We start from the raw sequence: 272,862 nt of genomic DNA, 5'->3' as shown, positions 1-272,862 counted from the left end.
GTCTAGCTGAATCTGAAAGATGTTCCATGTTGGGGAATCCACACTTCCCTGGGGAGATTATTCCAGTGGCTCACTGTTCTCATTGTGAAAAATTTTCTGCTTTGGTCCAATTGGAATCTCCCCAGGAGTAACCTGTACCCATTACCCCTGATCTTTTCCATGTGACTCCTTGTAAAAAGGGAGCCTCCATCTTCTTTGTATCCACCCTTCAAATCCTGGACCATGGTGGTAAGGTCTCCCCTAAGCCTTCTCTTCTTAAGGCGGAGCAAACCCAGAAGGCAGGCTTCCCAGTCCTTTGGTCATCTTTGTGGCCCTTCTCTGGACCCTCTCCAGCCTGTCCACAGCTTTTTTGTATAGTGGGGACCAAATCTGAACACAGTATTCCAGGTGCAGCCTGGCAGCACTGAGTAGAGTGGAAACTCAGAGTATAGATCTCCATAACTTACCATCAAAATAAAAAAATCTATGCAAGTTAACGGTAGCACTCACCTGCAAACCCAGTCTCACAAGATATCACCTGTCCGAACATCAGCTGTAACCCCTAGACCCCTTGTAGTAAAGAAACATGACAAAAGCTAATCCAAAGCCAGCGATAAGACTGAAGTCCACTGCAGCCCTACCATTACACTGGGGACCACTGTACACATCCTTGCGGTCACAAATCAAGGCATATACAGCAATCAGAGAATACCTATCCAGGTGTGGAGAGATCTATACTTAACAGGAACACTTAACCTAAGCTAATAACAGGGAAATGCATGCCTGACAGGAAGATCTCCAGTGGCAAGGCATGAAATCCATTTGATGCAAATGTAAGCCCCTATTAAGAAATACAAACCAGATGTTGCATCTGCATATCCAAACCAGCATAGATATTTTTACTTTCATTCTGCATATATCCCCACAAATTATCAGAAGTCGATTTGCTGCTGCCTGGATTTTAGTAGTCAAGACATCCTTGGCATCTTGGTTTTTTACGCACAGAGCATCTTGGTCTCATAAGCAGCAGTATGTGCACTCTGCCTCTTCAAGTATCCAACATTTCTATTTTCCATAAGGAATAAGTCATTTTTTAGTCAGTTCAAGCAAATTATCAAGGGAGACGGATGACCTTCATGTGTTCCCAATGCTTTGTGTACTTACTCTGCTTGCTCTAAGCCTGAAGCTAAGGTCATTCTGGGCATATATTTTTCCATCTGGGAAACTTTTTTTTCCATTTCAGGGTTATAAGCCATTAGCAAACCATGTCTTAGTTGGGAATTAAGCCCTTCCAGAAATGAAGAAGTGTGTGAAATGATGGGAAAAAGAAGTCTGTAATCACAAGAAAATCTCAAAATGAAAAAAAAATAAAGGGAGGGAAATGTAGAGCAGCTGGGGAATGTAGAGTACCAGCGAGCATTTGGTGCTTCCTCTTCTGCTAGATAAGGTTGCCTACTGACACTAGAGAAATAGCCCATTAAAAATTACTTCTCATCAATTTCATTTTCATAACTTCTGGCCTCGAGGAGGCAGTGGGAGTGAAAAAGGGTGGCAGGGTTTTAGACATATCCTCAATCCATCATTTCTCATTTCAGTTTCCCACGTTGGTGTGGGGAGAGGCAGGTGGAGGCCTCTGGAGGCCCGCACCACCCGCACCCGACCTCCCCTTGCCAGGTAGCGAGTGCCTCGGGGCTCCCCCAGCAAGAAATGGGGAGCAGCGCAATGCCCAGGAGCGGGAATGGGAGCCCACCCAGAGCTCCTTCAGCACGACATGAAACGCATCACTGCCGTCCAAACCCTCCTTGCATGTGGTCACGGGCCCCAGGCTGAGCTCTGCCGAAAGGTGGGCTCCCCATGGCCAGGCTGCACGTTGGTGCCTGGCAGAAGCTGTGCTCTGCCTCCCCGAGCAGCACCAACCATCACCTTTTCTCTACCAGCATCAATTGACATGTTGGTGGAGTTGAAGTTGTGTATTTTCAAGCACTCCTTATTTCCCAGGAAAACCAGAAGCACAACTATGCCAGAAGTTTATGTGCTGGTATGGAAAAAAAGACGTCAATACAAAAAATAAACAAACAAAAAAAAGATGTCAATAAATAAAAATAACCAAAAATAGCATACTGTGTCTTCAGGGAAACAAATGCAAAGTGCTAAGTTTAAATCATTACATTTTTATTCTGCTAATAAAAGAGCAGTTTCTTCCACTTCAGTCAAAAAAGTTTATCAAGCAACGTCGCACACAGTAGCAGCAGCTCTACCTCAAGAGTTAACTATATAGATATACAGATATGTGTGTGTAACTGTATAAAAACACTCACATTGCCCAAGATACGGGTGTAGTTTGGATTTATATATTGTATAATAACGTTACCTGCACTTGGTTTCTTTGTCATTCCAGCTGTTATGCAGAATCCAAATATTTAAGTGATTGCATATTACTTCAGCTAAAGAGCTGATAGAAGCATCCACCACAGAGCACAGACAGGGTTTATTCCTACTTCATATGAGCTTTTTTTACCCCTGGCCAGATCCCACATGCTTTCTAGCTGCAAATGTAGACACTGGATATCAGTTTTGTAAATGAGTGTGCAGCAAGTTAATAGTACATAAACTCCTAAGGCCACTAAGAATTTATTCTGAATGGGAAGAAGTGAGCTAGACTTACACCAGGGTGAGAATTCATAAAAGGCACTTATTTGTTTTAAAACAGGAGAATAAGGTCAAACCATCTACTCTCTGATACCTGCATGATCATCCAGTAGCACTGATTTTGACAGCACGGAAAGAACCTGGGACAAGATAACATCTGAGTTGCTCAAAACACAAGCTCTCCCTGCAAGACACAGCTGGAGCTCACACAGCTCCTGAAGCCTGTAATTCACCCCAGCTACACAGAAATTTGTCTTACAGAATCACAGAATCATCTAGGTTGGAAAGGACCCTGAAGATCATCCAGTCCGACCATTAACCTAACATTGACAGTTCCCAACTACACCATAACCCTCAGTGCTATGTCGACCCTACTCTTAAACACCTCCAGGGATGGGGACTCCACCACCTCCCTGGGCAGCCCATTCCAACGCCTAACAACCCGTTGTGTAAAGAAATGCTTCCTAATATCTAGTCTAAGGACTAGTCTCCATCCAAATTATCCCAGCACACCAAACACATGATGGGAAGCCAGTGGCAGAGCCAACATTGTGGCATGACAAAATGGCCTGCCATTGCACTGGTCAGCCAGCTATGATTTCTGACACATCTTTCTGGAGCCACTAGCTGTCCTGTATGTGGCAGCTTTGCTGAGTTTTTCCTGAAAAAGCAGGGAAGAGGAAGGCATGCTGACCAAGCAGGAGTCCTGCACGTGGGGTCTGTGCAGGAGATCCCTGAACCTTTAGGAAGCCGAATCAGATAGTACGCACAGCACACTGCCTCGCTGCTCCCCGTCATCCTCCCCGGCCCACGGTGATGTAGCTGGAGACAGCGAAACTCTCAGCCTGCACATGCCAGGAGCTGGCAGAAAGAGCAGCCCTAAGAAAGACATGTTTCGCGCAGCGTCAGTACTGAAGGCAGGGGAATACCTGGTCTAGCAACAGGAACATCACCCACCTACCAAGAGAGGATGAATCACCTAGTAGTAGTTCACAGACTCCGTGAAACATTGATTTATTGGTAAATTGCGACGAGCAGGCTGGGCTGTTTGTCTCCTAATGAGCTCTGCCTTTCAGGCAAATACCCCTGACATCATTTGCAACATGAAGAAGTGCTGGCACAGAGCTCCTGAGCTCATTGGTGGGAAGGGCCCGGTTTCTTCAAGTACAGTTTTACTCTGAAGAGCGACTGCCTCGAAAAGTTACCTTCCCTCCGCAGGCTGTGTCTCTGTTGGGTGAGTCAGAGTGTAACAGATGCCTTTGGTGACCAAGATAAGTTTGCATGGCCAGACGCAAGTAACATGCTGGGTGCACTCCGCCCACTCAGAGCCCAGCCACAGCTGGGGGGCAAGACCACCCACCCCCAGCATGGGCTCACACCTGGTGATCCGGGTGGCACAGCAAAAGCTATGCCTCATGTAAGGAGCCTTTCATTGTCAACTACTTTGTATTTAAAGCACCTCCTTCCATTGCCTCCAGATGATTTTTACCTTGCAATATTAAAGACAAAAGCAGTCACTAAAAACACACCATTAAAATGCAGGAGACCCAATTTCTGCTTTGCACAACACTAGGAAATTATAATAATATGTCACCATGATTTCTTAATAAACTGGATGCTCAGTCCTCAAATGAGATGTGACAGATGTGGAAACAAGTTGTCCCATTTTCTTCACCCTGTGTGTGCCACATCACATAACTGGGTTACTGTGGACTACAAAATTTCCTCTGAAGCATCAGGTTTTGGTCCCCTCTGGACCCACATACATGGGCAGTGGCCTGAAACAACAGATTACTATCACAAAAATGTGTCGTGTTAAAAGTCACCTGGAAGAGGAGAGAAAATGCAAGTTCTCTAATTTGCTTCTTTTTTGACTTGGATGTCCTTCTCGCTCTTCCCCAGAAGAGGAGGTGGTGGGATTCCCCAGATGGCTTTTGCTGTTAAGCACCAGTGTTTTCTGACATGCTTTTCCATGAAGGCAGCAGAGCTAACACAGAGAAAAATCCCTGCAAAACATAAGAAAATGCTTGTTGGAGACCTTGTTTTACCACATAGCTCAAATACCTGAAAATACTTAGGAAAAAAAAGGTATTCTTGCTTTAAAAGAAAAACCTGCAGATTATCCATCAAGGCCCAAGGAAAACTAGTCAATGTGCTTAATTTTTCATTATGTCCCTGAGCATTTTCCAAGGAAATCTATGGACACATGCTGTGGTTTTAATGTAGCCAAGTTATGAAAATGGGGAACACTTCAGGTTTCAAGTCAGTAATCTCTTTCTTAAGACAGAATCAGGCTGCAGCTTGCGAATGTCCTCTTTCATCTTTAATTTTAAAATCCTAATTAAAGTTTCTTCCCTTTAGAGTTTCTGAAAAGGAAAAAAAGCGCTTGAAAGTGGAACATAGGGATACCCTAAAAACAGAGGAAAAAGAGCACCACTCCAAATTGCCTTCAGATCAAGTCATTCTCCTAAACCCAGGTTCAGGCTAATCCTGGGTTAATACTGGGTTGGCAAGATCATCAGTCTCTGAAACCAGTCAGTCTCCACTTATATATCAGGGTGAGGAAAAAGGAATGGGAAAAAGCATGAGCCTATGTATGAGGTCAGATCTACCTTAAGAAACGAAGAAACCTGATTTTTTTTCATCTTCCACCCTGCCTTTCTTTTCTTGGGTGCTGCTTTGGAGGACACATACACGTTTACATTATCAATGCTTATGGTTCGCACTGGGGGCTCACAAAAATGAATGTTAGCTTTAGTCAATTCACAGAAGCAGAGGAAAGATGAAGCTCACTCGTGGGGGCTTTGATATGATGAGATTCGACAGCAGGGTCCATGGCAGAGCTAGACACAGCTGCTGAACACACAGATTTCAGCGCTCAAGAAACATCCTTGCCAGAGGGGCAACAAGGGCATCGGTTGGGGTTTGCACACAGTGTGGTACAGTCAGGGGGAAGCCCTGTGAATCACAGTAGGCGCTTTCCCAAGGGCTTCTCAGGATATTTACAAGTCTAATCCTAATCGTAGTTTACTCAATCATGGCCGTTAGCAGAGCTGCAGGCACTGCCACCCCCTCCTGCTCCACCCTGGCATCCCCCAGGCGATCGTCCCGACTCCCGGCCATCTCTTGTCCCAGTACACCCGCGTCCCCATGCTCCAACCCAGTGCTTGTATCTGCTCCCACTGCCTGGGACCTGGCCCCATCCCTCACCTTTGGGAGCCAGGAGCTGTCCACACATCCACTTCACCAACAGCCATGACCCATCTCCGCGCTCTGTGAGGAGAGCTTTTATTAGAAAGGCAAAATAAAATTTACCCTCATTTTGCACATGGTGGAAGTCTCATTGTTGGATCCACCAGTTAGCACACTCTGAGGCACCCACAATACTTCAACAGGACTCACCCTTGCTACTGCCGTCTCCTCAGCAGGCCAGCTTGCACAGAGCTGCTTAACTCTTGGGACATAATTCAATGCTGTGCAAAACTGGGGCCAGAGAAAAATATGAGCTCAGACCCACTGGTTTATGTGAAGAAAGGCTGATGACAGCAGGGTGGCCTGCACAAGGGTCCCAGCCTGGGCTGTGGGAGGCAAGAGGAGGAGGAGAAGCCCAAACCAGCCCCAGCACATCTACAGTGGAGGGAGGGATGGTACTGGGACCAAATGTCTACAGCTTCAGCCACAAACTGATCTCTATCAGCAGATTTCTGGGTGGGCAGAAAATATTGGCACAAAACACGCTGACCAGAAAAAAGTCACCCTGAGAATTTGGGCAGACTAGGCAGAGTATACGAATCTTTTTCTCTGAAAACCCCATCGATGTCATTGATAGAATAAATTGCCGTCATTTAACAGTTTGCTCTGCCCTTCAGATTGTCACTGACAGTTTCAGATTTTTCAGCAGAATTAGTCATGCTGTAAATTGTTACACTTGAAATGAGAACCACAATCACCAGATTATCATCCATCTAATTAAAACAAACCTAAGTATTTCGCACTATATATATGGTATGGTGTTCATGGGCCAAACATCAAGATACAGAGTGCTTTGGAGTTTATATTGACGTCAGTTTTTTGCTTCAATCAACATTTACCTTTTAGGACAATACATTTTTATGTTTGGCATAACAGAAGCTAGAATCAACATGCTTAGGCCTGCAATTATTTCATTTAACTCTTTCAGTGTTTGAAATAATGTTTGCAAGGAAAAGGTAAAGCTAAATACAAGCATGCAGTGGCTTTGCCTGGCCTTTCTCTCAGTTAAATCCAAAAAAATGTTATTGTAGGGCTGTTATCTGGCAGAATCGCCTTGCTCTTTGCCAGCGCTGGCACAGAATATATAACAATGTTGCCAGTAATATTAAATATCAGTAATAGCCCACCTGAATAGCCGGCAGACAAACATTCAGTTATTAAAAGTGATGGTACAGAATTGCCTCATTAAGCCTGGTAGCTTGCTGTTTACAATGGGCTAGTGCCAAAAGAAAAAAACAGTTTTACAGCTTTTATTGCTATTGTCTCAGTGCATGAAAAAGTAGTCTGTTTTCAGATAACCTACAAAAAAACCCCAATTTTAATCAACATGAGGTATTTGAACTCTGCAGCCATCATTTGATTCAGCCCTGCCGAGATAAGCAGGAGAACGAGTGTTCATCTGTTTGGTTTATACAAGAAGTAAGTAAACTGTTTGCTTTTGTTTACCACGCTCCACTTGCCAGCGTTACCCATGCCGGCTCAAGCACTGGCAGAGAAAACAACATCTGTCCAGGGATGGATGAACCATGCCACATGTGCCGCAAAGGCCGATCACAAGTAAACCACGACCATGGGTACCGACGGCTTCCTTGGCACTGCCATCCCAGGGAAGGATTTTGTGTCCCCAGCCATTCAAGCTTAAAACAGGCTCAGGATGAGAAGAGCACGTAGAAATGGTATAAAATGTTCAGGCGCAAAGTCACATGTGGTCTGCCAAAAAAATACGTACAAGCACTCATATGGCAGGATTGTTGGCAGACTCTCTCCCTTGCTTTTTCTCATATGTATATGTATATATGCATATATATGTGCATGTATATATATCTCTTTTCTTTTTTTCTGGCCACAAGTCTTCCCTGCAAGCCTTGAATTGCCAAAAACCCTTTTCACTGGCCTTGCTCCAAACTGTTGACAAGACCAACAGCTGTTCTGCTCCAGCAATAACAGAGAAGTGAGGAAGAGGCATGCTGTACATACAGGGAGGAAGGAGAGATGTTAGTGGAGAGAAGGGGAAAAGCATGGAGGAGGTTCCACCCTTCATAGGTAAAGCACACTGTCATGGAGGTGCAGTACCCTCTAAAGGGTGTAACCAGGAGTTTCTAGACATCTCCCTAACACAGCCTGTCTCCATTCCTGGGGTGGGATCACTAACCCCAGTTTCTCTCCAGGATGTGGGCATGGAACATTTTGGTGGCTGTCCATGTCTAGCCCTGACACCAATAGTGGGGCTTCTCTCATGCAGCACCAGTTCTGCACCTCCCTTCACTCATCCCCATCCCAATTACAGCTCCTCAAAGCTGAAGGGACGAGGAATGTCAGTGTGCTCCGTTGCAGCCTGAAAATAAAGATTAAAAAACATGGAAAATTGGCTATTAACACATGAAAGACAAACAGTTTCCCTCACTTTGCAGTAACTCACTACCCTAATGGTAGAAGATAGACAATTAATAGCGTGGCTTCCCTGTTAAATCACATTGGGGGCTATGGCTTAAACCCACTTTAAAGAAACTAGGCCAATCATTTTATGAGGCGTGGGAATTGTTAAATTGGGCTAGCCCTTCTGCTTCATACAATTGCATGAAGACTGATATTGTGGAGAGGTTTTTAATGAAGGCCTTATACAGCTCTAGGTCAGGACATTTGCATTTGTGAAGATTACATTGAAAGCACAAGAAGCGAATCAGCATGAACAGACAGCAGTGTTTTCATCTTTAAAAAAAAAAGAAAAACACATTCTGTCCGTGGGAATATGGTACAAGGGACCGGGAAACAATGGTTTCTATTTCCAGCTCTGCTGTCAACTTACAGGAGTCTGACCTTAAGCAAATCATTTTACTCTGGAACCTCATTTATCTGCCTCGGGTGTGTAGAGCCTCATTAGTACCTTTACTAATGAGCTTCATATAATCATATGCAAAGCACAGCATTTTAGTAGATTTTGGAAGACTAAGATTTGTAAAGCCCTTTGAAATTCAAGATGATGTAGATATGTAAAGATCTCCCTCTTGCGCGCTCTCTCTCTCACACACACACACACACTCTCTCCAGGTGATAAAGACAAATTCAATTTTAAAAATTTCAATTCCCAAGCACAAACAGTGTAAACTCAAAGTCCAGTTTTTGAAGTTTTATTACTTCTTTGAAACAACAGTGCTAACACGCACACTCAAAAGAAACCCAAACGGCAGCAAGTTACTGGAACAGTTGGTCTTGAGCAAGCAATAAAAGCCTAAACAAAGTTGAACTTTGGATTACATGCCATGTTGAGTTATTGAATTTGACAGGTTAATTTGTTCATTTCTTTGACCTGATTTATACACTCACTGCATACTTGCAGAACTCCTGTTCAAGCGCTACTTTTATACTTGCTCTGTTGTAGCCTCAATAGTACAGAGGCAGCCACCTGCTATGAGTGCACAATTGCAAGCCTGTGTCTTTTATTAAACTAATTGGTACAGGTGGAAAAATAGTTTTCATGCCTACAGCCCCAAAGCAAAGCATGACTCTGTTCCCAAGAGACCGTCTTAATTTTTTGCAGTTTTAACAGTTGGTCTAATAAAATATTTTAGTTTTACCTACAAATCTTGTCCACCCAGTGTCCTTTGAACAAGGCACTTGTGACAAAATATCAGGATAAAAGCTCTGGCTTATTACTCATCTTTACTGGAAATAACAGGTGCAGAGGTTATGGCTGGGACAGAGTTAATTTTCTTCATAGCAGCTCATATAGTGCTGGGTTTTGGATTAGTGACCAAAACAGTGTTGATAACACACTAATGTTTTAGTTACTGCTGAGCAGTGCTTACACAGCATCAAGGGCTTTTCTGCTTCTCAGGCTACCCTGCCCATGAGTAGGCTGGGGGTGCACCAGAAGTTGAGAGGGGACACAGCTGGGACAGCTGACCCCAATTCACCAAAGGGATATCCCACACAGTGTGATGTTGTGCTCAGCAATAAAAGCCGAGGAACAAGGAGGAAGGGTGGGACGTTTGGAGTTACAGTGTTTGTCTTCCCAAGTCACCATTACACGTGATGGAGCCCTGCTTTCCTGGAGATGGCTGAACACCTGCCTGCCAATGAGAAGTGGTGAATGAATTCCTTGTTTTGCTTTGTGTGCCCACCTTTTGCTTTACCTATTAAACTGTCTTCACCTCAACCCACAGGTTTTCACACTTTTACCCTTCTGATTCTCTCCACCATCCTGCTGGGGGGAGTGAGTGAGTGGCAGGGGGTGGGGGGCTGAGCTGGGCTAACCTACAGTAACAGGTTATTTCTAGCAACCTGTGTACATCCACAAAAGGCTGGAGTCCAGCAGTGCTGCTTTATACCAGAGCAAACTGTAGTTACTTACCCTACTTTAAAAAGATTGAAGTGACAGGTCGAACATTTTCCAAAATTGAAAGCAGTGTCTTATTTGCCCTTCCAAGTGCAGGGGGAAAAAGGCATACCCCATTGATTTTTATTACCCTTGAGTCTAAACCAAGGATACATCTCCCTATGAATGCCTCCAGTAGAGCATGCTGTTAAGTCTCCTCTGCACAACCAGATGCATGAAATCAGGGAATAAAATAACTCTTATCTGCCCGTGGAAAGCTAATTTGGAGACTGGGCACTGAGGCAGGACTCAAGAGATCTGTCTGCTGTGCTCACACAGCCTCTTCCCTCTCCATCCCAGAGCTCCCAGGGAAGGACCACAGCCATTTCACAGACATGAAACTGGGGTCCCAGTGCCATGTTTTTTTGGGATATGCAGATACGCTGTGGAGACTCCCCAATCTCTGTCAGGTGCCTAATCCTCATAGGCAGCAATTGCTTTTGGAGGTACAGCCCGGACAGACTTTGGGCAAGCTTCCACACATGGGCACAGAGGAGAGCCATGTTCTGGTTTCACCTCCACTCTCCACCAGCACAGGCGAGACCTCGCTGCTCAGGGAGACATGTGCCTACATTAAAACTGGAGCATTTTCCTGAGGGAGAAAGGAAGGATTTTCTGCGGGAAAAGTGGCCAGAGCAGCCCTGCATGACGCCTCAGGGCTCCAGTGAGCCGCAGCCTCCCTGCAAGGGTATCCTGGCTATCTGAGAGCAAGGAATTGTGTTGGAGGATAATTACAGTGGTGGGGAATTTGTCCTGGTTTGTTTGGTGCAAGCTTTGCGCATGCTAAGTATTTGCTTGACTGGAGGTTTGGGGCATTAAAATTAAAGAGAAACAATATTTTTGAATGATAGATGAGGCAAATGTCCCCTTGGCAATTGAGGTTTTGCCAGGCTGAGGAAGTAGCAGAAAGACCACCGTTTTACAGGAGATGAAATCAGATTCTTATCTCTGATTGGTTTTCTACCATTTGTTTTTTCATTGAACCTAATTGCATTACTTTGCATTTATCCTTGGGTAAGGAAAAGGAAAACAGATTTAAAGTTCGATTTAAGAGAAATTAGGTAAGGCAAGGAGGTCAGAAGGCTTTAATTATAGCCTTGTCTCACCAACTGACTAGCTTAACTCACCCTTTGCACTTGCCGTAACCCCTCAGAAACACGAGGACATCCCTCTGCACCTTTCTACAGCCAGTCCAAAACCTCACCTCTCTTCACATGCCAGAGGAGCCACAAGGCTCTCTCAGGATTTCACCACATCAGGAGCAGATCTCAGACCATCCCCGGATCCAGCGGGCTGCAGGGCTCCTCGAACCAACACCGCTTTGCCTCAACAGGCTGAGCGATCTCCAGAACAACTCCCTTGTCATGCAATTTGGGAAGAAGGTGACCACTGCACAGTAGCTGGCTTTCTCCTCCAGTCACCTTCCTCCCTGCGCTGCCACTCATCCATTCCTATGCTGCAGGGCTTGTCATCCTTAATGACAGGAGCTGCCCATGAGACCAAACCTATGAACAGACAATGAAGGGGTCCAGGTTAAAAATAACCCCTTAAAAAAAAATAAACGTATGTGGGAAGAGTTGCTGAGACCATGCAACACCTGACAGAGCTGATGAGATGGCAATCAGTGGGACCAGGCATGAGGAAGAATGGGGCAAAACCCAGCATCTCAACCCATATCCCCGAAGGAGTCACGACTGGGGTCCATTCCCACCATTTTCTGATGTTCCCCATTCTGCAAAAGCAGGCACTGGTGCTTGAAACCCTGTCAGGGTTGGTGCCAAGCCCTCCTTGGTGGAGACAGGGCTTTCCCTAAGGGCAGGGTGCTCTGTTCAGAGAAGCAGCCTTCAGGGAAATAAGACTTTTTCCCAATCAGGTGCTGGCAGCTTGCCACAGTGTCCCTCCCCAAAACAACCCCATTTAACATTATTGACCCCCACACCAGCACCCACAAGAAGCTGTGTGTGACTGACATGAGGACAGCGCTGGAGGAGTTACTTGGACTGGTTCCAAGGGAAGTAGACAAGCCTGAGGGCCCGGTGCCTGAGGGAGAGGGTGCTGCTGGCACCCAGCACCTCGGCAGCCTTTCCCACGGGAGGGAGAGGGGAGCTGGCAGAGCCCCAGCGCCCCCCGCTCTGCCCAGTACTGAGCTACCCCTGCTATGTGTGATTTCTCCTGGGAGAGGACTCCCTTACTATGTTCATGCCACGAAGACAAGTGTTGATGTATTAAGAAATGTCAAGAATGGGTTTAAGGCATCTCACCCCCCCAGCCAGCTGTGCCAGCGCCACTCCTCACACTGTAAACTGGATGCGGACCAAAATGGAAAGGAGATCACAGTTCCCCTTCCTCTGCTGCAGAAAAACACCCTTTTCCTTCCAGACAGAGATTAACCAGTGTGGGGTAGGGCTGTCAGAAGTCCCTGCACAGCTTGCAATTACCAACACAGTTGTATTGCCTACTTCTGGAGCCAGGACTGACGCTAGGGTGTTTCCTACCTCTCAGGCCCAGACAACTAGCAGGCCCACCCACTCCTACCTCAAGGGAAGGCTTGTTCCCTGCTGGGTGCATGAGTTGGCTCTGCATGCATTTGCATGTCTTCTGATAGCGCCCCGAGAGTCGCTCTTCCAAAATCCTTGCACTAGAGACACTGGAAGTCTAATGTGATGTCACGATGATTAACACCAAACTCGGTCCCCATCATGCAGACCTTTATCCCCATGCACGCTTCATGAGCTTGCATGCAGCTCCAGGAGGGGCTGTGTGTGACAATACTCTTTCCCTCGCAGGACAAACACCACAGATTTACCCTTTGGCCCCAGTCCTCCCCATGCACTCACACACATGTTTGCACAGACAGCTTTGGGAGTGGGGTCACCAGAGAGCATCCTGGGGTCTGAGAGCATCCTCCTGGTGCCAGCATCCGAGGCAAGCTTCTGCATGGCCCTGGAACATGGGAGGTGCTTTGCTGCTCCTCTGAGAGCAGGAAAGAGAGAGGTAAGAGGAGGTTTTAAGAGCAATCCTCTGCTCTTCCCACTGCTGAGGAGTTTTTCACTAGCACTAGCGACCTTCCCTCTCCAAAACAAGGTTTAGCTCATCAAGAAGAGAAGAAAAGCAACAGGGAGACTGGGAAATGGGAGCAGAGCAGCAGGGAGAGGCAGGGCCATGGCCGGGCAAGGCAGGAGAGAGCAAGCTGAGCCATGCCACCGAGAGCTCCCAGCCTCACATCACCTCCCACCCGCTTCCACCGGCACAGGCAGGGGCCACACTGCTCATGCTGCCACAGTGCCAAGGCATATCCCCCCACGCGTGCCCCTCCTGCTCCTCGCCCATCCCGGCGCAGAGCATGCCAAGGCAGACAGGCACTGGGCTGCAGCCAAGCGCCAATTTTTTTTAACTTAATTCATCCATCTTCTGCTCAGCAGCCCCGTCTCCACATTTGCAGCTTAATCATCAGACTCAGCATCTCAGCCTGTCCTCACCCCAACCAGCCATAGGGCACAAGGCATCTGCAGAAAAGGGCACCCTACACTGAGGCTCCAAGGTTTTCTTCAAGAGCACCGTGTATCATATAATCAAAATGACCAGGTATTTCCAAAACTGTTTCATGAGGCCTTTTAGCATATTCTTGTGGAAAAAATACAAAAGGCGGTCTTTAACACCACTGGGGAACAGAGCGCTGCAGTTGCGACCTCTGCAAGAGCAGAGAGGGAATTCCTCCCCCACCACCATGGGTACCGCCAAGGTGTTATCAAGTTATACACTAAAAGAGGCTGGTGGAATTAGAAACTGGATATGAGGATGGCTACAAGAGCTGCAGTGGTTTTCTACATTGCCTTCCCTGCAAGGCACCTCCACTTGGAAAGAAGTTTCCAGCAGGTCTGACAGATTTGGAAGCTGAACTTCTATTTAGCAAGAGAATAGGCCTAACACAGATTTCCTCACGGCTTTGTGATAAGGACAAGACAGTCAAGAACCACACGTAGGGAGGCTCTTTCTGAGCTTGTTGCAGTCTGCGAGGTCTCTGCCAGCCCTGGCCAAGGATGGTGCCTGTTGGGCAGAGGGGGGCTGTGCCATCTCCTCCGCAGCAGCCCACCAGGACACTCCCAGGCAGCAGCAGCCTCCCATCTCCTGGGGTACGGCCAGGCAGCACAGGTGGCATGCTCACTCTTGGGCACATTCCTTCACAAAGGAAGCAACTTCCACACAGGCATTTTGAGAGTTTTCTAAGATTTATCGTTAAGTCAGCAAGTTGTTGTGCAAGAGGCCCTGTGAGATGTAACAGGAGCTGGTAGCTGCCATGGCACTACAAAAGGACAGTCAGAAAGCTGTGTCCCCCACTCCGAGATACCATAGCATTTTTATAACTTATGTCATGCACCTGATGTGTTTTGAAGAAACAAGCCACCAGGCTACATCCTGGTGACCCAAGATGTTAGCACTTTATTAAGAGGGAGACCGAAGACAGGTAGATAAGGACATGCAGGTAATATGTTGGGTTTTTTTTTTAAAAAAAAAAAAGAAGAAAATATAACTTTCTGTGGGAGACATAGTCTCCCCACAGGAAGAAGTAGAGGTTTGTTTTAAGTGGGCTTATTTTTTTTTAACATTACAAGTATTTTGTTTTAAAGGAATGGTGTTTCACCTGCAAAACCAGAGTTCATTTTATCTCCACCCACTCCTCATTAATCAACCTCAAAGAGCATTTTTACAATAAAGAGATACAATATTAGTTAAACTAATGACTTACATAAGCAGAATCATTCCCGCAATCTCACTGAACGCTTGGAGCAAGCAAACAGATCCTGAGAACTGACAGTGCTGGCCAGGGGGAATGAGATTCTTTAACAAGAGCTGCACCACAGAGAACTCTCCAGTCTCAGGAAAAGCCCCCGGCCTCACCAGCCTCCATCAACAGCATCGATGAGGCACATGACCTAGGCCACGAAGATGTGGCATAGCAAAGAAAACACTTCTGGGTGCACATAGACAGCAGCTGAAAATTTTCATGGCTGAGTTTTGGGAAAGAAATGGCAATGCCAAGGCAATTGCTGGCCCCCGTGTTGAGAGACAGGATGGAAAGCAAGTCAGAGTGGCTACTCTAGATAAAGTCCCACATGGAGGGAGGGCAGGAGGGTGAGCTGCAGGCTGTGGTCAGCCTACAGCATGGGTGAGTGAAAAGGCACAAGGGCTGTGGGACTGCATGAGCTCTGGGACCTGCACATGGGGGAGAGAAGCAGGCAACTGACATTTCAGCAGTGGGTTATGACCAGAGGAATTTGAAGAGACTAAGATGGTAGAATAGGTTAATTCTAGGCACATCAGCAAGGTTTGGTTGTTTCTAGCTTTGACCATTTTTCCTTCCTCTTCTAGTCTCCCCAACTTTCAATTTGCCTTCTCCACAGCCAACATTTCAGTAGTAGCAAACACAAAAGGAAACACGTTGGTGGTGATAGAAAGGAAAGCTGGTAGGATTTGAACAAGTGGGAAAATGGGCAGGGGAGAAAATGGCTGCAATGGCAAGGCTGGGAACCGATGAGACTCTGGGAACAGCAACACAGAGCACAACAGAGAGGGTGGTGATGGAAACTGAATGCTGTAACAACAGAGGAAGCCTGAGCTCCACAGAGGTGGAGCACTCAAAGGCACCAGAAGAGGCAGGATCTGACTGCTTGAGCACAGGCACAGTGCTCCGAGGAGGAGACTGAGCTGGAGACAGGGAAAAGCAAGTACGAGAGCTAGACGTGTTGGTCTAAATACAGCAGGATAGAGGTTCTCAGGAGCTGCTCAAGAAAAGAGGCACCAAAGAGCCATCAGCACCAGTCTTCAGCAGAAAATCAGGTCTCAGAATGAAGTTTGGCAGCAAAAGGGAGGAGAAAGTTGAAATGTGTATCCCACCAAAGCAATAAGGACACCAGCAAAAAAACCCCAAACCACTAGCAAAGCAACAAATAAAAGAGATGGAGTAAATTGGACAGGCAGAGGACATCAGAGCATGCATAAAAGCAGAAAAAGAGAAGACAGAGCAAAAGAAATCCACCAACACCCTCCAGCCTCGAAAAGGCAAGATGCAGGCTGTGGAGGAATGAGGCAGCAGGAAGCTGGTGGCACAGCATGAGCCAAGAGAGTTGCAGTAAGACCATAAAGGATTACAGGAAAGGATGGAGATTATGCTCCATAGTACCAATGCAAGACACAAGAAGATGGGGAAGGAGGGGCAGGAAGAGATGAGGGAATGGCTGAAGCAAGCCAAAAGAAAAGCTAATGGATTTAACAAAGGCACAGAGGAGTCTCCACCAGTATGGCAACACTAATTAAGAGGATGTGACACCAAGATATGATGGCAGCAAATAATTAAAGCTTGGTAAAAGGCAGTAATTTAAGGCTAATAAGAAGCAGTGATTTATCAGGAGCCAACAAGAGTAGAGTCCAGGAGCAATAAATTCAACAATGGAGTAAAAATAAACAAGGAGAGCAAGAACCAGAGCCACCAGCATGATAACAAGGACAACACTGCATATAAACTCTGTACACAAATGAAGAGCAGCTGATGGAGGCCCAGATGGAGCTGCCAGGCCTCCTCCCTCTCCTTATTCAAATCTTCCCTAGATACCCATCTGCACCAGGAGGCCTTTGGGAAGACAACAAGCCAGTGACCAGGGAAGACACATCCTTTTGAAGCAGGGCCCCTGTTGCACTTGTCCCTGCACCTAGACCAAGAGCTCTTTGGGGCAGAGGCCATCATGAGATTCCCCACTGCACATGGGGTGGACAGGATGGGGACCAGTGCAAGGTTGGATCATAGGGGTGCATTTCCAGGGGATGGCAGCCACCAGTAGATCCCTGAAGGACGGTGCCATTGCTGGGCTCGAGGAGCACAGGCAACACAAGGAAGGAGCAAGAGGATTTAGATAGTTGCAGCCCCAGTTAAGGAGCAACAACCAGGCACCTCCCTGTAGACCAAAGGATGATACTTCCCAGGCATCAACTGGGGAGCAGGAGAGCAGGAGGAGCAGGCTGCCTTCCCCACAGCTCTTTCTGCATCTTTCCAGCACTTTCCTAGAAGGCACATAAAGCTTATTAGCCATGCTCTTGCTCTGTCCAGCCCAGATTAACAGGAGACAACTGTCATTGTTCCTGCAGCAAGGATACCTCTCACTCCCTCATGCCCAAGGACCAAGGCCAGGCAGCCAGAGGTACGTACCCACCCCATTCCTCTTCATGTCCAAGCTTGAAAGTCCCAATCCTGAGCTTGGCCCTCTCCCAAGGGGGTCAATGCCTAGCGACCACATGCCAGCAAACAGGTTTGCTCCCATTGGCTGTCCCCAGGCTCAGCTGCAGCCACCGCAGCCCAGCCTGTGTTTACGGCTGGGGACGCGGGGTGTGGAAAGAAAGAGCTGCCATGAAATCAAGAGAAGCACCTTGAGACACCGATGCAGAGAGCGTGGGAAAGAAGCTAACGACATTCATGTTCATCAGGAGACAGATAAAACCACTACAATAATAAAATTTCATTATGACAGCTAAGGAAGAAGAAACAAAAAATCTTTGTTTACTGTGTCTATAAGTACAAAGGTATCTTCCTTTGCACTACGGGTTGCACAGGCAGGTTTCAGCCCCGGGTGAGGGCTAGAAGTTGCTTACACACTGTATGTCATTTTCCAGATGGCAGATCAGCCCTTTGCAGCATTAACTCAGCCATCCATGCCACAAGGTTCACATAAAACACCTTTCCTGATGTCCTCCTTATGGGAACAGAGAGAGGAGACTGCAAGATTTACTAGTTCACAGGGACTTACAGATTTATGAATTTATCAAGAGAGAAACGGGGAGGACATTAAGGTCCTCGCCAACAGCGAAGGACTCTGCTTCATCCTTACTAGGCATGAGAGAGTCTACATTGGCATTCATTCTCAGGACAGAAAACCATTAGAAACCTGATTTTTATTCCCCATAGAACTTTGTCTTTTACTACAGGTTTTCACTAGTGCATTCAATTTGCAAATCCAAGGGAATAGTATGGGAAAAGTTTCTATTTTTAACAAAAGAAAGTAAAAACTTCTGAAGTAATGAACTAGTCCTGGATAAAAAGATTAATCTTCTTGAAAGAGTTTTGCTGCCTTATGTACTCCCACACAATATGTTTTACATACTTACATTTTGCATGCATATATACATACAATTCTCCTACAGAGTACAAAAATAAATTGATCCATATTATAAACTCACTCTACATATGCATGTTTTTTATTCACAGACATGTGTGAGAAAGTTTGAGAAAACGAAAAACCATACCAGCCTGTGACTAGGGGCAGGGACAGAGCTGGATAAAAGCTGTGTATTCTAGGGAGTAAAGCATCCTCTCCTACTTGCTCACTTTTGAAGACACTATTTTCCCCCCTTATTATTTTTAAGAGAAGTCTGTCTGTCCTGAGCACTGCAGCAGCTGACCCAATGGCATAGTTACCTCCTGGTGAGTCATCCATGTCCTGAGTTGAATCTCCCCATCTCAGTAGGAAGACTTATTTTATATAGCTCCATCAGAACATTCATGGTGATGTCTTAAGCACCACTAAAAGCTCATACCAGTAAGACAGATGTTTATTTCACAGTTTGAATAATCTCCCTTCTTTTTTTAAGAAATCCATGAATGACTAAGCATGTTTCAGGATCAGCTTTTTAGAATGTCTTTATATGATTACACCTCACTTAAAAAAAGGCTTTCATAGTTTTACCTCAGATGTTCACAAATGCAATGAGACTAGAGACATGGGTCTAGCTCAGACTTCCCTGCAGTCATAGCATACTCAATTTTCTCTAGTGTATTTTCCCTAGCCTGAGTCTGCTTTTTTTTCTTCCTGTTCCAGCAATCATGGCTTAGAAAGATGAAATTTTTCAGGGAAAATGAGTTTGCAGCTCATTTTTGAGGTTTTGTCCAATGGCTGATCTGAACAGTCTGGCAATCCTAGCAGTAAGCAAAAAGCAGTACCACAGGCAGGGTATATGAAGCAAGCACACAAAAGACATGAACTAAATGTGAATGACCTACAGATCAGTCATTACTCACTACACCATTCAGTTAATTTAGAAAGAGCAGGCAACTAGAAGGATAATTGCAAGCCTGCACTGCCTTTGGATGAAGCTCCTGTGGTTCCTTGAGTATCTTCAGACAAGCTTCTTTCCTTCTGCTTCTGGTTTCTTATCTAGCTGATGGGATTAGTGATTATTACTGGCTTTTGAAGCCACCTGGAAATCTACTGATGAATAATGATAATAGGATGCTACTATTTTAATGGTTTTCCTCAAATCATTCCTAAAACACTTTGCCTCAAAATGTACGTGGGTTGCCACTGGTGACCCAGTTCCTACTCTTACACAGTACACCCAACTGCAGCGCAGTGCAAAGGACAAGGTCATAGGTAGCACCGTAAGCATCTCTCAAGATCCTTTATTGCTGTGACCTCAGATTTCCCGTTCTTCTTACAGAAAACCCACATTTATTGGCATCACTTGCTGGGCTGTTTTTAGTGGGGAGAAAGTCCTTGGGCAAGAACCTGTAGTCTGCCTGAGGGTAATAACAAGATGTACCTGGTCAGCTCCATGGGGTTTATTGGCTAGCCATGAACAGCAGTGTTTTTGTAGTCCCAGTCCTCTTCTATACCAAGCCTGAGTTTGAAGCTTACAGGGCAGCTCTGGGCCTTCCTAGAAAGGCCTTGAGAACCACATGAGCAATGTCTGAAGGCCATCCCAAGGAGCCATGAAATGAGATGATCCAACTTGTACATCTCTCCCAGGTTGAGTCAATGGGAAGAGCTCAGCACGGCTGAAGAAATCTTTTATTTGGGGCCTAAAAACCAGCCACAGGCAGCCAACACAGCATTTGGTACTATGACCTATCACAGGTGACCGAGACCATCTGAACAGAGCTACAAGCTTTCATTAAACGTATGATAAAGCATATCTGCACTGCATCTATGTGAAGACATTTCCCTCAGCCTTTTCACAGTCTGACTTGAAGCCCAGACAAGTTTACAGAAGCAATGGGCAACTTCTTTTGATTGTCTGCTCCCCCTTCAAAATCTAAAGCAACACCTTAGTCATCTTTCCCTCAGGTTCTCTGACTAGCAAAGGGGAAGGAAGAAATTTCAAGACACTAGAAGGAAAACCACGTGTGAAGTTGGTTAGTGCAGCAACCACTTTCTCACATTTTCAGAGCTAAGAGTAAGGTTTACCAGGTAAAACAGAGGCTTAATGAGTCAGCCTCAATCACAAGAGCTGAAAACAAATACACACTAAACCAACACAGCCCAAGATATATTACCTTTCTCCAGAAAGACCAAGATAGGCACCTGAAGTAGAAACCAACTCCCAAATTCAACTATTTGAAAAGAGACAACCTCTGGTGTATCATCTCTGCACTAGTGCGGTTCCCAATTTCATTAGCGCTGCCCTGAGTTTTTTGCTAATGGTGATCGGATATAAAGAAATACTGTAAGATTAGACAATGGGCCATTAGTCAGCAACACTCGGGAAATGTGCAAGGAAACATAGCCGCCCGTATGGGCTTTGTATACAGATGAGCATCCCCAAATAGCAAGGCTACCTGTCAGGAACAGCGTCATTTAGAGGCCAGTTCTGCCTCATTTAGAGGCAGAAATATCCACAGACCATCCCTTGAGCAAATTAAACCTTTCTCTTCTCAAATTAGTATTTAATCTTGTAGAAGAAATTCAAAGATGCTAAGAGAGGCTTCCTCTCAAAATAGTAAAATGCTGCCATGTGAGCCCTCACTGCAGCCCCAGGGGCAGTGGGGAGGGGAGGTGGGATGCTGCTTGAAAGGCGCCCTGATGTCTCAGGGTGCCACTTGCTTTTCTAAACCCAGACACAGGCCAGTATCTGCACCAGCAATACTGGTCCTTGTCCTAGTCATGAAAAGTGAAAGGTAGCACTACTGGAGGCTGCATACTTAACCAACTTGATGAGGAGTCAGCTGTATGACTCTCCCAAGCATCAATATCTCAGGCTAAGACGACCAGCAAACACTCAAGAAAGGTAATAGATAACAATAGAAGAATTTATTTTGAATGCACTGAAAGACAGGTCAATTTTTAGCAGATACTTAATTGTAGGAACTTGTTCTTTATCTTCCCATGTTCACTGCACTTTAATCATCCTCAGCTCTTCCCTTACACAGGAGAACACATATATTTTTAGAAGAAAGACAACCAGATAAGCAAACTGTCAGGCGAGAAGAACAAGCAGTTCATGTCATATCTTTGCAGTCACTTCTACCACACCCAACCTCTCCAAGAATGCACTTCCTGGCTAGGTTTTCATTTTCTGATAAAAATATAAAGTGAGCAATAAATGTGGGAAATATATTTTTTCCATCCCCAGAAGCAGAACACATTTTTTGTAAATTGTGGATTGCCACCTTCTACAACTCCACCCAAATGAGTAGCCCACAAAAATCAAAAAACAGCCCTGTCCTGAGGTTTGGCTTACTTAGACAAACAAATCAGAAAACATCCTGGGAACAAAGCTCCATGTGTCTTAATATCCGTACTCGGACCCAAGCCAGAGTCTCTTCTGCCTCTACTCCAACCAGAGAAATGGATGGTGTGCCTCATCCACATCAATAAAAGCTATTCAGCACTTTCCCAGCACCGTAAGTTTTCAGGTAAACACTACTAGCCTGTTAAACATTTAGTGTCGCTTGCGCTTCAGTAAAAAGTGATTATTCCTAATAACTATATCATGTCAGAAATGTCAGAACTTCCCAATATCATAGGAGAGAAAAATAAGTCAGTTCTACTCAGAGTAGGGATGCTTTCTTGTGAAATTACCTACTGAGCTCTTGAGACAATGAAATTAGGCTCTAGTCAGATTAAAGTAGCTTCAAATACTTCAGTCTCCCCTTAGGAATTTTCTAACTTGGAGTGCCCCTTCCAGAAAGGCACAAGCACCACTGAAAGCACCGCACCACTTGCTAAATGCCTCTCACCAGCAGCACCTACTTCATGCTCAAGCACTGACTGAACACATGCTTATGCTCTGCCACCCTTACGAGCCCAAGGTACTTTATCCCTTTGGGAGATGACTCAGTCAACACCACCCAGAAAGGAGTGCCAGGCAGTCAGATCAGACTTGTCTGAAGGGCCAGAATATATCGTCAGTAATTCTTTTTCCTGTGTAATCACCTCTTATAAAGAAAATGGAAGTTAAGTGGAAACAGTACTATCAGGCTCCTTGTATAAAAAAGAAAAAAAAAAAAGACCTAAGGCAGGGTCACTTGCAGTGAGAGGTGCAGACAACAGCATCTTCAACACAATCTAGACCTGTTCACATAAAGAGGTGCCATTTCATCTTTGCATACCCTAACTAGAAATTAAATTCCATTTCCAGTCGCCATCATGATTTCCCACTCTTACCTGCTAAACAACATACAGCCTCCTCTCTCCATCACCTTACCTCAGCACCAAAAGCCATTTTTGAGACTTCCAGGGATGAGTTTTTGCACAGAGCAGGAGCCATAGCAAAGGATCTACAAGCACTCCCCTGAAGCATTCAACCAGCTGCAAGATGATTTTCCTATGCTTTCTTCTCGTGAAAGGTGCAACCAGTATCAGTGGAGTCAGACTGAACCCATGAACCACAAAAAGCCTAGCCACAATGGTTTGAGTAAAGGGTATAATCTAGTCTACTATCAGGTCTGCAAATGTCCATTAGAAAGTCCCCAGGGAAGAGCTGAGAGCAGGGTAAGCCTGCAGTACATTACTTCACCCTTCAACACTGGAGAGGACTGCCTCACATGGTTAATCTCTTTAATAACTCTCCACAAAAAGGTCCTTCTAAGTATGCACCCTGGCCCTCCCTACATCAACCAATGTCTTGATTCTACCATTCTTCCACTACCTCAAGGAATCGCATCCTGTTGTCTGTTGTGTACTTGGTACCTTCATTAATAGCCTCCAGCTCTCATGCTGGAAGGGATCGTGAGCAGTTCATCCCGATCCAGTTTCTCTGGCCTGACATGACCCTGCAGGCCTGTCATACCTGCTATCAACCATTGCTTTTGCAGCTGAAGAGCCCTAGTTTGCTCTGTTGTTCCCTGCAATGAAGCTTCTCTACACCTCTGGGCCTCTTCCAGTCCTAAAACACTTTCACTTGAGGGGACACCCTAACTACACACAGCAGTAAGGCAGGGGTGGACAACAGGTTTAATACAGTAGCATAGAAACACTCTTGTTTTTCTTCAGTTGCTTGCCTACGGGACCCTAATGCTTCATCCACTTTTCTTGACTGTTGCTATCTCACCAGCTCAGTGCTCAGCAAGGCCAGTTGTGTGACAACAGCTCTTCCTCCTGAAAGGTCATGGCCAGCTCAGAGCCCATCTTTTTATTTGTGAAGCAAGGACAGTCTTTCCCCATGTGGGAAAGATTTGCTCATGCAGACTTCCACCTGTGCTAAGGTGACTGCTTGTACCTGAGCTGTAAGAATTGAGGACCAAGGCAAGGAAGTCATAGGGAAAACACATTTTCAGAACTGCTATCATTCTTTCAAGTATACAGGGACAAGTGTTCAGGTAACCTGCAATTTGGACAACCTGGTGACTATTAACTCTATCTGGGGCACATCTACTAAATACACAGGCAGTACAACTGCATGGTGTGTGATCCAAAACACCCAAACACCAACTTCAAAACCAGCAACAAGAGAAAGCATAAACAACAGGATGGAAAGACTTCATTTCACCTTTAACAAATGGACTTTGACCAGTGTCACAGTATTACCATGCTAAATCAGTTTTATCTCAAGCTTGATTTCATCATCATTATTTGTATCATAGACAGTAACCACCAAAATTTAGTTAGCATGTTTATTCAAACACAAGTTACATGAGACCCTTTCAAGAAATACATCACAAGTAGGCCTCCACATATTAGATTTTTTCCACTTAGCTTGTCTACAAGACATACTTTGTCAAAACAGCACAGTCAGACTAATTAAACAGTTACAGCAGAGAACTGCATGTGATGCAAGAGCGGTTTAAGCAGCAAAGACCATACAGAGAACATACTACTGGATTACAGCCCAGCATGGATCATTCAGAAAGTGACAGGAGAAAGTTCTCTCCAACAGAAGTATACAGCATCATTGGTATACATTTTGCATTAATACCCACAATTATTAAAAAATAGAAAAATGTTAACTTCAAATATTACTTGGCTAGCTACTATACCTATAAGGTAAAACCATAAATGGACTAACTCTGCTTAGGAGGTGAAAAACACTAAGTCTCTAGAATTAACTAGAGCTCAATTCACCAAATTACTTACGCATGTGCTTAAGTCCTACTGACACTAGTGGGGCTTACACATATCGAAGTATTATAATTAACGTGGAGAGATTTCAGCACGCATCAACAGTTAAGTACATGCTAAATACTTTCACTGAATCAGGATCATATTCCTTAAAGTACAACAAAGTTATATACACACAATAAAAGTCATGATCCTTCTTCCCCAATCTATTGTCCCATCAAAAGAAAAACCTCTACCGGGTACAAGAAAAACTGATACAGTCCCCTGAGAAAGCATGGCTTTTCATGTTTTACTAACAACTCCAAGAACATGCACAAATCAGTGCTAGGGACAATCTATCTTAACTGTACTTTCAGTCTTCAGTCTTTCAAAACAACAGAATTCACCCAATTTGCACCAGTACAGTATTACAACTCTATACACAATCTGCAAGTTCAAGATAAAGGAACTTTCTTCTTCAGTTCATTCCCCAAGTGATCAATAGATTCTTAGAACTATACAGTTGTACAATAATGCCAGTGACTATATACAATCCTGCACAAGATACTGGAAGAAAGCTACAAAGTCACATAAATAAACAATCAACTTCAAAAATATTTCTCTTGCACTTAGGTGTTACTGAAAACACAACAAAAAACTCTGCAATGTTGACATATATCAGCCCTCTCTAAATAAAAAGATTTCCTGTAGAATTGTCCTTGTCCAGAAGTTATCTGCATGGTTGTTTAAATAAAAATCGGTCTTGCTGTAGCTATGAAATCCAGGTATCCAGGCAAATGTTCCACATACTCGGGAATTAAACACTCCCGTTTGCTCAGAGGAATTTGATTATTGGGTGGTTTTTGGTTGGGTTTTTTTCCACTCTTATATAACCCACTATATAATAGTGAACAAAATACTTTTGTTTCATAGAAACAACTAACATTTGCCCACACCAGGCAAATGGTCTATTTACAGATACATTAGGACTGCCTGACTGACAGTGAGTGTGAGTTGCTGAACTCCAAGAGACATGGAGCTTAAAATGGCGACACTCTCTGCTGAATCGCCTTCCCTTTTAGGATACGTCTTATCTGGAAAAGAGAAAGAGACAAAAACATTAGTATTCATCATCCTGAAGTGAGTCATAATCCAAATAAAAAACCCTAGACCCAGTTCCACACTCCTCATTTATCTGAGCCTATGTTCCAATTTCAGTTACACCAGAATTGATCCAATTTTCAGTATTTGAACCAACTAAAGGCAACAGAATTACTCAGTTGCTTAAGTTATTACTTTCTTAGGTCAAGAGTCACATTTTTCATCATGTATTTGTACAGCTCCTAGGAAAAAGGGATTTTCATCTGTTATTCAGGTCTAAGAACTACCATTACTAATTATGACAAGACCAACAAAAGTATGATCTCAGGCCATACTGAGATGAACAACAGAAGGGATATTACATCCAGTATGTTGCAAGGTTACAAAGAAAAAACCTATCTTGACAGGAAAAAGCTTCTGAGATAGAAAAAATAAAAGCTGCAAGTGAAACTTGTAATTTCAGGTCTTTCTATACTCTGTCTGATCCTGACATTAAAACCAAAGATCCCAAATAAAATGGCATTTGCTAAATCCTTTCCTTAAAAGCTGCAACTCAAAACCCAAAAGAAACTTCTGGAGAGGAATAAGACTTCTGTGTAGATAGGACAGATGGGAACAGAGCAGAGGGTTGTTTGGTTTTTCACCTGTTCTCCTACAAGGCCATCAGGAACCAGATGAACTGGCTGCTCATTCTCCAAGTTTCTGGCACTTGGATCAGCTCCCTTCCGCATTAGCAGGCGCACAGCATCCAGCTGACTCACCCGATACTGCAGGCTGGCAGCCACGTGGAGTGCTGTGTTGCCGTTGTAAGCCTAGACAAGACAAAGTAACTCCGTGAAGGAAAGGCAGGGCCACGAGTCTCAGGACACTCGCAGTGCCACACACGTTCGCATCCCGGATTATATCTGCATTCCGGAAAAATCACCGTACCTTTGCGTTAACAAAAGAGAGACAGTTGGGCAGCTCCAAGAAGAGACGAATGAGCTCCAGGTTTGCTTCTTCTGCTGCCAAATGTAAAGCTGAACGACCACTTTTGCGATCCTACCAAAAAAGAAACTGTTAGTCTTCCCTGCAGGTGTTTCACCTACCCAGGGTGAACACACACACAAATAAAACAGAACACAGAGTAACTGCAGAGGGTTGAACAAACATATTTGCACTACAATTCACTGACAGTCAATACGAGTATATATTTTAATATGAATAGCTAATGAACAATGGACCAGATCCCATTTGACAATAAGCTGACGTAGCTAAAATATCAAATGTTATATCAAGTAATGGTCTGGCCCAGCACAGACCTAAACTGAAAAGGTAAGCAGTTTTTAAATTAAAAATTGCAGTTCAAGAACAAGGTATCATCAGCACCCTATTACTACAGATACCTCAAGAGTGCTCCAAATATATTCTTACTTTTAAGACACGACCAACTGCAGCCAGCATAGCATCATTCTCAACCCAGAAATTAGTGTCACCTCCCTCTCTCCCCAGGGTTCATTTGCATCGATAATACCTTGCTCTGAATAAATGCAACATTCTTATTCCACTTGGGTAAATTAAGCTGTAGGGAAGCTTTCAAATTAGTCTACTTCCTTTGCAATAAAGCTGAAATGTGATGTGAAAGAAAGGGACATGTTCTGCTTCCACATCCTCTCTGGATCTGGCACAAATGACAAAGCCATTTTACTTACTTTCGCTTCAACAGAGGCTCCCATTTGTATCAGAGTCTTGATGGTTTCTACCAGGCTCTTGTTTCTCAGCAGAAGCTCCTGAACCTCAGGGGAGTGAGGTGGCTGACTGTTTTGCAGTTCATGCAGCACAGCATTATGGGCCAGAACAGCACAGTGCAATGCTGTCAAACCTGAACATTAAAGAAAAAAAATCATTAATGAACAAATGCAATTACAGAAGTACTGACTGGCTGCTTGTTCCAAAGGACAGGTAAAGGAGCTTCTACCCCTGTCAAGTCCAGGGACAGTTCTATATTTGTAAGTGACAGTGACTACTCCTCAGTGGCTTGAATTTGGGTTGTCCATCACCAGAGGAGTTAAGTAGCAACCTACTGTGAGCTCTCAGCCAGCAGATAATGAAAGAATCAATTTCTAATTTCCAAAATGTACATTAGGAAAGAGCTGTTATATAGAAAATAGGTTCAATTAAAACAGCTCTATGGTGCCAGAGATTCTGGCTTCTGTATCCACCGATGTATCACTGGCACTCAAATGTTTTAAACAATAGCCAACTACTAACTACACTCTCCATGCCAAACACAGCAATCGCATGTAAGAGGAAAGAGGTCCAGACAAGCACAGACTAACCACGTTTTTATCTGACAGATATGCCAATTGTAATGTGATTTCAATTGTAACTGTAAATTTCAACCTGGCAAAGATATGCTCCATTTTATTGCTTCTCAACCCAGGATAACATTCACATCAGCAGCTATAAAACATTATAACATCCAGTAACTCTGTAAATTAGAAACTCTTTAACTACTCACCATCATAGTTTGTTGCCTCAAGGTCCACATACTGATTGCTTCCCACGGCTCCCTTTTGGATTGCCTACAAAAATAGGAACAGGTATGCATTTAGGTCTTATCCAAACCACATATTGCTTCCTCAAGCTTGTATACAGTCTTAGTGCAACAAAGTTGCAAAAAATAATGGCATGAAGAAGAGACTTATTGTTTTCATAGACTAGAGGATTCCACCAAATTACTCCAAAACATTGGTGAGAACCTCAATGTGAAATTCAGTCTCGCTTCAAGTCATTACTGTAGAGCCCTGAGACACACAGGGCTACCCAGTGAGAAAGATAAAGGGAGGAGCAGTGTTTTCAGAGTTTCCCAAGACAACTAATACAAAGTGTAAGCATTAATGGCCAGGGCAGAGCTACGCCTGCCTGGTTCTTACCTGAAGGACCTGGGCATGCCCCTTCTCAGCGCAAACATGCAGCGGCGTTCTACCCCAGCAGTCTGTGGTGTTGACTTGAGCCCCCAAGCTAACCAAGTCCTGCACAATGAGATGCTGATTGGCAGCCACAGCAACCTGGAAAGCACTCTGCAAACATCAAGAAAATTTAAACTATTAGTCATCTGATCTCTAATAGGAAAGAGCAACTAAACCAAATAAAAAGTCTATACCTGGTATTATTTAAGCAGCGATTATGAATACCAGGAAGCCAGGACAAATAAAGCAGAGCACAGAGTTTTACCAGCTCAAGGTGATCCCAAGAAGTATTAGTAGCTCAAGGTTAATATTAGTATGCAGGCTAAATCTCAGGGTTAATATTAAATAAGCATTTCACATCTTCCTCAAGGTCCAGACACGCAGAAGCAGTCAGGTGCACAAAGCAGGTGCAGAGATTGTGAGAATCTCACCTGGCCATTGTGCTCTTTAATATCCAGCATGTGCAGGGCAGCCATCTTCCTTGCAAGAACGTAGGAGAGCGCTCGTCGGCCCTGGGCAACAGCAATGTGAAGGAAGCTGCAGGAAAGAGGGGAAACACAGAGTTACACCACCACACAAACTAGGGCTCAAGTCATTACAGAGATCCAGACATCTGGGAGGGGTGTAACGCTGACGGCTTCAGGCCTCCTCTGCATGACTAAGACAGGAACACGGGTACTTTCTTCCTAGGGCAATTTTAAATTCATCTAAATTCAGATCTTTTTCTGCCCATTTACTAGATAAAAGTCTAACGATAAGTACCTGAAATTAGACAATACAAACACCTTATCTACTCAGCGTGCTGCAATTCTGTGCATCACAGCCCACCGGCAAAGCCACACGTTTCACTTCATTAGAGAAACCACCGCACTCATGACACAAACACTGCTAATGAACTGCTTCCATTACAACCCCACGGTCCACCAAAACCCAAACAAACACTCCCCAACCTTCCACATCAGAAACACAGAGGTAAACAGCACTCACGTGTCTCCATCCGAGTCTTTTGCAAGGAACTGGTCTTGAGAGATGTTAGCCAGTTTGTTTTCCTCCTGCTCCACTTGCCATTGAAAAAATGACTTGCCCAGCTGTGACGTGCTTCTGGCAATGTTTTGGTCAGGTAGAGAGACGTTCAAAGTAGCCAAAGAGACACTGCGCTCCAGACTACCACAGATGGTATTGGAAAGCAAGCTGAAGTTTGGAGTGTGGGGGTCAACATCAGCCTGTGGGTGGGCACTGGTCAGCGGCTGGAGGGGAGTAGAGATGCCCTCCGAGCCTTCAGAGTCATTCAAGAGGGAGGAGAAGCTCTGCGACGGGCAATACTGCAGTTCATGGCTCTCAAAGGAATTCTGCTGGTAGCCAGGAGACTGGTCATTGGCAGCAAATGGCCTGTACTCCAGGGAGGCTTCCGAAGGATAGCTCTGTGACAAATCTTGGTTCTGGGATGGAGGGAACTGGTAATGCTGCGGCGGATCAAGCATATGCTGGGAGGTGTGATCTTGGAATGCTTGGTACTTCTGGGACGGGGAGAAAGCCTGTGTTCCCGGGCTGTCCTGGTACTGCTCACCGGGCGAGCTGTGACTGGAGACAGTGTGCAACCAGCTAACCTGCACCGTGTTCAGAGAAATGGGGCTCGACTCGTTCTTGATGTTTATAATGTTCTGAAGCAGGTCAGAATTGCTGTCATGCTTTGGGTCATTTTTATGAGTCTCCTCCATGCTATCCATAGAAGTTGGTGTCTGGGGTGGTGTCTGTTGGGGGGGCGGGGGGGAGAAGAAAACAAGCCCCAGGAAGTTAGAGGTATAGTTGTATCTGGTAGTTTCCAATCACACAAAACAAACTGAAAAACAAAGGCATGGGAAAAATTACTACAAGCTTACCAGGAGGTGTGGGTGAACATTAGCTTGGCGTTTGAAAGAAGGTCCATCAGAAAGGAGCTCAGGAGCCTTTCTTTTGCCACTGTGACCTAGTATGTTCTTCAGCTCTGCTGAAAAGAAAGTAAATTAGTAAATTCAGAATCCATGTGGATGTTACTCTTACAATCAACTTTTAGAATCTTATTGCACGGTATTTAAAAAAAAAGGGTTTTTTTACCTGTGTACTGCTCATAGTTCACCAATCCTCCTTGTACCTTTTGAGAAAAATCCAGATTATTCCATTAGTATATGGTTATTTCAGGAAAAAAACAAAACCACAAAGAAAGCAACAGTGACTTGCTTCCATAAACACAGAATATACCTTAGAATAATTCTAGTACATGATTGTTTAACCCTAATTTAATTGCTTTTAATTAAGGTTAGAAAATGGAAATACTTTTATGGAACTTAAATGAAAACCACCGTTTTTCTTAAGGCTTTTTAAGCTATTTGTTACAATACCACAAAACTCAAAAAAATCTAGAGAAAGACACTGTTCCTTAGTGGGGTCTGAGGGTTTTTTTTTTCCAAAACATAAATAAGCCAGCCAATTTTCTACTTCTTCAATGCCATGAACTTTCCTATGCAAAAATCCTCTTGTGACAACACTTATCCAGGAAGCTTACAAACACATGCTTGGAAAGACCATTCTAAAAACAACCAAAAACCACCTTTAATCTTCCCAGAATTTCCTGTATTTTTTTCTGTTTCTATCTTTCCAGACTGGAGAGGTCTGCCTTTATACTGCGTGCTCTGCACAGAGGAGCACAACAGCATGACAAACGATTCTCTTCTGAGAAGATTCCCCAACTCTTACAATGTATGACCTCATTCAAGTTAACAGGGAGTTTCTGTGGTTTCATAACACAAACGTATCTTCGCCCAAACTCCCTTTAGAAAACAAAGCTCACTAAGAACATTAAGTGCCTCCTCCTCTCGCAGTAAAGCTTCTCACTAATTTCTTCCCAGCTCTGTTCTCCCATTACGTATTGAAAAGGGAAAGCACTGACTCCATCCACATCAGATAAAGCAGCAAGCTCATTTCTAGCATTATCGCATGCTTTTTTTTTGCCAGCTTCAGTAACCCCTAAAAGCAATTATGTCAGTGCTGAAAAATGCAGGTTACCTTGCCTTCCTCCGTGGCGGAGCCCGAGGACATCTGTTTGCTGCTCCTGAAGTGCAGCAGGAGCTCCTTCACCGAGTTCTTCACACGGACCCCCTGGAAAGGTCCTCGGTGCTGCTTTCCCCCCGCCATGTGTTGTTCAACTGTTGAGACATGAAAACAAAACCCGGATTTAAGCCACCGACTCCGTTTCTACTTTTAATAATGAGCAAATAAATCAAAACGAGAACGCTTGGGGAGAACAACCCAAACCCGCGGTTTCGCAGAGAAGAGCCGAGGCGATGCCCCCCACACCCCTCCTCCCGGGACACCCCCACCTCCCCGGCCGCTCCCAGGGCTGGGGTGCCCCGACGCGGAGCTCCCACTTTTCACCGCTTCGGAGGCTTTTCGGCCCAAAAGGGTCCGTGACCGGCTTCACTGCCGGAGGGGACGGAGCGGGAAGGCCGGCGCCGCGCCCCGCTCCCCCCGCCAGCCCGCGCCCCGCCGCCGCCGCTCCCCCGCCCGCAGGGTCCGGGACCGCCGCCGCGCCACGCCGTACCTTGCAGCGCGGGGCGGGCGCCGCCCCGGGGGTCCCTCCGGCCGCCGCCGCGGCTGCTCACCGAGAGGTCCGAGTCGGAGCCCGGCGAGCCCGGGGCGGAGTGCGCCGGCGAGCAGCTGCCCTCGCTGGAGTGGGGCGAGGCCCCGTAGAAGTAGGCGAGGTTGATGGGGCTGCTGAGCGCGCCGCCGTCGCCGCCATCGGGCGCCGCGTCCCGGCTGCTCTCCACGATCATGGCGGTGCCGCGGGGCGGCGGGCGGCGGCGGAGGGCGGCGGAGGGCGGCGGAGCGGGCGCGGGCACGGCCAGGGCGCGGGCACGGCCGGGCTGGGCGGGCGGCGCAGCGGCGAGTGGGGGGCGGCGGCGCTGGCGGCGGCGGTTATAGCGGCTCCGCCCCCCCGCGGGGCCGGGGCGGGGCGGGGCGGGGCGGGGCGGGGCGGGGCCGCGCTTCCCGGCAGGGCGGCGGGAGGGGCCGCGGCGGGGCGGGGCGGGGGCGGGGCGAAGGGGCCCCACCGCCCCCCGGAGCGGGTCTGGGGAAGGGAGGGACCGGCGGCATCGCCCCGCACCCCCGGCCCGGGCACCCGGCCCCGCCGCGGGGGGGACGGTGGGACGGGGGGGGGGGGGGGGAGGTGATGGGGATCTTCGGGATCCTGGGAATCCTGGGGATGGGGATGCTGGGGGTGATGAGGATGATGGGGATGGGGATGCTGGGGATGCTGGGGATCCTGGAGATGGGGATGATGACGATGATGGGGATGAGGTTGGGGATGCTGGGGATGATGGGGATGGGGTTGGGGTGGGGATGATGGGGATGTATGCCACTTCTCACCCTGTCCTCCCTAATTGCCCCTGCAGGCCTCCCACAGCTTTTGCAGCCCCCACTCACGATGCGCGCAACCCCAAATTTCCACCTTCTTGTGCAGCTGCAGAGATGGAAATGACGAGCGTTGCCCTCGGCCTCCCACCGCCATCGATGCAGGCTGGCGTCCCTGCGCGCACACACCCCTCGCCCCAAGTGCAACGGCGCGGGAGCATTCACTCCGCTCCTGCCAGGCCTTGGCTCTGGGGAGTCTGGTTTGGGAGGACGGGGATTTTTTTGGTCATGTGCGTCAAGTGGGCAGCATCCAGAGAGAAGGGGAACGTGAGTGGTTACTCACAACAGAGGTGAGTCATCTCTCTGCCTCTGTTATCAGAGCATGTAGTAGGCAGGGGGCAGACACAGAAGTTATTTTGGTTTTAGGTTGCACCACACTGCGGTGGCAAAGCCTCTCAGTCAAGGCCGGCAGGGAGAAGCTGGTAAGGAATACAATGCTGAAACAAAAAGTAGGCGAAACCACGTGCCTGCCATTACTGTTAACAACACTAGTGAGTTATTACCAATATTCACAGGGGAGACTTCTCGGATTTCTACTTTTCAAACAGCGTGTGCCTGCGACTACTGTTAAAAACACTACTGAAATATTACCAATATTCACAGGGGAGACTTCTCAGATTTCCGCTTTTCAAACAAATATTTCTGCTTTCCTTGTTTCCACTGAGGTCACCATCTTCTAAAGTACGAGCGTGCATTTTTGTCCACAAGGTTGCAATTAGGATGTTTTTAACACCCTGGCTGCCCCAAAAAATAGGTAGTAAAACAGCACGGTATTTCTAAAGTATATTATGCAAATTGCAGGCCTATAATTTAGATTATTATACATGTTTTAATTGTATTAAAAAACATGGGACAGGTGCAATGTAAAATTATATTAATCAGCCCATGAGGAGGCAGGAGGGAATTACTTTATATTATTCAAATATTTCTTCCACTGTCAGGTGAAGGAAGGGTTTCACTGGGAATTAGCTAGGCAGTTTTCTACTCCAAAGACTGTTGTTTTACACCATAAATTGAATTTACGCTGCCACAGTAAAATTTGCAAATGTAACCCATCAAATGAAATCAGATGCCAAGCAGTGCCAGAAATAGCACAGTCTAATAAAGGCAAAAACTCAGTTGCTCCCTAATCAGCAGCTATCTCCCAAGCGCACCTTCTCCCTCATTTAATGAACCTCTTTATGCAAGCGAGGATTTGTGAAATCGGACCATATGTTTTAAACATGCAAGGAGATGGTTCTCTGTTTTTCTTCAAGCCTCAGATCTCAGCTATGGTACCTTTGCCTTAGGTAGACGGTTTTAAGTATTTCCTCGTTGAAAAGTGCTTGCTGCTCAGGGCTCCTTCAGCCCCCCAACACCCTTTGCACGCTCGGTGGCTGATGGGAGGACCCACAACCCAGCTTTCCAAACGCAGATCTGACTGATCAGCCTTTGCATTCTCAGCCCTGCCAGGTGGCCCAGAAAGCCAGTTGTTTTAACCTAGCCAGGAGGGTCTGCAACTACTGCAGCAAATGGATCTTGTCTTTTAACGAGCAAATGGTAATGTGAATCTGAGAAGTCTATAATCCAGAAAATTAGATTTGGCAGCATAGTTGCCTGCAATTCCCTTAAAAATGTCGAGATTAAAAGTGGCTTTCAAACCAAAAGTGGATTTCTCTCATTGTAGTGCTACTGTGTCATGGAAGATCCCTAAACCACATGTAGGCAAGGACAGAGAGCACCTTTATCCTTGCTGTTCAGTAATGATTTTGGAATGGATTTAATGAAGATTAGTCTCTACGTATGAATTAAAACTATTCTATAAAACAATTTAATGAGGCTTTTGTCTTAAAGAGGATGTGGAATTTCTTTTTCTCTTCTATTCCAAAGTTTCTACTCTCCCGAAGGCTGAATTGCTGTCATGCTCTCCTTTTACCAAGCAAAATCCACTTCGGGCAACTCTCTGATACCTCAGCTCATACTTGTTTCATCAGTGACATCTTATTTATCAGGTCTTCTGGCACAAATCTATTCCCAGTCAAAGCAGATTAAGACAAGGCTAATTCCACCAAGCTCTGTAACAAAAGGCTCTTTCAAAAATACACACACCCATCAGTTGCACAAGATGAGCTGAGCTGGCTCCCAGAAGCCTTGTGCTCTCAAAGTGCTTCCATGCAAGTTACTGCTAAATTATTGCTACATCTACAAATTGCAATCATTAATGCTGCAGACCTTGAGCATTTGGTTTTTGGCCTAAACACTACGTCACACGTGTGGTGACCAAAACCCTGTGAGGAGTCTTCAGCCTAAGAAAGTTCCTCCTGGGCAGGGTGGTGACCAAAAGCATTTGTCACCTCTTCTCCCGTACAGACAGCAACTAACTGGGGAAAAGGGGGGTCAGCCGGGAAGGCATGGCAGGGCTGTGATGTCCTGGCGGTTTCCACCTGCTTTGGCCGAGCTGTAATTCAGCACAACCTCCAGAGCTGGGGAAGGCTGAGAGGTGAGCAGGGAGGAGGGTGCCTCAGCTCCCCGAGCGCTGCCCTCCCAGGTTTTTATTCCACCACCTCCCTTTACTGGGATGTATCAATAATGCCAACTAGCGGCCAATATTAGCAACATTTGTCCTGAAACCTCTTACACACCTGCAAATAGTGAGATGTGCTTATCTTGGTATCTCAGACAACTGCAAAAATAAGAAACAAAAAGCATTTGTTTCCCAAAACTCCGCTGCTTCTCTCACTTCAGAGCACAGCCTGGGCAAGAACTGTCGAACTAAAGCTAATCAGTTTCGGTTTAGGTTACACCAGTATACTTGATTACTGAAACAGCTTTTGAGAAAGAGACTTGTGCACGCCTGTGAGCTGTTTTGAGGGGATCTGGAAACTCAGTTAAGAACAAAAAAAATCCTGTTGTCTCAAAGCTTGCGCTCGCTGGGTAGTGGTCTCATCGCAATAGTCAGAGAGGTTGTAAGCCAACACCTTAGATTTTTACCACCAACTAAACATCTAGGCTAATCAAGGTCATTTGACTCCCTTTTGCTATCTGAGCCAGCACAGAGGAAAGATGCACCAGACCTGCTGTGCTGGGCTTCCCTCTGCATTAGATCTCCAGTAACTGTGTCCTTGTTACATGGAAACGGTTGTGCCACTGCACTAAGTCGAAGAAAAATCAAGAAGCCTGCTCAGTGTTTGGGGGTTTCTCTGTTAAAAGAGACTTCCATCTTTTCAACACCATTTTTAATTGTAATGATGAGATTTTGTCTCATACCTGGGCCCTCGTACTGAGAACAGCATTTCAGTAACAATAGCAGAAGTTCAGACTGAGGGAGAAATTTTGCTGCCCAGTTTTCAGCCGTCTCTGTTTTATCCTTTCCGACACAAGCTTTGCAGCCCGAGCTGCGATGCCGTGGGGCAGGGGACTTCTGGGCCGTCCTGCAGAGTGGCAGCCAGGCAACCAAAAGGAAAGCTCCACCCAAATTGCCTGTGAGCCACCCGGCAAAGCCCACAAGCAGCATAACGGAGTGTGGGGGGTACCAGGCAGACAGTTTGAGGACTTGGAAAAACCTGGGCTGCAGAGCTAAGGCAGAGGTTTGTGCCTCCTTGCAAAGACATCCACCCACACCCTATGCCATCCCCTATAGCTTTGCATGTGTGATCACTACCGATCTAATCCCTGATGTAACTAGTCCCTACCTCTATATGGCCAAATTATGTGGCCCCACAGTTTACCCTCAAATCCTGGTCCCAGGATTGGTAACAGTGCTCTTACATGAGCTCAGTTCTGGGATTTCTGGTGAGAGGAACGAGTTCCTCTGGGTGAAGCTGGGGCATGGTTTGGTCCAGGGCCGCTCCCTAGAGACAGCATGAGCAAGACTCTGCCAGTTGTCTCCCTCTGTGTTAGTTTACTCTCCAAAAAGGCATCCTGCCTCCTCTTCCCCCTCAGAAAATCCCCTTGAAGCTGTAGCTCCGAGTCACACGTGCAGCGGTTGAAAAGAATAAAAGCCCAAATGAACAGAGACTGCATCGTGGGGAGGCCACATGGGGCTCAGAAGAGACCAAGGCTGAGAACGGGTTGTTACACTGTAGGGATGTGGCCATTCGGCTGTAAGGAAAGGGCTAGCCTTTACAGCATCAGTGTGCCTGCACTGCTCGGTCCCTGGGGCACGTACCAGGGTGAATGCTATAGGGGGTGTAGGCTCTAAATAAATAAATCCATAAATAAATCAAGCCCTGAAAGTGGAGCTTTACTTTCCCTGTAGAGCAACACGTAGCCACTCTGCCAGGCACGCTGTCGCTCCTAACCGTGAGTGAGGAACATGGCAGCTCTCGGAGCAGCCCGTGGTTCAGCAGGTACAGAAGCAGAATAAACATCTCTCTTCAGTCTGTCTCCTAAGCAGCAGCGCAGGACAAGGGTCAGCCTCTACGTAAAGTGGCAAAGCACAAACTGCTAGTAACAAGGACTTGGTTTTGCAACACGTTTCTGGAGCAGTATAACCTTTGTGGTATTTCTTAAACTGGAAATAAAACCAGTAGTTTACAATCCAGTTGCTTAATGCAAGTGAATATTTGCTGTATGGATGTCAAATGTCCCTTATTCTCCAACGGGTGTAATTAGCCTCCTGCTGCAGACTGGGAGTCAAGGTGTGCAAACACTGCCGCCACACCTCTGTACCCTAACAGCATTTCCACACAGCACGCAAACCCCAAGCTATCCAGCATAACGCTCGGTTTGCTTTTAGAACAGCATCGAGAAAACCAGAAGTAAAAGCTTAGTAACTATTCCACTCCTAGAGACCGCTCAGGATCAATACCTGTGTTTGCTTTGATGGTTTAGGGGAACACACGTCAGCAGGTTGGAAATGGTCCATGACATGATTTTGCTCTAAAAGCTGGTACAAAGGAGTCAGTGTTTCTTCCCTCTTTGCTATACTTGTATTGCTACTTTTCCCTAGACATTGGTCTCCAAGGCTGACATTCTGAGATTAGCCTGAACTTCAAAAGGGGATATGTATAATTCTTCATATTAAAGGAAAACTCAGACTATTTATTTAACATTTGTCTTTTGGGGCTTTCCCCTTTGATCTAAAGAATGCCCTTAATTCTGCTTTTTTCTCCCAGGTTGTTTGATATTTTTAAAAAAGCTGAAAAAACCCAGTGGGTTGCTCTTAAGTAGATCCTTTCACACTGTGTATATAAAAGCTGAAATCAGTGCAGAGGAAAAGAAACCCCAAACCCAGCAAGTGTTACAAAGCTGGATAAGCGGATCTGATTTCTGTACAAGTAAACAGTTTCCCTGTAGGTACACCTTGTGTTTGTGGACATTCCTCTCAAGATACTCACTGCCCTGGTTAGTCATGTTTTCTCATAAACTTACATATCACATTAGTTCATTTGTGCCTTTCAGGAGGAATGCATGGCTAAGAAATATGGGCACCGATGATGTCACAGTGTGTCAACAAGGAGCAGAAGGCCATTTCCCCATAGCAAAGGGCAACATCATATGTCACCTGTAAGGGTACTGTGTGTACATAGATGAGGTAAATAGTGAGCGTTCTTGCTGGTTTAGAAAGGGAGTTAGCACAGTTTCTCATTGCTGTTAGGGAGCCTCAGTGGAGGTCTGAAGGGTTAAGCATCAGGTGTTCCTCATGACTCATGCTGAAGACCTTTTTCCTCCTAACTCAGGTGACCAACCTGGGCCAAAACTTGTCATTCTGAGCCCACATTAATTTTGTTTTCTGTTGTCAGATGCAGGAGCCTGCACAGTAAGCACAGCAGGTGATGTAGGCTCTGGTGGACTTCGATTTCACTTGTCCTACCTTCCACAAACAAGGACCATTTCAACCACCTGTAAAACAAAACCACTTCCTAGCAGGGACCGCAGAGCTACCCCAATGCAGCATCATCACTCAGCTCTTTAGTACAGGAATTGGAGGAAAAACTGCTTTATCTCAGTGAGATTTTAACCCTGAAAAATATGATTATTCAAACTGCAATCTATCCAGGACCCTGCTTTCCTAGTCTCTCAATGTATGTGTAATAATGGGTAACCTATCTAAGGTTAAGGTTGCCATACATCCAGGCTTCCCAAACACGTGTTTTTCCACTCAAAAATGTTTTTCAGGCAGATTTTGAAAATTTACCCACTTCTTGGACACGCCAAACCAGTCACATCTACCAGACAGCAGATCTAACTGGGCTGACCAGTCAAGAAATCCCAAGCACAGTGTCACCACACGTGCAGGTCACCTGTGCATGTGGTTGCATGGCAGGATCAACACCTGCAGGAAGCCTCAGCGCTGATTTGCACAATCCTCCACAGCCTGCGAGCGTACCATCAGCTCAAGGGTGCAGATTGGTGTGCAGGAAAGGCCAGGCAGAAACAAGACAACCACAGTAAGACACTTGTACCATGTTAACGCTGCAAAGACCATTGAAGGGAATGCCCTTGTCTTATGTCTTGATCTTATTTCACTGTGTTCTCCAGTTTATAAAGTTTAAATGCCTTCAGTTCAGACTTCCACTCACTAGAGAAATCCCAGCTTTCAAAACACATGGCTCTCTGACCTTGGGAAAGTCCTGAAACTCAGCTGTAGAGCTGTCCTCCATTAGTCAGACAAAAATTCAATAAACAGGAAATTTTCTCATTTAAAAAAAGCACCTAAACCAAAGCAGTCAAATCAAATTTCATTATGGTAGGAAAAGTGTTAGGTTGCTTTCAAGAAGTGGTACAAAAACTTTCCTGGTGCTTGGAATGAATTGCATGTACTAGGGCAGGTTTATCTTCAGTTAAATATGCACTGGGACAACATCGTTCCATCTTTGGGTCAGAATTTGCTGCCACATAAGTCTCAATCACAGATATCCTATGCCTCCATAAAGGATATTAATACAATGGAAAGGATACTAATACCATGTTCTTTCTTGCTTCTACAGACTTAACAGCCAGTTGCTACACATTTAGAAAGAAATCCATTACAGTAATGACAAATTTACAGTAATATGTAAATCATGCACAAGTTAGCATAAAACATCAAGCAAGTTGGAAATAAACTCTTTGAATCTGGTGGGGCACAGTGCAAAGCTCTGTTCCCAGGCGTTGGCTCCCTCCTCCCATTCTTAGCTGGGAAAAGACACCAACCCAAGCCAGACGCATCCTGTCTGACAGGACGCTGCTCTTCACAGAAGCTAGCCCATGGATGTTTTAAGTTTCCTTTTAATTTCCTGCCAATTTCTTAAGAAGCATGAGTAAAGGCAGCTCGTTTCTACCTTGCCCATTTTGTCTCAGGAGCTTGTGACTGGGAACGTGTAAAGTCACACGGGGGTTTCTCAGCAGCACTGCCAGGGTTGAGTTTTGCTGCCCCTGAAAGCCCAGGGCTAGAAGCAAAGCCAGCTCAGGCCCCCCGGGTTGCAGAAGGAGGCAGAGGCGAAGGGAGGGATGGGGCTGTGCCCAGGGGTGGGAAGAGATGCTTCCCAGCACCCAGGAGAGCTGCTGGAAGCCCATTTCCAGCAGCTGGTTGATGATGATAATGATATTCCAACCACCACCCCTGGGGCTACAGCAGGGCCCTGGTATAGGCAGGGCAGGGTGCAGGACTGAGGTTGCTCAGCTGCCCCAGGCAGTCCAGGCCTTGGGCTCAGCGGTGCCCAGCCCCTGGAGGAAGAGGACATTCCTCCTCACACACCCCCTTCTCCTGTCCACTGCCATTAAACACGACGGGAAACACGTGCTTGTAAAGAAAGTCAATAAAAGGTCTAACTAGCCAAAAAGAAATCACTTGCCGCAGGAACCAAGCCGATACTGGAGTTTTGTTTGAAGCAGAAATATGGACTTCTTCCCAATGTCCCTAGGTGACATTTGCCCCTGACTGCTGGTCACTCGGTCTGGCTGAGGGAGAGCCCAGGGTACCACGCTTTCTCTGCCCCCTGTGTGCCTCCAGGCAAGCCATCATGTCCCAGCTGAAAACACCTGGCTTCCACCTAAAGTACTTGCAAACTACTCATCCCCAGACATATACAAGTCTCTGATGACACCATGGTACAAATATGTCCCCAGATTTCAGGGGTCTAAAATCCAGACTGCGTTTCACCCTCTGCAAGAAGCTTAGTGCTGAGCTGCCTTCCCTGCCTGCCAGATACGGGCACGGGTAATGAACCGGGGTGCTGCATAATTGACCTTATGTGGTAAGCCAGAGAAACCCTCACCAAGTGATGAAAAGAAGTTTATGGTTTGGTTTAATAAACCCCTTAGCACAAATTTTAAAGTGAAGTTTAACTTCATTAGACTTACTACTTTTTGTTTCCACAAATTTTTTGCTAAATTACAGGAAAGTAGTTGTAGATTCCTATTTTTATATATGTTTCCCTGTGTTGTCTCACACTGCACCACGACATTTTACACCTGTCCTGTTGAAGGCTTGTATGCTGATGATGCTCTGCTATTCCAAAATTGCTGATGAGCTGCCAGGAAAGAAACTGTAATCAAGATTACACCTGCTTCCACCCACAATGTTTCTTCCATTCAGTGCTCTCAGAGCTTAGCATCCCATCCATCCATCCATCCATCCTAATTCTGGAAAGCTACTACATCCTCCCCTGAAAAATAAGATTGTTTCAAAGAGAATTGCCCAAAACGGTTAAGATATTTAGGGGTGTATTTTCCCTAGATCCACTGTGGGCTTTCAAAAATCCCACCATTCATTGTGGTTTCTTCACATTTGGTTATTACCCGTTACCTTCCCAAAAGCCAGCCATTCTTCCATTTCCATACCCAACCTCAAAACACACACAGACAATTATAGACAAGCCACTGGTAAAGCTATTATAAGTAAAAAAAAAAAAAAAAAAAAAAAAAAAAAAAGAGACGCTAATATTGTTCTAATCAATTACAGGTTTTAAACAATAAAGCAAATAAAATTATAACAGTGTACCTTCATGTCGGAGGAGTGAAGTTAGAATTAGCTCTATGGAAAACAAGCCAGTTCTTTGCAGCACACTGGTAACTGACTGCTCTTTATGGCAATGTCTGTGTGAATGATTGAAAAGTTCCTCTGAGGTTTAACGGTATGAAACAGAGAAGCAGCAGCAAGGAAAATTTTTTTTCCCCTCCCTCACAAAAGTCCTGCTTACTCTGGCTTTCTGGTCACAGAAAAAAAAAAAAAAAAAAGAAGACGACACCCTAAACAACTCCCCCTCCGGGTTTATTACAGCTCCAGGCTGAGTACCCACGGGGCTCTTTTTATTGCAGTGGATCACACACTGCTTATCTTTCAGCCCTGGTTAACCAGGGGGGGATGTTATGACATGTGAGAGGAAGCAGCAGGGCGGAGGAGGAGGGTGGTGTGAGTGTGGCTCCCTGGACTTTTTCTGCACAGTGGAATTTCCCAGGCAGGGTAAGCCCTGGCAGGGACATTCCCCTGCCAAGGAGGCTGGCAGGAAACCCCAGGCTGGCGTAATGCTGCCAAAAAAGGGTCTAGAAGATGCTGATGTGAGATTCACAGCAAGAACAATGAAAAAGGGCTGTACAACAAAGGGACGAAGAGAAACCTGCGGCATACAACGGGGCAGGGTTTCTTTCCTGACAGGGTCAGGTTCTCCTCCTTGCCCACCTCCTGCCTGCGGTGCTGACTGTATGGCCGCAAGCGTTCAAGCTGTCTCATAGCCCTTTTTTGTCTTGGCACTACAGGGTAACCTGGACAAGTAGGTGCCTGCACAACAGTTTGATAAGAAGCAAGAGAGATGCAGTGTCCCACAGATTAAAAAAACAGTTCCAGCCTTTGGGAGGTGGAGCAGGGCAAACACCTCTCCTTGGCAACTGCCTGGATTTCAGTGGGATTTTGCCCTCAGAAAGGTTGGAATGAGTTTCACAGAGGCTGGTGTCAGTTAGTGTGAAAGCTCCATACAGCCAGAAGCCTGATTAAAAGGAGGGGGGAGCTGTAAAAAAAAAAAAAAAACAAAAGGGGGGCTGGGGTGGGGTGGAAAAAGTACTCCCCTACTCCCCTTTGTCACAGATGTACCAGATGTAAAATAGTCACCTGCTCCAGCAGATACGATAACCTTCAGCATGGAAGAAGTTTCCAGGATTTTCCTAGAAGATGAGCAGATCCATCTGAATCATACTCCCTTTTCTTCTCCTTTCAGCAGTGGCACGGGCCAGGATTGACCATGCTTACCGAACATGGCAAGCAAGGACAGGATAGCCAAATCTTCTCAGAGCAAGCGCCCCCTGGCACCTTTCGTTACCCCTTCCCAAGCACAGTTATCTCATACGGTTCCTGGCAGCTGACACCAACAAGGTAAAAGCACTGAACCACTTATGCCCCTGCCCGTTGGCGTCTCCAGTGCCGCCTGCACTGGAATGTAGATGTTGAAAACAAAGAAAAACCCCTCAGACTTTACCCCCCACCCTCGTCCTGCCTCAGCAAGCTGCAGGAAGGAGGTAGGAGAGAGCATCTCCTTCCCAAAGGTGATCATTTTGAAACCTTCCCCCTGCAGGCAGGAAACGCTGCGTGGGCTCCAGCTTCCTGTTCGCAAATGCATTATATCACTGGAACATGTTCAACTGATAATCTTGATGGGCTCAATACTTTTCTTTGAAATAAGGACGGTTTGTTCCAGCCAGGGCTGGCGTTTGATAGTTTGCTCTCTGAAGGCCTGTGATGCCCTCATCCTTGTCTATCGCATGGCAGGGCAGTGCCTGGCCAGACCCTTGCCCTGCTCTCTCCCGCGACAACTGCGGAGCAAAGTGTGCTGCCGCCGCGGACCTGAGAGGCCTCTGGGTGCCTTCACAAGGTACCAAGATCTCTCTTTGCAAAGAGGGGAGGCTGCAGCCCCAGAGGGACATAGTTCAACGTCACAGGCGGTAGGAGCAGTCCCTGGAGCACCACTCAGCTCATCCAGCTTCTCCACCCCTTTCTTCCCAGGTGTCACTGCCTCTTGAATCAGGGCAGCTCAGGTGCTCAGGCTCCTAAAGCCATGGGGGACACATTACCACCTGTAAATGCATTGGAGGTCAGCGGCACCACTCACCTGTGCAAACAGGCAGTATCCAAATACAACAAGAAACAAACCGAGGCACAGAAGGGCAGAGTAACAATATCACGGTTAAATAACTGATGTATGGCAGGGCAGGACAAAAAGTCACAACTTCAGTCTGAAATCAAAATATCTACTTGTAGCAATAGCTGTTGCACAAAAGAACGGGGACAACAGGACATCAGGAAGAAATTTGTTGGCTTAGAGAACCTATATTTCCAACAGTGGATATGAAATTGTGAGGATTGGAAGATACATATATATTGGACACTTTTTACAACAATATAAAATAATTGTAGTATCTGCTTGTTACTGGAGCTTTTGAATTTTTTTCATTGGATTTTTAAGACAGTATCTTTTTTCTATAAAGTAACATTTTTTTCCTATTTTTACTTACCAAGCAAAGGCAAAAATAAGATGCAGCAGTAAGCAAGTAATAATAATATAAATATACACAGCAAAAATGATAAAGATGGAGCAGAAAGAGAAGAAACCATTATAAGGAAGGAACAGCTAAAGACAGAAATAGCTGCCCTGACAGCAGCAAATGACAATTCCCTGGAAGAAGTTGATTCAGGCAGAGAAAGAGGGCAGGCGGGACTGGAAAGCGTGACTCACCTGGCCCAGGGAAAACCAGCAGGTAGGAAGGAGAGGAAAGAACTGAGTACAGGATGGCAAGGGGGAAAAAAACCGTGAATTTGTGGTTCTTTCACTGCAGGTACTTTTGCCATGCCTGTCACCTGCTGAACACCAACGGGACGTCCCACCTGGAAGCTCTTTTGTGAGATCCTTCAGCACGGGCTGCCATGCCACGGCAGAGCAATAGCACTTGTCGTATAACTAGTCCCAATCATTGCAAACAACCTGCTGCAGAGATTTAGAGTGAAAAGGGAGAGCCCCGTATCAAACCCAACCAAAAAATGACAGGCTCATACAGAGGGCCCAAGCATGAGGGCACTGGGTGGAAAGCACTTGTCTCTTTTCAGAGCTGGCCAGGGAAGGGAGAGAATAACAAGTGAGGGGGCGGCACAAAATGTTTATTGGATGGCTGAAATAGGGAACACCGACTGCCATAGCATAGTCTTGCTGTCAGACCACACAGTCTGCTAAATTTTCTGCATTGCAGGAAGAACTGACTTGGGATGGACTGTTCTATCCCAGTAACGTTTACTCCTCTAGATCCTTTTGTAATTCGGGGGGGGGGGGGGGGGGGGAAGTCAGATCTAAGAGCATATTTATGGCAAAAAAATTGTCCTCTGAAGGACAGTCTTAAGCAATCTAAGAGTTTATCAACATCTATGTCACCAACTGAATTTCACTCTAAAATGAACTCCAAGTAAAAGAGCTTCATCCAGTGGCATTCGTGCCACTTGTTTTCAAAATGCAACTACCCAGGAGTTAGAAAAGAAACCACCACCAAGACTATTACATTGTGGCTTATGTTTTTCATTTGAGAGTCATCCCAAGCTCTTTTTCAGTGCCTCAAAGCCCTCTTCTGGCCACATTCATTAAGGATTCACTAATCTATTAAGCCCACGCCAGCTGACACAGTCAAGATGCGGGGGAGGGCATGTTGTAATTTCACTTGGGTTTAGTGATGTGCTCACTCTGCATCTGGGGCTCGCACAAAATAACTCACATGCTCTTAATTCTCTAGCATCCTCCCACAAAATCTCTCTCCCTTTCCAGGCAGAGAAGCTCCTGTGCAATTCACCACCACAAACTCACAGAGTGGACCAGCTCATTTCACCCTGAAAGGCTATTGAATATGCCCACAAGAGGCTAGTAACACCAACAGTGAAGGAGGACACAGTAATTTGGGCAGAGTTTTAGAAAGTCACTGCCCGGATAGGAGCTAGGTTACCTTACATGAGAGTTCGGATCTGGGTGACAAACACCACAGCGAATTAACATTTCAAGAAAGACTCAAAGATCCAGACTCAGTGAGATAATAAAACATTTCCCTGATTTCAAATACATTGATCTTACATTATAAATAAGACAGCTAATGTTAGAAGTTACATAAAGCCTTGCTAACTAGGGGTGAGGCACTAAACCATGGGATGAACACAAAAAGCCCCATTCCATCTAGATCAGAAACCATGTGGTCTCGGCTTTTTGCCAGCCCAGGTGAGCCTTCTATCCCTTTGTCTGGCAATATCAGGCTCAAGCCCCTTCCCTGCCAAACACCTGTGCCATCTCAGGCCAGTTACAACCCTTCTCTGAGTCACCACAGGCTCTGAAGTGCACATGACAATGACAAAAGCCTGCCTGAGCACTCCTTATTCCGGTTATAAATGTTTTGGTTTTGTTTTAAGAAGTTCCCCACCTATGATATCTGTCATGCCTACAAACATGTGAAAACCCCATATACATGGCTTCAAAGCAACTGTAAGCCGAAAGTTTGGAACAGTACCTAACACATGATTGCTATGACATTGCTGTCCAGAGGGAGTAGAGGAAGAGGTGGGTGAGCAGCCTGGGTGGGAAGAACTGTTCCTTTTTTGACACATTTGGAGAAATGCGTGTATGTGACTATCAATGTGCTTTATCAGAGGAGTGACTCTCTCCCACATAATTGATATTGCCTTTGGAAACCTCCACATGACCACATCAGCAACCTTCTTCCTCTCCTTGGTGTCACAGAGCAAGACCTTTGCACTCTGTCCTTCCTTCGACCCCATCCTACCCATTTTTGCTTCCCCTCTATCTCCTGCCCCTCACTTCCATTTCCCCTCTAAGCAGCTCACTGAAAAGCATCTCACACTTTGCAGCCTTGCTTCTCCATTTTTGGCTAAGTGAAGGCTGACATGGGTGGGAGACAGTTTATTTCAGTTTTCAGAGCAAAACGCTGGGAATAACGTACTTTGCCTTTGCCCTGTTACCTAACAGCTATCAGGTGGCATTGGCAAGAGCAGGCTGGGACATGAACTCAGCTCTTTGTTTTGGAGGAACACAAGAGCAGCACCCTAGACCGCACCACTGGCTGCCACCCCCTACCCCGCCTCCTCCAGCGGACACCACCGAATGAGAGGAGGAACAGGAAAACAAACAGCAATACTGCCTCAGTGTACTCTCTTCTAGTTTCCAGGAATTTGTAGTTCAGGGCTTTTTCCCAGTCAAACAGGCTATTTTTGGCTATATATACAGGAAATCAGCACACAGGGCAACGCACCCTGCCGCCTTCTTTCCCAGCTGTGAATCCTGGCTGCAACCTAAGTCCAAGGTGACTCTGTAGCTGGCCCGCAAGTCCTCCACCCTGGCCCTCCAGCCATCCCAGAGGCTCCCCGGTCTGTGCCATGTAGCCACTTTCTCCCTCTCCCCATGACCTGAAAACACAGCTTTTGGGCTCACGTGGTGGGGGCCACGCAGCCAGGCAGTGTACAATGCCCTACGGCCCTTGAACTCACCGACTGACTTACAGGACAGATCTCTCCTCGATTTTGCTTCCAGTACTTAAAGTAAACACTGTTCATAAGATAGAGAAGCAATGACCACACTGCACCTCTTCTGTTCTTCACGCTGCTTCTTTAAACGAAGTGGCTACGGATTTCCCCTTGGCCGGTTGGGTTGCAAAAGCCCTCAGAGAAGGAAGCCCAGATTATATACAAGATTTTATTATGTTTCAGGCCTGAAACACTGACAACAGGAAACATCAGTGTGCTTCAGCACTAGGCCTCATGTCACGCTTGTGCTGCTTGCACAGACCACTCCCCTTCAAATACACATAATCAGAAAAGAGAATCACTTTTTAAAGGGATTTTAATCTATAAACCATAGTGTGAAAGTTCTACCCAACACACAGCGCAAAAATGTAATAGGTAAAACTAAGGGAACTACTACACAACTATAATAATATAAATTTTGTGGGGTTATGGCAAACAAGATAAACCAAGACTAAATCAGATGAAACAGTTTAAATAAACTTGCCCTCTTTATTAGGAACTTCTTACTCTTTGAGCTTTTTGGCTATTTAAATTGTTTTTCATCAGGAAATAAAAGACATCAGAGCCTTCTTAGTATTGTAAGCATTTCAATAATATACATATAATAGAAAAAACACTTTGAAAACCAGTTTTTTCTCTGACACACAGATATAGAGTCCTTTGCTGCTACCAACAGATAACAAGAGCCTTCCAAACACTCTGAATATACATGAGTAAAAACTAAGCATTAAGTGATCTGGACTTAATGAGTAAATGCTTTATAAATCAATTATGCATTTGCGATTGAACTTTTTTGCTGCTACTTAAACTGCCGTGAGTGAAACAATGTTTTAACCCACACTTCTGCAACAAAAACTCCAATACTCTCACCCTTCCCAGCAGACAACTCTAAATCGTTTTTGTCACATATACATGTCACCTGTAGTAAATAAAAAGTCGTACAGACCCTTGTAGTAAGCAAAGTTCCCATTTTCGAATGCTTACCTCTAACAAGTAAAACAATGAAAAATGGTAATTTGAATCTTGTAAAGCAGAGCTGCAATAGTGCTGCATAGCAGATGAAATTAGAAGCAGCTGAAAACTTGAAAAAAGAGAAACTTCTGCTTTTTATCCTCTCTTTTCATCAACAATTCAACTACCATTTTTACTAACTTTCTAGAATGAAGGAATCAGCCTAACATGATATATATGAGAAACAAGATTCTCAAAATTTTAGGTGCAGAAACTCACTGTGTATCAGTCTAATCTGTAAAATAGAGTTTACCTATTTTATAAATAAATTGCTCTGAAATCTTCTGATAAACACCATAAAAATACAGTCTTTTTCATTGGGATTTGAGTAAACTGGATTTCAAGTAAAAAAATTTAAAAGGGAAAAAAAAAAATCTCTGTTTCGAAAGGTTAGTAATTAAATGCTCAGGACAAGAATGAAAATATGAGAAATAAGACAATTTCTTCCCTTCAAGTGAAGAAAATGGCAATAAAAGGAGGACAGGGCTTTGAAAAGTCTCATTAAATAAATTTTTACAGATGAACAAAGATACTTAACTGACAACTGAGAAATTCCTTTCCAGTCCTGTTTCATATTAAGTAATTTGAAAAATAACCCAGCTCTTAACCTAAGTCCCTGTTGAAACCCATTTAGAAGCTTTAAAGAAACTGATTTAAAAATATTTTATTGCTTCTATGTTTCCATATACAGTACATACACAACTGGTAACAAGACAAGAATAGAAATGAAAAATAATTTATAGCTCAACTGAATTACATATAAAAGCAGAGTGTCCCCAGTCTTCATCTTAAAACATGAATAAATCCTCAGTTTCTCCCTTTCTCCTCCCTGTCTATTCCAGAGCCCAAAGAAATGAAATTTTGGTCCTCATTCCAAATCCACTGACAATTTCCCTCAAGTTCATTACCTAAAAGCTAGTTAATTTGTTATTAAAAAAATCTAATTAATCTAAAAGGGAGAGGTTCTACCAGAAGGTGATTAGAAATCTTTGCTAATAGCAGTCCTGTTCTCTTTCCCTCAACTGTCAAAACATTTAAAAAAATATTTTCTTCTCGATGTGATCTTGGTAGCTAACAGCCATATAACGTTGCTGTTGAAGAGCAGTGGTGGGCACTACAACATTCAGAAAAGAAACATGCTGTCACAACACTTGCACACATGATATGGCTTTATGAGGAAAACCAAATGGTTAGTCCACAAATTAAGTAGTTTCCTTCAAAGAAAAAGTCTGAAGTCTTATTTTTATTAACATTATTTGGATAGATTTGTTATTCAGGATGAAAGCCTTATACTCTACCTATTTTAAAAAACACACCTGGAAAAGATGAAAGGTCATTTTGCATTGTGGTGGTTTACCTTCCCAGACTTGAATTGGTGTGGTCTCTTTTTGGCAGAGGATAAATTGCCATTAACATACTAAAGTAAGAAATAGTTACCTAAAGCAAGAAATAGTTACCTAAAGCTAATGTATGGACAGATACTATGTGAGGCAGTTGTCAGTAGGAACTGGCAAGTTGGACCTCCTTAATTCTGATTTGAAAAGCTAAGAATATATGCTATTTCAGTGTATGCAACTCCTCCAGTCATTTTTTAATATTTTAAAATTGATAAGTTTATAGATGGATGCTACTGACGGCTTTTACATGCTAAAAGCATTTACATTTGTTTATAAGAGTTCTCAGTTGTCCTTTAAAATGAACAAAACAAAAACCAGTTCCTGTAGCTGGTAACATTAGCTCTCTTGGGGCTCCAGCAATAAGAGCACAATCTTCCTAACATAGCAGCAAACATGGCAAAGAGTAAAAATTTCTAATATGAAGACATTTTAATTATTCCAGTCTGTGCAACCTAACAATTTGCTTTATTAATCTTCTTAGTTTGCTCAAAAAGGCTCAACTTTCACATTATCCTTAAGCACGATATGCTGCTTTAGAAGCACTCCACTACTTTTTTGACACATTTCTCAGTAAATCCACTGGTAAAGACTACCTCTGGCCTGAGCGGGACCAGAAATAAGACAACATGGAACACTTCCCTGCTGTTTAATCTGGGAGTTGAATTTAAATCAAAACTTTGTTTTCAAAGCACTACTAGTTAAAACTATAGACAGGCTCAATCAAATTAGCAGCAGTAAACACCAGGCCAAGAGGCCCAGGAGTCACCCACTTTCACACTAGAAAAACCGCAAATATTTACCAAGCATCTGTAGGAAGGGCAACCCTGTGTGCGTTTGGCTTTTGGGTGCAATTTTTCTGTCCTTCTCTACTGGCAGTAGTGAAGCTCATGAATAAACAATAAAACTGCCAGACACAGAAGGGGCATCGTTGCATGGCCTTGACACTAGTGTATGCCAGCTACTGTCACCCGTCGCCAAATATCGTCACGTGTGTTCAGGTCACTCGGCTTCTCCACACAGACACAATGTATGAATGATGTACAATTATCAGAAGGCTCCAGCAAAGCTGGGATAACGGAATAGCTTTACCTTACAGGGAAGGGAAACACTTTCATTAGTAGATGCTTCAAGCTTCAAGTAGGCAAGCCTGCAACTTGAACTTGCAGAAACTGCCTGAGACAGTGTCTTCACTGAGGTCAAAATATACACACTTCTCCATTAGAGATAAACCAAAAGTAAACAGTGTATCAAAACTCAAAAGAGATTCAGTAGTACAGGAAACCAGACTAAAATACTGGCTATTGGCGTTATTTAGCAGCCATCTGTAAACACCAAGAGTGCCTAACTAGTGTGCTCTATTTAACACCAGCAAATTCTTGATGAATTAATGCTATAGATATTTTGATTGTGCTTCCTTGATTGATTTTGGTACACTCCCTTCATATTTCTAATTAGGACTTTGAAACAAGAACAGACACTGTGCTTCTCTGACGTACAACTGGAGGGGATGTCCCTCAAACTCTGGAACGTTGAGAGAAAGACCACTCCCAAAACTCCTCCCACGTTTCATACACAGTTCTGAGCAGCAAGACTCTGGCAACACAATCAGTGTCATATGGATTAAATTCAGCATACAGTGCAGACAACTAGTAAAGCTAATAACCCACATAATTTCTTATTGAATCCTGTCAGTTTAATTTAAGGTGCTCTCTAATCATCTCAGATATGAATGATAAGGTTGAAAGGAATCAACCTTGCAGGAAGATATGGCCTGAACAGTCAACTCCTCTTTACCACCCCTCACAGCTACCCAGAGTTAAGGCCACCCCACTTATACTGCATGCAAGTACAATAAGCAGAGTTCTTCCATGCCATCCAGCATAACTCGAAAGCTCCGACAAAGAGCAGCTTTGTTCGGCTATAGCAAAAGATGACATAGGGATACTCACTTGTGCTAAGTTTGCAGAGGGCACACATAAGATAAAAATGCATCTATTTGATTCTTAACAATGACTTCTTTTGGGTGCAAGTTATGTGGCAAGTAATGAGCCAGAGACATCTCCCAAGCATCCACAAAGTGCACAGCAATTCCTGAGAACATTTTCCTCATGACAGAATCAAGCTGAAAGGAATACCAGTCACTGTTAAAGAGGCTCACTTCTGGCCCAAGCTCCTGAACATTAGCAGTTCTGATGATGATTAGAGTCTTGGGGCTGCGATCCAGCAGTTGAATAACTGATCTCCGAATGTTCCTCAGCCGCCGGATGTACACTTCCACAGGGAAAGTACTGAAGTGGGACCATATAGTTATGGCTATCACCGTGTTTCTCCCACCCACTATGCCATTCAGTTCGTTGGCGATGTAGCGCAGTTCACTGCTAAAGACTGTTGAAAAGCGAATGGGTGGCCCGTGACAGCGGAACTTCAGTAGGATATTGTGCTTCAGGTCCACAGACATGAAAGGGCCCACGTTCTTAGGACTCCCCAGGTTAAATTCCACTAGATCTGAAATCCCAAGAACAAGCATTAGTGAAAGAGGGCATAGGAGATTAAAAGTATCAACAAGGTACTAGGACCACAGGGTAGCAGTAGATAAGGAAACCTGAACATCATTCTAAGAACTCTAAAATGAAACGGAAGGTAAGCATTATATATGTGTTAGCTGCATATTTCAGAGCAGAGTTTGTGGGTGTTGAAATTTGCAAGACAGCACACTTCAACTTCACAAAGCTATCAATGGCTTTTCCAAGTTTCCCGAATTATTTTCTTCTCTCTATCACAAAAAAGAAATTCTCCAAATAGATTGCTTCAGTCATTGTTGCCCTATGAATCCAGTGTTCACGGGAACCCTTCTGGTAATTTTAGGGCTCCATTAAATTTAAAGATGACTTTAACTTATAGGCATTAAGGAGTCTCAAAGTCTGTGTTCCAACACAATTTAACTGCTTTAGGGGTAAGGAAGGAATATCTAATTGGCTACTGAAATTCTGTTATTTAAGTTAAAATAAGGGAAATACAAGAAAGGGGCCAAAACCAATCAACAGTAATGAAAATCACTGGCTACTTCATTCCAGAGTCACTCATATGACTGGGATGCTGCAAGGCCTTATGCAGGCACCCCAAGTGACTTCTGCCATGCCCCCCCCCGGTGGCCACCTGAACTCACAGCCACAGCGGCAGTCTTCAGTGGTGAAAGATTTTACAGGGACAACTTTGCAGATACCTTGTGACCCCATTTCCAAGGCCTACATGTTTCCAGTGTCTGCTCAAACATTTGACCAACTGCCTTTCTGTCAGGACTTCTGATGACATTTTGTCTTTCCTCTTCCTTTGTTTTGTAATTGTCATTCAGTAAGATCAACTCTGTGTCTGAGATGTGAGAAATAAAGCTCTGCAAAGACCTTTAAGGACAACACCAAACTTAAAAAAATAACCTGGAACAAATGCTGTCAGATATTCAAACCACTGCCTTATTGTAGAGTCTCCAAACAAGTGGATTATTTTTCCTTGTAAGCACTTGGTTATATCATCTGACTTGTTAAAATGATGGATCCAGTGTGTTCGGGGCCGCCACTGGTCTTCATAATAATAACCAGAAGGGGAAGCTATGGGATCTTCAGCTCTGTCCATACTACTTGAATCTGGAAGAGAAAAATTCTTTGAAATTAACACACAAACAAAAGCAGGCTCCATAGCCTTCATGGACATACAGCCAGTGAGGTACGAACATCCTCCCTGGTTTAAAGCAAAAGAGTAAGATGTACCACATAGATTGAAAAGCTCGACACATCACACTTCTGTAAACCCGAGTATTTCACCCCCTATCTCTGCAGCAAACCCTGCGACTGCTGACAGAGTTGGTTGAACAATTATAGTTTAATTTAGTTTAAATTAAATGGTATCTCCGATGATGAAGTAAAAAAACCAGTATCTGACATCTTTCACGCTTAGAAGCGCTCAGTCTGAGTGCTGGCAGAAGGCACAGAGGAGCAGGGGCAGAAGGACCACCAGCTCGCCGCCTCCTGCCAGAGGGGCCGGACACCCCAATCACCGCCCCCACCCCCCCCCGCCTTCTCCCGGAGCCCCCGTGACGAAGCGCGCTGCTGCCCCCTGGCGGGTGTGTGAGGGGAGGCCGCGGCCCCGCCACCGGCCCCGAGGGGCACCGGCCCCACAGTGACAACCTGGTGACACTCAAAATAGAAAAAAAAAAAAAAATCCGTCCGTGGAATAACACACACCCCGGCACTCCTGCTCCAACCACACACGCTGGAAGAGTGAAGTATGAATCTTAAGGGCTTCAAAACTAGGAAATGCCATAATTAAAGCTATGACTGAAAATCTTATATGTGCCCTCTGAATGCATGAGTTATGAGAGTCTCTAATTCCATGGATTTCACACTTTCTGCTGCTCTTCCCTTTTTACTGCCTGGGACAGGCAGCCCCTGAGGAGCCCTGAGACTCCCCGGGGAAGCTCTGTTCTGTAGGACGCCTGCTGAACTTGCAGAAGTTGGACGGTGTGTTGCAAGCAAGGGCCAGAGATTACAGGAAGAGAAGCTGCAATCTCATGATTACGTCAGTCACACATTGCCATGTATCCCTTAGCACCAGTGCGATACTAGTACGTCGAACTTCCATGAGGTCGTCACAGGTTCCTCCTTTCCCACGTGTATTCAAATGCTTAAACCGAACAAGCACAGAGCTGTTCCCTGGCACAAACACCAGCCGCATGCAGCAGCCACATCCAGCTGTTTAAACACTGTTACCCACCTTGCCCTGGAGACTACCTCTTAAGAACAGTCCCTGGCCTGTCCTACTTGCAGCTGTTTGGGAAATCACACATTGCCATGGCCAAAATCACGCCAGGGACCATTCTAAGTATGTAAAAGTACAGGCAGTAAAATCCCAGGGCCCAGAAGTGTCCCCTGGTAGATGCTTCATTATAACACACGTGTAGCTCAACTCTCAAAAAAAAATCAGATGATAAGCATCTTTAAACACCCATCCCTAATAGGCATTTTTGGTCTTACTGTTTCTATGCAATATTCTCTGCGCATTGCATCAGTAAATGTTAACTTCCTTAGACCTAACAGGGACACTTACTATTATGTTTGTATAACACAAAGACTATAATCACGAGTTACCACAAAAAAAAAACATTAGAAATTTTTATCTGTGGACGATTCTTTAAATCAGGCAAGAGGAACAATCAAAGAGAAAAAAAACTCAACTTAGTAATGTTGTCTCATCCCATACATATAAAACGGGAATCCTACAAACAAAAGGAAAAATCCCTTCATAAGGTCATGTAATTAAAGACTAATTCATAATGTGCATTCACAACTTCAGTTTGTTTCTTAAGTTTTGATGTAAAAACATTTCAATTTTTTACCTTTTAAATTGATTCTTAGGCTACACATATATATGTATACATACATATATATGGTACTAGAACAACTTCTTGGTGCCTCACACTAAACCTAACACCAACATTTCAAATCTGTGTACAGTATCACACCAGTTTTGCTGCGGAATTCAAAAAGACACCTTTAGGGCCCCCAACATAAGAAGGACATGGACCTGCTCAGGTGTGTCCAGAGGAGGCCACAAAGATGATCGGGGGCTGGAGCACCTCCCCTGTGAGGACAGGCTGAGAGAGTTGGGGTTGTTCAGCCTGGAGAAGAGAAGGCTCCGGGAAGGCCTTATAGTGGCCTTCCAGCACTTAAAGGGGCTACAGGAAAGGTGTGGAGGGACTCTTGATCAGGAGGTGTAGCGATAGGATGAGGGGTAACAGTTTTAAACTGACAGAGGGTAGATTTAGATTAGAGATAAGGAACAAATTTTTCCCTGTGAGGGTGGTGAGACACTGGCACAGGTTGCCCAGAGAAGCTGTGGCTGCCCCCTCCCTGGCAGTGTTCAAGGCCAGGTTGGACGGGGCTTTGAGCAACCTGGTCTAGTGGAAGGTGTCCCTGCCCATGGCAGGGGGGTTGGAAATAGATGATCTGTAAGGTCCCTTCCAACCCAAACCATTCTGTGATTCTAGGACTTTTGGATTTTATAGCAGTGAGTAAAAGCTCCAATCTGAATAGTTACCAATCAATAATAGAAATAAAGTTTTGTGTTTCAGAAAAATAAGTTTTAAAAATATACTTGATCTACATTTACCCCCAAACAGAAAGGTAGGTACAAAACCAAGAGCAGAACAACAAATTCAAGTGTGCCATCAATCCTAACAAATTCATACATCCACAATCATTATACTAATGTATTAAGTTTATTTATTCAGAGACTGTTCTTCTTAGAAGGAATTTCCCTGAGGAATACTCTGCTACTCCTATCAACCCTTTCTAACCCGGCATTAATCCTCAGGAAATGCAGGCAGGCTTTGATCTTCCGTAACTCCTGGAAGAAGAGTGATATAATAAAATTTCAAATTTGCAGCAGTTTCTGCAAGGAAATATATAAGATAACAAAAGCAAATAAAACCCATGTCATCTAAAGGATCTGGAGAACAAAGGGAGAAAGCACTGCTGGCCTAATAGCAGCACTTTATTTTTTTAGTGAACAACAAAAATGAAAGCAAGAAATGCTGTAGGCTGTTTTCTGTCAAGACTTGATTGCTCAGGTCAGGAACTCCACCTTCAAAGTCTCCCACAACCTTATAAAAAAAAAAAATCTGAAGAGCTTTCAATTAAGAATTAATCCTCTGTATATCACATTTTATCCAGGATTTTTAGAGGCATAAAAAGCATGCACATGGGTATGAACGAGCTCTAAGTTTAACTTAGTATGGACTGACTCTTTGTTCTGTTTTCAGTCAGGGTACAATTAGGTTCTGGTCCACAACTGTAGGTTTTGACATCCTCTGGTAACACAAATGACAGCAATACTTAAATGAAAGTTGTCAAAACTTGTTAAACAAAAATCTTAACAAAGGAAGAAATTAAGAAACACCACACAGCTGGTTTTGCTAAGATTAACTTGAGAGTTCGGTGAGCAGTTACTGTAAGATACTTTACATCTCTGAGTAAATGCCAGAAGACAGACACATTTGGCAAGAGAACAAACTTCTTTTTTTTAAATTTTTTTTGCTAAAAATCCCATTTATGTATGTAATTTTAGACAATTTTGTTATTAGTACTGACCTTATATTACACTTAACACCCAAAAGCCTTCATCTTCTCAATAAAAATTTAAAAGTTAATTTCTATTCCATGCTATGAAAACAAACAAATCAATTATTACCTCATGCCTGTTGTTCTTTTTATAAATTTAATTATGAATTACAAACAAGAATCTTTTAAAGTTCACTTTACCTGTAAATGCCTTGGGCTTTACAATCACTGAATCAGGTCCACTGGAGAGTATCGGCCTTTTGATATTCACATCACTTGAACAAAAAATAATAACAATACTATTTGTAAAGTTTACTGTGGAATTTGAAGGTAATATTAATCTCATTTTTTCTTAATCCATTTCAAATAAGTGCATAGGACTCACAGTAATAATTGTTTACTTTAAGTTTACTTCCTGTAGCTGAACTCATTCTGTATTGATTTCCTTGAGACCATCATCGCTATTCTGAATCAGAATTCAAAATTTAATAGCACTAGGACAAAAATCTTGCACACATTTTTACTGGCATAAACCTAGATAAAGCTACCAAGCTATCAGAGGTCTGCAAGAAGCTTTGGGGAATTTAGCACAAAGATGGGAAGTTCCCAGCTAGTGGTACGTGTAGCACTGCCAGGAGACAAACCACTGCAGGGGTATGCTGCAGCCCAGCCCCCAGCTCTGCCAGCTCTCCGTAGGTGCTTACCACAGTAAATACCTGTGTTGAGGCAGATAGCGCTTTCAGCCCCCGTAACCCCTCAGCCTGCTCCGCAGTACCCAGCGGAGCTTGCAGCAGTCCAGCACCAGCACCACCTGCAGTTCCAGCTCTGGACAATGCTAGCGGTGGTGTGTCCTGCCTCTGGGGCAGATGGTAGTACCAGCCAATGTCCAACCAACTTCAGAGATCTCCAGCAATAAGGATTCCAAGCAGGACAGCAATTTGCTGAATACAGAAACAAAGCTCATCCCCCTAAACACCAAGAGACCTCACAAGTACTTGTTTGTGAACATCAGTGAATTCTGATCATTCTGTGTTGGACACATATCACTACTGTCCAGCTGCAACAGCTGCAGAGAATTAATACTAAGCTCTTGTTCTGTCTTTTGTTGCTGTTTTGTAGAGAGTCCCTGTCTAATGTTTTCCTCCATTTAAGAAATAAATTATTTGGAATTTCTATAAGCCGTTTCAGTCAAGGATCTCAGAGCTGAACTAAACAAACAAAAACCAAAACAAGCAAAAAAAAATTCCCACTCCCATTTGGAAACATCACCAATCAATATCAGCCATATTTTACAGGTGAACTGCCTGAGGCACAGAGAGTCAAAAGATCCACTTACAAACTTGTTAAGGAATAGCCAAAAAACAATTCCACTGGTACTTACTTTTGATTTCTGGCCTTCAGTTACAAGCATGCACACACACTTTCCTAATTAAACTACTTGGAGCTGCTGCTCTAAAATATTTCCCAATTTAAGCCTCAAGTGGACATACTGCTGAAACACTTTCCTTCAACACCTGTTTTGGAGAGCAAGGCAGTAGCCTACAACTACAATTCTGACAGTAGCTAACTTTGTCTAATTTCAGCTGAGGGTATATACAGACACACTTCTATCACATCTACCCATGCACTAAGAGATGTATTTTTTTCTAAATGCTGAATGCAGAAGAAAAAGATGACTGTGAAACTAATTTAGTTTGACACTCCACATAACATGCATAGATCATTTCCACTTGCACAGGTATTGCTCAGCAATTTTTTCTACCAGGTGTTTTCTTCATGACTGACTTAAAATTATTCCTTAGATTTGAAAGTCATACTGAGCAACAAGGAACACATTGCATTTCATGTAAGACAACTTTACTGAGGATAAAAGCAATTGGTATTTTGTGTAAAAATAAGCCTAAAACCTGAACCTTTTTTAGGTAGCTCAGACATGTCCAAAAATATCTCTCAAAGCATTGTTACTGGTATTGCAAGCGTTGCTGTGGAAGCAAAAAATAAGGAAACGGTCCCCTAGATCACCACCAGATTTAGACAGCATGCTTTTGGGAAATTCAGCAGGTGCACCACTGTTGCATTCAAAGCACAGAGAGAGAACCACACTCCCAGTCTCTTTAGTTTAAAATTACTATTGTTCTTGCATGGCTGAATAGAGGGGGAGAAAATATTCAACAAATCACATAGAACACCTGATCCTGCAGATGCACACCTCTTCTAAGGCAATCTGTCATATTTCACCAATAACCTAAATTTTGTCTTTTAAAAAAATAAATACTTGACTGAGCATATATAAATTCAACAACATACCTACCTTTGGAAGAAGAGGCTTTCCTCTCGTGTCAGAAGACCTTTTTGATATCCACCTTTGGCATGGCTGATCCGGCTGGCACAGGACAGTTTTCGAGGCTTGTAACAGAACCATGGCTCGCCTGTGTAGAGATCTGTGAAGTTACAGACTGGGAGATCTCCAGGCAAGCAAACATTGCACTCGGTAGTTTCCGAATACCTCCCAGACTTGAATGAGCTTTTGAAATAGACCCTGTCTGGCCTTTCTTCTCGTAAACGCAGGAGGACTTGGATTGCTTCACTCGGATGGACAAGTGACACAGAAACTTTGACCTCTCCTGGCCAAAGCAAGGTAAAGAAGACTTTGTAAAGGCCATTATGGCAATCTACAATCTTTCCTGTTGCTCCAGCTTTCAGCAGAGGAGAGTGAATTCGTGCCTGTAGATAGTCTCCACCATACTGCTTGGGTTTTCCGTGGAAATCCTTCATATGAACAAGTACCTCTAACTGATCACCCACCTTGAAGAACCCACTGGGTTTCACAATCACAAAGTCACTATGTGCAGGATCAGTGCTCTGTACAAAGGCAATTTTGCCATCAGGGGGTTTTGGCCACTGTATTGCAGCAAGCAACGATTCCTGTTCTGCTTGTTCTCTTTTGGACAAAGTCTGCTGCTTATAACCACAGTAAGGCTTCCTGGTAGTTTTGGTTGTCTGGGATAGAGAATGCTGGACATTGTTTTCTGTTATCCAATTTGATCCTGAAACTGTGTCATCATCCAGGTGCTGGGGAGAAAAAAGACTACGTGAAATTGTGCTATTAAATGAAACACAATGAATAACGAATGCTTTGTCAGAAAATGATCCCAAGAACTGGGCTTTGCTTTACAGAGCTTTGAAGCTGACCAAATTAAGCAACTTTACTAGAAGACACAAATCTATTACTTTGACCGTGGGGTTTCTAAAGAAACAGGTGGGCAACCTGTGGTTACCCTGCTCTGCCAAAGAGGCTTTTATATAATCAGGCCAAATATATTCTGTTATTGGCTACGAGCTCATTCTGTAAACATCAGCAATGTGAAAAATAATTACAAAAGGTTGATTGATTAAATAGTAAATTGTAACTCCTGTTTAATTTTCTTACTGTAGTAACATTTTAGTCTTCAAGCACAATGAGGTCTAATAGCTGCCCAATATAATGCAAGGAAATAGGGTTTCTTTGAGACATTACAGTGCAGATGAAGCTGATGGCACCCCCTACACATGCCTTCTAGAGAAGCCTGCTGCTTGTAGCAGCTGCAGCCATTTATCTGGTCACACTCACATTGCTTCTCATCTAGTTATCTGAAATGTGGGTTTCCCTGTAATGCACAGATTAAAAGAAATGGAAGAAAAGAAAGGAATGCTTCAGGGGCAATGAATTCATGAACTGCTGGGCAAGTAAAATAGTCTAGGACAAGCTAGGACTAAACAGGCAAAAAAAATATTATTTTTAAGGTTTTAAAATCTATATACAGCTTCTTCTAGAGCCAAATGAAACACACAAGCAAAGTATCCCCTAATCCGCATAGGAGTTTAAAAATTAGAATAGTTAAATATAACGCTAGACTAAGAGAGGGACCTTTTACTGTGACTTGAGATCAGTGTCCAAAACAGTATTTTTATGCAAATTACTGCAGAGATACCGTCTTCTTCGTGACATCACACAATTGTGCAGGTTTGCATTAGGGTAATTTAAAAAACAGCACAGTCTATGACTCCAGAGCTACCTGTGAGATTTCTAATCAGCAAACTCAAACTTATACCTCAAATATGCACAAAATCAGCAGTTAAGGAGTACTTAATTATCAGGTGTATATAGTAGAAGTTTTCCATATTTGTATTCCATAGAGAAGCAAAATTGTTTTCCAAGCAAAGATTAAAATTATACACTGTACCATTCACATGGCATCAGAGAATATGCTAGTTTAGATTTGAAAGACTGCTAAAAAATTAAAACCATGCAATCTGAAATTCTTTAAAAGATCATTGTACTTATCAATATCCTAGTGTTTTTTGTTTATTTCTGCCAAAATTAACTGCTTATTAATGTACTAAAATTCCCAGCACTTTCATTAAAGCCTTAGTTATTGTTATAAACCTTAGTCCATTGAAATATCACCTAGAGTACATGTGCATACTAAGTAGTTCCCCCTTGTTACATTTTATTTGAATTTGCCAGTATATTTAAAGTCATTTGAAGAACACAGAGATTCAATATACTTTTTTAGAAGAAAGGTAAACCTAACAAGCTATAGAAACACACAGGCTTTTGAAGCTTGTTACATAAGAAGATGGTTTTGATCAGCTTAGGGGGATAATGAGCACACTAGGACGTAGGATGGATACACAGAATCTTCTCTGTTTGATATCCATGTTAACTATAAACCTACAATTGTAAATTGTTACATTTTAACTATAAAATGTAAATTGACAGGTATCCACAGATATACAAAATGTTATTATCACAACAGAAGCTTTTGCTTCTGTTTTACATTTCCACACAGGATTTAATAAATTTTCCCTGCAGGCCATCTGAGGTAATTCATAATGGTTTCTATTTTCCAACACAGCAGACAAAAATGGAAATATATCTTTGCACATTACTTTTATTAATACAGTAAATTTCAGGCAAAGCTGAGAATTAATCTCGGGCACAGTTCTACTTTAAATCTTGCCTACATGCACTCCTGAATTAAGCCAAGTTTCTATTCTTGGATACCTTCAAAACTTTTTCCTTTCACTTTCTCATGCATATACATAAACAAAAAATACTGCATGGAAATATTTTTTAAACATTTTGATACAACCAACAAGGTGGTAACCATGTCTCAGTCAGCAAAAAAATTTAAGCATTTTCCTAAGGAGGAGCGGAGAGGGAGAATGTGTGTTTGGTTAATTCTTGCGTTCAGTGTAAGCTCTCAAGTTTCTGTGTTTCCGTTGGTTCTTCAATGACTGGTACTTCAGGGTGGAGGGGGCATGGAAAAACAAAATCCTTTCAAATGAAGAAGAGAGATGGCTATCTAAGAAGGCCTTAAAACAGACCTATCACTATTTTTAACCTTCTATAAATTCTTCAGGGTTTTTGACCCAGCCCTTCTGCCAGAGATGTAGTAGATGTCATTTATGGCCTAGTTAGCCTTTCTAAAGTCTTTTCAAGGGCATACCTATATCTTCCAGTGGAAAAGGATGCAGAGAACACCAAGCCAAAAAACTATACATTCAGAGAACAGAGCAGAGAATGTAATTTGATGTCTCTAAAGCAGTCCACTTAACGCAGCCTTTTTAGCAAAGCACAAGGCCAAAGCTCTTCGCTTGGATGCATCAGAGGTCCCAGACAAGCACTGTCACTTCAACTCCAGCAACTCTAGGTTATGACCCATTAAGCAGAATAGATCATACCACAAATATTTCCTCGGTCAGTCTTCAAGGGGATGGGGGAATCTCTATGAAGGTAAAACCAGAGCTTCTTCAATATTCTGAAGGACCATTCTTTCTCTAAGATCCTTGTTCATCTTTTCAGCCCTCTTCCAAGCCCAAACAGGACCATGTGTTATTGCAGAATTATAAGCTTATGTGTGAAAGTAAATTACACCATGTATCCTATTCACAGGAGAAAATATTCCAGATTCCCTTTCCCAGTTACAGCAGGGAAAGCTTCAGATTCAATTAATATACCGAAGATGCTGGACTGGAATAGACAAACTTTCCAAATCATCTTCCTTGCTTAAGTGCTTCCCAGGCTCATCTCCAAATAAGTGTTCAAGTTCTCTTACCCCTATGGATTCACAGGGCTTGCCCTAAAGCAGATTAATAGCTTAGTCTGTCCCCACTCCATTTCCTTCCCTCTCTTTCACTGGGACTTCCAAATCTGACTCCTGTGTGTTAAGAAGTCATACTGAGCCCATGCAGAACTGTGGCATCTCTACTCTAGTTAGTAGTCAAAACAAAATAAAATCTCTTTAAGTAGGGCAGATAAAGAGCATTTGTCAAGAGTCCTCTTCCTTTATGACACAGATTCTTTTAGTTTTTAATACAGTCTGCACACTGAATAACACTGGCCCTGCTTTGCTTATTTCCATATATACTGCATTTCAAGGTGTCTTGATTTTGAGTTCAATTCCCAAGGGGTTTTGTCTGTTTGTTTGTTGGGTTTGAGGTTTTTTTGTTTGTTTGTTTGCATGGGGTTTTGTTTGAGTTTTTGTGTTGTTTTTTTTTTTTTTATTTGCTGCATTCTGAAGTTAACAAGAACTTAGATGTGACCACAAAGTAATTTAATGGATGTCTGCCAAGTAACACAGGCAGGACCAAACGGATTACATGTCAATTAAGCACAAACAAATTCTCAAGCTGTTCCTGCTGCATGAAGATGTCATAAAAAGGGAAAAAGGAAGCTGTATTTTCAGGAGAACTAATGAAAGTTTCAGTTCAACTACTCAGCTTTTAGCATTCTCACTGCTAACTAAGCAAAAATAAGATGCAACATATAGCCCCACCCAGGCAATCATGTTCTCAAAGATATTCTAGAAGGGTCACAGGGTACTTGGTTAGACCTCCAATGAACACCTGTCCTCAGTTAAACGCAATAATATTGGTGGCCAATAAAAAATGTTGAGTATTTCAATTGCTGCTGAAATGGTGTAATTCCACCTCAAAGCCCAGTTATCTTCCACCAGCTGTAAGTCTTAGCTTGGCCTAGTACATTCAGAACAATTGTTGTAACCCCGTGTACGCCACTAACGTTAGAGCAGGAAACGTCAAAGGAGACTCCCAGGTGACAGGCATAGTGGGGGGGGAGAAAGTTCCAGTTTGCCCAATAAAGGTCTTAATTTATGCAGCAGACAATATTTGAAACTGAAATTACTGAAAGGTCAGTCATCTTATTTTCAGTAATTTTACACTCCAAGTACTTTATCCCTATTTGTTTTCTAAGACAGGCATGAGATCAGTTCACAGTCTTTACTGTCTCACAGCACTGACTGGGTGAAGTTACTCTAAATGTCAAAGCCAATCCTAAAAAGCCATCACCTGACAGACAAATGTTTCAGCAATAATCCAAAGAAGATGATGCAGTTATCTTTCGTAGGCACCTGCAATTTAGCAGCAAGAATAAAAAACTTTGTTACATAATTCTTTTGTTCGGTTTCAGCTGTTTGATTCCACACACCATTCCTTCATCCTTGCAAGAAACTTCCCCTCTCCTCATGCACTCTTTTTTCTAAGTGCTTTTAAATAAAAGAATGCTCACAACCAATCCTGAAGTGGTTCTGTTGCTCTAAAGGCAATTGGTACAAATATAAAAAATCTCCTTTATCCTAAAGGCGTGATGTTGCTCCTTGGCAACAACCTGATACTTCGCATGGAGGTTTATGCAGGGTTACAGCAATTGTTCTGAATGTGCTAGGCCAAGCTAAGAGTTACAACTGGTGGAAGAGCATTTTATCTGTCTGGCTGTGTTTGAAAAAAAACAAACACAAAAAAACCAAAACCCAAAACCCTTCTGATACTATAATGCACTGGTCAGCTGCGGACCTCAAGGAAGGAGTTACCCCATACGAATTAAACAATAAGTAGGCTATCAGATGTTTTGTGGACAGCTTGATTTTTTTTTTTTTTTTTTTAAACACAAGGTAAGAAAAGTAACGTTCTGACATAGGTAGGACTGTTGAGAGGGTATCATTAGTAGCTTAAGACTTCAAGAGGGAATATTCCAACATGAAAAACTATAAAATCCTAAAGAGAAAAAGCAGGGAGGCTAGCTGTGGGCTAGCTGATAATTGCCTTGGCTCTTTAGCTTTAGCCAGCTAAATTAGATGGTTTGGAGATGAGAAACACGTCTGATGCATCTACAAACACGTTTTCAACAGTAACCAACAATAAGCCCTCCTTCCAGAGCCTGAACGGATTTGGTGACAGATATTCTGTGACAGCTTTCTAAGACTTTTTCTGGCTCTGATCTCTGACTAAAAAGAATCAGCATAGATACCTATACTAGACTGCCTGGAAAGCTATGCCAAAGACAGAGACAAATACCAGAGCAGGTCCATTCAGAAAAGTCAAGACAACAAAGGGGTTAGAGTTGCATGTTACGGCATAAAGGTTTACCAGCAACACAATACATAACCAAGTTTGGAATATCAGATATGTAAAGGTCAACAAAGCCACACAGATACTGATCATGAATAGCGGCAAGAAAAAGCACAAAGTGAACACCCATACTGCATTTTTCATTTCACTCTCAAAGATCTGCCAGAGCCCTTTTCTCTAAAAAATGTAATTTTTAAAAAAGAAAGAAAATAGTCTAAGATTCAAAATATCAAGGGTGTTCTTCATGGAACATCCTAGGCCAAAAAAAAAAAAAAAAAAAAAAAAATCACAGAAAGAGACAAAGAAAAGTTACCTTCTATGTTACACAAAAATGACTACACTAACTCACATCCACAGTCCATCAAACACAGTATTTTGATTTCCAGTAGTTTCCAACAGCAGGTATGTGGGGAAAGAATTACAGGCCAACCATGTTGTGATACTTCCTCCTGAAGGCTTAATCCAGTTGCTAGCACTTCATGGCTGAGAGACTTCTCAAACACTAGGGTTGACATCTTTAAGATTTAGTATCTCCTAATGGATTTTTCTTCTATGAATTGATCCAGACTTTTTGAATATATGCTTTTAGCAGCTACACAGTCTTACTGCAAGGTAAGCTTTGCTGCAATCAGTGAAAAATCACCCTTGCTTCCTTTGAATTCAGCATCTCCAGTTTTTATTTAATGTCTCCACTAGAATTGAAATAGGTAACAAACTCATTCTTCAGCTATTGATCCTGTGTCACTTGTGATTTTAGGCCTCTCGGACATCTTCCTTACCCTTATATGAACCTCTTCCAATTCAAATCTGCCTTTTATGGGGTGAGAGGGGATTTTACAGCCCCTTCTTTGGATCATTTCATTTGGGCATGACTAGCCAGAAGGAAAAAAAGCTCTGCAAGCAGGATACACACAACTTAAAAGCATAAAGCAGTTGAATGGCTAACATGCATAAAAGATAGCTATAACTTAAGGAGGTATTAGGCCAAGCATTATTATGCTCACCCACCAAATGCCGCACTGGGCAGTCTGGCCAGGCAGGCAGGCAGCCAATAAGCAGGATGAGCCTTCAAGGCTCCCTGGAACAGTTCCTCAGTGATTTTATCTGTCTTGACTTTAGTCTGGTGTTACTGACTAATGCACTTAGAAAATATCTCTGCATTAAAGCAGTAAGTAAAATGAATAAATATGCAAGTCAGATATAGCAGAGGGAAATAGGAAAAGGCAAAAAAAAGTTGCATTAGTACAGGCTGAGGATCAACTAGCTAGCTAACAGCTCTGCAGAAAAAGACATAGGGATTCTGGTGGACAGCAAACTGATCACATGTCAACAGCAATTCATTGTGGCAATGAATTAACAAGATCACAACAAAAGCATTGAGCAAAGTGATAATTCCCTTCAACATGACCTTGATGAAGCCACACCTAGAACATTGACTCTGGTACGGGGTGTCCAAAAACCACACACAAACTGAAGAGACCAGCTAAGAACCCCTGAGATTATTAGGGGACTGGAGTACATAACAGAAAGGAGACACTAAGGGAACCACACCTTTTTTCTTTTTTTCTTTTTTCTTTTTTTCTTTTTTTTTTTTTTTTTTTTTTTAAAGTCTATAGAAGACAGAGGAGAGAGAAGGGATGTGCCATCCAGAGGGACCTGGACAGGCCTGAGAGGAGGGCCCATGCAAATCTCATGGAGTTCAACAAGGCCAAATGCAAGGTCCTGCACAGGGGTTGGGGCAATCCCAAGCACAAATACAGGCTGGGCGATGAGTGGATTGAGAGCAGCCCTGAGGAGAAGGATTTGGGGGTATTAGTGAATGGAAAACTGACTACGAGCCAGCAATGTGCGCTCACAGCCCAGAAAGCCAACTGTGTCCTGGGCTGCATCAAGAGAAGTGTGGCCAGCAGGGCGAGGGAGGGGATTCTCCCCCTCTACACTCTGCTCTTGTAAGACCCCACCTGCAGTGCTGGGTCCAGCTCTGGGGACCCCAACATAAGAAGGATGCGGACCTGCTCGGGTGTGTCCAGAGGAGGCCACGAAGATGATCAGGGGGCTGGAGCACCTCCCCTGTGAGGACAGGCTGAGAGAGTTGGGGGTGTTCAGCCTGGAGAAGAGAAGGCTCCAGGGACACCTTAGAGCAGCCTTCCAGTACTTAAAGGGGGCTACAGGAAACGTGGGGAGGGACTCTTGATCAGGGGGTGTCAGGATAGGACAAGGAGTAACAGTTTTAAACTGAAAAAGATTAGAGATAAGGAAAAAATTCTTTCCTGTGAGGGTGGTGAGACACTGGCACAGGTTGCCCAGAGAAGCTGTGGCTGCTCCCTCCCTGGCAGTGTTCAAGGCCAGGTTGGACGGGGCTTTGAGCAACCTGGTCTAGTGGAAAGTGTCCCTGCCCATGGCAGGGGGGTTGGAACTTTAAGGTCCCTTCCAACCCAAACCATTATATGATTTATTCTATGATTCATAACTGCAGTCTTTCACTACCTAAAGGTGAGTTACAGAGGAACTGGAGTCAGAAGCACACAATAAAAGGAGAAGAGGCAACTTCCACCTGCACAGAAGAGAAACATTCTTCCCTATGAGAGGGGTGCAGCACTGCAACAGGCTGCCCGGGCAAGTTGTGAAATCTGATCGTTCTTGAAGACTGTCAAAACTCAACTCAACAATACCCTGTGCAATCCAAGCTGACTTTGAAGTTAGCCCTTTGAAGACAGTGTTGGATTAAAATACCTCCTGACATCCCTTCCACTCTGAATTTTCTGTGATTCCAAGTTGTAGCTAAATTCTCTCAGTCACAATTCTAACCTTACACTCAAAGAGGAATAATGTTGCTCCAGCACTGTTGGAGGAGAAACAGGATCTACTTACCTCTAACTGAAAAAAGTTATGGACGAGCACCACAATAGCCAGTACTGCCATAAGCAGGCAGAAGATCTGCAACCTGAACGAGTCACGCCACATTGTCCATTCATGTCTTTCCCTCCCATGTTAGATGCTGCCATGACTTCCATTCACCACAAACATGAATGTCATCTCGTCTCAGTAGTGCACGAGAGAATTCAGTTGACTTCCACTTCATTCCTGCAAATGCATTTACAAAAAACTATAGTAAGTCCCCAAAATATTATTGCAAGTAAAGTCAAGTTCAACACTGAAAGCATATAAATGGTGGAACTTTGCACAGCAACAACTGGTACAATAGAACTGTTAAGAGATTTTTGTGGCATTAATCTGAACAGTATTATCTATTATGTTACTAAATTCTCTTAGGCATGTCAAGGCAAAAACTTATAAAGCCAGTCTCACCTGTATTTGATACAAAAAAAAAAAAAAAAAAGCAAAAGAAGAGGGCAGGATCTCTTACTGGCGGCTAAAAATCCAAAACAAATGACAACCAGTCTATTTATCTTTTAGGCCACACTATCACCATCCAGCTATCATGAGCCCAAGACTTCCAGCAGAAACTTGTGGTTTTAGACATCTCCCTATTTACCTCATTAGACATTTCAATTATTAATCAATATTAATAATTAAAGACTAAGGTCTGAAGCAAGTCTGGATAAGCAAGGTAAAAGGTACTGTTTCCAGTTTTCTGCTGGGGAGACAGAAAAAAAATAGCTGTAACATCTATTAGTTAAACAGGAGATATCTAACAGAGTTGAAATGCACTAAAATTGAACTTCAGAAATCTTCTATAACATTAGACTACATGCTCCCTGTTGGTTTGTTGTTTTTTTTTTTTAGCATTCCTTTTACATCATGTACTCTTTTGCAGCTCTAATGGTAAAAAAAGTAAACTTCTGGGAAGAATGCAAGGTGTTGGGCTTTGGTTTTGTTGTTTGTGGGTTTTTTAAAATAAAATATAATAATGGTGATGTTTTTTAACTTTAATGAAATATATTGTTTCTTTGAGGTGGCTTGATAGCTGATCCGTTATAAAATCACAGACTTAACAACCATTGATAAACGGTTCTAACACCTTAATGCTTGTTCAGTTTGACTCCCATCTTCCTCCTTTTTAGAGGGACAATTTTGAGGCAGTCATTTTGCAAGCCTTGCAGAAGGAGAAGCTCTAAACTCGGAAAGACAACAGATGGCAAGGAGAGACAGTCAAAAGACACCAGTCTCATCAAACCTAATATTCTCAAAGCAGTGTTATTCATACAACCATCCACCAAGTACAACAACATAATCAAATGATTAGATAAACTCTGTATAACTGAGGAGTTATACTATTTATTAAGACTATATGAAGAATGCTGTGTAAATTGAAATTAAACATAATGATACCTTAAATATCAAATTAACTAATTGAATCATCCATTAAGTAAGCATAGACTAGAAAACTAAAATATATTACTGGTATAACCAAAACAGTCTAAAAATAGACTCACTGCACATGAAATTGCTTTACAAGGATTATAGGGATTATAACTTCAAATGCTTTGGTGAGAATTACAGAGATTGTACTTCTGACTGATGAACAAGCATTGAAAGAACATCCATTCACATAGAAGTATCAAACTGACAAAACACAACAAAAAATGTTGGAACAGTTCTGTGCTAGTATGAAGTGTTACATTTGTATAAAATATCTACTTGTGTTTTAAATGATAACTGATAATGAATATACCTAAATACATTAAAATGCTAATTTAAGACCATATATAAACAAATATACCATATATATACACCAATAAACCATATATATATATATACACAAATACATTAGAGAAAAGGGGAATTTCCAATTTTGTTGCTGAGAATTCTCTTCAAATCACTGAAAAACACGAGACACTGCAAATTAATAGAAAGTAATTTCATACACCTAAAAAGGCCACAGAGGCTACTCCCACATATTTCTGTTCAAAAGTTTTTGTTCAAAATTTTCTGTATTTCTGTAAACATCACATGTTCTAAAACATTCAAATGTATAAGTTTAGAGCTTTCTTTTTACTGAAGGCCTTAACACATTTCCAGCTTTATCATCCCTGAATAATCGACCTGGTTCATTTTCTGTATAATGGAAGCACATAAATACACCAAAAAGCCTTAGATTCTTACCCTATTCTTGGAGCATTCTCTGAAGCCATCCATGCAAAAGGCCAAAAATAACCTTGGAAACAATACAGAGAAAAACACCATGCATATATACACACACAGAGAAATATTTTTTTAATAAAGTCTCATATATTGGTGGTTTGCTTGCAGTGACACAAAACAACATGGCAGTTAAGACTCCTTGCTCATAAAATTAATTTTGTTTCTACAATAATTCAGGGATTTTTTTTTTTAAAAAAAAAAAAGTATTTTAATTTTTTTACATTTCAGTCCTATATCTTTGAACTTTCTGCTATTTATTGTTAAGTAGTACTCCTCTCAGCTTTGTTCCATGTAATTAAACGCCCCATTTTGCCGAAGGCTAAAAGCAAAAAACAGCTCAGTGACATTTTTAAGAACAGCCTTCAAGTTCTGTCATGCTCAATTACAGGATTTTGTTGTTTGTTTGTTTTTTCCAAGTCGTTAAACGCTGCCAGCTCTCTACCCCAACACTTCCCTAAGCCAGTCGCGTTGCAAAAGCCCCTATTAGTGCAACCACCTCGAAGAACTGCCACGCAAACCGCCAAGGCGGGGGAGCCACGAACTCCGGCCATGCCAGAGCCATTTCACCGAGGCACAAGGCTTCTAAGCTAGACGCCCGCCTTGCTGCAGTCACAGAAAATCGGCTTTCCCGCTGTTTTCCCTCATTCAGCCTTGTTCCCCCGAGAGCGGGGCCGCCCGCCCCGTCAGCAGGCGGACATCCAGAGGTCAGCACCGATCCCCTGCCGGAGCTCGGCTTTGCGGCAGCTCCCCGCAGCGGTTCTGGTCCGGTAAAACCCGCCTGCTCCCACCGCGCGGTGTGGGCGCTGCCTGACCCCGCGGCTGAGGACCGGGCACCCACAGGAAGGGACCGGGAGGAAGGCAAGCAGGAAGGGCTGCTGCCGGCACTGTAAACGGTGAAGCTGTATTTTACTGCTTTGAAGGTACTTTTTATGGCGCCCTCCCCATCGGAGCACACCCACGGCGGCCCCACGCAGCAGCCCGGGCACACGCCGCGGGGCCGGCCGGCCCCCGTCTGCCGCGGCGGCTCTCACCCCTCGGGGGAGCGGCGCAAGAGGACGAATTCGGCGGCCCCGGTAGCGGCAGGAAGCACCTTCCGCCGCCGCCGAGCTCAAACCCGAGCGAGGGCGGGCGGGCCCGGCGGCGGGGCGCAGCAGCGAGGGGACGGGGGGATCTAAGCGGGACACCCCCCAGCGCCGGGAGCCCTCCCCTCAGCCGGGCACCGGCACCCGCCCCCGCCGCGGCGCCCCGCGGCCGCCGGGCCTCCTCCCTCCAACGGCCCCGGCCCCGCTGCCGCCCCTCCCCACCGCCGCTCCAGCTTCCCCCGCCGCCTTCCCCCCTCCTCCTCAGACAAGCCCCGCACGCCGCAGGCCTCGCCGGCACCCCACATCCTCTCACCGCGGGCCCGGCCGCTCCCCCGGGCCAGGCGGCGGCCTCGCCCCCGGCCCGGAGGCGGCTCGCCGTATATCTACCGGCCCCGCCGCCCCGCCTTCCTCCCCGCCCCGGCACGGGCGGCAGCTGCTGTCGCACCGCCTCCCGCTCCCGCCCCGCTGACCGTGGCCCCTCGCGGCCGCGGGCCCGGCCTGGGAAGCGAGCGCAGGCCGCTGCTGAAGGACCGGCTCAGCTACACTGAAAATAGTCATCCTGAGGGGAAGGAAAACCGTAAAACCACACGCACTCATCTCTGGGCAGCCTTTTTGCTGTGAAGGGCACCGGGTAATGAGTTTAAAAAAAAAAAAAAAATAGTCACAGTAGGCAAAGCCAAAGAAAAGAGGATGTGGGGAGGCTGGTGCAGAGCCCAGGTTTACAGCCCAGGTGGCATTATGGGGCTCTTGACAGGGGCCCGGCCGGCTGCACCCCCAGTCAAGATATGGGAACCACAGAATCATCTTGGTTGGAAAAGACCATGAAGATCATCCAGCCCAACAATGAACCTCACACTGACCATTCTCAACTCCACCATATCCCTCAGCGCTGGGTCAACCCGACTCTTAAACACCTCCAGGGATGGGGACTCCCCCCCTGCCCTGGGCAGCCCATTCCAACGCCCAACAACCCCTTCTGGAAAGAAATACTTCCTAAGAGCCAGTCTAACCCTACCCTGGCAGATCTTGAGGCCATTCCCTCTTGTCCTGGTGCTTGTTACTTGGTTAAAGAGGCTCATCCCCAGCTCTCTGCACCCTCCTTTCAGGTAGTTGTAGAGGGCAATGAGGTCTCCCCTCAGCCTCCTCTTCTCCAGACTAAACCCCCCCAGTTCCCTCAGCCGCTCCTCGTACGACATGTGCTCCAGACCCTGCACCAGCTTCATTGCCCTTCTCTGGACACACTCGAGTAATTCAATGTCCTTTTTGTAGTGAGGGGCCCAAAACTGAACACAGCCATAGATGTGCGGCCTCACCAGTGCCGAGTACAGGGGTAAGATCACTTCCCTGTCCCTGCTGCAGACTATTTCTGATACAACCATCATAGCTCAGACACTGCTGAGCCTGCCTCTGAAGGTGGATACCTGAAGGAGCTAGAACAGCAGTGTCCTGAAACGTGAGAAGACCATGAAGGGGGGAGAGGTTGGCCCATGGGCCAGCTGCAGGGGCTGAGCTAGGGAGGCAGGTACAGGAGAGCAGAGCTGGGCAAAGCCAGCCATGTTACAGGCTGGACTTCAAAATGCTTGAGGAGATGCACGCAGTCAGTGTTGAGTTTAGCACCCTGCACCAGAGCTGCGTGGCACTTTCCATCCGGTAACAGGATGGCAATTGGATTTGCCAGCACTTGTAAACACTGCATAAGTTTGGGAATGCCTCTTTCAAAAACATTCGCCTGTGAGCAGTTGTTTGCCTGAGTACAGGTTAAAGGCTCAATCTTATTTTTACTGAAGAATACTTGGCTTACTTGAAGCCAGGGACAGAGGCAGAGCAGCTGAAATATTCCTGTGAACATAATATTTAGCCATATTAAATGCCTGTTCTTGTTTCCTGCCCCCACCCCCATCAGCCATAGCCATTTTGAGTTAAGTGATCTCACTTCTACTTTTCTCCTCCTTTCCCCACATTACAATAGTAATTACCCAGGAGAGATGGAAACCAAAAGCCTCAACAGGCACTGGCTTTTGTTAGTTCTACACACTGTTAGTTAAGAATTGAAAGTCTGGCTGTATGAGCAGAACACTAAAAAGTACTTGGTACTGATTTTTTTCCCTTTCAATATAAAAAGTCTATCAATTTTATAGCAGTCCTATTTCTCTTCACCCTTCATGAGCCATGCAGTGCCTCAATTTCTCCTACAGACTCTTCAGTTCAAAGTAAGACCCAACACAAAACTATCTAATTCATGTGCTAAATGCCAGGCATAAGCCCATCTCTGTAATATAACTGGACTGATGCTGTCGCTCACCTTACATCCCTCCTGGTTATCACACCAGAATCACTTGGCAATTATTTGGAGATGAGTACAGAAAGATAGATAATGAAAAAGAATCAATCTTTCCTTATTTCTTTTTCCAGAATGACATGCAGTAAGGTGAAGTTATGCTGGGTCCTTGGCCCCATTGCCCTTCTCTCCCTTAACTGCAAGTAATCCTCAGTAATACACAGTATATTAGATAATGCATCCGGGATTACTGAACTGATTCTTAATTATAGGCAAGTGTTGGGGAATGTTTTCATTTCCCCCTTGAGGCAAACTGACATGCATTTGTGCTCAAGTATGATGAGATTTAACAAACAATGCATCATTGGACAGTCTGCAAAGAGCACAACGCACCCTTTCTACACACATCTTCCATCAGCCCCCTTTTGCCACATTACCCCTGTATCACTCCTCCAACCATTTTTCACTTCCACAACCATCAGGTGTGGTCCCCCCTAAGTTCCTAGAGCAGAGTTTCACTCTGACCTTGCACACAAGTTTAGCATGTCCCCTGGTTTCAGGCATAGCAACAGCTAAGGTATATTTGACTTGGTTGGAAAGTCTTTTGCTGATCTGGTGCTGGACAGACTCTTTTCATATCATCTAACCCTTGTAAAGGGATAGAGCTTTTGCCATAAAAATTCTCTTCCAGCTTCCTCAAGTCCTTTCCCAAAAGGTGACAGAGAACCTACAGGCACCATGCAGCCTTTCCACTTCCCTTCTGCGCCAGCAAATCTGCTGCAGACCCTCCCTCAGGCAGCAGTGCTGACAGGGGGAAGCACAGCTTCCCATCGCCCCCCAGTAGCCCTGTTCCTCTGTGGGACTACCAGAAGCTTTTCCAGGGCTCCCATTCCATTTCTCCACCAGACAACGAGTGTGGCCACAGCCATCCCAGTCAAAGGCTGCCTGGAGCATATCCTGCAAGTTTAACATTGACAGGCTACACCGAAGAAGGGAAAGCATCAGGCAACTAGGAATATGAAAAAGAAGGTGAGAAAGGTGGCTTACCTGTCCTGCTGACAAAAGAATAGCTACTTCATGTGCTTAGGACTCTCAGATTCTGTGAGTAAAGCCAGAGAATCAAAGACCAAAAGGACAGATAATCTGCTGTAGAAAAAGTATTGCAATAGGGAACAAGCCAGCCACAGTGAGGAGACGATAAGTGAATGAACTCCACCCCAGGGAGCTCAGTGATACAAGACAGCTGTGGAGCGGGTCTTGAAAATATGGGCTCCAATAGCACATACATTTGCCTTCAACTTCATCTTGAAGGGGCTGTAGGAGCTAATGATGGAAGGAAGAAGAGAGAGTTCACAGGCTGTAGAGTTTCTCAGTGTCTCATGTACTTTTCCTCAACTCCCCCAGCCTCTACACACCTAAGCACCTTTTCCATGCACTTCCCACACCAGAAAATGTGTGGCACGTTCTCAAAGGACTGGAGAACTTCAGCTGGTGTAACAAAAATGGACAGGAAGAGACATCACAAAGGCTGCTGCCTGAATGCTGCTTAGCACAATACTAACAAAACAGCCCTGGCTGCTAGACTGCTGTTCCTCACAACCCTACATTGTTTGAGAATTGTTCAGGCTTTTGTAATGGTTTATTGCTTTCAGCCCAACACGTGAACAATTTCAACACAATGTGCCACAGATTTTACATTTTCCAGGGTATCCTTCATAATCATGAACTTCCCAGTTTTCACAGACAGATTAAAGTGTCTTGGCAGTCAAAGGCTGTGACTGGTATCATCACTTGGGCATCCTGTACAGAGTTTTCTGCTATTTTTTTCCTTGCTCAATGTTGTCTTGCACATACCAGAAAGAGCAGCTGTGCTGGTTTTGGCTGGGATTGCGTTAATTTTCTTCACAGTAGCTAGTAGGGGGCTATGGTTTGGATTTGTGCTGAAAATGGTGTTGATAATACAAGGATGTTTTAGTTATTGCTGAGCAGGGCTTACACAGGGTCAAGGCCCTTTTCTGCTTCTCACCCCACCCCACCAGCGCGCAGGCTGGGGGTGCACAGGATGTTGGGAGAGGACACCGCCGGGACAGCTGACCCCAACTGCCCCAAGGAATATCCCATACCACATGACATCATGCTCAGCATACAAAGCTGAGGGAAGAAGGAGGAAGCGGGGGGACTTTCAGAGTGATGGTGTTTGTCTTCTCAAGTCACTGTTATGTGTGACAGAGCCCTTCTGTCCTGGAGGTGGCTGGACACCTGCCTGCGGGGGGCAAGTGGTGAATGAATTCCTTGTTTTGCTTTGAGTGTGAGGCTTTTGCTTTACCTATTCAACTCTCTTTATCTCAACCTACAAGTTTTCTCAGATTTACTCTTGCACTTCTCTTCCCCCTCCCACTGGGGAGGAGTGAGCTAGCAGCTGTGTGGTGTCCAGTTGCTGGCTGGGGTTAAACCATGAGCAGCAGACAAACAGGATTTGGCAAGGAAAAAGGGGATAGACTTGAGCAATCCCAAAGCCCTCACATTCACAAATTCTACCAGAAGCTACTTGGGCTGTGCCCAGAAAGGTCCTAGCAGTCCTCAAGGACTCCCCACAGGGAGAACAGATGCCATCTCCCAGAGTGGCATGTTAACTCCATTGGCCCCGATATGCTCCTGGACCAGGGAACATTCTGGATTACTTGCAAGACTTGTTGCAGTCGCATGCACCTTTCCAGACCCACAGGTTATGATGGAGTGTCACAAGGGACATGTCTGAAAATACCCTTATGTATAGGCAAATCCTGTGCCAAGCTATAGACAGAAAATGAGCACGAGCTCCACTGGTCACATGGATGAAGTTGAGGAAGCCAATGTATTAAAGTCTGTCAAGATCTCTGCATGCTGTCCCATGTAGGCCAAAATAATACTTCCTTCTACCTGTACCCCAGACTGACACATTGTACCGTCACATATCCTTCACAAACGCAGCAGTACGGCTTGAAATCAAGGAAGTAGTGGGGCAGGCTATACTGGGACACAGTGGTTTGTGCATTTGCAACTGTATCAACACAGTAGCGACAAATTAGTCCCTATCCAAGTGAAGGGGAAAAATACCTCACCTACTATCTGGACATAATGTTATACAGAATAACAGGAGTTTTTCAAACCACACCATCACACACAAAATAAACTCAGCTCCTAGCTTATGTAAGGATTTCAGTCCATAAAATTAAAACTATTTCTATTTGAACAAAATTGGGTCTATCCACTAGATACATTTCACAGAATCATCTAGGTTGGAAAAGACCTTGAAGATCATCCAACCATTACCCTAACATTGACAGTTCTCAACTACACCATATCCCTCAGCGCTATGGCAACCCGACTCTTGAACACCTCCAGGGATGGGGACTCCACCACCTCCCTGGGCAGCCCATTCCAATGCCCAACAACCCCTTCTGGAAAGAAATGCTTCCTAATATCTAGTCTAAACCTTCCCTGGCACATCTTGAGGCCATTCCCTCTTGTCCTATCACTTACTACTCGATTAAAGAGGCTCATCCCCAGTTCTCTGCAACCTCCTTTCAGGTAGTTATAGAGGGCCATGAGGTCTCCCTTCAGCCTCCTCTTCTCCAGACTAAACGCCCCCAGTTCCCTCAGCTGCTCCTCGTACGACATGTGCTCCAGACCCTGCACCAGCTTCGTTGCCCTTCTCTGGACACGCTCGAGTCATTCAATGTCCTTTTTGTAGTGAGGGGCCCAAAACTGAACACAGTCATCGAGGTGTGGCCTCACCAGTGCCGAGTACAGGGGTAAGATCCCTTCCCTGTCCCTGCTGGCCACACTATTTCTGATACAAGCCAGGATGGCATTGGCCTTCTTGGCCACCTGGGCACACTGCTGGCTCATGTTCAGCCGGCTGTCAATCAACACCCCCAGGTCCCTCTCTGACGGGCAGCTCTCCAGCCACTCCTCCCCAAGCCTGTAGCGCTGCTGGGGGTTGTTGTGGCCCAAGTGCAGCACCCGGCATTTGGCCTTATTGAAACTCCTCCAGTTGGCCTTAGCCCATCGCTCCAGCCTGTCCAGGTCTCTCTGCAGAGCCTCCCTACCCTCGAGCCGATCAACACTCCCACCCAACATGGTGTCGTCTGCAAACTTACTGAGGGTGCACTCGATCCCCTTGTCTAGATCATCAATAAAGATGTTAAACAGGAGTGGCCCCAAAACCGAGCCCTGAGGGACACCACTCGTGACTGGCCGCCAACTGGATTTAACTCCGTTCACCACAACTCTTTGGGCCCGGCCATCCAGTCAGTAATTTATCCCTTTATTTTCCAACTCAAGCCAAAGATTTTAATGTCCAATCTTATTATAAATATGAATCAAAAACAGGGACAAGAGGGACCTTCAAGCTGAGCTCCCAAAGTGTTATGGTTACTATATGGTTATAACACAGAGCATTTAAACTTCACAGTACAGCTTTAAGGTCTTAACTCTACTCCAAGAGAAAACAGCACTGCTATTCTAAGACTTGAAATGAAGTCACTTCAGCTATGCTTATTTCTGTCTTTCAAACATCTTCACAGAAGAGCAAGAAGAGTCTCACTTAAAAACCTCAGCTAATGTCTTCAGTATAATGAAGTGGAAACACTTAGCAAAGCATTAAAAAATGCCCACTAACCTCCATCTGCGAAATGAGAGTTGAGCAAAAACCATTTTTGGTTTTCTGTCTCGTTGTTTGGTTTTTTTTTCTACCTTTGGGATGACTGTCCTGCAGTAAAACATTACTTTCATACATGTCCAAGCTCCTGGACTGTTTGTCTGTCAAAGCCTGCAAGATGTTTAAGTAGTCTTAATCTATTAAAGCACACAGCAAGTATCTGACCAAACCAAAACAGGAGAGGGAACAACATGCTTTGCAATTGTATTTCTCTTGATAAGCCAATAGCCTTAATTCTCGTTCTAGAAAGCTCTGTACAGAACACTGCCATTTAATTTAAACACAGTAGGGAATTAACACCAACAAGAGGCCAACTGATAGAAACAAAGGACTGCAAATCATGAATACCCATTCCTGTGACATTTACTAATCAATTGGCATAAAAATTTCAAGCACCCTACCACACTCTTAGTGCCTTCAACACTAAAATGGTGGGCACTAGATGCCTCAGCTGTACCAAGCCATGAATGCTAATGCTTACCTTGTCACCACTGCTGTGCATTTCTAAACTTTTTGTCTCCAAAAGAGCCCTTTAATCATAGACAATGATGATTAGCCATAAGAGTCAGGATCAAGTACAAATTAACATTTTCAATAAACGTACAAATCATTTATTTAAAATGCAAAACTCAGAGGTACAAACAAAATACTTAAGAAACAATAAATCCAGAAATGTAAACACTTATAGAAAATATACGAACTGTACCAATTTAACCACCCACCATTCTTCACAAAAATAGAGAGAAGTAGAAAGACAAATCAATGCCTAATTGTTCTTTTTTCAGATTCTAGTTTAGAGGTAGAATACTACTGTGAAAGACTCAACAAAATTTAGTTCAGTTGAATTATGCTACAAGTGAATTTGGCCCATATACTTATAAATGTAATGAAGCCAGAAAAGAAGCTTCTTACTGAGAGCTCTTATACAATCAAATTTGGCATGGTACTTTCCAAGAGATAAAACACCTTTCCTGATAAATACTGGTTTATGCTTTTGCAAGTAAAGGATCCTGTGCTTTTTTCATTACTAACATAAAGAAAGCATTTAAAAATACACAGAAAGTCCCAACTTTTTGGCAGGCATATAGTAAGCAAGTGTTTCTCAGTAACTCGTCCTAGAAAGCCAAACTGGGAAAAAAAACCTTGTAACTATGAAAAAAAGACTTTGTGAAAGACTTCATGAATACTTGAATGCTTACTTATTTGGGTGGCACAGTCCTCAAGGGGAAAAAAAAAAAGTTAATACAACAGGAAAAAAAAAGATCTCTTTTCCACTCACTAAAAGCAGGGGAACTGCCCAGTTTTTACATATTTTTGTCATTCCATCAGTCTCCACCAAATGCTACAATTCTATCCTCTCAAGAAAAAGTGTATCTGCGTGAGACACACTGTAACTTCCAGTCCAATAACAAGTACCCAGGTAGTCTCAAAGAAATGTATCTTCCATTTTCGTTCAAACAACCTGCTACAAGTAAAAACTAAGATTGGAGTTCTTAAGACAATATATACAAATCCATAAAAACCAGGAACAATTTGCAAGCTCAATGACATACAAACATTATTCAGAAAAAAATGAAACTTGTTTTTTATATACAGACTGGCTGCGAAGTGCATTATTGAAATTGCTGCATGCAAATAGTATAATCTACAGTTGTTTAAGGAACTTAACTATAAACAAAATGTTAGGCTTCTGCAATTTAGTTTAACAAGGACTTTCTCAAGTATTTGCTGAAAGATGTTTGTGTTTTAGAAGCAACAAATATAATTTGCAGTCTTAATGCCTTCTTGCTTTGTGGTGTAAGAACTCTCTGGGGATGCAAATATGACAAAATCCCAATTCAGACAGCCAGTTCACAAGGACTCAACTTAAGCATGACCCGCTTCTTTTAAGGAAATAAAAGCAAGAGTTAGGCCAATGTTCAGTACCTTTTAAAAATTCCATCCTTGCCACACGTACTTGTTTTACAAAATAGCACCACACAGGAATAGTCACCACAGAAAAAACCCCAAACCATTACAGTTGCTGCATTAATTCAGCAGCTAAATCTCCCACTCACTTAAATTATGGTTTTAGGTACTAAAACCAGAGTTGTGACCATTAAGCTCAGTTCATGGAAGAAGGCAGAAACAGAAATTTACTTTCTGTCATTAATGAGTCATTACCTTGTGTTTCCCTTTTGTATCTAACAGAGTTATCTAACAGAGAAGAATCAATACAATCCAAATACCTTAAAAAAACCTTGAAATATAAAATGTCAACAGGCCTGCAATCATAAAAGAGCTGGTGTTACCGTTACAGACTAAACCTGAAAACATATATAAATGCTATTCCACCTTCCTCCTTCTCCCTACCTTCATAAAAGCAGGCAAAAGAGTAATTTCTGCCACAGACTGGCTGAAAAAGGTTTGCATGTGCCAGCCACCTCATTTGGGGAAAAAACTACTTGTGTGGCACAGTTTAAATCGTTAGTCTGAGCTATACTTAGCCAATTTATCTGAAACAAATCAAAGAAGCGCTTAAACTGTACTCACGGAAGAGCTGACAATGCTGCCTGACAAATAACCGTTAGGAATCTCTTCCATCAATACTGGAGGACCAGCCCAGGACAAAGTACCACAGACAAGCCTTCCTTCTACAAAGCACATTATTCTGTTGAATATGAAGCCTTGCAAAAGGAAAATGCTGTAAGACATACCATATTAATACAGGAAAATTTCAGACATGGATTTTCATATATTAGGCCTTCCGATTCCTTTATGAAATTTCCATCATCTCTAAAGGGAGCTGTGCATCTCTATCCAGGTAAAACAATATTACATACCTAAATTAAGAAAACTTATACAAAGAACAGTAAATGTTAAGCCATATATTAAACTATGACATTTCCATATCATGATTTTTCAAGAGCTCAAAACAGACTGAAAGAAGCCATTTCTAAATATACATCCAGTTTGATTCCTTATTTTTCCACTCTATCTCCCATTATGTCTTTCCCTGTATGTACTTTGTCAGGATGAAATACTGTGTATATACAAACTAATTACATTTAACCCTGTAAAAACTAATCCAAAACTTCACCATTTCTTGTGATTTCTGTATATTCAGGCAGCCCATCTTCTATACACGCAAGATACTTTTCCGAACATCAGAAAAAAAAAAAAAATCTTTCATATTTCACAGCTTCCCCAAAAGAGTAAGATAAAACTGATTATATGTCGGTACACACTTTGCTGTACCTTCATAAAATCACTTTTGGATACACAGGTTACAAGTTAAAAAAAGCCAACAGTTGACCTAGGCATTGGTTAAAATAAGTCGTTTTGTGTTTGTGTTTGCAAGCTCTAATTCCTCTAATTCCTCTGTTACAGAGGAAACGTCAAGAAACATCTAGGGCTTCCATGAAAATTTAAAGATTCACCCAGTTTTTCCCCTTGGACACCTCAAAAATTAAAGTTGTTTCTCCTCTTTCTAATTGAAAATTCTTGAATATGCTAATACAGCACTCTGTCACGAAAGAGAAGTTACTGTTTTATTACACCTAACCACTGTTTTACAGACAGAAACAATTTCTCTCTCAAAACCCAAAGTAAGCCTCTTCAAAGGTTTACATGAGAATTTTTTTTTTTTTTTTTAAATAACAGACTGACAGCCAAAGAGCCAAATCCTATGAACTGCGGAGATGTCCAAGCATGGCAGATTTAAATCCAAGTTGAGAACCTTCAGAGGACAAGGGTATGACTATGTAAGACTACACACTTTAATTAGATGTTGTGATACATTAATGCACCTGTACTACTTTCAATACTCAAGCACATTCCTGCTCTAAGATCTAATTATGAATATGGTTATGCTACAAACGTGCTGTAACTAGACTGAGTTAGAAAGATAGCACATTAAGAATCTACCACCTCAGTTGCTGGCGGGTTTTTTTCAGTGCTCTCATGTATGCAAGGCACAGTCAAATATCAGCTTGATTGCAGTGACAGCTCTTTTGAGAAGTTAGAGCCCTAGAACTTATTTTTTTTGGGGGTGGGAAAAAAGAGATGATGGCTATTCCATACACAGAGGCAAGCTTTATTCTTCCAAGGTGAATTTCGCCACTGGGCAGATGGCTGGTACAAGTCCAATACACCATATATGTTCTAAATAAAGGCTATTTTGAGGCCTCAAGCGGATACTGGCCTCATGCCAAACTCCTGAGTAGTTGTAAATTTCAGCTCAGAACCTAAAGCTGACAAGCAACCAAAGCTTTTACAAAAATTCAACTATTTTACATGGTAACATGGCCATAGGAGTCACTTTAAAACAGCACTACTTGATTTTAACACCACCATAGCACCAGAAGTTAACATGTGGATTCAAAGATTTATAATATACACGTGTCTTTATATCTGAGAAGTTAATATTGGCAAACTACTGAAACATTGGCCTTCCAGTACACACCGCAAAATGCAGTATCAGCAAACTGAACTGACCCCTAGAAGTCACGACGTCAACTTTTATTTTACTAGTGTCCATCACAAATCGCATGGCAAAACAGATTTCCCTTGTCACTTCTGCGGTACACTAACATACCTCATCTTTTTCCATTAAAAAACCAACACAGCAATGGCTAGGCAAGATACAAACCCTACTGCTTCCCCAGTGTTTAAATGGAAAGCATAGCCTACGTATCTTAGCATATTTGCCAACAGGGAAGAAACAGAGCTTTTTATCCACATCTAATAATCAAATACTGGACACAGAGAAAAACAAACAAAAAACCCAAGAGAGATGTCAAGAAATAGTTTTAAGTCATGGCATTTGCTTTTAATATTTCCACCTGTAGATAGAAGTAGCTGTGATCCATCAAAGGCGCCAATGTCTTGAAAGCCACGCAGATCCAGATCCCACAGTGACATTAGCATCCTTCTGGAAGCAAAACATATGTCACCAAGGCTGCTGCTGTAACCCAGCTGTGCAGTCTTGGAAATGATGTTCCCAAATCACACATCCTTTTGAAATTCTTATTTAGCAAAGGCTGCTACTGGTTCCGCTTTGAGTCTTACCTGAGAAAGGAGGGAAATTCAACCCCAGAGCAAAAAAAGGTCAAAGTTTGCTTGAAGCTCCCTAAGGTCTCAGTCCTGTAAGTCCCTGTTTCAGTGCACATGTAAATGATCTAATTCCTAGCCAGCAGCTTCAAGGAAAGGACAAAAAGAAGTCACTGACTTGGACACTAGTTTCACGGAATGCATCTTTGAAACACGGACCAAACTGCTCTTGTTAAAGTCAAAAGAAGTCTGAAAGGCAACTGCTTTCATCTTTCTCACCAGGCTGTATCCATACCCACACTCACTGCCTATATTGACCCCGTTTCTTCCCATATTGTTTCCTTCTCTTTGCAAAGTAAGAACTCAATACCGCTTTTTAGAAAAAAATTCAAAGACTTACTAACACATTCACCGAAGTGAATTTACAGCAAACACCACCACTCCCAACACCCTCAATCTTCAGAATTAATTTAATGGAAGCCAGTTATTAGGATATCAGTTTTATGTTTGAAAATAAAGTGCATAATGACTGTCACTGAGAACTTTGCTGATTTCAGGTTAGCGTAGTTAGTGTCAGTCCTCAGCAACATCAGTAAAATACTAATTAAAACACAAATTGGTAACATGAGTCAAAATCTGAAACAGCACACATGAAAAAAGTTTTACATAAATGGGAAAAACAAAGAGAAAGGAAAGTGAAATGGAATTCCTAGTCCTTTGTGGATCCGAGCCTACTATACAGCTATCCCAACATGCAGCATCTGAAATGAAGAATCGCGGTCTGTTTGCTTCCCTTCTACTATTCCTGAATTCAGTTTGCAGCTTTCTGGTGTCTGACTGATTTCACCTCGGGCAGGGGAAGATGAATCTTGAGGGAGATCTACAGAGACAGTGTCAGATGAAGAATCTCGGCTTTCTGCTGAAAGAGCGAGTTGTGGCCAGCTACCCTCTGTATCATTATGGCAATTTGCCCCTTCATCAGCCTCTTCCAGCTGCTGAACAGATTCCAGATACTGCTGTATTAGTCTGCTGTCCTGCTCATTACCAGAGCTCTCTTTACTTTGCCCACATTCCCCATGGCCATCCTCCACATCTGAGGAATATGCCGAAACAGAATTGCCACATTGTTTGACAGTTTCCACTGAAAGAGAGGTCTCAGTTGCTTCTGTTAAACTCTTTTCAGAGCTACATAAGTCACTGGCATGAGTCTGATCAGCCACAGAGGAGTGAAAACCAGAATCTGGGAACTGCAACAAAGACTTTTCCTGATGAACATCACTAGCTGGAACTAACCAAGAAGAACGAACATCTGGTGGGGTTTCTTGCTCAAGTGTGGATGATCGAATAGATGGTTTGGATGGACAGACAGTACTGGCTGAAGGCATCCCAGGTTGCCAAGCGGCGCCTAAATTTTCTGTCACTGAAAGCTGCCACTGTTGAAGGGATTTAACCTGTTAAAGTATAGAGAGAATTTCATTATGAAATGCAACTAAAAGTACTTTGATTTCTAGAGTATTTCTTGCCATCAGCAACAAAGCTCTAGTATAAAATTTAAGACTGAGGTAAACTAACAAGAGGTTCGTTATACCTTTAGGGAAAACCACTGTTAAATAAGGGCTTTTAAACCTAGATGCCCAACCCTGACAGAGCACACAAGCCGCCCAGTTCAAGTATCTGAAGAAAAAGGAATCTGCTCTTAAAAACAGAAAGGATGGAGACCTTTATGAAATAACCCATTCTTAAGAAAACAGTCAAGTCTTATTTCTGGAAGAATAGCTTATTACTATTAATAACTTCTCTACTTTAGAAATGAGTTGCTGACAAGCAACATAGCTTGACACCATTCCATTTGCCCTGGGCATCTAGCAGTCACATCATTCTTCACACCTGCTATGTTTATTTCACTTCCCTTGCATTTTGTCCTCCTTCTCACACCAGGCTGTAATTTAGCCTTTTGTAACAAAACCAGTGTTCTTGCACTGATACTTCTGAATGTTATTTTCCCTCAGAATACTAATATAGCAAACAACACAGAAATTAGATTCTAATAAGCCACCCAAGTCATCACTGGAAAAAATGAACCATATTGACTATCTCTTCAGGATCTACAGCACGAAATAATGCCTTTCAAATTCATATGCAAGCAGAAAAATAAGAGGACTGAAACTATTTACCTGATCCCAAAGAAACCTGACAGCTTCCTCCTGTACAAGCCTCTGAATTTTATCTTCCTCTCTTTCTTTTCTTAGTCTGCAAGAGCACACATCCAAATTTATGCAGCTTAAATATGCAACATTTGGGCCACAGGATCAACGAGAAAACATAAAAATGCCTACTTATATAACAGCACTCTTGAAAGATACAACAGAGCCTAACATTAAGACATTACCGCAGTCTGGCTTGCTATCAATATCCAGCTGCTGACTTCAAGTTTTTTTTTCAGTCACATTAAGATTCTGCTTCCTTTTGCTGCAGCACATTTATTGACTTGCCAATACTCTAAGTGTCTTTTTGTAAACTGAACCTGAACTCTTCATTTTAAGTAGACATGCTTCTTTTTCCTGCACAAAAACCCCAAACAAAATAGGGTTTCTTCATTTCAAATTATGCTCTCCCAGCTGATATCATTTGGATGTTGGTATGCTGTGTAAGCACTGGGAGTTTCTAGAGGTTCACTGAGGGCTCAACTTGATTTACAGAACTCCTGTCACTTGCGATAGTAAAGGAAAAGAGCCTGTTCGACTGCCAGTTCCCAGGCTGATCCAGAAATATATTAACTAAATCCACAATCTCTATCTTACAAATTGAGGAACTGTGATAATATCTCCTCCAAACATGGATTTATAGGATCAAAAAAACCCAGAACCAAGCACAGAATGACATTTTAAAATTGTATCACGCAAGGCAGAGAGAATTCTTCTTTTCACTGGTAACAGAGGAATGACTCTCAATATGGACACTTCATTTATAGAGTCTGTAATTGCTAGGAGACGAGTAGAAAACAAAAAAAGAAAAAAATCACACTTAGCAATTTCTATTTTGGTTATGCAGTGAAACATGCATGCCATGCTAACAGAGGAATAGAAAAATGTATTCTAACCCAACCCACTCATAGAAGGCACTTAGCGTACGAACGGCTATGTGTGTAACTGTGCTTATCTTACAGGAAGCAATCTTCTACTGTAATCAGTTTTGTATTACCAGTGCTAGGTTCTACTGTGAGTAGTTATATCAAGACCCATTTATACCTGTTCTGAAATATCCTGGAGCAGTAGCTATACTTATTCAGATTTGAAAATACACAGTGCAACCTCAACTTACTTTTCTATTTCATCAGTTAAGCAAATGATGTGCTCCTGCATTCTGTTCAGTCGAATTTCATACCGCACTTCTTTGGCTCGGGGATGGTAGTTCCTCGTGTAAAATCCTCTCCAGCAGGCTTGAAGCTTGGTAGCTGCGTTAGTCATTCTTTGCAGTTGAGCTGCACCTTGATCGACAACAGCTAATGAGTCAGAACTCTCTCCTGTCATCTGGTCAGAACAGAGAGTTGTAACTCCTGATTCGGTACTTATTGAGGTGCTGGGGTGACTATGCAGAGTTTGGTCTTCACAGCATGCTGAACAACTGCCAGTATTAGCAGTCAGGCTAGCTGTTACTGGATCAGAAGGCAACAGCACACTCTCTTTGATACTCTCTTGAGTTTCCAAACTTCCCACTGCTCTGTTCAAGTGCTCTCTTGTAACACATGAAGCTTCTTGCTTGTTAGCTGTTTCTCCACTATTAACATCTCTCACACATTCAATCACTGTACCATCATCATCTTCTAGGCCCAAGTTGATTCCATGTAGTTTCAGGTCTGAAGTAGGAGATACCGGAGACAATCCTGAAGCAACTGGCATGAAAGTAGACTCTGAGGATAAAAGGCTGCTGTTTAGTTTGTCTTCATCTGTCTGTATATCTTCAAGGTACAGCTCCTTGCGAAAACTTCTTTCAAGAAGAAAAGTGTTCTTTACTGCATAGGAATGATCATCATTTGCACTTTGTCCAACCCAGGAATTCTTCTGGATGATAGGTTCTAGACAGGCAGAAAGCCATATTCAAAAGTGTTAAATTATTTCAATAACATAGCTTCATTTAATTCATAGAGATTCACAATTTGGTTTAGATAGTCAGAACCTGAGCGTGTAAGAAAATCTAAAATGCTAGTAATGAGAAGCATTATTTCTGTATAACAATAGGGACAGTAACTACTTATCACAGTAACATCCACAAACTTTGCAAACACTGGGTACAGTTAATTGCACAAACTGCCTCCCCATAGAGAAGTTACACTTTTACCAGATAGAACAAAGTAATAACTCTTTATTTTATGGGATTGTGTTTTTCATCTAACAATCTTACTTGCATTTCAAGACATGAAAAACATGCAATATATATGTTTTTAGAAAAAAAGTATAACTTCAGTTGAAAAATCTACAAAAAAAAAAAAAAAAAATCAGTAGAATACAATAATAACAGGGTCTCGTTCCGAAATTCTCTCCACAAAGTTATCTGTGTTCAGAAAAATGTTTATTTCCACAGGTTAGATCACAGGTGCAGATTAGCTTCTTACCACTTTCAAGAACTATCTGTGGTGACTGGGCTGGACTGCTGTGTTCGTAAGTAACCGGTGGGGTTTTGTTGGGAGTAGATGATGTAGGTGGTCCTTCATTTTGGTTTTGATGCATCAACTGCCGCTGGTGGAGCCTAAGCAGAGTTCCAACAGATTTTGTATTTATTTTATACTTTTTTGGTGCAGAAGACATCTAAAAGAAACTATCAACTACTTTAGAGGAAACTAGTGATCAAACCATTCTAAACAAGAGGCTAGTTATGCAGAGCCCTACACCTACAAGACACTAACAGGACTACTCACAAAGTAGGGGATTGCACAGACTGCTCCTGTTCCCCTTCTTCCTGCCCCTTTTTCTTCATTACAATACGTGTATCAAAAAAAAAAAAGAAAAAAATCCAACATGCAATTCTGACTATAGACTAGAAGCCATGAAGTATTTCTAGACACAAGGAAAGTCTGCAGGTATCCTGTCTACTGCATGACACATTATGCTTGTATGTGTAAAGGAGTCTGAGGAAAGGAGGAAGTGTCTTTTACATTTGAAAATGGCTGAATCAAGGAAAGGGTATCCTTGTTAAAGGGACAAAAGCCTAATACAAATCAAGAAACATTGCCACAAACATAAAATCATCCTTTACAAACTGAGAAAACACACAGGTTTCAGTCCAGCTAAATTCAAAGATCATGAAGTAGAGGTCAGAAAGTCAAACTGCCCTGTAAATCATGTATGTGTGTGCATATATATTTATGGTGGGGACTTTGGGGTGGTGTTCTTCTGGTGAGGTTTTTTGTTCATTTGTTGGGATTTTTTAGTTTTTGAAGAGTTATATTTTACAAGCCAACTTCATGAATTTTCCCCAGTAACACCATGTGAATGTCACAGCATTTAGCTGGAAATTCCATTGTCAATATGCTTTAATTGTACCTTCTCCTCCAAAATGGCCCCAACACTTCTGTAATTTCCTCCTGGAGATCAAGCTACGCTGACAAAGTATACAGTAGCTCCTTCCAGATGCTCCCAAGTTTCCAGCCCTTTTAATGAGATGCCACCCTTCTGCTTACCACAACACTTTTGTTTCCCAACTTTTACCCACACTATGCCACATACATAGCCTGCTCCTTTGAGCTGAGTTTTCTGCTCTGATCTTTCTACAAAAAAGTTTGTCAATGGGTCCTGGGGAATAGGGATACCTGTATTGTTACGTTTTCTGACTTTTAATCTCAATTAGTTCACCCTTTCATGGGAGGAAAGTGCACCACGGTAACTCTCCTCATCTGCTTGCACAGACCTCAGCAAAACAGCTACTGCTGGCAGAGCCAGCAGGCTCTGTAGAGGCCTCTGCTGACAGACCCGAGGTGCCAGATGCAGCGATTGTCAACTGCATCACTGGGAACACTGTCCCTCAACGGACAACCTCAACTTTAAAACCAAGAAAGAATACACTAACAACAAAAAAGTGGCTGATACATCAGTGTACCACAATAGTCTTCATTTACAATTAGAACAAAAGTTAATCTAAGCTCCTTTTTGAGGTTTTCCTCACTTTCTCTGTGGCAAAAAATCTCAGTAGGGACCTTGTTTATTTTAATCACAGTCCTAGATGGCACAGCAAGCAGGAAAACACTCCCATTCCCCTCTGGGACACATCCTGTACCTCCATTACTCTTCCTATCTCCAGCCCTCACCATTGCTTTGAAATACTTAAAAGGAAATCTTATTATATCTAACACATACAATTATGTTCTCAGTTACATTCTCTTAACAACAGAGAAACAAGAAGTTCTGACCTTTGCTTACTCAGTATTTTTTCCAGTTTGGCATCCTCTTCAGTCTGGAGACCGTATGTAGATATAAGAGGACAAACGGTAGCCAAGTACTGGACTAGCTGAACATGCTGCCCAGGTCGATACGATCTTCCTTTACCTTGACTGTAAAGCCATTCTGCTTTCAAACTGTTAGGAAGAGGGAAAACAGTCACCATTAACGCATGGCATAAAACCCCTAACTCTCCTTTAATTACTGTTCTTCTGTTGGGTACCTAAGAGCTAATCTACAAATCTAATCAAAACTTGGAACATGCTCAGTGCCCAGAGGAACTGGGAATTTCATTACCAGAATAATGAACTAAGTATTCCCTCACAAAAGCATCGATGAAACAAAAGAAACCCTCTGACCGAAACTATGCAGTCTCTGCTTTATCTGTGTGTAGTCTTTTGAGCACTGAAAACACATTTGTATCAATAAATTTATCAGCAAAGGTTTCACAGAAATACAAAAGCTCACACAAACATGCAGAATAGGTGTAGAGAGCAGATCTTGCTGAAAGTACTCAACAACTGAAATCTGTTTTTAAAATAAATGCTCCTAACTCTGAGAACATTTACTATAGTATATCTATATATAGTTATACAGTTAATACAGAAAACCCTGTTAGTCATGAAAAAATTTTCTAGAATTCTTACAGGCAACTTTTTCAGAAAGTCATATTATGTTATGATGAAGCAGAAACAGAATTGGTTTACCTATGAACAAAAAGGCAGCTTTTTATTTTAGTAATGGAGGAAAAAAAGACATTAATGTCCCGGAATACATTCAAGTATCAGACTGGAATATGTTTATACTGGATAGTATTTATGCTTGGACTGTTCCAATGTCAAAAACTTTAAGACGACATCTCTACTCTCATACAGATATCATAGTGATATAATGACCACAATCACACAGTAACAAGTCATTTGAGCAAAATAGTATTTCACTAATTGATACAAAAAATGCCAAATCTAGAAATGCACATGCAAATCAGGCCCTTTGTAAAAGGGCACATTTGAGCTTCCCCGAAGCTAACAGCTTTAATATCTGCTGATTGTCCCATTCTGCAAAGTCAAATAGGCTGTAAGCTTGGAAGGGGTAACAGACCATCAATAAATTGCTACCACGGTTTTGCTTTGTGAAAGTGCGACTGCGAGTTGAGTAACAAAAGAAAAGCTTACTTCATGCTTCTACTTAAATAAACTTGTGATCTTACATAATAATTTCAGTGTAATAGATGAAAAATTTAGCAAAAGCAACAAGGTTAATTGGCCCATATCTCATATGGCCATCAGCAAGACAAACAGAATTTCAGATCATTAGCACTTTTCCAATTTTTTATTATATAAAAATGCAATTTCAGCTTAGCCAAACTTAATTTAATAATTTTAGAGATTTAATACTATTATGTCACCTTTCCTTCTGAGAAATCACATATCCATCAAGAACTTTAAGGTTCAGACACCAGCTGACAATATACGGCCTGTAGTCAAAGCCAGGGATAGAAGGTGTGGCCATCACACAAGGATTGTTCATAATTGACAACTGCTCCAATTGATGAAGAGAGGTCAGGAAAGAAACCTAAGAAAACAAAATGTGTTTGTTAACTGAACAGAACCCATTAAATGCTTACAGAATATACCACATTTCTCCTAGTTACAGCTAGACATCTCACACAAAACAACAAAACTATAAATACACTGAAAAATCACATTTGCTTTTTGAACATGAACATCTTCAAAGGACCTTCTATAAACTATTGCCATTTTCCCATTAATTCTCCTGTAAGTACTATAGCCCTTGGAAAGTATTAGCTTCTCTTGAAATCTGGGAATGAGGCTTTAAGTATAGAAAGGTATAGTATTTCTATAATTTCAGTTCACTGAAAATTTGAGATTTTGACAAAAAAAAAGCCAAAAAGCTGTAGAAACACTGTCCTGTTTTGAAGAGAAATGTATTACCAAAATAAGATTTTTCTTCCAACATGGAAGTCCAACTGACAGTTTTGGCTGCTACTTCTATTTAAAAAAACCCAAACAAAACAATAAAGACAAAAATCCCAGGCAGAATGTGTTTCTCTTATATAGTGTTTGAGAAACAGATTAAGACATGGGCCCAAAACTCATCAGTTGCAAAAGCACAATTCAAACCTCTGTTCTAAACACAGCAGCTGCAGAAGCCCTCTGCAGTAGTTAATCAGCTCAGCTTTTAATCTTCAGACAATTATGAAAAGCTCTCTATGAATTTACTCCTTAAAGTATACTTCTGACAACCTTGAATAATATATAGACATAAAATAAAAAAGGCAAAGTTTCTTTCAAGGATAAATTTTAAAAGGTATCACCTAAGCTTGTGCAGCTAATGCAAGTATAGTTGTTATTATATACAAACTATTAAAAATTGCTTCTATCAACATGGGTGGTTTTGAAGAAGAGAGCCCATTTTCACTTACAGCCTCAGAAGAATTATCCAACTATCTGCTTTCAGTCTACCTAAAGACAAGGTGACATATCTTCCATATCTTACCTCATTTAAGTCTCTGATTTCATTTTCTGCCAAAGAAAAAACAGTCAGATTCTGAGGTAGGCAAATGGGGGCAGTGCGAAGTGAAGTTATAATATTTCCATGTAGCAAAAGAGTCTATAAAATAAAAATACAGTGATGAAATATATGTTTCATCAAAACCCCCATATTTCTTGTTCGGGCAATACCTGTACAATACACACAAAAGAACTAGAATTAAGGCTTTTTGGTACCATCAAAATTTTTTATTCCAGTAAGGAATTTTATATATTTTAGATTTGTATGTTTTAGAGCAAATTCTTCTCATTTTAAGATGCAGAACTGAAGTATAGTCAGTTACAAATAATGTATTTGGAAACATTTTTTCTCTACAGCGCTCATGCTGAAAGAGTTAACACTAGGTTTTGTCTTGATTTGTGACATGAGGAGAGAACCAAGAGCTATGAACAAGATCTCACCATGTGATCTTTATCAAAATCATTACAGTCATTACAGAAAAATCACTGCCTCAGTTCCTGCAACTTGAAAACCAGGCAAAGAATTCTTACGTGCTTCCCTCTAGAAATTATAGTGATTAATTAAATTGCTTTAAGAGCTCATGCTTGATTAATGAATGCTTTAAAAAGCAGCAATTTTCAAACCAAATTTCTTTATGCAAAGAATGCAACAGAACCAGAGGTAAAACAGCACCTACCTTCAGCGATGTAAGCTTGGAGAGATCGCCTAATTGAGCTATGTTATTGTCTGACAAATCAAGATGCTGAAGAGACAGACAGGAATTGATTTGTTCAATGGCCTACAAAAATAAAGAAGTCAGTTACTCACAATAACTCTCTTTTAGTCATTAAATAAAACCAGGTATCCTCTATAAATTATTTTGAAAGCTAAAAAACACTGGATAAGTAACCCAAACCAAACCCCATGTTTTTACATAGTTTCATTTTAAAGATGTAATTCTTTTCTTATTTTGGGGACTATTTTCCACTTCCACATTTTGATATCAAACCTTTTATTTTTTCCTAGACAATTCTTGTCCAAAAGTTGACCTCTTCTATTTCATAAACCAGTAGATGCAAATCTTCACCATTTGTTCCAATCAAAACCAGAAATATATTCAAATTTCCCTGTAGCATTTTACAAATTTCTACAACATTAGATTCTGGAAAATGTATAAAGACTAAATACTTTACCTTAAGGTTATTGCCTGACAAGTTCAGCCATTCTAGGTGCACCAAATCCTTCAGCCCTTCCACATACCCAATACTATTATGTGGCAAGTTTAGCACCCGGAGCTTAGTCAGTTTTGCTACACCCATCATTCGCACCAAACGATTGTTGGCTACAGAGAGCTGCAGGTTGACACACAAATAAAAGAAACAGTTCTAACTATTAAACTGCACAGACAGAACAGGCTTTTACTTTTAATGGTTAAAAATCTAATCCAACAGGACCTTCTTCAATCTATGTATTCCATTTTCAAGCAAATAACATAGACACAAAAAACTACAAGAGCCAGGAAGTAAATTACTGATCAAAGTAGCCTTTACAACTCACTTTGCAAACTTGAGAGGAAATCCTCCTAGCAATAGCTAAATAAAGGAAAATGAATGAGGAATCGTGTCATATGAAAATAAGATTTTAAAATCAGAATTGCCAAATCACTGTTGCACTATTCTTCGTGTAAAATCGTACCTACTGTCAATAGAGCAGACAACAAAACGTATTTCACGTGATTCTCAAAAAGGTCCTGTGTGCTAACAGGACTGTAAATCACAAAGTTTTTGAAGGATAAATCCTAATTAGACATACACATTAAAAACATGACCAACAAGCTGGCAGACTGGTGAAGGTTTGTTGTAGCAACAAAACCCACCCCTCCTATCTCAGTTTAACTTGTCTCTAGAAGTTACTAGGTGACATCAGGTCTATCTGGAGGCACATGTCTGGGGGTGACAATTAAGATGGACTTGTACAGCTTTGCCCTGGAGGGATTAACACTCTGATTTTTGCAAGCACTGTGGACAGTCTTAACATTGTTACCACTAATACCTCAATGCACTGCTGCTAGTATTAAAATTAAGGATAAGCACTAGCAACATCAGGGCCTACATGAATTGATATGTTAACGAGACTACACAGATCCCTCCCCCTTCACATTCTTATATTTGCTATTTCTATTTCAAACTAATCCACACAGCTTTTTTTCTTCTTGTAAATTAAGGCTATTAATCCTCTTCCTTTATGAAGAGTTCTGAAACCCAAATGGAGAGGAGAGTCCTGAGAGAGTTGGGGTTGTTCAGCCTGGAGAAGAGAAGGCTCCAGGGAGACCTTATAGCAGCCTTCCAGTACTTAAAGGGGGCTGCAGGAAAGGTGGGGAGGGACTCTTGATCAGGGAGTGTCAGGATAGGACAAGGGGTAATGGCTTTAAACTGACAGGGGGTAGATTTAGATTAGACATAAGGAAGAAATTCTTCCCTGTGAGGGTGGTGAGACACTGGCACAGGTTGCCCAGAGAAGCTGTGGCTGCCCCCTCCCTGGAAGGGTTCAAGGCCAGACTGGACGGGGCTTTGAGCAACCTGGTCTAGTGGAAGGTGTCCCTGCCCATGGCAGGGGGGTTGGAACTTTAAGGTCCCTTCCAACCCAAACCATTCTGTGATTCTATGAAACATGAAAGGTATGTATGTCTCTATGTTTACAATTACACAGAGGAAAGACAAAACAAAGGTTTTTTTAAGGTTACAAAGCTCAAGTATTCAAAAGCTAAGTAGTGTCAAAATCTGGGTTATCAATGACTTTTCTACATGTTCTTATGACACTCCCCATTAGGATTTATTTGGTTCATTTTTAGTTACCTAGGTAACTAGCAAAACAGCCTCCCCCACTATCAACTGTAGAGCTACATTGAAAACAAAGCTTTCTATTTTAGTTAGCCATCATTTATTTTCCTATACACAATATGGCCTTAAAGCAGAAGTATTTTAATTAGCATCACAGTACCATTATTTCATAGCAAATTCAAGTCAAGTATCACTGACCTGCATCAGATTCCTGCATTTCTCCAAGTGTTCCAATTTAATTATCTGGTTTTTGTCCAGAATCAGAGTGTGAGTATCAGCATCACAGGGTAAGGCTGGACCCAGTTTTTGCAATCCTTGACCTGAGCAATTGACTACCAAACCTTAGAAGAAAAAAAAAAAAAAAAGATAAAAAAGCCCCAAAGTCAACACTTTATATCTGAGAACGTGTACTGAAAAAGCAAAGCAAGATAAACAATTTGTTTTATAACGCATGCAGCTTATTTGCAAATAGAAATTCACCTTCTTTCGCAAGCAAATTACTTCAGACCAAACATATTAGAATAACAGATTCAGGTGCTGGAAGCTATGCATTCCAGGTCCCGTCCCAATAAAGAATTCAGGTAGAATTCTGGGAAAGTCAGTAACAGATTCTCCGAAGTGGGAAGCAGAGCAAAATTTCTATAGCTGAATTTAAAGGTGTGATCCTAAAACCCCCAAATTTAAAAAGCCCCTACATTTTAAAATTCTTCAAAGATTTCAAGTTTTGAGCAGCTTGACAACTACCCATCTATGTGTAGGCACCCTATCTAAATTCCTGCTGTCAGCAAACCCAGAACATGCCTAGCACACATCTGTAGGATCACACTCCACAAACAGCAACCATAGGTGTCACTGAAAAAAAAAAAAAATTTTAAAAGAGGAGGAATCTGGAAAAATGGTAAGCAGTATCCATTCTTTCATCAATCAGAATGTGGGAAACCTGATGAGGATGTAAACCTCAAAACCTTACCTTCCTGCAGAATTGCATCAAACACCCTGCTAAAGGTGAAGATTTTGGCACTTAACTCATAAATGTGATTTGAAGATTAGGGCACTTAACTCATAAATGTGAAATACCCATGTGATAGTCTTCAACCAGAGGAAAATAAACAGCCTTATCATGAACAAGTCTTGAAAAAGCTAGACCATTGAATAAAAGCCCACAGCTTTCTCTTTTTCCTTTCCTCCCCTCCCTGTACTTCAAAGGAAAAATATTATTAGCCTACACCTTTTTTTTTTTTAAAGTGCACTCTCAATGCAAACTCAAAGCAGAGGTTTCAACCCGTGAAACCAAAACTGACACCTCTCTGTTGGCAGAAGTTGGATGCTTAAACTTCAGAGGAGAACCAAACTTAATATTCAATCCTCCCTTTAAAGCTTCCTATCAGACATTTTATGACATGCTGCCTTTTAGCAGTCTGGCTGCTACAAAACCTAATCTTAAGTATTTAACTATGTTAACTTATTGGGTAGGGAACGTGTCTAATTCAGACCCAAAGATTCCACTCCAGCACTTCACCAGCTAAATCCTCAAGTGCATCTCGCCTTGGGATTTTGGTGCCTGTGCCCCCAAATTGTATTGATAGGCTAAATGTCCCATATTCCAGCAAAGTACCTAGTGAAATGTCAGAACAAAGAACCCATTCATATAGCCATATCACAGTACTGCTGACATTTGAGCAGGAGCAAATTGTAAGTAGGCTAGCATACCATTTAATTAATGGAACATACAAAACGTTCCATGCAAAAACTGTTACTATATAAAGTTAAAAGGAAAACATTTGCCATCTACAGGGAACTTGAATCACTGGGCATGGTGACACCCGCTAATAATAATTTTCATACATTAAGCTTCTGCTGCCTGTCTTACATACATACACACACCATTCTAGTGCTTGGTCTTCTCTTACTATCTGCTCAGTAAATAAAGCTGCCTTTTTCAGCAGCATGTTACAGAAGAGTGCTCTTACCCTTACGTGTACTATATATTAGTATTCTTACAGTTTGCCAGCTTTTAGGGCTTAGTTATACTAAGGATGGAGAGAAACGCTTTTGACGTAGCATTTTGTCAACTCAAGAACATGCTTTTCTAAGAAGCATCTCTGACGACATTTGTTACATTTCCATTGTGTCTCAAATCCACAGCCACCCAAAGACCTCTGAAGAGCAGCAATGCAGAGCCAGCAGTACAGAACCAGTCACACTCCTGTCTTTGCACATTCAGGGAGAAGGTACTCCATGTTTCTCACTTAAGTTGCCACCTCTACAACCACTTGGACACTTTAACTAAACAGAGAAAGTTTGCATCTGCCCGTTTATCCAGGGGCTTGTTACAAAAATTCACAACTGGCCCATATCAACCAAGGGGAAAGGCTAGGAGCCACAGTATAGAATTACAAGAGTAATCCTTTTAATCATTCACATCAGGTGTCCCATACAAACTGGGGCACCCAGAATGTGGTTTTACACATGGTTCTTACACCTTTCAAGCATTTGGGTACAACATGGTTTGACTAGTTGCTACTTAACACGCACGCTACCATTTGAAAAGAAACTGTATTTCTATGGCATCGTCATCCACCTGCTTCTCTATTGATCTAGATGTCCCTGGAGTCAGTCTTGCTATAGTTACTTATCTATGATTGCCAGACAATGGGAGGGTTTCACAGAGGTGTTAGAGAAGGTAGGATGCTGGTGCTATCTCAGCTGTCTGGGAGTATCCTTTATCCTTTGTGGGTAGCTTTAAGATACAGAGAAGCAAAGGTCCCTATTTCAAGGAGGTCTGTGCTCCTCCTCCTTGCAACAAGCTGGCATCCTTTAGTTTGCTTGCTTAAGCATGACTATTCAGTATACAGTGTGAACTATATATATATGTCTTAAGAAAGTTAATAGGATTTCATACTATAAGGACTCATTGGTATAATACCTCAGGAATGAGATTTTCCTAACAAGCTCTCAGTACCCAGTAAAACATTTCAGAATTGCTTATTATTCGTTTGGCAGTTATGTACATTAACGGACCTCAGAAGTTCACAATTTTTGCTCAGGCCTCTGCTCACTCGCTGAGCCCTTAAGCCTTCAGATTCAGATGCGCATTATTATAAGGCACCGTCCTTTCAGACGGAGGCAGGAAGCAAAAAACTGCACCCTCAGAGGAGGTGCTGCCTGCCAAGACCTCTCTGCCCTCCGCTGCAGGAAAGAGAACCTTATTTCAACTCCTGGCCTATCTGCTACAAGGCTGCGGGCAAATCCCTCCTTAGGGGCGCGGGCCTCAGCAGGACGGACAGCCCCTCTCCGCGCCCCCCGCCCATGCCCAGAGCCAAACCCGCTCCTGGGCGGCGACCCCCGCTCCTCAGGGCGGGCTGCCCGAGCGCGGGAAGCCGCGCCGACGCCGATCTCCTCGCCCCTTGCTGTCCTGGCCGCTTCCAACCCCACTGGGGCACCTCAGGCACCGGCCGTGAGCGGGGAGGAAAGCGGGGAGCCGCCAAGCTGCCCCCTCACCCCCCAAAAGGAGGGGGCGCCCCCCTCGCCCCGCCCCAGCTCCCCCTCAGCCGAGCCCCGCACGCCCCATTACGAGGACCGCGAGGGCTTTCGGGACCTGTAGTCCGAACGCCGCTCCCGCGCCGAGCGCACTACAGCTCCCACCCGGGGACCCAAACCAACTCCCGCCGGCCCCCAGCACCTGCACCCCGGCCGCGCAGCCCCCGGTAGGCTCGCTGCCTCTGGTGCCCCCCCTTACCCCCTCCAGCCGGCGAGACAGTCTCGGTCCTCGCCGCAACCCCCGCCGCCGCCGCCGCCGCCATGCTTCCCGCTTGACAACGCCGCCAGGCAACGGAGCGCCGGGCACCGATTGGCTGCCTTGCTCCGCGACGGGGAAATCGTTTTTCTTCTCGGTACGGCGGAACGTCCCACGTGTGGAGCCACACGGCGGGATTTTAACCGAACAGCGACCAGCCCAGCCGGTGCGAGCGCTGCCGCAGGTCCCCCCCTTCCCGCCCCTCCCCTCTGTCGGTGTCCCCTCTGCCCTCCCGTCAGGCCCTGCGCGGGCGGGGCCCTCCCGGCGTGCTGCGCGCCGCTTCCCGTCAGCCTTCCTCCTGCCCTCCTTCGCTTCCTCTCCTCCTCGGCCGCCGCCGCCATCATGAAGTAAGCGCCTCGGCGGCTCCCCGCCGCCCCATCCGGGCCCATCCGCCGCGGGGAGGCCGCGTCTGCCTCTTCCCCTAACCCGCTCTCCCCCCCCCTTAACCCTTCTCTTCCGCGCAGGGTCGAGCTGTGCAGCTTCAGCGGGTACAAGATCTACCCGGGCCACGGCCGCCGCTACGCCCGCACCGACGGCAAGGTGAGGCTGGGGGCGGGCGGGGAGGCCAGGGCGAGCCCCGTGGGGAGGGGGCAGCCGTGGGGCCGGGCGGCAGGGGCCGGCGGGAGCGGGCCCTGCAGAAGGGGGAGGTCGGAGAGAGGCCGGCACGGCGCCGGGGGAAGCCGAGGCCTCGCCCTGGACGCGCGGTGGGGAGCTCGGTGTTGCCCGGGGTCTCTGGTGGCGGTGCTGTGGCGTCCGCCTGAATCGCGCCTCTTGAGCGGCATGAGAATGAGAAACGGCATCGCTGCGCTCCCGCCGGTGTCCAGATGTCGTGATTACCGTCAGACCTGGTCCGCGGGAGAACTGTGCTGTAACCCGGGGTTCGGAGTCGGGTTTTGAGTTGTGGTTTGGGGTGTCTGAAAGCATCTGGTCAGAAGTGCCAGAGTTCTGTAGAAAATGCTGTTTAGACGTACTGCCTCTATTGCTGAGGTTTGCTGAAGCAAACAACTGGACTTGCAAGTAAGTTGGGTATGGATTACGGGGATAAAATAGGGAGGAGAGCCCTTTCAGGCTCTCATATCTCATACAGATAGCACTGTCTAAACAGAAATACACTGTTTGTATCTACAAAAGGAGCATTTGGTTTTTGGGTATCCCAGTAGTCATCTTGCTGTACAGAAGCTCCTGGGAAATGACAGCCAAATAAATCGACTGCTTGAACCCTCAAGTGCTCTTCTGGGAGTTAGCTTATACTTCAGATTGAATTGTATAGCTGATAACAAATCAGCCTGCTAATTCTGGCTGTTACTCTAGGCAAGAAGGTTAGCGTAACTGCACGAGAAGGAACTGGGCCGAGTATTGTTCTCCTTGTGTTCTTTAGGCCAAGTTTTGACTCGCTTATGCATATAGGAAGCTCACAGTTACTTGAGGAGAGACACTTGAAAACGATAGTGCTGGATGAGGCTATTCCGTGCTGTGCCTAGAATACAGTGCAGCAGTGGATGCAAGCGGTAATTTGAGCTTTCCTCAGAAAAATTAAGCTGCTTCAGAATGCCTTGTAAGAGATCAGTTTGATCAATGGAATAAAATTCCAAACTTCTAAATTTTTAAAATTATCTTCTAAAATTTTTAATTGTCAGAGCTTTGTGAAGAAATACAAAAGCGTCACTGTTGAAGAACACTGAATCAAAGAATTACTTGCTGTGTTAACCTAAACTGTGGTAATGTCTTTCGTAGAAATAAAGCTTATACAAAATACTTTACCAGGTTTTTCAGTTTTTGAATGCAAAATGCGAGTCTGCATTCCTTTCCAAGAGAAACCCCCGTCAAATCAACTGGACTGTTCTGTACAGGCGGAAACACAAGAAAGGACAATCGGTAAGTATATACCAACTAATAGCACTCTCAAATTTTCTACCAAAAGAGGTGGTCACTGGTCTGTTAGAATAGAGGTAACTTGAGCATGCTGGTGTTTAGCAGAAGCATGACCCATATAACCAGCATGAAGACTGGCCAATACTGCTGAAAATGTGCATGAGTTTATATGCTGCTGTATGTTTGAAAGATAACCAGTTCAGCAAAAGCATTGCATTTGAGTTGTGTCACTTCTCTGAGGGACTGCTCAGAATCACAGTAGGTTCAGTAGATTTTAACAATTGTATGAATGGCATATGTTTTAAAAAATTAGTTTTAGAGTAGGTGGGTAATGCTGTTTACTATGCAGGCTTTCTAAAAGTTTGGACTTGTAAACTTCCTGAATGGTGATAGCTTAGAGAGCTGATTTGGATGTTAAAGGGTGGGGGAGCTTTTCGTGTACCCTTCTTGAAAACTTTGGGCTGCAACTTAGTAGGAGGTCTTTCCTATGTAGTCACTATTGCATGAAAAAGATGAAAAGGCGTGTAATGTGTTTTCACTGCTCTTGTTTAAACATGCACAGCAAAAGAGCATTTTGAAAGGCTCACATATGTGTTATAAGTCAATGTTTTTATCAGTTTGTTTGGAGAAGGAAAGCTGATGCTCCATGGCTTACGCTGCTGCCCAGCACCGTGATCCCACTTTAAACAGGTGGGAAGTGTCTTTCTTTCAGAAGATTCCATCAAAGTGGACTTTATCCCCACCCCCCCTTTCTTTTTTTCTTGGGGAGTTACAGAAAACTGAACTTCTGACATCCTTCCAAAGGATTTTTTTTTTTTATACCTTGGAAAGGAGAATACATTGTTCTTTCTTAGCTATTGATCTGCTTTGGTAAATCAAGAAATCCGTTATCTCCAAAGCGAGGAGTAAAATTCTACTTCGGTATAGAGTTTTATAATAGCTTCAATCTTGATAGCAGCTTGTTCCTATAATTGTTTTTAGCCTTTTGTTTAAGATCTTGTGATACTAATTGTCTGTCTTCATCTTCTGCCATTTTAGGAAGAGATACAAAAGAAGCGCACACGTCGTGCTGTTAAGTTTCAGAGAGCTATCACTGGTGCATCTTTAGCTGAGATTATGGCTAAACGAAATCAGAAGCCTGAAGTACGAAAGGCACAGAGGGAACAAGCTATTAGGTGAGAAACCGGAGATAAGTGGAGCTATCCCAGGCTTTTCAAAGATTATTAATGCTTTTCATACAAAAGCTTAAACTCTAGATGAGCTCTGTGTTTTACAAGTCTTTTTATGGTTTGGGTTTTTTTTGTAAAATCAGTATATTTAGAGGTAATACTGAGTAAATCTCAGCAAGAGATAGTAGCAGAGAAGGGTCTCTTCTTCGCCTTTCTCTTTGTGAAAATATAGTCTCCCTAGAGGTACTGAATGCAGAGGATAAACCTGAAATAATGCATTCCTTTCTCGATCTCAGGGAGTTTTTCCAGTGCTGAGACAAAGAAACTGAATGTCAGACATGGATAACTGTTACTTTTTCTGTGAATTAACAGGGCTGCAAAAGAAGCCAAGAAGGCTAAGCAGGCAACCAAGAAAACGGCTGTTTCTGCTGCAAAGGTAAGATGCAATGGGTGGACAGAAATAATGAAATGAAATATACTGTGTTGTAACACAACATTCTGTTGCAGCACTTAATTGGAAATTCCCATTTGTGTTTGGAAGAAGCATTTGCTTATCTTTTTTGATCTGGAAGCACCCTGACCAGACTTGTGTACTAAAGTTAAATATACCCAAACAGCTGAATAGATTGAACCTTTTTTACAGCAGAAATAAACATTACAGTAAAAGAACTTTCCGACCATATATATGTCATAGATTCTTGATGGCTAAAAGCTTGTCTGGATGTGTCTAGTATCTAGGAACTTGGTAACAATATATTGATGAATGCAAGTATATATGTCATTATTATTTATGAATTGATACTGTATGTTGGCATCATACATGTTGTAGGCTTACAGTGATATCTGTGTAACCATCTGTTCATATCATTCTAATCTGATAGATTGTAATTCTAGTCTAATTCTAACCTGATTTGATTTAAGTTGCCTCATTTCTGTCAAGAATCCTAAATACACAGGGACTGCAGATAAATTGCTTCTCTTTGCTCATACTTTATTATTTCTCTGCAGGCTCCTACAAAGGCAGCACCGAAGCAGAAGATTGTGAAGCCAGTCAAGGTTTCTGCTCCCCGTGTTGGTGGAAAGCGCTAACTTGCCAAACTGTTAGTCATCCTGAATAAACATCTGACTAACTTTGATAACTTGTGCCATGTTCTCAACTGTGTGAGATATACTGAGGATCAATCTGTGAAATAACCATGTCTGGTTTTGCAGGCTGAAAAACATCTTGCCATAAAACACTTGGTTTCTTAGACAATCTGCTGTATTAGCACACGTTTCATAAGTCTTTAATGAATGAATCAGGTGGCAGGGAAGATGGAGCTGTTTGAGGAGCTGTTCTTGCCTGAAGGACAAAACAGCACATAAATACAAGTTTGTTCCATATCTATGACAAATGGCATAAAAAGAGGTTTCTAAGCTCAGAGATTAAACTAAAGGGGTTGTAAAGCAGTACAGTCTGTAAGTGATTTAAGAGGTCTAATGCACTTGTGTTGTTGAACACATGTAGTGAGATGTGGAGGATCAAAGGAGAAACAGGCTGAAAAAAGGGAATGGAGGGTTTCGGGGACCACGGGGCTGTTGCGTGCAAAGGTTCAGGTGCAACTCCTGTGTCGGGAAGTAACAGAGTGATGGATTGCTGGAGGCTGTCGTCAGGAAAAGGATGGCTGTGAAGGCTGAATGAGCTTCAAATGCAGCTGATGGTATGCACTTATTTCAAACCCATTTAGGTTTGTATTTAACTTCCAAAATGCAGGTAGGGGTTCCCTTAGTAATTCCCCACCCTCCCGTCTCTAGAGGGAGTGGCCATTTGTTAAATTCTTCATGAAGTATGTATCTGTCTGCTTTAGTAATTACACTGCATAGACAGCGTGCCCAAACTTTGCTGTAGTTTTGATGGCCAGTAATAGCCTTGGCAAAGCCATGTCCTCTGACTTACTGGAAGCACAGGAGAAAATGCACCTTCTCTATTTTCTGCATCAGCTACTTCTCAATTTATTCATGCCACATCTTAATGCCTGTTAGCTTTGAGGGCTTGCTTTGTTACTATACTAGTAGAGAAAGCAGCTGTCTTCTCATAGTTTTGCTTCCTGCATTTCTTTTGGGCTTCAAAAGCAATGGCTGTAATGTGCACTTTGGATTATATTTTGAGTTGTATCATCCTTTGTTTTGGGTTTATTAATGAAATAGATATGGGTCTGAATGAAGGGTGCAACCCATTTAAAAAAATAGGCCTACCTTGATTATGTTAGTGGAATCTGCACCATTCCAAACAATTACGTGTTTTGCAGTAAAAAAAAAAAAAAAAAAAATCACAGGAGCTACTCATATACAGAATTGAAGGCTTTTAAACTGGTTAACACACTTGAAAGTGAAGGAGCCAGAAACTGGAGGGGGAGAGGGGGGAAGGAAGACTGCTTGTTATAGGGAAAGGAATTTTTAATCGTTTAAAACTGGAGGCTGAAACCACCACTGAAAGTCATCTATGCTACTGACAACTGTATGAAATCTGATTATATCAGTGTCTTGTATAAAGCACCTGGTACACTATTCATGCTTGTGAAGGTTTTCAGCTAAAATGCTGAAAGTGAAGATGAGCTTTTACAAACAATCTCCTTGAAATACCATTAATGATATAGAGGAATTGATTGTCAGATATGACAAATTAGTAAGTTAGTATTTGTTAAAGCTTTGAAGTTTGCAGGCTTTGGCTCCCTGGCGTTAGTGCAGAGGTGCACAGAAATGCTTTAGGATTACTTTTTGTTGCTGTTATTAGAGTTCTTACTGATTCAGTGAGACAGAGTAAAGAGTAACAGTCCATCAGGTTACTCCTATCACAAGCTCTGCTTGAAGGGAGTGAGGTAGGCTGTTCAGAGCAGGGTGCACATTATTCAGCTCAAACATAGCTATAATGCAATTAATTAACATGGAAATTAAGTCCTTGTGTTTACCTAATGCAACATAATTGATCCTCTATTAAATAATTATAATGAAAAATTGAACATTTAACTTTTTCATAGACCCACAGAAGAATTTAGGTTGAAAAGGACCTCTAGAGATCACCTAGTCCAACCCCTTCCTCAGAGCATATTCATTTAGTTAGGTTGCTCAGCTGAGTTTTGAACAACTCCAAAGACAGAGGTTCCACCTCTTAGGGCAACCTGATCCAGTATTGGACCACCACCGTGGTTTAAAAAAAAAAAAAAAAAAAATATGAAGAAATCCTTGTATATAACCAGAATTTCCTGTGTTCTAACCTGTGCCTGACAAGAGTTTGCCTCCATCTTCTCTGTATCCTCTGGTGAGGTAGCTGTGGACAGCAGCAAAGTCCTCACAAAGCCTTCCCTTTTTAAGGCTGAAAAAGGCGAGCCTCTGAGCCTTGCCTCATCCTTCATGCTCTGATCCCTGACCACCTTAGCAACCTTCTGCCAGACTCGCTCTGTCCAGTCAGTATCTTTGTATCTGGGGGGATCACAGTACTCCAGATGCCGTCTTGCAAGGACTAAGCACAACGGAAGGGTTGCTGCTGGCTACGCTCCTGCCTGGGGCATGGGTATCCTGCGGCTCCTGCATCTCATGTCTCTGTTAAGGGTGTAAACCAAAATCAGGTCAGAATTCAGACAAGGAAAACCATCAGCTGACGTTTCAAAAAATTTCCTTTCTTTCCTTTTACAAATAAAAAAGAGCCCACTCAACACCCCGAAGCATAGCTGCCATGGCACCCTGCCCGCGCGGGTGCAGCTGTCACCAGTTGTGCTGCTCCTGGTTAGGTATGCTCACACTGCAATGTGAAATCACGCCTCTAATCTTCTCATAGCTCCTACTTCCGAGGCAATTTTGAAGTGGAGGCAGCTCGTTTCGGAGCTCGGGCTATAAAGGTATTTATTTAGTAGCGTCCCCGGCTCAGCGCCACGGCCGTGCTCGCCCTCACAGGCTTTTCCCGGCTCTAAGATGGCTGCCCTCCGCCTTCCGCCCGGCCTCTCCTTTGCCCGGTTCCAAGATGGCAGCTTCGTTCCCCGAGCTGCGACTTCCCCGAGCACACGCCCCTTCCCCGCCCACCTCCCATGCGCGCGGGTTTCTGACCTCACTTCCTCTTGTGCAGCAGCCATTTTGTCTTTCCGTTGCTCCTGCTGCCCGAGCTTCTCCCTCCCACCCGCCGCCGCTGGCTGCGAAACTCCAGTTCCCCCCCCGGGGCTGGCTCCCGCCGGACCCGCCGCCCGCGGGCCGCGTTCTCCGGCCTCCCCGCGCCGGGGCGAGGGGCCGGCGGAGACGCGGGAGGCCCCGATCCTCCTTCCCTCGGCCGCGCACGCTCTCCCCGCTCCGGGAGGCGCCTCCGCAGCCCCACGGACACCCCCTCCCCCCGGGGCACCTCTGCACCGCCGCATGTGACTGGCCCGGGCGGGCCCCGTCCCGCCTGAGGACTCTGTCCCGCAGCAGCCTCCCCGCCGGGGGCGAGAGCCGGACCCTCCGCCCGCCCTCCGGGAGCGGCGTACCATTGCCCGGCGGCCAGCGGGGAAGCCCGGCGCGGGGGAGCGGCGCGGAGGCCGCCCCTTTCCCCCCTTCCCCGGCCCCGCCATGTCCAGCGAGGAGAGCTACCTGGCCATCCTGCGCTACCTGACCAACGAGCGGGAGCCCTACGCGCCGGGGACGGAGGGCAACGCCAAGCGGAAGATCCGCAAAGCGGCCGCCTGCTACGTGGTGCGCGGCGGGACCCTCTACTACCAGCGGCGGCAGCGGGACCAGCAGCGCTTCGCCGAGCTCGAGGTGGTGCTGCAGGCCGAGCGCCGCGCCCGCCTCATCCGCGCCGCCCACCTGGCGCCCGACGGCGCCCACCGCACCCGCCTGCAGACCTGGCAGGGGCTCTCGCAGAAGTACTGGTGGCGAGGTGAGCGGGGGGCGGCGGGGGGGACACCCCGCAGCGGCGGGTCGGGGTGGAGGCGGCTGGCGGAGCTGGGGTTACAGCCCCTGCGGCGCCGGGTCCCCGCTCGGGAAGAGGGCGGCTGTGTCCCCTCCCTGGAGAAGGGCGGAGGGGGCTGTCGCTTCCCTGAGTGACGGGTGCCGTGAAACGCGCCATCTCAAAGCGCCGTGGGCTGCCAGCCGCGACGGCGGGTCACTGCTCGAGGGGCAGGCCTGGCTGTGCGAGTTACAACTGGCTCGGCCACTTGTCCCGCGGCTTCTTAGTCAGTAGCGATATTCGGAATATATGGGAGCGCAGAGCACGGCTGTCCCCATCCAGGTGTTGCATGCGGACCGCTTAAAGTAGCGATTTCTCAGCCTGGACGCTCTGTACAGGGCGTTCATCCATTCTCTGTGACCTAGCTCAGCTTTTCCAGCCAGCATGTGCGTGGTGTTCACGTTTAAATAGCAGAGCGGCCAGCCGTGGCTCCTAGTCCTTGCACTCATTGTTATATTTGTCTCTTTCTTCCCATGAGAAGCCGAAAAGACCAAACTAATCCTCAGCTGAGTCCTGAGTGATGTCACAGCTGTTAGAAATGGTCACGTATGAACAGCAGTAATTCCCAATCAGGGCTGCCTTTTGGCTGAGCCAGTGATTTTGCTATCTGTGTTCCCTTTGGATCTGGCATTCTACTTTTAGTCTTACCTATCCATTGAACAAATATCCCACTTTTCTGTTGCCCAGGGCCCAGTTTCTGTTTGTACTGCTTCTCTTGTTAATGCTTTTTTGGTCCATCAGTCAGCACATCTGTCATTTCAGCTTTAGTTTCACTATCTGGATTTGGAGGCTTTTTGCTCTAGCTGCAGCCCGTCCTTCCAGTCCAGATCTCACTGACTTGAATGAAGATCTTTGATGTGAAAAAGGATTTGGAAGTTGATACATGCATTCTGGAGGATGGTCATCTTGCCTTTATCTGGATTCTCATCGTCTGCCCAATATTGGACTGTTCTGGCATCTGCTGTCATCCTATGCTGGAAACTTCCTTAATGGACATCAGTATATCTTCTGTTTGTCAGAGGAGCACATTCTGTATTCTGCATCTTTTGATCTTATTGGTTATCTTTATTTGTACAACCTATATTCTCTTATTTCTCTTGCACTGAGAATACTAAAATTCACACCCTGCTTTCAGTTCAAGTGTTTTGTTTCTTATCTGTGTCTCCTTGAAAACATTGGTTTCCCCTGCCATTATAATGCTCTTCTGCTGCTAGTGGGCAGCAGCTTTGACCCAGTCATCATCTTCAGATGGGTGCCAGTCTGTTGTGTCTGCTCTGTAACTGGGAAGCAATGGGCTGTAGTGTGGTCCAGTGGCCAGGAAGGGTGTTAGATATGAGATCTGAAGACCAGAAACCTTTTGTCCTGAGAAGTAGACAGATAAAATCAAGGAAACCTAAAAATGCTTGAAATGGGCATGAATGTCTTGAGTTGGAATGTCTTGGGTTGCCTGAAGTCTGTGTTTTCCCTGTCCTTACAGAGATATGTATGTAATGATAGTGCATCTCACACTCTGAGAAGGTGTGAGCGGTGCAAGTCTAACTCTGTCAGCCAGGTTTTTGAGCTGTGCTAGATTTTGAGCTACAGAGACATGGCTGTTGTTATGTATGCTTTTATTTTGTCCTAGTGAAGAAAATGAATTTGGGTTGAAAGCCATACACTGAAAATGCCTTGGTACCTAGAAGAGGACCCTGGGCTTAGGAACTATTGAGTATCTAAAATTATTTAGTTATACCAGTTAAAGTACTGGTGGGAAGTTAATTTCTTTAAATCCCCAAACCATATGCAATATTTAAAATGGTGTTAATAATACATATCAGTGTCATTGCATATAAAACAGTTGGTCCCAATTTTGCAGAAGTCCTTAGGTGAGCTTTCTAATTCTTGTCCCCTTCATTAAGGACAAGCTGGGATGCACTTGTGTGGGCTAAATGCAGGATTAGGTTACAGCTTTCATTGTCTTGGGATTATTAGAATGTATAAATACAAATGTTTTTTCTAGCCTTAAAAATCTTTCTAGGAGGGTTGGCTTGATATAGTGATGTTCTAAGTGTACTATCTCAAGTTAATGACGGATTACAGTAGTGGCGTATCATGCAGTGGTGTGAGAGAAGCAGAACTGGTAAAAAGAAGTCAGAGAAGGAAACTGTAGGTGTCTGACTTCATTTTTCTCGGTAAGTGTGTCATACTGTTTTGCTAGTCACCTACATGTTTAATTATGTGTTTAAGGTAACTTGAACAAAGATTAGAAGCCTAACTAAGCTCCATTTAATTTTTCTTAGGTATTCTTAAGCAGGTTAAAGATTACATTAAAGAATGCAGCAAGTGCCAGGAGAAGCTAGATCGCTCTAGATCTCTGTCGGATCCTTCTGAAATGCTGGAGGAGCTAGGACTGGATGTAAAATCTCATGAAGACAGTAATGAAACAGATGATGAATTGAGTAATACGGCATCAATCCCAGCTGCATCCCTGAAGCCTGTGAAGAAGAAGCCAATAGCAAAGCATGAACTTGTATTTGTGAGTACCATTGTTTACATCTGAATGTATTTAAGATGTTTGTTAATGCGGTCTTAGTCACATACTTATTTTCCATTGCTGTGATAATCTTGTAATAATAAGACAATATAAATTTTGCCAGAGATATTCAATATGTGGAAATGGGTTACTGGTATATACGGCATGAAGTTAATTCTAGTATGTCACCTTTGGAAAATAAAATCACCCTGACTCCTATTTATGCCTGTAGGACCCAAGGGAAAATGAATGTCAAAAGTAGAAGTAGTAAAGCATCACATACAAGATAGTCATGGAATCCTTAATAAATGATGCTATATTTATATATAAAATTCTTGTTGGTAACTGAGGGTTCATATGCATGTAAATAAATGCTTTTGAATCTAGAAACCATTTTGGACTGTAGCATGGAAAAATATGGTCGAAGAACTGCTTGAATATCTGTGTCTTCCCATTTTTCCGGTTGTCTGTTTTAACTGTGTTTGGAGGGAGGGTGAAACTGGACGCGTTTAAAGAAAGAAAACAATGGTAAAGTTAAACTGTATATTATACAGGCTTGAACTGATTGTACAGTTGCAGAAAATAATCCTTTTCTGTATTTCAGTGTGAATGTTTAAAAAGGCACAGTCTAAATGTAATTAAGTTCTCGTAATGTTGTTTATGACAGGTTGACAGTAAGGGCCTTGTGAAGCAGTCATCTTCCAAACATTGTCTGTCAGTCTTAAACCAACTGAATCAGCAGAGGCTTTCCAATCAGTTCTGTGATGTGACTCTGCTGATTGAAGGAGAGGAGTACAAAGCTCACAAATCTGTCTTGGCAGCCAACAGCGAGTACTTCCGAGAGCTCTTCATTGAAAAGGGAGCTGTCTCTAGTCATGAAGCTGTAGTGGATCTGTCAGGTGAATTGTTGTGGGTTTCAAAGCTAGAAATCATAGTATCCTAAGTAAGGTGTACAGTATTTGATTCAGTCTTTTTTGAGTGTTCAAGACAACTAAATATTTCATCTTGCTATTTTTCTTTCTTTTAATCTGAAAGTATTTTGTGTGGATTTTAATGCTAAAGTGATCGCTCTAGTTTTGCATAATCTGATTTTCCATATTGAAAGGACTATGGGGTTTCATCTTAAAATTTCTGAGAAGCTTTGGATTGATTTTTACTTTGATTAGGCGTGTTTTCTCCTTGTATTAGTCACAAACATTAAAAAAGGGAACATAATCAAATGCTTGAATACATCAAGATGTGATGTTGACCAGCTTCTCAGCTGTTTAGCTGAACAAATACTAAATTGTTTGTTATATGTGCGAAACACTATTATACATGTTTCTGCTTATTTCTCAAACCTTCTGGTACCTTAAAGATTGGAGATGATCCTAAAATAAATGTTCTAAAAATAGCTTTGTAGTGATGAAGAATACTGTACAGAACATACACCTACTGCGTTGCTTTCTCATTTGTTTCTTAAATGTGTCTGTGTCTGCATGAACAATAGATTTGTGGTATGATGTTCTGGAAGGTCCCCCAAATTAAATATTTTATTTAGGATTTACAGAACTGTGGAAAATTATACCAAATGCTTATAAATAAGCATTTCTATCTATATATCCGTATCTTTTTTCTTTTTTTCATTAGCCACTTTCTTGTCTTATATTTCTGCCACAGCAGTTGTTACTTAAGTCCTGACTACTTTCTGAATGTAGCAGGTCCAGATTGGGTTAATTGGGTTAAATTAGGGATGATCTGCTTCAAAAATGTTGTGGCTCTCCCAGCATCTTGAAACATTCTTCTAAAGAATTGTATTGTGAAACTACCTCAATTCTACTTACTGGAAAGCTGTCTGAGCTTACTTCCACATAGAAAATACACAAGAAAGACGCTTTTTCATATATGACAATTAATTGAGTCCCAGTGGAGAGGCTTCAGTGTTACTTGCAAGTGCTTTTCACTCTAAATTTCAGACTTAACCATATCAAAGGTGAACTGTTGTATCCATCATGGGATATTTTGGTGTAATTTGGGATCATCAGTGTTTGCTCTAATCTCTTGTTTTATTCCTGGTAGGGTTCTGCAAATCCAGTTTCCTGCCTCTATTGGAATTTGCTTATACTTCAGAATTAACTTTTGACTTCTGTAGTATGGCAGAAGTAGCCATGCTTGCCCGGCATCTCTTCATGTCAGAGGTCATCGAAATCTGTGAAAATGTGCACAAACAGATGGAAGAGAAACAAATTACGGTGTACCAAAAGGGAGATATTCAAACAGTAGAGTCAACTGAAAATTTAGCAGAGCAGACTGAAGTTGAGAGGCAGCCCGTGGATGGTGCTGAGCAACCGGAGCTCGCAGCCAGTGAAGTGCCAGTCGCTGTGAATGGAGCTCCTTCCTCTGCTGGGACAGAGGAGGCTGCAGCACCCCAGCCTGACCTGCTGCCCCCAGAGCCTGCGGAGGCCACTCCAGATGGTCTTCCGAAGCCTGTGGAGCAGTGTGAAACAACCGAAAATTACGTCAAGATGCAGCTGCTGGAGAGTATTTCAGATAGCACCGTGTCTGTCGTAGAGGCTAAGCCGTCAGCTGTAGAAGCCATGGACACACAAAGTCAAACAGCAATTGAGACAGATCAGAACGAAAGTGGTAAAGCAAATGTGGGCAGTGCTTCCGAAGACTCCTCAGAAACACTCAAGCTAAAATGTGACAAGCAAATTGAAGAACAGAGCATTTCAGTTTCACAACTGGAAAGCCTAGCTTCCAGCCAGGACGATACTTACAAAAGCAAGCTGCGCCAGCGTTCCGTTAGTGAAGGGGGATATATCAAATTGCATAAAGGAACTGACAAAAAACTGCAAAATAGAAAGACAAATCCTAAATCTGCAATACAACAGGTATTCTATCTGTCTTTAGGCCTGTTGTCAGTAATCGTCCAGTGTTTCGAGACCAGTCTGAAAAGACTTTCCTGATTCCAAGCACTGTCTGTCAAATGTTTTTCTTTTTTGAGCGATTAACATTACCGCAAACTGAAGTAACTTCTAAGATGTGACAGTTGTGGAAAAAAAAAAAAAAACACCAAAACCAAACAAAAAACCAAACATTGGTGTCAAAATTCCTTCCATATTGAAGATGTTTAGAGTGCTCAGTGACCTTAGCCCAGCTTGAGTATCTTCTCACAGCTTCTTATGGTTGAACAAAAGGTGTATCTTCTCCCTAAAATTATTCATGATCTGGGAATTTTAACTCTTAACTAGCATGTATGTATGTCAGTCATAGACAAATGTATTTTATCTATCAGAGAAGTGAGACCCTACATTTGTTAAGACTTGAAAACAGAGGATTGGGGATGAAAAATCTGACATCCTGTGTAGATCTTGAGACATAGTCATGTCACGATAATGCAGTCCTGCTACCTTCAGGCTGGGGTCAGTTCAAAAAAAAAAAAAGGTTCAGAGAGCACTGGTATTAAAAATCCTAGCACTCACACATATTAAATGTTTAGTAATTGAACTAGTTGTTTCAATTATTATCTTTTTTTAAATGAAACGGTCTTACTCTTTGCCCTTCAGGAGCCTTTTCTCTTTCAGTGCCTATGGATAGCTGACATTCAACCTCACTGAGCATTAATACATTCATTTTTGTGACAGAGCACACTTTGCCTTACTCATTCCACATTGACTGCATTTTAGGAAGAACTGTTCATTTCCAGAGGTGTTCTGTGAGACATTTACCTACTAGAGCCACCAGTCCCACATGCAGGGGGATAATCTGTTACCATTACAGCACCCTTGTAGATAGAAATTTTAGCATTAGTCTCCTTTTACAGATGGACTTAAAGCCCAGATGTGAATACTAGCACAGCCAAAATGATTGAGCAACCTATTTATGATGGTTGGAGAATGACAAGTTTCTGTTCTGCTTTGGGAGGGGGAATATTTAGCTTTGGGAACAGCTCCCGTTAACTTGTTTTGCAGTTTTTAAATCTGGCCCCTTGACAGATGAGGTCTTCAGACAGTGGCCACCTATGGAAAACAGAAACTGGTTTAAATAATTTCTCAGAATTGGATTCAGGAGTAGGTTTCTGCTTTCCTAACTCCTTTCATAGCTTTTACCATTCTTGTCTCATGCATCCCTCAGCTCTGCCCCCACCCCGCCGCCGTGGCACTGGATATGATGTAAGCATTGGGAAGGAGACACTCCTTCCTGAGTTCCCAGTTTTGATGCTGGAAGAATAACAGGAAAGAGAGGTTGCAGGCAAACTGCTCTGACTTCTGAATTACAGTAATTGCAGTTGGCATGGAGATGTTGGGGATGAAGCATGCTGTGTATGAATGGATTATTTTCCAAGCTCTTACTAATCATTTACTGAACAAATTTTTTTTTGTGGCGTCATGATTTAGCCCAGTTTGCATAAATTTTCAGAGCAACAGCAAAATTAAAAAAAAAAATGTCCCTGTGTTGAGTTTCAGTTTGTTTCTGAGACATGTGGAAAGGCTAGCATGTTCTCAAAAACTGTTAGATACCTCACTTGTTGGGAGAACAGGAAGAAGAAATGGGGATGCATTGTGCTTTTTTCCATTGCCTTATTCTCAGAAACCTGAAGGGGAGATACCTGATACAGGAAATTTCAGCCTGCTTACTTACAGTTTGGCTTTTAAAGAATTTGACAGCAAGTTTCTTCAAAGGAAAATGAGATTACCAGCTCCAGGTAGCACTGCCAGTACTGCCTAACAAAAAACACTACTGCCTAACAAAAAGACCACTTCAGTGTAAAAGCTGGAATGCTTTTAACCAGAAAGAACTTTTCTTAAATACTCTAAACTTTTTTACAGGTTATTAATAACTCAGTTTTTGCTGGCTGGTAAAAATTAATCAGGCTGCTTTTTAAAAAATCTAATGACTTTTGTAGTACAGCAAATGTAAATCCTGAAAAGGGAAGTTGGAGATTAGGAAAGAGTTGGAAACATTTGATAGAAATTGTGACTGGCAGTGCTTTGTGGTTCCTCTGTAACTATCCCTTAGCTCTTGCCTAGGCAGTTACTCAGGGCGGAATAGTTTGTTGTCTCTGAACTGGTAAGTCATAGTCTGTCTGTAATTATAATCAGTTTATGGTTTTAAAACAAGACCTGCTATGAGATCTGTAGTTTTGCAGTGAACCCAAAGGGGGTAACTTTCTAGCAGCTAAGTAAACTGAGCAAAATTTGGTGGTATTATAGTAACACACAGAAACATCAGATTGCATAGGAAATATAAAATAGGGTATAGTAAAGTTCATTTGCGGGTTATGTTTCTTCAACTTAGGTTGCCATGAAGCTGGTACAAAGAGGGAAAAAATTGAAACAGCCCAAAAGAGAGACCACGGAAAATAATGAAGTGGAAGCTCAGCACAAATGTACTGAGTGTGGAATGGTGTTCCAGCGGCGCTATGCACTTATAATGCACACACTGAAACATGAAAGGTGTAAAGATTATAAATGCCCAGTAAGTTTTGGTTTGGGGTTTTGTTTGTTTTTCTGCAAACTTCCCTCTTTATGAAAATTCATCCAGTAATGACATTAGTAATTATTTTTCTTGCCTCTTTTTGTACATATATTATTTACCTTATGGATTTCAGAGACAGCGGCAGCCCTGATCTGGGTGGGGTGGGGTGAAATGTGGTGCAGTCACATGGCACCATGTGACATGGGAGCGCACTACCTGCTCAGGACAGTGCTGGAGTGGGCTTTACTTTTAACCTTACCAGTAAATTTGCAACTATGATTAGTTTAGCCTGGTAGTTAGCCTCATTGGGAAGTGATCAGTGGTTCTATCAGCCCTAAAATTCAAAATATACAACTGTCAACCTGAGATAAAATGCCTATTGGAGCCAGGTTATAGACCTAGCTAATAATATTATTAAAACCTTTTATTACCTTTTTTTAAAAATAATTCTGGAATATTAAATGTAAAGTGAAGTTGTAATACTTTCTTCCTCAGTTGTGTAAAAAAGAATTCCAGTATGGTGCGTCCCTGCGAGCCCATCTTGTCCGGCACACTCGGAAGACTGAAGTGAACACAGCAGCTGCTAGTGTAGAAGAGACAAGCGTGTCCTCGGTGAAAGGGAGAACTAAACGGGAATTTATATGTGATATATGTGGGAGAACTCTACCTAAGCTCTATTCTCTCAGAATACATATGCTCAAACATACAGGTGTAAAACCACACGCATGCAAGGTAAAGTCCTTTTACTCTAATCAAATTAGTAACGTTTTCTTGATATTTTAGTATTCGTACTCTGCCCTAACATTTAGATTAATTTAGGTCACTTCTGAATAGGGAAAGCTACTGTAACATTTCTGATGAAAATTCTTATAGTCCAAGACTGAGAAAACTAGAATAAAGTCGAATTATGAAAGTTCATATTCCTGTGTCTAGAAGAATGCCTTCCCTTGAGTAGTCTTTTTTTAACAGACCAGTTCTGCCACTGGTGCGAAATCACAGGCTTGGCCATCCTGGTTCCCAGGAAACACAGGAGGTTTTGTTGTGTTTGAAGTTAAACACCTATTACATAATGAGTTTTATTTGTCCTATTCCACTGGATCTGGATATTATTTTTTTTTTAGGCTTGTGGAAAGACCTTTACGTATAAGCATGGATTAAAAATGCACTTAGCTCTCCATGAAGTACAGAAACAGTTCAAGTGTGACTTGTGTGAAAAGTCATTTGTCACAAAAAGAAGTCTTCAGGAACACATGAGCATTCATACAGGTAAGAGATGAGAAGGAGGATCCTTTTAATTTGGTTGTCTATTGTGTGCTGCTGAACTTTAACATTGTTCTTCAGTGTCAGAGGAACTGTTTAAAAAAATAAAGAGTATTTTCTCCTTTTTCTTCTACTGGTCAGGCAGCTGAGATAGAGGTAAGTAGTCATTTTACATTTACTTTCTGGGCTTGTTTGACCATAGTGTAATGTTATGCACATATTCTACATAAGAACAGAGAATCATGGTTGGTCTGTTCCTATGTTTTTATGCACGTGTTTAATGCCCGTATCATGTCAATTCAACAAAGATAGGCAACAGGCTGGAATGTTCTGGAGCACTTACACTTCTGGCTGGTCCTTGTGGAGGAAAACATGCCATGTTAATTCTCTGAGAATCTCCATATATGTTTTACAAGACTTGCTGTACTAATACTGAAATTTTATAAAACCTGGTATCTTGAAAGATCTTAGCATGTGAAAGATGATAACATAATAATTTAATACAAGCAGTTTTAGAATTGTAACATGTAGAAATTGTCTGTGTTTCTTGTTTCCCAAGTTGGGCAGAATCAAGAGACTGTTTCTGTTAAGACCATTTGTTCCAGAAAGGAAGGAATTTATATTAGTATGCAGCATTCCCTAAATTGATGAATTGGAGTGGAAAACTTTTATTTTAAGGTGGTGTTCCACAAATTCAAGATATAAGTTATCTGTAAGCAATGCTGCGTTGCTGGAGAAGTTTCATATTACATGGGCACAGGCAATTGTTTGGTTTTTTTCACACAAGAGGGCAATTTTTTAGGCTGTTTGCATTTCATGACTAATTAGTAGCTGCAATGTTATACCTGTGTTTAAAAACATGTAATAAAGTAATTTAGAGTTGCTACTTCCCACTGTGTGATATTACATTGGCACATACAAAATACACTTAAAAATTCCATCTGTGTGTAATTAAACCAACTTATATTTGTATCACTGCTCTGATTACTTAAGATAAATTATATAAAAAGAAAAAAAACTCTCACAAAGCACTCCAGAGATGTGGAGGCTTGGCTTTGTAACATGTTTTGTTTTGTTTTTGTCAGGAGAATCCAAGTATCTTTGCTCCATCTGTGGAAAATCTTTCCACAGGGCATCAGGACTCAGTAAACACATAAAGAAACACCAGCCAAAGCCTGAAGTTCGTGCATATCAGTGTACCGAGTAAGTTGGTTGGTGGGCTTTTTTTCTTAACATTAATGATCCTAGTAATTTTAAAGATTAAAAGCAGCTCCTTGTTGTAGTGTAAAACTGTTCAGTGGCCTAGAATAAGACTTTTAAAGCATAAGAGTAAAAACCACACTTTTGTTAATACATGCATTGGAGAGCAAAAGCTTGTTTTTTACTGTTTTTAACTGTTACGTAGCTCTAGTTTCATAGAGTTGTTTTCTAATGAGTGTGTTGGCACTTGTAACTGTACTCAGTAGCTATGTGGTTCTAAAGCTCCCTTGTAGAACAGATAGAAGAGCGGTATGCTTGTCAGAGGTGACGGGCCCTCAGCCTCTTCTTGCCCTCTTCTACTGCAATATTTGATTTCAGTTTAATTTAAAAATTTCCTATACAGTCTATGATGTCGTGTACTTGCATGCACTGCAATAGACCGTGTTTATCAAACAGCTCTACAGGAACATCATAAATTAGGACTCACTGACTATTTCAGTTAATTTGACCATAAAACTTACATGATCACTTAAATATCTTTGCATTATGGACTTCAGTTTAGCAGAAACTGTAACCAGAAAGAGCGTGTCTCCTACTGTGGTAGCAAAACGTGGATGCTTTCTCCATGACCAAGCAGACTATAGGAGAACCCTTTCAAGTGACCTGCAAAAGCACAAATGGTGCTTAATTTCCAAAGTGTCAATTAGGTCTCTGGAAAACTCTCTCAGGTATTAAGAGGAGTTGCACAATTTATATGATTGCCTGTATGCAACTCATGGCTTTAATGAAAGCTATACTCTAAAGTATTATTTAAAGTCTCTCTGGTAGTGCTGCTGCGTGCTAGCAAAAATAATATTTTCTAACTGCTGAAAACTCACTTTAACTCTGTCACCAATGTTTTTATTTAGTGCTTTTTAATGCTTAGAATATCAATCTTAGAAACACAAAGAACAGAGCTAATAGGGTCCACAACAGGGATGGAACTGTTTAATGAAGTGTACTAGGGAAGGCAATTTTGGTTTTGAAGGAGAATTATATTTTAAAAATAAAAATGTTTTACTCAAGGCAGTACAGTCATGGATGAAAAAGATCACCTTGACAGAGAAGATATTTTGATGCCCCAACTCCTTCAAAACAGACATAGTCTTTGTTTCTTCTACAGCAAAGATGTATACTAAGAATATAATTCATGTTGTCACAAATGGTTTCAAGAGCTTCACTAAGCAATAACCAGACTTCAGATTTCTGGTTCAGTGGCTTGGTATGTAAATCTCTCTGTCAGACTTCAAGTCTGGCTCAAATCTCCCAGCCAGTTTGAGCTTCAGGGCCAGTTGAACAAAGCTGAACATGAGTTATTTTCCTGAAATGTTCATGGAAATTTTCCAGTGAAGTAGGTATTTGATTAAGTTGCAGTAGTGCCTGAGAGTGTCAGAGGGTGGTGGTAGTGGTTGAATGAGTTTTTTACTTCTCTATTGGCTTTTACAAATATGCAGGCCTTGAGGGGAGAGTACCAAGTGCCAACCCCATTCAAGACCTTTAGGGGTCTTTGTGGTACTTTTTGATGTGGATCTGCAAACCCGGATCCCTGAGAGCTCCATTTGAACTGGAGCTGTCAGTTTTTCCAGCCTAGGAGGAGGAAGTTGCTCAGATGGATCAGGGACCATCACTGGTTTAATTTTTCTTATTTCCTTTTTTCCTTTTTTTTAATTCTTTTTTTTTCATATTTTTTTTTCCCTGAAAACAAGAGAAGGCTTTTTCCTTCTCCAGAATGCCCATTCTTCAGGAAATGTAAAAGTTTTGTTCCTGTATGGAAACTTTTTTCAGATGCCACTGGAGGTTGGAAATTCTGAGATTCCCTCATTCCAGAGATTGATCAGCTCTAGAAAGTGAACCCTCCACCTTTGCTTGCTGGCATTTTTCTCCCTCTGTCCTTTCTTGAGTCGTACAGGTATATGATGTTACATGAGGAAGAGATGCAGATGATCAGGGAAAGGTGTCTGAAGAGCAGAATTTCTTTCAAAGGGAAAAAGTATGTCTTTGATTAGACTGACCTCTGTAGTTTTCATACGAAGAGGAGCTAGTGATTTGTAATTATATATAGTCACACTATGACAGGGTATACATGAAGGACAACTAGGAATTTGCCTGGGTTTAGATGTATACAAGCAGCAAGCTAAAGTATGAGTATCACTACTTCCAGATGCTTTCTTGTAGGATTCTGAATTTGATTTTTAATTTTGAAAAAACCACATAAGAGCATTACAAACAACAAATCCCAGTTATCTTTGTGTCAATAATTAATCCTCTTTGGTTAAGGGAAGAAACAGCTGTTACTCTCCTCATAAGTTCATATGGTATAATACAGATTTCTGATTTCTTCCAGTTGGTTTGCCTTTGATTATTCCCCATGAAAATAACAGAAAGAATATAGTTACCCATAACAAATAAAAGTGTTGCAGAGCTCCTCAAGTATATTCCAGACTTTCAGATAAGCTGCTTTTTTTTTTTCTTTTAATTTTCCCTAGTTTGGAAAGGGATTGTGCTTTCCATAGATACTGATGATGCAATAGCTGTCATCTTATCAGTCTTCAGTTGCCATTAAAGAAGAGGGTTCCAGTGACTTTGAAATCAGGATCGACAAGATCTTTCTTATGTGGGATGCTAAAACCTTTACTGTTACAGGTGTGAAAAGAGTTTCTATGAAGCACGAGATCTTCGGCAGCATATGAATAAACATTTAGGTGTGAAGCCATTTCAGTGTCAGTTCTGTGGAAAATGTTACAGTTGGAAGAAAGACTGGTATTCTCATGTAAAGTCTCATTCTGTCACAGACCCTTATAGGTAAGAGGAAATTAATTTAACAACTGAAATGTACTAATCAATATGAGGTTATACAGATCCACAGGCAGTTAAGAAGGAACTGCCTAGTCCTTTCTTAAAGTACCAATTTATTGATGTTGACTGGGGTCTTGAGTACTTGAAAATGGATGGGTGGCTTCAGATAGTGTGGTCCATCTGTTAACCTGCTGACACAATCCTGGAACTACTACAGTGAAGTTGTAAGAAGATAATTATAATTGATGACGTTAGATATGCTTTGTATGTGATTTCACTTCTCTAGAATGGTAAGTGGAAGCTTTGTGGCTGTGAATAAGAGAAAATGTAGCTCGGTCCAACAATATTGTTTCTAATTGTGGAATTGCTTGTCTCATGAGACAGTATTCCCATTAAACTTTGCCTACCATAATTGAAGTGCATTTTGGTTTAAAAAGTGTAACATAAGCATAGAACAATGGTTTCAATAGATTTCTCACTTAACACATTTTAGATGTAATATATGTGGTAAAGAATTTTATGAGAAAGCTTTGTACAGAAGACATGTAAAGAAAGCTACACATGGTAAAAAAGGAAGAGCAAAACAAAATCTGGAACGAGTCTGTGAGCATTGCGGAAGAAAATTCACACAACTCCGGGAATATAGGAGACACATGAACAATCATGAAGGTATGTAGAAAACAAGTAGTCATGACATCCCTCAACCCCTAAAAACATTATGGAGGAAAGGGTAATTGTTTCTTTGAGTCTGTGTATGTACTGTGTTGCAAGACGCATAGAAATTCTTACAGATTCTCCAGTTGGTTTTATGCTAGTCCTTGTTTGTTAACTTGCTTCCAGCTATTCCCAGAAGTGGCTGTTGGGATCTTCCTAAAACTGCAGTCACACACAGGGACAGTGACAACTTGTCCTTCTCAGAACTTTAATGGAAGGGGATTTTTTTAGAAGTGATTAAAAGCTGTATATCTGGCAAAGAATTGGATATAGTAAAACATTGTCCAGCTTGAAAGGTGCACACGGTTAACAAATTCTTCAGACATGAGAGTGATTGGCCTGAATTTTAAAAAACGACCACTGTTGGAAATTGGTCAACTTTATTTATAACAAATTTATAACAAGCAGTGAACTATATGATGTTTGGGGGGAAAATATGAAAACATTTTATACTTTAAAAAAAAAAAAGTATGTGCATTTTTACTTTAGGTGTGAAGTATGGTACTGATTTTTGAGCATTTGGACATTCCAGCTCTGTTAGAAGTCTATATGTACTTCTATTTCAGGGCAAAAAACACTTTTTAAAAGGAGACATGCTTCAAAAGAGCTCTTATCAGTAAATCTAATAGCTGTCTAACTTTTGAAATAGAGATTTTGTGTTTGTTTCTAAACAGAGAAAGTGTCCTGTAATAGGTGCTTAGCCTAAATCTACAGTAACTGTTACAGAGGAAAAGCCAGTATTGAAATAGTGTTTGTCAGTACCCACAGGCCCAATTAGATACTACAGACCACAGAACTCAGATGTTATAAGGGAGAATAAGATCATACGAGCATCAGGTGCAGTGTTTGAACATATATGGTGTGGAGGAGGAGGGAAAAAGCTGTAGATGGCATTACCAGCTAACTAGAATAGGTGCTGGTTTGATGAGAAGTATATAAAGGGATTTACAAAAATAAAGCGTGACTAGAAACGTGAATGACAAATTCTGTGAAGTAAAACATGGTTTCAGAAAGGCATCGCTGGCCAAAAATACTGAGAATTTTATTAAGCGGTATGCACTTGAAATAGGGGAGAAACTGCATTAAAAGGAACTTCGAGAAGAAAAGTTTTTTAGAAGTAAAATGTTAGATTGGACAGAGCACTTGTGGAAAATATGACCACTGAATGTATTAGGCTTGCGTTATATTGTAGAGCAGAAAATTGGTAAGCAAGATCTCTTTCTTACGTGGAAAAAGTTACAGTATTTCTTCTGTTATTTTATACTGCTGTTCTCCCTGTCACTTCTCATCATCGCTCATGTATATTTACGAACACTGACGGTCATCTTGTCCTTGTCTTCCCTGTGAGAGCAGGTGTGAAGCCCTTTGAGTGTCTGACTTGCGGCGTGGCCTGGGCTGATGCACGCTCGTTGAAGCGCCACGTGAGGACGCACACCGGAGAGCGGCCGTACGTCTGTCCGGTGTGCAACGAAGCTTACATAGACGCCCGGACGCTGCGGAAACACATGACCAAGTTCCATAGGGACTATGTACCCTGCAAAATTATGCTGGAAAAAGATACTCTTCAGTTTCATAACCAGGGGACACAGGTAGAGCATGCCATCAGCATTTTAGCGGCAGACATGCAGGAACAAGAAACAGAGATTAGCATTGATGATAACGAGATTGAGACCGTTGTAGTGACAGGAGAGACACTTGAAGCCATCGAAGCAGTTGCAACTACTGAAGAATGTACATCAGTCTCTACTCTTTCTGACCAAAGCATCATGCAGGTGGTAAATTATGTATTGGCTCAACAGCAAGGACAGAAAATGGCTGAAGTGACACAGGCCATCGAAACTGTAGAAGTGGAAGTGGCCCATGTTACAAAGACAGACTGAATGCAGTACATGAGAGAGCAAAAAGGGTGAGGTCCTGCGATCTGTGGGAGCGACTGGATGTCTCAGGCTTACAGTGATGCCTGTTTTCAAACAGTTAATCCCCAGTACTGAACATCTTGGTGATGAAATACTGCATCGTGCATTACAGGCAAAAAGTTAATATGCTTCAGTGTGGGCCAAGGCTTTGAAGGCTAAGATTTCTGCACTGGCCATAACTGAAATAAAATTTAAAAAAAAAAAAAGTTGGAATAATAATGTTTTCTGTGTCATGGAGTAAGTATCATGCTGTAACTTTTAAAAAACAAAAAAGGAAAAAAAATAGAAGATGCACTAAATGCACAGCTATCGGTAGCATTTTTTTACTTTTGTTTTTAAGTATATTTCATCAAGTTTGTGAGCAAATTACCTGTATTGGATTCTGTCTGTTTACTCCCCAAGACAAGGGGATGGTACAGTGCTTCATGCAGCATGTGCTTCATGCAACATACAGAAAATCTGAGGCTTTTTTCTTTGGGTAGATACACCAACGGCAGTTAGTGAATCCTGGTTTTGCAGAACTTAAATTCCAGGTTGGTGAGTGGCAGGTCCAAAGTTCAGCAAAAAGCTGTAAAATGTTTTACAGGTAATGGGCAGGGGTCCACTGAAGTCTTGAGGAAGTGTTTCTCTGAGATGGATTGTGAACTTAAGTTGGCCAGAGGATAGCCCGCTGCAGGGAGCCTGCTTAGAGAAGTAAATTGCTTTTTATTTGTAAGCAGGGAGCTTATGCTTCAGCCTCTAGGCACAGCCATGGTTAGTTAACGATGATTGGTTGCGTAAAGGAAGCTATCGTTGTATGTGTCCAAAGCAGGCAGCCTAATGATGGATGTTTCTAATTTTGCATTACATTTGATGTAGAAACTCTCAAATGAAAAAGGTCTAATGGCACACTTCTTCAGAAATACAAATATACTGCAGAAGTCCAACTAGTTACAATCTGATCTCGTCTTGTATCGTGTTGAAAGGAGGAGCCCTGCTAATTCACAAACAGGACACCTAGCAATATCAGGATAGAGAACTATCAAAATCTAAGTATGGGGTAAAAATTAAATGTGTCTTGAAATTACCAGTCTCCAGAAGACCTTATTATGGCTGCTGTAAGAAAATACTTCTAGGGCAAGCTAATTACCCAGTGTTACACCACATGGATGGAAAAATTCTTACTGGGTGTTCCTGCAAGTGGCCCAAGTTTTTAATGTCCCTGATTTAATACCATGAACAGTGCCCATCTTCATCTGTACAAGGTGTGGGTTCTTTCCCTGTTGCTTGTTTAGGTGTTTTTTAAGCAAGAAACATGCCTGTTGAGGTAACTGAATGTGCTACACCCATGAACAATCAGAACTCTATTCTTTAAATTTTTCTCAATCTATAGTATTATCAAATGTTTCCCAACTTTGACAGCAGCAAGATAGCCAAGGAGCCAGAAGCCTGTAATATTTCAGAGTAAACTTCACAGATAAAGTTACATGCATACAACAGTACTACCTGTGAAACAGATCCACTGAACAAAATTTAGGCAAAATCTGTGACAAAGTAACCACCTCATTTGAATTAGTATTTCTACCTTTCATCTTATTTGAGTATCTGTCTACTAAGGTACAGAATGGACTGTTCTTTTTATACTTTGCAAGCATGTAGATAAGCAGTTGTAGAAATTTTTTTAAGCAATATGATGTAGTTTTAGTTCCTGCCTTGGATCTGAGTTAATCTATAGATGACTATTTCAAAGGTTACAGTCTTCCTGCAGAGAAATAATCTAGTTATTTATACATCCTGCAGCCCTTTACAATTGTATTATTTTCTAATTACCAAGTGGAGTAAAACTAAAGTGAATACTTTAAAAAAAAAAAACAAACAAACAAAAAAAAAACAACAACCTGCTAGCTGTAACTCTTGAATTTTTGTATGGTCAAGAATCTGGAGATAGCCATGCTGCTTAAAATTAAAATACTGCCGTTATGATGGAAGAAGATTTAAAAGAGCATTAGGTAAACTTTAAAATGTACTTCAATGTTTGTATCTTACAAAGAATTATGTATTCCTAAAGTGATGAAATGTTCAAGGAAAAATAGCTGTAAATAGTGCTAGAACATTATTTGTATATTTAGTGTGTTACCTTATAAAAAGAATATTACTAGCACCTTAGTTTAATCTTTGGTGCATTTATTTATTTGCCCAACCTATGGAAGAAGTGAATCTGAATTTAGGAGCCTTGTTACCCACTGTAAAAATGCTTTAACGGACGTGATGGCCTGCCATTTAAAAACAAACAAGCAAAAATTCATGAAGAGTTGTTTCCTAAACAAGACTCAGCCAGGAATGCCAAAGCTGGGTGTTGCGGCACCCCTTTCCTAACGCACTGTGCCTTACCCTTTTCAGAAGGGCAGGAGGTGAGTAGGGAGTGTCGCTCTGAGCTTTGCTGTTCCTGTATCTCTGAAGTTGCCTTATGTTTTTCTTTAGACTTCAGCTCTTAATTTAAGATGTTCACTACCCTTATCTATTTGAAGTCAGACTGCAAATATGCAGTTGATACTATTTAATTTGATTTTTTTAAAAAAATAAAGTTCATGAGAAATGTCCATTTTTAAAGTATTCCTAGTGAATTCCTGTACATAATTGATTTGATTTGTACATTCTGCTGTTTTTATTTAGTGTTAGATGTATAAAGTTATGGTCATCTCTGTCAAATAAACTGAGCATTGCCATGAATTACTCTTTCAAGCAACTTTTCTTTTTTCAGGGGGAAAAAAAGTGTTGCTGAATTATTCCTCTTCAGTATGTCACCTTCCATATATAGATAGATGTGTACAGTTCTAGTAACACTTTTTAAGTTTTGCTTAAGGCTCAGAAGGAAAGGAAACCCGCTGCCCTCCTAAATTGTGTCAGAACATGGCTGTACAAGAACACAACGTTAACAAAATACAGTGTATATTTATACTGAAACCACTTTGGTTGCAAGACCTCTTGGTGGATGAGGCACTGCCCCAGCCTCCCAGTACCCAGCTGTAGCCATTTTAGTTTGTTTCAGATGTTACTTCTCTTGATTTGGGTTTCTGTACAACTGCCCCCCCAAAGCAAGCACCACACAGCACTTCTGCCTTGGCCTCTGCTCTGGGACAAGTGTTTGAGCAGGGGTTGTGGCTCGGAAGTTGTGCTCCAGTGTCATCCTCCTGGCTGAAGGATGAGCTGTACAGCTGCCTCCTGGCCTCGGAACGGGTGGCACCCTGTGCCTTTCCCCGGGCTGTTAGAGCAACTTTCAGGCAGCATCAGTGTTGCAGAAAGCCCGATTACCTTTTGTGGTTCATCCTGATTCCTAGAGGAAATGCTGGGAGCTTTTTAGCGTGTTAACTCTTCTATGAGCCCATGTGAGTAACCAAGCAAAGTGGGGAGTATATAATTAAATAAAAACAGGGGTTTCAAAAGGCTGAGTGCTGAAGGGGTAATGTGGCCGACCACTGAACAACTGCTGCTCAACAGGGACACAGCTACAGCTGCGAAAGTGCTGTGTGGGTGATATTTCCTGTGGCTTGTTTCCACTGGAGCTAGAACCACATCGTTCCTGGCTGTTAGAGGAAGAGCTGTGAATTTGTACAGCACTGGCACTGTGTGTGTGTTTAATACAGTAACACTGAGGAGCTAGTCTTACAGCTGCTGCTGCTGCCAATGCAGCAGGAACCCAGCACCTCCCAAGCAATTCTTTACCGTGAGCCATTCTCCTGCAGAGGCGTTCCAGCTAGGCCCCGGGTCCCACCGTTGCCACCCTCAGGCACAGGACCGTTGGGGAATGTGCTTACAAGTCTCGTGAGGCTTTGAACAGACCTTCCAGAAAGTAACAGTCTGTCTTGCACCCCTATGACAAGTTTTGTCCCGAGGGCGGTATTTCTTGGCTCAGGTAAAGTGCCCTGCCTTACAGATGGTAATGTCAGTGTTAACTTACTCAGTGCTTTTAGATGTGTAGCAGCCCAAGCTCTTCTTGCCTGGCCTTAGATTTCACATGTGAACAGGACCATGTTAAACAAGCACCTGAGTAACAAAAATAAAGCACAGCCTAAGATACGCACTAGTTTTTCAATCACTCTACACTACACTGCTCTATTCAGTGCCTGCAATTCTATATAGTGGAGGTTGGTGCATGTATGAATATGAAAGGCTACCACAGCTACACTTCTTTCACAAAAGCAAAGGCAGAATTATGATTTTATAACAAGATACAGAGCATCAGCTTTATATGCAACTACTATGCCTACAAATTATGGAAAGCTGCAGGAGAGGAGAGATAATTATGTTTTTATTATGACTTGCATCACCTTAAATTAATAAGCTTGTACTGCAAGGAAAACATAAACAGAGGCTTACGACATCAGGTTTCAGCAGAGTTCCTGCTACAGAACCACAAACACTTTTATTTGTGCATCTGTCTCATCGGGATATCCAATCCCAAACTTAAGAACTAATCACAAGATTAGCAAAGCTTTCTAAGATCTCACTATATGCCACTGAATGAAAAAGCACACGGTCTGATTGCTCGCTGTGACAGCCCCTGCCACGCTCACCCACTCTGCCTCGCTTAAAGGGTAGCTGCCATAGACATACCTATACCGCAAAGTAGGGTTTACAGGTTTGCTTCAGTAACTAAATCTTGCTTGGACCTTTAAGTGTAATTTCATGAACAGAAATTTAGCACACTCTATACAGCGCTCGAGTGTAACAGTTCATGTTTCATGCTTTTAATTCTATGGGTAACTATGCATCTGCCCTGAGGCAACAGCTCCAGATCATTAACACAAGCAGCTTTCCTAAGTAAGCACTAAACAGTTTTTAAGATGCCAATATATCAAAATCAGAACACAGTAGGAGATCCCTTCATTAATAGAAGAAATAAGGAAGGTGTTAATAGGATAAAGTAAAAAAAACAAATTAATTGTCCGATTTTTACGGTGTTCTTGTGTCTGTTGGCAGAGGAACTAGATAAATTATGGCGATTTTAGAATGTAACCTTCCCTTCTGTAGCTTAAGGGCAGAACTACTCAGCATTCCTCAATTTGTAATTTTATAATGTATTCAAAAAAACTCAACCTCTTTTTGCAGAACACCTTTTAAGGCTACTAACTACACAGATACAAAGTCTTCTTGAAATTTTGTTGCTTCTGCAAGCATTTATCTTCTTATTTTACAGCAGCCTAGAAAGAGTTCCAGTTACACCTGTGATTTCCAGTAGCTTACAACCTCTTCAGGAAGCAGAAGCTGCCATTCTCTCAAAAGCTGCCTTTTCCTCCAAGTCTCCCCACACAGAAATCTTTGGCAAAGCCACCCCAAGCACACAGGACTCGGCCCAGTCGGTGGGTTCTGACAAGGAGGTGCTCCATGGATCAGGCAGATGCAGAGATCAAGCACAACTTGCCTGCCGCCACCGTGGAGACGCTGGGACACAATAGTTACGATTTGTCAGTTGGCTGAATACTCTAACTGGGTTATCCATGACACAGGAGTAAACCCGTGAAATTAAAATAGCATCCATCGGATTACTTTACAGATGGGCTGGTTGCGTACTTCTTTCTGCTGACGAAACACAGGCTGACAACATGGACAGGGCACCTCCTGTGCTTTTAAAGGGATGAAATTCGGTGTGTAAGGGGCTACATCCGGGATTGCCCGAAACACCGTCACTGGTAGCTGACTGCACTGGTTTTTTGCTTCGTTTGTTTTTAAATTATTATTATTTTAACATAGGTAGCATTAGATGAGTTGGATCCATTCACAACCCAGCAGGCTGAAAAGCGGCCTAGCTGAGGGTAGCACAGAGAAGGTTACTGGGTAACTACTTACATCTTCACCTAACGTCTTGAGTGTTTTGCAACCTGCTCAGGTGCTCAGTAAAGCTTTACTGCTAAGCAAGCGTAAGCCTTCTGAGATAAAACTGCTCAAGTTACGCTGACAGACATTTCAACCATGGATAGGTAGGTATACACACCTTGCTACACTAAGCACCTAAAGCTCTCAGCATATCTCCAGGAAACACTTAAGATAGATCAGGTAGTTTACCAGGAGTTTAAGATTCCTGAATATTCCTAGAAAAAGAACAAAAAAAGTATCACACGCAACTACCCCCCCCTCCCCCCAACTATCTTCAGGCGCAGACCATGATTATTGTAACAAAAGCCTAGAATTACAAGTTCTAGCTAACATTTGCCTTGACGATACTCTCCAGGTCAGATCTTTCCTGCAAGCGTCAGACATTAAACACCAGCAGATGACCTTGTAGCTACAAGATCAAGCTTGTCAGGCGCTCAGTCCTGAGTGGATTTAGGCCACCCTGATCGATTTTCTTCCGTGAAACAGTGAGAAGGAGCAGAACTCATACACTGAGGGAGGCAGGATCTCTGTTCACCTTCACCCAAGACCCAGAAGCTGCTGCAGTCTCTCACAAGGTCTAGGATTACATTTATTGACTATGGGAGTATGATAAACGGAACTTTTGCTCTCCCACTTGCATGGAAGGTATTGCCTAGTGTGACTGCTGTTCTGCCTAGTGATTTCCTGAAGGATTTTGAAGTACCAGGAAATTCTGTTGAAATGAAGGTCTACTTCAGCCACAGATGTGGAAGACAGAGGTGGTGACAGCTTAGCAAAAAAAGCATAGGTCTCAAAGTCATCCTCTTATTCAAAGTTCCCATTCACTTTTTTCGTAATACAAGTGACCAAGACAGTATCGAGTAACTACTAAGGAGCAAGATAAAATAGTTATTCACTGTGAATCACCACTATCTTAAAGGGATTTATTTTGACAAACATAACCACGTGTGATAAAAGTAAGTGAAAAGTAAATGCTTCATTTTGCCTTGCCTAGCTCCAGTAATGCCCAAACCAGTTTTGAAAGTCCTGAAAGTCAGTTTTGAAGTGTGTTGTTTTAAATAAACCAAAGAATTCTGCTATGGAAAAAAAATAAGGTATACGTTTTTATGTTATGTTTATAACAAGGCTTTTAAAGAAAATAGTTACAGGTATTCAACTGCATCAGACTTCAAAAGAAGAAAGATTACACATACAATACAAAAATACAAAAAAATATTTTTTAGAACTTACAAACTCAAAAGTCTAAGTGGTCAGAGCTTTCCTAAAATAATAAAAATAAAAATACACGTCAAGATGCACTTTCCTTTCTGCACTTGCAGGTTCAACTTTAACATGAAGAAAGGTTTCAGAAGCAGGATGAAAACAATTAATGTATTGAATTCTATGATCAGTTCCAGGCTGAAATTAATTTAGTGGTCGACACTATCAGGTATTTGAGTTTAAAAAGAGTGGTATGTTTGTTTGGGGAGGGGGGTCAGGGGCGGGGGTGGAGTTGCTGTTGACAACTTTCTGTTTAACCAGTTCTGATAGTAAAAGGTTTTAAAAATAAGCAATCTAAATTAGACTGAAATTTAGACAGTCATTACTAGGTTTGAAATCCTACAGCACTGTTCCGCAGCAAGAAAGCTCGGAAATTAAACTGACCACATAGTTTAATTAGTTCAACAATGACATTGTTGAAAATTACTGCAAAAGGCAGACAGGTAGGAAAAGGTCAAGTTTAATTCTGAACTTGACACTTGTTCAAACCATTAGGACTGCAAATACAGCATTCTTTAACCTGATAGCATCCACTGAGGTCACAGGCATCAAGGCATTTTGTTTTAAATGGCAAGACAGGGAAAGTGCATCTTGGATTTTTCATACTTAAGCAGTGAGTTACTGATTTTTGGTGTGGCTTTTATTCCTTCTAGGCATAGTAAAGAAAAATCTTTCAACCAAATGTGAAGCTTAATGTACATTAGCTTGTCTTCTTGGTGGTGGCTTTTGGGTACTGCAAGGAAATGCTAACAAGCACTACTCAAGGCTAATGATTTAAGAGGAGCACACTGAAAATACTGATTTACCTTTGTAGTGAATATTCTTTACAGACTGTATCTAATATACAGACAAGGCCCATTCCCTTAGGATGAAACAGGCCACAGAAGGTTACACATCCTACATGAAGTTTTGAACAAAATTAGAGCTAAGTTACCAGAGCCACTCAGAGCAACATAATGCCTAGTTTGCAGAGACTTAACAAAAGGAGACTGCAGGGAGAAAAAAAATCCAGATTCTTATTATTTCCTGCATAAGTTGATATTCGAAGTAATAGTCCAGAAACACTTCTAGCACAAGACAATGCTCACTCTCTTTAGCAGTATTCCTAGGAGTCAACTGTTTCTCCTGTTATGAAGAGGGAGCCAGAAGTGAGAATGCGAGAGCATTCAATGTTAACCTCATTAAAGAGACAGTAACCTTTTTCATCCACCTTAATTAACCACTGACCAAAAAAAAAAAAAATCTTAAAAAGGTACCACTCCAATTTCTTTATTATCTGTAACCTTTTGAAACTAATCACATGGAACTACAAAATTAGCAAATGCCTTGAAATCTGTATATAAAACATAAATTACCTCTAATTTCAAACTCAGTTATTAGTGTACCACTCAAAATCTTAAAAAAGTGGCTCCAAAGATAGTCTTATACCATTCTTAAAAAAGGAAACTGTTCCTTTAACGTTACACCCTCCCCTCCCCCCAAACACCCAACTCTCAATCCACATCATTTAGTTATTTTCTTGGTCATGGACATTTCCAAGATGAGATTTTATATTTCGTTCCCATAGCTTCTGGTTGTCAGAAAAACCATGCTTTCCTTTATTGAAGGAATTTGGTCCTGCTGAGGTTGGTGTATCCCTGTGAAAAGTAAAACAAGATCAGTTGAGACAGTCAGCTCAGCTACAGCAGTTTGTGCAAAATGACACTGAAATCACCAATTTCAAGTCCAACCTGCCACCAGAAACTATCACACATTTCTTTCTGTTACATCAGGAGTCCTCACTATTAGCAACTGTAACTTGGCCACAGAACTGATCTCTCAGTAGCATGTCAAGACAGAGCAATGAGATGGGGCAGCAGAGGAGGGGGGAGTGGCAGTCACTGCTGCCAGCTGTCAAGAATTAGTTGCAAGGGCTACAAAACTGAGGATCCAAATTTGCTATTGGAGAAAAAACGCCACTAAACAGTGGTGAGCCTCCAGAGGACTGACTTTAAGAGTGCTTTATCATGATAAACATCTTTAAAATATACATGCTCAAAATTCATCCCTAACTTAAGTGTAGCCTCCTCTGAAAATGTCCCTATCAGCCTTGTGCTGTCTCAAATTTGTGGCAAGCAGAAGAATTATATATGTTTGTTTCAAAAGCAAACAAGTGATTCTTTGACTCTGAAAGAGATGATTCTTATCTTCCCCCTGCATGGGAGTTTAAAAATCTGACATGACTACCCTATTTCAGGGCAACTTATAAAATGGAGATCTAGACAGATACAAAGTTTAGAAGCAAGCAGGAACTCCCACCTATTACCTTTGGAGGAAGAAAACTAGGTTCTATTTAATGTAGAATCAATTTCTTCCTTAGAAAGAATGCAAATAAAATTCAAAGTGCAAATATAAATTTATTACTTTTAACCTACAGCTGAAACATTTGAAAATATCTGTATTAAAATTTTCATGTTTCTGGAGAAAAACTTCCTGAACATATTCTATCTTCCTATATTTCTAAACCACCTGCAAGACGTGACCTGTGCTGGAGGAGGTATTCTCACACACTCACCCTTCTCCAAACCACAGTTAAGAGCTGACCTACCTTCCAATGTTCTTCATGCGCATCTTGGCTTCTGGAGGCATTTCTTCTGGTTCACTCTACAGAGAGAAAGGAGGTTAGAGTGTGGCCGGGTACCACCTTTTGAACATTTCAAATGCCTGACAAGATAAAGTACAGACTACAGCCCTACAGGAAAGCAAAGTGACTTAGGACAAAACAGAGGTTCTACAAGGTTACTGAAAGAAATATGAAGCCCTTTGTTCACCTCTGTCTAAGAAGGAGCATGACAATAAAATATTTATCAAACCAGAGAAAGCCCAACTTTTCTTCGTCTCCCCTTTATCAAGCTCAGAGAAAGCAACCATTAGTTCAAATTACGTTGTGCATCTCATTTTCAGGGAAAAGTTATCAACGCTTTCATGATTTCTTGAACCAACACCGAGCTAAAGTTATACATTCTAAAACAAACACAAGGGATGTTGCTAGGTTGAAAATCCCCGACATTTATTTGAAGAACCTTAAATGACCCACTCCCTCTGCCTAACTCTAACCCACACCAACGGTATTTTAACTTGTGTTGATTACTGGCTTATTACTCACATCTTCATCTTCATTGAAAGCTGCTGCTACGGAAAGGGTTTTTGGAGCAAGGGTTGGAACAGGCTCTTTAGGCTTCTGAAAAAGACCAAAAGCACAAGTAAAGTAAGTCCACCAACTCAAAAAACCTACCCTTGGAATTTTAAATATTTTGGTAAAATGAAGTCAAACATCTTCACTGAAATGGGCAATGAGGGGAGAAAAGTGGTTTTGTTTGAATCAAGGAGATGAAGGTTTCTCTCTAATGAAAAAGGAAAATGGCTGCTCATTTGTGTGAGATACACTCTAAAAGGCAAGCCAAGCCCTCTCATATTACAATTCCCCACAAGCAGCTCTTAACTTTCTAGCACACTGCAGGGGTACGCAGCCACTGATGCATGACATGAACAATTAAATCAGAACCTGAATAAATTGTGATATTCAAAATTTTACTATGCCACCCTTTCCATTATTCTTTTGAAGTATTCTTATCCATCAATGCCAGGAAGATAAATATGTTTACTTTCTTGTCTTTTAAAAACTTAACATCCTTCTGGCTTAAAAAAATTACATACTTTTAAACTAGCATCAGTGTGCATCACACAGCCTGATTAATACAGGGCTCTTTTAAAAAGTGTTATTTTCATTTCCAGTAAATACCTTCCTGTATTTAAAATGTTAAGAAGCTATCAAACTCACAACTGTTACATGTCATACAACAGAGACACAGAAACTAACTTTGAGACCACTAAGAAAGCACTGAGTCATCAGTAACAGTTTGCTGTGACAGTATTACCAATTACCTAAATCATATATGGTGCTTCCTCCATTTTGATTTTATGGGTGATTATTTCATATACACTCATAGTTTTGAAGCTGATACTGCAACAGAGTCCTTATGCAACTGTCTACAGCTATTCCTCACCAATAGCGTGTAATGTATAAATACTGTGACATTTTTTAAAGCATCAGCTCCACAGGAACAGGTAACATACTAAGGGAGTAAAACTGACTAAAAAGAAACAGGATTAAGTTTCAGCACTGTCCAATGTGGTACACTGCCAGTCACCCACTAAATTCAGTGAGCCAGAAATCTTGAGCCAAATTTAGTGCCACTGTATGTATCTTTCTGCATGAGAAATCAGAACTTGCTAGTGGCTCAGAGAAGGCAGCTTTTTCCAAAGTCTGAGCTGACCTGATGGCTTTATACCCTAGAACGCTGTCAGCCCACATCTCCCTCCCATCTCAAAATAACAGAGCCCCCTCTTCATCTTTTGCAGGATCCATAAAATGCTGGCATTGCAGGTGCAAGCCTTTCATGCTTACAGTTTGAATTTAATTCAGACAAGGACTTATAATGTATCCATCACAGTGGTACGGGGGAAGTGTAAATGAACCGTATTAACCAGAGAGGCAGCATCTGGCTTGTCCTTGCCCAAGCTACTAGAGGATTAGTTCGTTAGTAAGGAGAGGCGTCAGACTCACATCTGAACGAGCACAAGGATACCTTGTACTGGACGATAAGGGGATCAGAATTCTTAGAAACCTATGGAACGAAGCCTCCCCTCTTGCATACAGTATAAATGAATCATACTGACCTTGCAAAGAACAGGCAAAGTCATGGAAAATAAACTATACTTCCTCATGCTAAAATAAGATCTTTGGAGTGGAAGACGACCTATTAAGCCACCTAGGAGAGCTCTTGCTTTCTTGTAGCTTTAAGCGTTCCATGCAATGAAGCTCCCAGCACTCATTTCAAAGTAACCCGAACAGTTTAACAAGTCTGCTCATTTCCCCCAGGAAATTATTCCAGACTTATCAAATCTCACTACAAAATTATTCTGTATGTTCAAAGATCTACAGTTCATTTCAATCAAGTCTTATGTTTCCTGGGACAACCGACCCGATGATTAATCACCTTGAAGTACTTACACATGCACGACTAGCTGGCCCTGCAATGCTTTCTTAAACTTTATTCGAGTTACCCTCATGTAATTCAAGGCTTTCCTTCTGCAAGGAAGCCTCCCCAAAATACTTCCCCCTTTGCCTCACTTTCCCTAAAATTAAAAGCCCTCAGACAACTTACATTTGCTCCTAGTTTGATGGATATTGCAGATGCCTTCTTTGCTGTCTGACTGCCTATGGAAAATCCAAACTTGGACATTTTGGCAGGAGCAGGCTTTGCGGTGAAGTCTTCAGCTTCTTCATTAGCTGCTCGTTTCTCTGCGCTGCGACTCGAACTTTCTCCTCCATTACTGGAAGAAACAGTCTTAGTTTTCACAGGTTTTTCTGCCTCTTCTTCAGGTCCTGGTGAAGTCGAAACAACTTACCAAGATGAGCTATTTTTACTGAGCAGATTGATGGGAGCAGCAACCTCAAAAAGCATTATACTTTGGGTGCAATAGGTAAGGTGTTTTTAGTGACAGCAGTTTCCACCAACGTACATTTAGTGGACAGCAAAACACAAGAGGAGAAGAAACTGCAAGCACTCCACTACTTGTAAAGAACTTCTTGTATACGAGCCAGGAAAACAATCTTGAAGCACCATCTCTTTATTTAGTATGGAAGTCAAAGTTCATGTAGTAAATTAAATGTAGATGACTAAATCTTTTTAGGGTTTAAGTTGCCATAGATAAGCTTTCATAACTGGAATCCCAATTCCAAATCTAGAGTAGATAACCTAAGTCCGCATCTCATCTGTAATAAATCTGCCAAGCTCTGCTTGAGGAAGGAATCAGCACTAGAAAAACATATATATAGATTTCACCTTTTCTGGTTTTGTATAAAGTCATGGAAAACATAGCAGCTGAACAATGATCCACAGAGAAAAAAAACACTCAAAATCACATTTTCATTCCTACAGACTCGGCTTCTTCAGCTACACCAAGAGACAAAACTGTCCTTGGAAAACTCATACTGAACATAGTAAATGCTTCAGCAAAAATACATTTCTCTGCTGCTGCAATAAGATAATCACTGCAGTAGCAGAAGGAAAAAAAAAAAAAAAATGCATTGGTGAATGGACAGGGAAGTACTCATACTATCAGTCTAAGAAAAACTGGAGCTAGCACCAGTTCCTCATTATATCGAGTGGAGAAAAGGCCCCTCCATGCACAGCATATTCAGACCATCAGGGAAGAAAGCTCTTCGCACTGCTCTCCAACAGCAAAAAGCTATTAAGTAAGATAGAGCAATGGGAGAGAAGCCAGTCTGGACAGGGGGTCAACAAGACTGTAGCTCTGAGAAAGAGGAAGCAAACAACATCAGGAAAAAGAAAAACTAGGGACACTGTCTATATATTTTTTTCTGCTATTTCCCAAATGTTAAGCAGCAGAATATACCCTTTCTACCTCACTCTTCTAGCTATCAAGGTGATAAGTAATTGGAACAAAAATGGATTATTCACCTTTGGAAACATGGCAGATCACCAAAAAAAAAAAAAGCAGTAACTGTAATCAATTTCACTCTATTAAAAAATGCTACTAATCTGTACCACAAGAAATTTGATGCAGAAAGTATAGATATAAAAGTGAAAAACAAAGGAGGAAAGAGAAACAAGCAAAATTTACACAAGTGACCTTGGGCACTGGCTGTTGTCTTAGCACAGTTTCCCAGACAGCAGTCTTCAAGGCTACGAGAAACTCTTTACAGCTAGTCCATGAAATCACATTAAACAGAATATTCAATTACAAGTCCAGTCTAGGTACACTAGAGACTGTAAGGTGATTCAAGGGTAGGTAGAAGATTCATTAGCCTTAAAAGTACTGGAACCATGGGCCTAAAAGTCTTCTTTTTCTTAAGACACAAAATCCACAGCAGCCCAAATCTCAGCGCACATCGGAGCAGTCCAGGTTCCTAAGCTAATGCTAGCTTGAAGCTAATTACACTACAGCTTACTTCTTTGACTGCGAATTCTAGAATATTGCTAAGCACAAGATAAAGCCTAACAAAGTTTAACCACATCTCTTTTCTCACCAAAATATTAAATAGCTTCTCTCTCAAAATTAGCTCCTATCACCACTGTATTCTGAATGTTACTTCTGCTAGGCTCCACTTAGGATGAACTATAGACTGCTGAAAGAAATGCTCTTACTTGCTGAAGGAGCAATAAAGGGCATAGGACGATTAGGGTAGGTGGGGAGGGAACCATTGTGCTGTTCTGTTTCTGCAGGAAACAGAAATGCAGACATATATTATCCATTAGACAGGTCTTTCCCATCTCCCATGCATATATATTTTTCAAGACATTAAGGCTTCTTTATTACTTCCTAGAGGTGTCGAGGAGGTCACACTTCACCTACAGAAAGCATCAGTACTATTTCAAAAACGAGTCTGACCAGTGCTCTTTTCATGGATCACAGTAACAACAAGCTGTCCTACCTCACAGTTGAGTTTTCCTTATGAGTCTCAACAGCTGTGTAAGTGGACAACTTCCACTACCTAGGTGGTTTAAGTGACAAGACTAACAGTGCTAGTTGCGCAGCATTTCAGGATCTCCTGCCCCTGGAAGCATGACCATTGGTGGTGGTGGGAACAAACCAGTCACAGCTAAGTTAACTTTAAGGTACATCCCACTGATCTTGGCAAAAGCTAAAGACTCTAAAGTGCTTTTAAAAATCATCAGGGAGTGACTATCCTTCCTTAGGGCCAGTGTACCATAATCCATTAAAATCATGTTCCAGTGCACCAAAGAGTACACAAGACAGCATGGATAACGGACATACTGATGCTGTCCAGTTACTGTGTTACTAATACAAAAAAAAAAACCAAAACAAAACAACCAAACCTAAAAACCACACAAACCAGAGAAACGAGAGTCAAAGAACTACCTAAAATCAAGTATTACTGTTCATATTTTAGTGATTATCAGAAATAACAATCACTACTATAATTGGTTTACAAGCTTAATTTAATTTTTCAATAGATCAGAGAAATGCCTTCTTCCTATAGACATACTTAAACAAAAAAAAAAAAAGCAGGAAAGAAAAGCTTTATCCTTGCAAAAACTGTCTTCTGAATTTTAAGTCAGGGGAAGAAAGCAGGAAAGAAACACATGACAAAAAATTTTTGAAGAACTGATAGTAAGTAGTACAGAAGTGACAGGAATGTCCAGTATTAATATAAATACTATAAAACCAAACAAAAAACTTGCAGATTGCTACCAAGCAAAAAAAACAGGATGCTTAAAACGGCAGATAAAGGATATTCACAGTACCCATTTTTAAAAGGTACCACAGCTGTTAAAAGCTAATCTTTAAGGAGTTGTCTTCATCCTTGCCAGCAGCAATGGTCAAATTTCTCTCTGTACACGGCAGAAGCACTCCATGTATTTTTTACAAAGAGAGAAATAACGCAGTTACACGGACAAGGAGAAGCTGTTAGACTGTTTTAAAACGCTCCTGTAAGGCTGAGGCTAATCCTCAGGCGTGAGGTCAGAGGGCCCAGACCGCGGCCTCTCCGCCAGCGCAGCCCCCTCAGGCCCAGGCCGCCCCCTCTCCCCGCAGGGCCAGGCACCGCACGGCCCAGGCCGGCCCAGATGGGGGCGACACCCTTGGACCCCCCCCCCACCCCTGGAGGACCGACCCGGGCCCCCTGCCCACCCCGCAGCTACGCGGCGAGAAGCGCTACATGTTCACCTCCTCCGGGCTGCGGCCGCTTCGCCTTCTCCCCCTCAGCTCTGCCGTCCGCCATTTTCCCCCGCCTCCACCTCCCGCGCCGCGCATGCGCGCTGCCCCGCCGCTGCTCTTCCACCCCCCGGCCCTCCCCCCGACCATAGAGAAAGCGCGGGCGGAGGCCAGAGCGGCCGGGCCAGCCCCGCCTCGCCCGGCGCGGGGGGAGTGACGCGAGCGGAAGCTTCGCTCTCGGCGCGGCGGGGAGGGTGGGACAGCCGGGAGCGGTGCCGCGCTGGCGCACGGCCGGCGGGGGAGCGACGAGTGCCGCGGCGCACGCGGCCCCCGCTTCCCTCCCGCAGGGTGGGGGGGGGGGCTGGAGGCTCGACGTCACCCGCCGCTTCCCCCCGACATCACACGCAGGGCCCCCGCCGCCCTGGTGTTGAGAAGCAGCACGTCCACCCGCGGCGCGGGCGGCTGCCGTGCTCACTGGCGCGCCCTCCCCCCTGCTCGCGGTTTAAAAATCCCCTTCCGTCCTGCACCAACGTGAGCTCAAGTGAGCAATGACGTCATTTTTTCCCCTCCCAAAGCGCAAACCAGTTCACCGATCAGAAATGGCTATTTGATGGGAGAAACGGCGAACAGGAGGCACGCTCCGGCAGCGCGCAGCTCCCCGTTCTCTTCCTCACAGGAGGAAGAGAGAGGGGCTGTCTGAGCCAGGCGGCCGGTCCTTGCACCCGAGGGCTCAACCGGGGGCTGGAAGGCGCCCTCGGCGCCCCCGAAGCACCGCCCCAGGGTGCAGCTTGGCCGACTGCCCAGCCACGCGCTGCCGAAAGGAACGGGTCTTTCTCCAAGCCAGGGTTTCCCCACGCGTACCCCCGTGCTTCACGGGCAGTATTCAGGTAGCGTGTCTACTCCTTCCAACCCCTCCTCGCAGCGACATGTAAGAGGCAAGACAGGGAGAGCATCACCACCAACCCCTGGTGTGTTTGAAGTCTACTCTTCAAAAATTACACGCCCCGCTCCTAGTTTTTGAATTTTCAGAACAAAGCTCCCCCATTTACCACCACTCACTTGAAGCATCAGGGTAGTCAACTAGACTAAATCAAAAAGATTTAACCACCCATAAAGAGATCCCTCCTCATCCTACAGACAGCAGGAAGAACTGTATTTAGCAACATGCCCCTTGTAGCTCTGCAGCCAGGACACAGACTTTCCCAGAGAGGCCAGTCAATACATTTTCAGCTGTCAGAAATATTAAAAGGCTCCCTGCCCCTCTAAGTATTTACTAATAGGAATGTTTATCATCTCAAAAGTTCCAGCACTTTGGGAAATCTACATTACGCAGGCCTCAAGGATAAAAATCAGGGTCAAGAAATTTGGCTTATTCCTCTCAAATAGGGTCCTGATGTTGTTCCAGATATAGAACACTAACAAACAAATTGGGCAACCCCCCAAACCCATGCTAGGTTTTGACCATTTGTTTTTAGTTCAGCTATCAGAAGCCAATTCATCTACACACCAAAAGAGGATTTAGGAAGTGACAGGGAAATATCTTTTATTTCATCTTGGCTCACCTTTCAGAACAAGAGTGTGGGTGGCGTCCATCCATTGCAAACCCAAAGCACTGAGGCGTTCTCTGAAGAACAACCTTCACGTTCAGTTGCAGTCACCCTTGTCCCAGCATGGTTCAACTGAACAGATGGATATTTGTTGTACAGAGTAATTTTTTTAGAACAGATTATCTCATTTCTCATACACAATTTCAATAATGTGTGAATAATTTTAAACAGCTGGAATACTAAAGTAATTGAAAAAAAAATCCCTAACAACAGTACTTTCAAATTTAACCAACAAAGACAGGTTAGAGATAAAAAGCTGAACATATCTGCAGAAGTCCCAAGAAACCGGAGCATTAAAAAAAATCATTCTTGTTCCCACCACTCTACTTTCGTGTTAGCTTCTTAGAGTAGTTCTTGGCAAATTGCTTTTGTAATTCTTCATGTCTCTTTCCAAGTTTAAGCATGTTGACCAGGCTTAAGGTTTTTTTCAGTTCATGTACAGGCTTGCTTACAAAGCCACAATATTTCCTTTTTGGAACAAATTCCAGAGCCTTCCTCCAGTCTCCAGTATCTTTCAAGGTTAATAAAATATGCATCATTTGATCCAGTGTGAGATTTTTGGCACCAATATTCCAAAGCAAGTACTTCTCCAGTGGAAGGGCTGCAGTCTCCAGCCCCAGTCGCTTTGCCCGTGCTAAAGAGACTCCTGTTTTTATGCTCTTGTCAACTATTGACCCGACAATATAGATTTTATCATGATCAAATGTTTTCATAACTTTGGGAGAATCAGCAGTCAGATAGATAAGCTTATCCTTTGGAAAGACTTCTGTGTAGCACTGGTCTGTCACAGTGATAAGCAATTTGCCCCATGCCTCTCTATAATGCTTGATAAATTCCTTATGATAGAGGCTGTCTTCTTTGAAGTTACAGAAGTGGATGTGGAACGGATCCGCAGATCTTCGATTGCAGCCTTCGCTGAATACCATCTGTCTCACTGCATTTGCCACTTCTCGGGCGGACATATCTTTTTCATAAGACATGTCAAACACTAGAGGTTGGCCAAAGATCATAGACTGAGCAGCCCTCCAACTGTATGCTCTATCCATACAGCTGGCCCACAAACATATGAATGAATTCCTTTTGGTCTCATCAGCTTCTGAAGCTTGCTCTTTTGTTTCCAGCCTCCTTTCCCTTTTCTCATCCATCTTTCTTTTGTCATTTTTCTTGTAAAGTTCTCTGACATGTAAAAATTTTAAATACTTCTTTTGGGCTGACTTGGAAGAACATTCCATAAAGGTTTTTAGCTGTTCTTCGGTGATATTTTCTGGAACCAATCTGCCAGCTAGTCTCCACATCTCCACAGTCTCACGTGCAGCAGCCAAAGTGGAAAGCTCCTTATGCTCAGAGACCGTCTCACCGACGACTTCTGGCAACCCAGACTTCATTACTTTCTTCCATGCATCTAAATCTAGTTTTTCTTTGGGATTGCATGAATTGTCCTGCTTCAGGCAAAGTGATAAACTCAGAGTTCTACTGAGTGGAAGCAAATCCTTTTTCATCCCATGTTGTGCAGCAAACGGAAGGACAGGACTTCTTAAAATTTTTTTCAGAAACATATTAGCAGACTGCATACTTAGGCATGTGCTGTGTTCAAACACTTATCTGCAAAACACCAATAAAAGGGGAAAAAATTGTCAGAAATCATAAAGAAAACACACACAGACTTTCATCCTTAGTAACATGCACAGACAATAACTTACCTCTTGGAGAATACTAGAAATTCCTACCTCCACTATTACTTTTCTACTATTTTCTACACAAAAACAGCGTATGTGGCACTGCTGTGAACACACATGGTTAGCTCTGCTCCTTAGAACAGCTTTACTTATTGTAATCCAAAATACGGTCAAAAAACCTTTAAATATTGAGATCCATTTCAATTATCTGTATCATATGAGAAGTAACCTCCACAACCAAAATATGTGAAATGCTTATTTCCGGAGGCGCCTACCTAATTTACCCACACTGTGAAAATGGACAAGATGCTTCATCTTGTAACATTTTCTGGAACAACTCTGTATCATGGAAAATCACATTTTTGCTTTTACCATTATATTTGGGACAGCTCTATTTGCAAACGTTAGTACTAAAGTTTTTCCTCTTCTGTGCATTTCCACACTGCAGGTCACTGGAACTACTGAACCAATGCCACAGTTTCACTAAGCCAACACTACTGCCACTGAAGGCACTCCTACATCCCCTGAGCCCCTTGTTCCTGGCTCCCTCAGCAGTGCAAGCACTCGCATGGCTGCACTATGAGCCAAATCAGAGACCTGATCTTAGGGACAGCTAACCAGAAGGTGGAAAAAGGAGAAAAAGCTAGTTATCAAACCCACCCTAATGAGTTTCCACGCCTGATTCACCAGACACCTAGAAAGAAGAGATGGAAGAATAAACAACTAGTATAGAAAAAGACAATCTTTTCTCTTTCTGGCAAATTGCCTGTGGAGCTGATGGCACATAAAGCTGAGGACATGAAACCCACAGTCCCATTAATTTCATACACATTTGTATTTAAATGTAAAACGTCTGCAGAAAGAAAACCATCAAAGACTGTTTAATGTTTTCCCTGTGCTATGCAAACTTACTTAAGTAAAATCAGTGAAGTTTCACTGTCTGAGAAAACATGATTCAGCCCAAACATAAAAATTAGCTCCAAATTTTGAAAGCAAAATTCACAATCTCCCTAATAACTTACCACTTGAAAATAATTTGATATACAGAACAAGTTAAATCTAATTTTTGGGTGTTATATATACCTGCCCAGATAAAAAGCCACAGAAAGAGTAGCATATTATTAGGAAATATCATATAAACTGGCATGCATTTTACAATATGTAATTGGTCAAATTGCTGACCTTTCAATTTTGGCTGTTATTAAGATAAAACAACCAACCTTATAATGAGAAGTTAAGAGAAAATGAGTGTTAGAATAGAGGTGTTCATAATTTTACAGTAAGCGCATTAAGCATTAAACATACTTGCAAAGGTAATAATCAAAAGAGTATGTTGTCCAGCTTGGAAAAATCAAGGGATCAGTTCCTCTGTTAACTTACATTACTGGAGCTCCAATTAAGTCAATAGTTAGAAGGCAGATTGACACAATCTGAATACTTGATGACAGCTTTTGATAAAAACCAAGTTACCTTTCAGTGCACACCACCACATCATTACTGCAAGAATTACTCTAAATCTCTTTGAACAACCTAGATTTGTAGGACTGAAAGTATTTTTCTGATACTTTTTTTTTTTTTTTGGCCTGACTTCACTGTAACTCATCCCTGGAAGAGAAAGGCCCTTCACAGATACTACAGAGAGTGAATAACCGGCCTTACCTCGCCAGCACAGATGCCAACGCCGGCTGCCGGCAGGCCGGAGCCCGGCGCAGAGGCGGCGCGGGGAGGGCGCCCGGCCCGCGCAGTAAGCGGTGGGGCGGCTCCCCCCGAGAGCGCGGCACTCCCCGCTCCTGAACAACTTCTAAACCAGCCCACAACCGAACCGAGCCGCTACAAGCTGGGTAACACCTCGCAGCACCCCGCTGCGCCCCACAGCCCTCGCGGGGACACCGGCGCGGCCCGCTCCCCGCTGCTGCGGCGGGGGAGCGCGGCCTGCGGGACACCGCGCCGCAGGCCCGACCCGCGCCCGCCGCCGAAAGCCCCAAGGCCACCGGCGGGCCGAGGAGGGGAGCACGGCGGGGTACCTCAGGACCCCGCGCCCGCGGGCGAGTCTCTCGCCGTTAGCCCCCGGCGGCGGGAAACCGGGGGCTGGAAAGGCCTCCCCCTCCAGCGGCTGCGCCTGCACCTGCCCGAGCTCTGGCCGCGCTCCAGCTCGCCTAAGCTCGGCTCGGCTCGGCTCGGCTCGGCTCGGCTCCGTCCCGTCCCTCCCCGAGGCCTCTAGGCGCCGACCGCTCCGCCACCTCCAGCTCACCCGAGGCGGAGCGGCTCGCGCATGCGCCCCCGGGCCCGGTCCCCGCGCCTTCCCGCCCGGGCCCGGCGCGCTGCTCCTTGGCTCCCCGGGGCTCCGCACCTGTACCACCAAGGTTCCGGCCCGCTCTTCTCCCCCCACCGCAGGGCGCTGCGGGGTACGGTGAGCCCGCGGGGCAGGCCCGGCCCGGGGCGGCGGTCTGCACCCGGGCCTCGCCGGGAGCCCTCGGGGGGGGCTGTCGGTGGGGCCCTGCCGCTGCCCCTGGTGCGGGGCGAGGCCCTGCGGGACGGGGAAGGACCTGGGCCCGCCGCCATGCTGGGCTGGGGCGTGAGGCAAACGCTGGGGCCCGGGGGGTTTGTCAGCCCGGTGTGGCGGTCGGTGATTTCTCTCTCTTCTTTCAATAGCATGAAGAAATTTCGCTTATTTTTGACGCAGGTTTCTTTTTTTTTTTCTAACCGTCAGGTAGGGATTTTAGTGTAAGTCGTGGTGTGTCGAGATGAGTTTTCTGCTGCCCAAACTGACCTGTAAGAGGGAGGTGGATCAGGCAATAAAAAGCGTGGCAGAGAAGGTTTTGGTTCTGCGGTTTGGAAGAGATAACGATTCTGTTTGTCTGCAGCTCGATGATATTGTAAGAACAATTTTTAATTTTTTTTTTTTTTTAAATGATCTTTGCTAGTATACCTGTTGCATACAAGAGAACGTCATATGTTGCTTTTGGCTAATATGATGTCTTACGAAAATTTTGGTGACAAATGTAAAATGAAATAATACTACATAAACCAGTTTGAATATTCAGCAAATGTTTATGTTATTATAGTGGGTGTACAAAGTGCTTGAAGTAGATAAGACATGACATTCTAGCCCTGCTTAAACTGATAAGACACAGGAGAAATGGGCTTTATAAAGCCTGCCACCCTTTTTCCTCGTGTGCCTCAATCCATTTGTCATCCACCTTTCTCACTCTTTTCAGCTTGCAAAGACAGCTCATGACCTAAGTAAAATGGCAGTCATTTACCTGGTGGATGTGAACAAGGTTCCAGTGTACACCCAGTATTTTGACATCAGTTATATTCCTTCTACTGTATTTTTCTTCAATGGACAACACATGAAGGTTGATTATGGGTATGTCATCCTACCTGGCACTACGTATGATATCTGTAAGAATTATCAGTCTTTCTTTATGTAACTGTGTCTAGGGAAGGTAATGTTTGAAAACTATAATGTTGTTAGCAGCATCTGCATTGAGAACACTGTTGGGAGCAAGGAGGATGTAAAATTAAGAAGTATTTTGAAATATGCTCTGATGCAATAAGTAGGTGTCAGCTGTGAAACATGCCCGACTCTGCAAAATACAGTATAGTTAAAGTCTTAGACATGACACTGCACCTTTTGGGACTTTGGAGGTCACAGCATACTCCTGACTTGGTTATACCATTACCAGTGTGGTTCATTCTTTCAGAATGACCAGATCAGAACCCCTAATACATCTTTTCTTGTCTTTAGGTGGTTCTGCTTTTAACACTTTAATGTTACAATTCCGCCTTTATCTTATGCTTATTTTTAGGTCTCCAGATCATACCAAATTTGTAGGAAGCTTCAAAACAAAGCAAGACTTTATAGATCTGATTGAAGTGATCTATCGTGGAGCAATGCGTGGAAAGCTCATTGTGAGAAGTCCCATTGATCCCAATAACATTCCTAAATACGACCTTCTCTACCAAGGAATTTAATGGGTTGACCTGAGAAAAAGAATTACGGAAATGGCCGATGTTCTAGATCCCTTTTTCTCTTCAAGGATTTTTAGCCACCTCTAACACCATGGGACACCTTCACATGTGGGACAGTTTGAGTGTTTATTTTGAAGGTTCATATTGGTCTCCTTTTGAAGACAGACATTCTGCCATCTCACACTTCTCATCAATAAAGCTACATACTCACGCGTAGAATTCTCACAAGTGACTGTTCTTTGAGTTGCATGCTGACCAGCACCTAGAAAACAGGCAGGCTGTATGCATCCTCAATGACGACATCTCCACTGCAACTTTCTTAAGTGAACTAAGGCACTATATAGTCTATTAATTGTCTATTTAGTACCACTTTTATTCGGATGTAATAACAGTAAACTTATCTTTATTTAAAAAGCTATGCATGCTCTCAGAGGCATTCAACTGACTGTGCCTTTCCAATGGAATCTTACACTTTTACCCATTACTGGATAACAAAATGGGAGCTTTTTCAAAGAGCATTAGAGGTGACTGAAATCTGAAATGGATATAAACACAAAAGGGAAGTTGACTCTCTCTTTTATCTGGTACCCAGTTCAACAAACTTTTTTGACTGAGATGGGAACTGAAGGTGTAGGACAAGGTTTTGTCATCCTTCAGAGCTCTTTTGCAGGCACTGAGCTCTTTTAATTCCCACAGGATTAAACTGAAAATTCAGAATAACCGTTTTGTTTAAAGGTTGTTTGACCTTCTGCTTGTATAATTTGCAAACCTTGAGTATGGACATTTAAAAGCTGTCTCTATTTCCCACCTCTGTCTGAAATTAAACAGCTGAGAGAAAACAGTAGTGTCATTCTTTTGCATCAGTTTGGTACTTGCATGTTGCTCGAGTATTGTATTTCTATAGCAGCTCATGCCCAGTAACCTCACTGGCTTAGCTGACTTTAAATGGAAGTTACTTTAGCTCCTTGTATCATGTTTGGGGCACTCCATCTCTGGAGGGAAGGCAGCTGTACATAGTTCCCTGAAGTATTGTTCAACTTAGCAGTAAACATTTCAAAGAGGAAGGTGGATGTTTCAGTTCTTGAAAGATTTTATGGTATATAGTGGGGAGGAAATAGATCCTTTACATGCTTTGTTTTCCAGTTTGTCCTTTTAATGAAAGCTATGCCCATAAGAAACAAGTGTTTTCCTGATAGCTTAGTCTGATTACAGAGCCATAACTGCAAAATGTTTATTTAAACAATGATACAGGTGAGAGTTGGTATACCTTAACATTTTTATTTTGTGCAACTTTAAATTTCACAGCTAGCTGAAGGGTTGTGGCTTAAAGCTTTCAACAATGCACTTCTTTCCTAATAGTTAACTTGTATTTGTGTGTTTCTCAAAAACAAACAAACTAGCTTCAAACTTGGAACTGTAAGTTGCTCCACAGTGAGATGAAGGTCCTTAGATGACTGAAAGGTGCAGGGACAGTTATGAAAGGAAGAGACTACTATCAAGAACAAATCAGTATACCTTTATATATTGCCTCTCTTCTTACTTGTGCTGCTTCTGGTTGCAACAGGTGAATACCTAGAGGCTGTTGTGGTCTTGGCTTTCAGCATGCTTTTCAAGTACTTAAAGATGGCATGTAAGCAGCAGGAGGGTGCCAAACCATACTTTTCTGTTCCAGCAGAGACAGTAGGACAGTTGACTTTCATGAGAGAACCCACAGCTTTATCTAGAGGCTTACTGTTTGACACCCATTCACGGCAGTATTTCTGTATCCATTCTTGTATTTGTGGATCGCCTCTAGTCTGGTGCTGTGTGTTGTGCATGGAGTTGATGAATGCCACAGAGTATACTTTATTCATTACCTCCTGTTTTCTCTGCACCAGCAGATCAACAAACACCAGGCCACCATAGCCGTGGGCAATGAAGGCCACATTCATGACTGTACTCTTTGAAATGAAATGATCCCACACGTACCTGGCATGCTCCTCGGGGCTGCTGCTGCCCCTCTTGGGGATGGACTGCGTAGAAGTCAGTGATTCTTCCCTGGTAGAAAAGCTTAACCTCTCCTTTTCAGTCTTCAGATCAACAAAGTTGTCATTGGGATTCAGTACAATCACTCCCCCGTGGCTTTCAAGGGCCATTTTGATGAACGGTATTTGTGTTCCACACCCCAGGCCCTTGCTGACAATCGTCCTTTGCCCCCACTGTCCGGCACGGAAAACTCCACTGTCTTGAAGAAGGACAATTAAGTTAGAGGAACTTGTTAGTGCATTCTCGCTCATGAAAAAGAAACTTTTTGGCTCATCCTCTGCAGCATCAGTAGGAATATAAACTTTCTGCAGCATGCAGACTCTTTCCAGGAGCTCATAAACATATTGGGTAATAGAATGTCCCAAAACTTGATAGCGTTTATGATTCTGCTCATGTGCATTCTTGTAGTAATTGAAAACAAAGGACTCGTTTGTATCCAGATGCCTCAGCTCCCCTTTTATATTGAAGTCATACTTCAGTTCCTCTTGATACTCTGAAGCCTCTATTAGTTTCCTCAAGCTTAGTTCACGCTGTATTTGCAACCACTACAATTTAAGAAGACTATGTCAATGTAGTGATAGACCTCCACAACACCTACATAAAAAAACCCTATTATATCAGAATTCAGATTTAAAAGTGGTTACAAACAAAATACTCATTGATACAGACTATCTCTTGGCAGTCTGTAGTAAAACAGCTGCTTGTAAAGCCTCTCACACATTTCAGCTGCTAAATTCCAACAGCAGTACATTAATACTAATCTCTCCGATTACTCTTTCATTCTTGCAAGCACTTGCCACATGGAAATTGTGGAACGGATGACAGAATAAGCTAGCCACTGTGATCCAGGAACAGGAGAGAAGAAAATCCATGCAGCAAACTTTCATGAGATTAGATTGAGTTCTCTAGTTTCAGCTAAGATCATTTTTCAACTCATAAGACCGATCGACTGGTAAAAATTATATCAGGAAGTAGTTTCCATGCAACTGAAAAATTAAGCTTATCATAACCTTCTATTTTCCTAATAACTCTTCAATCTGCTACTGACTGTCACTAGTTATAGAATGGTAAACATGGGGTAACCTTTGGTGTGGTTAGAATCCTACTTTTATGGGATTTTTGTCCTAACAGCAGAGATTTGCAAGCATTAAATTCCCACTATTATCAGTATTTATATCCCACTATTATCAGTATTTAAAAAAATGAAATTATCATCTTAACACAGTAACTTTGTTTTGGCAAATGGCTTATATGAAGTTATATTTGGCAAATACATTGGTACAAGCTACTATATACCTTCAGATTTTTCTTGCTGAACTCACAGGTTTTTAGAACACAGTAAATTACATTCTGACTATGTTAAAACTCACTATACCATCTGATAAAGCCAATTACTAGGACAGAAAGTGATCTGAAAATTTTCATGTAAGCAACTTGAGTTGGAGCCCAACTCCTTCATGGAATGCAAGTTTTCCTTGAGTAAGCTGCTTAGCATATTGAAAATTATTTATTACACTTCCAAATTGAAAAAAAAAAAAAAATCTTTGCTTTTTAACAGAGCAACACCATATACATTTTCCTTTTGAGCAATCTCCATTGGGTCAGAGTTGTTAAGTCATCTCTTCAGGGTCTTCTGATTAATAGAGAGTAGGCTAGGAAATGATACCTTCTGCTTTTTATCTCATAGAATAGAACACACATAGAAAAGGGAAAACCAATCAGATTCTATGATATATAAACCAGTTACTGTCTTGCTAGTTTCTTGGAAGGGAAACAGCACAAAGAAGTTGTAAGTGCATGGATTCATCTGATTTTTTCATTCTGCAGGAAGACATGAAAGACACTGAGGAGATGGGAGGACAGTCTGTTTGCTATACTACTGAAACATGGACAATTCACACAAAAGAGATCATATTTAGTAGGGAGGAAGCTACCCCTATTTATGTTGTTTTCCATACACAATGAAGTGGGAGAAAAATGAACATGGTTTAAAGGAAGTTGTCTGTGGAGAAAGGTGAAGCACAGAGGAAGCATTCCATAACCATTAAGAATAGGTAAATGCAGTTCCCTCACAGAGTGGGATGCTGCGCAGCACTTCTTTCAGTCCCTTTCTCTCCTCACCCCTAGAAGGTTGGAGACTAGTTTCCCAACATACTGTGAACAGGATGTTACTTTGCTCTCACTTCAGCTACTAGCAACAGCATTGTTTTTTCAATTCCAAACCAAAACAAGGATACGTGATTCCAAATGAAACCCTGTGTATGCAATATTGAACATCTACTTAAATATCTACTTGACAAAGCATTGTGAAAGGTTTCTGAAGATTTCAGGAAGCAGAAGCAAAAAAATACAGTTTTACATCAGACACAGGTATGACTTCCCTTCCTAAAGTTGCCTTCAAGGTACGAAGTGAAAAGTTTTGAAGCAATTTATAGTAGGTTATCACTTAAGAGTTGACCTGGATAGCACCTTAGAATCATATACTTCTTAGTCTGAAAGACTGATTTTATTGTAATGCCATTTATAAAATGAAAAAGCTGCAGTTATAGATTTTTCTAGATATAGCTACATAATGTATTTACTTCTTTTTGGAAAATGTACATTCTAAATCAGTGTTGACTGCTACTTGTGTTTCATTGTCTATATATAAATGCAATATTCAAGAATTTTTATTCTGGCAGCCTTTACGATTGCTATTTTGATTTTAAAAATTTAAATTTTAAAAAAATCCCTCTTTCCCTTCCTCGACTTTTTTGTTTGGATTGTAAGATTCTTTGGCTGTAAATTTGGCTCACATTTGTTACAGCAGTTGGCATATTTGAAATGCTACTGCAGTTTAAGTATTACTCTTTATGAGATCTTCCATTTAAAAACAGTTTCCTCTATTCTAGTAAAGCCCAACATTACCGTATGCTCTCCTGTAAAATCTGCCATCATCACAGACGGAAATCTTTTTCACTCTGGGACTGTAGACAATTTCTGTGTGTGAAAGAAAATAAACCCATCTTATTGGGTTTCATTACTTCATGTGCTTTATTCTGGGGTATATCTATAAGAGTTGCTGATAAGGCCATCTAAAGCATTTCAGATAGTTCCAAGTTACAAGCTATTATCTCACGTTTGTAATTTACACCTGACCATAAATTAAAGCCAAACCTCGAGCGTGAAACTAAAAAGTTGTCTAAACTAGTTTTGCACAGCTTCCCATTACTTGATATACAGGCACTACCGAGAGGTCAAAACAGCGACACACCAAACTTAGAATTCTGAAGCTACTCTGAAAAAACAAAACAAAACAAAAAAACCCCAACAAAACCACAACAATACAAAAAAACAACTGACAAATCTCCTTGTCTCCGCGTGGCTGTGGGAAGATTTCCAGGACCAGCGGCTGAAACCCGCGGGGCCGGCGGGGGGTTGTGAGGGCGCTGCCCGCTCGTTGATGCCGAGGGGCCCCCACGAGAATAACCACGCCCCCCACCCCCCCGCCGGGACCTGGCGGAAAGGAGGGTGAAGTCTAACGAGGGGAAGGGTGATTAGCAAGGTACCCTTTAAACCCGACCCGCCTGGGTTGTATATTACATCCTTAAAAATACCGAGGTTTCCTTGACTGCTTCCCCAGGTTTCTGTGTTCGTCCCCTTTCCCTAGCGTTTGTTTCCTCTGACTACTCTTTATTGCGTTCACAAACTCCTGGTTTTGTTACTACTCATCAGCTTGTCAGGTGCAAGGGAAACCTGTGCACCAGCGCACCTGGGACACAATCATTTGCTCCACCTCGTTTTTCCCCTCGGCGGCTCCGTATCGGGCTAAACCCGAGAGAGGTAAAAAACCGAGAGGGCGTGGAGGGTCGCGACTCTGAGGGAGAGGCGGGCGGGAGAGGCCGGGGAGCGGAATGCCGCGGAGGGTAGCGCGGGCAGGCGCGGGGCAGCGCCTGAGGGAGCGCGCGGGGAGGCGGTAGCGGGTGGGAGGGAGGGGCTGGGCGGAGGCGGCGCCCAGCCCGGAAGTACGCGGGGAAGCTGCGCAGGCGGCGGCTGGGCCCGGGTAAACAGCGGCGGCGGGGCAGTGGCAGTGGCGGTGAGCGATGAGGCGTGCTGCTGCTGCTGGTACCGCTCGCTGTCCGCCATTTAGCCGCTGAAGGGGAGAGGGATGCTGAAGTGAAGCCGACCGGCAGCGCTCCGGTGGGTCCTGCGCGGTCGCTGTCGCCGGGGCCGAGCCGGCCGCGCCGCACGGGTTGTCGGTTGGGAGCGAGGGCGGGCGGGCGGGCGGACACCGGGGGAATGGAGGGGGTGGCGGGGTTGCCGCTCCTTGGTGCGTGTGGAAACGCGGCGTTGCTGACCCGCGGCGCTTGTCCGTTTGCGGGCGAGAAGCCCATTTCCTTCCTAACGGGAGGAGCCGGCGGCCGGGTGAGGAGCTGGGGCCGCGGGCAGCCCTGCTCGGGGGCGGGCTCAGGCGGTGACAGCCCGGGCGGTGCCACCCCTTGGCGGTGCCTCGGTTCCCCCCAGAGCTGTCAGAAGGCCGCCCTTTGTCAGCTTTTCGCCTTTGCGGGCGTCCGAATAGGCGGTAGTTCGGCTTTTCTTTAATAGCCTGTGCGTGGTGGTGTTCCCCGCACCAGGGGACTGGGGCCCTAAGTTGAAAAACCGCCGAGCTAAGTGGAAGTATGTGAACTTAAAGCTCTTCTTGAGAGACTTCAAACTAGCTGTGAGGTTTGAAGATTTTATGCCAGAGTCATACAGGGTGCTTATAAAGAGAATTAAACCCCTATGGATGCTGGAAGCTCTGAAGCTGTGTCCTTCCACTGAGGAAGAAGTTTATCTGTTAACAGGAATCCTTGAATTTTACTTATTCTTGGAGCTCCTGCAGTGTTGCAGATGTCTTCTGTGACTCCTTTTCGCTTTATAATCAAAGCCTGAATTGCTTTTTAGTTGTGTGCTTGCCAGGCGGTGGAGTTAAGCAGTAAATGCCCCCACTGAAGATAAATTTTAGTCAAAATTTCGGCCACAGTTCTCTTCATGCTGACAATCCAGACCCTTGCCCAAGCACGTCTCGTGTATTATGGCTGTCAATGACTTTTTGCCGAGGCCTGTAGTGACAGGACAAGAGGCAATGGTTTTAAGTTGACAGCGGGTAGATTTAGATCAGATCTAAGGAAGAAATCCTTAACAATGAGTGGTGAGGCCCTGGCACAGGTTACCCAGAGAAGCTGTGGCTGCCCCCTCCTTGTAAGGGTTCAAGGCCAGGTTGGACGGGGCTTTGAGCAACCTGGAAGGTGTCCCTGCCCAGGGCAGGGGGGTTGGGACTAGATGATCTGTAAGGTCCCTTCCAACCCAAACCATTCGATGAATGAGTTTTCTTTGTGCTAGCTTCCTCAAAAATAGTTTGCTTGTTCTTGCTTAGTACCTATGACTCTGGTCCTGATTCTCTCTGAATAAATACCACACAAATTGCTAAGCTTATTTTGTATTTTTTTTCAGTAGAGAAAATAATGGAAAGAAGATCATCTTCAAGTCATGTCAGTGTAAGTCTTCCTACAATTTGCAACAATTTACTTTGAGGCTGTGGGCGTCCTAGGGTGTTTTCATGTATTTGCACGACCAAATTCATTCTCCAGTGGTCCAGTTTTTGCTTTGTTGGAGCACTCTTTCCTGAGAAACAGTTTATGCTGGTAGCAGTCAATAGTAATGTCTGTTGTTGAACATGTATTATACATGATAGGCTTAATATTTGATTTCACATAAACACCATGTTTTCGAGGATTTTTTAAGACCTAAGCTAACATCTAAAATATTGAGTAATACTCACTTAAGTAGAGGAACTGCATAACTCCATAATATTTATTTATCTACAGAGTTGTGTTCAGAGACTGCTTATGCTAGTGTTTATTTTTTCTAAAATATCCCTGTTAGTAGTAGTTTCTAGCAATGGAAGCACTAGTGAAAGCGAACTGTAGGCACAGCAACTGATTTGGTCGGGTAGAGTCTGGAGTGTCTAGTGTTTTAGAAATAAGCTGTTTCTGGCACCTTGTTCATGCACTTTCTCTGACCCTTGATCCTACAGGTAGGAAACATCAGAAAAGTACTGCTGGTTTAGATGAGGAGTCTGTAAAGTACATGTGCACATATATGTGTTGTGTTAGTCACCTTATATTAGGGAAAAGCTGAGGCAACTGCTTATGTTGCACTTGCCATTCGTACAGACCTCTGTTGGTTACCTCTTGACTTTGTGCTTGTTCTGTGAGTTAATTATAGGCACTGCAAACCATCATCTTCTTAATGAATGCAAGCATTGGGAAGATACTGTATGGTGAGATGGAAATTTTGCTGATGAACGTATCTTGTGCTTTTTATCCCTTTCTGTTTGTCCATCTGTCTCTTTCTGTTTCCTGAGTCTGACCTTACCTGTTCTCAAATGTCTGTGATGGTATTACAGAGGTTATCTGAACCTCTGTAACTTTAAATGCGTGTTCAAATTTTAGATAAATATTTGTTCTTAGGAAGCTCATAACAGAAACCAATAGTCAGGCAGCAGGTGGAGTTCTGAAGTAAGAAATTTGTACCTGGCCATTAAGGTACAGATCAAAATAATGCATTTTGACTGATAGCACATGTTTATAGGCCACTTCTCAAAAAAATAAAATAAAAATTGAACAATCTAATTGCAGATGTTCTTGAATAAGAAAATGTCTATTTCGATCCTTAAATGTTGATTGAAAGGGAAGGGAGGTACTTGTATTAGAAGTTACTGCCTGTATGTAACATTTACATCCTTTATAATTTGAGGAATCTGTTATTAAAAGGATATTTGTTGTTACAACATTTGACCAGCAAAAGCAGTTTGAGGTACTTTATAGAAATTCAGGTGTAATTACTAAAAAAATAAATCTGTGTTTCAGAGAAGTGTAGAGAAGAAATAAGAGCACTTGCAAATTCAAACTGAAGAATTATCTCATTATTGTACAGTATGCTCAGTTATGTTCTGTCTGAAGGACTACTTACAGAGCTAACGCAGTTTCTGTGTTAATAATTAAGTTGTTTGTGATGCTGTTCTAGAGTAATTGCTTGTAATTTCCTGTTACACAGTAGGGCATCTGGTGACTTACAAATTTGAGTTCATAATACACTTGATAGTGGCCACCATATGGAGAAGCTTCAGCTTTTTCCCAGCTGAGATAGACTCAGTTGTCTGAAAGATGTAAATGTTGTATTCCCTGTATGATACATTCTAATCTGGTCGTGTTTGCAGTGTAAGGTTCTGCTTCTCAGGATACCTGGAGAAATGGCAAGGCTTGTACTTTTATTCTTTCGGTCGATATTATTTTAACTGGTTTAATTAACTGATAGGGAACGTTACCCTCTTTCCTTGTCTTGATGAACTGGTAGGAATTTAGTTTGACCATTTTTGTTTTGAATTTCAATGAATGAACATTATTTCCTACACGTTTTCATGAATTGGCAAATTTCTGTGAATTACTAAATGCTTTATCTTTCAATAATTACTTTCAAAATGTTGATTCCATTTTTGCAAAGGTTGACAGTGACAATAGCTGATAACCATTTTGAGTACGTTACAGTGTATTGATGCTAAATTATCATACCAAAATACTTGTACTGTTCTAAGATATAATTGCTCTTCATCTTGAATTATTTTTTTTGAGAACAAACCTGGTGTGACATTCATCATGACATTCAGCTATTTTGTTTTTTCTTTATCATTCTCTAAGATGAGATGATTAAACTAGAGTGTAAGCAAATCAGTGGGAACTAAGAAAACTGTAAGCGCCAGTAGGTTGGTTCTCACCTTTTGGGCACACGTTTGCAGTGGTTGTAAAGTTAATGAAATAGGAAGAGCTTTTTCAGGCAGTTTGTGTGTTAAAACTAGCTCCTCATGTGGTATGACACATGATTTAGGATCAAGCATCATGAGGAATGTATTTAAAGTCGCAGGTCAGTGCTTCCCTTGCAACTTTGTTATTTTGTCTGACAGTTAAGAAAACTTTCTACATGGAATTATATCAGCTCCAGTGGATAATTTAGTTTTACCATGTGTCTAACATCATCTATTTTCAGTTTCGTATACCAAAGAAGAAAACAAACACCAAGTCAGAGGATGTTCAAGTTCAGTCCCCTTTGGCAAGGCTCCCAGGCTACCACCATTGGGACTACCCTTTAAAAGAGGTAAAGAGAAGTTCTTTGGAGTGTAAAGTGAGTAGGAGAATGTTATATAGGTTTCTTATATACAGACAGAATTTTAGGTGCTAATATAGAAATAACTGATTTCAGTATTAAGAGCAAAAGACTATAAGAGTACTTATATGGCATTTGTCATAAATGACTGTCTTGATCATCTCCATCACGTACAGAAGCAAATATTTGCTTCCTTAAATCTGTTCCAAATTAAGTAAGCGTTTTTAAGATGCCATGTTTTGGAAACATATTTTGCTACTCTTGAATCCTTCAGCTCAGCATTGAGATTTTGTTGCTGGTTTTAGTGCTTTCAGAATCGTGGGGCTGGACAAACAGGCTCCCCCACATACAAGCTTTAAAAACCTAGTGAGGGATGTTAGGAATTTTTTTGACTTTCAGTAGACAATGTGACCCAGGTCATTTGAGCATGCTGCAGTACAAACTCACTGTGTGGTTGTGTGCTATACTGTTAAAATTTTAAGTGAGCAGAGCATCCAGTTACAGTCAGGTTTTGAAGTTGGAAGTAACGTCTCCAGTGGTTACAAGCAGCAGCCTCTTAGGTGGAGCCAGACAGCACTTGCATGGAATTCTTCTTGTCCTTCTCTCTGCCTTTATAAAAGCAGTGATTAGACTGGGTGAATTGAAAAAAATCGTTTTTTTTCCTTTCTTATTTCCTGTATATTCTCTAATTTTCCATTTCTTATTTTTCCTACATGTGTCTGTCTATTTCAGACTTTTTCCATGTGGTAGAGGGCTTCGTATGCTTTAAACACTGACTAGTCTTTATATTCTACTTTAAAATAAAAGATTGCTCATGAGGTATCAGAATTAAAATAAACTGTTTTATCCATACAAGGTCTGTCCTGGTTGTATTTAGTGTTGCCAGAGTTTGCTCCATTTTTGAGAAATTTTGTGCAGCTTTCAGTGATTTGGCCATATAGGTCTCTTAAGATGCTTGAAGACCAGTGATATGAGGTGAACTAGAAGTGTTTGAAGGCAGGAGGAGGGGAGAGCACCTTCAAGACAATTTCTTGCTGCCAACTGTTTTAATGATGAAGGTATTTTCCATTAGAGTCGGCCCGTTTGGTAGGGAAAAGATTGTTTTGGGATGTACCTTGCAGACTTCACTATAGTATGTAAAATATGCGTGGGCATGAATTTTTCAGAGGCCCTTTCACCTCATGCTTAAAGAGAAATGAGGATAAGTTTGTCTGCTCTCAGCCTGACTGGCATAATTTCCGAATGTCTGTTTCACTTATTATCTTTTACATTAAAAAAAGTGAGGAGAGATTAGGAGGAGGTAATGGCAAAGGGAGATAAGTTTCCTGAATTGCAGAAATAACTATATGTTTTGGTGGGGCTTCATTTATTTAATTTGAAAATATAAGTGTGTTCTGGTAAGGTAAGAGAATTTGGAAAAAATGAAGTCTTGCTGTTGTGCGTTTTGCCACCCAAGTACCAAACCTTCAAATTCCTTTTCCTTCTCAGAATTTTATATCTATTTTATATACTTGGGGTGAAATGCATGGAGTTAAGGAAAGTGGAGGTTATCTTGCATATTTGTGATTATGTAAAGCAGGCCTAATATTTAAGTCCGTTTTTGTGGTAGTCCTCCTTTAAATAGGGAAATAATTGAATTGTCCTGTGTTGTCAGATTTCTTTAGGAGGAGAACAGTTCCATTCAAAATCAGGTGGTACGTGGGTGCTTTAAATCAAGCAAATTAACCCTTTGCAACATTGTTGAATATACTCTTTGTAGGTCTGCTTTATTTGATCAGCTGCATCGTTTCAATGTCTGGCATTGTTCCCTTTTTCTAGCATAGTATCCATTATGATATGTTTGTTGGAACCTGCCAATTTTATTTATTTCAGTGGAAATTAAGTGCCAACAACAGAGAGCCTTCCACAAAAGGAAGAAGGCAGAAGGACTGTGACAGACACGGCTCTAATGATGAAGAATCAGTTGGGTAAGAAGTCATCTCAAAAATAATTCTTCTCTGTTTGTATGTTTGGGTTTCAGAATCTTTCTTGAAGATGGGTATCTCTGGTCTCTAGCTAATTATTTGTGTCATGAAGAGATGGTTTTCAAGCTGTTAGGTAGCCCACCCTCAGAGAATCATATTTCAGTGATTTAATGGCAACTGTAACTTTTTTCTTTGTTTTAACGCAAAACAAGACTGTGACATCAGAATAGGAGTGCAACACTTGCTAGAGAAATTACTGCTTGTTGACCTGCTTGGAATCCTGAAAGGTGTTCATTACTTCTAGGTGTAAATTATCATTCTTGCCCTAGATATTTTAGATATTTAAGAAGTTTCCCAGATTATCTTTTGCTTGTCACTTTTTGGTCAGTAGTCCACACTCATTAACCTGTCTTCATCAACTCTTCAAAACAACAAAAAAACCCAAAAACCCAAGCAATATGATGATTAGTAAGTAGGGGAAGACAGTAAAAAGCTAGGTTTTCCATCTCTATGTTACAGTCAAGAGTAAATAAGACTATTGATGTGCCACTTCTTTATGCTCTGTGACCAAGAGCAAATATCTTGGGTTCTTTGAGATTATGGCAAATTATTTAAAGTCCTCTTCTGTGAAGCTGTCAGCTAGATAATTGTTTATCCAAGAAAATTTTGAAGCTGTGAGTGCCATAGTTGTCAAATGGAAGTAAAAATGTAGAATTAGATTCATTAACAGTAACTAGGAAACATAATGACTTCATGATGAAAGGAATGATATTTATCTTAATGAAGCAATTGTTATTCCACAAATCAATCAAATCTAAACAAATAAGAGTATGCATTCTCTGCCCCATCTTCTGATGGGAACTTAACTTGACCATAAGTGATTTCTTGTCAGGAGAGGGTGTTAAAAACAAAGTGCACAGGTAATGAAAATGCTTAATGACAGCAGATGATTTTGACACTGATGAATTTGGTGGTTTTGTGACCTATGAATAGTCATTGTTTAGCCTGGTCTTCATATTCAGCATGCTTCAAACTGTTGCAGGGAAGAGCGGAACTTGTAAAAGATTCTGAATTTATTTTTCATACCTCCTCAGAGGCATAGCTGTCATTTTACATGCAGTTACCTCAAAATGATTCTCTCAGTAACTTTGAGGGATTGGCTCACAGGGTCAACCTAGCAGAATTTAAAAGCTATGTTATTTGCAGTTTCCTGAGTTTTAGTTATGCTGTGAAATGGTTGATATCTGATATGAATCTCTAAAGGTCTTTCAGTAAACTTTGAACTGACCTTTCAATGTTGAGGAACTTAAAAAAAAAAAAAAAAAAAAGCTACCTTTGGATCAGTTACATATGTTAATTTTCTGTTACATATGTTCATTTTGATATGTGAGAGACTTTCAAGTAGCATTTGTAGATGTTCCATCATTTTTACCAAAATTCTTACCAGCACATTAGTGAGAAATTTAGACTGTAAAGAGACAGCAAATACTCAGATTCTAAACCTGTGCATTTTTCACTTCCTCAAAATAGGTGTGTGTCTAGAGACTAGCTGGAGGTTCTCTGTAAAATAAACTCAATCTATTGTCTGCAATAAAGCTTGTTCTAAGTGTTCCATTTGGGTACCTGGTGTTTCTCAGTAAGTCAAAATCAACACACTGACCTCATTGCATAGTAAGTAGAAAGAGAGCACACAGGTTCTAAAGAGGTGGTGTTTGTTGAGCAAAAGTCCGAGAACTGACAAAACTTGGAAGAGGGAAGAGTGAAGTGGCATGCTGAGAATCTTTCTAATGCAAAAGTTTCTCTGTTCCCTCTTCCTAGTGAGGAATTTTTCATTTGCATTGAAATGCAGAAAACAAGTCTTAATAACAAACTTCTGTTAGCTCCTGATGTATTTAAAACTGTCTTTATTGATAGGAGCTAATCTCAAATGTTTAGGGAAGCATGTCTCATCTAAAGTGTTGCTTGAGCATTGTTATTGCTGCTTAATTTTAGTCAGAAAGGATGAAGTGGATGTGTTAACACAAACCCATGTTCACGTGTGTTTTTAACTGAAGATCTGGATTACAAAATTTGGTAGTTGATTGCTTCTGTCAGTCCTGCTGTGATGTGAGACCATTGGGACTGGAAGCAGCAACCACAGCTGCTCTCACTCGAACAGTGCTGTTCATGGCCTGCTCAAGGTCACTGTCAGGTGATTTTTTTCGTGATCCCAAACAGGGTTCTCGGGGCAGGTTAGTTCCCTAGTCCCTCTCATAAGATGGCACGTTCCCCCAGTTGTGTCACGAAACAGATTAGGACTGTCATGAAATACAAATAATTTATTAGTGTCATTGCAGAAAGTTAGGTATGATTTTTATGTAATTGATCAATTAATGTTTTGTATCCCACTTAAGAAACTTCTTTATTGTCAAGGAAGTGGATAAGATGATTTCAAGGGTAGCTGTCACCACCTGGCAGTAGAGCTTAGAGGTATCCACTTACTTCAGCAGTATTATTCCTGCGTTCTCCTAAGAGGGAAATAGAAATAAAAACAAAACAAAAAGAAACAAAATAGAACACTGTTCTGAAATTCAAGCTTCTCATCCTGGTCTGTCAAGTTTTCTTTAGGGGGAGGGTGGGAGAAGTACTTAAATAAGATGTGGGTGATTCTTTCAGCTCAGTATTTTAAATGTTAATTGAAATACATGTCACGGCTGAATCAAGTACTGGCCCTGTAGCAGTCAGGGTTTTGTGGCGATCATTTACATACTGGTTCCACTTATCCTGACAAGCACATTCTGGCAGCAATAACTTCCTGGTCCAGCAAAGCAAGGAGGTTAGTAGGGATGTTCATGTTTGCTGTTAAAACACTGACTTCTAATCAGTTGATGAAAAGTCAGGGCCTTGAAGTAGGAGGACGACAGGCAGAAGCTTTCTTCTCAGCAGGGTGTAGTCAGTGAATGTGGCAGTGAGTTTCCTGTTGATGATGGTGCATCACGTTATTCCTTTGGGCTCTGAAAGGCCAAGGACCTCCTTAGCTGTGCATGTACTGCAGAAGCTCAGATGGCTGAATACACATCAAGTCTATCAGTGACTTTATTCTGTAAACCCAGGACAGATACTCAGCTTTTATGGGACCTGATAGGATGACCCTTGCATGGTATGTGGTATCCCACTGTCAAAACATTTCTTTCCCAAAATTTGGCTTTAATAGTAGAAGAATGTAGGTGTGAAAATGGTGGTGTAGACAATAATAATTTCCTCCAAAAGGAGTCAGTAGCCTCCAGGTCTTATTTTGATCACTTTCTAACACAAATTTGAGCCAGTGGTCACAACACTGATATGTACACAAATATTATCATTGAGAAAGGAACTGGATCTAGCAGCTCTGATTATTGGGTGAAATAGAGGTCAGACATTTTCCCCAGAGGGGTACAAACAAGTAATAGCTTTTGGTCCTGCACTTCGTAAAGTAGGATAATCCTCTTTTGCACTATTTGAAAAGTGATGTGAGACTTGCCAGGAGCAGGTAACAGCATTTTTCATAATATATTCTTTTGGTCCGTTCCATCCTTACATGTGTAAGTATGTTTTCATTACCTTTGCTTATGTATTTTTGTTTTGTGGAGATAGATAAGACGGGGTACAATAGGTGCTTGCTTTAGAAACAGAAATAATCACTTTTGGTTTTCCTTCACCAAGATACCTCCAGTCTTACTGTTGTGCAGGTTACCTGCTGGGTCTGCTGGTGGGACTTGCTTTTAATGTATGCTTTGCTTGCTTTTTTTCTGCTTGACACTAATTTTTATCTTTTGAAATGTCTTTTGCATGACTTGCTGACTTTATTCTGTGGACAATTTAACAGGTAATTTAGGGATCTGTGTCCCAAACATTGTTTACAGATGTTCAGGCTGGCTTAAGTGTATATGTTTTTCCTGAATCTATTTTATGCCCATCATTTTTCAAGAAATGCCATGGGATGCCATTCCTCCTTTGGAAAGGGAGGCCCTTGAAAGCTCTGCAACTGTACAGCTCTGAAGATCAGGTCATAACCAGTTGTCTGTCAAGGTCTTCAGTCAAAAACTGGTACCACATAAGAGGTGGTACCTTAGCCTGGCACTGACATCTTTAACAATAGCCAAATGTGTACTGTTTTGTTCCTTGTTTGTCGAAGGTTCCTCTCCTTTGCACGGATTTCCAGTGCAAAGCTAGTTGCACAGGTGCGTGTGTGCTTTAAATTGTAAGGTCATTTTTACAACGATACTTGCTTAAAATGTATAAACCTCATTTAAATCAAGGGAGTGGAAAACATTACAAATTCTGTACCTAGTAACAATCAGTACACCAAATTATGGAGTGACCTGGAGCCTGTCAAGGTCTAGCCTGACATGAGTGTGAATAAAGGATGTCAGACCTGAGTTTCTAACATGCCCAACAAACTGTAGGTAATGAAATCCAGTTTCACTGGAAATTCTGCTTCTGACTACCTCCTGCTGAGGGCTTTCTGTCATGATGGTATTGTTAAAGACCAGGTTAGAGTCTTTTCTGTTATCTTTACAAGTCCTGATCATACAATTAAAATAAAGACTCTGTGACCATGTATGTTCCCACTGGACTAACTACCTTGCAAGTTCAGGCTAAATTTAGTAAAATTTCATTATGATATCTTATGTTTGACAAATAGAAACAAAAAAAAATCTGGCATTTCTACAAGGTGGAACAATGAAAAGTGAAAGAATTTAGATCTGAGAAACAGGCTGTTAGGCTTGGTGTGATTCTGGTCAGGAGAACTGAAGTGCTCCATAGAGAACACATTTATGTTGTCTCATGGTGCTCTACAGTAACAATTAAAAACTTTTTTTATTTTTTTTTAAGGAGAAACAATTTCTGATTCACATCTTCATATTTCTAAGGCCCACTTCTGCAACTGTTTTGTATTTGGAGGAAAAATGCCCCTTAGATACTTCAAGGTTTGATTTGTAATTTCAAGTCCTGTTAGAGGAAGAGGGGAAGTATATGGCACAGTCTTCCATTGCTTCATCTCTTCTGACACCTCAAAAGATGAAATGTCTTTCCACTACAGTTCTTTAGTAACTGGACCTCTAAAGTAGTTTGGGCCTTCCTTATCTTTAAGGAGGACCTTGAAGCACGAGAATAAATGTCTAGTTTCATAATATGAATTTGCATGAATTACTTGATAACATTTACCTTGAAATTGTCTTTAACTGCTTTAGTAGTTGTAAATTTTAACAGTCTTAATAGGTTCTTATGTAGCTGAATTTTGAATTTTTGTCACATTTCTTAAATGTATGTATTCTTTATTTCCTTAGATATTGCTTATATATTCCTTCTTTGTAATATGCCTTACAGTTGGACAAACAATAAAAGATGTATAAGTCTGGTCACTGTAAGCTCTTCTGACATATTAAACTATGGTTAATATATCAACTCTGAATATTTGAGAAGCCCAGAAAAAAGCTAGACCTTCTGACTTAGTGGGGACTTCTGTAGAAAATAAGTCTCTTGCTTCCTATGCTAAATTGAGAACACTTTGCAGGCTTGGTATATGCTGACTAGGCTGCTACAGTTGGGCTCCACCATGTAAGACATTTGTGTTACTAAACTGTCCCTCATGACCTGTATTTACTTTCTAAGCTTTTCAGTTGTTAAAGCATATCTTTAAATGAAACTCCAATTCCTTGGAGTGTAGAACAAACCTTTTTTAGGTCTATAGTATTTGAAGCACATGCTCAGACTCTAAGAAACAACGGTTCTTTGCATTAGTAGTCATAGAGTATATACAGGTCTAGGTAAAAGAACAAATATATACCTGCCTTCTCCTGACCCTGCGTAAAATATCCTGGAGCATTTCTGTGGTTTAGGTCAGTCTTCTGAGGCTGCCTTTGTATATACGATTTCTCATTGCCTTCACAGAGTCAATCTCTCACTTTAGAAACCCTGGGCTGGTTTTCCAATGGCTAATTAAGACCAATCCCTTACATAACACACTTTCTCCTCTGTCCAGATTCTTGGCACCAGAGTGCCTTAATTTGGGGGGTTGTAATCCCTCAGCATTTTTTTTTTTTTTGAGGCAAAACTTTAGCTCCTTACCACTTAGAAGTTTCCCAAAGAAAAACTAAGAGAAGGCCAGAGAGTGGAGGAAGCTGCCTTCACTTGAGTTTAAGTTACTTAACTTTGAATGGGAACCATTCAGGTTTATGGTCCATTGTCTAGATAGTGGCCTACAAGGTGTGGTGTGTGCAGGACAAGCCACTGGGGTGCAGGAAGGAAATATTTTTTTTGTACAATTAATAAGTAAGTGTTTTTTAATCTTTATTGCATCCTTTTAAAAATTTCTATTTCTGTGTTTTATAATATACATGATATTAGTACCTCTATAGAAATTGTAATAAACATGTTGAAGGTACGTGCTCAGAATACTTTTACTGATAGGGGTGCATGATCAAAAGAAGTTTGGAGACCGCTGGTCTAGGAAATGCATAGCAGAGCTCTAAGAGAAAGCAGGTCACTGCGTACACCTTACAACATTCAGTGATGCAGAGGTCTCAAAGTTGGCCAGCATTTGGGGCTTATATGCAGGTACTCCAGGCGGTGCATAGGAACCTTACTGTCTTTTCAAGTTCAACATGTTTCACTAGCATGGCAGTTCCAGATCTTTTTTTTTTTTTTTTTTTTTTTTAGGTTCAATACCCATTTTTCAGTTTTCATGCCACACCTATATATTTGTTTACCATTAGGTACCATGTAACCATGCTGTTGAGCTGAGTGCAGCATGTCAGTGGGACAGCTGTAGTTTCCTAAAAGTTGCTTGCACAGTTGTCAACCCCCTGAGGAATAGCAGCCATTTGGTTAAGAAATGTCACTGTCGCATGCATTTGACAGCTATGTAAGTAGTAAAAGGTTTTCTGTAGCTATAAAAGGATTCTTGCTCTACAATGTGCACAATTTAGTTTGTTGTGCAAGATGTGCAATAGAGAAAGGAATTCTTGCCTCAGTGATCTTTTAAAGCCAACAACTGAGCCTGAACTTCAGTGTTGTCTTAGGACCAGCCTTTGGAAAACAAGTCCAATTCTGATCTGTTTGAAAATAAAGTCAATCCTGATAAATCATTCTGTGATATATAATGCTTATTGGTTTATAAGGAAACTGTCCAAATTACTGGCCGTGCTGCAGAATTAATTCTTTATGTGAAGATTTCAGTACCAATCTGGCAGAATCAGCAAAATAGAGATGCGTATTTGAAGAACTTGGATAGGGAGTTTTTACTAATTTTGTAATTCATAATGGTATGTAATTGATTCAGTGAAATTGAATAGCAATCAGTTGGAGCTTCAAAACTGAGAGACTGTACTAGCTTTTTGATTACTTTTTTTTTTCGTCAGCAAGCTCATAATCTGTGATATAGGAACGAATAATATTAATCGTTCTAAAATAAGATGCCACAATGAGTGCTTGTTTTCATATCCTCCAAAGGCTTAAGTGTACACTTTCAGAATATTTTGTAAGGCCACAGTGACACCACTTCCAACATTTTGTCATAAAAAGATGCACCAAAATTTCCATGCTTCTGCACTGAAGGTTTACCTCTTCAGAATCACAGATGGATGTATTAGTCATTGATGCCAGAAGCAGCTTTGAAAGTCTGTTCTGATCACAAGATGAGTTTGTGATTCTTCTCCAAAGAAATCTGCTTTGTAAATTGTCAGGGAAGTGAACTTAATTCTGCTGAAGATAGACGGTATGGTGCAGAGACAGTAAACTTACAGAAAAGCTTTGTTGAATTCATGTGACTTAAGAAGTTCTCAGCACCCTATTATTAATTTATTATTATATGTATGGCAGGCAACCCAAAGTTATCTTGACGAATGTCCTGAGGACGAAAATAGGAAGAAAATATACACAGGCGCAACTTAAAACTGGTGCTAATTTTTCTGATGCTGGCAAGCTGCAGTCAGATCAACCACTCTCATCATCTGCTGCCAGCCTAAAGATATGGCAGATTTTAAACCCTACTCTCCAAAGCCTTTTTCTGTCTAAAAGGTATGTTGTCTTTGCCTTTTATCACTAAACAAAATAATTTTCCTTGCAGTTGTTTTTTCATGAGAAACTATTCTTTGTTGTACCATAGCTGTCTTGTTCATGAACTGTATTCTCATGTTGTCTGACTTGACTGAATTCCCTTGTACCTGATTCCTTTTGGTAATTGTTGACAGAGATGGTGCCAAGCACACTGTAGTGGGTTTTCTGATCAGACGGATTCTAGATGATCCTGTACTGACAAGACCAGTTAATTCTGATTCAGCTATTGGACTCCCAAAATGTGGGGTTGTTATTCTTGTGAAGAATATTGTGAAGTTCTTGTGAAGAACTTGCATTTAACTGCTCTCTTTTCTCAGAGAAGGTATTACTATGTATTTTCACTATTGCTGTTTCAGACTACTCATGAAAATAGGAGAACTGGCCTAAAGGGTCAGAAGAAAAGCATATCAAGTCCAGTATCTTCCCTGCTGCTTCCCCCCCACCCCAGCAGTGGTCAACTGCAGATACTCAGGGAAAAGTATGGCTAGAGTGAATGCTTTTTTCACTGATTTTTTTTTTTTTTTTTTTTTTTCTTTCCTGGTGGCAAACAGTTTAGGGACTTCCTTTATTGGAGGTTACATCCAGACTGCAGTCTTCTCTGTTAGACTTTTCCACGCAATCATATCCTCATTGCTTATCACCTGTGTGCCTCTGCATCTTCTTGTCTGTAAGGTAGTCACCTGATTAAAAGCAAATTTACATCTCCGTGCAAGAGGAGATCTGAGTGCTCCCGAGACATCACGCAGTCTGTGCTGGAGTGTGCTTTGTGGATGAATACAGACAACGGGAGAATTATTTGGTTGATACAGAAGAGATAATGTTGTTCATAACAGATTCAAAAAAGTCCATGACACTACATCCTAATCCAAAATAAATTGCAATGGAAGTGGTAGAATTTAAATCCCAGTTGGAGAAACTAAGTGGGTAAATCAAGGGCTATACAACAAGCTGGCTGCAGTGGCATTGTATGAAATAATTTGTGCTGCTCTTACACATGTGTGCTCAAGTGGGCAGTTGCATCTTCCTATTTCTGGTTAGCTTATTTTTGATGTTTGTCTCTTCAAACGCTTGCAGGTGTTTTTCTGAGCCTTGCTATTGCTATTCTGCAGAATGCCACCTGGAAGTCGAGGAGGGGGGGGAACAAAATGTAATGCTACCTTTTTATGCTATTTTGCTACCTGTTGACTAAGCACTTGAGAAAATTCAGTCTATTTTACTGGAGGTTTCTTGTTCACAGGAAAATCAAGATTGTTTGCTCTATAGTTCTGAGAAATGTGTACAGATACTGCATGAAAACTACTTAGAAATAAACGTTTACCAGTTTTTAAGCAATATTTAGATGTTGCATTAGAGGCAATGCAGTGTGAATCATATTTAGCTAAGGTGAAATTATATGGTTAACATTTCTTACCTTGGTCTCTTGTTGCTTTTTCATGTTTTTCTGCTTACCTGGGATTTTAAGTTCCTTAGTGGATTTTGATTTGTCTCTAAGGAACTGAACGTAATGATGTTTGATGATCAGCAAGCCTCTAAGATACACCAATTTAACAAGAAGTTTCTTTCTCTAGATTTCAGTGCAGTATTTATGATTTACTGTTATATATATATATATATGGCAGGCAACCCAAAGTTATCTTGACGAATGTCCTGAGGACGAAAATTGGAAGAAAATACATAGACAGCCACGTAATAATTGATGCAAATTTATCTGATGCTGACAAATTACAGTCGGGTCAACTACTCTCATCATCTGTTGCCAGCCTACAGACATGTCAAATATTAAGTTCTCCTCATGAAAGTTCTTTTCTGTCTGAAAGGTATGTTACTCACTGCTGATTTTGCCAGTCTTCCTGAAATGACATAGATTCACAATAGAAAAGAATTTCCCTGAAACAATTTTTGTTATACTCTTGTCTTGAAGCAGGAGGTTGGTTTCCTGAGTGCAGACTAACATGCCGCTCCAGTGAGCTGTTTTAACATTGCATTTATTTTGATTTGTTGTACATGATCCTAATAGGCTACTTTTCTTTCATAGAAGGAGTTTGAATTTGCAATAGATCAGTGTTTTGATTTGTGAAGACGGCCAAGTAATTCAAACACATTTATGTTGGTTTTGTGTCCAGAACCAAAATCTTGCTTTCCTGTTGCTGTAAATGTGTTCTAGCATGATTTCAAGTAATTTATTTTGCAAACTTTCACCAAATTCCTCTCTGTGATAATTCATTTCTTTTCACATTAATCCACTAGTGGTCTTAATCCCAACAGAGTGCCATTGTTTAAGGGCTGTGTGTGTGTCCTCTCATTGCTTAACATCTATTTTTCTTCTTTTCTTCCTACATTTAGGTTGACTGAACATCACAGTAATGCTTGACATATAAAACTAGCAGAAATAAGATATTAGAATTATGTAACTTTGGTTTTGGTCTAAGATGGCAGTTTAATTCAGAGTAAGCTGTTTTCTCTTGTCTTTTATGGCTGCCTCTTTGCTCAACAGTAAAGTATCCACAAGAACAAATAGCAGGAAACTTGGGGGAAGAAAATAGAAAGAGGAAGGAAGAGAAGAATGATTTGTGAGGGCAGGAATAATCAACAATTTCCAGGTTAAAGAAATCTTTAAAATTTTTGATAAAGTAAGGCAAATTCTTTATTCTGATCCATGAACATCTTAAAAAACCTAAATTAGTAAGAATTCCTTTCTCTTTTTCTGTTGGGATCCCCATTGCTGCTTAAATTAATCTGACAAAGCTGCAATTTAAATGAAGGACTTAGTTTATTAGACTGTCTCATTTCAGAAGTATTACATTCATTGCTAATAGTTTTCCATAAGCTTAGGCTGACTGAAGTGTGGGGAGTTTGTTTCGATTGTTGGGGTTTTTTTGTTTTACTACAAAATCTTTTAAGATTTGTAATTTTTAGTATCTGATTTTTCCACTTGGTGCTGTTTTTGATGATGGGAGGTAGTGGGTTCATAGAGAGGAAAACATGAACTCTCATATATAACTCTCTAAATCTGAGGAAAAATCTTGCTTAATTTTTCAAGCTCATGTCTGGAGGACAGCTGTTGACTTTTGTTAAGCACAAGAATGGTTTGAACTAGTCAGGTTTTTTGGTAGGTGATGCATTCAACTTGCTTTAGATTTGGAGTGGTTTGTTGTTTGAGGGATTAATATTCTGTTTCTGTGATCTATTTTTCTAATGTATTAAGTAAAAGGCTTGTTATTGTGAGGAACCAACATTAGGAGGATTTTCTACCTCTCCCCAGTGACTAGCATGTTAATGCAAGTTGTAATAGATATCACATGGGAAATGGAGAATTTAGGAGTTATTTCAACAAAGACGTGGTTTGATCCTGGTCACCTCTCTGTAACTAAGGTCTATGCATAAGATACAGTTGGCACTGATTCTTTTGGGGTCTCCTCTTTCAGAAGAGAGTAAAAGCTCCCCCATTTAGAATGGTTGTGTGTATATATGCACATGGCCATAGAGACTCTTGTGTCGTCAGAGTAGCTAAAATGGATGCTGTTTTACTAAAATTGTGCCAGTTTTGTACTATGGAAATTTCAGATTGAGTCAGAGAATTGTGTGCGATCAGAACAGAGTGGTAATAAGTTAACCTTTCTCTATCAGCTAGAACTTGCTGTGAGTTCCCTGTTACCTTTCTTGCTTTTGGTATTACAGCATTGGTGGATTTTGCATTGTTTGTGCACTGCAAACCTGTGTGAAATGCATTTGTGTAAGTCACCACTGACCTATCTATAACTAACAAATTTGAGGTAGGTTTTAAATGTAAAGGAACTTAGGGTTTTAAAGGAACTTAGGGTTTTAAAGTGTTTTTCCTGCTTGTTTCTCACGGCTGTTGAGAGCACTTTGGTATATACTGCCCTACCTTCTTAGGTTATGCATGTATCTGTTAAGAGGTACATTTTAAACTGAGTTAACAGCAGAGATTGGAAGTAAAAATAAAATGTCCAGAATTTGTATATAGAGTTAATGTGTTTAGGGAAGCCTATTAGCTGAAACGTTCCTATTGAAATGTTTACTATTGTTGAAATGCCTGAATTGTGATGTTGATGTAAAACGAATGCTAGAAAACAATGGTTTTGTATTGTCTTTTAAGGCAGTCAAATCTATATAGCTCTTAGTCATACAAATACTTGAGTTGCGAGAGAGATGTGGGTTCCAAAATCAAGTTTTCTGTAGTGAGAACTAGAGCTGCAGTTCCAGAACTAGAGCTGCCTGTTGCGTGGAAGACTCTGTCATGTTCAATATACAGATGAGTAATAGCACTTACCAAACACTTTTTCTGTATATGGTCCAATTCGTGATTTTTTATGAATGGAAAGATAGTGAGTAATTTCTTCACGATGCTTATATACTGTTCATCACTGTAGTATCAGAGCAGTCCAGAAATCTTCATTTGTCTTTACAGTATTCCCAAAGAGCAACAATAATCTACAGATATGGCACTGAAGAACTGGCATCTGTTCAGGAAGTGTCCAACAGTTTTGCCTGTCTAGTTAAGATGTCAAGAATGTCCCATGATTGGTGATGTTCTTTATGAGTCTAGGCTCAGCTGTCGGGGCTTTCAGTCATTGTGATGATCGCTTTACTCTTTGCAAATTGGAGACTGCAACATTCTGAGTTAGGCACGTTATAAAACAATGAACACAAAATCCCTTTGCATTAAGTGAGGTGACAAAAGGAGAAATTGAACAGATTTTCCAGAGCAGCATTAAATTGCTTTATCTATGAAATCTTCTTTACTTTCTTTATTTTCCAACTCTCACAGAAAATGAAGCAGAGGTCACGAAGGTTAGTTTATTTTATTTGGTAACCCTGAGGAGAAGTCTTGCATACTGAATGTAATTAAGTTAATGTGAGAAAATACCACATTTAGGATAACTAAATGTTATCCTAATGCATACACTAGAAACCAAAATACAGTTATGTAGACTTTTGTCAGCTGTAAGTAGCCTCCAGAGAAATTCAGAATATGTTTATGGGATCAGACCTCAAATGTGAGGATGTCATACTGTTCAGTCTTTCAGTACCTCTTGAATACATTCTCTTATTTATAAAAAAAGCTGATAAACCCCAAACAAACAAAACATATGATTACTTTCTTGCATGTCCTTCTTTTTAGAATGAAACTGCAAGCTCAACTGAATAACTGTAGATTGCCTAGTTTCTCATACTGTAATCCTTTTATGTTTCTTCCTCATTCATGTCCTGTCTCCCCCATCTCCTTCAAAGTTACTGTTTCAGGCCCTTTTGAGCAGGGATTTCTATTTCAAGTCCTTTCTTGTTGCAGGAACTTACTCAGTGGATGCTATTAGCAGTTCTAAATCTAAATTAAAAATATACTACACTGCCTCATTCCCACTGCATTCATGACAAAGGCAAGGATATACTTAACTGACTGTTGTTCTCCTTTTTTTTTGTTTTCTCATTATGTGTTCTTGTTGCAGTCATGCTTTACAGCAAAATAGTATTTCAGTGTCTGATGTCAAGCATGTCAGATTTTCATACTTTGCACCTTTTAGAAACATCTGTTTCATTATTATTGTTAGAATATCTGTGTATCTCCACAATGGGAACTGAATTAGTTTGTATTTCATTTGCCAAGCCCCCCATGCTTACAAGAGAGGCAGAAGTTTGTGGTCTAACCAACTCTTGTTTCTGTTGGGATTTTTGTTAAATATTCTTTCAAAATTAAAAATAAGTCATAGTTAATACTCTTTACAGGTCCGAGCATTGCCTGAGAAAAACAGATGATGATGTGTATAAATTGACCAAAGCTTCTAAAGAACCAGAAAAAAATAATGTCTTCACTTTTAGAAGACGAGAGCTGCAGAAGAAAGGTTTGTAGTGAGCAATAATCTGGCATTTCACAGAATCACAGAATCATCTAGGTTGGAAAAGACCTTGAAGATCATCCAGTCCAACCATTAACCTCACACTGACAGTTCTCAACTCCGCCAGATCTCTCTCAGTGTTATGTCGACCCTACTCTTAAACACCTCCAGGGATGGCGACTCCACCACCTCCCTGGGCAGCCCATTCCAACACCTAACAACCTGTTCTGTAAAGAAATGCTTCCTAATATCCAGTCTAAACCTTCTCTGGCACAACTTGAGGCCATTCCCTCTTGTCCTATCGCTTATTACTTGGTTAAAGAGACTCATCCCCAGCTCTCTGCAACCTCCTTTCAGGGAGTTGTAGAGGGCGATGAGGTCTCCCCTCAGCCTCCTCTTCTCCAGACTAAACACCCCCAGTTCCCTCAGCCGCTCCTTGTATGACATGTGCTCCAGACCCTGCACCAGCTTCGTTGCCCTTCTCTGGACACGCTCGAGTAATTCAATGTCCTTTTTGTAGTGAGGGGCCCAAAACTGAACACAGTCATCGAGGTGTGGCCTCACCAGTGCCGAGTACGGGGGTCAGATCACCTGCCCTGTCCCTGCTGGCCACGCTGTTGGTGATTTAAATATGAATTTTGGAGAGTGTTGGGAGATTTTCTTTTTTTACTCTAGTATTATGAGGAGAGCACAGAAATAAAATAGGCATTGCATGCAGTGCATATGTTTCCTCAAAATGCAGTTTTTTACAGATATGGTAAAATATATCAAATAGCTGTTTTTAAATAGGAATAAAGCTATGGTGAATCAGATCTGTGGAAGAAAAAGGAAACTGAGGGAAGCCTCACTGCACCATTACAATCTGATTTTATAAAAGTCTTTTATACTCAACAATGTAATACATGGTTTGTGAACTCTGCAAAAATGTTTATGCTATATGACTATATTTGTATTTATTGCTGAAAAACTATGAGCTCTATACTGACTCTCCAGGACAAATATACTATATTTTTAATACTGGTTAATAATATCTGCAGATTAGAACAGGAAATGGAGAATATTGCATCCAGCAGAAGATAAAAGAAAGGCTGTGAAGTATGGATTTCTAATTCTTACTTGGAAGGGAACTGTGAAATTGGTTATGCCCTTATCTTAACTAATCGTGCAATAATAATCTTTCCCTAATTATTTTAGGGAATATATTTTGGCAGCCACACACGATTAAAAGAGGAAGGAATTATCGTGGAAGGTATCTGCTTCCATGCATTTTTATTTAAGATGTAACAGATATGAAGAAATACAAAGGTTTTTAAGGATAACCCATTAAATCACTACTTTTTTCTGACACAGAAAACAAGAACTATGATGAACTGGGAAAGAGGAGCAGAAACATGAACAGCACCACTCTCAGTCAGAAGGAATCCAGCTCTTTTGATTCTGAGAAAAGGAAAAGAAGATCTAGTGGCCATATTTCTGATCATTGTAGTGCACCCATTCCAGAAAAATCATTTCTACTCTCTGTAAGTTGCAGTTAATTTTAATGTATGTGTTTGTGTACACACATGCACACACACTTAAGTAGCAGCAGTAGCAACATCCAAAATGAAAGAATTATACTAATAAGTAGGGTATCTAGGGATCCTGTTGTACTTGTTGAGGGAAAGTAGTTCAGTGGTGCATAAAGAACAGTGAGGTATATGTACTTCTGTTGGCGATATCAGAATATAAAGGTTGTGAGAGGTGAATGACAGTGTTTCCTGCAGGCAGGAGCATGGAGTAAAACGATTTTGGAAATAAGGCATCTAGCTACTGAAGTGAGGCTTCTTTCACAGATGATACAGAACTAATTAGGGACTTTGATACAAAATTTGCAAAGTATACCTCGGGTTATTGAAAACTTGCAGATGTCCTTTCTCCCTTCTCAGTCTAGCATACCCTTCCCTAAAGTTTTATTCTAGTCTGTCATTGAGATTTGGAAAAAAAAAAAAAAAAAAGACTGATGGAATCAGTCAGTACAAACTGTGATTTATATTCAAGCATTTGAATACAATAAAGGCATCTCTGTAACCTTCTGATTAAAACCACACAAAAGCAGATAGTTGCTGAGTCCTGTTCACCCAGTTGACCAAGCCACACATTTGCAAAGTAATGAACATCACTGGTGCTTGGTCTTTCAGTGTCAGACAGTGAGAGCGCTGCTAAAAAATCAGAAATAGTTTCTTGTTCAGTTTTGTCCTGGTTTCAGCTGGGATAGAGCTAATTGGTTGATTTTTGTTTTTTCCCTTCCTTCTTAGTAGCTAGAATAATGCTGTGTTATGGATTCAGTATGGGATTTGATATGAGAAGAATGTTAATAATACACTGATGTTTTTAGTTATTGCTAAGAAATCAAGGACTTTTCAACTTCCCACATCCTGCAAGTGTGCAGGTACACAAGAAGCTGGGGGGGGAGCACAGCTAAAGCAACAGACCCAAACTGGCCAATGGAATATTCCATATCATACAGTGTCATGCTCAGTATATGATAAGGGTGGATTGGGAAGCTCCACTTAGATTTTCGGGATGGTGGTTTCAGGATTCTCTCTTCCTGGGGATCACTAGCTGGGAACAGGCTGGGCATCGGTCAGCAGGGCGTGAACAATCACATTGTGCATTATCCATTTGTATTGTCTATTATTACTATTATTTTAATTGTATTTTATTTCAATTATTAAATTGTTTTTATCTCAACCTACAAGTCTCCTAACCCTTGCCCCTCCAACTCTTTCCCCCATCCCCGGGAGCGGGGGAGGGTGAGGGAGTGGCTGTGTGGTGTTTGGCTGCAGCTGGGTTGAAACCACGGCAAGTTTGAATGGGGGTCATAGTAGACTTCTAAAAGGTTGTCCCTCAGGCCTTTATGTAATAACCTTTGGAATATGAGCAGGGAGAAATTACCCTCACTTGAGCTCTACATGCAGCTGCATTAAGCTGTAATTATTTTGTCTAGCACAGAGGTAGGTCTCAGTGATCACTGATCTGAACCATCATAGAAACGTCAAGAAATAAACATATAACCTGTCACTGTTTCCTGTTTTATAGAAAGAGCGAAGATTGAGTTCAACTCAGTCTCCTTGCCACAGAACACCCTGTGAGGATGAACAAGGTCACAGATCTAATACAACTCTGGTGCTGGATTGTATTCCCCAGCCATTAGAGAGAGACCATAAAGACGTTTCCACCTGCAACCACTTAAGTCCTGCTCACAGCTGCACAGAGGAACCTGGCTCAGAGTCTCCTCCCAGAAATTTGTCAGAGAAACAGCTTTCTGCCACCAGTGAGGATGTGATTTCACCACAAGTTAGTACCATCAGGAAATTAAAGATGGACAAATCGCAGTACCTGAGCAAGCTGCGTAACAGAATCTGCAGGGGTGATCGACAGCTTGCTTCAGTTGACCCAAGTATGTACTGATCCGTGCTGCTGACAGTTACTATTAGTATGTTTAGGTACTAGAACTCATGCGTGACTAACTGGTTGAAACATATGGAACAAAAGATTGAAGACAGAGATCGTGTTGTTTGTAATGCATTGTGCAGGTTAGAGAACAGTGCTTAGTGCCAGTGTCCTCTGCTGGAGTATAGAGGGTCTTGCACTTGAGAAACAAGATAGACATCAGGATTTTCAAATTCCAATCCTTATTTTTTCAGCTGATTTTGTGGCTCTGGAAAATCAACTTTGTACTTTTAATGATGCTTAAACTGAGAAAAAAATACTCTCTCTTCTCTGAAGCAGCTATGTTGTGTCCTGTTTCTTTTAATAGTCAGATAATTTTGAGGATCTTGAGTAAAAAGTGTTAATAAAGATACAAAGCAGTGCTTGTTGCATACACTTTCACGCATGTAGACCTTGACTGGTTTGGGCAATGTACTTTGATATTGCATACTGCAAGAGAGAATTCTTTGCTCGTCTGAGATCCACAATAAAATATTGTCAAGTCTGCGTCCTGTAGTATATGTATACTTCTTTTTTCCTCTTTAGTTGTCCTTTCCAGTGATGATGAGGATGGACCTTCTGAATCAAAACGCACAGAGCTGCTGCACGATAATGTCACTGACAATAAAGAAACAGACCAACGGCCTGACTTCTGTTTCTCAGCAAAGCTATTGGAAGGCAACATGGAAAGTCACACAGAGCAGGTAGTCCAGTTTTTGGCCTATGTATTGTTATGCCAACTATTTAATTTATTTCTGCAATGTTTATTTTTTTCTTGTATATTAGGACAAAAGTGAAATGCTTACAGCAGGTACAATTAGTTCCAGCAACAAGGAGTAGCTGCAGTAATTTATTTCACAGATATAATTCTGGACAGCCTTCAGAGAAGATCTTTGGCTCTGAAGCTTCAGTATTTTTGCAACATACAGTGTATTTCACATTTTGAAAACAAGCATTTGGAAATGTTTAATATTATGAAACAGAAAGGATCAAGTAGTAACCTGAGCTAGAGGTAGACATGATGAAGATAGGTCTGTGAAAAATGTTTTTTCACACTGTTTTATATTCATCATAGTTCAAGCCAGTAGTTTCTTTGTGTTGTCCAGTCCTCTGTTGTAATTCAGTGCATAGAGAAGTTCAAGGGTCTTTGTTGACAGCAGACAGATATAGGGTAAAGTTCCCTTTCCTGTGTGGCTAGTGGTAGAATTTGAATCTAAAACTAGCCATAAAGATTGTTGCCCCGTTTTGGACTTGATTAGCTTTGTGCTGCTTGCTTTGACCTGGATTTGGGTTCCCTCTGTAATCCTGAAACAAGTCAGAAGAGCCATTGCTGCCTCTTCTTACAGGTGCATCATTTTGATCCTAAGGATTGAATTGGATCCCGTGCCTTTGATATCAAGAGGTGTATTTTTTGTTGCTCTGTTGTTTGATTTTTCACTTGGCTCTAGATTAGTAAAGAGCAGAGGTTATTTCTTGTCAGTGGGAGCTTTAGAGGTGGAGCAAGATACTGTTAGGCCCTTAAGGACATTGTCAGTAATGGTTGTAATAACATTTACAGCTTTTTAATATGGAATTTTTATATGGGAGTTGACTTTGGGAGTAAATTCTTACAAACATGAAGAGAAAACTCCTAAGGTTACAGCAGGGACTTATCTCATTTAAAGCCCTGTAGTAAATATACTGTTTTTTCCAGTTTTTAACAGAGTCATTTGAAGATAAATGTCCTATCAGTTTACCTTCTGGAAGCACACCTAGAAAACAGATGACCCCAGGATTGGATGTTGAATTTGATAATCTGTACATTGGGAAATTTAAATGGTTATCAACAGGTCCTGCTAGGGTAAGTTGTTCTATTATGATGATATTTTGAGAATATATAAAATTAAAATTCTGCTTGAGAAAAGCTAGTGGTACTTAGTGTGGAAGCACTGAGTTTTGATTATTGTTGCATCTGATTGCTTTGGCGAAACGATGGAGTGTATAGTCCATTACCTTGTATGTTTGGATTGCTGTCAGTAGAGAAGCTAACTGGGATTTTCTGTGGCCCCAGTTTTCAGAGGTAAAGGTTCTGTATAAATGCTGTACTGGAACAGAAATTATACTGAGGAAGCTTTTCATGAAATCTAATGGAAAATAATGGCCATGTTAATGTCACTTGAAATAAACACCAGTTATTTTTCTCAGAAATAGTACAGATATTAGAATAAAGTAATCCATAGTGATCAGAGTTCAGATATATATTATGCACTAATCTTGCCTTTTAAACAGAAAATTTCTTGTTTTGTAGCTTTAAAGAGCATAAAAGCAATACTAAAAGCATTAGTGCATAGGCAACATCCTACTCACAGGGTGTAGAAATGTAACTGGAGGTGTACTTCAAGTGGAGTACCAGCTGCAGGAGTTTCAACAGGTCTTTGACCAGACTCATTCTATTGCAATTGGAAAAGAAATGTTTGAACATGTATATCTCTTTTTGCTTACAGTGAGACATTTTGAAATCTTGGATTGTAATAATTTCAGCTTTTTACAAAACACCATTTTTTGTGCTTCAGTTCTCATGCAGTGATGAAAACATTTCATGAAAATTTCCTAACTTAATATGCTGAAATAATTTGAGGGATGAGTTGAAATATTTTTAGAATCAGTGCTTTTAGGTGGAAAGTGAAAATTTTCCTTGGAAAAAAACAACTTTGTGCTTATTGTGGTAATGTAAGAGAAACCTCTTCTCTCAGTGTATGTGACAACCTTCTGTCAAAGTGACAATAAAACATTCTTCTTTATTTAGCAAAGTCTTTTTAACATAGCAGCAGTGTGAGTGGAAGTTTAAAGGCCTTTAATTCAAAGGTTAATGTAAATAGCAAAGTAACACCCCACTGTTGGACCGTTTATATAGTGTGCTTAATTCATATAGTGCAGCTGACAGTCTTTATCATGGGGTGCTTAAGCCCCTTTTGTCCCAAGTGTTCATAATTTTTTTTTTTTCTTCTTCACATCTTTCTTCTTATTTCTCAGTGCTTAGCACCTCTGGGACTCACTTTGCTGTCATTTAGATTCTGCAATATGTATTTAGGAGTGTTGTTTTAGGTAAAATAGGCAATATTAAGTCTCAAACTAGGCCTATTGGACTTGGTAGTGTTAGGTTAACAGTTAGACTTGATCATCTTAAGGGTCTTTTCAAAGCAAAATGATTCTATAAAACTATTTTCAGTTTATTTGGCTATAAGCAAAAGAAAATGTGCAGATAATTAAAAATTCTTACTTTGTTTTAATCAATTGCTAAACCCCAAACTAATTTATACGTTTTTAATCTTATTTCAGTTTACAACCAAGTATATTACGATCCCATTTCAGGGTAAGAGAATTTTCTTCCTTTAGCCTTCTCTCAACTATATCTTTAAAATATTGCATTAAAATAATCAGTATATATTTATATTATGAATAATTTTTAATCTTACTTTCAGAAAGACATTAAATAATTTTTAAAATTTCCATTTTTCAATAAATAGAAGTATCAGTGTCTATAGTGTAAGCATTAAAAACTTAGCAGCTCTTTAACTTTTAAGGTGAACTTGCAGTTTTAATGGCCTTGCCTCCTGCATTCCTGAATATATTAAGTTTTGAACTACAGTGAATATGACTACACATGTTTTTGAGGTGAAACATTAATCTTTTCAGATAAGGGTTTAGGCCCTTAGGTTTATTAAACAAAAATGTATGAATTGACTAAAGCTAAGAGGAATGTAAATGTAGATGTGCATTCCGTCCATTTTCCGAAGGTGATGTGTGGTTTGTGTATCTTATAGGAGAAGGTCTGAATTGGATTGAATGAAAGCTAGTAGGAGTTCGTGATTTGCGATTTTTTTTTTTTTCTACATTTGTAGGTACTGACTGTGCTTATTCTGAGCAAAAATATAATTTCTTTCATGAAGAATCCTGCATTTAGATGTTTAACTTTTGGTGTTGCAATTTGTTAACTTTGTTTTACATAGTTTGTAACTGATTTAGGTATTAAATTCTCAACACATTTTATGTAATGCCAGGAATAAAATCTAGAAGTACTGTTTTAATACACTCTGATCATACTTACATTTTAGCGTGCAATTACTGTGATGTGTGACTTTATCCTTGGCTGTGAAAGTTATGGTTATTTTAACTTCTCTCTTCTACAGTGGCTCTTAATAAGAATATTAAGCTGACAGTGGATACTCTGGATCTGAGAAGGTTTGGCTTGTGGAGAGGTTATGGTGGCAGTTCTTCAACAATGATCATTTTCCTTTGGTTGTCTGTAGATTATGTGGAAAAGATTGAAACCCAATTAGGAAAGTTAGTTACCGGCAAGCCATGTGAGTAATCTCTTTCCTTTGAATGCAATGAATGCATGTCAGTAAAGCAGTTATTTTACAGTTGTGCTTCTGGAATACTGAGGAAAGTCTATAGCTTTTTAAAGAGTTGGTCAGTTTTGCTTTTCTAAATGCCTCACTATATATGTATACTTGTATTTGGAAGAAAAAGGTAACAATGATTTAAACCCGCTGCTATTTAATAAAACGATCTTGTAACACAGTTCAGTTGTAATCTGTGTGAGGAGGCCTTCTGAAACTAGGCTCGTGTATAAAGTATCTCTCCCTTTAAAACAAATTGGATGTTTTAAGTGTCCTTACTCTTGAGTAATGTATATGCTAGACGAACGGCTTGGCAGATGAAGGTTGATGTGAGCTTTGACAAGACTGCATTGGTCCATTGTGTTATTATTGGAGATGGTTTCCAAATCACAGAATCACAGAATTGTCTAGGTTGGAAAAGACCTTGAAGATCATCCAGTCCAGCCATCAACCCAACATTAACAGTTCCCAACTACACCAGATCCCTCGGCGCTAAATCGACCCTACTCTTAAACACCTCCAGGGATGGGGACTCCACCACCTCCCTGGGCAGCCCATTCCAACGCCTAACAACCAACCGTTCTGTAAAGAAATGCTTCCTAATATCTAGTCTAAACCTTCCCTGGTGCAACTTGAGGCCATTCCCTCTTGTCCTATCACTTATTACTTGGTTAAAGAGACTCATCCCCAGCTCTCTGCAACCTCCTTTCAGGGAGTTGTAGATGGCGATGAGGTCTCCCCTCAGCCTCCTCTTCTCCAGACTAAACCCCCCCAGTTCCCTCAGCCGCTCCTCGTACGACATGTGCTCCAGACCCTTCACCAGCTTCGTTGCCCTTCTCTGGACACGCTCGAGTAATTCAATGTCCTTTTTGTAGTGAGGGGCCATTTAGTTTGGCCAAATGGGCTATTTAGTTTGTAGGGTATTATGGACTGACTCTTTCTGGTGTGAAGCTTTGTAAAACTGAGTCTAACTTTTGCCTAAGTCTTCAAAGTGGCACTATCATAACAAGGTTTTTACATTGGTAAAATCATTGCAAAATGATGATGTCAGAGTTGCCTATGTGAAATTTAACAGTATGTTTACCCTGTACAATCACCACCTGTATGAAGAAAAATTTAAGTAATGTTAACTTTACATAAGGAGCACAAGTAGTTTGAAGTGAGATACTGAGTAAAATTTTAGCAGTGACTTACCTTTACTTGACATAAGTTTATCAGTTACTGATAGCTTCTATAGACACAGCTCCCAGTGAAATGAGTGGAATCTGAGTATGAAGCTGTGAGGCATTCTTTAATCTTAGTTTTATTTACCTTGATTACATTCTTGTTGTAGGAGGAACCTTCAGGAGTTGTTATTAAATTTCTATGCTTGAATGTTTTATGCCTTTTAAATATCTAGTAATGTAAATATTTTGAAACGTATGTAGAGACTTGTTGAAACAAATCAGTGATGGTTTTACAGATTGTGGAAGTGGTTGCTATGATTTTGCTCTAACTTCTTAGTGTGTTAATATTAGAGAAAAATATATTGTGCCAGGCCTGACAGCCTGAGAGGGGTGAGGCTGCTGCAGCTCCATGTCCCCAGGTCCAACCAGTAGCAAGGCTGAAGATGTAGTCCCAATAGGTAGAGCACACAGAGCACTCACATACACCACATATATGCGTAGTTTGCCCCACAGATAACACAGACACACAGCACTCACACAAACACAGATGGCACCAACAGCCTCATCCTGCTCCCCTCTCTGGCTGAGCAGGATGGAGACCTACTAGTGAGAAAATACATATATATATATATATATACACACACATATGTACAAGGTGAATGCCTCTGTCAGCTGGGCTCAGATGCTCAGTCTGCCTAGGTGCTGACCCTGGATCCCAGTCTCCCCAGTTGTTGGCACCTGGACATACAAGTCACTGAGGCCAGTGCCGGTTGGTGGTACAGACTGTCATGTGCACGCAGGCACACAGCTGGCCAGGACTCCCCTGGTCCCAGTAGCTGACCGTGCTGTGCTCTCATCCTTAGAGATATACAGGCAGTCTCACAGCCAGAGCTGTCCCATAGGGACCTGCTCACCCTCCTGGCTCCCAGGGCACTTCACCCATTCACCTAGTTTGGCTTGCTCTTCACTAGCAATCATGCTCGCTTGCACACACGCACTTGCTCCAGTTGCTGTGCTCATACCCCCATACACACACATCAAATAGAGAGTCCTTCATCCAGGAGAGACTTAGAATGGGATGTAGTAAGATGGCAGGACAGAGTGTGCTGATGAATGCACAGGGCACAGCCAGACAAGTGTATTAACCAGCAAAGTATTTAGATATGACTGGTCCTTTTTATGCCCTTAGCCCTCTATTTTCCCACATCTGTTCCCCCGCAAATCACGTAAATGCCTCCCTTTGCCTGCCTTTGGTTCTTCCCTTAAACACCCCATAATAAGTCCTGTGCAATCTCAAAATGTCCTTCCCCTGCATCCCATCATGTGTGCCACACACCTCAGCAGCACCACCTCCTCAGTCCAAAAGGTGCTCTGGCACTGACTCGTCTTGATGGGTTTCAGGTCTGGACCCTGGGGCTGAGGCTCTCCTGGGACAGCCCTGGGAAGGGCCTGGGGTGGGAGGGGGGGGGGGGGGGGGGGCGGGGTGTCCCTTCCTCCCAGCCCTTAATTAGGGTTCCTGCCTGCCATTGTGCCCCTGTGCTCCTCTGGGCTTGTGGAGGTGGGTCTTTGGTGGGCTGGTGGCCTCTAATGAACGTGGCAGGATGTTATTTGGTCTCTTCCTCCTGCCATTGTCTCTCTATGCTCTGTTGTGGGTGTGCAGAAAAGTTTTTATCACATAACCTAATAGTTAATGCTATCCTTTCTCTCCTTTTTCTAGCCAAATCTAGTGAATTTGTCTTTCTTGAACTATCCCAACCACTCACAGAATGGAAAGAAGACAGACTGACTGCATTGATTACTGGTGTGAGCAAGAAGAACAGAGCACCAGATCTCTCTGAGGTTTTGTCTTTGAAGCAAGCATTACCCTTGTTGAAGGACCTTTCTCCTGAAGAGAGCTCTTTCATGAGTTACAGTAAGGATCTACTAAAGCAATGTATGCCAAAAGAGGGTACCTTAGAAGCCCATGAGCCTGCAGTTCAGGTTAGTGTGTAGCTATTACTTGATTCATCACCACCTGTTAGCATTCACACATTCTAGTAAATTTTAGATCAGCCTTCTTTCTTAATCCATAGCTCAAAAAAACCAGTCATGTTTGTTATTTCTCTCCCACAATGGGGCAAGATTTGCAGTAAACTAGATTGTGTCCATGGAGGGATAGTGTATAGACCTCATCAGTAAGTGGCAAATACTGAAACTTTAGCTTGATTCATGGTTGCGTATGCCTAGAACCACAGGGATTTCCTGCCCTTGTGTTGTCTTCAGGGCAGCAAGTTGGCAGTAATCAAGTAATGAGTGATGGATCCATTTTTCAGTTGAACTGGAAGTGAAGATGTCTCATCCCACACAGTGGGTTACGAGGGGGGTGAATCTTTGGAATTCCCCAGAGCCTGCGTGCGGGTGAAAGAGCTGGTCTCTGCTCGGCAGAGCCGCAGGGTGGGCTGAGTCACCACAATGACTCAGAGGAACAATTGTGCTGGTGACTTTATTAACTGACCGCTTTAGTAAGTGAATGGAGGCAATTTGGCAGCAATCAGCTGGTAATCGTCAGGAGAACTAATAAAGGCACTTTGGTGATGAGACTGTTTTCCTAATAACCCGTCAATGAACAAACAATCCCAATTTAACTCCTACAAAACTTATACACATGAATAAGTAAGAGAGAGAGAGAGAGCAGAAAGAGGAAAGAGAAGAGAGAAAAGAGAGGAGGAGGGGATAGGAAAAAGGAGAATCACCGCCCTTGGATCCCATGTTGTTGCAGAGTAGCCAGCATGGTCCATAGGCGGTGGGTTGACAAAGACACACGTGGGGTGTTGCCTTTATAGAATCTTTCTTGCGCATATGCAATAGGTTGTTCCAGAAGGATCTTATTTTCTCTGGCTTGTACCTGAGCAGTTAGGAAAGTTCTGTCTCTGGGCATCGGAGAGAAATGGCCCACCACCCCACCTCTGCAGAACTTGCTCTGCTTCTCCCCCACAGGGCATCCCACTCGAGTTGTTTGAGACATTCTCTTCACAAACAGTTTCTTGTTCATGAACAGTTTGTGACAGAAGGGGTGCAGCAGAGGAGTAGCTCTGTACCTTGCTTGTTCCCCACCATTCTTGTGGGGGCTCCACAGCTTGAAATGCTAAATGATTCCTAAGGCTGCTGGGGAGATGGGGCTGTGCAAGTTAATGTGTTAATACACCTCCCTCTGAGGAGTAAATGTCTCAACGCAACTCCACGTCATTGTCACTTCAGAAATTACATATGTTTGTTCCCATCAGTGGAAAGCACAGAGACAACAGATCAATCTGGTTGTGAAACTGGAAACTTAAAAACTGAGCCAGGCAGTTCAAATCCGTATCGTTTTTAGGCAAATTAAGATCTAGATTTTCAAACCTTCCAAGCATACACAGCTCCTAGTAAGACAGTCTGATACTTGTCTCCATCCTTTCAGGTCCCATTTCTTCTCCAAAACCAATTCTGTGTCAGTTGGCTGAATAATGCTTAAAGAGTTTTAGAGAGAGGTTATAAGCAGATGAAGACCTGTCATCATTTTAAAAGGGACATAACTTTTTATTGTCTGAGCAGTGGCATGTTTGCCTAAATACTGATGTTTATACTTAGGCCCTCCAGCCAGATTCCTCTTCAGTGATGCAGGATACTCCTGTGGGCCTCAGGCTTGGCTTTTGTGTGTTCTGTTTTACATATTAAGCTATATGATGCTTTTTACTATTATTATTGTTTGGATTTTTTTTGATAGGAATCGAGACCAAAAGTGGCCAGGCCCAGTTATGCCCTTGCAAATAAGCAGAGTAGTGGTTTCTATTCTATCTCTCTGTCCTCTGCACTGAATGAAGAATGGAAAGAAGTAAGAGAAGCTGGAGCAGTTAAGAAGTAAGTATATTTCATATAAATAAGAACGTGAAAATAAAACAAACTGAATAAACAAATTGCTGGAATAAAAGCTGTGGCTTAACTATGATTCTCTAGTTGATTTGAAAGGGTTGTGTGAAAGATGCTCTAGAAATCTAAAATAATATCACCAAGTATGAATGTAGTTATTCCTGTTTCCATCCTAATAGTTAACAGACAAAATGGACGTGTTACAGGATGACAGAAAAATCTCACAGAAATTAGAGAATACTTGAACTGTGACTACAAGCTCGTATCATGGATGCATGAATGGGAGGGTAGGGACCTCATGGCTTCTGTGAGTGACCATCTAAGTCTGTATCACAGCAAAACTATTGCTAACTTGAGCTGAGCCTTTCTTTTAAAATCGAAACTGTTTTCTTTCACTGTTCTGTCACACTCTAGTTTGTCATACAATGTACTAGTTAATACAGGAGCTTGGTTAACAAAAGACATTAGAAAATACGAACACGCAAATATGTAATGCAGCACGATACTAGGAGAGTGCTGACATGTCTCAGTTCTGTCTGCACTAGCCTGTTAGTCCTCATACTTCTAGTATGGCAAAGATTAGCAAAGTAAATTGCTCTTAAGAACTCTTGCCTTTTGCTGTCACTGTTTTTATTGACAGTATAGCAGTTGGTTCCAGTTAAGTAATGTGGTTGTTAATCTAGAGCTTTTTAAATACTAGTGTTAGAGGTAACTTGGGCAGTTTAAAACCATTTAGAGTACCTATGCTGCATGGTGTGTAAACTCAGCTTCCTGCTTGGAAATGTGGAAGTCCTTATGGGAGTTTCAATGACTAGAAAATCACTGTTCATTCATACCATTTGAGAATATGTCCCCTAGTGTTTCTTCCCATTTTATATAGCCATTTGTCAAATTCTTTTATCACAAATAGAAAGCCAAGATGAAGGTAAAAAATAATTTCCTTTTCAAAAGTTTTTCTCAAAATTTCAGTGTGCATTGGGGTACATATTTCTTTCATAACACTTACCTATTGGAGGAAGAAATGGTAAAGGACTTTTGAGGTAGTCAACAGTTTTGAGAACTACCACTTTTGACAGGATTTCTAGAAAATCTTCTACATGTGGAACAGCCATACTAAGAAGAATGTCAAGTAACACACAGTTTGTCACTGTTATGATTTGTGTTTTCCAGCTTAATTGTTTATCCACCCCCACCTGCAAAAGGAGGACTGGGAGTCACAAGAGAAGACCTAGAGTGCTTAGAATATGGAGAGTTTCTCAATGATGTCATCATTGATTTCTATCTTAAGTAAGTAATCACAGCCTTAATTGTACCCTTCTTTCTGGGACCTGATCTGGACTTGAATGTTACTGTAAATGTCGGTCACTAAATATGATACAACAATTTCAGAAGTAACAGTATGATGAATTTGTAAGTTGAACTCTTTTTACAGCTCTTGTATTTTCTCAGCAGTTTCATTTGTTTCAATTTCATTCTTGTCCCTCTAAAGGGCTGTGATATAATCCAGACAGAATAGCTGTGGGAGAAAAGCCTCTTGGCAACCTCACAGAACAGTGCTGAGCAGTTTTAAGCAGGCATTTGAACAAAGTAGAGGGTCTGTACTAGTAGTTTATTTACTAAGTTTGCATGAAGTGGAGCATCCTCTGCTATTCTGTGCAAATTCAGGAATTCTTCTGATGCACAGCTCCTGCAGAAAGGAGCACAGCTAATACTTCTTGAGGAAGTTGTGCTTGGCTTACCTGCTTCATGTCACCCTGCTAAAGTTGCTTGTGAAAGCAGGTTTTCCAGAACTGGCATTGTGGGCCTCCATTCCCTAAAGATGAGGTTTATTTTCCCTGTGCTGACTTAAACCTAAGCAGAATTCTGGCTCTTTTGAAGGTTGTCTGCAAGAATACCTAGGAAGCCAGTTAAAACTTCTTGTCTAGAGGAGTGGGAAAGGAAATGTGTACCAGAGTGTTTTGATGTGGTTTTACAGCAAAGCCCCCTGTATTTTGCTCTAAGCTAGATATATAGCATGCTACATGGTCCTCTCAATAGCTGTAGCTTCATGTTGCCAGGAAAGGAGGATTTGAATAAAGGAATTTAATGCAATCATTGCAGAAACCCCTCTGCTTTTTAAATTTGTTAGACTTCCCACATTCTCAGTTTTCATTGTGTTGCAAGCTGTATCATTTATGACTGTGTGCCCAAGTCATCAGGTGAAGCTGGAAGCACCTTGTGTAGTATTCCTGCAATTATGAGAGCTTTGGCCTTCTAGGAAGAAAGAATAAACACTCAATCTGATGTTTATAGTAAAATGATCAACAGTAAAATCATACAGAATGAGCACTTGTAGAATATTTGTCTTAACTTTCACATGCATAACCTGTAGAAGTAAAGTGGACAATTTATAGTACAAAGTTGTTCTATGCTTTTTGTATACACAGGAGTATAACACTGCATAGGTTTGTACTTGGTTACGTTTCGAAGCCTGTCTTAATTGAAGGGCTAGAAACTTAACTCTAAAAATAAAATCAGAAGCATTAATACTGGAGCACAAACCTGAGATAAAAAAATAACTGCTTTCTTAGTAGTTGCTTGGCTGTTACATACTCTGATGATGTCCACCCATGTGCATACTGAAAATAGAGTAGAGAGAAAAGTTTGGCGTAATTAGCAGCTGTGAAGGCAACTGATATTAAGCATAGCCTGAGTACGATAAGTCATTAGAATAATTGTCCTTTTTTATCAGTAATGGTACTTTTTTCTAGAAAAGAAATTTAATTTCCTTATTTTTTCCTTGGTAGATACCTGTTGTTGGAGAAGGCACCGAAACATCTTGCTGACCGTACACACATTTTTAGCAGTTTCTTCTATAAGTGCCTGACCAGGACAGAAAAAAACTCTGAGGGGGATCTCAAAGTTTCGTAAGTTCATTTTAGATGCGATTATGACCAGAAATAATGGTGCCACATGGAAGTTCTGCATCACCTCCTAATTAGCACATAAAATAGTAATCAATATTCTCCAAAGGATTAGTGGTTAAATGTTGTAAATAACAATTTAAGCATACTGCTTTTTTTCACTAAAATCTACATGTGGGTCATACTGAATATGAATGAAAATGTTATCACCTTTCCTCAACTTTATCTGAACCTTCAGACAATTATTTATGTACTTTGAACTTTTTAATATAAACTCAAGGTTTTGCAAGGCATGCATCATTTTAAGAAATTACATTCTAAAACTATTTTTCAATTTACCACATTTTTATTTTACATAGTGGTAATAAATTATTGTCCACATTTTTAGTAAGAAAATTTTCTTACCAAGTTTACACGTTTGTTTTTTAATACATGAGCACACTGGAATTGGAGAGTTTCACAAAGAGGTATCATTAACAGCTCTAGAACCCTGTATAACTTTGTGTTCCCAGCTAAGACTGTATAAAGGGTAGGACCATCCCTAGCACACTTTCTATTCCTTCTCAACACTGATGTTTGAGAGTGGAGCTTGCCTTGCCATTTCACTTTACAGTGATGATCTGCCAGCAACTTTTATTCTGTTTTCATCATTCAGCTTATTGAAGTTTTTTTCTGTTTCTCTCTGAAGTGATTTTTCTGCTGTTATCCATGAAGTCCCCAGGTTTTTCATTCTGCTGGCAAACAAGGCCACCTGCACAAAGAGGTGTGCCATCTTGTTTGTGTTACAGTCACTGCTGGGTAAAAGCTATGTTAAAGGGAAAAAAACATCAACTTCTGTAATATTCTCAAAGATGTCTCAAAAATTCAAGGAGCTGTGCTTGAGAGAATGTTTTCCATCATTTTACTGTCTTCTGACCCTGAATGTTCTGAGGTGGAGGCAACATTATCCATGTTAAGAATGCTGTTGTGTCTTGATCTGATTCCTTTTTACAAGGCTGGACTGTCCATAACCTTCTTGAGGAACTGGAATGGCACTCTTAATTCCTCATATTTCAAGGACTGTAGCTGCTCTGGATCAGGAGATAGCTTTTGAAAGTCTAGTGTTGTGTTTGGGCTTAGATACTTACCTGGTGATTACAGGTAGTTTGGGGTTTATTTGTTTGTTTCTGTGGGTTTTTTTGGATAAATGGATAGTGGAAAATTGGGCTCCGTACTCTTGTAACTGAAGTTAATATCAATTGATATAGCTACTTACCTTAAAGACCCTTTGCTTCCCTTTCTTCCCACTGCTTAGGCAGTAGACTGATAAAGCTCCTTCTATAGGTGCTTTCCCAGGTTGCAAACACGCCTTCCCTTTTTGAAGTTCCCAGTGCTTTTAGAGTCATGTAGCAGAGGAAGTTTGCAGTCATCACTTAATGTTGGTCCATGCAGAGTCCCACAGTAGCCTGTTTTTCCATTCCTCGCTCCTTTTCTCCCGTTCCTCCTACACTGATGTTATGTTTCTTGACCACAGATCAGGATGGAATCAGAATGGTAATAGGGATGTCTCCTGAGTAGAGTGAATTTTGCTTTCAGATCATATTGGAACAAAGTTCTGTGAACCATTGGTTTCTATTTCAAATTGTGCAAACTAAGAAAGTTGAAAATCTAAATTTAGATTTCTTAAATTTTTCTTATTCTTGTAGTATTCTGTCCTCATATTTTGTCTGTAGGACTGGTAATGAAATTCGCTCCAGCATTTAAAGCTCAGGACTGGAGGGAATCTGTCTCAGTTCTGGCTTTGCTACAGTTGTGTTGCATGACCCTGTGCAAGGCATTTAGCTTTTTCCTTCAAAAGATAAAGTTGTTCAGACAGGTCTTCAAAAGTGGTATTGTGAAGTTTAATTCATGGATGTTTGTAAATTGCTGTAGATCTGTTTTTACACTGGCTGGTGTTTAGGTGATATTTTTGCATTTAGTATAGTAAATAATAATTACTGGATAAAAAACTGCAAGAAATCCTTTCAAATGTGTGCATGATTTTTTTCCAGAAGAGTTTAGGATGGCTCAGAAATGGTTCGTTAGTCACTTGGGCATAATGATGTCCTGATTTATTTTTTCTCTGTGGGGAAATTTCAAGAGTGAATGAAAAACCTATTGAGGAACTGGAAGGATGTAGGAGTACTAATCACTGTACCTTGCTTTAACTAAAAAGAACAAATCCAAACAACAATTGTCATTTGGTTTCTGCAGAGCAGCACAGAGAAGACACAGAAGAGTAAGAACGTGGACTCGTCATATAAACATCTTCAGTAAAGATTATATCTTTGTGCCTGTGAATGAGGAGTAAGTCTATGTGTTTTAGACACCTTTTCTGATATTTAAAGATATAAACATTTGAATGTTGTGGTGATATCTGTAACCTTGGATCATTGGAAATGAACACATTAGATTTTCAGGAAGTAACAGGTGTGGAATGAGTAATTTTGAAGTCTCTTCAAAAGTTAAACTTTTTATTTAGTTGTCTTCAGAAAACTTTGCGTCTTTTTTTGGTTTACTGAAAATTGCTTTTATGTATTTTTCAAAATAATTTGTGTGCCATTATGATGACTTCGGTGCACTTAAGTAATATTTCTATAAAGAAATCACAGCAACTGACAGTATTAATGGATCAGGAGTAGTACTTACATGGTCTGTGCCTTGGGCTGGTTGAATAACTGACCTGCACATGGAAACTCCAGTAAAACTGAATAGTCATTGAGAGTTACATATGCAAAACAGCTGTAGAAAGAGATGAGGCCAGAGGCATGCCATACCTTCAGCTATATTTAAATCTGGGATCACCATCACAGATTATTTTATTTTATAATTTTTTTTTTTTTTTTTTTTTTTTTTTACAGCGTGGAATGGGTGGTGAGACACTGATACATTTCTGTGGTGGGTTTGTTGGGTTGTTTTTAAAGGAATTGATACTTTTGCTGTTATGCCACAATGCAAAGTGAAAAATGAATGAGAGGGTTAGTATGAGATGCCATGAAGAAACATGGGAATGGTGGTTATGTGCCACAGAACAGTTGTCTGTGAGCTCTCGATGTTATAAAAACTTTTCATATCCTTTTCAGAACCAAATGTTACGTAGTTTTGACGTTTTTCCCCCCCCTCTCCCCGCTGCTGGGCAGGTCTCATTGGTACATTGCAGTTGTCTGTTTTCCTTGGTTAGAAGAAGCTATGTATGAGGACTGTCCCCATCAGAACTCATTATATCACCAGCCTCAAGAGTCTCCACTTTGGTCAGAGAGTGAGAACACTAGACCTGGTTCAGTGTTGGCCTTTCCTGGCAACTGTAAGGATGAAGAAGAAATGGATGCTAACAGCAGTTTATTCTCAAAAGGTAGGTAATCTAGAAGAAAATTATGGCACGCCATGTTCAGTTTTAATAGTGTCATAATACTTGAAGGAGGGATATGATGTCTTAAAAAGTACCTTTCACATCAAGATTGATGTAATATGTTTTTATATTACTGTGCATGGCAAGGACTGCACTGCATTCTTGTCTGCAACTCTGGAAAATACTGGAGGGGACATGTAAAATCAGTGACTCAAATCCCATCATGAGTGGAGAGTTCTTGGATTTCAGTAGGAATTTTATCAGGATTGAAGGCCCTCAGTAACTCTGCTATTTGAACATTCAGAAGGGAAGCAAATATACTTCAGTATCATATACTAATAATGATCAATTTGAAAATGAAAATATTTCAGTTAGGAAATACTTTCTTAAGACTTGTTAATTTGTTCTTTTGTAGAAGGTGGCAGTGAAATTGCTGCTTCTGCTTCAGTCCTGGATTCATGTCTTTCTAAAGTAAGTGCCTTTTTGTACTGACAGAGGGAACACGTATTACTCTGTTTGAAGGCTCTGAGACTTGACCAAGTGATTTTGCATCATCTTTGTTGCAGCAGCTGCTGATGTTTGTGTAGCCTGCAGCATGTGCAAGGCACTTTGAATTAGCCTAAAGTCCTCCTTTGCCAACCTATGTTGTCTATGCTGTGCTTTCATGTTTTCAAAAAAATATTTGTCTGTTTCTCCCTTTCTGAAATGGGAGCGCCTCTGGCTTTACCTTTAAATCTGTGAAGACATTTGAGTTCATAATTGCTTTAGGGTTTTTTTAAGGTTACTTTTATTTTCTCTTCTCGCAGATTTCCCTAAGTAATTCCAAAAGGCAGATTTGTAAAAGGTATGTTTCTGTTTTCATACTAATATTATGTCATTATATTAAGAAATTCTGCAGTAATTCAGTTATTTGTTATAAAGCCACAGCTGTAGGGACTTGTCCATTTTTTCCATGTTTGTTCAGATATTGATGCTCTTGTTAAGCTGTAATCAAACAAAAATTAGCTTCAGTAGTGTTGGTAATGAAAGACTACAATAATTTGTTTGGTTTTGTTGTGTACAGGCCTTGTATACTCATCTTAGATTCTTTGAAAGCTGGTTCCGTGCAGAAAACAGTTCAGGTTTTAAGAGAGTAAGTAACTACAGTTTCTGTTTATTAGCAAGAGATTCTGCTGGTCATATTTCTGTGTTCAAAATACTTTTCTCTATAAAGGTGTATGTTTCTAATACTAAAGGAAAACCCATAAAGAGTCATGACGAAGAAAATTGCAGTAGCAATACAGAGGCTTGTGTGAAAAGCCTGTCTTTGTTCTGCAGCCCACATGTATTGCATAAATTGTAAAGTGGATGGTCTTTTTGAAACTGGAAAAAAGTTAATTAGAGGGTGTTTTGGTTTTTTTTATCCCCTCCAATTCAGTAATGGAGGGTGTTTTTAAGGGTACAAAACCAGATTCTTAAAATTAATAGCTTGAAATTTAAATGTTTAATTTTCCAAAGGGCTGATCTTAATTTTTTTTTTTGATGGAGCTTACAGAATTACAGTGGTAAATCCTCTCCTATCTGTGTGCAAAAAAGTAGAAACTAGACTGAAGCTGTCTAAAAGCTTGATGTGTCAGTATAGTTATAGTAATAGTATAGTATAGTAATATTAGTATTATTTTGAAAAGTTAGAGTAAAAATATATTCAGTCTTCTGTGTGGTAAGTATGTTAGTGTTGGAAGAACATCTTCAAACTGTCACTATTTTTACACATTCTCAATGACTTTAACATCTATCACCAACTTTTTATTGCTAATATTAAATATTTGAAGCTAAACAGAATTGTTCTTTTTGATCTCTGTTGTATTGTTCTGTGTTGTAAAAATCAGACCCTTATGCTTTCAATCCCATCTTCAAAATCTGTGGCCAGTTCAGTGAGTTGCTACTGAAGCACAAGAACAATGGAAAAACCTGATAACAAATAAGTCATAATCATTAAAGAAGTGATCCCTTAAGGTTTTTAACAAGTCTTTATATACCTTGTACTTCACTGAAAGGAACAGAAATCTGTAAACCAAATAGTACCTTGTAAAAGTAAATTCTTCAAAATACTATGTGAGGGTTAGATGAGAATCTGAAACTTTTGTGAAACCATCTCTTCCCTAGGTAGAAAGGCCTCCTCACCATGTGTGTCTTGGGAGGAAGAATGAAATAGCAATTTTTATTTATTTTTTAAATCTCTATAGGATGTATAGTACTCTATGCTTTGAGCTACTGTGGGGGTTGAAATTCCAGAGAGGCTCGTTTCTTGGAGTTCAGAGAGATGTCATGAAAGTCAGAAAAAAAAGAGGTGATCTATGGAATTGTGAGATCAGGGAAGTTTGGGAAGCCCACCTCTTATTCCTTCAATTTGCAGTTACACCCTGAAAGCAGAAGTTTAAGGAAACCAGTGCAGGGGTTCCATGACCTCTTCTTTCCTTGGGTTCATTTTTGTTGTGTTTTGGGCAGTGGTCAGGCTCGAACAAATTAATTATAAAGTCATAGATTCTTGCAGTTTCTAGGGAAGGTGCCTCATTGAACCGTCTTCATCTTTGAATTACTTCATGTTTGCCTTCTTTTCACAGTTGCCGTTTTTCTCAAAAGCTGTTGGGTGGTTTATATCCATTTTTATTCTCAGAATTGAAAGGACTTGGGGCTTTTAGAAATCAAACGCAAGGTGTGACTTTAGGGAATAAAAATTATATACATTGTCAGACCCTGTGTTTGATTTTCACAAGCTCTGAGCCTTCGCAACTCTGACTAAAGTCAGCAGAAAAGTATAGGTAACTGTTGCCTTTGAAAGTCAGACCCTTATACTTTCAATCCCATCTTCAAAATCAGTGGCCAGCCCAGAATGTGGGGTCAGTGAGTAGCTACTGAAGCACAAGAACAATAGAAAAGCCTGATAACAAGTAAGTCATAACCATTAAAGAAGTGATCCCTTAAGGTTTTTAATAAGTCTTTATATACTTCTACACTAGTAGGTTGCAAGGATTATATTGGTGGAGTTGTAACTGAAGTTGTTTGTAAGGTGAATTCTAAGTTTTAGGTTAAAAAAACACTGCTGGCCTCTTAGGATAAAGGCAGGAAAAATCTGTGTGATAGCCAGGAAAGATTACTTGAGTGCTTCCTTTGGTTAAGGTTTGAAAATGTCCTGGTATCCTAATAGCTTGAAGAAACTCAGCACAAATAACTTTTTAAATAACGTCATGCATCTTTCTGCTTTGTATATTGCATATCATGTGGTAGAGATGCCTCTGAGCGTGATAGAATATTGGGCAGTGGAAATTGTGTTGTTTAACAGATCATGTGAAAGAAATTGGTTAAAGCTATTTTAGCCTTTTGGCCAGCTCCAGAACTATGTTTAGTAGTATCCCAAAATGCATTGAGCTTGGGAGTTATTTCTCAAGTATCTAATTTATTTGCTTTCTTTTGTAGGTACCTTGAAGTGGAATGGGAAGCTAAACGAAAAACTCATCGAGAATTCAATAAATCAACAATGACTGACCTGTGTCCCAGAGTGCCTAAACAAGATAACAGCAGTGATTGTGGGGTCTATTTGCTGCAATATGTGGAAAGCTTCTTCCAGGTACAAATGGGAACTACCTTCCCCTTTCCCCAAAATCACCTTAAACCCCAAAACACTGTTTCTGAGGGAAATAGCCAGACACAAAAGCCTGTGATATTCAGCCTCAAAAGTGTCAAAGCCATTTGAAAAAGAGGAGATAAAACCCATTCTTCAAGTAGTGTCAGGGGTCTTTGTATCTGGAGCACAGACAGTCTCTCATCTGTGTTTGTTCGCAGACATTTCTGACCTTGTAATTTAATGTTGCTTTTATATTGACACATTCAATATCTCTAACTATTCAGACGTACTTAGTTTACACATTTCTGTCCTCAGATGTTACAGAGGTATCTTTTCTGCGTGTCTCTTCTTGTAGCCTCTAAAACTTTGGTCAGCCTGTGCATTGGTCTTTCAGGGGCTCTGCAGGCAGCAGCTTCTGCAGAGAGAGGGAGGGGAAATCCTTGACAGGAAATGCCCAGAGCTAAGGGAGCCTCTCTTTCCTGTTCAGCACATATGTTTAAACACTTGCAAATGCTGGGCCTCGGGCACTGTCTTCTAGGGTGTCCCAACTCTTCCTACTCCTGATCAGTGCAGTGGCCTATTGCTCTGTCCTTTGAATGTCTCTGCTTGTTTGATGCTTATACGTGCTGTCCATGTTCTCTCTGAGAGTCCTGTGCATGGAAAGTCTTGGGGCCTTAGGCAGTGGACAGATTTTTCTTCTGTAGTAGAACAGATTGCCATTCTAAAGGGTGCACTAATGCACATAGTATAGGGAATAAATGTGAGGAATCTGTGTGCTGTTGCAGGGCTATGATCTTGTTGAGATCCCAGGAACGTGGTGGGATAGCTCGCATGACCGGAGTGCTGTGATGGATGGATACAGGGTCTTTAGGAAGGACAGCCTGGGCAGACGACAAGGTAGAGTTGCCCTTGATGTGAGAGAGCATCTGGAATGCATGGGGCTCTGTCTAGGGCTCGATGAGGAGCCAACTGAGAGTGTATGGGCAGTGGTTAAAGAACAGACTAACACAAGTGACGTAGTAGTGGGCATCTGCTGTTGGCTATCTGATCAGGAAGAACAAGAGGCCTTCTACAGACAGCTACAAGCAGCCTCATGTTCACCTACCCTGGTCCCTGTGGGGGAGTGTAACTGCCCTGACATCTGCTGGAGGGACAACACAGAAGGACGTAAGCAATCAGGACGTTCCTGGAGAGCATTGATGACAGCTTCCTGACCCAAGTGATGGAGGAGCCAGTGAGGAAAGGTGTTCTGCTAGACCGCATACTCACAAGCAAGGAAGGTCTGGTTGGGGGTGTAAAGGTCAAAGGCAGTCTTGGCTGCAGTGACCATAAGATTGTACAGTTCAGGATCATGAAAGGGAGGAGCAGGGCAAAAAGCGAGATCACAAGCCTGAATTTTGGCCTCTTCAGGGATCTTCTTGGAAGAGTTCCATGGGATAAGGCCCTGGTGGAAGGAGGGGTCCAAGAAGCCTGGTTGATATTCAAGGAACACCACCTCCAAGCTAAAGAACAGTTCATCCAAGCAAGCAGGAAGTAAGGCAAAGATGCCAGGAGGCCTGCATGGATAGAGGAGCAGCTCCTGGCAAAACTCAGACATGAAAGGAAGTATACAGAAGACAGAAGCAGGGACAAGTAACCTAGGAGGAATATAGAGACACTGTCCAAGCATACAGAAACATCATTTGGAAGGCCAAACCCAACTGGAGTTTAATCTGGTGAGGGATGTCAAAGGCAACAAGGAAGGCTTCTATAATTTCGTAAGCAGCAAAAGGAAGACTAGGGAAGATGTGGACTGATTGCTGAATGCTCTGGGGCCCTGATGACAGAGACATGGAAAAGGCTGAGCTTCTGAATGCCTTCTTCATCTCAATCTTTACTGACAAGATTGGCTTTCAGGAGTCCTGGGCCCCAGAGACAGGAGAAAAGGAAGGAAGAGGGAAAAGGAAAAGCAAGGAAGACATACCCCTGCTGGAAGAGGATCAGGCTACAGAATGCTTAAAACTGGACATTCATAAATCTGTGGGCCCTAGTGAGATGCTCCCATGAGTGTTGAGGGAGCTGGCTGATATCATTGTGAGACCACTCTTGATGATCTTTGAGCGGTCGTGCCAATCGGGAGAGGACTGGAGGAAAGCAAGTCTCATGCCTATCTTTAGAAAAGGCGGGAAGGAGGACCTGGGGAGTGACAAGCTGGTCAGCCTCAACTTGATCCCTGGGAACATGATGAAGCAACTAATCCTGGAAACCATTCCCAGACATGTGAAGGACAGGAAGGGGATTGAGAGTAGTCAGCATGGATTCACAAAGGCGGGAGGGAGTCATGCTTGACCAACCTGATAACCTTCTATGATGAAATGACTGGCCTGGTAGATGAGGGGAGAGCAGTGAATATTGTCTACTTGGTTTTCAGCAACGCCTTTGACACTGTCTCCCGTAAGATCCTTACGGAGAAGCTGGTGGAGTATGGGCTGGATGAGCAGACAGTGAATTGAATTGAAAACTGGCTGACTGGATGGGTCCTGAGGGGGGGTTCAGAGGCAAGTAGTCTAGTTGGCAGCCAGTAACTAGCAGCGTACCCCAGGATTCAATACTGGCTCCAGTTCTGTTTAACATCTTCATTAATGATCTCGGTGTTGGGACAGAGTGTACCCTCAGCAAGTTCACAGATGACACAAAAATGGGAGGAGTGGTTGATACCAGAGGGTCATGCTGCCATCCAGAGGGACCTCAAGACACTGGAGAACGGGCTGACAGGAACCTCCTGAACTCCAATAAGAAGTGTAGAGTCCTACGCCCAGGGAGTAACAACTTCAGGCACCAGTATATGCTGGGTGTCACCCAGCTGGAAAGAAGCTTTGCTGAAAATGACCTAAGGGTCCTGGTGGACACCAAGTTGAACAAGTGCCAGCAGTGTGGCCTTGCAGTGAAGAAGGCTAATGGTATGCTGGTCTGTGTTGGGAGGACTGTTGCCAGCAGTTCGAGGGAGGTGATCCTTCCCCTTCCCCTCTCCTCAGTACTGTGTTCAATTCTGGTCTCCTCAGTACGAGAGAGAGTTGGTGCTGTTGGAGCAAGTCCAGCAGTGTCACAAGGATGATTAAGGTACTGGAGCATCTCTCTTGTGAGGAAAGTTTGAGAAAGCTCAGACTGAGGAAGCTTCGCTCGGTGGGGATCCTATCAATGTGTACAAATACCTAAAGGGAGGGTGCAAAATGGACAGAGCCCTCTCTTTTCAGAGGTGCCCAGTGACAGGACAAGAGGCAGTAGGTGCAAACCAAAACACAGGAGGTTCCCTCTGAACATAAGGAAATGCCTTTTTTTTTTTTTTTTTACTACTGTGAGGGTGGCCAAATGCTAGTACAGTTTGGCCAGAGAGTTTGTGGAGTGTCCTTCCTTGGAGATGTTCAAAAGCTGTCTGGACGTGGTCCCGGCAACTGGCTCTAGGTGGCCCTACTTGAGCAGGGGGGTTGGACCAGATGACCTCCAGAAGTTCCTTCAGTCGTCAAACATTCTGTGATTCTGTGGTAGACAGGTTGCGCTCTTGTGTAGGTGGAAAATGAAATTCTTTACCAATGTTGTTGAACTGCCCATTCTCTTAACACTGGGGTCATGTTCTGCTTGTAGAAGCAAGGCCAGCACATGGTGGTTGTAATTTGTCCTGAACATACCAGGGCTCACAGACCACAAATCATGATGTGTTTTTCACTTTGCTTTTTCAATTTATTATATACTGCTTTATTCAAAGGAAGGAGAAGGTGAAATATATGCATGGCAAAAGAATGAAGAGGGAAAGGGGAAAAAAATTGGCTTTGGCAAATCAGATGTGGATATGTGGTCTTACTGCCAAAGCTGCCGGCATCTCTCAGCCATTTCAATTTGCTATCTTCTTTTGTTCTGAATTCTCCCCTTCTCATGTCCTGCTAAAACTGCTAGCAGTGTTCTTGCTTTTTCGTTGTCTTCTATCAGACTGACCAGCTCATGACATAAACACACATGCCTGAAGCAACAAAACCTCAGCATGCTTAACTGCTATATACTTGATCCTTCCCTGTAGTGTGACTGTACCTGTGTGTTTTGTGACCAAAGTGCGTCTGTCCCTTGGTAGATATCAAGAGTATGACTAATTGTATCAGAACTCATGGAATCTGCCTTGAATATGTGTTTGTATTGATGTATCTTTAAGAGAAGTGATGGTAACCTGTTTGGTGTTTACCATGAGTAGCTTGTGGGTATGTATATACGTGATGACCATAGCAGAACTGGAATTTGACTTTGAAGCCTGTCACTGTCTCATGGAAACTTGTTTGTGCTTCCTTGATCTCAACAGTAATGGAAGGGTTTGAAACTCTTTTTGAAGGTTACTTTAGGAAATTCATGTTGTCAATGTTCTTTTTTCTATTACCAGAATCCCATAGTTAACTTTGAACAGCCACTGCATCTGGAGAATTGGTTCCCTCGTCAGGTGATCAGAACCAAAAGAGAAGAAATTCGAGACCTGATCTTGCAACTGCACTTTCAACAGCATAGTGGCAGCAGCAGCTAATAGATCTAATAAATGAGACCTGGCAAAGAACACTGCTGTATAAAGTAACTGGAACTCTGCCTAGCAGCATTTGGGCTCTTTCTGCCTTGCAAGGAAGAAAAAAAAAAACACCAAAAAACAACCAACAAAAAACCCCACAAGAAGTATTTTGTTTGTTCAGTTTGTATTTATTCAAAGAACTTTTTTTTCATTTGGGTTGTGTAGTCATAGAATGCAGTTGTGGGGAGGAAAGGAGAAGGTTGTAGATAAAGTGTAAATATGTAAGTTAAAGTTAATACATATGGATCGCTAATGGATTCTTTACTTGGAATATGAAAGCTGCGTACAGGTATGTGCCACAGGGATATAAAAATATTTGGAGCCTGTTCTTTACAATTCTACGTAAACACAGATGATCACGTAGGAGTCATGCCTGAAACAGGATTTTGACCCTATACTATGTCTCTTGATTTTGCAGCTCATACAGATAGAATGAATACTATGTATTGTTTTAATTTAAGATCTAATATTGACTCTCTTTAGAGATGTATTTTTTGTTTTGTTTCTGATTATATACAGAAGTAGTCTGCATGTGTCAGAAAATTCTGCCAAGTTTTGAGGCTACTGAGTTTTGATTTCTTTAATTTTTTTCCCCTCCCTAGCATTTTCATCATAAAATTTATTTCCACGAGTGGAAGACATTTGCTTGAGAGTGACCATTGAAATCCTTTAAAGTCAAGAGTGGATATTTTTAAAGTATTTTCTGTGATTTTTTTTTTTCTTACCAGATTTTAGAAGAAATCTTGCTGTCAAAGTACATGCCAATACAATACATGTAGACAGTAGATTTTGAATCCTATTTGCCTTATTTTTGGGAGTTATTCCTGTGAATCTTACGGCATCACTTGCATTAGAAAAGCAAGCAGGTTGTGTCTCAACAACCTCAAAAGTTTGAGGTGTTTTACTGAAAAATAAGGCCATTTTAATTCAAAAAGGTCATTATGTTATATATAATATGTCTTTAAGATATGTAATTTGCATATAAGACAAACAGGATTTATACTTTGCTTAGGAGAATTGAGTAAAGATGCCTGAATTTGAGTGTATGAACTCAGACTTGATTTGATAAACAAGCACAAGTCTATCGTTGTCTTAGTATGTATTTATGTAGTTTTTCCTCAAACAGTGATCACATAAAACTTTAATAACATTTTAACATGTGCAGACTTTTTTTCTGTACTTACTGCACAATAGAAGGTGACTGTTTTAAGAGGATGCTTTCTCCTGGTCCCCACCGTAAGTAAACTTAAGTGTCATCCCACCCTTCAGAAGGGACCATGTGTCAGATAACCACCAAAACCACCTGTGTCATAAACATATCTACAAAACCAGAGCCTTTAAAGCTGGAACTAGGCTAGAGAGTTTAAATAAAAACTTAGGGCAACCTAAAGATGCGAACATTTTAATGTCATTGCAGAATTCTCAGGGCCCCTTCCCTCAGGACAACTCTGAAACCTAGCATTTGGAAAGTCCAGTTATTACTTCAGGTTCTGTACAGTCATTAAAAAAAAAAAAAAGAACCCACCATTGTTTCTCAAACCAGGAAGCATTCTTTCTGGAGAAGGGAGGCAATTTTAAAACAAAATAATTCGCTGTAACACAGTTACCTTCTGTATAGCTGTGAGCAGCCTAGTACAATTACTGTATGTTTTTTTTCTCTTTTGTTGCTACTTTAATTCTGTAGTTTGTCACTACCCCCTCGCCATCTGTCCCCCTCATCCCAGAGATTTTGTGGCTTTCTTCACCTAAATCACATCATCAGCATTACTTACAGGGATAATCTCTGTATTTATTGTAAGACAGATGAAAGCTAAAATGTGGAAATATGTGCCCTTTCTCTACACCTTTTTAAGTGATGAATATTTTCAGTGTTCCCTTATGAAAAATAGCTTGGTCTTTTTCTTATGGTAAAGATAGTTTTTATCATAAAGTAATTTGTTCTTTTTTTTAGATTGGTTTATAGATATTTAAAAGCAAAAGTTATGTATAAACTTTTCTAAATTGGTTTTATAAGGTTAAAGGATTGCCTTTGTAGAATTGTTAGACATGTGCTATGAGAATGCCAATACATTTGATATTAAAATTATCTCCAGAAGTTGCTGAATGTGATTGTTACCATTCTTTTCCCAGCTGTCACAAGTAGCCAGTGAGCTAAACGTAAGATAGGCCACCTTACTGCTTTTAAGGTATATACACAGTATATGGCTCTTAACCCAAATTTGTATCAAAGTGATTATTTGTTCTCCAGTCCTTGTAAACTCTGCATGCAGTTAATTCACAGCTTCTTGTGGCAAGCAAGGCTGCTTTTTGACTCAAGAGCCTTACAGTTACTATTTTCTGTAGTTAGGCTAAGAGTCTTGACTAGGCTGGGAAATACCTTAGACCACTAGCCACAACCCACCCCATTCCATCCATTTGCATTTAGCAGATATGTGGTGAATGCTAGGAAGTGTCTGTGGATAAAGTGATGAGCTTCCTTTTTAGTTGCTAGAACTACCCCAAGATAACTTTTAACATCTGTAAGGCACCAGACTGACTCAGGGACCTTTTTGCACATCTCCTGCATCTCCATTTCCTGTATTAATCCCTGTTTAGTTGAAATGGTGGAGTGGTGTGATACTTCAAAGCAAATCAATCTTTGTGAGGCTCTTTACCCTACACTGTAACTTTGGTTTCAAGGCAATGAGTTATACTAAAAGAGTTAAATGTAGCTCTCAGTTTCTTTAAAAGAAACTGCTACATTCTGGCTGTGTGGGACCAGAAACTGGTTTCCATAAAGAAATCTGAGTCATGGAGATCCATTTCAGGTACTGTTGGGAAGCATGACACAAGCAGCATGGTGGAAGAGAAGTAACTTGTAGGAAGTAAATCTTCAAGGATAAATATAAAAAACCCCTAGTTTTCATCAAGAGCTGGAGAAGTGAATCATGAAACTCCAAGTGAGCTTTTTTAAAAGTATCTGTGGACTGTGTTTTTCCTCTGAAATTGCAGGCATAGATTCATTGCAGTCCATCTGTCCTTTTGTGGGACTTACCTCCTCGATTTTGACCGTGAAATGAGCTTGCAGTACTCAGCAAGTACTACAATTTACAAAATAATAAAGACTTAAAAGCCACAATAGTAACACTTTTATCTTGATGATGGCAGGGAAGCAGAATATTGCTTCTGGCAACCCTGACCCCAAAAAAGACTCTGGTTTCCAGATGGAAAAGCAGGAATTGTAGAATCAGACTTGAAAGGTCTCAGGATTGAAAATGTTTCCATTAATGGTTGAATAAAACCACGATCAATAGCAATAATTCTGTCCAACCAAACTGAAGTTGGAACACTGTTGGAAGCACTGTTTAAAGATGAAGCACGTGCACCGGGATCATCTTTGGCCATTGAACAAGGTAAGAGATACTTCTCTGATCAACAGTTCAGAAAAGGAGGAATGCTGAGAACAGGTTTGTTACATGGACAGAGTAGATAATGAAGTGTTAGATTAATTGGGTTGACCTCACTTCCTGATTTTTTTTCTCCGAATACTTTACAATACTGCGTGATGGAAGAGATGGCAGTACAACAGGCTATGGTGGGCTGAATTTGCTCAGCGGAAAGGCTGAACAGCCTCAGACCTTGCTTGTTCTTGGCAGAAGGTTCACCAGAGAACTCTCCAGGAGCACAGGGAAGAAGTGGTAATGGTGAAATGGTTGGGAACAGCAGCCACAGAAACTGAACATGTGGAAAGGCTTTGTCTTACCTAATCGTCTCAGTTAAACTGATAGGGAATTTTATTGGTGAATCCTGTCAAATGCCATAAAGTCAGTTGCGGTAGTCCGGTCGCAGGAGACAATTTATAACGGTGGTATTAAGCTGTGTGAGTTTGGAGACAGGGAGTGCCTGCCATCATGTGGTTCTTCATTAGAGACATTTTCATTAAAGTATACGTTTATTTTGCATTTTTCTTAGTTACAGATGAATGGATTTAGCTTTTTGAACAAATTACATTTGAAAAACAGTTATTTAGAACAGTGTGTGTGCTGTAGCAGAATTTCAGCGACCATTACCCTTGTAGAGAACCATAATTCAGGTTATCACATTTGTTATATGAAAGTGCATGTCCTTTCTTTTCAGAAAGACAAATTGGAAGAAAATTTTTTTTTGGAGGTACTGATGTGAGCTTGGCGTGTTATGTCACCTTTTTTTTCCCCAGCAAGAATATATTTTTCCTGAATACAACAGATACAATTTGGCTGCTGGAAATGAAAAATTATGCCTCTTCTGATGCAAAGTATTATTGTAAAGGCTTTTAGTCAAATCAAGAGAGGAGTTAACTTTCCAAAGTTGTTTTGTAAATCTATTGCGAGAGTTGTTTTGCTTGTTTTAGGAAACTTTAAATGACGATTGTGCTTTTAGTTATGCCTTTTGTTATTGTAAAGTAGGAGATTTTCAGCTGTTGCAAGTCTAAATTTTAGTGCTGAAATCAGTGTTGAAATTAAAATTGATAGCTTAGACTAATATTAATAGAACTGAATTTAAATGTTTAAAATATTTTATCACACAGAAGCTGACATAGCTATACCATAGAAAACAAATTTTGACAGAGATATAAAGCAGGTAGTTTTTATGCTATTCACTTTCTGAGTGCCCCTGAGTAGTTTGCTGATGAAAAAAACAGCAATGCCATAAAATGAAGACACTCCAGGAAAACTTCTAACTGGGTTTCATGCTCTTATTGAAGCACGTGTATTCTGAGAATTTTCTCTAAAAGGATTAGTTGTCATGATTCTTGAGGTAAGTTAGCCATTGCCTTTATAAGCATGTATAGTATTTCTAATCTTGATTCAGTTGCATTTTTGCAGGGTAATGCAATCAAAAACGTTCACAACATTGAAAGCACCAGTCTCTGCAGAGGATTTAAAAAAAAAGGCTGGGCTGTTTTGAATCCGGGATCACAATCCAGCCTCAAAAGTTGCTCTGTCTACCTAGAGATGCTGAATAGAACTTTTGAAACAGTTTATGGGCACCAGTGTAATGTTGTTCCTGTACCTCGGATCATCAGGACTGTTCACTTTACAGCTCCACTGTGGTGTACCGCACTTGGTGCTGCTGCCAGTATTGTAGTTAGCTTGACAGAGCCAGCCTAGGTGAACAGTGCTGGTTTGATAGATCCAAAAATGTCTGATTCTAAGAAAACTGGGAGTGTTAGAGCAGCTCAGTGGTTTAACTTAAAGTGTAACTGAGTAGTTTTGTGGGGAAAAAAACAAGGAAAATATGTTGTTGTTCTGAAAAATAACAACTAGAGTCTGTTAGATGTCAGAAGACAGAGCCTAAAAACAAAGGTGGTTTTGATTTCTGTGAGTGTCCTCTGTGTAATATCAGGAATTACCAGTGTTATCTGAATTGCTGGGAGTTCAGCAGAGCAGCTAGAAGAGAGGTGTCTGTATACCTAAGGAGCTCTGTGCAAACACTCTGCAGACCATCATCTGAGAAGCCTTGGGAATCCAGCTTTGAAATACTCACGCAAAACCACTCCCAAAAATAGTCACTCCAGACAAACCAGCAGTTTGCTCAGATTGATCTCAACGCAGTAACCAGCAAGTCCTGAGTAACACCACCCAGGAGCGGGGTTTTTTAGTGGTCTGGATGCAGTCTGCCATTGCAGGACAGCTTCCATACACGTTTCCACAATGGGCTGACCCTGGACAGGAGGGGAGCTGAGAGTGCTCCTGCTTTCCCCTGCACTTTGTTCTTTCTGCAGTTGTTCTTAGCTGGTCATCTCTTCAGGTATCCGTACTAATTTGTTCCTACTGCTCATGTTTAGATAATACCTGAACAGAGATGAAAGAATCTCAACTTTCCCTGGCTTTACCTTTGGGGGCAGCACCGCTTCTGGGATGCGAGGGACAGTGGTGTAACAGCACAAGAAATTTTCCTTTAGCACAAACTCATGCAGAAGGGCTATATTAGGTCTGTCACCAGAAGAAACAGTCCTACAGAAAGGTTGCTTTGGTGTTATCTACATATGCATTGGTGTTTTAAGTGAGTCAGTGCATTTTTAGATACGTATATTTGTACAAGCAGAAGATAAAACACACTGAGACCTTCCACTGGAGACTAGCATGCTCCCTGTGATGTTTTATGGTCAGCATGATTTTAAAAAAGGGCAGAAATTGAAAGGCCAGTGAAAAAACATGGTTAATTAAATGTGAAAGGTGCTGTCCTTGTTTGGAGTCTGTTAATGGTATGACCAGCTCTGGTAAAGAGCTTAACTGGCCAGATTAAAATTAAAAAATTGTGTCAGTCCATCTGCTAGCTCCAAGGAATTTACTTCCATCACCTTTTCTTGTTTCTTCACTAAAGCAGAATACTGCCTTTGAAAAGAACATTCCTAGGATGTCTTGGTTGATTTTTTTTACCTAATGTTTTTTCCAAAGATAATTATATGTGACGTCAAGATATTTTCAAGAAGGACAATGCTCTTGGTTGGTTCAAGGATACCTTAAAGACAACAGCTCTCTTGCTAAAAGGGATTTTCTTTTATTTTTTTTCCCTTGCATGTTGTTTTTTTTGACACAAATAAGTATGTTTGGTTTCATTTGGAAAATCTTTCTTTGCCTTCTGGTTTTGGGAATGATTAAAAGCGATCTTCAAATAATTGCAGGTAATGCAGAAATCTTATTTATATTCTTGTTTTCAAAGTTTACCTATGGCAGTGTGTAGAAATAAAAGTACCTCTCTGCTTTAATTATAACAAAGGGAGCTAATACAGAGAAATGTTTGGTCAAATCTGTGCCATGATATCCGTGTAAATATGGAATACTTAGTGTGATTTCTAGGAGGTATTACTGTACATTTATGCTGGTTTAAGTGTAGAATGTAGCTACAGGAGGCAAGTTTCTCCCACTTTGAGAGACATTAAATACTGGTAAGTTTTTTACTTGGTACTTTTTTCCTTAATAATTTTGTATTAAATCTTAAAAAGTGAAGTTCTGTCTCTTGCTTATGGACACTGAAGATGGGTCAGTTTGGGTAAAGATGGGGCTTTTGCCTTACTGACCTTTTTTAATGTTCTTTTCTCCCTCTGATGGAGGTCTTCCACACTAGAGATGACTATTAATATACCATGAAAATAGCCACGTTCTTTGTCTTTCAGTCATCAAAGTCAAAAGGTGCTATTGACTTTGAAGTTGCAGAATAAAATCATAATCTGTGGGATGAAAAATGACGAACACTTATTACTGTTTTTTCTCTAATAAATGGTTCATTGTGATTCTTCTTCAGGCATGTTTTCTGGGGAAAAAGTAAAAGAAGAAAGTTGAATTAACTAATTTCAGATTAGCTGACTGCTGACTGTGGAGGATAGAGAATTAGACTGTCAGACTAAAACCAAATAGACACATTCTCCCCTTAGCTGTAACATTTCCTCTGGAGTCATGTGGAACAACTAACTTAAGAGGGAATTTTAAAAAAAACTAAAGCTGATGAGCCTTTTTTTTCCTTTTGCAAGGGATATAATTGTTTCTTGTGGAAAGAAAGTATGGAATAAGGGGAGTTCTTAATTAATTACTTATTTAATTTCTGGCCCTGAAAGTTTCTAAATACATGCTTATTCACAAATACAGTCCTGCTGACTTAAGCCAAATCACAGAAGGGAAGTTAAACACAAAATATTAGCATTCAAAGGGTTAGAGCTTTAGGTTGTTTTACCATTTGATGGGATGCTGTAAAGACCTTAAGGTTGTTTATAATAATACAGTCATATAGACGACAGAAAAAAGCACAGTTACATCCTTAAGAGACCAGAGCAATGGTATTGAGATACATATGACTGCATCACTATCCCATCTGAGAAATTTATGTGTGGTTTTAATTTTACAGCAGAAGGTTATTCAGCTACAGAAGGAGGACAGGCTAAAGGTGGTTCACCAACCTCTCAGCTCAGTAGCTGGCAGTTAGCAAACCCTTCTCTGCCTCCTGATTTGAAAAAGCTTAATGGCATCGTGAAGGCTGAACAGGTCAACAAGCCTTTGCTGTTACGAAGGAAGCGGTCCATTCTGTTTCCCACTGGAGTTAAGATCTGCCCTGATGAATCTGTTGAACAGGCTATTGCCAACCATCTGAAATATTTCAGACTCAGAGGTAAGTGAATGTACATCTCATGCGTAATTGACAAAGAACACCTATTTATGAAAAAAAATAGATTAAGCTTTTAAACGTAAGTATTAGGCCATAGGAAATACACTATCACCCAAGAAACTTAGTTTTCTATGATAATCTTCCTTATGAGAGCTGTTCTGAACTAAAAAAACACCTTCTGGTTACACTCGTATATCATAAAAACTCTCAGTCCCTAAAACCACAGTTAGTGTTTAATAATTACTAATCCTTTCTCATAGAAAAATTTGAATGCTAAGAAAAATAGGTGTTATGTACAGGTTAGCTAAATGACAGAGCTTACTGGTTTTGTTTAGTGTTCTTCAAATTCTAGTAGAATTCAGTGAGGGATCTTTCAGAAAAGATTAAAGTCTGAGACATTGGTGTCTCAGCCATGTGACTTTTAGCTATGGCTTGTTGTGCAAAGCGTTGTGTCTTCTGTCTGGAAAGCCAATCTCTGTGTATCAGGCTGTAGTACAATAGAGATGAAGCCTTTCTTTTAAGGTGTAGATGTTGGTGTGACAGAGCTTTCTCTGAAAAGCTGAAATATTCCCAGTAAGGCCTTCTTTCATGTGATGAAATATTACAGCTATATGATGTATTTCAAACCTTTCTGTCTGACACCATTGGAATGGGACGTCCAAGGTCATGCAGCACTTTCTGGTGTTTTTGTGTCTCTGTATTGTAGCATTCAAACAATAGTGTCTTAACATTTTTGCACATAATTGGTAAAAATGGGAAAGAGCTGCTGTCACTTAAAGGAGAAGGAAAGGTGTTCAGAGACTCATATTTAATGAGACTTTTTGGATTGCCTATAGAAGAAACTCCCACTGGTAACTCAATTTATTCACTTAAAGCAGTGAAAAACAATTAAAACTGGGAGTTGCTGAGTGTCTGCATAAAAGTAAACATAAAAGAGGGTATTTGGAGAAAAAAGTGGAATTATATGGGATCAGAGCCTCGTTCAAGTATGAATTGTACCCAGCTTGTGAGGGATGTCAACATTGATGGTCATGCAGACAGTTTTGACAGGCGTTGCAAGCTTCTTGTTTATATCCACCCAGTAACACTCAATTGTTCTTTGTTTTGCTCAAAACGAATCCATAGTATGTGCTTTAACTGCAGTCACCCCTCAGTTATCCGTGATAGAGGTACAGAAGGGTAGTAGACTTGGAAGTTGAATTAGCCAGTAAAAGAGAAACAAGATAAGGATTGCAAGGTAGTGTGGCTTGCACCATTTCCCTATCCTTTGCCTGTTAATTGGGTAAAACAAAGGCTGCTGGATTTTGACAGCATGGCTCAGGATTAATACTGCTGCTCTTTGCCACCTCCGAGATGTAATTACTCTGGTGGCTACCTTTCCTAAAATCTGTTTACATTTTTTCCTACTGTCATCCACTGTCTTAAACAATTCAGTGTATGCTCATCAGTGAGTACATCTTCTTTTCACAGCAGTAGATCAGATAGTCTCTCTGCCAGAACTGTTTTTGTCAGCCAGAGCTTCAGATAAAGCTGCAAATCTAAAGAGGGTGTTTAAAGGTACTGACCAAAGAAGGAAGTAGACTGTATTCTAGTGTGTCATAGCTGATGAGAGACAAAGACATTTTGGAACTTTTGGAAGAAAAAAAGGTATTTCTCAGGAATGAAGTTCTATGTATGATTATAATCCCTAGATTTGGTAATCTTGGGCATAGCACTGAGCTTTCTCATTTTCCCCTTTCTTGGGTAATTTCAACTCTGTTTACTGAAGCGTTAGAAATATTGATGCTATGTTCTGCACACAGAATTAATTTGATGCTGAAATCCTAAATGTTACAAGGAATTCAAATCTTGCTGAATAATGATGAAAGCAAACAGTCAGAAGTCATAAAAAGTATCTGGCTAAACAAGCTTACAATAAATAACATGTCTGGCTGAGTGATGTTTCCCCCTCATCCCTGACACATAATATGCATTGCTCATACTCAGCCAATAAATTTTTGAAGTGTGTTTGTAGAAGGTCTAGTTCTATGTCCCTCTACATTTGAATTTTTAGCTGTCAGCATATGCTTCTAAAAAGTTTGACTTTTCACATGAAAGACATTCCTTGGCAGTTACTGAAATATTACTGGTGAGAGTAGTTTATGTGCTAGAGTTTAGTATGTTAGTGTTCAAAGAAAAAGTCTTTCATGTGGATTAGCTAACTGACATTAAAATATTTTAATTTAAAATCCTGATTGTTGTGTGTATTGTTCAAGGGTTGCTATATTATAGGCCATACACAGCAGCATTTCAGCAATAGGTGATTTTCTGCTCGTGTGTATATTAATTTGTTTAGTGAGTGCTAAGGAAGTCTTTCCAGGAAAGATCTCTTAGGAGGTGTCTGTCAGTCTCCCTTATCAAAACTCACTGCAATTAAGCCATTCAGCTGTGCAGAAGTTGTTAGAGAGGAGAAGGAATTGGCCTCATGTTGCCTCAAAATAGAATATTCAGCCTGATTCAGTGCTCCTAGCCACCGTACACAATTCAACTCCTGAGAAGCACTAATGGGATTTAGCTGGGATTAAAGTCCAGCACTGCCCACAAATGACCAGAAAGCCACCCTACCCCCTACTTAGGTGCCCAGTGCTGTCATGTGGTGCCCCTTCTGTTAACCTGAGAAATCCCTGAGTACAGACTGAGTGCAATAGGCTAATTGTCTCCCATTTGAGAGATAAATGCATCCTGAATGGTAAAGCTGGAGCCACAGAGATGCTGTATCCTACCCAGGTGCATGAGAGGAAGCCATACAGGAGAATTTCTGAGAGACAGAGAGAGGGAGAGGTATCATCTCATCACAAATCTTAGCTGGAGGTTTTAAAAACAATGAAGAAATCTTTAGGAAAGGAAGCTTCAAATAAACTTTTACTTCACCCCTTCCTGCAGATTTATAGGACTGAAAAGAGCTTGTGCCTGCCTGTGTGGATTTCTTTTGGCTGAAAAAATTTATTTTAAGCTTTTCAGGATATTCTCCATTATTATTATTATTATCATCAAGTATCGAGTGTAAACACTGCATTTAAAGCAGGTAAGCTCCCAAGGACTGGGCTTCTTGGCTTCTGAATAGATATGCTGGGATTCATACGGTCCTACTACATGTCTGGCTTTCTGAGGCAGCCTTTGATACCTGTTACGGCCTTGAAAAGTCAAGACTTGCCTACTCTAAGTGCCTATGATACATTGCTCAAGTGGAAGTTCGCACAAGGGCATGGGCCCAACATGCTGATCTTCCAATTTTTCCTATCTCCTCTCTCACCTTGAAGATGATTATCTCAAGGATGAGTTAAGTGACTTTAATTTCTGAAGCATTTCAGGATTGACTACATGCAAAATGTAGTATATGCATGCAAAATGTGCTTTGGAGAAAAACTACAGAATAAGCGATCTGGGTTGCATTCTTGGTTTGAATTCTGGTTGATTGTGTCAGTTATATGTCTTCTGTATACCTCCTTCGTTTCCTGTAGACAGCTGGAATGATCACATCTCTGTAGCAGGGAGCCTTTCTATGTCATAAGTCTTCATTTTCCCAACATTTGAATTCTTCAGAGGAAAACTGCAAAGTAGCCAAGAGATCAGTTACATTAAAATACGAGTTATTTATTACTGCAGCCATGGGATGAAAGAAGTAATTTTCTAGAGGAGCTTACCTTCCTACCCACGTGTACCTTCAAGGCTCTTAGCTTGCTGCCTTAAAAGCTTGATCTCGATTTTATGATGCTTTTAATCAGCATTGTTTGCCAGGGATTAGAGGCCTCATCGCAAATCCTGTCTCCTCCCGGGCCTGGTGTTGCTAATGCTGTCCCATATATCTGTGCCTGTGGCTACCCCTGTAGCAGGCTAGTGAAAGTCTGCCATGAGATCTAGCCATAAAGACAGGCTCTTTTCACATGCCCTGAGGGCTGATCTGCCACTCGGGTGGCATGTGGCAGCCCTGCTGGGTCTGCTCAGCAGTTCCTTCCAGATCCTGGCAGCGCTGGCTGCTTGCTTGGTTGGTTTTTAAGGGTTTTGTAGCTAGCCTTAGAAACCCAATTCCTGGAAGAGATCATAACGCAAAGCCTGTACAGCAGATTTATTTTACTTAATAGATGGAGTATGTTAACACAGCATATTGTATTAAGTAAGCAGCTTCAGTCATAACTCTGAACTGTCAATTTATTGTAAGCTCTGATGCTACAATTTTTTTCCATTCCTTATCTACATTGAACATTTTATATTTAAAATTCGAAGTTACATTGCTAGTCAAACAGCTTACTGGTAAAACTGTTTGGTGTTGCCCCATCACGTTCTCCACCCCCTCACCCCCTCATTTTCCTTTATTTTCTATTTTGGTTTCAAGGAGCTGCTATTTTAATTATTAGTCAAAAGTTTCTTCATTTATTGTCAGCATATATAGATAGTATATGTGACACAGACACTGGTAAATTGCTGGAAGGTCAGAAAGGAAAGATAGTGAATTATTTTTATACAGTAAAATACAGTCATTTACTGAAGCTGCCAGTTAAGTCCTGTTCAACTTTGTTTACATTTTTATGTCTCCAATTGTTGTCTACAGAGTGCCAGAATGCTTATAATCTAGTTATGAAAAACATGTTTTTCTTATACGGGAATTGTTGATAAGAAACAAGAAACTTTGAAAAACCTCCCTTGCCAGCAGATAGTCGAAAACCCGCCACAGGGTTGGGCTCCACCTTCGAGTTAAAGGAAGGTTAATCACATTTATTAGAGAACTTGAGTGCACTGTGAAGGTGGTGTCTCTCCAGTTCTCTGGGTGGCCACATCAATGAAGCCATGGTAAGAACTGGCTCCCTCTTTGACATACCTGAAGGAGAGATGGGAGATAGTCATGCTTCTCTCTTTGTTTACATGAGCATGATGTGAACCACACTGAAGAGACTGTGCTGTTCTTTTTCTGTGCTTGGAGTGGCAACTCTCATCTAACTACAAAATATTGAAAAGGTGTATGAGAAATAAAGACTGAAACAAAATTGCTCCTTTTCTTAGCCAGGCTATGAATTTGCTCTTGAACACCGTATAGGTAAGCATGCCTGGGGTTGGTTCTCAGGCTGAGCCCTTACAGCCTGGGTTATCCTGTAGAGCAATCCCCTGCTTTACAAACTGGCTAGTTGGAATAAGCAGGACAATGACAAGACAGACTGCGTGTCAACAAGGTTGCGGGGTGACTGTGTGTGGCAAGCAGCTCACCGTGGCTGAGGATGCAGTTTCCTGGGCAAGGCTGACAGAGGTGTTTAAAGGGCAGTTTTGGTAGATTTTTGCCTGGAGTTTTTCATCCCTCCCTGTGTGTCAGAACTAACATCTCTCAGACTACCCAGGAGGAAGACATGGGCCAGCCTTTTCTTTCTGAATAAGGAAGCAATTTGTACCATGTTGTCCAAGTTGTTACTGCTCACTGCAGTGGAAATGGCGAGATAGGACACAGGCTAGAGAGAACAGAATGTGACTCCTTATCTGCATCCCCTTTCCTCCTTCCACAGAAAATGTGACCCTGTTCTGACAGCTTAGGTCTCATTAATGGGCTTGGAACCCACAGATGGCACGAAACCTTTGGGACTAGAATTCCATGGGATGTCTAATTCCAAATGAAAGGACACACAACAAATCCTTGATCTACTGGGAGGTGACTGGGACAACTGTTCATACAGTAGCAGCTTGTATTCAGGCAAGACACTGTCTCATCACATTTATTTTAAAAAGAGATTAAACTTATTTAAGAGCATTAAGGAAAACTGCCTTCAATTATTACTGCCAATTATTACTTGCAACTGGAAAGCCAGTCCTTTGCTTGTTGCCATTTGAAAACTGTAGAATTAGACAGTGTCACTGCAATGTATTTGCACGCTATTGCCATAGCTTCAGCTCCTACCTTCAGCCTGCTGAAGACTTATCCCAGCCACAGGGAATAATTTAATTGCAGGATCGTTGCTGTAGAATGTTGCACCTGGAGTGAAAGATCCATTAGTCAGAATGCAGGATACAAGTACTGCCAAAAGAAATGACAGCAAGCGTATTCCTTAGTGTAGGTGTCTGGATTTGACACTGGACTTTGGTCTTTTCCTGGATACCCAACTCTTCTGAGTAGGATGGTAGAGAGGATACTACAGATGTCATTCTGCTTCAGGAAGCTTATTAGTACTACAGCAGAAATCCCAGAGCAGGATTATGGCTTCATTGCCTGAGGTCTGTGCAGAGGTCATATAGAAAAGTGGTCCCTGCCTCAAAGAGTTTGCTTCCTCAGCCACTGAGGAAGCGAGCACAGCTTGAGGGGAAACCTGAGAGGGTGCGTGGATGCTTGTAAATTTGGCTGTTTATTTCTGATTAATAAAGATGCATAAGCAAAAATGATTGGAAGCATCTCCAATACTCCTTACCTAATTACTGTGTCTTACAGATAACAACATGGAAGCTGGAGGGGTGCTAGAGCAGTCATGTACTACTGACAGTTAATAATGCAGAGTTTGAGGACTCTTCTCTAGTCATACATATCAATGAGCTAAGGCTAATCTCTGTGTAGGGTATCAGTAAGCAGTGTGGCATGGAAATGAGAGCTATCTGTGTATCTGTAGAGTTCCACAATGAAGAAATGGTCTCAACTGCTCTGATAAACTGAAATTTGGGGTGGAGAAAAGAGCTGTTTCTGCATGGTACCATCCAGCATGCCAGAATCAGTGAAGCTTTAAGAGTGCTAACTGAATGTGAAACAGTTCCTTAAGGCTCTTATTTATAAAGCCTCTGCATTTAAGAAAAATGCCCATCTCTCTATTGAATGAAGATATCTTTCTGTATGTGATCTGTGTGTTAAGTTTTACACAAGTACATTTAAATGATTTTGGAATTCAGAATACAGAGCATCAAGAAGAAATAGCAGTAAGGTACTGGTTTTGGCAGCCTGGAGCTTATTTTTAAGCTGACTGAAGAAAATTACTTTCTGAAGATGGATTCATGGTCAGTCTCCTGTTGGGTCTTGCTTATGATGTCAAGGCCTTCCCTTGAATGCAAAGCGTTCCTCTGCTGAACTGTGTCTATATAAGTAGTGAAATCCAATTAAGGCCCAAAAGCAGGTTTGTCTGCTACTATTCCAGGCTGGTATCTGCTGCGAGTGATTTTTAGAGTTGTTCTCCTTTTAACGTTGTTCTCTTCCAGGACACAAGAAGAATCCTATAAATCTTCCTCTCTTCCAGATAACCCGGGTCACAGAGAGGTTCTTGCTTGAACATTAGGTGACACACTGCTCTGATTGGCAAAAAGCACATGCAAGACTGGGAGGTTAAAGCAGCTGGTGTAGTAAAGGATAATTTAACCTTTAATTCGCAGACTGTCTGTTCAGTCAGAGTTGTCCAGTTCTTTCTGAGTGCATAATTACAGTAGGGTTAGAGATTGACTTATTTCTTGGCATATTAAGTTGTCATCATCCTGCCTTGTTTTTCAAATTATTAATGCAATTATAATTTCTGAAACTTACTTTAAATTACATGTAAAGGTGAGTCTAAAGGAATTGTTACAGACTGAGCCTCGAAAACTTTGATCAGTGTCACCATCATTCTTACAAATGAAGCTCCAGCTCTACTTTCTGTGAGGACATTTGCCATACTATTTTGGTTTTCTAAATTTTCTGAAAATTTGACCCGCTGATCAAGGGCAGTTTCATTCAGTGAAAATACTGTTGTTCTTAATGGTTGTTAGGAGACAGGTGCAATCTCTCTTGCTCTCTTCTTTTTCTCTTTAATGAAGCAATTAATTACTTCAGTGAGAAAAAAGCAGGGAGGGAAGTACTGTGAGTGTGGAAGATCCACCAGATCTTCATTGTCAGCCTCTCTGATGCCTTACACATTTACATGTTGGTGTCTAGTCATTGTGTTCTATATATTAATCTACTGAAAAGCATACAATATATGGACAATACTATCCTGGCCACCCATGCCATGGAAGCACTCCTATTGTACTAACACCAGACCTTTCTTGTGCCTACAGTGTGTCAGGAAACAGTCTGGGAGGTCTTCAAGATATTCTGGGATAGGCTTCCAGAGCGTGAAGAATATCGCACCTGGATGAGCCTGTGTGAGGAAGGAATGATGAGTATCTTTGAAATAGGCACGAACTTCAGTCAGTCTGAGGAACACCGGAGTCTGATTGTAAAGGTGAGTGTGCAGCTCCCGGTTGGTGTTTTCTCATGAGCAAGGGCATAATGTCCCACTGCAACACACAGCTTGGCATATCGCAGGAGTGCAGCCCTTAAAATGGACAGGCATGAGTATTCCAGCTCTTGGATCCATAGGTCTGAGATCAGTTCCAAAACCAAAGTTGTAGCTGATCTGATGGAGGGAAAAGCAATGATGACAAAGAGAACATTGTCTTCAATAGGTATGTTCCTGACAGTAGGTGATGTCTAAGACCCCTTGTCTGAAAAAGCAGCATGGCAGGCTGTGGCTCATTGCCCCCTGTGGTGTGCAGCAGCCTTCCCGCTGCCACATGGAGATGCCTTCGGTGCGAGTGGCACTTCAAAGCGTGAAGTTCTGAGCTGTATTTCTGATGCTATCAAGGCGTATGGCAAAATGACCAGTCTGATGTTTTATGTTGCTGTAGGTTTGTGATGTCTGTGCACTGCAGCCTGACTGAAATGAGTGTGGCTGTAAATATAAAATGTTTTGGTGTCCTATGAAGGCGATTGATAACATTGTCACCATGGGAAGTTGCAGAGGTTAAAATCAGAGTATGAGTGTGAAACAATTTAATAAAAAATTGCTGAAAATCTTAGTATATTTGCCGTTATTTCAGTTGAAGCAAGCTTATTTTAGCTTAAAGCAAATATAAGGAGCATTAAGCTCAACTAAAGAAGCCTATCTCAAATGAAAAATGAAGATGTCTTTTCAGGAGCTTGTGAATTTTAAAATTAAGTGCTTTGTATGCATCTAAGATACAGTAGATATCTTCATTTCTCTGGATAAAAGGCTGTCTTAAAATGTATGGTGGTTTATGGATCTTCTTTAAGATTACAATGTCTTCTATTTTTGCAAGCTAATGGATGAGTAGCTTTATGAAACTTATCATGTCTTAAATGTATCACCCTGTAGAATCAGTAATGTTCCGCTAGTATGGATATGCTGACATTTTTCCTTTCTGCTTTATGGACTCCTGTGCTAGGAATGTGCATTAGGAAATGTGAGTATGAAAACTGTTGTGGATAATAGAGAGAGACGGGTGTTTTCTGAGCCTGCATGTTAGTCTTCACAGGTGGATGCTAGCCAGAGTTTGCCTCTGTGATGTCTGATGGTACTGTTGTCCTTGGAAGACTTTGCAAAAAGGTGGAGACAAATGAAATTAACGTGAACTTTTTATGTGTGCAGTGAATGTATCATTGCTTTATGTAAGATTTTGGCAGTGAGATGATCTATAGTGGGAGCTTATTAAAATAAATCAAGATGATTCTTGGAAGCAGGATGATGCATCTAACTTCCCACTGCTGCTTTACTTTTTTGGGTATAGCTCTTCGGCATTACAATAGGGTCAGATAAAGTGCTCTGTGTTTGATGATTTATTCAGACGGTTTATGTGTAATTTGGGTTTCCTCTCTCCTGTAGATGGATATATTCCCTTCAGCATTGCAATGGAAAAAGACTGTTCATCCTTCCATTTGCTTTCAGCACAGTTGGTAAAAGGTGACAGTTGTTGGGCTGATTTGATGGGAGAGTAGTCTGTGTTAAAGGGGATTGAATGCTGTCACCACTGTGCTCCCATAAAAGGGCATGAATCTATCAGGTGTCATCTTCTGAAATACAAGCCTGAACTCAATTTAAATTTGAGCCAAAGACTGAAGTCAAGAGCACTGTATCCCATCCCACAATCAGCCAGCTTGTTTTTTTGAATATAGGTCAGAGTGTGGATTTAATTGCTAACTCTAGTACTGACTCACTCTTTCTCTTATGTGCTCACGCACAAAATGCTTGTCAGAGTGTGAAACCTCTTTAAAGCAGCTCTGAGAACATTAAGTCCAAACAGATGCAGCGATTACGACTCCGCTTTTAAGAACATCCTTCCTCCTGCTAGTTACTTGCTCCAGTCTAATGTGGTGGTAAGACCTGGAGCTCAGCCTGTGGGACCGAGCACACTTTCTAAAGCACTGTGTCCTGTCCTCTTGTTCTTTCCACCTTCACCAGCTAAGTTGACTGAGTTGCATGCTAAGCCTTTCCCTTGTGTTTTGTTTTTTTTTCTCTCGTTACAGCATGTTCATTCATTTGTTCATGGTCAGCTGTTGCCATATATTTTGTTTTCATTCCTTAGGTTTGATCTATAAAGTGCTGAGCACTTCATAGCAAAGGGCTGCCATCATTTCACAGCATGCACAGTACTCTGTGCATGTGTGATACATGTAAATAGTCCACACTCTTACTTGCTTAAAAGGAAGACTCACTTCTGCCTGGCACTGTAGAAAAGCAGCCTGTATGGTTGGCGGTAGTTCTTTGGCCATGACATGCTTCATTAAATACCACTTGTTTCCAGTCTTCCTCTGCCCTCCAGTGTTTGTGAATCATCTGTGATTAATTTCAAGAGTTTAGTTTAGAGCCTGCAGCTGATCAAAGTATTTCTGCTTTTCTTTTGGTATATATTGGCTATTACTGCCATAGTGGTGATCTACCACTTCTTTTGTGCGTGTTGGCAGTTTCTGGCAGTCTTACTCTAGAGTACCTTTCTGTATTACTTTTTGGTAGATAGCAACATGAAATTCAATTTTTAGAAATGCTGCATGCCATGAATTTTTCCGTCTCTCAAAAGAAGTTCAGCATATCTGAAAATTAGGCAAAATAAATCTGTGGGGTTTGCTTTCAGTAAAAAATAACAGCATGATTGCTTTCATGCTTCTTTTGTTGTAGTGTGGAGTTTCTCTTTTGATCAGTGTAATTAAATGACACTTTTATTAACCTTCCTTCCTGGTTTTATTTCTTACCCTTTCCTCTAATCCCTGGTAATCACTGTGACACACCTGTTGCAATGTCTGCTCCAGCATGGCTTAGTTCATGTAAAGAAAAAAATCTATTTCTCTTGCTTTTGACACACTTTCTTACTGGATATCAAATGGAGCTTAGACCAGCTTTGGTCCCAGCTCTCTTACTTTTTTCTTCAGGAAAAATGTTGTTCAGTCTGTAATAGTCTGTCAAAAACACTTAACTGATTTGGTGGAGGTGAAGGCATACATAGCTGGAATTTTCTCTTTTGCCATCACATGGCTTCTATGTACAGGAGGTGTGCATCAGAGGGCAGTGCTTTTGCTGCTGTGGGGTAAGCAAGCTATGCACCATATGCTATTTTGGAGAACTGAGGCCTGCCTCTGTGCGATTGCCTGTACATGTGTGTGTATATATATGCATGTTCTACAGTAAGATATAATACACATATTAATTTTTCATCAAATTCTTAAAGTGAATCACTTTAAGATGTGATGAAAATCACAGATTTTCAGAAGGAGCAGATGAACAGATTTATGCCAACCATAAAAAATAATTTTAAATATTCTTCTTTTTCGCCCAAATTCTTTAATTTTACTTTCCATCTGATCATGTTAAATGAAAGTACTTTACATAGGAAGAATACTAGCCTAACTAATTTCTTTGCATATTAAGTTGATTTACAAAGTGTGGGATTATGTTATCTCTCCATCACTTTTCAAATCTTGTCAGAAATGGAAAAGGAAATTCTAGTCCAAAGGGAAGATTTGCTTGCCGTATATTTCTTCATAAAAACCTTCCTTCATATAAATTAACATAGCTTGAGTTTCTTACTGTGTAGCTGTGTTTCAGGGGGAGTATAACTCTATTATGTAGAATGTCCTCATTCATTTCATTCATGCGGTCGTTCTACACATTGGGACATGTGTGTCGAGGATTCTGATATTGCTGGAACGTGCCCTGCCTCTACCCTGTGACTGTGGCTGCGTTCACACTTGTGCTAGATAATTTTTTAAAAATCCAAGAGGGAAGAAACACAAGCAAAAGTAACTGTTGATTTCCCAGGACCCTTGAACTTCTTGCTATGAGATTGAAGTGCTGCTGTCAAACCAGTGCAATCTGTGCTGTTTGTGGGAGTATTTACAGCTGGCATATGATCTTCTTTGTAAGATGCCTACATAGCTGCTGGGCACATTTTTTGACTATAAATTACTGAAATAATGCAGCAGTTCTGAAGTAGTTGCTTGAGCTGTTTTGACATCTGCTATCCTGTAAGCAATGTTTTGTACAAATTACATCAGAAGATGCTGCACTGAATGTTTAACTGTGAAGGAACAAAGTTAAAAAAAACAAAGGTGTGAAAAATGTGGAGTGGTAATAAGAACAAAGATATTTTCAAGAGGTTTGAAAAAGTAGATGTAAAGTCAAGCACATCCTTATATAGTCTGTGGTTCCTTAAAACAAACAAAAAAACCCCAAAACCACAATGTGCAGAATACACTGTAAACATTCAGCTTCTGCTGAAAGATACTAGAGTGAGTACTCTTTACCTTATAGCTACCTTGCAAATACCTTGATTGCTTACATTTTTTTATGGAGCCTCAGGTGATTTCACATTGACTAGTAGTATGTATGTTCATATAAAAAGAAATAATGTCAGGTCTTGTTATGAATATAATCCATAAATGTACTGTGATTAGAGGGGGAGGAAAAAAATACATTTCTTTCCTATGGAATAAAAAAAATCTTTAATGTTTATAAATGTTTTTACTTTCTTTTTTTTTTTTTTTAATTAACCTGACATCATATAACAGAAAACAAGGGAATAGGACACACGTGCATCTTGAAAGTAGGACTTCTGCTGTTTTTTTAATAGAAACTGTATTATAACATTAAGCTTCAGCACATGCTGACATTTTGAAGGTGGCCTTTGGCTGTGGGAGAAAAAAGAAGTGTTGGTGATTTTCTTGTGTGATTAATTTGAGCAATTTTACAGCCTCTTGTTTAACACCATTTTGATTGCCAGTGTGCTCTGAGCCTAACCCATGCTGGTGTGTCTATCAAACAATATATTTTATTCAGCAAAACAAGTAGATAGGCTGCTGTGTGTATAGTCTAGAGGAATAAAAAAGTGACAATCAAGATGTAGAATACATCGGGTATTGCTGTGTAGCTGCCAAGTTCCTGCTGGCACGTGAGGATCTCCAAACTCCACGATTCCCCAGCATTTGAACATTTATTATTTGTGGCAGTCTCGGAAACCTTATTTCCAAAAGAGAGAAAAGACCTAAGCAAATGGAAAGTGTAGATAATGGTGAAGAGATAATTTCCTGCTGGAGCAAGAGACACGAGTCAGGGCCGTGCCTGCTGCTTAACCCTGCTTTCTGTTTGCACAGAGCTTCTTCCCATGTCGTAACGAAGCACAGTGCCTCAGCAGTACCTGCCACCACAAAGAGCTGCAGGAGATAGTCTGTAAGAATTATTAGTTCAGTGGATATCATGAAATAGGTCTGATAGCATTCCTTGATGGATGGAAAGCACCTAAAATACTAATGGTCATACTTACCTGTTTAACTACCACACATCCCTTACGTCATGGTGGGCTGAGATAACGGTTGTGACCTTTCTGTTCATCAAAGTGCTTAAAGCAAGGAAAGAGGCCCACCGACTTGCATGGCTTTGTCATTGTTCTGTTGGTCAGTTAATTTGGGGCCATTTTTTAATTCATCAAAATCCTGAAACTTGATGTTTTACAGTTCCTGGAGAATTCAGGAAATTGAGCTTTTACCAAGAGACTCTAATGGAAGTTGGAGGAGGTAGACCCTCATCTTTCCAATACAAGTAGAATCTCCTTCCCGAGTCCATAGCAAAATGCAGCTTAAAGCATGATACAGCAGTGCTCCATTGTAAAATTCTGTCTGCATCCCGCATTTCCAGTGTGGGCATGTAATAGGGCAAATCCCTCCTTTATGGCAGATTACATGTCCCAATCTCTATTTCTCCAATCAAATTTTAGACAAAGTTTTAATGGGTTGTTGTTCCTTGTAGATCTGATGACAATCTACAACAACAAGGTATATTGAGAAAAGCTGTTGTGAGAAATGAAGAATTAAGGGAGCTCATGTACCTTAAGTCACTGAGTATCTACTCAGCTATAGCTGTTGAGGGGCTCGTATACAGCCCCGTGTGTATAACAAAGCATATCTGGACAGTGTTGGGCAAATGAGACATGACAGCATGGATTAGGTCATGAATCCTTTCCAAAGTAAGCAGGTCCGTGTGATTGTTGGTTGCTGGTGAGAGGGAGATTTCTGCTGTGCGTGCCTTTTCGTGGGGCTGAGAGCCAAGAGTTAAGCTGAGAGTTAGCCATGGAAAGGAGTTTGTAGTACAGCTTTGAGAACCAAATGGCAGACAGCTTCCCCAGGAATCCCCAAAACTGTGACAGGAGGTGCTTACCTACCAAAACTCAACTTGAAAAGCTTTTGGGGCAAGATACAAAACCTGCAGGTGTGTTAACTCAGCAGTACTTTTGTTTAGTATTGACTTTTCAACCCATCAGCAGCTCTATCTGTTTCAGTGTGTTTAGAGCACAGACTAACTGCTTAGTGACAGAGACCAGCATAACAGGGGCAGAAGGCAACCCTGTTTTAGGATGCCTTAATGGGTAGCATAAAAAACACCTCCTTAGCATGCTGAAATGGGCACTGAGCGATGTAAAATACATGACTTTGCCTGAATTCTGAGCTGTGTTTAAAGGTAGGATGTAGCACCCCAATGGTGTGAGTCATTTGTAACCACTTACTCCTGGTGCTGTAGTTTCAGACCACGTCACAAAGTAGATGGTTTTGTCTTCCTAAGGTTCCTGAGGCAGAAAGACCTCTTCTGCTGTCTTTCCTCTTCCTGTTCTGTGATCTTCCTTACTAACCATTGTGTTTCTTTGTTTAATCAAATGTCCTAATCACAGTTTCCAGTATCTTTTTGATTGCTGACTTAGACACCTTAACATTTTTTTTTTCTTTGCATAGAAACATCTCTGGTTTCTTCTAAATCTGGGGAAAAAGCAGATCTTGTCTGTTCTTTCACATCCCCCATTCCCCCTTATGGATGCAAAAAAAATGTCTTCTGTTGTTCTCCTTTGAGCCATTATGTCAGATTTCCTTCACTCCCTTTCTTACCCCCACGCCTAGTATTCTTCTATTGACTTTGGCTCTTTCTTTTTGCATTGCAAGTTTTAGCCTCCTCTGACTCGGGGAAAAAAAACCCCCAAACCTTCACCACATATATGCAAGTAGATTAATTAGGTCCAGTTGCTTCTCATCTCCTTTTCATCTCTTAAGTTCTTTGTGTTAATTCTCTCTGGTCACTCTCCTCCAATTTGAGCCAAAATCTTCCTTTTCAGTCTCTCTGACACCTGACACAGCACAGAAACTGTCATCTGTGAAGCCTGTGCTCATCTCTTTCCAGCCAGAGCTCAGAACCAATGCTTCATCCTCATCATCCTTGTCTGATTAGCTCCTTTACTTTGCAAACCTGTAGTTCTTCCTTGTTTTCCCTGTTTTGCACCTTGTTTCTAGATAGTACTGCCTAACACGCCCTGAAGAATCACTTTTATGTTGTGAGTTCACCTCTGCTGTGGGGCTGATTCCTCCTGGACAGACTGGACCCTGAGTTTGTTTCTGACACCTTTCCACGGATCTCTAGCCTTCATTTCAAGTGGAACATGGTTAAAACAATTTCTGTTACACTAAGCTTTCCCTGCTGTCTCTCCTCTTACTCACTGTAGACCATATTTTCACCTTACCTGTCAGAGCTGTGCCTCAGAGCACTGCTCTCCATCCTGGCCTTTCCCTCCAGCTTCAGTTCCAGACATTATCATCTGTTTCCTTGAATTCCCCCCAGTGCTTTGACGTTGCCTCCATGAGAGCATCGTTCTGTCATGCACCAGGGTGGGGAATCAGGACAAGCAGAGAGAGAATCGTTTCTCAGTACAACTTTCCTGTTGGAAATGATGTGTACAGGTGGGTTAAGTCAAACATGCTTGGTACAGTCCTTCACAGATGGGATTAACCTAATATGAGATTATTTAAGATCTCCTTGACATTTCCTCCACCTTTTTCTCCTGCCTGGAATTATCTCCAAGATATTTTGTCTTCTGTGTATAACGATAGTCTCTCAGGATCAGACAAGAGTATCCTATATAATTGCTTTTCTGCAAGCTCATGAGTTGACAGCAGCTCATCTCTCCAGTTGGTACTTTATGTGATTTGTGGTATTGTGGTAACCTGTATTTAATGCTATGGACTCTTATTAATTTGTGATAATTTTGCATTATATAAAACTAACTGCATCCTGTTAACAACAGGAAGCGCTAGTGCAATGGACACAAAATTCAGCTCCCGGCTGTAGAAGAATTGGTATAATAATGTTATGAAGGTCTTGCTTCAAGAAAACTAATTTTATACAAAGCATCTGCCAGAGGTAGCTTCACTGAATAAAAGCCATCCCCTTGAGCTTTGGTGTGGCGGCTGCTGCTGCTATGTAGAACTATTTATAGATCAAGTATTCAAAGGGTAACGATGTTAATTAATCCTTGCAGATCCTTGTGCGGTAGGTATGTTTATAACTCCATCTTGTTAATGAAGGAACCAAGCCAAGGAGGTGAGGTGATCTGGCAAATGCTGTTCTGTACTAAATGAGAAACCAAGCTAGTATTAGAACTCTAGAGCCCTTGGCTTCTAATTAGAGCGAAAAGGTGCTTGTTTGCCATGAAATTCAAATATGTCAGTGCTTGCCCTCACCCCAGACAGCAATGCAAATTAGACATTTAAGAGAGAGGAAGGCAATCACACTACAAACTATTGCAGACTGTGTCAGCTCAGCAATAGCGGGATGCTTCGTTTTCACATCCTCAGTTGAAAAAACCCCACACGTTTAGCATTATAAAATCCAAGTCACATATTTCAGTCTGTAGGACTGATCCAAAATGTGTGAGTCTGTTTTTCAGCCCTCTGTAGACTGTAAGAAACTGAAGACTGGGTATGAAGATCATACTTTCCTTCTGAATTTACTGTAAAATCTAAAATTTTACCTGTGACATAAAGCTGCAAGATGCTAATCATCTCTGTGCAAGCTTTGCATTGGCATATGGGTTTTAATGGATGACTGATAATTCTTTCATCAACTCATTTGTAATTTACAGTTCATGCTTTTTGTTGTTGTTTTTGCAATAGCTTCGCAGCATTGTATAGCAAGCAAATGTAAGGGTGACAATCTTTACTATTATTTCTCAAAGCTGCTGTTGAATCCAGTGGGAGATTTTGTCTGAGAAAGCATGGTGAAGAGTCAGGTCACTTAAGCAGTCATTTAAAGCATGTAATCTGTTAAAATAATTTTATTTCACAACAGATGTGGTTTGCAATGAAGAGAGAATATTCTGTCCTGAAGTAGAGATTTAAGGAATAATACAGCTACCCTACGCAGAGGCTGTCATTCAAAACTAATTATACAGTGTTAGGCTTTGCTAGTTTACTACAAAATTGGATGAGTACTTAGTAATTTGATGCTTTTTTTTTTTTTTTTTTGAAATGTAGATATGGAGACTGTGTCATGTGGCCATTAAAATAATAATAATAATATTGAATAGAAGACTTGGAAATAGCAAGGCACATTGATTAAGTCCTGGGACCCAGGCTGGGGACAGCTGCATGCCACCAGCTCCTCAGGCTGCCCTGCAACAGAGCTTTGGCCAAGGCACTCCTCGCTGGGGCATCCTTGTTTCCTTGCTCTATGAAATGATCAGGACTATGCTGACCTCTGCTGTTAATGGCCTTTGTGGACCAGTGAGTAAAGCTGCTTGGTATGGACTACCAGGTGGTACTAAAAAGATGTGTGGGGCCCCTAATAACTGTGTTTGTTTTTAATAGCATGTACAAACTGCCTTGACTGACTGAATAGGGAAGAAAGTCTCTTTTTCTAATGAGCAAGCAACTTTTCCTATGTGGTCTACTACTTACATAGAACTTTCCAAAAGCTTGTAGAGATGGAATTGCTCTCTGTTCCTTGCAGATCCCAGAGTACTAAACCTAAGTACAAGCACAGTATAGAGCAGTGTAATGAGTCCCTAAAACATGCCCCCCCAAACTCCAGTACAGTTTTAGCAGCCCTGGGTTAGACTTTTCGCTGTAGACTACCTAGTCTTACTAGTTTCTTTGTCATTTAAAACGGGTCTCACTGTGTCTTAGTTTTTCATACTAAAGTATCTCCAAATACTTCATTTAATAGATTTGTACAATAAAGGTTGGCCAAAGGACATGCTGAAAAGCAAACTGACTGAAATTAGTATTTTGGCAAGCCCTCCTCAGGCTGATATCCAGGCTGCCTGCTGTTCTAGCTGTGATCACACTTACTGTCCACAGATGTCCTGGAAAGAAGAGAAAGGTGGTCATTGACGTGGGTCCAAATCAATAAAGACTGAACTTCTACACTTTCTTAGAAACACAGGTGAAGAGAATGAGCAGGCTAACCTGCTCAAAAAGTCTCTTTTGCCTTTTTACCCCGCCTTTACAAAAAGAATAACCAGGATAGCTTAGAGTGACAACCCTTAGGTCACTAAATACATGTGGGTGTTTTGCAGAGAAACTTTCAAAGTGGAAATAGTGTGTGTTAAGTTTATTGTAATCTAACTTCAAAGATATTTGAGTTGATCTACTTTGTGTTTCTACCGAAAAATATATCTGCCTTGATTATGTAAAGAAAGCCAGGCCATTAAACTACCAAATAATCCCTTTCTCCCCAAACCAGAGAGAAACAGAAATGTTGTGGCTGGTCAATAATCTACAAATATTTTATACTCTGTTTGCATTGGTACAGCAGCAGGATACATCATTATTCCTCAACAGCTATCATGCTGCAAACTGCTCAGTTTATTCTCTACTTCTTGTGGGGTTCCTCACAGAAGCTCCCGTGACTCCTCTCGAGAACCAATAGCACTAATATCACAAGAATCTTGATGAAAAAACATGAACTGTGTAGCCCTGCCTTAGCCTTTATACACCAATAAATGAAAAAATGTCATCCCTGTCACTTATATAACCCTAAACAAAGTCATCAGACTAATCCTGCTATGTTACTTTAAGCTGCAACTGTACTTTCAGAAAGATTGTTTTAAATCTATAGACAAGTAGCAGAAGTAATATTCTATTTCTTAAGACCACTTGATTAAAAGGATCTTTGCTAGCCTCCTCTAAGGTGAGAGAACATTGTTCCTGCAGAACAATGCAGGAAAATGCAGAAATGCAGAGCATTTTCTGAGAAACCTAGTGCTCTTTACAAGCACCTGTTACTGAGTTTTAGTTGTATTTGGGAAATGCAGGACACACTTTCTTTTCAGCAGGGACTTTGTTAATAAATTTTGAACTTAACAAATGTACATAGAACAAAAAATTGTTTTGTCACAGGGGAGGAAGCAAACTGGTATAAACTGCATTTTAATTCCTTTCACCTTATGATACTCAAATATACTTAGGATTTGTTTGTTTGTTTTCTAGAAACAGTCCTATACAAAGGAAGCAATGGGCAGGTGAGTATCTGTGTTTGCCTTGCCTTTTATTCTCTCTGGAGAGAACAACAGGGCTGAGTTGTGACATTTTGTAACCTTTTCTCTCTTTTTCTTGTCAGCTCCTGTGCTGATTGGTCATGTGGGTAAGTAATTTTTCCTTTTTAAAGGCTCCTGATAGGTCTTTTCTCCACTTCTTGCTGCTGCTGGAGTTGATTCATGCACCTAAGATGAACAAAATTCACCTTTGTGCAAAAGGGCATATAGAAGAGTGTGGTGAAGAGATCCTGTGCTTCTAGCATGGGAACCTCTGTCCTGGCATGCTTGGCATGCTCAAAATATCTCAGCAAGTCTGGGGCTTGTACTTTTGCTTATGTCACCACCTTGTTGGCCATTAGGCACAGATGCAAGCTGTTTAACTGAACAGGTTTAGTGGGGAAATCTATTTTGGGAGAGAGATATGTCCATAGTTACTTGTCTTCTGGTTATCCTGAGAACCTTTCCCAAAGGCTTTAAGGTAGTCCTGGTCATTGTTACAAAAATCAAAAAAGTGGAATGTTTTTGAAGTGCTTTTTAAAAAAACTTTTTGAGAGAGGTGTTCTAAAAACAGCTACAAGGGAGTTGGCTGCTTGGGCTCCTCACAGTTCTAACAAGGCAATAAAAATGAAAACTGGTCTGAATTGTGGCTTCTTTTTATCAAAGCAAACCTGAACTTGACCTGTTATTTTCATGTCTTTGACTTGAAATGAAAACCAGTTCAAATTATTATTATTCCATTCCTACTCAGAACTTAATCTAAGCTGTTATTTTTAGAGCAATTCAAACCCAAACAACCGAGTGCTGAACTCATCTGAAAAATTGGCAGGTTCAATTCCCTGCATTACAGGCCACATAAAGCTATGATAAATATGAGTAATTCATTTACAGGGAAGAGTAATCACTTAACAGACCTTAAAAACCCCCCCAACTTCCCAAATTAGGTATGCTCATAATGATTTCATAACCACAACATTGTATGTTAAAATTAATAATGTTGAGACAATAAGGGCAAAAATGATTCCTCTCTGTCCTGTTGAGCTGAACAAAAGCACTCCCCAAAGCCTTCTGGTCAACTGGGTAGTGTACATCTGTTCAGAACTTTCTCTGTTGAGAATAGAGCGTTGACTAAACTTTTATATGCTTTTCTTTTCAAAGAGAAAATTAAAACAAATGATAAAAATCTTGTCCCTGTTATCTTTGTGGGTCTGATTCTTTCTCGTTAGCACCGGTCATTCTCTAGAATGGCTCTTTACACAAATGGAACCACATCTTATTTATTAGAAAGTGTGAATTCAGAGATACAGTTATCTCAGTTTGAATGTTGAAGACTGAAAAAATTAATCTTTCTGAAGAAGTTTGGGTTTGAAAACCTATTGTATCCCTCTATGTGATCATTCAGGAAATCTAGTAAATGTAGAGAGGAATTAGAGTAAACACTAATTAATCTAGAGTCACTGCATGCACTGGACTAAACAACCTAACGATGCAAAAAGCTCAACATTTGTTTGAGAGGTGGATCGCAGTGATTAGTGTTGTACTTCTGTACAAAAGCTATCTTATCGAGTGCTTTGTGACAGGCATTAAAGGGGTTCCAGTCAACAAGTGGCAAACTTCATCCAACTTAATTCACTGTGGGGCTGTATTGCATCTGTCTCAAAAATACACTGCTTTTATCCCAGTATATATTACTTCAGATTGTTCATAGCTTTAGGAGGGGATCTTTGTTATCACAGTCAGTTTAAACTTTGGTTTTACTGTATCTTTTCCTCTAAAAGTTGTCTTGTGCTTGGATATGATAGTGTTTTATAGCATGAAGAGAGTGATATGGGACTGAATCAATGAGACAGAAGCAAGCAGATTTGCTCTGGATAACGGAGCATCAGCAATAAATGAATATAAATTATTCTGGCAATATTAAAAACCCCAAAATTATTCTAAGAGTGTTCTGGACATCTTAGAGTATTCGTAGTTAAAGATGTGAAGTCTATAAGCAAGAGTCATATAAAAACACAGCCATGATTGGCTGCCATGGGTAGAAGAAGTCTCATCTAACTTCAGACATCTTCCATCAAGAGGAGTGAGCAAGCCATCTCAGTATTGCCAACAGGCAAGGTCATTATTTCCTGCAAAAATATACTAGACCTCCCAGTACACATCAGAATAAAATGAAGACCTTTTAAAATGTTCCGTAAGAAGACAAAGTACCCAGCTCAGGATCACCTCCAGTCCCTAAGGCCCAGTGTGGGAAACCCAGCGTCACATCCCTCCTGCACAGGAGATGTGAGCGGGTTCTGCCGTTTCCTGGGCAGAGCTGTTGTCATGCAGGGTGAGGCTGATCCAGTGCAGGGTGATGCCATGATTTGAATGTGGCTGTCTCACCTCCCCGCTGTGCTGTCTGTGTCAGGACGGGGAACTTTCTCATGTCTCAAGGGATGGCAGGGCTACACTAAAGCACCAGCTTTGGGTATCTAGATGATCAGGTGAGGCTCCCACGTTGCCAGAGAAGGGACAGGCTTCTCCAGAGGATGCCTTGAGGCAGGGATCTAGCAGGGGTGCTCTGACTCGTCCTCTGGTGAACTCCAGTTTCTCTGATGAATGTGCAGAAGCAGTCATTTCAGCTGGAGGCCTAGCATTAGGCCTGTTTTGTCTGTTTTCCCACTGATAAGAACATAGAAAATTTTGCTGTAAGTTTGTTTTCTAGAGCATAGCCCAGGCACAAGAAACTAAAAAAGTATTTTCTTTTTACGAGCTTTGGCCAATCTTTTTTTGCTGTGCAACAATTGTTTCTGTGAAATGATTTTTTAATTTGGGGCTGATCTGGAGTGGAAGACAGGACCTTGATATCTGTTGGTAGTTTTAACTACACTACCTTTCTAGATTAAAGCAAAACTGTGCTGAACTATGAACAGCTGTAGAATTGAAGCTGTGACTTAAATAATTTAATGCATCTCATAATCCTACATAGATGTCAATACTGTGTCTCTCTGTCTAGCTGGAAAAAGCTGGTTTCAGCTAGTTAATGCTAGGATAGTTTTTGTGTATCCTACAGAAAGGTGGCTTATACTTGTGTGATTTACTTCCCAGAATAACTCGCAATCTGGCCTTACTGACACTTGCGTAACAGCGGGATGAAAGTTTGTTCCTGTAAGGCTCGTGCATGCGTTCATGTAGGTTAAATGCTCAGCTAGACCGGCCTTTTAAGGAACTGAGGGATTAAACTAAGTACCACTGAGGAGAAAACCTCAAAGGAAAAGTAATATATGGGACATAATCCAGATGTGTATAGAGCAGCCCACTGGACATTGTAGAGTTTTGCACCAGTTGGAAGTGTGGAAGCACTACATTAGCTAAAGACTTTTAATGATTGCTTTATTCAGTAGGCCATTGGGACTTTGCATGATGCTCTCTTAATATTATGGAGTATGTCTCATGACAATAACACAGTCATTTTATCTAATTCCTGGAGGGTCAAAAGTCAGATCTTGAGACGCAAATGAAGGCAAAGGAGTAAGCACAAAATCGCTGCAGTAGAAAACTAGAGCTTTTAGGTCATAGCCTTGCTTGAGTCATGCATACACAATAACATACTGAAGAAAAGATAAGGAGTATGGGATAGTTGAAAAGGATGAGTATAATGCACTACTTTTTCACTTCTTCAGAAATGGCTATTAATGTCAAATGAAATAAATAGAAGCATGTGTCCTTTCTGACTGGTACTTGCTGAAATTAGTCACAATAAATTATGTCTGGACCTTTGTTCTGTCAATGTTCTCTGCTTCGAACTACATTGGCAAATTTAGGATCCATATTTCATCAGTGGTGGCAGCAATGGTTGGTGATGTATCCACTCAGATTTTGTACCTTTTATCTAAATGTGCTTCATGAAAGAAAAAGAGTTTGTCTTCTGTGCTGGGATTCAACAGTTCAGCATTTCTGCCTGCAGTGAAGTAGAAACATACCTGAGCTCCTTTACTGTCTGCATGTGGACTTGGCAATGATATCGCTCGTTTCAGAAAATTTTTGAGCATCTGCACCCCATGTGAAGAGTTCCACACTGCTCCTTTTCAGTTGTGTATTTTTTTTTGTGCTCCCTACTGTCAGGTAGCAAATATGAAAGGATTGTCGTGCTTTAATTAAAACCAAAAGAAGTCAGAATTCAAGAACTACCTAAATGAAAATTAGGATAAATGCAAGAACAATTTAAAAGGAAAAGAATCTTAATACAAGGCTCAGTCTTGCATAGTTCAACAATGTGTGATTAAAATATTTAAAAAGGAGAAAATCAGGCCATAAAATGATTTTCCCTTCATTGTGCAATAAGACCATTGAAATAATGTAAGGACATTCAAACTGATAAACAATGATATCAATCATTGATAAACTGATGGATGTCTAGAATGTGTAGTACAAATCTGAAGATGTTACCTTCTTCAACCACAAAGTTGAGTTTGTGTTAAACCTTGAGGAGCAACGTAGAGAAAAATGCAAATAATACCTCTATAAAATTTCAGAGGGAGGTGGTGGGGTGTGTGTGAAATGGTATCACCAATGCCCCATTTGACAGGTCCTGTGTGGTATTTCTCCTTAATAACACAGTATGGCTGCACATAAAGAACTTGCTTAGGCTCTACAGTTGCCTATGAGTCAATGGGACTCTGTATATGCTTTGGTGGACTGGAACCTATCGAGTCTTTTCCTGACATGACTGATATCACACAGAAGTACGTACCATGGGGTTTGAAAAAGGGGAACATAGGCTGTATCTGTGAGCTGTGTTTGCTGTATTAATATATATAGGTTGTTCATAAGCACCGTTTGCTTCAGATCAACTTCTGAGGCCCTTATGGGTCTTGTCTTACACCTGCCTAGATCCTGGTGTCTAACAGAGCTGTGTGATCTGAAATGGGTTGTTTCTGCCAAGGAAACACAGTGCAGTGTTGTTCGTTCTGCTGCTTAGACATCTGCTTGTGTATATTCCTTCCTGCCTCTCCATACACATGTGTATGTTTTTATATTTTGCTTACTGCTCAGCCAAGGTGGTCCAGAGCATCACTTATGCAGGTAGGACAATAGAAATTACATTTCATATATATGTGTCTCAAATTCACAAAAAGCTCTTGCCAGAATACAGTCCCTCCACCTGGAGTGGCTTTCTTGTGTAGGCATAGTTAAAAATAAAGCCTGGGCCCTGGGTTAATCCTGGGGAAAAAAAAAAGAAAAATCACTTATATTTTAAATGGTGTGACTGGAGGCAAATTTGAATCTGTGTTTATCTTGAAAAGCAGTGTGTTCAGGCAAATCAGTATATGCATTGTCCTGTGCATTTTGAGTGACTTCCTTAGAGGTACCTAGCACTATTGCTGCCTTTTTAGGTCATTAATAAAGTGGGCATTTTGAAAAATTAAAATGTTAAGGGGAGTAGAAGGCAAAAAGAAATGGATGCAAAAAGAAAGCAAACCTTACTGTTCTGGTAAAGCAATGAAAAAAACAATGTTGTGCATTAAGTGAGGTTGATTATAGAAGTTTCCTAAAACAGTATTTTTATCCTCCTGAGAAAAAGTGGGAACAATTAATTTGAACAAATTCAGTACTTGACTGGTCTTGTTTGGTTAGATTGATTAGGGTTTCACTAGGTGTTATTTAAGCCCTTAGCTTTTAATTTTCAGCCAGATGTGAGCTAGAATTTTGTCAGAAAATCAGTTAACTCTTGGGGGCTTGTATTTAAAAGCCCTTTAGTGCCAGTAAGAATGCATTACCTGGCCTTGACAAAGAGTGTGGTCTGTTGCTGCTTAAGGTGACGGGTTTGCTACGCTGTAAATGACAGCGACCTTATTCTCACCTCGCTTTTCAGCATTCTCACGGTTGCCCCGTGGCCTGGTTTGGTCTGTGGTTGCCAACACATGGCTAACCTGGTGCCTAAGCTGATGTTACTAAGCAAAACGCCCTGTTGGAGAGCTGCCACTCATGTGAGTCAGTGTCTGAGAGAGTCCTCTGGGACCTTTGAAACTTGGAGAATTTTATTTTGATACGTCTATCATGGTAATCTAATCTAGAATTAGTACTCTACTCTAGAAGGCTAATTTTAGGCTTTTCCACTTGTAAACTGCTCCTCTTTTGAAAGTGTGGTTTGTACCATATCATTCTCTCTGGTTTTTCTTGTCTACTTTGAGGATTTTTCCTTTAAAACTCAATCAACTTAGTTTAAATTGATCTTGTTGGCAAACACAACTGTACTGGGTGTGGGTGCCCAGGTGCTGGGGCGGGGGCTGCAGGGTGGCCTCTGTGAGGAGAGGCCAAGGCTGCCCCAAACTGGGTACAGCTGGTTCCAGACAGCTCTGATGGACCCACCGCAGGGCACAGCTGAGCCCCTCGGTCATGGTGGTGGTGCCTCGTGTGTAAGAAAGGGTAAAAACACTGCACAGGGAGAGGCGGAGGGAACAAAAAAAAAAAAGAGAAGTGGCGGGATAGGGAACACCAAGGTCCAAGGGCGAGGAGGCACTCCACGGCAGAGCAGGTATTCCCTGCAGCCCAGGGAGGACTCATGCTGGAGCAGGTAGACATTTTCTGAAGGAACTGCTGCCCCTGGAGAGCCCACACCAGGTAGAGGACTCAGGAGATAAGTTGAGCCTGGGAAAGGGTGGAGGATCGGTGATGGTTTAGCGTTTGTCTGTTTCTCACTACCCAAACCTATTTAAATATGCAATAAATTAATTTTCCCCAAGCTGAGTCTATTTTGCCTGTGGAGGTAGTTGGTAAGCGATCTTCCTGTCTTTGGCTTGACTCAGAAGCTTTTTCATCTTATTTTCTCTCCTCTCATAGAGAAGGGGGAGTAAGAGAGCAAGCGGGCGTGCGTTTGGCCCTTAGCTGAGGCTAACCCGCTGCAGAATTGGGTGCTCAATTCAGTTGGTTGGATAGTCATTTAGGTCCTTTTGAGGTGCCCTAAGTTACAGCACACACCTGCAGAAGGCTGGCAGGGATGATGTGGGACCCCTGGGTGACCTGTGCCTCCTGGGGCAGCAGCTGGAGGTCAGGAGTGCTGGAGGCCCCTTGAAGAATATTAGGCACCCACCCGTGGGCAGCTGCATTGAGTCCTGGGAGTCTCAGTTTGAGCTCAGAGCCTACCACAGCAAGTCATGTTTCTCGCTGTCCCCTTCTAAAGAAAAGGGGAGTGATACAAGGCTTTGCTAATGTTTATATATGGATTTGAGCACTTCAGCTGAACAGAACATTACAAATCCTGTAGCAGAGTTGTTCCACTGCACATCACTTGGCTTTTGTTGAGTTTTTATTCTGGCCTTAGTTACACTAAACAGTCTGTAATAAGTAAAATCCTATATTTCACCTCTCCTGAAAAGTAGAATCATATTTGTTCCTGAACATACCATTATTAAACATAATGCACTAAAATGCTTTAGTTACTGATGCTGTAATTTGGTGAGACTCTGCTGTAGATGTAATCTAATGCCTATTGAAATTGGTAAGAGTAATACATCCTTGGAGTTAGGTGAATTTAATTGGAAAATATTTCATCTGACCAATTAAGCAATAGTTTTTATTTCAGTTCTAAGATGATAAACAAGTAAGGAAACTAAATCCCTCTAAAATATAACCAGCATTCTTAAGAAAATCTAAATCCTTTTAATGTGAGTTTTTGTTGTTTGTTTTTTAGCAGAAAGAAGTTGATGTTTTTGAATGAGTTACTTGTGGCTCTTTATATGTGTGATGGCAATGGCAGAGAGAATAATAGAGGATAGCTTGTCTAAATTATACTTGCTACTAAAATTTGGCTTTCCAGTCTTAGCAATCATTCCAAGATTTATTGAGGTTGTCAAAGAATCAGTACAGTTATCTTGCACCGTGGTGGCTGAGAACAGGTACCAGTGTCCACAAGATGGAAGCAGACACAAATAACTGTATATATCAAAGCCTGCATATTGCTCATCGACTTTAGTTGTTCAAGAAAATACATGAAGGTACTGTTTAAACTCTTAAATAAGTATTTTTCTGCTTTGTTCATCTGGAGATTTTTCTGTTTTTCATTAATATTTTCTAATTGTTATGTATATCTCACCCTCTCAGTTTAACATTTCTTGAACTTACAAATTCAACAGATTTGTTTTCAGGTCTGTTTATTGGTGAGTGTTATGTGTCTGTGAGAGGCAGAGGGAGAAACAGTGTTTGAGATGTTAACTCTGTGAAACTAATCATATATTTGATCATATGCTTGTGCCTCAGTATCTTTAGTATGTAACTTTGGATCTGGTTACCTGGCTGGTGCTGGAAGCCTTTGTTTTTTTGAGTGATACAGAGACGGATTATATGTCCTGAAGGAGGGAAAATATCCATCAACTTTGAGAGAAGTTTTGCTTGAGGACAGATGGCAAGACCAGTGATCTAGTATGTGAATCAAAAATCAAACTTGGCAAGGCTAGGAACCGTGGCTTACATAGTATCAGTGCTTGCATATATTACAATGAAGACTCCTTGATGCAGTGCTTATTTTATGGCACAAGTATGACCACCAATAAAAAATGAGTTCCTTTAGAAGTGAGAGAAATATCTCAATGCAATGAACTTCAATGATTTTTTTGAAGTCTGAAATTCAGTTTCTCTCCAGCACTTAAACTTCCAATCTTACAGGTTGGGCTGTATATATTAAAAATATGTCAAACCTGAAAAAAATTTTCTTCATTCAGGAAAGACTTGTTTCTGTCAGAGCATGTCTTCCACTCTTGGTAACTTGACAGTTGCTCAGGTCTTACAGAATTGGCCCCAAGGACGTTGGGTTTACTGTAAGAGGCATGTCAAAGTTGTTAGTTTTAATTCAGACTGACAGTCTTAATCTGATTTTTATCTGAAATGTTTTTCTTTTTCACATTTGGCCTAGAGTTGTTTTATGTGTGTGTGAATGCAATAATTGGATTTGGAAACTGATGCCTTTTGAAGATTTCCAAATAAGCAGAGTAAAAGTCATGGTGAAGAGAACCCATCTTCTTGCAGTGATTTCAGTACAGTTATGATGTTTTAGTGCACTGAAGAATATTTCAAAAACTGAGCATTTATAAAATATTACAGGTTATCTTTGTGTTTTATCTTTGGTCTTCACACTTCCTTTACAGAGCTGCTAGAAGGCAAAATGTATTTTTGGGCGCGACTCCAAGTCAGTTGGAATATAAGGAGGTTAGCCATCTGGAGAGGCACCCAATGCATTGTGTGATGCAACTGACCCAATATCTAAGTTGCAAAAGATAACTGAAATATTGCAAAGCCTAATTTTTATGAAGTTATCAGCAAAGTAGTATCATGAGAAATTTCTTCTGCAAACATACTTTTTGGTGTGGCAGCAGAATCACAGATAACTCAAAAACTAATAAATCTATCTCACCATCTCCAACTTCAATTTTTGGTTTTATTTTTATTTAGCAGTAGTGGAACTCCAACTCCAGCTCCAGATGCTGATGTCACCACATTGAGAGGTCAGTTTTCATCTAACTCCTGTCAAGGCTGATTCTGAATTACTAGAAAATTGAGAAATTCAATGGTGTTTGGATTTCAGAAAGAACTCTGAATTTTTGCATCTCGAATAATGCTGTTTGAGATCTGGAGATCATGTTATAGGCTGACATTATTTTGTTATTGTATGAAACATGAAAATTCTACTTGAGAAATTAGTTCTCTGCACTTTTTACTGCACTTAACTTCATGTTCCCCAAAATACATCTGTTTAGACAGAACATTAGCATTTTATTCTGATTAGTGTATTTGATACATCTCCTCAGGCTCTTCAGGTGTTTCCTGTGTTGTTTCTGTCATCATGATGGGAATAGGAATCAAATTTTACTGTTGGTTTATGCTTGCTGAACTGCTTCTGTGTGTATCTACATCTACATGGCTATTAAAAAAAAAAAAACAAAAAAGCCAAACAAAATAATACTGCTCTCTTTCAAACTCAGATGCAGCTGCCAATGTACCTCCCCCTCATGAGATCTCCATTGAGAGTCCTGCAGGTGGTACCACCCATGAGATTGAAGAAGCAGACATTACTGTGAGTGGTGGTTTTCATTTGGTTCAGCATTCTGATGCCTTTCCTAAATAATATTGTTTGTGGTCATTTGCATTTTCTAGTACTTAAAGGTGGTGTTAGCACAGTGAAATTATTTTTATGAAATTAAGATTTCATAAAAACAGGGCATGAGCTTTAGAAAGTTTTAAAATAACTTCCTGGATAGGTATTTTTTCATTTGCAGAAGCTTTGCAGTGCCACTTCCCTGACAGTGAGAGAGAACAGATCAGCTGAGCTATCAGGTCAGGATTTTGCTGGTGACATAGGACTAGACAGGGAATGCCAAGGGCTTCTGAGAGCTCCAAGAAGAATGTGGAGCATTATTATTCCTACGGAAACACAATACACCTTAAACTGCTGTAGTAGTGTTTTGAGGTACAGTTGTGTAGGACAGCAGAGAGGTGGCCTGGGTAATCTTGAAGATCCCTTCTGATTCTCTGCTCCTTTTCCTCTGCTGACATAGATGAACTTTTATTTATCATTTTACAGTCACCCTTACCTTGATCCTTAAACAAAACTCCTGACACAGGGAAGCCTACATCAAATACTTAAAATGTCTCTGTAAAAGCAAGATGGCTTTCAGAAGAGCTGACCATCACATAGGTCCCAGGGAGGTATTTGCTTCCAGGAAACAGCTCCTCTGGATTAAAATTTAAGCCCAAAGTCTAGAATACAAGTGCAGTATTCATGGGCCTACATGACTGAAGAAAATTCTGCGTATGAATCAGCTGGCTTTTGTTTTCTTATAAATGAAACTCTCAGTGGATTTACTGAGAAGCTTACAGAGTTGCACATGCTCCATATAAGTAGAAGCTGATTTCTGGTACTGGGTTTAACTGTGCACTGTGCTGTAACCTAGTATGGCCGTGAAACAAACCTGGGCCAAGCTGTACTTTCTTCTAGAGCTTTCAGGGCTGACTGTGGAGCTCTGATATTGTGCTTCCAAGAATAAATACTGAATATGACATAGGCAGACAGCTTCTGACTCAAATCTAGGGTCTGACTTTATATTATGTACCAGGAACACTTGTGGCTTGGTCCCATATACACCATTATTCTTTTTTGAAACAGAACTGCCTGAAGCATTTTTGCCTGAGCAGAGAATAGGACCTCTCAGTAAATCAGAAAGAAACCAGGGTTAGATTGCTGCTGCCAGTGTCTTCACTCTATACAGTTACATCACACCTCATCATTGCTCTGTGCAGCCAAAACTCATCACAGATTACAAGACCAAGAGTGAGCAAAGCCCATCTTCTGCACTCAGATGTTGACTGTACTTTTGGTTTTGGGGGACTGATAAATGATTGAAACTACATGGCGTTGTAAACAGCCATATAGTAGCAGCACATATATGCCTGCTAGGTATGTGTTATCTCAAATGCTAACTAGCGTACCAGTCATTATGGTCCTTAACAAAGTTATCTAGTAAAAAAGAGATGGAGAGGAGGAAGAGAATTTAACTAAAAATTTTTAGAGGGTCCCTAAACAATGTATAAGTTGCATGCTGGTGGCAGCTAAACATTCTGGAGAAAGATTTTTCCATTTCCTGCACCATATATAGCACAGGCTGCAGTTTTGCTGAAAAGTCTGTTTTGTTGGCTCTCTTTTTTCCTTTTTAATGGGGAAAAAGCAACAACTGCATGTAAATAGCCAAAGACATTTGGCTACTTGGTTAAAGGTAACTTAACCCAGCCTAGCCTTCCCTTCCCTCCCCCACAAATCTCTATTTTTTTATTTTAGAACAGAATCATGAAACAAGATCTGGTCTTTCAGTATACCACAAGGGATACTATGCTGGTTGTAAAATACTAGGGAACTAAGCAGAAAGTGTTCTTCCTGTGTTGCTCAGTCATTCAGGTTAGATTAAACTTGGAATTCACTGCTGCCCGTGGCAGCCATGATAGCTGCACACTTCCCTGATGCATTGCACAGCCACTGCTGTGGGCCTTCTTGGGCCCACCACTTTAGCTCCCCAGGGGTCCCTGCAGATCTCCCAGTGCCCACTGTTTATCTGTGAGGATCCTTCGCTTACTGAGGCTGAACAACACAGGGTGAACGTAGAACTTGGCAAAGGTAATTTGTCTTCCAGGTGACATAGTTAGTAGGAGCCCTGTGAAAAATGAGTAGATCTTGGGTAAATCAGCCAACCGGTGACTGGGCTCAAGTGAGCTGTTTGTGTATCCATGGTTGCACTTTAAATTGCCTCGTGAACATCCCACGCAACTGGATTTCTGTTTGTAGCTGAGGTCAACTAGATGGCCTTGCACTAGAGTAAAGATGTGCAAAAGGAGAATAGAATTATCTGCAATACAACAGTTCTCAAAAAATGTTCTTGCTGAGTAGATTGCCTCATTAGTTGCCGCCTCTGTCCCTGAAGGCTCCATGAGCACTCTGTTACAGTGCACGGCAAACAGGTATGCTGATGGCTCGAGTGAGCAAGTTGTGCTTTGGGCTGCAGTTTTCACATGTCGTTAAGCATGTCCGTGACCGTCTGCGTGGCCCACCAACAGTGCCCTGATGGGTTCCTGTCCATACAGCATTTTATGGAGAGGGCTTGGGTTTTCTGCCCCATCACGAGCCAGAGAAACCTCAAAGTTTGCAGCAGCTGGAGGAGTTTTTGACCCACATAAGAAGGATGTTTGGACCCAAGCTGAGGAATATAGTGTGCCATTGACAGATGGCAGACCATATGTACATATACGTATCTAGGGATGCTTTTTACATGGAGTAAATGCAGGATAGGGAATCTGGTCTGTGGTGAGTAACAAGGATTTATTTCTTGGAAAAAACCCAAAGGGCAAAACATTAAAAAAAAAAGGCATTAAATCATCTCTCTTTTTTTTCCTCCCTTCTTCCTTCCCTTCCAGATCAATAATGAGATAAAGAAGGAGGATGAGAAGCTAATGAAGCCTGTAACTGAGCAGATGATCGAGTTCCGCATTTTGATTGTTGGTGAAAAGTACAGTGAGGAGCTGAGTGACCCAGCTGCTGTGAAGCGTCAGCTGCTCTCTGAACAATTCATTTCTCAGGTGATTACCTTCCCTCACTTCCTTTCTCGTTTTGCTGGCTCTGCAAAGCAATAGTAGCACCTGGCACCTGTGTTGGGGCTGCCTTTTTCTTGCGAGCTCTGCAGAACCAGCTTCGGGCTTTTGTTGCCTGAGACAGGCTGGAAAGTGTTCACCCACCATGAGAATACACTCTTCTGTTGGACGTGCTGCCTTTTTGAAGCAGCAGAGTGTCATACAGTGTGTGTAGCATACTGGTTGCCAAAGACCACTTACTCTAGTTTTCTTTTTGTGTTTCTCATGAAGTAGCCTGTGATCATTTTTGCAGGCAAAAGAGGTGAAAGTGTGCTTTCGGGAGGATCATAAAATTATGCTGAACCCTTGAATGGGGACATACTCTAAACAGGACCTTTTTGAGGGACTGCTCTCTCTCCCCCCATTTTCTGATTTCCTTAATTTACTTTGCCTTACGTTAGCAAAAGAAACTAAGCCAGATGTTATTAATAAATGAAAAGCATTTCCACTTATTTTAGTCCCTTAAAAGACTGTTTCCACTAGGGCTAACTTTGGCCTTACCACCCTTTCAGAATTTTTCAGTACTTCTCCCTGTCAGTGTCACTGCAGTAGAGCCTTTAAACTTTTAGAGAAGTGACAAGATTCTTGTTTGCCTCTTGATGCAACTTCATTAGTTCTTAGAGTTTTAGGACTTGAAAATCTTAAAGATACATTTAACGTTTCTCTAGTGACCGATTTGCCTAGAGTTTATTTCAGTGCTTACTGATCTCAGCGTCCAGTTTGAATTCTTCCATAATGTAGCTGGTTTGAAACTGGGGAGTGAAAAAGATAGAGGGTCTTGGCAAACCAGCCTACCTGCCCTCTCAAATAGCAGGACATGAATCAACTGCAGTTCAGAGCCATCAACCTGTGCTGAGGCAGTGCTGGAAAGCAGCTCCAGTAATTGGGGTGTAGCACAGCACTAACGTGGAGTGCAGGCAGACGGCGTGCAGGTCCCTCAGCATCTGCCTACGTGGGCATGCTCCGGGCCTCCTAAAGAGGCTGAGCAGTGAAATGGGATATAGAATATCGTAACAATTACACAGTGTCCAGATTTTGGACTGTAGCAGAAACTCTGACATCAGTCTAGAGAATCTGTCTATGCAGAGTAGGTGATAGATGGGGAAATCGGAACAAGTCTCAAAGAGCAGAACTCATTCATTATTTCTGCTCAGGAGCGACATTTCTTTGAATGAATCGTTGTGCACTGCAGTGAGATACTCTGAAATCAAGGCTGCCAAGACGACTCGTGCTCCTCATTTATGCCCAGAATCAGCAGTGCACGTGAGCACATTTTAAAACCCTCCAGCTAGTTCTTAAACACATGCTTAAATCCCATTGGAGTCAGTGGGAGTGAACCATGATTTAGACTGTTAGGCACCTACTTCAAAGGAGAAACACATGTGTGCATATACATATAAATATACACATATATGCATGATTTATTAAAACTTGATTTCAAGTTAATTTAATGTTTTAATTTGTATGCTACAAATAAAGTTACTGGCCGACCAATATACAAACGCATATTTGAAATATGATCATACTGCTGTCTCCTAAGCTTCCTCTCCCTGTTGTTTACAATATTTTTTCTTGTCTATAATGATGGTAACTTTGTTGCCATCATTTTCTTGGGGCAGAGAGTTTTCTTTCCTTTCTCTTGGGAGAGACATCTAGGGTGCCATTCAGCAGCGCAGTGTGAGGCTTATCTTTTCTCTAGCTTTGCTTCCTCCTTAGTCCCATTTAGTTGGGGTTCTCTGTTGAATCCCTTTTACCGGGGCTAACCCTGTGCCAGATCCTGGGCCAGATGGGAAAGAGATGTACTCTTCACTGCAGCCAGAAAGCATCACCACAACTGTCACAAGTTGCTAGCGTAGGCTAGACATCTTAATTTTCCTAGTTGTTTGGCCAAGTAGCAATGCCATAGTGTGTGTGTGTGTGGAAGAAATGTCAGATGGGACAGGGTCCACCTGGCACATAGATGTTCCACTCCTTTGATCCCTTGCCTGGTTTTCTCTGTGCTTGGATAAAGAAGCTCTTGAAAGAAAGAAAGTCGGCAGCACTTCGATTGTTTAAGTCTCACCAGAGACAGTTTAAAAATAGGGAGATTGGGGAGGAGAAGAATTTGAGGAGTAAAAATAATCCTCAGATGGCAAGGATCTTTTGGGAAGAAAAAAAGCCCCAAACTGTCATGAACTTTCAATATTCTATTTCTTGTTTTTGTCTCGTGTAATGCAGTTGACTATTGAATTAGGCCTGGATGTGCTGCTATTTTGCTGCTCTCAGTTATTTTTTTTTTTGAGTAGCACTGTCAATCACTCCTGAGCCCTTTGTATGTTGAGGGCAGTGGAGATGAGCCATGTTTTGCACTATGTAATGCATTAGTGCCACTTCGGAGGCTAAGACTGTTCCTACAGTGGCCGCTGCTCCTCTTGTTTAAGTTGCTGAGGTCCAAAGCATTTTTCAGAATTCTTTTTAATCCAGATAGGCTTGGGAAGTAATGGAAGCCTTTTGGGCAGAGAAGGGTTTGTGTTGCATAAATAAGAGAAAGAATGTAGTCTGCTATGGGCAGTGCAGATCTCTACAGAGTCTGAATTTTTCCCCCTTTGAATGTTTCTGTACAGTTCTTGGGGAATGCTGGATGTTGTTCTTCATACTTTTTCTTTTCTAATAATGAAACAATGTCACTAAAACTCTTCCATAAAGAAAGAGAATATTCAATCATTTTTCTCCTATTAGATATAACAGCTCAGATACATTTTTAGAAAATGTTGAAAATATTTCCTGATTTTTCACTAAATGAGGAGGGTGGAGTAAATCTGTGTTAATTTTTTGTTTTCCCCTCAAAATAGATCAAAAGTGTATTTGAAGGACTACCTGGATACAAAAGCATCCATGTCCTGGATTACAGGTAAAAAGATACTGATGTGTATGTGGTGATTGAAACTGATGATGTTTGGTGCTACGTGCCAGCACCACACTTGGAAGACTGTCGGGCATGTGCGTGGGAGTTCCTAGGATGTAGTAACCAAAGGACAAGTGCTTTCATATTTGGTACCTCTATACACAGAGCTTGAAATAGAAATACAGAACTGTATGTAAATGTAATCATCTCTTTGCTCCTGGCATCCACCAGAGAATCTCACATGATACGCTTGCCTTGATTTTAAGACAAGGCATTCTTATTCAAAATTCTGTTCTAAAATTATAAGATATCTTTTTTAATTTAAAATTATTATCTGATACTTCTTCAGTACTGTTGACATGTCCTAGTATGAAACAAGGAAGAACGCAGAAACCTTTTTGGAAAAATGTGGTGTATTTAAATTCTTTTTTTCCACTTCTTAATGTTAATTTGGGATGACTCTAAAGTTTGGTGTTTGAGATATGTAAAGAAGAAGTCTTTCTCCCTTTGATCACAGCAAAGGTGGGTGAATAGTTTGATAAATGATATGCAATGTTTTAACTCTATTCTTTTTTTTCTTTAAAGACTAGTTTCCTCAAATCAATTTGTGCTTCGGAATGACGTTTTAAGTTAATTTGAGGAAAAAGGGGATCCTGCGTATTATGAATCAAACATCTGATGTCTGAGTTTTGGGGTACATGGATCACAAATTACCATTTTTCTTGAATGGACTGGATATAACTTTCAGAATCAAATAAGACTGTTCATGAGTTAATCTAAATTGTGGGTTTTTTGAGACTTTGTAAGCTGTGTTTCTTAGAATTTATTGGCTGGAATATTCTAGCTAGAATGCATGCAGGTAACAAAGCAGCTATAGTGAGAAAGGTTTTATGGTTGGAACCCTAGACTGTGTTCAGTTTCCAGCCTGGAAGGCAGCAAAACCTTCCAGTCTAATATGTTTGAAAGCTCTTGGTTCATTTGAGAAGACAAATAAAAGGTTGGTATTTCTGGCAAAGCACCAGAGCTCTGTGCTCTGCTGTGCATGACAAAAAACCATGTTTGTAAACTAAACCTTTAGGTAGAATTTCATGAGTCTTGATTTTCTTGGTACTGACAGCAATTTAACTGCATTATTTGCAATAAGGTGAGATGGCTCTGCTTTACTGATTCCTTGTGATCAATATCTCAGTTCAGTAAAAGCAGAACAGTTTGCTATGTAGCAGAGTAACTATAACTATTTTGCTGTATGCTTTTTCAAATCTGTGTGCCCTGTAGAATACCAGAGCAAATTTGTTAAAGTTAGGAGACTTAAAGGAAATTATAACAGTGATTTAACAGGTTTTGCTGTTGTGTTTTGTTTTGTTTCTATATTCAGCTTTCCTGAGGAGGACAGGTAAAGACAATTTGATAGATATTGTCATAGTACAGATGGAAAAACTTGTTTAGCTGGAGGACACTGTTTTGGGGATTTGTAGTTTTGGCTCCAGAACGAGATAGTTATCCAGCATAAATATCATGTGAGGGGGTTTTACCAGAAACTGCAAGTAACTGATCTGTTTTGGTTACAGATAAACCCAATTTGCTTATTTAAGTCCTAATCATAAAAATCTACTTTGGGGAAAATCTTCCTAAACACAAGTCAGCTACTGGGCTAACTTGTGTATAGGAATCTCTTTTGTGAAGAAAACAAAATTGCTTAATGATGACTCAAGGTTTTTATACTTTGCAGAAAGTCTTGCATAGATATGGGATGATTGTTATTATAGAAATTAAAGTAGGTAAGAAAACCATAGTTCTTCAGCAAAGGCAGCTGCCTTAGCTGCTTCAAGGCCAGAGGTGCTGCACATCTTATCAGTAGTTTTATAAATGTTCCTTAGCAGAAGATGGGATCAGTCTGGACTTGGTTTTCATCAGGCATACGCAGGTTAGGCATCCAAAATTTTCCTCCTTTCATATTTTAAGAATTTCACAAGACAGAAAATGAACTGCAGCCTTTAACTTACTAGATTTATTACTTTCTTTTGTTTCTCAGCAAAGGCGTAACCAGTTTCTACAAGCAGTTTTACAGAGAATAAACATTTTAATTTTAGAAGAAAGGTTAGAAAACACAAATCTCTTTACAAACAATAGTGACTTAAAGCCATCCTCTACTACTCTGCACTTCTGCAGGCTAAGATGCATGCAACTATTCACAAAGGCTGTGTTCCAAGCACCAGATGTTTTAGCCCTTTCCAGATGATGGTGTCGTAGTTATTAGTTAGGAATTATTAACTGCAACTGACAGCACAGTTGTATTAAATCTAAATGTTACTTTTGAGGAGCATACTGTATTCCATCTTTGCTGTGCCTTTTCACTACTGGTGTCCTGTTTTATTTCCTCTGCTGACAGCGAGTGCCCATGGTGAGCCTACGGCAGGCTCATGTCAATGATAGAGTCAGCAGCGGAACTCCAGCAGGCTCCTGGTTTTAGTCAGTGTGTTTGCTGATTACGTCTCTGTCCTATCTGGCGCGGGGGGTTTAGAGACTTCTCTGAACAGAGCCATTACTTTAGCAATCCAGCCCAGCTCTGTGGATTGAGGAAAACCTGTCTCTGGAGCACATTCTTCTAACACTTCATAGATTACTTCACTTTCTTGCTGGGCCCTGTGTACAGCCAAAATATGCTATATTTTCTAAAGTTCCCTTGTGCTTATGCCCACTGTCCGTAAATCTGATTGCTGCCTATGCTGTCACGTGGGAAAGGACATCCAGACATATTCAGGAAAAGAAAATTAAGAAAATGGAGGAGAGTTAATATGAAAAAAGCTCAACTGTACACTGATTCAAAGCTTAGTTAAAGAATAAATGATAAATGAGTCTAGAAAAGTATTCCCAATTGTAAGATGTATTCAATACCATTTTATTGCTATTAAAGACATTATTTCAAGCATATTGATGCTGCACAGTGACAGTGATCAGGGCTCCCTGTTGCTACTGCAGATTGCTACTATATACAGCCTGTTTTTCCTGGCTGTTTTTGTACCTCAGAGCCATTCCCATCACTGGCATGATCTTAAAGTCATCACTCACACCACTGCATGCTGGTGGGCCCATTAATAACGATGGCAGAAAGCCAATGTTTTGGTCTGCTCATGGTCTGTCTACCATTCACTAGTAGCAATACAGGTCTGGGCCCAGATGTCAGGTTCTGGTAGCCTTTTTCTTGAGAACTTTGCAGAGATGGAAAACACAGGCAGGCAGATACAAGTGTGAAAAGAATTAAATTGGTTTTATTTAGAATCCTTGAAAACAATATATTTTTATATTAAAAAAGGGTTTGACAGAGTTTCTTGGGAAAAAAATATCGCAGTGTTTGGTATACATTGGAGAACCTTGCATCTCTCATCCGTGTTCTCTTTCTCTTTGTACAACTGAAGTGGGGTGGAAGTTCACTATGCTGTCACATTTGATGGAAAAGCCATCAGCAATGCCACCTGGGACCTGATTAACCTTCATTCCAACAAGGTGGAGGACAACTCCTTTACAGGCATAGAGGATAATCCAACAGTGGTGTACACCATCAGTGATTTCCGAGATTATATTGCTGAAATCCTTCAGAAAAATGCCTTGCTTGAAAACAATTCCTTGTCTTTAGACCCTAACTCTCTCCAGCTTACTAATGGTGGGTATTAATTATGATGCATCTGTGGTCCACACATCTGAAGTTTTAAAAAATAAATCTCAGATGAGTGAATTATTCAGCTGCCCTCTGAATAATTAAAAAGAAACAAGAACAACTGTGTTGTAGGTTGTTTTGCTCTGATTTTAACCAAGTCATTAGCAGTAGTATCCCATTCTTAATCCATTAGATTAGCCTCTTTTTTTCCTTTGACACAGAGGTTTGTGGTGTGCAATTTCAGTAATACTTCAAAAAATTAACAGGAATAGAAGGGGGAGTGGGGTTCACATGAGACACATTGCACCAAGATGACTTTCAGCTTAGTAGCCCTGTGTTGCCCTTGAGCAGCACAAAGGAAATACCTGGTTTATTGTGGAACATTTAACAGTCCCGCTAGAGGTGGCAAGGAGTGCTGTCCACTCCTCTGTTCTCATCTTTCCTCTGTGCTTCCTGTCAGTGATCTGGGGGCATTTCCAGAAACAAAATCTCCCTGGCACACTTTTTGAAAAGATTTTGCTCACAAATCTGAGATGAGGGAGGGGTTTTCAGTCTTCCAAACAACTTCCTCACACTGCTACTGCAGCCTTTAGATCCCAAGTATTTCTATTTCCACAGTGAAAGCATTACTACGCCCTACACCAGAAGACCCATCCTGGATTACTGAGCATCCAGTTGTGCTGGAGCACCCAGAGTTTGATGTGAGTATGGTTCTGAGCGGTGGCCTTTAGGCACATCTGAACAACTTAACTCAGCAAGGTGGAATTGCAACCAGCATCCAGAGCTTCTCTATCCTGTTTTTCATGCAGAATAAGTAGTAATGAAGGCACACCTTATACCTGGTGAAATCTCTCATCTGATGGTTTGGTATCTGTTGCACAAGTTTTCTGTGATCATCTTATATTGCATGGCAGTACCGTGTTCCTGGCTGTACAGTCAGGCCTTGCTTCTTAGGTTTCCTTTGTCTGTTTTTTCATAATGTTTAGACTGTAAATTGCTCTAAAGACGTGATTCTTCCCACAAAACTATCTTTCTTTGGAAAGCAAGAAATAGATGTAAGCACTAAAGCTGGCTGCTAGAAGGGAGAAAATGGTAAGTTTCATGTGCTCCTTTTGTTACTGAAAATTCTTTCACTGAAAATTCTCAGTTTTAAAATGATGTCCATCCCCTTAATGCCAGCAAAGGAAACACAGAAAAATAATAGGCAGTGATTTCTTTTTTTTCCCTCTTGAAATTGTAATTATCTTCTCTGATTACTTCTGGAACAACCCAGAACACAGACTGGAGTTCCCTGTTGGCCCATGTCTGTACAGTGCAAAGGGGCTTTAAGCAGAGATCCCAAGTCAGGTGCCAGCGGCACTGAGATTAAGTCAATTAGTTCTGCCGGCAGATACAATTTCTGAATGGTGGAGCATTGTGTGGTCTTAAGGATTTATCCAGTAGCTTCTGCTCTGTGCTCTGTTGTGTAACGCAGATGTGCCTTCCAAGAAGAAATGAGCTCAGTTTGTGCCACAAAATCCAGGTCCGCCTATGCTTGACGGTAGGTTTTCACTAAGTGCATTATGAGATAGTGTTCTGAACAGACACATTTAATTTCAGGCCAACTTCTGAAATCTTTACAGAAGCAAAATTTGTAGTCACTTCACAGAACCCAAATATTATTGTTAGAACAGTCACAGGTATAATATCCTTCATTTCATGCCAGTTTTCCCTGAGTTTTAAAAACTAATCATTGATGTCTAAAATGCAAATGGATTTGCCATAAATGCCTTAAACAAGGTGTGCACAAACATGAACTGAAGTTAACTTTCAGGAAAGGGCTTTCCTTTACTAGAACTATCTAACTAGATTAAAATGTTGCAGATGCTTATTTTAGTTAAGACAAAGAATTCTGCCATCTTTACATTCTATCTGTAGATACTCTGACAGATGTGCAGGCAAGAAGATTTTAGAGTAGAGGTAGCTTTGCAATAATAAATTTTAAACCAGTTTTAGGGAATAGTATATACAAGAAAAAATTCTGGAAGTTACATTTCTCTAATCATGGACTATGAATAATAATGTCATCTATGTCTTCAGTCAAAACCTCTAATTATGTAAAGGATATTGACTATATCCAAAAACCAGCTGAGTACAATCTGCAATACACAGATAATTTGGGAATTAACTTCAGATAAATTTAAGAAAATCATAAACATGCTTAAACAGTAAACAAGGCTGAAACAATTAGTCAATTACTTCCACAGATGTCAAAGCTTTATATGGTTCAAGTAGATACTGTTAAGTAGAACTGTTACCTATGAAAAAGAATTTTGCTGCTATTTTTCCTAGCTGATTTGAAAATAAGTTGGATTTGTATTATCATCCATACTCATGACATTATGTGGGACTACCATGACTTCACCATCTAATTGCTAGCAGATGGTACCAACTAATCAGTCATTCTTTTCTTTGAGTTTTACAGCTCTCTTAAGTGAAGAAAAAAAAATCAAGTCTAGTTTTTAAAACCTGTATTTTCTTGTTATTTCTGTTGAGTTGTAACAGGTAGAATGCTCTGGCTTACTGAATACAGTGCCTTTCTGGCAGCAGGAAATGGAAAATCAGGGAGGAGGTTCTGTGTTTGCAGTCATCTGTCATATTTGTAAGGCTTTCAAAAGCCGTTAGCGAAAACCAGAACTTGCCAATATGATATTAAACTTGTTAATATTATATATTGCACTGTAACAAGAATCTTTGAATAATGTTAGTTGTCATAGGAACATCTATCCACATTCAAATAAATGATGAAGTGCAATCCCTGGCAACTAAATGCTCACATAAAAAAAAAGTATTGAGAGGCTATTGCTGGTAGTCCTTATTCGTTCTTTATGGAATTTGTATGTGTAATTTGTTTCTAATCTTGCACAGTAACTTTTTTTCTACAGCTTTATTTATAGTGGTCAATTCTGCCAAAAAATATAATTGCTGGAGCGCATGTCTATGGTATATATACTTTTCAACTGATCGTTACCATATAAATTAAAAAATATGAGGAGACTGTGGTATAACAACTGGCTATAAAAATGTGATCAATACAGGTAGACAAATAATTTAATAAAAATACCTTAACTGGCTTGTTTCCAAAGCATTCAAATGCAGTTTGAATGAAGTTGAAAATTTAATTCACCCACGTTTCAACCAGGAGTAAAATTTCAATACAAAAAGTATTTAGAATCTTCCTGTTATTCATGCTGGTCAAGTAAAAGGAAGAGATTAGGCAGGAGTGGTGAGCTACAGAAATGGTTAAATGGTTTTGAACCATAATATGTGTTACAGAAACCTGTGTTCGCTGCCCACTTACCTTTACTAGTCACCATCAGCAATTGGTTAGTTCTTAGTAAATTGCTTCTTCTTGAAATTGTTTGGCAGTTATTCATACCCCCAGGGTTTTTTTGTCCATATCAGACTATTGCACAGCATTGATATGTGGGTGAAGCACTAATTTCTGGGGTTTAGGCAGTCAACTTGCTTTTGTAGCCTTGACCAAATAACTTAATCTCTTTGTTGGCTTTTCCCAATATATTTACCTCATGAGACACCGTGGCAGTCGATTAATATTCAAAGATGAAATGGGCTAAGTATTCTAACTGTAAACCAAATAATGATTGGGGTATGAAGTAGTAAGCAAGTGGTGTGCAAATTGGAGATTTAAACCCAATTTTTTTTCTTCACATTTCAAACAATTTGCAAATTCATTGTGCATACTCTTTGTTGTACATCATTACTGCTGATAGATTTTATTTTTTTTTTTTTTAAACCCCGCACAGGCATCTTGGCTTTGAGATTAAAGTTATCCCAGGTTCTAAATGCTCTTCTTCACATTATGGTCTTTGTTTCCCTCCTGGGTTCTCCTGCCCACATACTAAAATACAGCAATAAATGACCATAGGGCATGCATGCATTCAAGTTCAGTTTCTACACTGCTTTATGTATCATAGTAATGATGATAATATAATTACTGTATTGATTATGTAGCTGATGATTAACAGCTGTTAAGACCTCTTCATGCTTCAGGAAGGCAGGCAGTACTGTGCACATTTATCTTTGATTTAATTAGAAATGGACAGATCCATTTTTTCAGTAAAGGAAAGGAGACTGGGTGGGTATAGTCAGTAAATTTCCCAATACCATAAGTGAAGCTGCACTCCAAACCATCTGAATGGCTTCTTTCCCTTTTTAGTGGACACAACTGGACACGAAATGTATGTCACAAGGATGTGCATTTTACATGTAGAGTGCACATGAGTAGCAAAGGGTATATATTTGCCAGCCCTCCCAGTGTGGCCCCTGCTGCATTACTGCCTCACAGAGGCAGCAGTACCAGATTTTATTGTTGGCTGCTGTTAACACCCTCTATGTGTTCAGCCCGACATGGACAGCCAATGCTTCCCCTGTAATAGTGGAAATATTAATAGTGGGTTTATGTTCCAGGACAGCACCTTTTTAGCTGAACGGCCTTCAGCAGATGAGTCAACTGTCAGCAATACCTTGCCCTTTGATTTCACCAAACCAGATTCCACTTCAGATACTGAACAGTCCAATGACAATGAAATCCAGCCAAGACCAGAAAATCTGAACTCTGACGTCAGTTTGGCACCTGAAGCTCCGCTCTTCTCAGAGGCTGATGTCACTTCTTTGCCTGATGGGCTGAATTTTGAGGACGGGAATTGGACTCCTCATTTGGTCACTGCACCAGTGTCAGGGCGTGATTCTGTGGACTATCTGGAACGACTTTCAGCCTCAAATTCTTTAGATGGTAAGTTAATGCCATTGACTGAAGCTTAAATTTGGATGCCAGTGTTTCCTGATACTCACCGAAGGTATAATTCACTAAAATGACTTTTCAGAAAGGTCTAAAAAATTGGATATCCTTCTCTGACAGTTTTTACCTTTCCTGTGTGCATGTATCCAAGAACAATATGCTAAGGTGAAATGCTTGTAACGGCTCATACTACTTGTTTATCCCTTCAGGAAATGGTCCACACACGATACTTGTTTAATTGCACAGAAGTATTTTTGTACATCTTGACTTGACCCGTAGAATATCTTGAATGAAAAGTGGGAGAGGTCAACAGGGGTCCTTCTGACTTTGGCATACAAAGGCCAGGATATATCATGGGAAACATGCTGAATACAGATCTCCAGACAATAAAATGAATGTAATTTGACACTTTTTATCATAAACAACAACTAACTGGAAATTTATTTTTATTTTTAGTGTTTGAAGATACTAGACTATCTGAAGACATTTTGCCTTCAAGTCCTTCTCACCTTGTGCCTGAAGAACCTCCAGCTACAGATGATTATGCAGTTCCTCTGCTTTCTGCACCAACAGTGGCCTCTTCATCAGTCATAGAGACTGATGTTACAGAAATAGTATCTGCAGAGAAGGAAGAAGTAACTCCAGGTAGTCCTGCAGGCAGTAATGATGCAGACTCTGTGTTGCATGAGTCTATGGAAGAATTTCCTTTTCCCTTCGAAGTACACCATATGGAAGATGAAACTGATATATACCTTGGAGACAGAGTTATATATGATGATGGGTCTGGTTCAGCTTTTGATGGTTCAGGAAAAGCAATGGAATCAAGTATTTGGCCTTGGGAAGAAGCAACACTGGAACCGGTTTTATACCCTGGTCCTGATAGCTGGCTTGAAGATCACAATGAGTCTTTGTTAATCAGAACTGAGGACATTCCTGAAGGCATGATCTTAGACTATATTCTTAACTCTAGGAATAAATTAGATGATGATCCTTCTAAAGATGGGAATGAAGGTATGGCCAACACAAAAGAAGATTTCCTCGATGAGTCTGAAATATTTGTCTTTCCGGAGACTACAACTCAGCAGGTGTCTCTGTTACAGACAGAAGAACCATCATCCGTGGAACCATCTACACAGACAGAAACATTGGGCGTGTACAATTCTTCTTTTGTTAAACCACCGTTGGTTTTGGAGCCTTCAGTGGATCATTCTTTCGTAGACGTGCCAACTGGAGAGGCCCCTGTCTCACCACACAATACAGGTCTGTCTGTGGACGACAGTCTCCTTACATCTACAGGGACCGTCAGTATGGAGCAACCTGAAGAGTCCAGTGTAGGTCAGAACATCATTTCTGAAGCAGTTGAATACCAAAATGAAGACAGGACTATGATAGAAGAACTATTCACAGTGGAGCAGTTGGATGTAACTGAAACTGCTACAATAGGTGGTTTGGACACAAGCTCTTCAGAAAGTATTCTGGCTGCAGATCCTTCCACGGTGCACCCTGATCTTTCCATGGTACACCCTGATCTTTCCACGGTACACCCTGACGCTGACACTTTCACGGTACATGCTGATGCTTCCACGGTACACCCTGATGCATCTGCTTCCATAGTAAACCCTGATGCTTCCATAGCACACTCTGACTCTTCCACGGTACATTCTGATGCTTCCACAGTAAACCCTGACGTTTCCATGGTACACTCTCATGTTTCCACACTAAACCCTGATGCTTCCACAGTACACCCTGATACTTCTGCTGCCACAGTAAACCCTGATGCTTCCACGGTACATTCTGACACTTCCATGGTAAACCCTGACACTTCCACAGTACACTCTGATGCTTCCACATTAAACCTTGACGTTTCCATGGTACACTCTGATACTTCTGCTTCCACAGTAAACCCTGATGCTTCCACGGTACATTCTGACACTTCCACGGTAAACCCTGATGCTTCCTCAGTACACTCTGATGTTTCTGCTTCCACAGTAAACCCTGATGCTTCCACAGCACACTCTGACACTTTCATGGTAAACTCTGATGCTTCCACAGTACACTCTGGCGCTTCCACATTAAACCCTGATGTTTCCATGATACACTCTGATACTTCTGCTTCCACAGTAAACCCCGGTGCTTCCATGGAAAACCGTGATGCTTCCATGGTAAACCCTGATGCTTCCACAGAAGAGAAGCAAACCCTCGATTCATCATTGGCAGGCCAAGACACTACTGGATCAGCAGTGATGAAACCAGCTGATGTTTGGCCCACTGACAGAGCACTAGAAAACTCATTAGATCAGACAGTGCAATCAGCAATGCCAACTGCCACTCAGGTTTCAACTGCAGTTCCTTCTGTAATGGATCAGACCACTGTTCTAGAGGCCTTCACTGATCAGGGTGGTACAGACCATGACATGCATGTTCCCATGAGCTTCAGCACTCTTATGAACTCTTATGTAACGGTGAGCGTAACAACAAGCACTGTTGAGCTTCCATCCCATTTCCCTCCTGCGGGATCCACGGCGTCATCGTCTGTGGCTACCTCAACAAGGGTGGGAGTTGAAACGAGAACCCTGGATGTTTCAGTGGACCTGGATGACGTGAGCACTGTCCACTTTCCTCCTGAGCTGACTGAGGAGGGGAGGAGCATGACTGAAAGTCACGTGGACCTAACAACTCGTGTCCAGTCCACAGAGATGGCCAGTGTGGCTTGGGCCACACATGACAATCGCAGTAATAGTCTTGTCCCATCACGAGCTCTAGTTGTGTTTTTCAGCCTTCGGGTTACCAACATGATATTTTCAGAGGACCTGTTTAATAAAAACTCTCCTGAATACAAAGCGTTGGAGCAGCGATTCTTGGAACTGGTAAGAATCACTTCTGTGCTAAATGTCCACCACTAGATACACAAAAATTGTTGGTAAATAATAGTTTGTCGGCTCTCCTTTGCAGAGAGCAACTCAGGACTGGTGTTTACAGATATTGTCTCTCCCTGGGAAAACTCTGTCTGGAAATGGGGGTGGGTGGGGTGTGTTAAACATTTGTCTTTCAGTCAGTCAGTAGTCTCTCTGAAGTGTAACTTTTTAGGCTAATGGGCCAAATGCTCTGCTGGTGTCAATAAATGTATCAGTATAGCTGAAGTCACTATGACACTCCCCTTACTTGCTTCCAGAGTGCTCTGTATTTAGTCTATAGGGAGAGAGAAATAAATAAATCTGGGCTGTGATGAGGTAACTTTTCTGCAACATGTTCAACCCATTCTAAGAAAGAGGTAGTTCAGGGAACTAAGCTGTCCCTAAACTGACTGATGGCTACAAAGCCTCACGGGAGGTATACAGCAAGAACTGCCAAATTTTAACCAGGAAATTCCCCTCTCCTGACTGAAATGACCATTTTGTTGTGGGAGATGAAGGGAGCAAAGGCGAGAGAGGGAAGGGGGGACATGCTTGAAGGAAATCCCCTGTGAAATGGTGAGTATGCCTGGTGCTTAGATCAAGGGAGAGCATCTGGTATGTCCCAAGAATTGCATTTCTGCATCATAGATTTTTGCAAACTGTCTGCAAATCGGTATACTCTTAACAACTGCCTGAAGTACTCAGGCTCCTGGGAGGCTGTCAGCATGGGCCCCAGCTGGGTAAAGTTTTAATGCTCTTGCTGTGGGATTTGGATAAAATAATTCAGACTCCCACTGTCTGATGCAGTAACAGTGCAACTGGCTTGAGTAGAGATTCAAAGAATCAACTTTTCTGTCATGTCCCCTGTGTTGCAGCTGGTGCCCTACCTCCAGTCAAATTTGACAGGCTTCCAGAATCTGGAAATCCTGAACTTCAGAAATGGCAGCATCGTGGTGAACAGTCGAATGAAATTTGCCAAACCTGTGCCTCGGAATGTCACCAACGCCGTGTATGTGATCCTAGAAGACTTCTGCAACACTGCATATCACACCATGAACCTGGCCATCGATAAATACTCCCTCGACGTGGAATCGGGTAAGAATGGCAGGGAAATGCAGTTTAGAGCAAGGAATTTAGAGCAACTTTAAGAACTTATTTAAGGATCCCAGCAGCTCAGAGACTGCCCCGTGCTTTTCACAGGCTGGGCTTTAGAAAGGCAGTCTTTCACAGAATTCAAACAAACAAATAAAAGTCTGTTAAGGGACTAAAGAGATGAAAATCAAAGTGGGACCCAGACTGAGCAAACTATATAGGGCCTATATAGAAATATGGGGACAAAACTGGCTAATGTAATAGTCTATATAATGCCACTGCACTTTCAGTGAGGGGAGTGAGGGGGGAGGCAAGAACAGGGTGGATGTGATTGTTCCACAGGTGGTAGGTAGCCAGTTTAGCTGCCAGGTAGGTATCTGCACAGGTAACAACTGCTGTTTCACTCTTGTGGTAAGGTCTTGGTTACACTAAAAAGTTACAGGCTGCCTTAGTTCAATCCTCTGGTACAGGGAGAAAGTTTTCTCCCTGTCCAGGTTAGCCAGTAGTTTACCATAGAAGCAACTTGGAAATATTTCCTGTTAAAGGTTAGAGAAAAATGACCGGTTGGCAAATGGTAGCTGTTCTTCTGAGGTAGCTCTCTTATAAAGATGGTCTAATTAGCCTGTTCTTCTGAGGTAGCTCTCTTATAAAGATGGTCTAATTAGCATTACAAATCAGATATTGATTATTTAACTGTACACCAGCCCTCTTAAGCTCGATACAGGTGAGATATCTCAAATGCTACAAGAGAGGGGCAAATCACCTCACAGCAGGTGCTGAGTGCCCGAAGTCCCCTTGCCCTCCCCTGTACACTGCCTAGATTTTCTACAACAAGAAATACTGGAGATTAGCTGTGTTTTACTCATTTGCAAAACATAGTTCCAACAGGCAAGAGAAATCTGAGGTACTGCAAGTTCCAGTAAGAAAAAGAACACTTCATACTTGCTTTTTCGATTGGCTTGTTGGGTGGTCTTAGCCATAGCACTGAAATGCACTGTGCAGAGGAACACTCCCTAGTGCTTATTCACCTCAGCAGAACCTTTTGTTACTCAGGAAAGATGCATGCTGGATTTTTGTGGATTATTTTAACTAAGAGACCATTAGAGAAAATGGCAGCAGACAGCCAGCACTTTGCCTCAGTTAAGGTTCTCCCCCATCATGAATATTTTCTGCTCTGTGTATTCTCAGGTGAGCAAGCAGATCCCTGCAAGTTCCAGGCCTGCAATGAGTTCTCCGAATGCTTAGTAAATCGCTGGAGCGGGGAAGCCGAGTGCGTCTGCAATCCTGGCTACCTCAGCATCGATGGGCTGCCGTGCAATAGCATTTGTGATCTGCAACCAAACTTTTGCCTGAATGACGGGAAGTGCGACGTAAGCCCTGGGCAAGGGGCCATCTGTAGGTAGGTCATCCTGCTGTTTGAAGCATAGGCTTCCTCTATGAGAAACCCTTGTCTCCTCTGTTGTAGCATTCAATGAGATTTGTGCAAAATTCTGTAAGATAATGTGTTACAAGTGATTATCATTCATGTTATGCTGCTGAGTGGAAGTCTCAATATTAACGTCAGTTTTCCTTTGTAAATATAAGAAGTCAGACAGGAACAAATTTCTGTAATAAAATAGAAACATCAGAAAATAAAACTAATAAGGAAAAATAGTAGTAATGGAACTTACTCAGTTGTTAAATTCTGTCCCCAAAGGTCAATGAAGGTGATTTGATCTCCAGGGATTTTCTCAAGTAGAAAAGTGTTAAATAATGTCATAAAACATATGAGATAATTAATTCCATCACAAAAACTTGTATCTGAAAGGCATATTCATAGAGCATAAATATATTAAAAATAGTACTTTTGGTTAAGAAAAAGTCATAAATCATTGGTCATATGGGAATAATCATGTGTAGTTCATAAAGAGATCAAGGCACAGGCCCCCTGGTTCAAATTTTTGCTTTTAAAAAGATAAGGATGCATTTGAACAGGATCTCTGTATTTTACAGGCAATGGGAAAGACTTAGTACAAGATAGACAAACTGATGCTCCCTCTGACACTGCACTTAGTTTTTCCCTTTTCAAGCAACGTAACAGTCTATCTTTAAAAACAAAATATACCTATCAACAAAAGGACACTTATTGCAAAAAAGAATATGACTACTAGTAGTTATTATTTATGTTATTTCAAGTGATTTTTTTTTTTTTTTTAAAAAAAGCTTACCTAGAATGTCTCTAAAGTCAAACTTAGACTCCTAGGAGTCAACAGGAGAAATAAAAATGTTTTTAAAGCTACAAAAATGGATACTATCACAGATGTAGTATAAATTTTATCATAGTTGTATAATAGCGTTAACTAGAAACAGGCAAGTATCTGTTTCAGGCATGATTTGGTCAGTATTTATTAAGAACTTCTTGAAAAATTTAAAGTATTGCTTACTACCTTCAGAAACTATTTCAGAGATTTATGTTAGAAGACTTAATTTACTGATGTTTCTTATTAATAAGGTTCACTGCTTTGAGTGAACCTTACAATTCCTTGGGTTTTTACAGCAAGAACTCCCAAACACATATACCGCAAATATATTATCTTTACTGGTATATTTAAAGTCAGTATTAACACTAAAGTTCTCATGTTCAGAACCACAGCAAGGCAGAAATATTGAATGCTGGTTTGAGCAACCTTTCCAAAGATACAATCTTGGACACATACTTCTTTCTAGTAATTTATTTTATGTATTTGTTTAACTAACCATTGTGGAGTTCACTATGCTATAAACATTCTACTCGTTTAACACACCTTCATTTGTATTTACATTACAATATAATTGAGACAACTGCTTTCTACCTTTTACAGTGTTTGATATGTCATGTGCAAGGTTCAATCGAGGCATAAATTTTTACTTAGTCTAACACCTTCCAGTTTTAACGCATCACAGGATACTCTAAATTGCAAAAACCATAGGCTTTTTCCATCACAAATGCATTGTTCTTTTATTATTTTACCTATCTTCACTCAATTCAATAATTGGGGTTGTTCAGCCTGGAGAAGAGAAGGCTCTGGGGAGACCTTGCTGTGGCCTTTCAATACTTGAAGGGGGCTTATAAGAAAGATGGGGACAGACTTTTTAGCAGGGCCTGTTGCGGCAGAACAAGGGGTAATGGTTTTAAACAAAACCAGGGTAGATTCACACTAGATATAAGGAAAAAAATTTTTTTATGATGAGGGTGATGAGACACTGGCACAGATTGCCCAGAGAAGCTGTGGCTGCCCCCTCCCTGGAAGGGTTCAAGGCCAGGTTGGACAGGGCTTTGAGCAACCTGGTCTAGTGGAAGGTGTCCCTGCCCATGGCAGGGGGGGTGGAACTAGATGGTCTTTAAGGTCCCTTCCAACCCAAACCATTCTGTGATTCTATACCAAAAAGGCTGTTCACAATAATAATAACAAAAGAAAGCTGGTGTTTTAACATGCAAAGGTATATATTGAGGTGATTTAACTGAGGGCACATCACTACAGGAAGTTAAACACATTTACAGTAAGCAGAGCTTTTGCTGGTGTTTGATTTCCCCGTGTTTCTTTGTTGCAGGTGTCGTGTAGGAGAGAACTGGTGGTACAGAGGGGAGCACTGTGAAGAATATGTGTCTGAGCCACTGGTAGTGGGTATTGCAATTGCTTCTGTGGCGGGATTCCTTCTTGTGGCATCTGCTGTCATCTTCTTCTTGGCCAGGACCCTTCGAGACCAGTACACAAAGAGTGACACCGAGTACTCACAGGGGTAAGTGACACCATCTAATATTTTAAAGCACATCTGCTACAATAAGGATAATTCTGTCACAAGTCCTGTATCACGCAGTTGACGAGCAAGAGGATGTACAGGCGCTTCCAAATGCCAGGCTTCCTTAATCCCTTACAGGCTGCAGAGAAGCTCACAGTTTGTTTATTGCTCCCCAGGCAGGGTGACAGCCTCTCATCCATTGAGAATGCAGTTAAATACAACCCCATGTATGAAAGTGATACAACTGGCTACAGCCATTATTATCGGAGATACCCTCAGCTAACGTCCTACAGTTCTACCAGTGCGGAGACATCCACAGACTACAGCAGCGAAGAGATCAGGCACATTTATGAAAACAGTGAGCTTACTAAGGAGGTAAACGACCTTGTTTTCACAGTGGGATGGAAAAGATCACATAAACAATAACTTTACTCCACACTGGTAACCTGAGAGGGTGGGCGCAAACTTTCCTAGTGTCTGTGCTCTAGATAAACAAGTTGCAACTGTGGCTGCTGCAACTGCTTAAGAGAAGTGGGAAAGGATTTCTCTCCCTGCTTGCTCTTAGGCATAGAGAAAGGACTGGGTGTGTTCTGACCTATAATGAATTTCACATGATAAAGGAGCTGACTGCTTAAAGTGACTTCACGGGAGTTGGGGAGGTTTGCTATATTGCTTGACACAGCCCTTAGCTTTTAATGCCAACTACCTTATGTAAGAGTAGTTATACAGTGAAAGCCTGGCACATCCAGGCCTTTTAACAGGGTTGGTTTTTTTTTTAAAGTTCCGGTCTTTCTCTAATGTGCAAGTTAGATCATATCCTTCTCCTTTCTTCCTGTATGCATGGTATCCAGGGTTTACACTCTAAGGGGAAAGAGAAGGGATTTACATCCAGGAACAACTGTGAGAGGTGTGAATCCAGCCTGTAGCTGGGCTTGTACGCAAAGTATCTATGACAGATAAATGGTTTTGTTAAAGCCTGCTGTAATACCACAGTCTGTTCAAACCCTGGTTTTGATTAAAAAGTAAAGTATTACTGGATTCCAATGAAATGCTGAAAAAAAAAAAAAAAAAAGGCATAAAAAAATTTAAGTATTGGAGTGCCCAATTTCAAGCTCTACTCCTCAAAATAGCAAAGCATAGGAGTTTTATTTTCCAAAAAACAGAAATCAATTATTTCAGTACTATTCTAATTTCTGTTATGTACTTACAATTGTGTTTCTTGTATTCTAGGAAATTCAGGACAGAATTCGAATTATAGAGCTCTACGCTAAAGACCGTCAGTTTGCAGAGTTTGTTAGGCAGCATCAAATGTGAGTGAAATGTCTTGTCTGCATAACTGACTCCTTTGATATTTTCTCATGTGGCCTTTACTATATTACTGTATTTTTCATATAAAGGGTCTAGAAATGCTGGGACACTAGAGGTTAAGATTATTTCTGAAGAGGTTCAACCCTTTTAAGTACTTAAAATAATCAGTGTCAAAAGCAGACAGCCCCAGAAGGTATGTTAAAAGCAGTGAAGAGGAATCCCAAAGTTTATGGGTGTCAGAGAAGCACTGACATCAGTTTAGCACTGACATGTGAAAGCACAGAGAGAACCTTCTTAACTCTTCTAGTGTAGTTACTATGGCCTAGTTTTCTATTTAAAATAGAAATTTAAAAAGCATGTTAGTTTGTCTTGAGTTGTCAAGACTTGGCAACTAACCAAAACCTAAGAGATCACTAGTACAATCCTGTCTGGTGTGGTGGGCACCTACCATAATAGAAAGCTTACAATTCCAAACAATTGACCAGGCTGAGTTGTGTGCTTTGATGAAAGCTAACCACGAGAAAGGCCATCAAGGAATTCGTTATTAGCATACACACTCCTACGAACTGTACTCACTATGGCAAGCAGCAAATTACAGCTAGCTGGGTTTGTTTGAAAGATACTGTAGTACTATTCCTTGGGACCCTATTAAAAACAGCTACAGTAGCAAAAATCTTGTGGTCAGAGATCATCAACTATCCTTCTTTTTTTTAAATTGAAAATAACAGCAGTTCACATTTTTCCATGTCAGTTGTTCATTTTTTCATTTTGAAAAGGATCAGCGCCTGAATTTTCCACAGCTGGAAAGTAGTAAGGGCTGCCTCATATAAGCCTTGAATCCAATGTTTGAAAGAGACTAACTTAATCATTGCTTCTCTGTTTTTCATTTCAGGAAGCTGCTTTAAGAAAAAAAGAAATCAGTAGAATGCATGTGGGAGATAAAGACTACCTTGTTGCCATAGCAATGGGCTCAGATGTAACTGCAAAGTTACTTATAGTCTTAATATTGCATGGATGGATACAGATGTTTTCTAAATGACTGGCTAAAATGTACAGATGTCTGTTTATCTCAATTACTTCTGGCTTTTCTGTGACATTTTTAAGAGGTGATCAGAAGTGGCAGGGGTTATGAAAGTTCATTTTTCATTAACTCTGAAACAGAGAGTGAAAGTTTGTATAGCAAGGCAAAAAATCTCCTCAGGTAAGAGACTATACATGCACAACCAAATTAAAATGCACATTTAAAATCCCCGTCTGGCATTTATCCCCTCACTGGGGGCTACTGTAGTGATTTCACAGGCACTAGTGGAAACAAGTATTTGCTTTGCATGCAAATGATTTGTAGGGGAGAACTACTGCGCTAGAATTATGTTAGCATTATTTTAAAGCATTCTTATTGTAAATGCAAACATAACCCTGCTGGAAAACTTGTTCTTTTGTACAGCTGCCTGATGTACATTTTGTCACCTGGCATTAGCAAAACAGAACACAGCCCTGAGCCTGCAGGCCTCCTGAAAGCTCTCCCCAACACTAAGCATCACCCCTGCCTGTCAGTCCCCCCCTGGGGCGCCTTGGCAAGGCAGGGCAGCGTTTCTGCAGTGCAGTACAGTGTTTGTAAAGCCAGGATGGTTGGGTCTCCAGCTGTTCCTGGCAGACACACAAGGGCTTCTATCATATAAACGTTCTGTGAAGCTTAAGTGACTAACATTGACTTTTTTGGTATGTAGATAATTTGTTTTGATATTTTATAAGTTAATATGCATTATTTATTTGTTGTGTATTTCCCTACCAGCTTATTTTCATAATGGATTTAATTGTTGAAATAGAAAGATGAATAGTTTAATGATGAAATACTACCGTGGCATTTGTGCCCATCCTTTTTAAAAAAAGAGTTAGTGTTTACTCAATGTTGAATTCAGCCAACAATATTTGAATTTTCTTTACTGAACTGGGCGATAGCCTGCCATCAGCTCTGTTTCAAAGTCAGGCTGTGGTACTTAAGTGCATGCGTATTTGGTAGATGGCAGCACTTTCCTCTGGGAAAGGGAAAAAATGAGAGTATTCTTGGCTTAGTAGAAGTCAGTGTAGAATTCCTTAAACAGAAGTCGTCAGCCTGAAGCATTTTAAAATAGCTGAATTGAGATGGGGACATCCGAGGTACAGAAATGGAGTTTTATCTCCAAGTGATGAAGAAAGTTCTGACTACATGTTAACGTGTGCTGGCGCTCTGTTGGGTCAGCCGGTGTCTCTTGTTTAAGGCATTAACATGGCTGTCAGTGTTAGGGCACTAATAGTCTCACATTAGCTTCTGCTAGCAAACAAGGCCAAGTTATTTGTTATTTCTACAAAGTCTGCAGTTCTCGGCCCACATGTGCCAACAGCCACCTGATATTTTCTTAGAGTTAAGTGAGAGTGAGAATTACTTACTTGTCTATAGGCAGCTTAGCTACACAAGTGAATGTTTCAATGCAATTCTTCTACATGTTCTGGAGAACCTCACTGGATCATGTGCGTAGTATCTTCTTGCCGTGAGTGGCAGGGAATGGGTATCAGAGCCACATATCCATCAAAGAAATGCTTACATAAACCACTGTAAGCCCAAGGAACACAAGACAGAAGGAAATAATATGGTGCTGCTGAATACTGTTGTGACCAGGTGTGACGAGACAGAGGCCCCATCCTGCTGGGTGACCCAAGGGCTCTCAGAGCCGCTGGTCCAGAGTCTGAAACCAGTTCTTGAAGGTTTCAGTTCTTTTTTCCCTCTCTCAGTAGGCTGTCCACATAGCCAGGTGAAAATAGAAAATGGAGTAGAAGAAAGGACTAATCTGTTTCTCTGCAGTTTTGGGTTTTCTTTTTTTTACATGTTACACAGAAGAGAGGGACTAGAGGTTTTGGCTCTGTATGCTGCATAATACTAGGGCATAACCACTGATCCCTGGGGACTCTCATCAGTGCTACGTGTCCATACAGCTCAAAGGGAAAGGCTACCAGTTGCCTATAGAGTAGAAAAAGAGACAGAGACACTTGTAGAGCTTTCAACATACCCTCCCTTCAGTGAAGTTTACACACAGGAGAGGCTCTGCTCCTGACAGTCAGTGGTGAAAGTCCCCAACTTCAGTGGGAGCTGAGCAGGACTGTCAAAACATTGGCTGTGATGATTTACATTTTCTTAAGAGCTTGTAGGAGAAGACATGGTGCTAGCACTCTACCATGTTTATTCCTGCACAGCCCCCTCCCTCCTGCCCTGGCAGCAGCACGGCTGAGCCATCCTGTTACACCAGGGCCTTGGGATCATGGTAGCTGTACAATGCAGAGAAGTACTGGGCTCAGGGCGGGCATCAGCTTGGGAGTTGTTTGTGTGCAGCTGGGCTGCCAGCCCTGGGAGCTTTGGTGCTGCTCTGGCTCAGCGCAGCAGTGGATGGCAGCTGGGATCAGGCACGTTTTGAAGGTATTCTGCTATTTGCTGTGCACAAGCTGAGGAGAGTCTTGGTTACACTGAGTATGAGGTTTTTCAGTGTATATATAGTGAGTCTTTTCTTTGTGTGTGTGTATACATATGAACATAATGGTATCTTATTTTCACTACAATAAAAAATTATTTCCAAAATATTTTTTCTATAAAATTAATGTAGAGACTATGAGATTGATATGAAGAGAGAAAGTATCTTAGCCATGATGATTTGTGCATGTAGGATCAGAAAGCTTGGGTGTTTTTTTTAAACAGAGTTGACTGAATCGTTAAACTCCTTTGCTAACAAGTATGCCAAATGTAGTTCGTTATTGTATGCAAGGCTATATTCTGAAAATTCATGCTGGCAGGCACATGAGTGCTTTGCTTTCCATTAAGCTTTGTGCCCATTTTGAAGATGTTTTGTCTCTAATCAAAGAGCCAAAATGTGTTCTTACTTAGGTGATCCTGAAGTCTTAAAAACAAACACTCACCCTCCCCTTCAAGCCTCTTCATCTAAACTGTTTAATGATGTATCTTACAACACCCCAAGAAGGACTTAATAATGAACTTCCTTTCTTTGATACCTTCCCAATCCAAGGCAGAGACACAGAACTCCCAATAGCCTAACAAAAAAAACCCCAAACCAAAATCCAAACCAGCTCTGTGTACAAATCTACCAGTACTTTTTATCAGTTAACATGCAGTTTTTCACTTGCCAGAAGTAAAAAGTGTGGGTTTGAATGACTTGGCTTGATTTAAGAACATGGACAAAAATCAGTTATTGTTTCCTGAACACTGACAGGTCTATCAGCTTCTGTGACCCTGTTGTGGATGAAAGTATTGACACGGTAATGATTTAGCAGGAAATCTAGATTTATTAATAACTAACAGCAATTTATCGTTACAAAATAATTCAGAAATGTTGAACGAAAGAAAAGTGTCTTATTTACAGATTCTGAAATGACAAGATTCACACTAACTTACTTAACGGTACCTTAATTTATACATATATACATGTGCATACACAAAACATACAAACACACACACAGAAGCAAAAGTATTTGGATCCAGTAGAATGAAGTACGTACCCACACACCAATAAACAGAGACAGAATAGGTGAAAGAGAAGCTAGCTCAAAGAAAATTTCCCTCTTCTCCAGTTTAGAGCAAATACTCACAATGCCTTGGCATTCCTCAACGGGCGATAATTGAGACTCGAGAGGGTGGACTTCGCCCCGGCCTTCCGTCAGCTCTGGCAGCAGACGACACCTGAAGGGTTTTGGTACCTGAGAGGCGTCCCAGCTCAGGGGAGGTGCTGGTCACAGGCCCGCTGCGATCCAGGAGAGCTCAAAGGGTCTCCCTTGTGGTCGCAATTTATAGGGTCCAAGATAATTGACTTTTGTCAGATACCTTCTGGTGCCATCCAGCAGTTGCACAAGAATTTGATGAATGTGCAACTCTGTTATTGTTCCCATTTGACCAAATCCTAGGCACAGGTGTGCCAGGCCCTTAGGAGATGATGGGCCGTTTTAACAGTTTCTGAGCAATTGGGAGGGGCAGGAGCCAGGCTCCTTAAGGGGGCACCTTAACGTTATAGCTTGGGGGATGTGGGCGGAATCACACCTAGCACCAAGCAGCCCAACAAGGAGGGGCAGGGACGGCTGAGAATTGCACCACCACAGACACCCCTCAAGGCTTGAAACACAGATGAAAATGAGGCCCTGCAGGACTCTGCCAGCTGCCCCTGTAACAGAGGATCTCAAACATACAGCAACCCATTTTGGACCACAGTGCCATGTACTGTGAAAACCACTGGGTCTAAGTTCTGCCTATACTGTTTCTGGTCTATTCTGCCTATACTAAATTCTACCAGGGCTGGAAATTCAAACAGAGAACAAGCATTCAGAGGTGCAAGGCTCACAGCATTTCAGGAAGTGTGTGCCTGCCTTTTATTTGGTAGCTTTTTAGCAAAGGACAGACAATTTGGTCACAGAAAACTGAGTTCTTCAGGTCCTCAGAGACAGCTGAAATGACAAGTTTCTCCTATCTCCTCCAAAAGAGGGAAGCATGGATAAAGTTTAGATTTTTAAGAACTTACAGCTTAATTGCTAAAATGGAAAAAGCCTTTAAAATCAAGACTTTCACTCACAGACTGGATTGGTCCTTGTGAAAGGCTGCAGAAGGAGCATGAGAGGACTCTGAGCACTCTTCCACATGGAGTCTGGGGACAGCAGGCATGCTAAGGTGCTAGAACTCCAGCGCAGGGACAGTCATCCTATTAGAACACAAAGCAAAACCCAATTTCTCTATCTATCTGTAAGCACTGTAGGACAGACACAGACTGACTTTGTATAGCATAGGAAATGTGATGGCACATTGTCACTATTTTAAATACTTTGTTTACTTGAAGTGTATAATAACACCAGCAGCATTTCTGTCTTTGCACTACTGGATCAAGTCTGGGAACAGACGCTTTATGTTCTACATAGCATTCTTCCATTTGCTTTGGTTTCTCAACTGAAAAAAAAAACCAACAAAAGGCCAAAGCTATCACTGGGCCAGGAAAGGAAATTTTTTTGTTTGTCAGTCCAAGCAGGAAAGTTTTGGTTTTGCCACCTTCCACACTAGTTGGCTCTCCTATTCCAGATTATTAATGATCCCCAGGAGTTTTAGCTGAGTTCCTGGGCTCCTGCCTGTGCTGCTTCTCACCCTCCTTGCTGGATCACCCCCTGCACTGCAGTGGGAACCACACTCCCCAGAGGCAGCTCTGCTTGGAGGATGACAGCAGGTTGCAGGACTAAAATGACAGTTTGCTTGAGGTGCTACAGCTGTTCAGAAGGAGCCAGCTGAACACCACCTCAGAACCTGTACTTTTTGTCTTCCAGTGTTTCCAATTCAACACAAAACCAGATTTTGACTCTTACTTGTTTCAGGATGAAAAATACCCTTGGTACTGGAATTTTGTGGGACACATCCCAAATTATCATTATTTTTTTAAAAAACAATTCTACTGTCAGCACATCTGAGGACTCTGTTTCTGTATTAAATATATAAATTGGAGTAAACTACACTTAAAGCCTGACCTTTTATAAGGGGACCCCCCTCACCAGCTCTCATTTATACAACCTAAACAACAGAAAAATACTCTCTGTCCTGAATCACTGGAGGTTGAAATGTTATTCAAAAGTCTCATATTAAACACAAGTCAGAGTTAGTGTTGACTGGAGTTGCAATTGCATCTCCACAGCTGATTACCAGATGGGGAAACTATGCCTTTCTGGAAAGGCTGACGTAGCTTGAACAGAAATAAAAGCAGGAACAATAATGGATACGGCCATACATCAAAACTTTTCACGGGCATGTGGCTGGATAAAAGAGGGCAAGGGAAGATGCAGACTCTCAGCAGTGAGCATACAAGCAATCCCACGTGTGAAAGACCTCCATCTACTCACAGGAGACAGCTACCAGGAAATTCACTCAGCTCCACCTACAGAGGATTACACAGTGATTACCTGATCTCTCTCCTGGAAAGGAAGGGGGGTGCAAAGCTCTTCTAGCAGCAGCGCAGGGCTGGAGTCTCCTAGCATGACCTACAGGTAACTGCTGGCTGAGATTCCTTCTTCACAGTTCCAGTCATCTGCTCAGTTAAGGGAGTGGCTGTTGTTCCCATCCCTATTTTCAGATGGGAAGATCAGAGGGTTTTGATCCACAAAAATGCTTTATACAGCTCTCCAGTAAACCAGAGACCACTACATCGCTTTTGTTTTTTTCTTTTGTTCTTATTTAAAGTTTTGTTTAAAAAGACCGAAAGAAAACAACCACCACCAAAAAACATAATCAGAAAAACCTTCTGTCCCGATCCAATATCGGGGCGGGTTCTTAAACGATCCCAAGAGCGAGATTAAGACGCAAACGAGGTCAGATGCTGTATAACCTTGTAAACTTTATTTGCTATAACAATTAGTACTAGCGATAGGACAGAGAGGAAAAGAAGGGGAAAGTCAGAAACCCTAAGCAAGAAAGACAGTAGGTATGCAGCTAATTACCACCACCACCAGGGATCCAGCGATGTTCCGGTGGCTCGGACTCGGTGCGGGTGGTGGTGCTCCAAGCTCCGCTAAGGTCCTGGCCCCACGTAGCAGGTGTTGAAGAGGGGAGCACCCTGGGAGGAGTACACAGTCCTTTTATTGTCCCAGTCCCCTCGATCTTTTCCAAGGAGTCCGCCCATTTCGTGCCAGCCTGCATGTCTCACCCCGATCATGGGGCTCCTGGTCTCATGGTCCCCCATGCGCAGATGCCCAGGCGCTGGTCATGCTGGCTGGCGCATCTCCCACATCCAGATTTAGCTTCGGGCGGATGCTGTGGTTTTGTCTGGGACCCTTCGTCTCCTTCAGGGCGTACTCCTCCATGGCAACGGGGTGCTGGGGCCAGGAAATGGTGGTGGTGCTACAGCAATGTTGAGACAAAAGTCCAACACAGTTCCTTACACCTTCTCACACTTACTTTTTCAGGGTTTGCTTTCTACCTGCTCCCCTTAGGCATAGATGGAAACCCACAGCCATGGTGAGAAGGCAGTGTGATTCTACAGAGCTCCTCCATAAGGAGTTCTCACTTTGCCCTCTCCCCACCACACCAGCATTTATAATGTTAGCTCATGCACCCACTGTAAAAACATCACAAAAACCAACCCCACACTGAAATATCCCCCCAAGGCTTGCAGTGAACGCCACTGGGAGCCTCGTACATGGCAGAGATTGACCTTTCAAGAGAGTCAAACCTTCTGCATTATGCATATGGCTCCTGATGGGACACATCATGTCTAATGCAACACTGAATACACCAAGCTAGTGGAAAGCAGAATCGCTGCATAGATGACTTAAGAGTAAGGCTGCTGGTAAGTGTTTTGGGGCCATCTCTCAGCACACCACACGATTTTTCAAAGGGCAAAGTACAGAAGAGCTTTACACTTCCTGCCAAGAAGAAAAGGAAATGGAAGCTGCTGGTGAGGCATTTGAAGCAGAGAACCAGTCCATGGCCTGCAGGCAGCACAAACCAGTCTCCAAAAAGGGATCATTTAGCCTGGAAGGAAGAAAGTCATGCTAGGAGAAACAAAGTAAATGAACAGGTTATTATTTTTAGGGTTTTTTTCTATATAAGGAAGAGAGAAACATCCCATAATCACTATGGTTTGATACCCATTCAATTCAATAAGCTGATCCTGGCCAGATATCCTTAATATTGCTTTGCAAAGGGGAGGGCAGAACTCTGACTGTCTTGCCCCATCAGGCCCTCTGCAACCTGCTGCTGCCGCAGCCAGAGATAATCAGGGAGGAAGGATTAACTACAGCATATGCATCTAGCAAAGTAGGTTAATTGGAACATTTTACTTCTGAAATATTATTGATGGATGTGCGTGACCAAGTATAGCTGAGGTTCTGCAGCTTCACTGCTCAGCACCTGTTTGAGAACGGTCTTATATCAAGTACCCTCAGCTGTTTGTGAACAAGCTTGTAAACCATCAACCGTTCCTCTCTCCACATGGAGCATTGCACAGTGTCCCACATCATGATATAAAAACCTGATTAGCTGTGCTGACCAGTATGTTCCATAAACATAAAACAAAACTTCCCACTGTTTAATTATTTGTGTGCAAAAAGCAGATGATTTTATAACATGAAAAACTTGAGCTGGCAGATCATGGGGAAAAATAACACAAGAAAACCCAGCAAAAATAGGAGTGCTATTCAGCCCTGTAATATAGAAAACCAAATATGTGAATTCTTTCACCCTCGTGTGAATCTCTCATGAACAGTTTTAAAACCAGCTCTAGTTAACTAAGCCTCTTGACGTATGATGTCAAAATGGTTGTGCACAGTCTCTGTTCTGCTCTGGGAAATGGGAAACCTCAAATCTAGCAAAGATCTGTCAGAATACTGACAATGCATTCAGGGACCAAATTTGAAAACCAGTTTAAATGTCAGACCATGCAAAATTCTGAAAAACAGTCCTGGTACAGCAAAATACAATTACTTGCTCTTTGATGGGATTTTCTAAGATCGTCAGCTGTCTCACGCAGCTGGAGTTACTTGACCTTTCAGGACTTCTGCTGATCTACATGGTATTTTCCTCAAAACCCTGCCACTTTGAGCTTTCTACCCTCTAGTTAGTGGAAACAGTATCAGAAGGTTTCAGCTTAGAAGGGCCTAATTAGAACTTGGTTCAAATTAAAGAAGCATTCAGCCCAGCCCACTAGCAACAGCAATAACTGCTGTGTCAACTGGATTCCACTTCAGGATGCTTCTAGGGGTGGGAGGAAGAGGCAAAAGAAGGGAAGGAAAACAGACAAAAGACAAAGTTTGGCTACAGGCTGGGTCAGCAACAACAAGTCAGAAACAAAATTCTAAGTGAAACTGTAGCAATGGAAAGCAAACAGTCCTGTCCACCTCTGGTTTTAAAGGCTTTTCCTTCCTAAGGGCAGGACAAAGGACAGATGTATTTTCACAACAGGAGTGAAAGGAGCAGAATTCCTTGAGCTCTGGAGGAAGCCTGGAGGGACATGAGACACTCTAGGAAATACTCATTTCAACTTTGTGACTGTTTGGTATGTGCACTGAAACATCTGCTCTGTTTTTCCACACACAGAGCATGGTAAAACCAGAGTTAAAAATCTAACCTCTGAAATGAACTATGCAATGAACTACAGCCAAGGCAAAGAATACCTTCAAACTGGGGGAGGAACGGCTGAGGGGATGAGAACTTGAGTTCCTTCCAAAACTCACAATTTGAAATCTCTCTACTTTCCCCCATATTTTCCACCAATGTATAAAGAAAAAGCAAACACTGTTTCAGTTTTTTTCAAAACATAGGCTGTCCTTCCTTAACTTTACAAATGAACTTTTCTATTTTTATTATCCCTTATCCACAATTACTGCATACTCAGACACCTAGCCCCAAACTTCAATCCTGCATGCCACTATGGCAAAACTTTTATGTGTAGCAGCTTCCAGATACCACTCCAACTCTAAACTTCCTTTATTCAGAGGCTGAGAACAGCATGTCCTCCTACCACTCCAGTCATGTCAGCATTTTCAATCTTTCTGTAATTAAATATTGCAAGCGCTTTTTTCCAAAGCAAGTTGTAGTGGGTTTTGTTTTGTTTTTAAAATCAAAATGCAGCAGAGGATCTCCCTATGATACAGGATTGTTTTATTGATAACTATTTACGATGCCAGATGTATAAAGCCCTTCTCATATTCATGCCAATTCAAGGGCATGGCTGACGGTCTGCACCTCTATACCTTGTTGATGCAGGGCAGAGATACTACACTTTCTCCACTTTTTGTCGTACCAAAAGGTGACCAAATAGCCATGTCTGGAATCTCATTCTCCATCCCAAGAAGCAAGAAGAGATGTATCAGCCTACTCTAGTTACAAGTTTTCTGGTTGACTCCAACTGACTAAAGCTCATTTGCAGCTGCCTTCAAAATACCATATGGACACACGTGGTTCCCCTGAGCATCAGTAAGAAAGCCAAAAGCAATCACAGCCTGCCAAGCTACTGTCAGCTCAGAAAAGCTGCCATAAAATATGTGGACCACAGTCAACATCATGCTAAAATGGAAGACTATTAGCTTAGCTTGGATTCAAGCCAGTGGTCTACAGGTAAAGCTGCTGTGCAGGGTAGTGCAGACGGAAGTTCAGTGTAGGTTAATTTGCCTTCCTGGGTAAGCTATTTTGCACGGACCGCTCCTCCAGGGACCACAGGACAGTTCAGTTTTGCTGAGAAGTGGTGTGCTAGCTTTGGTGGGTGCTATGTATCTGCGCGTACTCACTCCTGGCATACACACAGCGCTGCGCTGTTCTCCAGACAGGGCAGGCTGGAGGGGTGCTGGGCACTGCTCACTTCCAAGGATGGTAAAGCAGCTGCAAGCTGACATTTTCCAGTGCCTCCTGAGCAGACAGAAGCACAAAGAGAAAAGTGGTCTGAGGGCAGCTCTCCTTATAGCTTACTACAGAAACTGGTTCCATGAATGACTGCTCTGCAGAAGACATTAACTACTGGTACAGTCTTTGCTTCTTAAAGGAAGACTGAATAAATGCAGTCCTATTCAAAGTGTCAGCACAAGCTTTGACACTTTTCTTGCTCTGAAATTATTTATTTAAATCATGCTGGAATGCTTAAGCCTATCACTTTTAATAAGCAACTTGTCAGCTCAGATATTGACACATTTCTGAAAAATCTGCTGCAAGGTGTTTCTGAAGGTTAAAAGCTTCTGGTTCTGTTTCTTTATACATAAATGGTATTTACTGACATGCTTTTATAATATAAAACATTTCTCAGAAGACAGAGCTGTTTGGCCAAACAGCCTTAATTCAAGCACTAGTGTTTTGCACCTACCATTGCAATATCTGTACTGAAGCAGAAGCTCTTTCAGTGGTGATGTAGTCATGTTAAACCTATTTCCTCATTACGATCAAATTAAA

General features: G+C 41.5%; 11 protein-coding genes and 1 long non-coding RNA gene across 36 annotated transcripts; 5 read left to right on the top strand and 7 right to left on the bottom strand.

The window, feature by feature from the left end:
• Positions 1 to 24,117: 24,117 nt before the first annotated feature.
• Positions 24,118 to 42,236, bottom strand: NFKBIZ (NFKB inhibitor zeta). 3 transcript variants are annotated; one of them, XM_074811451.1, is made up of 12 exons: positions 41,959 to 42,236; positions 31,650 to 31,789; positions 30,702 to 30,738; positions 30,488 to 30,594; positions 29,595 to 30,358; positions 29,039 to 29,144; positions 28,572 to 28,718; positions 28,157 to 28,220; positions 27,348 to 27,517; positions 26,587 to 26,697; positions 26,301 to 26,468; positions 24,118 to 25,649 (listed from the first exon to the last, which is right to left on the bottom strand). In XM_074811451.1, the coding sequence occupies exons 2-12, from the start codon at positions 31,776 to 31,778 to the stop codon at positions 25,596 to 25,598; spliced, it is 1,857 nt and encodes a 618-aa protein (XP_074667552.1). In that variant the 5' UTR covers positions 31,779 to 31,789; positions 41,959 to 42,236; the 3' UTR covers positions 24,118 to 25,595. The 3 variants fall into 3 exon arrangements, with proteins under 3 accessions (XP_074667552.1, XP_074667537.1, XP_074667543.1); XM_074811436.1 differs by lacking the exon at positions 41,959 to 42,236 and adding an exon at positions 32,185 to 32,510; XM_074811442.1 differs by lacking the exon at positions 41,959 to 42,236 and adding an exon at positions 32,185 to 32,510 and having other exon boundaries at positions 30,488 to 30,591.
• Positions 42,237 to 47,806: 5,570 nt separating this feature from the next.
• Positions 47,807 to 72,028, bottom strand: NXPE3 (neurexophilin and PC-esterase domain family member 3). 3 transcript variants are annotated; one of them, XM_074811426.1, is made up of 7 exons: positions 71,942 to 72,028; positions 70,508 to 70,559; positions 68,312 to 68,524; positions 59,340 to 60,100; positions 57,230 to 57,303; positions 53,351 to 53,557; positions 47,807 to 52,421 (listed from the first exon to the last, which is right to left on the bottom strand). In XM_074811426.1, exons 3-7 carry the CDS (start codon positions 68,402 to 68,404, stop codon positions 51,871 to 51,873), a joined length of 1,686 nt encoding a protein of 561 aa, XP_074667527.1. In that variant the 5' UTR covers positions 68,405 to 68,524; positions 70,508 to 70,559; positions 71,942 to 72,028; the 3' UTR covers positions 47,807 to 51,870. The 3 variants fall into 3 exon arrangements, with proteins under 3 accessions (XP_074667527.1, XP_074667530.1, XP_074667524.1); XM_074811429.1 differs by lacking the exon at positions 71,942 to 72,028 and adding an exon at positions 71,043 to 71,747; XM_074811423.1 differs by lacking the exon at positions 71,942 to 72,028 and having other exon boundaries at positions 70,508 to 71,747.
• A 7,168-nt stretch (positions 72,029 to 79,196) lies between these two features.
• CEP97 (centrosomal protein 97) lies at positions 79,197 to 99,437 on the bottom strand. Its single transcript, XM_074811401.1, has 11 exons — positions 99,164 to 99,437; positions 95,623 to 95,765; positions 93,778 to 93,936; positions 93,282 to 93,383; positions 92,591 to 92,704; positions 91,479 to 91,645; positions 90,043 to 90,207; positions 88,252 to 88,385; positions 86,961 to 87,714; positions 85,814 to 85,889; positions 79,197 to 85,090 (listed from the first exon to the last, which is right to left on the bottom strand). Exons 1-11 carry the CDS (start codon positions 99,225 to 99,227, stop codon positions 84,374 to 84,376), a joined length of 2,595 nt encoding a protein of 864 aa, XP_074667502.1. The 5' UTR covers positions 99,228 to 99,437; the 3' UTR covers positions 79,197 to 84,373.
• RPL24 (ribosomal protein L24) lies at positions 99,425 to 103,400 on the top strand. The gene is made up of 6 exons (XM_074811416.1): positions 99,425 to 99,567; positions 99,685 to 99,760; positions 100,985 to 101,095; positions 102,131 to 102,267; positions 102,634 to 102,697; positions 103,270 to 103,400. The coding sequence occupies exons 1-6, from the start codon at positions 99,563 to 99,565 to the stop codon at positions 103,348 to 103,350; spliced, it is 474 nt and encodes a 157-aa protein (XP_074667517.1). The 5' UTR covers positions 99,425 to 99,562; the 3' UTR covers positions 103,351 to 103,400.
• Positions 102,886 to 106,293, bottom strand: LOC141917827 (uncharacterized). The gene is made up of 3 exons (XR_012621480.1): positions 106,039 to 106,293; positions 105,516 to 105,840; positions 102,886 to 103,603 (listed from the first exon to the last, which is right to left on the bottom strand). It is a non-coding gene; the product is annotated as an uncharacterized LOC141917827 (long non-coding RNA).
• Positions 106,294 to 106,356: 63 nt separating this feature from the next.
• Positions 106,357 to 125,818, top strand: ZBTB11 (zinc finger and BTB domain containing 11). Of its 2 annotated transcripts, XM_074811387.1 has the most exons (12): positions 107,066 to 107,143; positions 109,292 to 109,383; positions 109,492 to 109,727; positions 110,392 to 110,623; positions 111,783 to 112,597; positions 115,005 to 115,184; positions 115,680 to 115,916; positions 116,306 to 116,450; positions 117,530 to 117,647; positions 120,327 to 120,485; positions 120,973 to 121,148; positions 122,547 to 125,818. In XM_074811387.1, the coding sequence occupies exons 3-12, from the start codon at positions 109,584 to 109,586 to the stop codon at positions 123,071 to 123,073; spliced, it is 2,733 nt and encodes a 910-aa protein (XP_074667488.1). In that variant the 5' UTR covers positions 107,066 to 107,143; positions 109,292 to 109,383; positions 109,492 to 109,583; the 3' UTR covers positions 123,074 to 125,818. The 2 variants fall into 2 exon arrangements, with proteins under 2 accessions (XP_074667479.1, XP_074667488.1); XM_074811378.1 differs by lacking the exon at positions 109,292 to 109,383 and having other exon boundaries at positions 106,357 to 107,143.
• A 4,234-nt stretch (positions 125,819 to 130,052) lies between these two features.
• Positions 130,053 to 139,057, bottom strand: PCNP (PEST proteolytic signal containing nuclear protein). Its single transcript, XM_074811362.1, has 5 exons — positions 138,980 to 139,057; positions 135,430 to 135,650; positions 133,368 to 133,442; positions 132,810 to 132,865; positions 130,053 to 131,859 (listed from the first exon to the last, which is right to left on the bottom strand). Exons 1-5 carry the CDS (start codon positions 139,032 to 139,034, stop codon positions 131,730 to 131,732), a joined length of 537 nt encoding a protein of 178 aa, XP_074667463.1. The 5' UTR covers positions 139,035 to 139,057; the 3' UTR covers positions 130,053 to 131,729.
• Positions 139,058 to 140,484: 1,427 nt separating this feature from the next.
• Positions 140,485 to 144,618, bottom strand: TRMT10C (tRNA methyltransferase 10C, mitochondrial RNase P subunit). Of its 5 annotated transcripts, none has more exons than XM_074811306.1 (3): positions 144,601 to 144,618; positions 142,911 to 142,944; positions 140,485 to 142,176 (listed from the first exon to the last, which is right to left on the bottom strand). In XM_074811306.1, exon 3 carries the CDS (start codon positions 142,143 to 142,145, stop codon positions 140,898 to 140,900), a length of 1,248 nt encoding a protein of 415 aa, XP_074667407.1. In that variant the 5' UTR covers positions 142,146 to 142,176; positions 142,911 to 142,944; positions 144,601 to 144,618; the 3' UTR covers positions 140,485 to 140,897. The 5 variants fall into 5 exon arrangements, with proteins under 5 accessions (XP_074667407.1, XP_074667399.1, XP_074667383.1 ...); XM_074811298.1 differs by lacking the exon at positions 144,601 to 144,618 and adding an exon at positions 144,376 to 144,494; XM_074811282.1 differs by lacking the exon at positions 144,601 to 144,618 and adding an exon at positions 143,910 to 144,039.
• TXNL4B (thioredoxin like 4B) lies at positions 143,994 to 146,444 on the top strand. Of its 5 annotated transcripts, none has more exons than XM_074811348.1 (4): positions 143,994 to 144,091; positions 144,961 to 145,126; positions 145,469 to 145,620; positions 146,063 to 146,444. In XM_074811348.1, exons 2-4 carry the CDS (start codon positions 144,995 to 144,997, stop codon positions 146,226 to 146,228), a joined length of 450 nt encoding a protein of 149 aa, XP_074667449.1. In that variant the 5' UTR covers positions 143,994 to 144,091; positions 144,961 to 144,994; the 3' UTR covers positions 146,229 to 146,444. The 5 variants fall into 5 exon arrangements, with proteins under 5 accessions (XP_074667449.1, XP_074667427.1, XP_074667435.1 ...); XM_074811326.1 differs by lacking the exon at positions 143,994 to 144,091 and adding an exon at positions 144,546 to 144,655; XM_074811334.1 differs by lacking the exon at positions 143,994 to 144,091 and adding an exon at positions 144,567 to 144,660.
• Positions 146,445 to 147,457: 1,013 nt separating this feature from the next.
• On the bottom strand, positions 147,458 to 153,262 carry LOC141920013 (putative protein ARB2BP). Its single transcript, XM_074816700.1, has 3 exons — positions 153,186 to 153,262; positions 152,002 to 152,875; positions 147,458 to 148,795 (listed from the first exon to the last, which is right to left on the bottom strand). The coding sequence occupies exons 1-3, from the start codon at positions 153,260 to 153,262 to the stop codon at positions 147,743 to 147,745; spliced, it is 2,004 nt and encodes a 667-aa protein (XP_074672801.1). The 3' UTR covers positions 147,458 to 147,742.
• SENP7 (SUMO specific peptidase 7) lies at positions 152,263 to 201,781 on the top strand. Of its 6 annotated transcripts, none has more exons than XM_074811231.1 (24): positions 152,263 to 152,429; positions 153,726 to 153,766; positions 156,315 to 156,422; positions 158,304 to 158,398; positions 166,238 to 166,435; positions 168,094 to 168,291; positions 172,220 to 172,335; positions 173,680 to 173,849; positions 175,408 to 175,768; positions 176,347 to 176,504; positions 177,494 to 177,640; positions 179,119 to 179,152; positions 179,970 to 180,143; positions 183,066 to 183,328; positions 185,091 to 185,224; positions 186,404 to 186,520; positions 188,020 to 188,139; positions 190,369 to 190,461; positions 191,295 to 191,506; positions 191,919 to 191,974; positions 192,310 to 192,347; positions 192,567 to 192,635; positions 194,960 to 195,110; positions 199,510 to 201,781. In XM_074811231.1, the coding sequence occupies exons 2-24, from the start codon at positions 153,734 to 153,736 to the stop codon at positions 199,645 to 199,647; spliced, it is 3,183 nt and encodes a 1,060-aa protein (XP_074667332.1). In that variant the 5' UTR covers positions 152,263 to 152,429; positions 153,726 to 153,733; the 3' UTR covers positions 199,648 to 201,781. The 6 variants fall into 6 exon arrangements, with proteins under 6 accessions (XP_074667332.1, XP_074667322.1, XP_074667353.1 ...); XM_074811221.1 differs by having other exon boundaries at positions 153,723 to 153,766; XM_074811252.1 differs by lacking the exon at positions 156,315 to 156,422.
• A 67-nt stretch (positions 201,782 to 201,848) lies between these two features.
• Positions 201,849 to 264,534, top strand: IMPG2 (interphotoreceptor matrix proteoglycan 2). 7 transcript variants are annotated; one of them, XM_074811178.1, is made up of 21 exons: positions 201,849 to 206,332; positions 207,553 to 207,810; positions 215,830 to 215,996; positions 227,345 to 227,376; positions 227,475 to 227,498; positions 236,815 to 236,867; positions 237,345 to 237,436; positions 240,322 to 240,483; positions 243,366 to 243,424; positions 244,794 to 244,811; positions 246,835 to 247,079; positions 247,692 to 247,774; positions 248,548 to 248,613; positions 251,544 to 251,868; positions 252,331 to 254,741; positions 255,644 to 255,863; positions 257,049 to 257,259; positions 259,431 to 259,619; positions 259,796 to 259,994; positions 260,850 to 260,929; positions 261,820 to 264,534. In XM_074811178.1, the coding sequence occupies exons 1-21, from the start codon at positions 206,227 to 206,229 to the stop codon at positions 261,830 to 261,832; spliced, it is 5,013 nt and encodes a 1,670-aa protein (XP_074667279.1). In that variant the 5' UTR covers positions 201,849 to 206,226; the 3' UTR covers positions 261,833 to 264,534. The 7 variants fall into 7 exon arrangements, with proteins under 7 accessions (XP_074667279.1, XP_074667287.1, XP_074667269.1 ...); XM_074811186.1 differs by having other exon boundaries at positions 207,550 to 207,810; positions 227,351 to 227,376; XM_074811168.1 differs by having other exon boundaries at positions 207,550 to 207,810; positions 236,818 to 236,867.
• The last annotated feature ends 8,328 nt before the right edge of the window (positions 264,535 to 272,862 follow it).

Source organism: Strix aluco, chromosome 2, assembly GCF_031877795.1.
Source record: "Strix aluco isolate bStrAlu1 chromosome 2, bStrAlu1.hap1, whole genome shotgun sequence".
NCBI classification, from domain to species: domain Eukaryota; kingdom Metazoa; phylum Chordata; class Aves; order Strigiformes; family Strigidae; genus Strix; species Strix aluco.
This window is presented reverse-complemented; position numbering and strand designations above follow the sequence as displayed.

Excerpts from the sequence above, each read along its gene's own strand:
- PCNP (XM_074811362.1), bottom strand. The coding sequence starts at position 139,034 with ATGGCGGACGGCAGAGCTGAGGGGGAGAAGGCGAAGCGGCCGCAGCCC. Across the intron at positions 135,651-138,979 it reads GCGGCCGCAGCCCGGAGGAG|GACCTGAAGAAGAGGCAGAA; the intron begins GTGAACATGTAG and ends CGACTTCACCAG. Across the intron at positions 131,860-132,809 it reads CGCATGAAGAACATTGGAAG|GGATACACCAACCTCAGCAG; the intron begins GTAGGTCAGCTC and ends TACTTTTCACAG.
- IMPG2 (XM_074811160.1), top strand. The coding sequence starts at position 206,227 with ATGTTGTTTTTTTTGACACAAATAAGTATGTTTGGTTTCATTTGGAAA. Across the intron at positions 207,811-215,829 it reads GAAATATTTCAGACTCAGAG|TGTGTCAGGAAACAGTCTGG; the intron begins GTAAGTGAATGT and ends TTGTGCCTACAG. Across the intron at positions 251,869-252,330 it reads AGCCTCAAATTCTTTAGATG|TGTTTGAAGATACTAGACTA; the intron begins GTAAGTTAATGC and ends TTTTATTTTTAG.
- ZBTB11 (XM_074811378.1), top strand. The coding sequence starts at position 106,834 with ATGTCCAGCGAGGAGAGCTACCTGGCCATCCTGCGCTACCTGACCAAC. Across the intron at positions 107,144-109,491 it reads GCAGAAGTACTGGTGGCGAG|GTATTCTTAAGCAGGTTAAA; the intron begins GTGAGCGGGGGG and ends AATTTTTCTTAG. Across the intron at positions 117,648-120,326 it reads CGTGCATATCAGTGTACCGA|GTGTGAAAAGAGTTTCTATG; the intron begins GTAAGTTGGTTG and ends TTACTGTTACAG.
- NFKBIZ (XM_074811436.1), bottom strand. The coding sequence starts at position 32,416 with ATGATCGTGGAGAGCAGCCGGGACGCGGCGCCCGATGGCGGCGACGGC. Across the intron at positions 31,790-32,184 it reads CGCCCGCCCCGCGCTGCAAG|TTGAACAACACATGGCGGGG; the intron begins GTACGGCGTGGC and ends ATGTCTCAACAG. Across the intron at positions 27,518-28,156 it reads TGAGGCAACAAACTATGATG|GTTTGACAGCATTGCACTGT; the intron begins GTGAGTAGTTAA and ends TTTAATGTTCAG.
- TXNL4B (XM_074811348.1), top strand. The coding sequence starts at position 144,995 with ATGAGTTTTCTGCTGCCCAAACTGACCTGTAAGAGGGAGGTGGATCAG. Across the intron at positions 145,127-145,468 it reads GTCTGCAGCTCGATGATATT|CTTGCAAAGACAGCTCATGA; the intron begins GTAAGAACAATT and ends CACTCTTTTCAG. Across the intron at positions 145,621-146,062 it reads CACATGAAGGTTGATTATGG|GTCTCCAGATCATACCAAAT; the intron begins GTATGTCATCCT and ends GCTTATTTTTAG.
- RPL24 (XM_074811416.1), top strand. Across the intron at positions 99,761-100,984 it reads ACGCCCGCACCGACGGCAAG|GTTTTTCAGTTTTTGAATGC; the intron begins GTGAGGCTGGGG and ends ATACTTTACCAG. Across the intron at positions 102,698-103,269 it reads CGGCTGTTTCTGCTGCAAAG|GCTCCTACAAAGGCAGCACC; the intron begins GTAAGATGCAAT and ends ATTTCTCTGCAG.
- CEP97 (XM_074811401.1), bottom strand. The coding sequence starts at position 99,227 with ATGGCGGCGGCGGCGGCGGCGGGGGTTGCGGCGAGGACCGAGACTGTC. Across the intron at positions 92,705-93,281 it reads CCAAGCTTACATCGCTGAAG|ACTCTTTTGCTACATGGAAA; the intron begins GTAGGTGCTGTT and ends TTTATTTTATAG. Across the intron at positions 88,386-90,042 it reads AAAATACTGAGTAAGCAAAG|GCTCCACCAGCGGCAGTTGA; the intron begins GTCAGAACTTCT and ends AACTCTGCTTAG.
- LOC141920013 (XM_074816700.1), bottom strand. The coding sequence starts at position 153,262 with ATGAAGAGAACTGTGGCCGAAATTTTGACTAAAATTTATCTTCAGTGG. Across the intron at positions 152,876-153,185 it reads CTGCTTAACTCCACCGCCTG|GGCCCCAGTCCCCTGGTGCG; the intron begins GCAAGCACACAA and ends TTTTCAACTTAG. Across the intron at positions 148,796-152,001 it reads AGCAAATGATTGTGTCCCAG|TGGTTGCAAATACAGCGTGA; the intron begins GTGCGCTGGTGC and ends CTTAAATTGTAG.
- TRMT10C (XM_074811306.1), bottom strand. The coding sequence starts at position 142,145 with ATGCAGTCTGCTAATATGTTTCTGAAAAAAATTTTAAGAAGTCCTGTC.
- NXPE3 (XM_074811426.1), bottom strand. The coding sequence starts at position 68,404 with ATGTGGCGTGACTCGTTCAGGTTGCAGATCTTCTGCCTGCTTATGGCA. Across the intron at positions 60,101-68,311 it reads ATAACTTTTTTCAGTTAGAG|CACCTGGATGATGACACAGT; the intron begins GTAAGTAGATCC and ends TTTTCTCCCCAG. Across the intron at positions 52,422-53,350 it reads TCTGACAGCATTTGTTCCAG|ATCTAGTGGAATTTAACCTG; the intron begins GTTATTTTTTTA and ends TTGGGATTTCAG.
- SENP7 (XM_074811231.1), top strand. The coding sequence starts at position 153,734 with ATGGAAAGAAGATCATCTTCAAGTCATGTCAGT. Across the intron at positions 175,769-176,346 it reads GCTTGCTTCAGTTGACCCAA|TTGTCCTTTCCAGTGATGAT; the intron begins GTATGTACTGAT and ends TTTCCTCTTTAG. Across the intron at positions 179,153-179,969 it reads TATTACGATCCCATTTCAGG|TGGCTCTTAATAAGAATATT; the intron begins GTAAGAGAATTT and ends TCTCTTCTACAG.